A 284376-nucleotide genomic window follows, 5' to 3' on the forward strand; every position below is an offset into this window, starting at 1 on the left:
GAAAGAGGGCTAATCAAGTCTATGGTCTGACTTTTCCCACTCACCAGCTGTGCGTTACTATTGAGTCGGTTTGCTCCCCAAGCCTGACTTTTACCATCTGTGGGTATTATGCTATCTGGGCACTCCCTAAGCCCCCCCTCCCCCGTCTATCACTGCGATATTGTGATTTATAATAAGAAATATATATATTTTAGCCTTGGTCCCCATTCCTGCCATTGATCTAAAACCCTTGGAATTTCGTAGGAGCACCTAGGTGACAGTTGGTTAAGCATCTGGCTCTTGGTTTCTGCTCAGGTCCTGATCTCAGGGTCGTGGCATCGAGCCCTGCATCAGGCTCCACGCTCAGCCTGGAGTCTGCTTGTTCCTCTCCGTCCACCCCTATCCCTCACCCCCACCCCTGTGCTTGCACACGTTCTCTGGCTCTCAAATAAATGGATAAAATCTTTTTTTTAATAAATAAAAATAAAAAAAAAAACCCTTGGAATCTCCTAAGGGATTAGACAGGTGAGAGAGATAAAGGTGTCACCTGTTACTCCAAACAATCCCCTGTTAACCACATCATAGTTTATGTTAATGAGGTGATGCTGGGAAGCCCCTAAGGGTGTGTGCTGGTTGCCAAGGGAACCAACCCAGGGATTAGATTCAAACGTTCAGCACCTCCCCCACCTCTGGGAAGGGAAGGGGCTACAGATTGAGTTCAATCACCAATCTCCAATGATTTAATCAATTACGCCTCTGTGGGGAAATCTCCATAGAACCCCAAAAGGATGGGGTTTGCTGAGTTTCCAGGTTGGTGAACATGTGGAGGTGCTGGGAGGGTGGCGTGTCCAGAGAGGGCGTGGCAGCTCAGCGCCCCTTCCCCCATACCTTGTTCAATGCATCTCTTCCATCGGGCTGTTCCTGAGTTACATCCTTTTCTCACCAACGGGTAATCCAGTCACTGAACTGTTTTCCTGAGTTCTGTGGGCTGCTCTACCACACTCCTCAAACCCGCGGAGGGCCCTTGGGAAGCTCTGATTTAGAGCTGGTCAGGCAGAAGCTCAGGTGACACTCTGGACTTGGGATTGGCATCTGAAGTGGGGGCAGGGGAGCAGTCTGGTGGGGCTGCGTCCTTGACCGAAACCCTTTCATTGCCCAGTGTAGAAAACCCACATGTCTGCGGTCAGACGTGTGGGTTTTCAGAGAGCACAGACTATCATAGAAATGGGAACAACTGAGTGTTTTCCCTTACTATCACCAAGACCAAGACAGAAGCTGAAGGCAGGAGAAGGAGAGCACAGTGGGCTGCGTAGTCAAGAAGTTTCGGTAAGAAGGCACGGACAGAAGCTCCCAGAGAAGGAGAGAAGACGGATAGGAGCTCTCCTGGTATAAAGGAAAGGGCCTGTGAGATACAAGAGAGGAAGGCAGCATTCAACCTGATCTTCGACCCCAGCCTAAGGTTGTTCTGGAATATAGTTTTGCAACGTAGGTGAAGTTTGGTGGGGTGAGATCTGGAGCCCATGACCAAGAAAGAATTCTTGAGACGTCTTTGGTGCAAAATGGTGGTTTTATTAAAGCACGAGGACAAGACCGGTGGGCACAAAGAGCTGCTGCAACGGGGGTGTGAGGGGTGGCTGATTCTATACTTGGGAGTTGGGGAGGTAAGGAAAAGGGGAGGTGTGCAAAAGGACTTTCATATGGTAAAGAAGACCCAGAATACTGGAGTCCTCCTATTATCAAGCTAAGGTGGTTTTTCCCTCTAGCAAAGCATTACAAACATTAAAATAGTTGGAAGCTTCCTGGAGGAATGTCAAACATATCCCACCCAGGAGGGGATGGTGCGGGGGGAGGGGGGGGAGGTTTGCAGGGTGGCAGGGTGGCAGCTTATGCTTTGTCCTCAGCTAGCCTTCTGCTCCATCATCACCATCATACCAAAGCAGGAAAACCAACTGGCATCAGTGCTACCTCTCAGCCAGCCTGGAGTCCAGTGGAGGAGACAGAACTTAAGTTTGCCTCCCAGATAGGCTCATCTCCTTGTACAATAAATTTCCCCTTTGAAAATTATTAATTTGCCACCTAAAAAATATGACCACCAGGACTTCTTATGAGAAAACCCAACCCAGTTTAGGGAAGATGGTAACAACTTTGAGTCTCCCTCACTCTCTGTGACCTCAACCCTTGAGTTGAGCGTCCTAAACCCTGTCCCTGTCTGTGTCGTGAATCAGCTATTCCCAGAGGCACACTTGACTCCTCTCTGTCCTACCTCACCCTCACAGCTACAGCACAAAGATATTCCAAGGAGAGGCCAAGAAATCCCACTGGTTAAGAATCAACCTCCACAGTCTTTATTGAAAATAAAGAGCCATGAGCTGATTTGAATTATTACATCTTCCTACAGCTGTTCCCTTTTAAATATTTATCCTGGCAAACACCATCACCGTTTTTTACAACTTATTTTAATTGTGTGACTATTAAGCAAACCAAACCGTAAAATTGGCTCTCAGTGCTGAGATTTATGTGATTCATAGACCAGAGCTTATTAAAAAGGGAATCCACTGAGTGCAAACCAGCCTCACGAGTGCCCCACACCGTCTCTAGGAAGGTGTGAAGCCTTTTCCCTGTTCCTGCCTGTGGCTGCCAAGCTTCCATAGTGAGTAGCATAAAAAATGAACAGAATCTACCCATTTCCCTCAGATTTTTTTTTCTTCTTAACAATCCTAATGAGCTTGGACTGGAAGTCAGGGATGCTACGGTCTTATAGGGGGTGGCAGAAGCTCTCAGAGGCTCAGAAACAGTAGCAGTGCCCTGGACAATTTAGCATCAAGGTCTGAGGGAAGGACTTCATCGTGGGACTTTGAATAACTAGGAATAGGAAGGAGATACCCTGCTTATTTGCCACCAAGGTCATCCTTGGTTTGGATCATGGAATTGCTTTAAAACTTCAATAAAAGTGCGGGGCGCCTGGATGGCTCAGTCAGTTGAGTGTCCGACTCTTGATTTCAGCTCCAGTCATGATCTCAGGGTCCTGGGATCGAGCCCCTTGATGGGCTCCGCACCCCATGTGCTCAGCACGGAGCCTGTTTGGGATTCTCTCTCTCCCTCTGCCCCTCCCCCTGCTCACCCTCTCTCTCTAAAATAAATAAATAAAATCTTAAAAAAAATAAAAATCTTAAAAATAAAATCTTAAAAAAAAAAAGACTTCAATAAAAGCACGCCCTGGAAAAATGCACTTGCAAATATTTACATGAATACTTGGTTACTCTTTCACTATTACCACACAAGCTGCCCTCATTTTCCCCTATGTTTTTACAGTAGCCAACTGACTCACCTCCCAGTTTCTCTATACAGCAGCCAGACTGATAGCAATCTCATTAAAACCTGAGTCAGATCATGTTACTTCTCCACTCAATACAATCCACCAGCTTCCCATTCTACCTGCAATAAACTCCAGCGTCTCCATTTACAAGGCCCTCTAGGGTCTGTCTCCAGATACCCTGCTGCCTTGTCTCCACCTCTTCGGACCCTTTAACTCCTGCTGCTGTAAGCACACCCATCTCCTTGCTGATCTCCTGACATGACTGACACATCCTGGCCTCTGGTCCTTTACTTAATGTTCCCTGTACCCTAGAACACCGTAGTCATCCTGTTCAGTCTTTACTCCAGTGTCACTTGCGGGGGGGGGGAGGGGAGGGGCTTCCTGACCTCGGTGTTTAACACGGCAACCCCCCCAACCTGCCTGGCACCACCAATCCTCCTCTGCTTTCTTTTTCTGCCTAGCACTCATCATTAGCGTACCTACTATGCATTTTATTTACTACTTATTATCTAGGAGAGATTTTTGTCCATTTTGTTTCACTGCTATTCCGCTTCCTGGAATAGTGCCTCACACAGAGGCGGCATTCCACACTTGCCTGATTGATTTAACCCTGCAGGGGTATGAATGTATCCAGACGCGGGAGTCGAGGGGAATGTACATTTACTGAAATACCGCCAAATGCCAAGCAGTTCCCAAGTTAATATCAATCATATCATTTAACTGTCACACCCAATCCTAGAAGGTATTTTTATCCCCATTTCACCATGAAAACTGAAGCCCAGAGAAGTTAAGAAAATAGACGAAGGTTACACAGCCAGTAGGGGAACATCCTTCAAACCTAGCTGTGTGGTTCCAAAACCCTGCTACGCCCAGTGCACATGATATCATTCTCCTTGGTAGCGGTTCCCACTTCTCTAACGAAATGCAACTCCAGCCTTCACGCCTAGTTCCATTTTACAGTGGGGTAGGGGATGGGGAGGGGGGGTTGAATCAAAGAAACTGGGGGTTCCTTGAAGCTGTAATCAAGCAAAACAAATATTAAGAGCCTGAGTCTTTTTGCACATGAATATCAAAAACATTGTCAAAGACACAATGTAATAAACATCCTTCTGAGGAAGCTGTTCGCTCTTGTTTCATTCATTCCATTCACTCATGGGCTTATTTATAAAAATTTGCCCAGTGCCTACTAAGTGTCCGGTACTACGCTGGGCATTGAGGATAAAGTGATGCATAAAGCCCAGATGTCACCCTCCACAAACATTTGAAGTCCGGCGCAGTGCTGTCCAATAGACAATCGTGTGGGCTGGGTACACAGTTTTACATTTTCTAGGCACTACATTTTCAAAAAAGTAAAACAGTTGAAATTAATTTTAATAATGTATTTTAATTCAGCCCAACATACCCAAAATATTACTTTAACATGTGAATCAACATAAATATACTATTGAGATATCTTACAGTCTTTTTTTTTTTTTTTGGCAACACATCTTTGAAATCAGTGTGCATTTTACACTTACAGCACATATCCATTCAGACTAGCCACATTTCAAGAGCGCGATAGCCACATGCAATGACAGCATTTGACAGCACAGGTTAGGGAAAAAGGTAGAGTCAAGGAGATTCTCAAATTAATGTAGTAAATGCAATGACAGAGAGAAGGATGACTCAGGATTACTCAACTGCCAGGTAGGACTTGAGCCTCCAGGGACCTTCCAACCCCAAAGACCTTGTTCATTCTGCAGCACAATAGAGACTTTGCCCCACTCCAGACAGAGGGATTGTGGTTTTGTCCTCAACCAACCAATCTTAATATATCCAAACAAAACTCATCCTTTTATCCCAAATATCTACTTCTCCCCTCGCACCATTACCTACCTGCTCACTCAAGTCATTCTCATTTCATCTTTAGGTAAATGAGCACTTTATAAGAGAATTTAAAATCCAAATATTTATTTATTAAGATTTTATTTATTTATTTGTCAGAGCACAAGGACGCAGAGCAGCAGGGAGAGGGAGAGGGAGAGAGAGAAGCAGGCTCCCCACAACAGGGAGCTGGATGCCTGGCTGGATCCCAGGACCCTGGGATCATGACCTGAGCTGAAGGCAGCCACCCGGGTGCCTCCCAAATATTTATTTTTAAAAAATGCCTCTTCCTCTCCATCCCAACTAACCGAGCATATTCTGGCCACTTTAATCTCTCACATGGATCACCACAAGAAACTTTTTTTCCCCAGCTTTACCGAGATATAAATGACATACACCACTACAGAAGTTTAAGGCCTACACAGCATAAAGGTTTGACTTACATATATTATGAAATGATTGCCAAAATTTACTTAGCATACACCATCTCATATAGACAAAAGAAAAAAAAGAAAAAATCTTCCTTAATAACATGGAACTCTTCAGGAATTTGTAGGTCATCCTTGAGCAGGGGCCACGCTAATCTTCTCCGTATGTTCCAATTTTAGTATATGCCCTGCCACGGCAAGTACCAAGAGCCTTATAGTTTCTTCCTTTGCCTCAGTCTCTCCCCTACCCAGCCTCAAAATAGTTACTATTCCAAAGGCCCTTTATGATTTCCTATCCCCTACGTAAGAAAAGCTAAGTTCTTTTACACATAGAATTCGCTCCAGAATCTGATTTTGGCTTACCTAACAATGCCCGTTTGCTGTTCCTAAACCCCCGAACTCGAACTCTCTTACGTTCTCTGAGCCTGCTACTCTTCTGTAAAAATAGCCATCCTAATTCTTTAAAAGTTGACCTGAGGTCTAAAAGAGACAGTACACTTTGAACAATACAAGGGATTACTCTCCCCATCACTCCTTTACACTTGAAGTCTGCATCTATATACCTAGTGCCTCTTCTCAACTCAATACTATTTATTGAATACTTAACTATGTGCTAGGCACTGTGAGGCACACAGGACAGAGGGAAAACAGAAAAATAGGTTGAAGGACGCATTGCCTTCCCCAAGCTCATTACAATACACTTTCTCAACCATTATCTTTAAGGACTGAATCATCTCTAACATCAGGAACAAATCAGGGGGGTCCTCCGAAGTTCAGGCCGGGCTGAGACGCCAGCTGCCACCACGTGACCGCACCTCCATTTTTCTCCGCCCGCAGAGCGGGCGGGGAACCACCCTAAGCCCCTTCACGGCTCCCAAAGCCGCGCTCCGCCTAACCTGACCACAGCCCACGTGGCAGGCGGGGGGGGGGGGGGGGGGGGGACGCGTGGAGCAGCCTGGGCCCGGACCTCTGCGCTTGCGCGCTGCGGCCCGCTCAAGGACCCGGATTTAAAGAGACAGGCGCTACAACCGTCGTGGTGGCGCGCGGCCTGTGGGCGCCCGGTGCGAGGCCTGCGGTGTGCGCCGGAGCTGGGAAGGCAAGTGAGGGACGGGAGCGGCGGGGCCGGGCAGCGGGGAGGGAGGCGGCCCGGCGGCCCGGGGGTCCGGGGGCTCGGCGCGGCCTGGGAGCCGGCCCCCTCGGCTCCTCCCCCGCCCGCCGAGCCCCGGGGCACACCCTCCGTGACGTGGCGGCCCCCCGGGAGCCCGCAGGGGTTGGCCCGTAGCTCCCCGGGACCCCCGCGGCTCCGCGAGTGGGAGGGTCCCCCGGGGCCCTTGTGAGGCAGCTCTGGCCGGGCCTGTTCTGCGCACTGGCCGCGCCGGAGCCGGTGTTCGTAGGTGCGAGCTCGGGAGCCTTTCTCTTTCCGCCGCGCCCCCTTCCCCAGCCCCGGGCTGTGTCCTTGCGCCCCTGGCCCGCCCGAACCGAGGGACTCGCTTCCTCGCCTTCTCCGCGGGCGTCCCCAGGCGTCCGCGCCGGCCAGTAACCGGAAGGCGTCGGGGAAGGCCCCCGGGAGCTGCGGCTGCAGGACGCTCGCTTCCTGGCCCGGGCTGCGTTGGGGTCCCAGCGGTTTCCTTCTCGACCACCTTGAAGGAAACGCTGAGCCGCGGCCGTTGAGGGGTGCGGGGCAGACGGGCTGGCTCCGAACAGCGCCGTGCTTCCTTGTGGCCCGGCTCGGCCTGGGCCTCGGGCCCCGCGGAGGGTGGGGCGCTGCGAGGCGCTCTCAAGTTGGCTCTTTGGGGAACGGGGGTGCGCTGCCCAAACGCTGTTCTGAGCTCCTCTGGTGGACCTGCCGGACTCACATACCTCCCCTCTATAGTTCTTGAACTTCTCGGGGTTACAGACCGTCTCTCCAAGAAAGTGTACATTTATGAATATGCGCACTTTGTATACATTTTCAGGGAGTTCAGAGCCCACCCCCGCCCCTAGCCCTTCCATGGGCTCATTTTAAATTTTCCCAGCCATCCCGTGAGGTCAGGTATTATTTTCCATATTTAGAAAAGAGAAAACCGAGACGCAGGTGAGTTAAGGGAGTTCTCAAAAATAACAGTCCCTAACTGGACAGTCACAGTCGCACTCCCATGCCGGATTCCCATCCACCTGCTTTCCCCTACAGGAAGTAAAGCCTGCTTCTCGTTATAAACCAGTAACAATTTCACTACAAAGCATGTGCAGTCTGGAAATAATTTCCAGCATATTTAAAATTAGAACAATGAAGATATTTTAGAAAATATGGCTATAAAAAGGTGGGGGGATACTGGATGGACATAATCCCTGCATCCATTTGTGGTGATTTATCAGGTCCTTTGATTCTTGCCATCCAGTTGCTTCAGCATTCCCTGATTCAAGGTGCTCCATTAGGAACAGGCTGATTGCCCATAGGGAGCCTCTGCTTGAAGGATAACTGCTTTACTGACGGAAATAAGAGCTAATGTGTCCTGAGCCAGCTGCGTTCTGAGGGCTTTACTCTTAGAACGACAAGTTAGGTAGTTTTGTTAAGCACGTTTTAACAGTTGAGGAAGGGAGAGGTTAAGTAACCTACCAAGGTCGCACAGCTAATGAGCTAGGATGTGAACCCAGGCAGTCTGGTTCTAGGTTCCATTTAATTGCCTCTCAAAATAGGTCATCTGATTACATCACAGATCCATATAGTGACTTAATTATTTTCTGAGGATGGCATCTGTCACATTCAAAGCTTCATGAACATCGTGTAATTTTTCTTGGTGACTAAACAGAAACTTCAGGATCTTGTAATACTTAAGCGTTGTCATCCATCATAAGTGTCAGGTATTGCTGATGGCCTGAGAAAAGCTTTTATGTTATTTGGATTTGATTCTCTTGATTGTGATTTACTAGATGTACATGTGTACATTAGCTATTTGAACACCCTTCTGCAAACTGAATTTTCCTCTTCTGGAACTCTTCTTCATCCTGTAGGCACCAAATCTGTAACACTTTGGGAAATGTTTCGGTAGTCATCGTGGGCTGTATTAGGACTTCGGGGTTGGGGAAGGTGGCAGCCTAGCTCCTCATTTGTATCTCCCTTTTCTTGCCCCTCACTCTTTCACACAGCTGTATGACCTTGGCTTTCAAGATCCTCTTCCCACCAACCCTCCGCGCTCTCAGGCGGAAAGAACTGTGCCTCTTCCGAGAGCAGCATCACTGGCCTGACAGAAGACAGTTTGGCCATTGGTCAGAAACAGATCTGCTTCATGGGCACTGCCTCCTCCAGAGAAGAAAGCCTGCTCTGTCTTTCCAGGAAGGCCATCTAAGACCACGTGCCACCTGCCTTGTTTTCCTGCCAGGGGTGCATGTGGGACTCTGCAGCGGCCCCTGTGAGATGGCCGAGCAACGGTTCTGTGTGGACTATGCCAAGCGTGGCACAGCCGGCTGCAAAAAGTGCAAGGAGAAAATTGTGAAGGGTGTATGCCGGATCGGCAAAGTGGTGCCCAATCCCTTCTCAGAGTCCGGGGGTGATATGAAAGAGTGGTATCACATTAAATGCATGTTTGAGAAACTGGAGCGGGCCCGGGCCACCACAAAAAAAATTGAGGACCTCACAGAGCTGGAAGGCTGGGAAGAGCTGGAAGACAACGAGAAGGAACAGATAAGCCAGCACATTGCAGGTGGGTGGGGACCACTGCTTTTTCATATGATGATGCTGAGAGAAAAAAGGAGGAGAGTAGGGTCCCATTTTTTTCCTTCCTTCTTTTTTTTTTTTTTTAATTTTTTGGAAAGAATATCAAACTCACAGAAGAGTTGTGAGAATAAAAAAAGAAAAAAGAAAGCTCATATTCCTTTTACCCAGACATACCGGTGGTTACATATTGTTCTCTTTGCATTATCATTTGTGTTCCTGCATGCGCTGTTCCTCTTTCCACATGCGCACAGCTACATTTTTTCCTGAGCCCTTTTAGAGTAGGTTGCATATATTATGGCTTTGCCTTTAAATACTTCGTTCAGTGTGTATATCTTAAGAGTAGGAATATCCTCTTATGGGGCCATAACACAGTAATCAACTCCAGTAAATTGATCCCTAATGTAATACTTTAACGCACCATTGTATTCCAGTTTTGTCCATTGGTCAAACAATATCTCCTGTAGCTTTTTGCCCCCTCCACAGTAGAATCCCACTCTGGGGTCAGGTATCGCATTTTGTGGTCTCTTCGGCCTCCTTTAATCGGGACATTTCCATAGTCTTTCTTTTCTGACATTGATAATTTTGAAGAATAGAGTACCTACCATCACCCCGTCTTATCTTTCAATTTATTATCATATGGACACACAGGTTACTTTTCCCTGGTGGCTTATAATTTTACTGTATTTTATTAATTCCTTACTTAATTGTCCCATACTGGGCCACTTGGGAAACTCTTTGATCTGATTTCTGTGTCCTGGATGCTGCCTCTCTCTCTTTTTTTTTTTTTTTTTTTTTTTTTTTTTTTTTTTTTTTTAATGTTTTGAAGTACTTCTTTACTTTCTAGCGTAACAGTATGCTCTTAGGCTTACCTTACCTTTTTTTTTTTTAAGATTTTATTTTTAAGTAATCTCTACACCCAAAGTCTGGCTGGAACTCACAACCCCGAGATCAAGAGTCACGTGCTTCACCGACTGAACCAGCCAGATGCCCCTCTTAGGCTTACCTTATATGTATCCTACCACAACTCTGGAGCCACCATTTCTCTGAAGAAACCTGGTTCCTATTAGTGGGGGAATGGCTTTAGAGACCAAAATCTAGATGCTTGTATCCTTGTTGCCATGAGGTCTCTTGGCTTTTAAGCCCTTTCAGCAGACAGAACTAGAAAATATATGTTTGCAAACAAAATACATGCATATACACATACAGATATATGCACACAGATATATGTAGTCATGTGTTTATATTTTAGAAATCTTACACTGATACTTCCAAATCCAGTTAGTCCTTTATGACCTTCCATATACTCATCTTGAAAGTAATACTCATATCTTCAATTAAATGTAGTTCTGGTCACTCAGGGAGGACTCTGGCAGTGGCGCTAAAAATGGGCAAAAAAATAAAAACGGGCACCTATTTATCATTGTTCTTTGAGAGGAGAGAAGACTTCCAGGAGAGAAAGCTACTTTGCATATACTTCTTTCTCAAGCTCCCTGTCCTGCCCTGACTTGGCCATTGGCCCCAGCCTTTGCCACTTCTTGACTAAGCAGTCTCCTTGAGGAAGAGAAAAACAAGGTAGAGTCAAACTCACACAGCTCAGAAAACACAGCAGCTGGGACTTCCCCTGCCTGTGCCAACCTCACATGCTCTGTTCTCCATCTTCATTTTACTTTCTTGTTCATCTATAAATTGGGGCTAATTCCATGGAGCTGAGGTCCCCAGGTTTTATCTTTGGACATGTGGGTTCTGATTTTTCCCAGATCTGGAGATCATTATATATAGGATAATAGAAGGAGAGTGCTGATGAAAATGTAAGTTACTAATAGAAGTAAAGAGTAACGGGGCTTTTGTCCCCCGATCACTGCCCCCCACCACCACCAGGACTCTCTTACCCACTACCTCCACTCAAAAAGATCAGCCAGTCCACAACCAGCCTTGGTGTAATGCCGTGGTAGTAACTTACCCAGCAAGGCTGTAAGAGCATTTGTTAAATTCTTTGGAAGCTTTTCTCGGGAATCTTTCACTGAAACATATTTTCCCTTTTTTCGGGGGGTCCTACAGATCTGTCTTCTAAGGCCACAGGCACGCCAAAGAAGAAAGCCGTTGTCCAGGCTAAGCTGACAGCCACTGGCCAGGTGACCTCTCCAGTGAAAGGTGTCTCTCTCGTCACCAATAGCAATCCCCGGAAATTTTCTGGTTTTTCAGGTGAGAGATTAGAGATACTTTAGCTGTTACGGTCCTTTTAATTTGGAATCCCATTTGGGATTCTGGCTAAGATGAAAATTCCGTGCTGTCTAGCCTCATTCATAATTCGCTTCCCTCTGAGGAGAGGCAGGTAATGGCTTATTTTCAACATTCCACTGGTATAGCATTTTTTGTATACGTTAATCTCTCTTGCAGCAAAAAGATGTTTGTGTTTTCAAGACTTTTTCCCCCATGAAGTAGTCACCTGGGTCAGATGGAGATGATTATAACCTGCCCTATAACTTCCTTGTATTTTGGTAATGAAAGGATTTTGAGAAATTGCATCCTAAACTTGTCCTAACCAGAGCTGAAAGTATGGAAGATGGCCGGCATGGCCTTATGTAACAGGTAGCATTCGGCTAGGGGCTTTTACCTACGTAGTCCGTTCTTCAGTTAACCTTGGGAAGTACTTTTATGAGGCCTATCTTATGAATGAGAAAGCCGATATCTGGTCCATTATGGAGTTAGTATTGATGCTGAGGTCTGTTTAACTCCCAACACCTGTGCTCTTTTACCCTGTACCCTGTTGCCTCTTATATTTGGAGATATTCTTGTGACTGACTCAGATAAAGTAAAGCCAAACGTATGGACTCGGAAGTTGTTTGGAGAGGTAGCTTTAAGTGAGTGAAAGCAGCATAGGCTTGAAGTTGGGAGACCTGGGTTCTGGTCCCAGCGCTGTCATGTGACCGCTTGCTCAGGGGCAAGTGGCTTTACCTCGGAGCCTCTGTGGCCTCATCTGTGAACAGGAAACACCTGCCTTCTTTACCCTACAGAATTCGCACGAGGACTGCTGGAGAGAAGATTGGAGAAACAGTGCCTGATCCTGTGGGGTTTTTGTTATTGTGAAACTCTGAGGTTCGGTTTTTGTTTGGTGGTAGGGCAAAGCTGGAAATACAGAATAGTCCAGGTGGCAGTAAGGACAGCACGTTCCTGGGAGGGAAAGTTGGGAGGAGCTGAGAGAAACGGGGTGTTCTAAAGTCTTGCAACCTGCTCGACTTCGACACTGGAATTTTGTCCCCTGAAATCCTCTTCAGACGCCAGAGCAGAGACGAGGATGGATTTATCATTTACAGACCCCAGCCAAGAGGCCGCTTACATCAGCAGGCTGCTTGCTAATGGCCCTGCTGCCAGCTTGCAGAACGCAGTGTGCTGTGTAAAGGAGGGAAGAGAGGATCACTCGAGAGTTGTGCTGTTACTTGGGGGTGTCTGGAGGACAGTCTTGCTCACTGACTACCTTTTATTTTGGCACTAAGCAGGGGTGATGGGTGGGTGGGAGTGACAAAGGCCTGGGAATGCCTTCTCTCAGGCCTTGGGCTCCTCATAGTGAGAAGAGATTGAACCAGGTCATCTTTAAGGCTTCTTCCAGCCTGACAACGACAGTAACAGTTTCCCACCAACTAACATGTGCCTTGGTTTCTTCTGTTCTCATCCCCACTTTTCTGGGGGCAGCTTGTTCTCTGCAGCGCTTATATAAAGAAACGCACAGCAGCTGGGTCTCGGGGCGGCTGTGAAGCCACTGTGTCTTTACCATTAGCAGCTGTGATGCCTGTTGCCCTACCTGTGAGATGGGTGTAATGGTCTCCACCCCGCTGGGCCATTTTGGGCGATTAAGTGAAGCTCCATACAGAGTGTCAGCAGAGTGCTTATTTGTTTCCCTTTCTTTCTTCTCAGCAAGGCAAATGAATCATCCCTGCCGTTTCTCTCTCCAACAGCCAAGCCCAACAACTCTGGGGCAGCCCGCTCAAGCCCTCCCCCTAAGGCAAGTTTGTCCTCAAGCAGATGTGACCCCAAGCACAAGGATTGTCTGCTACGTGAGTTTCGGAAGTTGTGTGCCATGGTGGCTGAGAATCCTAGCTACAACACGAAGACCCAGATCATCCAGGACTTTCTTCGGAAAGGTTCAGCAGGAGGTGGGGCCTAGAACATCCTGGATGGGCTTTTCCTCTGAAGAGCTCTGAGCCGTGGCCGGTTTCATAGCCGTGTGAATCGTACAGTTGCACGGGGCCTCCTACTTGGTTTAATCCTCTGTTAATAACGTCTTGAAATTCCCTCTTTCTTTTTTTTTAAGATTATGTATTTAATTATTTTAAAGGTTTTATTTATTTGAGACTCGAGAGTGAGCACACACACGAGCCAGGGCCAGGGAGGGCGGAGGGGAAAGGGAGAAGCAGGCTCCCTGCTCAGACTCCCTGCTGAGCAGGAAGCCCAATGTGGAGCTCGATCCGGGGACTCTGGGATCACGACCCGATCCAAAGGCAATCGCCCAACCGACTGAGCCACCCAGGCGTCCCAAAGATTTTTTATTTTTAAGTAATCTCTACAACCAGCGTGGGGCTCGAACTTACAACCCCGAGATCAAGAGTTGCATGCTCTACTGAGCCAGCCAGGCACCCCTTGAAATTCTTAATAATGAACAGAGAGCCGTGCATTTTTACTTCTTATTGGGCCCCACGAAGAATGCAGCCAGTTCTGCTCAGAGCACATTGGTATTGCTCTTTTTCTGCCCTTACTTTATCCCCAGGAGACCAGAAGAATGTATTGCATTTGACCAGGAGGACAGTTCACTATCCAGCACGTTTGATCAGGTTTTTGTGACCTACATGCACGGCTGTAATAGAATCTTCCAGCTTTTTCATTCATCTGACAGACCATCACTGAGCATCTGTAACGTGCTCCTCACTGGGGACACTGAACTGGGAGTGTGGCCCTGCCCTGGGGGAGCTTATCCAGAGGAGGTAGACACGTAAGCCACGAGTCACCAAATGCTGTGGCCTCTGCCACTGTAAGGAAGAGTGCAGGGCATTGTGGCAGCACAGACAGCGATGCAGACATCTCTTTCGGTTCCTTGAGTTTGTGTGCATTTGTTAGGCCCCATTTGTCAAGAAGGCCTCCGTTGTTCTGCCCACAGATGGTTTCCACGGAGATGTGCACCTCACGGTGAAGCTGCTGCTCCCAGGCGTTATCAAGAGTGTTTACAACCTGAACGATAAGCAGATTGTGAAGCTCTTCAGCCGCATTTTTACCTGCAGCCCAGATGATATGGCGCGAGACCTAGAACAGGTCAGAGGAAAGGGGGAGGGTAGGCAGCACTCCAGGTGGGGTTCTGCCAAGCCGGGCACCTGCACCCTTTTTTCTGGTTGGGGCACATACTGTCTTGGGAAACTGAAACCCATTTGGATAAGCTTCCTTCGTGAGAGCTGAATGTGAGGCGACAGCCGTCGGTTTCACGAGGTTCTGAGGACTGCAGTCGTATCCCTGCAGAGCCCCGAGAGGCCTAGATCTCGAGGGACCGATTTCAGACCTCCCGTGGTCTCCTGCGGTTGCCGTTCTGGACCCTACTTCTTCTTGCTTTTTTTCAGTATAACTTGATACAACATTCAGCTTTTGTTTGTTCATGACTCCAGCTTGGGCAGCATGGAATGTTTCGATCCAAGCACCACCCTCCCCTTATCTGATGACTGTATTTGTTTCTTAGTTCAAATTCATTCATTCTTTCTTTTTTTTAATATTTTTTTCTTTTTTGAGAGAGGAGAGAGGGAGAGAGGCAGTGGGGGAGGGGCAGGGGGAGAGCGAGAATCTTAAGCAGGCTCCACATCTAGCACGTGAACCCGAGAGGGGGCTCAGTCTCACAATCCTGAGATCATGACCTGAGCCAAAATCAAGAGTCGAACTCTTCACTGACTGAGCCACCCAGGTGCCCCTCTAGGGTGGCCGGCAGTTCTCACCGAGAACAAATTCTAACAGGCATCAAATTGGCTCAGTCCTGGATTAGTCCTTGGCTCACCTCTCAGCCAAGGCAGGTGGCCAGATCCTATGGTGGTTAGAGGTGCCCTTTCCGGGAACTGTGGGTGGGAGAGCTTCTTTCAAGAGTGAGGTTAATACGTGTGAGGTCGGGACAGGAGTGATGCTTGAAATCTCTGACTCACCTTTAATCCTGGGGGTTTGGGGGATACACTCAGCCACCCTGGGGTTGCAGCCATTTTGGTTTTTGGAGACAGGGCGACGTGTCAGAGACCATCAGAGTCTTCTTTGAGCAGAGCAAGTCTTTCCCCCCAGCTGCCAAGAGCCTCCTTACCATCCAGGAGGTGGACGAATTCCTCCTCCGGCTTTCCAGGCTCACCAAGGAGGACGAGCAGCAGCAGGCCCTGCAGGACATCGCCTCCAGGTGGGGGTGCTGGCCGACGGGATGGGCTTGGGGAGATGAAACCACCAGGGAAGGAGGGTTTGGGGGTCTAGAGCTCTTCAAAGACCAAGCTGAGTGTGCCTCACCCCTAGGTGTACGGCCAATGACCTTAAGTGCATCATCAGATTGATCAAACACGATCTGAAGATGAATGCGGGTGCAAAGCACGTGTGAGTACCAGCCCCCGTCTGACGGCCGGGCTGCCTGCTTCGTTTGTTGCCAGCCGGCGTTAGGACTTTGGGGTCCCGGTCTGGATTCAAGTCCTGATTCTACCTTACTCCTTCCTGCGTGGCCCATCAGTTGACCTAGCTCAGGCTCCGTTTTCTCATATAAAATGTCACAATGCCCTTCTCACACAGTTGTTAGAATTGAAAGTATGGAATACGTTCGATAAATCGAGTATGAGTTGCTTGCCACTCCAGCCCCGTCTTTGCTAGGGCAGCATCCACGTAGACCCAGGATCTCAAAATTGCTAGTTTTCCAAGAGCATTTTCCCCTGCGGAAGGCTTTAGACAGCAGAACGTAAGCTCTCCCCCTATGTTGAGACCCCTCCTCTCTGCAAGAACTGACCACTGTCTAAAGCAATAAGGTCAAAGGCAGTGGTTTTTGTTGCTTTGCTCCTGTCTGCCTTGACAGGTTAGATGCCCTTGACCCCAATGCCTATGAAGCCTTCAAAGCATCGCGCAACCTGCAGGACGTGGTGGAGCGGGTCCTCCGCAATGAGCAGGAGGTGGAGAAGGAGCCAGGCCGGAGACGCGCGCTGAGTGTCCAGGCTTCCCTGATGACGCCAGTGCAGCCCATGCTGGTAAGGCTGCTGCTCTCCGGTCCCACTTTGTCCAGATGTTCTGATCTTCCTTGTGAGATCTGGGGGGGCACGGATGCTGGAGGAGTTGGGGCCAGGCACAGTGCAGATGCGGCAGGGTATATCCCAATGGGTCTGTAAAGGCGAAGGAGGAGGCGAGTGGTCTAGTAGAAATGTCTGGGCTTGAGGCCGAGCTCGGACCCAGCAAGCTATAGAATCTTGAATGAGTTATGAGTTACTTAGCCTTTCTTGGTTTTTCATTTCCTTGCATGAATGACGTATGAAATCTGAATCATCTCCTTAGCATGGCTTACCAGGCATCTTCCCCGAAGACAGGTGGACTTGTTAAGTAATTCCTAAGGCTCTGTGACCTACCGCAAAGGAGCTCCGAGAGTTAGTGGCAGAGCCGGGCTTCCAAAGACAGGGTGACTTGGCCTCTTTCTTCTGGAAAGAAGCTTAAGGAGTGAAGACCAGGTTTGACCAAGATCATCTTGAGCCCCTGCTCATTTCATGAGAACTGGGATTTCCTTTCTGCACTGGTTTTTCTGTGCGACGGCAGCCCCCACAAATGCTGCCATCCTTAGTGAGAGCCTTGGGGCTGTTCCCGTGGGGTGCGGTGCCTTTCGTGAGCCCTTCTCATGCGTTATATACTACAGCCTTCCGTTAGGCTTCTGCATTTGGACTAGGGAAATGTCTTTTCTTGCCCGGAATGTGGGCCAGCCAGCCCCAAAATGGTGGGATCTCCATCCCGGGGAAGGACTCCTGTCACCTGCAGTAGTGGCCTTCCGGACTTCTATAGGAATTCTTGGAGTCTCTTCTGCAACCTGTCATTTATCCCAAGAGTGGCGTGGGTTAGATAGCTCCGTGATGAACTGCACAGGCTTTGGATTTGGGGCTCCCTGCGAGCGTCATTCCTGCCCTTCACAAGCTGTGTAACTTTAAGTGAGGACTTAGGCTCTTCAAGCATCCGTTTTCTCATCCATAAAACTAAATCAGTGTTTCTCACGTAAGATAGCACATCGAGGACACACTGAAGTTATGTGTGTGACCTGACACGTACAAACCCCCCTGGGACGGTTGGTCGTCGTCAGGTTGAGTCAGGATGGTGCTGGGATGTGAAGCACTCCTGTGTCCTGTCCTAGGATCCCTGACCGCTGCCACCCTTCCAGCCTCCCTGTCCCCTACACTCTCTTCTCCCCTCTACATACCTCCTGTGCTGAGATAACTGATGTGTTTAATAGCAAGTCACGGCCCTGCAAGATTCCGAATTACTGGAAAAAAATGAAATGCTGTTTCAGTGGAATTTTATTTGCCCCTAACATGTATCACATTCGTGGTCCTCAAAAAGCCATCTCCGGCGTCCGCTGCAGTGACGCTCTGGTCCGAATACGGCACTACCTAGCCTTGTCCATTCCCCTCACCTCTTCAGCAACCTGTCTTGAGGGTATCCTCTGGTCCGCAGGCCCCGGCACCTGGACTCTGGGGCCATCCGTCTGAGCAGCCCCCATTGAAGAGCACCTGTAAGTCTCCAGGCTTTTCTTTCCCCACCCCAAGGCCGAGGCCTGCAAGTCCATCGAGCACGCGATGAAGAAGTGTCCTAACGGCATGTTCTCTGAGATCAAGTACGACGGGGAGCGAGTGCAGGTGCATAAGAACGGGGACCGTTTCAACTACTTCAGCCGTAGCCTCAAGCCTGTCCTGCCTCACAAGGTACGGGTCCCTTCCTCTCTGCAGGGACTGTCTTTCCCTTCCTGCTCCCTAAGAACCGCAAGGCTAGGGTTCTGTAGTCATTTCAGCCCTGGGGCACAGTTGGGTTTATTCTGTAGTTGTTGAAGGAGTGTATTTATTTTTGGATTCTTATGATGAAGGGCTGCTCCGTGGGGACAGCCGAAGAGCCCAGACTTGGGTTCGTCAGCACAGAGCCCCTGGGGACGGTGGTGCTCCCCTGGCCCACGGCGATGCTGGCATAGCGAGCTCACCTAGCAGGTGACTCACAGTGCTCGTCTTTTGTGTTTCCACGTCTTGTGTGCTCCCCAGCGCTGAATTAGGGCTCTGTGACGAAGGGCTGTTAGGCTATCGGTCATGAGTTTGTCTGACAAAGCTTTAACAGGCTTATTCCGGGCGAGGCACTGTTCTCGGTAGTGGGTGTACAGCAGTAAAAAAGGGACAGAAGTACTTGGAAGCTTACGTTCTGATGTAAACTCCACCCAGCGGGGACATAGGAGAGCCCAGACTCCTGTTCTTCCTTAAGGGGCATTGGCAACCTCGCCTCTTAGTCCTTTGCAGCACCCCGGGCCTCTGTGAGTCGATGGGCCTTCCTGAGCTTGCTGCCCCTTCTCTGCTAGGACTGACTCTGTGCTTCAGAGCCCTGGGCGTGGAGGGGACGTGTTGTGTGGCCCCCGTGCTTCCCCCACCCTTGCCTTCCTGTTGGAGCACTGAGCATCGAGCCATTCATCTCAGGTGTCCAGAGGAGAGCTAAGCACTGGCCTCCACGGGCCCAGGAAAACTGCCCCAGAACTTCTCCCAGGGAGCTGCCCGGTGGGCACCTCCACTACCTGGAAGAACTGTGGGCCCAGCTTTTCAGAGTTAGAGCCCTTTCCCTGCTCTCCCTCACCAGCCGTCCCTGGTCTCTCCTGTGCTTGTGGTTTGTAAAGAGCAGGGTTGGGGATTGAAGCCGAGCAGGACAGCGGAACAGGCATCTTCTGTCCCCGCTCCGAGCACCGTAGGTAGTGAGGGCCTGTGTGCCCTGCCCAGGGGAGGACTCGGGCCCCAGTCATGCTCTCTGGACCTCACCACTGGCATCATTTGGCAGGGGCTGCCCTGGGTTACAGTGGGACTGCTCCCTGTCTGGAACTGTCAGAGACTAGGGTTCTGCCTATACCAGGAAAAACTCTTGATTGCAGACATCCTCTCTTACTCATTTTGAAGATGGCTGTGGGTTCAGAGCTCTCACTCAGAGAAGACCTTCCTGTTTCCTTGCTACTCCTAGGAGGGTTCATTTCCTCCTTTCCATCCATTTTTTTGAAGCTCACCTGTTGTCCCCCACAAATGTCTGTCTGCCCGTGTTTCCTCCTCCCTTCCATGTCTGTCCACCCCCACCTCTTCCTCCACACACTCAGCTCCCTGTTTCTTCCTTTTTTCTCCCACCTCTCCTCCATGGCCCAGCGTGGCTCCCCCCACGCCGACCTCTTCCTGGGCCTCAAACACTCCTCTCCTCTCGTCTCAGTAGCTCCTAAGGCCTAGGTCTGTTTTGCACATGAGTTTGGCTCCCACATGTTGGTGTTCTTTCTTCTGGGGCCTGGCTTTTGCTTTCTGGCTCGGCTTTAGGTCATTGCCGCCCATTCCTCCCTCACCTGAGTCACCTTTCTGCCCCCAGGTGGCCCACTTCAAGGACTATATCCCTCAGGCTTTCCCCGGGGGCCACAGCATGATCTTGGACTCTGAGGTGCTCCTGATCGACACGAAGACAGGCAAACCGCTGCCCTTTGGGACTCTTGGGGTGCACAAGGTACTGGCTCAGTGCCAAGTGTGCAGGACTGAGCGGGTGTGCGCACATGTGTGTGTATCTGTGTGAGCTCTTGCTCTGAACGGAGGGGAATCTGTCACTTACTCAGAGTTGGGCTTATTCTTTGTTTCTGAACTATTTCTGAATTTAGCCCTGAGTTTAGATGTGTGTGTGTGTGTGTGTGTGTGTGTTTTACATCAAGGGAGCTAGTATTGGGAACTTAGAATTGGGTTGGTTTCCATTTAGGACCATCTGCCAAGTGCCCTTGTGGCCCAGGGGCTTCCGAACACATACAGGGCAGTTCTGTCCAGTGCTTTACAGGCTCTCCAAAAGTGGACTGGTCCTCCCCATTTTTTAAGCCCACTTACTTTTGGCCTCATGTAGCTACTGCCTCCTTTTCCCTTACAGAAAGCTGCCTTCCAGGATGCTAATGTTTGCCTGTTTGTGTTTGATTGTATCTACTTCAATGATGTCAGCTTGATGGACAGGTGAGAGATCTGTTTTCGGGCTGAGAGGTGGGGGTTCAGGTTGGACAGAAGGGAGGGGAAGGGGCTGAAGCATATGCCTCTTTGTGCCCCGGAACTGGGGAGGAGGGAGCCGAGAGGTTGCACACTTGCCACATACTCAACTCCCCACTGACTCTGAGAGCCAGCTTATTGACTGGATCTCCTGAGAGCTTAAATCAGAGAGGAAGCCCAGATCCCCACAGAAGTTTCTGTGCTACATTCAAGTAGGCTGTCTAGAGAAACAGAGGGTTTCGGTTTATCTCTCCATAAACATCACCCATGGGGGCATAAGGCGGGTGCTTTTCAGCTCAGGCTTTGCTTTTGGAAGAGGCCGCCAGGAAGCTGGGGACTAGAGGAGGACTGGAGGTGGGACCGTCTGAGGGAGAACTAGTGGTCTTGGCTTAACTGCATGCAGATTCTTGGGCCTGAGAAACTAGGATTGGCCCCTTGCACACCTAGACATGTGTCCCTGCCCCCACTCTCCCCCACTGGCCCCGTCACTGAGCTGGGGGCGGGGGAGGAGAGTCTTGTCGGTCCTTGGACTTCGGTCCTAAGAACCAGCCAGCCTTGGGCCTGGGGGCAGGGCGGGGGGCCGGCTGCATGGATGAAAAATGAGAGTGGGAGTCATTTTTCAAGAGGGACCAGACGGTCTGGGCTAGAGGCCAGTTCTCCTACGGCTCCGGGACAGAAACAGGAAGTGCAAGGATGAAGTGGCTTGTACCACGGCTCACGGTTGTCTGGTTGTCCGTGTTCGGTCACGAGGGCATCCTTATCGCCCCGACAGGCAGAACTGTGAGGTGTCAGGGTTTGGAGCCATGGCAAACCCTGTCAGGAAGTGAGTTGGTCGATGTGCCTGTCGGTCCTCAGGACTCCTAATGTGGTTGGGAGGGTCCTGACCTGACCTCAGCTCTCTTGTCCCCCTTAGGCCTCTGTGTGAGCGGCGGAAGTTTCTTCATGATAACATGGTTGAAATTCCCAACCGGATCATGTTCTCAGAAATGAAGCAAGTCACTGTGAGCAAAGACCCCACCCCAGACAGCAGCCTGGTGGTTTGAAAGCAGGGCAGAGAACCCCTTGGTCAGACGTGACTGGGAGAATGGGTCCTCAGTTTCTTATGGGGGCTGCCACTGTGTGTAGGTTGTCTCCTGGTCTCCATCTGAGAGGGCGGGCCCTGCAGCACCCTTCTAGCTGGGCTCCCTGTGTCTCGAAGCTGCAGCCACTCTCTGGTTGGTACGGGACCTTTGCTGGTTGTGTTCAGGTTGGGGTGTTCGCAGCGGACGCTTTACTAGCGTGTGAAAGGAAACCACCTGCCTCCCCACCCTGGTGCTCTCCGTTCTCACGCCAACCTCAGCGTCTCTGTCTTACCCTCAGAAAGCTGCAGACTTGGCCGACATGATAAACCGGGTAATCCGAGAGGGGCTGGAAGGGCTGGTGCTGAAAGACGTGAAGGTGAGCCGCTGACACCCTTTGCTTGCTTCCTCCCGCAGGCTCTCAGCCTCCGCCAGCCTTTCCAGCCCTGGCCAGCAGAGGGCGGTGACGGTCTGAGGGGGCCGAGGCTGGAGGCAGCAGGGGTGCCTTTCTAGGGTCTGACCGGGAGCTAAGGGCCCTTACTCAGAGTGGACTGGGCACTGTGGTAAAGCCCATACGGCGAATGAAGAGGTAAATCTTGGCCTTCTGGAGTTTCTATTCTAGTTTGAGGTCTCTCCTGTTCTTCCTTCAGGGTACATATGAGCCTGGAAAGCGGCACTGGCTAAAAGTGAAGAAGGACTATTTGAACGAGGGGGCCATGGCTGACACAGCTGACCTGGTGGTCCTTGGGGCCTTCTACGGGCAAGGGAGCAAAGGTCAGGACAGTATCTGGCCCCTGGGATGGTACTTCTTTGAAAGGCCCACTCAAGGTGTAGCTGGCCTTTTTCCTGGCTTGATCTGCCAGCACGGCCGGTCATGACTCTCACAGTTCTGGGATCAGGGGCCCCAACTAAGCCCATGTCACCTCAGGCAGGGACATCTGATAGCTACAGACTTGCACGGGGAGAGGTTAGGCAAGAATACCCCATGCTATCAGGCACAAAGAAGCTCACCGTCGGCTAGTTTCTGAGGGCCTGGCCACTTTCTCTTCGGGGGGAAGCTGCAGTCTGAGTCGTCGACTATGTGCCAGACAATGGTTTTTTTTTTTGTTTTTTTTTTTGTTTTGTTTTTTTTACTCCTCACGAGAGCCTAACAAGTTATATATGATTAGCCCCAATTTACTGAAAAGGAAAATGGGGCTCGTAAAGGTTAGACTTGCACAGGTAGCAGAGGCAGACCCAGGAGGTGAGCTCAGCGCGCTGATGCCGGGGCTCGGGCCTCTCCCCCGCAGCAGCCTGCCCCTCCCTGGGCTCGTGGGGCTGGCGGCAGTGGCTCCCTCCCTCCACCACGTCGCTTGTCCCCCCGCCCAGGTGGCATGATGTCCATCTTCCTCATGGGCTGCTACGACCCAGACAGCCAGAAGTGGTGCACGGTCACCAAGTGTTCGGGAGGCCATGATGATGCCACCCTTGCCCGCCTGCAGAAGGAACTGGACATGGTGAAGATCAGCAAGGTGAGGAAAGGAGCTGCTTGGCCCGGGCCTCTGCACTGGACCTTGTCCCCGAGACTGGCCGTGCTGGGGGGGATGACAGGGATCTTTTACCTGTGTCCGCAGAATGGAGAGCTGCTGCTTGGCCATGGGAGCAATGGTAGGCCTTCAGAGGCTTTGAGTGCCTGCCCTGTGGCAGCTGGCCCACATGCCCCCCTGGCCACACCCTCGGGGCAGGGAGGATCCCATGGGATGAGGGTCAGCTTTTTGTGAAAAGTCCCCTCTTCACACGAACCCTTGACGAAGGGGAATTTAAGTTTTTTGGCTTGGGAACGGCTCAGGACAGCATCTTGTCTTCTCCAGGATCCCAGCAAGATACCCAGCTGGCTGAAAATCAACAAGACCTACTATCCTGACTTCATAGTCCCAGACCCAAAGGTACCAGCCCCGTAGCCTGGGCTCCTCCAGCCCACAGAATGAGCTCACAGGTTCCCTAGTGCCACAGAGAGGCCATCTCAGCCTCACTGACAGTCCAGCACAGGGTGGGGATCTGGACTGTTCAGCCAAGGGATGGGCCCGTCAGCACTGAGGAATCGTCCTTGGTAAGGGCAGGATGACACACACAAATGGTTTGCTCTGGAAGCGACCTGGGCCCATTCCTTCCATGCACTGACAGAAACTGGGTCCCCCGAGGAGAGCTGGAACTTCCCTGGGGTCACCTAGTGTCAGCAGCAACAGTGGGACTAGAACCATCTCCCGCCTGTTAGCCAGTGGTGTTTGGTTTTAGCTGGTCTGTATTGCTTCTCGCTGGTTGGGGGAGGTTTTCCTTGACCAGTGACTGAACTCCTGACAGAAAGCTGCCGTGTGGGAGATCACAGGGGCTGAGTTCTCCAAGTCTGAGGCTCACACAGCCGACGGGATCTCCATCCGGTTCCCACGTTGCACCCGCATCCGTGACGATAAGGACTGGAAATCTGCCACTAACCTCCCCCAACTCAAGGTGCCAGCTTCCCCTGCTCATATGTCCTCCACCCCATTGTCCCAGCCTTGGAACCCTGGCTCTCTGGCCTGCTCATGAGTTCTCTTCTTTCCCCCTCTGCCCCCCCCCAACCCCAACATCCACTGAGACAGGGCAAGGAGGGCAGTGGAGGGAGACCCGCCTGCTGCAGGGCCTTGGAGGAGAGAGCTGTGCTGCCCTCAGCCTCCTGCCCTTCTGCTCAGGGCTGGTCCCCAGGCTGTAGTCTACGTTGCTGATAAGAACAGGGGGACAGATAACAGGGATTTGCAATGATGACCCAAGAAATGGTCAAGTTTAGAAAAGCACCAAGAATGCTAGGTTCTTTTCCCTGCCTTTGTCTCTCTCCCCTCTTTGTTCCTCAGTCACATGGGCCTAAGACATGCCTCAGAGGCCAGTGGCTGGGAAGGGAATAAGAGCCCCTGAGATCTCTGTCACTTCCCCAGGAACTGTACCAGCTGTCCAAGGAGAGGGCAGACTTCACTGTGGCGGCTGGAGAGGAGGGGAGCTCCACCACAGGGGGCAGCAGCGGAGAGAACGAGGGTACCTCGGGGCCTGCGGGGGCTCGCAAGGCCTCCAGGGCCTCCCCGAAGCAGCCCTCCACCAGTGCCAAGAAGGCAGGAGGGAGGCTGAGCAGCCCCAACCGCAGAGGCGGTAAGAGAAGGGAGGGGGTGGGGTGAGGAAGAGTGTGCTGTGAGGGGACCCAGTCTCCCATGTCAGCTCTGAGATTACATGATTTGCTCTGTCCACCACAGCAGACCTGGACCACGTTCCTGTCGTGTGTCCAGCCATGGGCCCCTCCATCTGCTCAGTACACCTGAGTGACCGGCCCCTGCGAGAGCCCATCTGGCCTGAGGATAAGCCACCCCTGAGCTAGAGGCCTTACTCGCTTACAGCCTCCCCTGCCAGCTCCCCCAGGCTCCCAGCAGAGTCTGGGCCTGGCCCTTCCCTCGGCTGCCCTGACCTCAGGGGTAGCAGCTCCCCTTGCGCCCTTCCTAGTTCTCATCGCGGGCTCTCTCCGCAGGCCACCAGCCGACTGTGAAAGTGGGGCAGAAGCGGAAGGCTCCCGCTGAGACCCCGTGCCCAGCAAAGGTGAGCGGAAGAACTGCGGTGTCCCGGGGGCCCGTTTGGCCTGGGGCTTTTAGTTCCCAGCCCTCTGCCCTTGGGCACTGAAATGAGCGAAGGTGTTGGGACTAGCGGCCAGACCCCGTGGCAGCTGCTCACCCATCCCGGGCAGGCCCCGCAGGACGGCCGTTCCACCCTGTGCCCTCTCGTTGCCTTGCAGAGGCGGCCGGCCAGTGAGCAGAGAGGAAGGAGAGCTGTGCCAGCAGGCAGGAGATAGAACAGCCCGGCCTCGCTGAGAGAGGCTGCTGGTCCCGAGTCACAGTTTACATTAAAGAGAGGGGAGGAAGGCCGGTCTGGGTGTGAGTTTGGGCTCACGGCCAAAGCAGAACCAGCCCACGAGGGTGGAGACGGCACCAGCCGGGTGACTGTCCTACCTGCCGCCCTTCCCCTTTTGCCCTCCCTTGTCAGTCTTTGGCTTGAAAACAGCTGCTGAGCTCCTTCTGAATGTGGTAATTAGACTCAGCCCTGGGGGAGCTACTGGCCCAGAGGGGACGGAGGTAAACCCTGGATCTCTGTAGGGGTGATGCGGCCACGCAGTCCTCCTCCCCAGCCAAAGCCAGCATCGGAGTCTGGCACGTGGGGCCCCAACCCAGTCCCCGGCAGAAGTAGGCAGCCTTTCCCATCTTTTCCCTACCCAAAGTCCCTGCCCCCGTCCACGGCAGAGCGGGGCTCCTGACCCCTAAGTCTAGCTACCTGTGTACAGCGCACTGCTCCGTTGGCCAGCATCATGGAGTCCAAGAGCCACTGGCCCTGCCCTGGATGCTGCTGGGATAGCTCCACTCTCCCCTTCTCCAGGTCCCAGTGTGGGGACCCACCCACGCTCCCTCCTTTCCCTTTAGACAGGGAGGGGTAGGTGTCCTCTGCGGTGGCTGGGGCACTGGGGTTTTGAAGCCTGGTCCTTCTCTGCAGTCAGCTCTCAGAGATGGTCCCCTCCGTCTCCAGTTCTCAGACACCCTTGCTCCCCGGCCCGCGCTCTGGGCAGAGCCCCAGGCTGACCGCTGTGCGTTCACAGGTGCTGCTGGACATCTTTACTGGGGTGCGGCTCTACCTGCCACCCTCCACACCAGACTTCAGCCGTCTCAGACGCTATTTTGTGGCATTCGATGGGGACCTGGTGCAGGAGTTTGACATGGCCTCAGCCACACACGTGCTGGGTAGCAGGGACAAGAACCCTGAGGCCCAGCAGGTCTCCCCGGAGTGGATTTGGGCGTGTATCCGGAAACGAAGGCTGGTAGCCCCATGCTAGGACTGCAGCCCTCCCTCACCCTCGGCCACGCTCGCTGCACTCCAGCTGGGGCAGGCCAGGGCGGGCGGGCGACAGCAAGGACACAGGGGGATGGTCTTTCTTCTCCAAGCAGTGTGTCTTCCAGAACCCACCAACCGTGCTTGGTCTATTCCCGCCCAGGACTTCGTGGCTGTGGGTGCCGCCAAGGAAGTCCGTGTCTCTTGCCGGTTTACATAGATCTTTCCGATCTGGGTGCTGGTTTGGTTATCTTTTTGTTTTCTTTTAAAAGAAGCTCCCCCCCCCCATAAATAAAATCTCTTGCAGTTACCCCATCCTGCAGCCCTTCTCCCCCTGTAGTCCCCCTAGTGGTAAGGCACGGAGAGACACGGCGCTGTTGAAGCTCCGTCTGCGGAGCCACCTGCCCCTTTACTCGCAGGCTCTTTTTAAAATTGTATTTAAAAGACTGCCCTCGGAAATGCTTCTTATATTTGGCAGGACTTGTATTCAGCTTGGCCCTTTTCGCCAGGAATGAAGCCTCCTTTGAAAGAAAACAAAATGAATTTTATGACTAAATTCTCTGTGTTCTCCTCTTACAGGGTGTGGGTCCTGGTTTGAAGGGGGGGGAACGAGGATCAGGTAGGAAAACGGGGCCTTGAGGGAGTTTATTGGAGCTATTCCTCTGGGGGATACAGGACTCCAGGAGGCTCTGCCTCCCCCACACTTGGAAACAAGACTGCTCTTTAAGATAAACCCACTCGAGGACAAAACCTCCACAGCCTCCGTACCAAGAAAGGCCCCCGTGCCCCCCAGGGCTGCTTTACTGGAATAAAAGGAAAACAGTCTCATGGAGAGGAGTGCCGTTCAGTAGCACTTTTTGTGGCAGTGGAAACACCCTGTAAGTCTTCACTGGCCAAGATAAACTAGGCACACTTAGCGACGCGGCAGGAGCCACAACCGAGGAACTGAAGTTTTGGCTTTACTTCAGCCTTACACGGTCACGTGTGGCCAGTGCGGGGCTGGCCCGGTTCACACCTGAGTCGCTCCACGCGGGAGCCTCTGGCCGTCCTGGAGGAGGGGGAGGACCGCACCCAAACCCGCAGGCTGCTGCCAAGAGCGCCGGCTACCTAACGTGAAGCCCGCGGTCAGGGTCAGAGTCGAGTCACGCGGGGATGCCCGTCCGCGCCCCGCCCAGCAGGGGGGGCCCGGGCCTCTCCCTCCTGCTCCTGTGAGGGGGCACCGCGGCCGCGCGCCTGCATGTCACTGTCGTGCTCCGGGCTGGGGCAGGCTCCTCAGCCGGTCCCCTCCTCGCAGACGGGCTTCCAGGAGTTCGGTTCTGCGGACTCTTGGACAGTCCTTTTTTTCTTACTGTCGGCCGGTTGCCAGGCTTGTTTGTCCGTCCCCTGTGAGTTAAGGTAATGCGCCTGCCCTCCGGAACACACTGGAGTGTCTGGGCCTCTAAGACTGAGGACCTGCCTCCCCGCCCTCTTCAGTGTGCTCAACTGAGGTAACATTCTGCCGGGAGGCAGCTCCAACCCGATCTGGGTCTCTCTACCTGCCGGTCAGAATGTGCTGGAAGGGGCAGGAGGGTTGCTACTGCCCTGACTCCGGCGCAGCCCGTTGGTGTTGTGAATAGGCACCATTCAGTCCGGCGTGAGTGCGGAGAATAAGACTCTCTTTATTCTGCCCTTTGTGGAGACAAGCTACTGCTGCTGTGAGCACTGACCTATATAAATTTCCATCCCCCTGTCCGGACTCCTCAGGCCAAGCCGCCAGACCGGGCAGCAGAAGAAAGAAAGTATTCCTCTTGGGATTCCGCCAAAGGACACTGTCACTGCCCTTTGACCCAGCCGCCCTAGACCCAGGCCCACCTGCCCTGATGGGCGGCTTACATTTGGGGCACCCTCGCGGCACCGGGGCCCTGCCAGCTGCGGGAGAGCATCCTAGTAATGAGCTTGGCCCGGAGGTCCTTCCTGGGCCTTGCTGGATGTTCTCTCCAATTCCCTGTTCAAGGTGTTAGGTCTCTTTCCTTCCAGTCTTTCTCAGGCGTTTCTCTTTGCTGCTGCGATTAGACTCTCTATACAATTCTGTACTTCCACGGACCCCCCGGGCAACAGCATCTTACACCTCCCCAGCAACAGTGCTTGAGGCCTGCCCTCCTTTGAGCCTCCGTTTGCACACTGCTAGTCGGCAGCGGACGAGAGGTCGTCCTGGGTGCCCAGCGGGTCAGCCGCACGAACGAGGAGGACAGAGGGCTACAGCTCAGCCTCCAGCCTTGCCAGCCTCTGGGTAAGAGTCCTTCCTTTTCTCCCCTCAAGTCCCCAGGCACACGTGCACATAATTGAGCTCCCCCCACACGGGCCTGTGCACACACAGACGTCTGCCCCCGAGGCTAGGCCAGCCTCTGAGCCACACAAGCCGTACAGCTGTATCCAAAAGCTACCATCTGTCTCCCAGGGTCATCTGAAGACTTGACTGAGCACGGTGGCTGGCCTCAGATTCCTTTCTACCCACATCTTTAAGGTCCATCTCTACAAGATCAGTGTTAACGTCCGACCTCACTTGGTGTTTCTTCCTTGGTCCTAAGGCTGGTCCTTTTGCTACCCAGCTCCCATCCTCTTCCAGGCTATTCCACGGCATCTCCTACATACTAGTTGTGAGATCTTGAAAGTCAAAACACTACTGAATTTCAGTTTCCTCGTCTGTTGAACAGGAATATCGACATGGCCACGTGGCCCCAGCGCCTCCACAAATGATGCCGTCTCTCAAGAGCCTGGGAGCAGCCTATGGTCTATCAGCTCTCGTCCGTCTTAACTATCAGACCTCTGGTGTCCTCCCACCAGATCAGACAGGCATCTATAGTGAAATTTTATTACAAAATTATAAAGCAGAGCTCTGTAACAAAAAATACACATTTGGGTTTGCTTTAACACCCAGGTAAGTCTGAGAGAATCTTAATATAAGCCACTTGAAGTAACACATTCACATCTGAAAGATTCAACAAATTTATACAATATATATTGTGCACTAATTCCTGTACAGCTTCATTTCACTAGCTTGGATCCAGCTATTCCACGGTATTCTGAACCAGTCAGCTCTCCCAAGTCTTAAAACAAGTCTCAAATGAGATCTCAGAACAATCACAGCCAAAGCTATGGAATAAATGAAAGAATTAAGATGTTTCATGATAATTAAGACCAAGGATCCACAAGGGGTAAGGAAGGGAGAGCACTCAGAGTTAAAAATCAAGTTTTCTTCCTAGGTTAGATAGTAACTGAAAAGGGATCTTGGAATTCCCAGCCTTTATTTGGTGTAATAATCATCAGTAACAACAAATCAGGGTTGTTTGACACCTTTTTTCCTGAACGGAAACCTTCACCAAGAAATCAAAAGACTTAAAGGCAAGTTCTTTCTCCAAAATAAGCAAACGATAGCAGTTCTAATTCTTAGGTTACTAACCAACCTTCAGAATATTATTTTTAACTTCTGTCTAGGAGGGAATGTGGGAGGTAGGGAGAGGTAAGGCCTCAGAAGTGAAAGCAAGTTTTAAGTAGGGAGAGAGCCAGCTTCTGCCCTGAAGTTATTGCTAGATCGTAACTGAGTTGCATATGTATATAGACCTGTTTCACAGTGGAATCGAGAAGTGGCTGGATCCTCTGCTGAACTGGTAGGCATTGTAAACTGTAGCAGGTGCTGTCCAGCAAGGGTGAAAGGTCGTCTTCGCAGACCTCTCTCTCTCGATTCCCCAGATTCCTACAAAGGCTGTCCCAGAATCAAATCCAGGACTTGGTGTAATGTCAAGGTAAGTGGCCCTGTGTGCAACTGACAAGTATTTTATGAAATAATTCCATTCCTCTGAAGGGGAATAGTGGTTGATGATGGGGGAAGGCCTAAGTATGTCTGTACCAATAAACAGGTCCCCTTTGAGGTTTCCCACCATCTTCCAAAGTCCTGACTGGTTCCAGTCTGGGAGAATGTACTGCACAGCAGGGGGCTGGGGGGCCTGCCAAGGCCCCTCAGGTGCTGGCTTAGGGGTTGCCTAGCTCACCCACGGGTATCAGCAGCACACACAGCTCTTCTGCTAGCATGTGTGTGTTCCTGGCTAAGCTTCTCCAGCAGACTTAAGCCCTTTACCTCTTCCAGTGGTAGTACCGCCCTAAGAGGGCTCGAGAATATCCTCTAGCTCATTGTACAGTCTTTCCTAAAGGGCCTGGAGAATGCTTCTTCCAGACCTGCCCTCAAGTCAGTGGGCTGAGAGAGGAAATGGAAGCAGGGAGTCCCCACTAACCTGGGGAATTAAGACTTGCAGCTGTCTGCCCCAGGGCTGAATCCAGTCTCATTCAGTACCTTCAGATACCCCTTACGTGTTCAGTTTCGGTCTCCAGGAGCTTCAGGAAAAGTGTGGCTAGAGAAGAACAAGGCTCTCTGCCTTAGTCTCTATGCCTTCGGTGAGACCAGTTTAAAACCTCCATGGCAAAGACAGGGACTTCATTCTCAGGAGAAAGTGGCTTGCAGTTCCTTTGTGTTGGAGAAGTCAGAGTTAAGCAGGAAGCCACTGCTTCCACCCAAAACTTTCCCTTTTCTCGTAAACTAAATTTAAGGATGGCACACAGGCCCTAAGAGCAGCAGAGACGATCCCCATGCCATCTCAGCTCACACACATGGACTGAAACTTCCCTGCAGGTGCTTTGTTGGCTCCCAAGGTTCAGTCGGGAGACTCATCACTTCCAAACCCAGCATTTAAGGAAGCAACTCTAAATGACTTTAAATTTTCCAGTAGCATTTGTGTTTCATTTCTCACCAGAGAAAGTTTACTGGTCCAAATTTAGTCCTAAGGAGGATCACTATTGGTCTGGCAAGCTAACATCTTTTTGGTCTGAAGAAACAAAAGAATTTTAGGCAATGTAGCAAGAGACTAGCAAAGCTGGTTAAAGCACAGAAAGCCAGAGAGACCAGAAACACATCCAAATGTGCTGGGGAGGAAGAGAACCATTTCTACCGGGACTTCTGACGGCTGGAACGCAGACAGGCGGCTCGGGGTGGCCGGGGTATGGGGGAAGGGGGAAACTGTTAGGTTTACAGAGGAAGGGAGGAAGATCTGGTCCAAGTTCTGGAAAGTCCTCTCTTCATCGATTACCATCATTACCCCAAGATCACCGGAACAGGGACTTGCCCGTGCGATCGCACCAGTTCCCACAGCCCCGGGCTCGGCCGGCCAAGAGCTGCGCACCGAGGCGGGACAGGCATGCCCAGAGGTGACCGCGTCTTTGCTTGCAGGTTCTCTTGTGAGCCTGCCCCTCTGCAGGCTGGCCAATCTGGAGCCTAGACCCTTCCAGCTCCGTCCCTGTAAGGCACTGAAGAAGCCGGCGCCAGCCCTCAGGATCGGAAGACGTGCACGGCCCGGATCACGTACTGCCGGCAGATGGGACACTCGTTCATCCGCTTGCCGCACTTGGTGCAGGTGACCATGTGGCCACACTCCAGGAGAACACAGTCGATGGGCGAGTCCATGCAGATCCTGCACAGGTTCTCCTCCACGCTGGGCGGCACCACTCCACCTGGACAGCAGGGCGGAGGGGCGAGGAGACTGTAAGTGCACAGGGCGGGGGACGGAGGAGGGAGAGCACAGGCCTGTTGCGGACACCCCCAAATCCACACACTGCCCTCGGCTAGAACTCCGGGACTCCGCCCCAGCTGCTTGTTTCACCCACACCTCTACCGGTCAGGCTGTACATGTGGAGACTAAAGTACCTGGAGATCAAATACAGCCCGGAACAGGACAGCTAAGTAGGGCCAAGTCCTCAAAGCTTCAAAGAATTTTCAGACAGCTGAGGCTGTAATAATGGTGAGTAAGTGGCACTTAGGGACTCATTATCCCCTGAGGCAGAACATGCTGAAAAGATAAAAACTGGTTCCAAAAAGTGTAGTACGAATGGAACTGTAGCGAATGACTCATGAAGGATCGCAAGGCCTCTCAGTAAACCTATCCCCAGCCGAGTACAGCCACGGGTCCGGGCCTGTGCTGTCCCACAACCTTCTTCAGGGCTTCCTCTGAGGGGCTTCCTGGTGGAAGCAACCAGCAGAGGTCACGGCTCCTCTTCTGTGCTACCCCCACACCAGCTTCTCAACACTATGAGCTCCTTACGACAACCAATTCGCTCAATTTCTGCAACTATATACTTAGCATTTGTTATGTGCTCTGAGGTCAGATCGTCCTCCTCGAATCCCTAAAATGCCAATCGTCGTAGCTGTTCTTGAAATGTCTGATAGATGAACATCTCCCAAGGGAGTCCTAACGGCTCACGTTTGTGGAATGCTGTGCCAGGCAGGGTCCTAATAGTGTTGCGTATTTTAACTCTTTCTGAAGCCTCACGAAAACTATGAAGTAGGTACTCTTGTTGCTCATTTTATAGACAAGGCCACCAAGGCCAAGGAGTTAAGTGGCTTGCTCAAGGGCACACAGCTGCTAAGCAGAGCCAGGATTCAAAACCAGGCAGGCAGGCCTTCTGGGCAAGCGGCCTGAGGACAGGGACTATCACATTAGTAATTGCGGCTCAGTGCACAGAGTTCTCAGTAACAGCTGGCTGGCTCATGTGAGCGGGGAGCTGCGAAGGGCATGGCCAGTGTCCTACTTCAGTGCAAAAACCTTCCTGTCCAAAAACCTAGCCATCCCCAGCATGTTTTAAATGGTAGCCTGAAGCCCCAGGTGGGGCTCTATGCTCAGTGCAGTCTGCTTGGGATTCTTTCCCTCCCTCACCCTGTGCGCTCTCTCATTCTCTAAAAATAGTAAAATCTTTAAATGGTAGCCCGCACCAAGGAGCCGTAAGTAGGGGGCTGGCTTCATACCAGTCACCTGACCCACTTCACAGGGGAGTCCTGTGCTCTGCTGCTCCCTGGGCCGTTCAAACAGTTGACACGTAGTGGGGCCAGCGGCAACAGGCAGCGAACCCGATCTAGCCCTCTAAGTGGCTGTTGGCTCTAACAGGGGTTTGGAAAGGACTGAACTGTACATATAAACGAGCTACAGTGAATTACAGAGTTATCATATTAATTTTCTTAGGAATAAGAGACTCGTCGACTCCGTTAGCCAGCATTCTCACAGAGGATCAGGAAAAAAGGAAGACAGCAAGTGGAATAGCCTGATCTTGGTATCGGGGCGGGGGGTGGGGCTAGAACCCCCAAGGATCTGGGGGAGCTAAGAAATCAACTCTTCAGGATTTATCTGCCAGAAGACTCTGCCCCATTCTGAGCAAAAGGTCATTTTGCCAAATAGCAAATTTGGAGTCTTCTGAAAGTTTTAAAATGGTCTGTAGGCCCTAACACTACTCTGAGAACATTCTCTCTTGAAAGCTCACAACCATACAGCCTTGAAGCTTTCAAAAAGGTAGAATGTATTTTAGAATGAATCCCAGACCCAGCTGGACCCCTGCAGCACATCCTGGAGTCCCCGAAGGCCCCACGGTGGTCTTCAACACACAGACGGGGGGGGGAGGTGGCACGGCAGCTAAGTTGGTAATATGCGTCTTGTGCCCCGAGAGCACACACGGGACCCCTTTTCCTGCTCTGTCCCCAGAGCAGCTCTAGCCACCGCCCAGCCCTGTACAAACAAGACTCCCTTTCTTTTTGATTGGCACCAGAAGCTGTTAGGCATCCTAAGTGATCTCCCTGAAGGTACACAGAGACCAGAACCGAGTGAAAACTGTAGGGGAAGGAGTGCCGTAGCAGCAGGCGTATGAAAAATGAACCGAATGTGACACGTGCCACCACTCGCTTCGTCAAGTATTTTATAGACACTCGCTCCTGAGCTCTGGCCACCCAGAGACCTGCAAATCACTCCGCCCCTGGGTCTGCTGCCACTCTTCACCCTTCCCAGCGAGGCGAGAATGAGACTTTTTAAAGATGCTGAGAATTCTCAGACTGCGAGAAGGATGCGGAGCTGGCAGAAGGGAAAGCCACCAGGGCTCAGAGCCTAAGCACAGTCCCAAACAGAAGCAGCTACGTACCGTTTTGGTCTTCAGCACCACACACTGAAAAGGAAAAAGAAGAGGCCTGAATATGTGACAGTGAGCAAAGTCTGTAAGCAGCCTAACTTTCGCACTCGGACTGCTTCCCTGCTTGGGAACCAGGCGGTCCAAGAGCCCGGCCGGACGCCCGCCCTCCTCTCCCGTGCTGAGAGCTCACGCACAGCCCCTGCTGGCGTGTCTGGTCCGGCCTTAGGAAAAGGGATTCCACCAGTTCACATGAACAACACTGCACGGGCACGGTATCCTTTTCTATCGCTTCTGAAGCCCGCATTAAAGTCAGGAAGGAAGGACCCATCTGTTCCAGTCAGCCAAGGAGTCTGGATGAAGTGCCCACGTGGGGCCACGTCCTGTTCCCCAGGACCTCTCACAGCTCTATGGAGATTCTGGGGACAACCCCAAAAGGAAAAGTGAGTCTGTGACTAGATGACTGGTCAGACATCCCCAACTCTGATGAACCAGTGGGACAGGAGAGCCTAAAATCAGACTTCAACCACTAACAGCAGACAAGGAATCAAAATGCTGATTGCAGGAGCCCCATCAGTTGGGGAGGGGAGGGTTCTGGGTGAAATTTTAGGGAATGACGAGTTTAAAACAGCTAAACACACTCCTTCTGCAGAACTTCTCTGCCTTTACTATCTACCAGGGAGACATCATTTTTTCCCCAAACTCAACTACAAAATCTTACTGGGCATCGTCTAAAAATGACACTGTGTAGAATGCTTTGGGAAATGACCGCAGGGAAAGCCCGGGCTCAGGCAGCACAGATACAGTCCCCTGTACCATGGGTTCACGTCCCCGTCTCCCAACTGCTGAGAACAGTCCTGCTGAATACTAGCGGGCATGGTGGGCTGACATGGGGTGGGGAAGGCTATGGACTCAGTCCAGGAAATCTTCAGTGCAAACCTTGTCTATACAATAAAAGGGTAATGCTAGGGGTGCCTGAGAGGCTCAGTAAGTTGAGCGTTCACTCTTGGTTTTGGCTCAGGTCGTGATCTCAGGGTGGTGAGATCGAGCCCCAAGTCGGGCTCCACGCTCAGCGAGGAGTCTGCTTGAGATCCTGTTCTCTGCCCCTCTCCCCACTTGTGCTTGTGCTCTCGCTCTCCCTCAAATTACATCTTTAAAAAAGGGGGGGGGTAATGTGAATAATGCCTATTTCACAGGCAGCTCTGAGCGCTGAGTAAATGTTTATGGAGCCTCGCCCGGGCCCGGCACTCAACGTCAAACAGCAGCTATTATTAGCCAGTGCCCAGGTGGAAATGACTCCTTGCTTGGCTACGAGCACGAAACCTAGTCAGGTCAATGCCACGATGCTGCAGGGCGAGAGCAGCGCCGCCCAGACAGCGCCTCACCCAGGTGCTGGAGCCCCTTCTGATCCTTGTACAGCCGCGTCACCCTCTCCATCAGCTCCCACTTCTCGCAGCAGCCCTTGTAGTTGACGAAGTTGCGGGCCAGGATCTCCTTCAGCTGCCGCACGGTCAGACCTTCAATGTCCTCCAGGTCGGTCAGGTCAGACAGAGAGGCCCTCCGGCCCGGGACGAAGCTGTCCTCTGAGTCGACAGACTGCAATGGCAACAGTGGGATTGGTGCGCTCAGCTCTCCCTCCCAAGCTGTCTCTCCGAGGACCCCAGAGCACTCACCAGGCCTCGCCCGCGGGGACTGACCGCAAGAGCAGGAGCAGAAGCAGGAAGAGTCCCCGGCACGGCGCTCTGCATTGCCAAGGACACCGTAGTCTCTTCCTGACCTGTGGTTCTGGGCTCAGGCACCGCCAGCCCCCAACCAACCCATCAGCGGGACAAGTAGAAGGGACACCAGTGTGAGTCACATGGCCCTAATTCTGACTCCTCCACAGACTGATGCTAAACCCTATGGAGCAAGTCGCTCACCTCCCTCGGCCTCTCTGCCCCTCCACACGGGAGACCCAGCAGTCCTACCGCACCGGGTTCCTGGAAAGACTAAATGTAGCAGCACAAGAAACCAGCCAGCACGGTGCCGGCCTCTCCCCCCCCAACCCCCGGAGAGACTTCTGCTTCCCGGTGGAAGAGGCAGATGTCCCTGCGAGCACTCCTCTGTATGCAGCCTTGACCGTGGCTTCGCGGCCCCGCTGGCGGTTCCCTCTGACTGGCCCTACCACGGCTGAGGCCTAACTCCCACTCATCCTTCCTCCTGATTTTCTGACCTCCTTCCCCTGACGATGGCTACTGTGTGCCAGCAGCAGAAGAAAAGAACAAGATTCGCACAGCAGCACTGGGAGCCTGCCCACGGGCGGCTTACAGAAAGTCAAGAGACTAGAAACTAATGGGCCATGAGGCTCCCTGGTCTCCACTGTGAGCTCACCACTCTGCCCTGACAGCTGGCAGCTCTGAAGGCTAATCTGGAAAGCTAACACTAAGCTCTACCCCTGAACACAAAATTGTAGGGCTGTCATCACACACTGATTCTTCTCCACTTCTGAGTCTGCTGAGAGGGTCCTAATCACAGCCTAATACCACCAGAGAAAGAGCAAACACAAAGGCACAGACCCGAGCAGAGGCCCCACCTGGGTCTCATCCTCAGCAGGTGCTCTGGCCGTGCTCTCCAGGTAGACGGGTTCCTCTTGGTCCTGAGACACATGGCCATTGGCCTGTGGGAAGAGAAAGGTGCCATCACATGCACAGAGATGCCCCAGGGATTCACACAGCGTGGGCCTCTTCCCAGCTCACTCCACATCCAAACATGTTCCCATATCCCCAGGAATCTGGTGTCTCGAACAACAGCATTACGGAAGTCTGCCCCTTAATACTGACTTTGTCAGGCAGAGACACAACGCAAACAGATTTCAACTCTAAAACAAGAAGGTCGCTAATTCCATTCCCCACCAGGATGGCAGGAGCGGCCACTCACCGTCAATGTGGTCTCAGCTTGAACAGTCTGAGCGAGAGGAAGAGCAAAGGTCCATGTCACTGCGGGACTGCTCTCTAACTGCCATCCAGTTTCTCCTGGACACTGAGCCCAGACCGCCCTCCCCGTAACTTCCACCCACTGTCCTGGGCTTTGCCCCTACCAGCAGTGTTCACCGTTTTCTTACAGATTTACCAGCAGTGTTCACCGTTTTCTTACAGATTGTTCATACCATGTCTTCCTGCCTCCATACCACATCTCCCTGGCTTCCTCCCCTGACACAGATGAGACAGTTCTCAGACCCTCACCACTCTGTCCCCTTCCTCCATCCAGTCACTGCTCTCACATTCTAGAAATGGGCTCCAATTAGCAGCACACGCTATTCCTAAGAACATCTTAAAACCTGGTCAAAAATTATTTTAATGCACCTAAGAATCTATTAACCTAGAACTATAAAGACAGATGCCTATGCTTAAAGAGTTTAGAATTCTAGCTTCTCAAAAGGTTTGCCAAACAGTAGCTCAAACTGTGAGCCTCCTCGTCCCATCACCATTTAAGCCATAAACCCCTTCACTAGACCCTGGAGCAAAGATGTGTGTGAGCTCACAGGTCTTTCTGCTAGACTCCAGGGAACACCAATAAAGGGACAGCCCAGGACACCAGTCACCCATGGCCCCGACCACTCATCCCAAGTTAGGATGCCTAACACAGAGCTGGTTAAGAAGAGGCAAATAACAACAATGGGAATGAAAAGTAGAAATCACCACCATCACCCACAATGCCAAGCGGTGAGAAGAGCACACCCACAGCATACATGTACAGGGATGCATCCAACACTGTCTTCGTCAACACCTCCGGTCTCCCCGTAGCTTTACGGAGACGCACCCACCAGTCTCCTGGTGTCACCTTGGAGTTACAAAGTCTCTCCGAGCCTAACCTGTTGCTGAGTAGATGGCTTCTGGACGTCCCTTTTTCCGTAGGAAGAGAAACTCAATCCCCCACTGCAAAGCACGCTCTTGTCTCTTCATTTTGCCCACTGGCTAAATCAACACCGCGAACTCGTATCTGCCCACCATTGTGCTTGCTCCACCCACTCCTTTCCCTAGCAACCACTGCCGGGCACGAGGGGTAAGGGAAAGAGCTGGGGGGGGGGTGCAGGCACCCGGGGCAGATCTGCATCCTGGGTGCGGGCAGCCTGCACGAGTCACTTGACTTCCCCACGTCTGACTTGACTTCCCCACGTCTGTTCTCCTGGCGTGACAAACGCAGATTTCACCAGGACGGGATGCAAGCTGACACAAAGGGCTCTGAAAGCACCACCGGAAGACCCAGTGAGATCTGGCGCCTGCATGCAACCTGTAGGGGCCGTCTGGAATTTCTGGTTGACGACCGCAAGTTTAGAACCTCCTGCTTTCACTGAAAAACCCACCTGAAAGTTCTTTAGGGAAAAACAATTTCCTCAAGTTACTCTCTGGGCTCCCTATAAACAGAGGAGTGCTCCACCGAGCCGATGGAGAAGTGCGTTCCGGAGACAGAACCCGTCAGCAGAGCGAAGCGGAGGCAGGGCTCACCTCGGGCTGGGAGACAGCACACCCAGCACACCGCAGCCGCCGAGGGAGCTGAGCGAGGTTCCCGCAGGTGAAGTACGCTATTGCCCTGGCCTTTATGCCTCAGTGCCCGCCAGAGCTGAACCAGGGGCCCGGTCCTGGCAAAGGAGGGCTCACAAACCAGAGGCAGCGGCCAGCCACGACGTGCACAACACCAGTGCTAGGGCGGCTGGAAGGAGCTCCCGGCTCTTCAGAGCTGCTGGCACACCAGCCAGTCCTCCCAACAGCCTGGCAGGAGCCCAAGTGCCTGGGATTACGAACCCCATTTCATTGCCGAAGGCTCAAAGTTTGCCCAAGGTGACCAAAGCATCAACAACAGATTGGATGTGGAAACCAGACCTTCTGGGTCCGAATGCCCCAGCTATGGCCCCCAGCCATATGCACAAAAGGGTCACTGAGGCACTGAAATCTACGGGATGCCATCACTCCTCACACACTGGTTACATCTACCAGCCTTCCTCGAACCCAACAGCTGGTTTGCACGTCTAGCTCCCCTCTCACAGGGGCCTTCTGAGGGCACCCGCCATTCTGCACACCCCATGCCTGGTTCGCAGTTTAGCCAGCGGGCTGCTCTTTGCTTACCATTTCTGAGCCCCCTGGACGATGACAAGGCAACTTACCGTTCAACGTCATGCCAACCATGACCTGACCCAAGCAGTGACTGGCCACAGAAGCCGTGATGCGCCGCCCCCCACCCTCCCTTCCCGCGACATGTGCCTTTCCCTCTGTGCCCTGTGATGGTTCTCTACGCGCGAAGGAAGACCGTAGCAAAGGTAAGCAGGAGGCCAGTCTGAACAGAACCAAATTTGGAGAGTTAACAGTGAGTTTTCTCAAAACATCTCTGGAACAGGAGTGAGTTTTTAAAAAATGATTAGCTGGGATAGGTATGTCTTAAAAACATACAAAAACCATAAAAATACCTGGTACTGTGCACGATCATCGCCGAAAAAAAAACAAAACAGGAGTCTGAGGTTCAGAAAACACTCCCGCATCAGCAGGCAGAAGGGCCTCACATAATCAAGAGGCCCCCCGCCCCGCTCCCGCCCTGTAGGCAGGGGAGCAAACGGAGCCCGCAGAGCGGCAGAGATGGGCAGGGACCACAAACCGGTGCGTACCTGCTGGCTTTCCTGAGCCTGGGCCGGGGACACAGAGGCGGCTTGTGCGGGCGAAGAGGGGAGGCTCGCCGAGGTAGGAGGTACTGTGCCGGCGTGAGGCGGGGTCAGGAAGGCCTGCTGCTCCGGGAAGTCCGGGGACAAGGTGGGGGCTCGAGTCCTGCCCTCCTGCGAGATTACAGGCTGCTGGCCAAGCACCAAGAGCACCAGCTCCTCTTTCTCCCGGCACATTTCGGTAGAGATGTCGTGGAGGCTGAGATAGTCCCTCAGGTCCTTCACCTTCACCTTCATGAGCTCGTCCCGCTGAAAGCCTGTGGCCCGGACTCGCTGGCAGAGGAGGCAGAGGCGGAGCCCGCTCCCCACTTGGCTCGAACAGGTCATGCAGAAATTTTTCTTGCAGTCCAGGCAGGTCTGCTGCTTAGACCAAGAGGCAGAGGAAACCATGTGAGACTGAGAGCAGGCCAGAGCGGGATGCCGGGCTGCCATGCCTCGCGGGACCCCCCGATCACTCCTATCAGTCCGAAGCTACTTCCTGCATGTCGGGGTGCAAAGGCGACCTTGATTTCAGTTAAACACCACTCAGCGGGGGCAGACCCCCCATACCCACATCCAGGACTACATTTATTATTCCAGTTGAGACCCACTTTATTCATTGCAGGTAGAGAAATAGAGGCTATTAATTATGACGACCAGCTTTAGAACTGAAAAAACCCACATTTTCATGCAGTCTCCCTCGTCCATCTTTTTATGGTGTCACCGTAGGTGTGTAACTTAGCCTCTCTGGCCCTAACGAACAGTACCTACCTCAGGATTGCCGTACAGTTAAGAGACAACGCGTTTAGCGTATGTGACACATGATTCTTCAGTGTTAACTCTTTTCATTATAATTGCTAGGAAACGCAAGCTAATTTTGAGAGCCAGGATTCAAATCCTGAACTATGATTCTTTCTACTTTATTGCTGAGAAAAGAAAGCAGACGCAGAAGTACGACGGTGGTTATTATTAATATTATTGATTCCCTAGAGGCTACTATGTGCTAGAGCTTGTCATTTAATTTTCAAAGCAACCCCCCAAAGTATTACAGTATCGCTGTACCATGTCTTCATGTCCATCGTCACTAATGATCAGTAAGGTACCTCCCTGTCACACAGACAAAGCAAGCGAGGCCTGGAGAGATGAGGCATCACACTCAAGGGCGGGCAGGGAACAGCAGAGCTGGGGTTCACGCTCAAAGCCTGTGCGTGCGGAATGCCCCCAGCCATGCCCTTTCCACCAGGCCATGCTGCCTGACTCAGCCTCATCCAAGCCAACAACAGGACCTAGTCCAGGGCCCGGCTCTCCATCTCCAAACCCCCGCCCGGTGCCCCACCCGCAGAGGCTGTGCCCCGGCTCCCCCACCCCAGAAAGGCCTGCTCGGAGTGCTGGGAATCCAGGGGCACGTAAGAGCACACCCAAGACAAATACTCAGACAGCTGCACTGTGGGGCGGGGGTGGGGGGTGGAGCTGGGGGGTGGAGCCTCTGGACATAATCAGGGAGCTCTCCTTTGTGCGGGCTCGGCGTCTCAGCGGCACACACGACCTGGGCACCCGGTGGGCAGGTGGTACCACCTGGCGGCAGCCACTCCCACAACAACACACAACACATCACACGAAAGCTCGCTCAACTCACAGGAAGCAAATCCTCAGCCTCTCGCGCCACGGGCTGAGTCAGCACAGTGACCTCTGCCTGTTCCAGCCAAGAGCAGGCCACAACCCACAGCAGAGGTCATTCCTGGGCACGCTGGGATGGTCCCGGGAGCACACGTTCTAGTCCCTTAAAGAAATTAAGAACTTTTCATCCTCTGGTGACTTGAGCATTAACCTAACTATTTCTGCTTCCTCTTTTCTAAATATAGAAAGCCGAAGCAAACTCCCAAGAATGCCCGGGAGACTGAGATTCTCACAGTCGACATCAGACTCGACCGGGGCTGAAGAAGTCCGCACAGCCGAGGCAGTGGTCCCTAGCTTTGCCCAAGGGACAAAGTGCGTGTCGGAAAGGGAAACGGGCAGAATGTTCACCACCCAGGTCTGACACGAATACTGAAAGGCATTACGGAAGGACACATATCAAGCTCCCTCGCTCTCTACAGTTACAACCAGACCATAAGATGTTCAGAGGCCGACTTAAACGCTGTACTAGCATCGTAACGGTTCTGGGACCTGTAGCCACTCAGGTGGAAAATGGACGTGGGGTCTGGGGGGCTCACCTGCATCAAAGGCTCTTCTGTTGGGAAATGAAATGCGTTTAGAATGACTGAGAGTGCACTGAAGAGGCTTCCGCGTCAGACGCTGTAGGTCCCGACATGGAACATGACTGAAGTCCATGCAGTCTGGCAAGACCTAGCCTGGCACAATTAAAAAACCCCGAGTTCCTCAATCAGCCAGATCTGAACAACTCTCTATTCCTTCTTCAAACATGCACGGCTTATTGGAGGCAAGATCAGAATGCAAAGGTGGCAACCCAGCTTCTCTGTATCCCCCTGCTCACCAGGACCCTTGGAGTCAGCCTGCCTCTGAACACACCCTCAAGGACTAGGACGGCGCACCAGGCTGAAATCCCAGTTCGCAGGGGCAGGCCAGAACAAAGGAGAAGACGGCTATCAACACATGTGGGCAGAATGAGCGAAGGACACGCGTCTGTCTAAACCCAGCAAACCGTGCACGCGACTGAGCAAGCAGGTGGCAGGAGAGATGGACTGGTGGAGCTGACGTGCGTGCAGACATGCCAGGAGGACACGCAAACTCCAGCATCAAACAGCCGCACCCCCGGCAGCCACTGTCCTTCAGGGATGCCCCGTGGCCTGCTCTCCTTTGCTCTGCTGCCCTTCCCTCATTCCCACCACCCCCCTCCCCGGGCCCCACACAAATTCCCCCCGCGCAGGCTGGATGGGCCCTCCTCCTCACCAGCCTTCCTCCAGGCAAGGCCTCATGCAGCCCCCTGGGAGGCAAGGGGCAGCCTGAGGAGTGGCAGTTAGGATTCATTCTGGGCCTGCCCCTTCCGAGCTCAGGGAACTTGTGCAAAACAGATCACCTCCCGGGACCTCCAATTCCTCACCTGTCAAGTCAGATGGTCAGCCCACCTCTCAGGACCACTTAATTTTTATTTATTTATTTATCAGAGAGAGAGAGAGAGAGAGAGCGAGAGAGCACACAAGCAGGGGGAGAAGCAGAAGAGGGAGAAGCAGGCTCCCCCCTGAGCAAGGAGCCCGACGGGGGACTCGATCCCAGCACCCTGCGATCATGACCTGAGCTGAAGGCAGGCGCCCAAGCGACTGCGCCACCCAGGCGTCCCAGGACCACCTTAAGTATCACAGGACACAGTGTATCTAAACCCTTAGCAGAAGGTGGGCATGCACCAAAAAAGGTAACGTGGTCACCTCTGATTCCCTTCCCCCTTCGCCTCCTCTCTGAGCTTTTGCCAGCACCACTCCCTCTTTCCACTCGTCTTCCACGTTTCTCAGCACGACCTCCTCCTCTCCCTCCTCCAGCTGGTCCGGGCTGGGCACCAGCCCTCCTCCAAAACTGTCAGGGCTGCTGCTAAACTGCATGTGGGTCTTACCAATACAGACAGGGTATTTGGCTTGGAGCAAAATCGCAGCTGGTCATTCCTCTCCAAGACTAAAAACTCTAGGAAGGCAACGGGTACATCCTCCTTCTGTTCTCTCCAGACAGTCCTTAATGTTATCTGTGCTTTGTACCCAACGAGCATTCAGAAGATACTGACCACAATGAAGAAAAGAACAGTAGCATCCATGTAACCATTTCCATTCAACCACTTCTAGAAAACACACGTTAAAAGCCTGCAGCTGTTATCTGCCAAATGCTAAAGATAAGAATTGCTGATCCACTTAGGCACAAAATCACAAATGAAAAATTCTCATGGGGAAAACATCCTTCATATTCACAGAATTCGCTGTGAAATAAAATTAATTCATATTTTTGTGGCAAGAAAATATCGTGCCAATAACCACCTTTTACCATTCAAATTAGAACTTCTCTTCCTCCCACACCCCAAAAAGGTCTTTTTGCTACAGAAGCTTTCTCCTCTCTCCTTCCTTTGTTCAAAATCTTTCTCGGGCTTCCGGGTTGTCTGGTGACTACAGGCTCCTTTCCACAGCAGTCCTGGCCTCCGCCACCTGACCCCACCTTGTTCTGCCAACTCCCCCAGTACCCGCACTGGGCCAACAGGCAACTCCCAGTTTCCAAGTACACCTAGCACTTGCCCCATATCTGGTGTCTTCACTTCAGCCACTGCTTGGCAGATCAATAACGCTTCCTTCATCCAGCTAGAATTATCATCTAAGGTCAGCGATGTCTGATACCCTAGCACGTAACTTACACAGCTGCTATTAGTTCTTCATAGACGTGGGCCCCCTTACCCGGTCCGGGAGCTCCCCGAGGGAAAAGCCGATCCCGCTCCGTCTCGGCAAAGCCGTACCCTCCGAATGCTAGCATGCTGCCGGCGCTACGGAATTGGGCCCTTGATGAAAATCTTCAGCGTGGAATTATCAACCACAATATAATGAACATAGAAACTCTCCAGCCTACTTCCTTTTTTGCAAATTGTTCTCAACTGCCCATTCCTTCCTTCCTTTACTTATTTTTATTTCTTTTAAGTGGGGGGAGGTGCAGAGGGAAAGGGAGAGAGAAGCTCAAGCAGGCTCCACACCCAGCACGGAGCCCAACACAGGGCTCGACCTCAACACCCTGAGATCATGACCGGAGCCAAAATGAAGAGCTGGACACTTAACCAGCTGAGCACCCAGGCGCCCCATCGTCTATTTATAAAACTGTATTGCCTACTGACTACATGTCAGTCACTGTTCTAGATACTGGGGAGAAAGTGGTGAACAAAATTTTTAAAAACCCTGTTCTCTGTACCATCTGAAAAGATAGGCTGAGAAATGTCAAGAACTCACTAGATTCCTTGGTTCTCTCAGCATGCCTGCCTGCCTGCCTGCCTACCTTCCTCCCTCCCTCCTGTTCTTTCTTTCAAAGATTTTATTTGTTTGACAGAGAGAGAGAGAGCACGCGCGCACAAGCAGGGGGAGCGGCAGGCAGAGGGAGAGGGAGAAGCCGGCTCCCCACCGAGCAGTGAGCCCAATGTGGGGCTCAATCCCAGGACCCTGGGATCATGACCTGAGCCAAAGGCAGACACTTAACCGACTGAGCCACCCAGGCGCCCCAACATGCTTTTCAACACGCTTAGCATGCTGGCCCCTGAGCCTGACCACCGCACTGTCCTCTTCACTCCTTCTCTGTTCCCCACTCCACGGAGTATAAATGATATTTAAAAAAAAAAAAAAAAAAAAAAGGTTCAAACAAACCCACAGCAAATTCACACCACCTCACTTAAACAAAGGTCTTTCCTATTCCTTTCGTGCCGATTTCTCTACGACTTCTGCCAGCAGTTGTTCTAGCATTTCTCAGTGTAAAACAATGAAAACAGCAAGATCTATGACCATCCAACAGACTCGAGATGCACCTGAGGAGTCCCTGAAACCACTACCTTAAGAGGGCAATTTCTTCATCTATAAAATGGGAACAAATAATAGTATATATTTTGTTAAGGATTCAAAAGGAGAAGACATTTGAAACGCCAAGTTCAGTCCCGGGCATGTGACAAGTAGCCCCCGGGCCTCCTTCCATCTCACCTCAAATCCCAAAGCCATCCCCCCAATCGGTCTCCATCCTGAGAAGACTGAGGCCATGTGGCACCGAGCCCCTTCCAGTCCCTGCTTCGGCCTCCGTCGATGGACTCAATCTTCCAGTCTCAGTGTAATGGGAGCGGCACCGCAGTCCACCGAACCACAGCCCCCTGCCGCCTGCCTCTCGGGTTGTGTTCTCACGGTGACCGGAGCAGCCAAGCGCATCACGACAAAGCCCTGCTACGTGCCCACCCTCACTGCCCTACAGCGAGGCGCAGGCAAAACGCCAGTCCTCCTTCATCTTGTGGCTGCAAAAGGGCGGGCGGTCAGCACTGCAGGCTGCAGGAATTCGGACACGCTGAAAGTCTTCAGGAGGCAGCTGGAGAGTTCAGAGAGCTGAGCTTAAATCCTAGCTCTGCCAGTTAATAGCCATGTGATCTTGGCCCACTACCTACATAGCCGGAAAAGGAGGCGTATTTCCATCTCTCTTACGCCGTTTATCAGAACTTGACAAATACAGTTTCCTTCTTAACTGTTACGCTCTAAACCTCAGTGTCTCCTATGTAAAATGGGAGTTTAGGGACCCTACAACCTCTACCATAGAGATATTGTGAGGCTTAACTGAAACCAAAAGATCTAAATTGCTCACGAGTCCCTGGCATATAGCACATGGCTTAAAAAGTAGCTTTTCCTCTCAAAGTTCCCATCATTGCCATTTTGACCTCACATCCAGGGCTGCAGACACCTCCGTTCTGCAGAAGAACACAGAAGGCGGGAACTCCCAGAGCAGAGCAAACCCTCAGCTCCAGTCATGCTTGACCTTGGAGAATGTGCCGCCCCCCGAGCACTAGCGCAGGGACGGCCCACGCCCACACACCATCACCCAGCCCGGGACTTCCCTGCTACTCGCTAATCTGGAAAGCACAGCTGCCAAGCATTTCCCATGAAATCGCTACAGTAAAGGAGCCCCAGTCTTCGTCCTGCTGGGGTCTTGATGTACCTGAGATGTCCTCAGCACTGCGTGGGATACAAGGAACAAGTTAATCTGCAGTCAGGCGTTCATGACGACAGCTAATGACGGGAGTGACACCAGCGCCTGCTGCCTTTGGGAGCCCAGCTCATGTTGTCCTCAAGACCATGTGAGGGCACAACTGCTGTACCCCCATTTTAGAGATGGGGAGAAAGAATCTCCAGAAAGCTTAGGTCATATGGCTAGTAAGCAGCAGAGCTGATGTCTGAATTCAGGCCTGTCTGGCTCCAAATCAACGCTGAGCTGCTTTGCTTTTGGCTAGCTTTTCTTTAATGCTTTTGTGAAAAGATCCGCTGCGGGTTCCTGGCACTGCATAGGCAAAGGCAAGGTGGCCGGCATTACGGAGGGTCAGCAGGCTTGCCCAAGGGCCTGAGGTTGTAGCGGCCAAGAAGGCCAAGAAGTCCACACTCACCTTCCTGGCCGTGTTGGCGAAGTGGGTGCCACAAGCCTTGCAGCTTGGTTCCGAGCCTGTTGGGGAAGGGAAGGAGCTGTACCCAGGGTTGGAATAGGCCTGCGTCCTGGCTCCCTGGGCCGGTGGGCCCTCCTCAGGCTGTCCATCCAAGCAGAACCAGTTGCAACAGGTTGCCCACATGATAAAATCTGCTGCAAGGGAGGAAGGGGAGAAAGGTCAGCGTGAAGACACAGCTCTCCTCCATTCCCCCATGCCCGAGAGCGACGTGAGCAGGGATACTCAACCCACACCTGCGGCCCGAGGCGGGCGTCAGTCGAGGTGAGGACATGTTTTCAGGAACCACAGATTTCTTGCCACCTCCTGCTTCACCACAGTTGCCACTGCACACAGGACAGTACAGACACCCAACTGCCAGGACCACATGGGCTGCCAAGTTGGCTCACCACCTCTGAAAGGTTGCTGACCCCTGTTTTGGTTTAATCTGAGATCTAACTTCAAATAAAAAATGGCCTTAGCAACGATAAGTGGCCTGAAACCCACAGGAACCCGCTCCTAGAGCTCAGAGAGACGGAAGTTTATCATACATGTGCACACGCACACACGCGTGTGGTCCCATAGTCACACTGACTGTGGAGAGGAGCTATTATTATTTCCTTTACACAGAGGAGGCCACCCAGGCTCAGAAAAGTCATGGTCACACAGCTAAGATAGAGAGAACTGAGATTCTGAAAACCCAGGTCTTCTGACCCTAAATGTGACGTTCTTTTCCTAGACTGTGCGGCCCCCCCTTGATTTTCCTCCCACCGGCCAGCACGAACTACTCTAACGCTGGTACTTCCAAGCCTACCCACACCTCTCTCACAGCACCTCTAACACTTTGTTGCACAGACGTTCTTACCCTGTGTCTGCTCCACTCCACCATGTGCTCCTTGAGGGCAGGGGTGACTTCTTACTGCCGGGTCTCCCGCGGCCAAGCCGCGTCGTGCACACAAAAAATGCTCAATTAACGCTCGGCTAGTGTTGCCTTGCTCAGTAGGTGCCTTTGTGGATTTGTTAAGAAGTTTCGGAATATGATTCCCATTTTACATATCAAATATGGGTACTAGGGACAAAGGGGGAGATGATTTTTTAAGATCACAGAAGAAAATCCAATCCCTCAAATGTCAGAATCATCTACAGTTGCAAAAGGGTCCACTAAAACGCCAAGCATTGCTGTGGTAAGAGCGTGCTCTTCTCAGGAGACCAAGGCAGTCAATATGGACATTTTGAGCCTGAACTCTCTGCTTACAGAGATAATAAATGAAACATTTAGTGTTACTGCTCAATCATCAGTTCACACAAAAGAACGGTAGCTTCTGCTCTGCCTCCTGACTCATGGAAAGTGCCTTTGTTAAACTGCAGTTCAAAGACGTGCTAAGCTGCAAAGCACTGACAGCAAGAAGCCGGCTGGTTCGACCTCAGTCATGTCACAGAGGAAGACAGAGGCCCAGCAGGGAACCAACTTCCCGGCTCACGCAGCTATAACCTTAGGTCCCCTGACTACTCTGGGGCCTTCTTAGCTGGCAGCGTGCGTCCCAAGACTCCTGGTCCAGAATTCACTCGCTTTTATAGGCACGTCCAATCCACACCTGTCTCCCCCGTTTGCCTGTGGCCCCCGTGTGAACAGGGACCATGACAATCAGTCGGTGCCCAGCAGACAGGTGGCTCAACAAAGACTGCTGAATGAATCACACGATATTTAAATTTCGACTAATCATGTTCGTCCATTTCCTACACATCAACAGCATTTCTCTGACTCACTCTTACTTGTCCAAAGCCTCTAAGTTCCCAGAAAGACAGCCTTAATTGCAATGAATAGTTCACATGGAATAATAAAGGAAAGAGCAGTTAAACAGATGAGTTCTCTGTTGGCAAGATAAGGGTGGTAACAGCAGCTGGCCCCCCTTGGAAAGAGGGATTTTGCAATTCTCTTAAATCACCTGCTGACAAAAGCATCTGAGACCGTGTATAATAATACAAGGGAATAGAGGGTCTGGACTCAGAAGACCGGGGCCAAGCCCACCTTCACGACACCCACCTTTTTAACAAGTTCTACCTCTCTGTGCTTCCTTTATCTGACCGGACGTTTTCCAGGCTGAGAGGCACTAAACGAAGACCAGCCCAGGCTCCGAGCACTGTAACGACGCTTCGGGTACAGCTCCCCTGGCAAGGCTCAGATAAAAAGGAAACCTAGAGGTTTCCCCACAGTTACCATTGGGCTTTCCGGACTCGTCCCCAAAAGGGTCAGGGAGATCTGTGACAAAATCAGCAGAATGGGTCAAGTAACTGAAGGAGCTGGGGGCAAGGCGAGAAGCAGAGCGGCCTTGAGACGAGACTGCGGGTCATCTGCTGACCTCTGTCAGACTCTCCCAGGCACGCAGCCTTGAGTGAAGCCACCGCCCTGCTGTTTCAGGTGCTAGGTGAGTAAGGCAGAGAGCCTGCCCTTGAGGAGTTCGTGGCTGAGGAACAAGAGGAACAAGAAATGTAAAACCCCAACCAGAATTTCAGGGTGATCAGTGCCTTAAAAGAGGTTCCTACAGCGTGCCGGAGGCTACGAAGACAGAGACACAATCAGCTTTCAGGGGTGGAGGGGTGATCAGAGAAGAATTCTTGAAAGCCGTGCCACACATATCCTGCTGTTGGAGGAGCTGGGATTCATCAGGAAGCCCAGAGTAAAAGGAATTTTCAAGAAAAAGCAAACAGCATGCAACATGGCATTAGAGAAACTACAAAATGTGTGGTTGGGGCAAGAGTAAGGGTGGGGTGGATGAGGGTACGGCACGTTAAATAAGCAGCGACGAAAAACTACGGTAAGGAACCCGGACTGTATCCTACAGGCAATGGGACACAATGAGGGTTCAAGTAATCAGGTTTTGTCCTCTTATTTGCATTTTACAGCGGGCGCTCTGGCAGTAGGCAGGCTGGAGGCAGGCTGGTGTAGCAGAGGCAAGACAGGAGGAGAAAGGGACAGACAGATCTCTGACAGAACTCGCGGGATGTGTCAATGGACTGAAGCGGTGGAAGAAGGGGGAGAGAAAGCAGTCTTGGACGAATCTCAAGGTCTCTGAATCACGCAACAGGACACAGTGGAATCGCTAACTGGAGTAAGGGGCAGAGCCCTCAAGACCAGGCATGTGTCTGTGTGTGAAGGAAGGGGGCAATTATGATGACACGTTGCATTTTGTACCCGGGGGACTTGCTGGTGGATCCACAGCACACGAAGGGGACGGTCCTGGTTGAGGAGAAAGTCTGAGAATCCTCAGACCACCAGAAAAGCCAGAACGGGGCAGAAGACTGACTTGACAGTGGGGGTCACAGAGGAGGGTTTGGGAGAACCGCCGGGGGCGCCTGACCTAAAGGGCTAGTGGGGGAAACCAGCACAACAGTGGCAGGAAGACTGCTCAGAGGTGGGCGATCTGGAAGAGGGTTTTGAGTTTCAAGAAGAAATGATCGATGCTGCGGAATGCCCGGAGAGTAGAACACAGGAATACAAAATGCCCAACGGATCTAGTTTTAGGAAAACGTGAGCGTGCTCTTCGCCACAGCAGGTAAGGAAGAGAGAAGCTGACTGACAGCCACAGGTCGGAAAGTGACAGAGAAGTGAGGATGTGCACAGACCCTAAGGATAAACTGTTCTCTGGAGAAACTTCTGGGTGTGAAGGGAAGACAGAAGGCCAGAGCTGCAGAGGATCCAGGTGGCTAAGACAGAGATGCAGACACAGGCATCAACCGCAGAGGAGACCCCCAAAGATGAAGAGGAAGCTTGTAGAGGAAGGGAAGCCGGGAATGGTGGGAATGGTGGGAGTCAGTCCCAGGAGCAGAAAGAAAGGTGACTTGCTGGGATGCCTGGGTGGCTCAGTCGGTTAAGTGTCTGCCTTCGGCTCAGGTCATGATCCCAGGGTCCCGGGATCAAGTCCCACATCGGGCTCCTTGCTCAAGGGGGAGCCTGCTTCTCCCTCTGCCTGCCACTCCCCCTGCTTGTGCACGTGCTCTCTCTCTGACAAATAAAAAAAATCATTAAAAAAAAAAAAAAAAAGAAAGAAAAAAAGGTGATGGGCAGTCAGATTTGGGGGCAGGAGAAAGGTCACCTGTTTCACCAGAGACTGGAACGGAGGGAAGAGAGAGGTCACCCAAGATAAGCTTACAGCATCCGCAAACAAAGGGGAACGAATGAAGTAAAAAGACAAGGGGTGGGGGGAGATGCAGTTAATCACAAGAAGAAAACAAACTTTTCCTCCGCACAAGGAATCTGCACGTGGCAATTTTTTTCTGAGAGCTGAGGACTTTGCCACAGGAGGGCTAGGCCCGCTTGGTAAGGGACGATCAGTAGGGGAAAAAACGGCAGGCCAGCTGGCTGTATAGTGTCTAAATTCCTGGGCTTTCCCAAGCGCGCAGGGAGCACCGGCGGCATGCTGGGCACTGGGAACAGCACAAGCGAAGCCCACCAGGTCCTGGCCCCCAGGGACTCTGGGCCCGAGGAGGCGCTGCTGTCTCGCTCGACTCTGCCATCCGGACAGGAGAGCGAAGCAAGCTCTTCCTCAAACCAAGAACCAAGACAACCTATCTCCCTCAGCACTATTTTTTCTCAACTTTGCTTCTGATCTTTTTTTTTTTAGGGCTGAGGGGAACAAGAAAACCTGCTCCTCCCTGTGGAGGAACCCCGAGGGCCGAGGCCAGGACCGCTAGTCAGCTCCTGGGAGTTTGTCAGCTTGACAAGGATGCTGGCATTTCTTGGGAGACTAAGCTCTGCTGAACGGGAAAATTACAGTTTTAATAACAGGGTAAGATAAATGACCTATCCCAGGTAGGCTGAGTACAGTCACAGAGGAAAGAAGGGAGACAATGTGATTTCTCCCCATTAAGTCCTAGAATCCTAAGTAATTTTAGGACAGTCACTTCTCTGCTTGTTCACCTGCCCCAGGCAAATAATTTTAAGTGGATCAGTGGTTGTCATGGGCTTTCCCGAGAAGGAGAGAAGGGTCAGAATGGACCCACGGAGTAGAAGGGTCGGAATGGCAGGGCCCTAGGAAAATAAGGGCTAGCGTGCAATGCAGCTCCAAACCGCCCTGCTAACCACTCACATCGAAGGCAGTACAGTCACGTCCCCAAGGCTCTCCTCCACTCTGTTCGGACTGTAATTAACTGCTCTATGTGCTACGGTACTTCTGCGACAACGGGATTTTCACACACGCGAGATCTCGAAATTACCGTACTTAGGGTGAACCCACTGTGTCAGACTTCACAAAAATCCCTTTTCAGGGCACCTGGGTGGCTCAGTCGTTAAGCGTCTGCCTTCAGCTCAGGTCATGATCCCAGGGTCCTGGGACTGAGCCCCCGCGTCGGGCTCCCGGCTCAGTGGGAAGCCTGCTTCTTCCTCTCCCACTCCCTCTGCTTGTGTTCCCTCTCTCGCTGCCTCTCTGTCAAATAAATAAACAAAATCTTTTAAAAAAAAATCCCTTTTAAAAAACCTAATTATGATCCCCTCAATCCTCCAAGAAGTACCTTTCTGACCCGGCAAACCAGAAAGCGGCTCCACGGCAAGCCTGCCTGCGGTCACCACTGTGTTCCCGGAATTGCTCAAAGCAGCTGGGCTGTAAGTGCACTAGGAAAAGCAGTCCGCGTTGTGGATCATTAATACAGAATGGCTTTGCTTCATCTTGTATATTATCCTTAAAAAGCAATTAAAGTACAATTGCAATGACTTTGAAAGGAAATGCTATGAAAGCCTATCAATATGGCTTAGCTATGCCTCTTTGAAATAACTGATAAGTAATTCCATGTTTTGAGAAGTAAAGAAGAAAGCAGTCATTCTCCACTGAAGAATGCTTCTTATCTGCCGGGCACTGAGCTGGGGACTACCTAGCGCTTTATCCTCACAATGCGGGCAAGGCAGCCTAGAGCAGTTCCTCGTATCTTCAGGTGAGAAAGCCAAGGTTCTGAGAAGTGAAGTAACTTGTTAAAGGTCCTAGCCAGAGCTGTGTAAAGCCGCGACGGGAGCCTACATCACGTGCACCGTGAAGCTGGTGCTCTGCGGGCGACAAGAAGTCCTGATTCCGCAGTCCATCAGATCATAACTATTAAATCAGTCTGGGGGGAATGCGCGGCAGAGCATACAGAGTTTTTGCTTTCCATCTCGACGGGAGCTTTCCTGTCAGCACAAAGGCATGCTCCAGGAGCTCCCGGATTTAAAAACTCACCCCTGTCACGAGGGAAGTACAGAGTACGACCCAACGTGTTACACCAATCTCCCACCGGAATGGCTAAAATGGAAAAACTGGATACTAGCCAGTGGTGGCAAGGATTTAAAGCAACTGGAACTTTAATATTCCTGGCAGAAGTGTGAACAGGTACAATGCACACGCACAGCGTAAACTGGTACAACACACAGGATAAACTGATACCACACACACACCCCCCAATCGCTTGGCAGTCCACTCCCACGTATATCCCTAACAGAAACACATTCACCAAAAGGAGTACGTGAGAAGGTTCATAGCAGTGCTGTTGTCATGGTCCCAAGCTGGAAACCAATCCAAATGTCCATCAACAGGAGAATGGAAAAACAAATTACAGTACTTTCATACAGCAACGAAAATATACGAACTAGTGATACACGCCAACAATACAGATTAACGACGAGTGAAGGAAGACAGGCATGAATGAACACATACGAGACAGTTCTATCTACACACAATTCAAACACAGGCAAACTAATCCACGGTGTTAGGCGACAGTGGTGATCCTTGGGGATAGGAAAATAAATGGAAGGGGACACAAGGGGGCTTCTGGTAATGTTTGGTTTCTTAGTCTGAGTGCTGGTTATATACACAGATGTTTACTTTGTGAAAATTTAAACTGTACACTTACAATTTGTATACTTCTCTACTTACATTTCGATTAAAAGTTTTTTAAAGCATCTAGTAGAATATCTGTAAAACACGGTAGCAAAATACTTTGACCCCACGTCTCCTACTCCTCAGTAAGGGTCCTTTTCTCTGCTCTCTTCTACACCAAAATTTCTCCAAATACCTGACTCCACTTCCTCCATCTCAAATTCACTCTTTACCCCTCTCCAGTCTCGCTTGAACCACTCCACCTAATTTCTTCTTCACGAGGTCACCAAAGAATCCCAAATGGCCAGATCCCAAGGGACACTTCTCTATCCTCCTCTTATTCAACATCCCAGCAGTGCCAGACGCGAGTGAACCTTCGCTCCTCCTTGAAACACTCTCCACAGCTCTGCACCCTTGGTTTGCCTCCTTGCTGGTTCTTCCCCCTCCCTCTGTTCGTCAACGCAGTAGCAGTACGGAGCTCCCAGGAGCTCCCAGGCTGTCTTCAGCACCCTTTCTGTCCATACTGTCTCCCAAGGAGAGCCCTGTCAGGTGGCTACGGATACTATTTTTGAGCTTGAAGATTCATAAATTCCTCTCCCCGTCCTACCGGCCCCCCAGCAGTGATCTCAATCGCCATCTCTGATCTATTACGCTCATTTCCCTCCTTAGACCCTTTGAATTTGCTGTTTGCTCCTGGAATAGTCCCACCTGGGTTCTTCTTCCCAGGATACCACATACTTGGCTCCCTTTTGCCATTCACCCCTCAGTTTAAATGTCATTTTCTAATCTCATGCATAAGAGTTAGCACTAACTGATATGACTGGCTTACTTGTGAACTGCCTTTCCTACCTAGAATTAAGAAAACACTCGAGGGCAGGGATTTTGGCTCTACTGTAATTCCAGAGTCTAAAATGGTGTCTTGGATGAAAGAACTGCTCCTAGTTTCCCAGCTTACGTTCTTGCCTCTCTCCAATCCTTTCTCCCCAACACACACACACTGAAAGCTCTTCAATGGAATCCCACTGCATTTTATTTTATTCCTTTTTTAAGATTTATTTATTTACTTTAGAGAGAGGGAGAGGGGAAGAGAATCTCAAGCAGACTCCTCGCTGAGTGTGGAGCCTGAAGCCTGGCTCCATCTCATGACCCTAAGATCATGACCTGAGTCGAAACAGAGAGAGGGATATTTAACCTACTGAGCCACGTAGCCCTCCCCCAACCCCCACTACTGCATTCTAGAAGGAAAACTCAACTCCTGGCTTGGCTAAAAGACCCTGCCTATACCACTAGTCTCTGTCCGCTTCCCCGATTCGTGCCGTGCTGCTTCTCTCCTGGCTCACTAAGCTTCAAGCCCTGGTAGCCTTTCGATGATCTCGCACTCCAAGCTCCTCCCTGCCTGGATCGCTCCTCCTCGAGATTCAGGTTGGGACTCCCATGCCACCCACCTAGAGGAGTCCCCCTCAGCCACACGCTCTCTCCTTGCCCTTTCCGCTGCCCTCCTGGACACTGCCATAATCTGCCATCATAAATGTTTGCTTACAGCCTGTCTACCTGCAGACTGGAAACTCCAAGGGCAGGGACCCCATCTGTCTTCACTTTTTTATCCGCATCTAGCAAGTGCCACTTCACAAAGGCCCCCAAATTGGTGGAATGAACAAACGGAGGTCAGAGAAACAGTCAAGTATTTTATCAATACGGCCATTGAGGCAAGTACTAGTTATCTCTCCTTAGGGCCCAAAGCATTCTGTCAACATTCACAGTGACATAAAGGGACCATGAAAAAAGTCCTTTATCAAAAACAAAGGGGAGCCAACCTTGGACAGGTTACTTAAGCTTTTTGAGCCTGTTTCCTCACCTGTATAAAAGGGATAATCCCTCCCTGCTGGAAGGCAAGTGTAGGGATGAAAAATAATACTCATAAAGTGCCTAACCTATAGTGAGTGATCGATAAATAACACATTAAAAGAAATTATCATCAATCTATAAAATGGCCACAGCCTAGATGTTCAGTAGTGACTACTGGCTGGAAAGCCCAACATGTCTCTTGCTCTTTCTCTCTGGTCACCCCAACCTTGCGTTTCTCACCAACCTCCGGGACTGGGCTGGGTGGGGGTCTGGCACAGCTGATCACATCACACATACAATAAAGAATCAATCCTCATCTTGAGAACTCACCTGAAATTTATTTTTTTTTAAAGATTTTATTTATTCATTCGACAGAGATAGAAACAGCCAGCGAGAGAGGGAACACAAGCAGGGGAGTGGGAGAGGAAGAAGCAGGCTCATATCAGAGGAGCCTGATGTGGGGCTCGATCCCGTAACGCCAGGATCACGCCCTGAGCCGAAGGCAGACGCTTAACCGCTATGCCACCCAGGCGCCCCCTCACCTCGAATTTAAAATCATCTCTCAACTTAGAAGGCTGCTTACTTTTAAAAGTAAGTGTGAAAGGAAATCTGAAATCCCTCAGAACTGTTTAGTTTAAAACAGAATCTCCGAGTCACAACTGGAATTTTCCAGTAAACCTGCCTACTACGGTGCCCGCCCTGACCGGGGAATATTTATTTATTTATTTTTTTTTTTGAATTGGTGAAATGTGTTTTCTTTTTTTTTTTTTATTTTTTTATTTTATTATATTATGTTAATCACCATACAGTACATCCCCAGATTCCGATGTAAAGTTTGATGCTTCATTAGTTGCGTATAACACCCAGTGCACCATGCAATACGTGCCCTCCTTACTACCCATCACCAGTCTATCCCATTCCCCCACCCCCTCCCCTCTGAAGTCTTCAGTTTGTTTCTCATAGTCCATAGTCTCTCATGTTTCATTCCCCCTTCTGATTACCCCCCTTTTCTTTATCCCTTTCTTCCCCTACCGATCATCCTAGTTCTTATGTTCCATAGATGAGAGAAATCATATGATAATTGTCTTTCTCTGCTTGACTTATTTCACTTAGCATTATCTCCTCCAGTGCCGTCCATGTTGCAGCAAATGTTGAGAATTCGTTCTTTCTGATAGCTGAGTAATATTCCATTGTATATATGGACCACAGCTTCTTAATCCAGTCATCTGTTGAAGGGCATCTCGGCTCCTTCCATGATTTGGCTATTGTGGACAATGCAGCTATGAACATTGGGGTGCATATGGCCCTTCTCTTTACTACGTCTGTATCTTTGGGGTAAACACCCAGTAGTGCAATGGCTGGGTCATAGGGTAGTTCAATTTTTAACTTTTTAAGGGACCTCCACACTGTTTTCCAGAGTGGCTGTACCAACTTGCATTCCCACCAACAATGTAGGAGGGATCCCCTTTCTCCACATCCTCTCCAACAATTGTTGTTTCTTGCCTTGTCTATCTTTGCCATTCTAACTGGCGTAAGGTGGTATCTCAGTGTGGTTTTGATTTGAATTTCCCTGATGGCTAATGATTTTGAACATTTTTTCATGTGTCTGTTAGCCATTTGTATGTCTTCATTGGAAAAGTGTCTGTTCATATCTTCTGCCCATTTTATGATTTGTTTATTTGTTTCTCGTGTATTGAGTTTGAGAAGTTCTTTGTAGATCTTGGATACCAGTCCTTTATCTGTGGTGTCCTTTGCAAATATATTCTCCCATTCCGTGGGCTGTCTCTTAGTTTTTTTGACTGTTTCCTTGGCTGTGCAGAAGCTCTTTATCCTGATAAAGTCCCATAAGTTCATTTTATCTTTTATTTCTCTTGCCTTTGGAGATGTGTCGTGAAAAAGGTTGCTCTGGCCGATGTCATAGAAGTTGTTGCCTATGTTCTCCTCTAGAATTTTGATGGATTCCTGTCTCACATTGAGGTCTTTCATCCATTTGGAGTTTATTTTTGTGTATGGTGTGAGAGAGTGGTCAAGTTTCATTCTTTTGCATGTAGCTGTCCAATTTTCCCAGCACCATTTATTGAAGAGACTGTCTTTTTTCCACCGGATGTTTTTTCCTGCTTTATCAAAGATTAGTTGCCCAAAGAGCCGAGGGTCCATTTCTGGGTTCTCTATTCTGTTCCATTGGTCGATGTGTCTGTTTTTGTGCCAGTACCATGCTGTCTTTGTGATCACAGCTTTGTAGTACAGCTCGAAATCCGGCATTGTGATGCCCCCAGCTTTGTTTTTCCTTTTCAACAGTTCCTTGGAGATTCGGGGCCTTTTCTGGTTCCATACAAATTTAAGGACTATTTGTTCCAGTTCTTTGAAAAATGTCCTCGGTATTTTGATCGGGATAGCATTGAAAGTGTAGATTGCTCTGGGTAGTATGGACATTTTAACTATGTTAATTCTTCCAATCCATGAGCATGGAATATTTTTCCATCTTTTTATGTCTTCCTCAATATCTTTCAAAAGTGATCTATAGTTTCTAGCATATAGGTCCTTTACGTCTCTGGTTAAGTTAATTCCAAGGTAACGCATGGTTTTTGGTGTTATTGTAAATGGGATGGATTCCCTAATTTCTCTTTCTTCAGTCTCGTTATTCGTGTATAGAAATGCAACTGATTTCTGGGCATTGATTTTGTATCCTGCCACCTTACTGAATTGTTCTATAACTTCTAATAGTTTGGGAGTGGATTCCTTTGGGTTTTCCATATAGAGTATCATGTCATCTGCAAAGAGAGACAGTTTGACTTCTTCTTTGCCGATTTGGATACCTTTGATCCCTTTTTGTCTTCTGATTGCTGTTGCAAGGACTTCTAGTACTATGTTGAATAATAGTGGCGAGAGTGGGCATCCTTGTCGTGTTCCTGATCTTAAGGGAAAGGCTTCCAGCTTTTCCCCATTGAGAATAATGCTTGCAGTAGGCTTTTCATAGATGGCTTTTATGAGATTGAGAAATGTACCCTCTATTCCTACACTCTGAAGGGTTTTAATCAGGAAAGGATGCTGTATTTTGTCAAATGCTTTTTCTGCATCAATTGAGAGGATCATATGGTTCTTGAGTCTTTTCTTGTTGATATGATGTATCACATTGATTGATTTGCGAGTGTTGAACCATGCTTGCATCCCAGGTATGAATCCCACTTGGTCATGATGGATAATCCTTTTAATGTACTGTTGGATTCTATTAGCAAGGATCTTGTTGAGGATTTTGGCATCCATATTCATTAGAGAAATCGGTCTGTAATTCTCCTTTTTGAGGGGGTCTTTGCCTGGTTTGGGGATCAAGGTAATATTAGCCTCATAGAATGAGTTTGGTAGCTTTCCTTCTGTTTCTATTTTTTGAAATAGCTTTAGGAGAATAGGTATTATTTCTTCTTTGAATGTTTGGTAGAATTCCCCAGGAAAACCGTCTGGGCCTGGAGTTTTATTATTTGGAAGGTTGTTTATCACTGACTCAATTTCTTCATAGTTAATTGGCCTATTTAAGAAATCTATTTCTTCCTGTTTCAGTCTTGGTAGTTTATAGGTTTCCAGGAAGGCCTCCATCTCTTCCAGATTGTTTAGTTTTTTGGCATATAGCTGTTGATAAAAGTTTCTAATAATCCTTGCAATTTCAATGGTGCTGGTCGTGACCTCTCCCTTTTCAGTCATAATTTTAATAATCTCAGTCCTTTCTCTTTGTTTTTGGACAAGTTTTGCCAGTGGTCTATCAATTTTATGGATTCTCTCAAAGAACCAGCTTCTAGTCCTGTTGATCTGCTCTACTGTGGTTCTGGTCTCTAATTCATTGATTTCTGCTCTAATCTTGGTCAACTCCTTCCTTGTCAGTGGGTTAGGCCTGTCCCTCTGTTGCTGTTCCAGTTTCTTGAGGTGAGAATATAGAAACTGCATTTTAGATTTTTCTATTCTTTTGAGTGAGGCTTGGATGGCTATGTATTTCCCCCTTAGGACTGCCTTTGCAGTATCCCATAGGTTTTGGACCGTTGTGTATTCATTCTCGTTGGTCTCCATAAATTGTTTAATTTGTTTTTTGATTTCCTGGTTTATCGAGTCATTCTTGAGCAGGATGGTTCTTAGCCTCCAAGTGTTTGAGTTTCTTCCAGGTTTTTCCTTGTGGTTGAGTTCCAATTTCAGAGCGTTGTGGTCTGAGAATATGCAGGGGATAATTTCAATCTTTTGGTATTGGCTGAGACCTGTTTTGTGTCCCAGAGCATGATCTATTCTTGAGAATGTTCCATGGGCATTTGAATAGAATGAGTATTCTTTGGTTCTGGGGTGTAGTGTTCTATATATATCTATGAGGTCCAACTCTTGACCGGGGAATATTTAAACTGCTGGTGACAACACAATGAGCATGAAATAGGGCAACTGCCACATGTGCGAGGAAGTGAGCCGCAGAGTAGACCTCAGTACACGTTGGTCGCACTTGCTGGGCCTGCGACAATGAAGCATGCTCTCTGTGATACTGAGATCATTTCTTTTAGAATAAAGAATTCCGAACACCTAAGTCACAGAGGAGACAGGTATACTGTGGAACTCTAGAACCCAAGGCCTGAATCAGATCAGCAGCCCCGCAGAAGTGGTGTCTGGGCTAGACATAAGGGATCGTTTGCCGGGCCGGAACACAGCAGAGGAAAACATTTCCAAAGGTTTTAAATCCTAATAGACATTTTCCAGCCTCCAAAGCACTCCTTAGGACGTGGGTAGTGGATAATGCCTATTTCCTAGACAGGAATTTCATTTTGGGGCTAAATTTTTATAAAATAGATGAGTTAAAAAAAAAAATTCCCGGGGCGCCTGGGTGGCACAGCGGTTAAGCGTCTGCCTTCGGCTCAGGGCGTGATCCCGGCGTTCCGGGATCGAGCCCCACGTCAGGCTCCTCTGCTGAGAGCCTGCTTCTTCCTCTCCCACTCCCCCTGCTTGTGTTCCCTCTCTCGCTGACTGTCTCTATCTCTGTCAAATAAATCAATAAAATCTTTAAAAAAAAAAAANAATCTTTAAAAAAAAAAAATTCCCCTTGGGGCACCTGGGTGGCACAGCAGTTAAGCATCTGCCTTCGGCTCAGGGCGTGATCCCGGCATTCTGGGATCGAGCCCCACATCAGGCTCTTCCACTACGAACCTGCTTCTTCCTCTCCCATTCCCCCCTTGTGTTCCCTCTCTCGCTGGCTGTCTCTATCTCTGTCAAATAAATAAATAAAATCTTTAAAAAAAAAAATTCCCAACTATGTTTTACTTTGGTTTTAGATTCAGTCAGACATGACCTTAAATCCTGGCTCTAATACTAAATAACCGAATGAGCGTGAGAAAGTGGCCTCTCTGAGCTTCACGGAACAGGAATAAACTTACCTACAACTTACCTACACCTCACAGGCTGGACAGAGTAGGTGCTCAGTAGAAAGGGAGAACACCTTTACGAGCTTTCTAATGCTACATAAAGAGCAGAAGACGGTACTAGACATTCAGCAAATGGCAGGCATTATAATAAGACATGGCACTGATGATTAAACGTTAGCCTCTCTCCAACCCAGCTCCCAGAGCCTCCATTCACAATGAGGTGTCAGACTTCAAAGATACTAGGACTCCTGTGTCCTCCAGTTCCCAAGGTAGACTGTAATATAAAGGATCAAAGCTTTAGGTGAAAGAATTTCCTGTTCTGTTATTTCAGGGGTCGACAAGGGAGAAACAGAAGGTATTCAGACTCAGGGTTCAGAAGTCCCTTCTTAGATGATCCTCAAAAACATCATTTTTGAAGGGAAAGTAAAAACACTACAAAACATCTAACATGTGCCAAGTGAATGGTTCTGTCTGCATCTATTATGTATTTAAAAAAAAAAAAATCCTGCAAACATCCGAATTAAAATGTTCCTTTTATAAAACCCAGAGGCTGGGTCCTAAGGATTGGCTAACTGGACACACAGCAAATGGGTGATTAATTCATGGTCCTATGGAAAGAGGGGGATGCCTTCACCATCCACAACTCCCTCCCCATAGCCCTAGCAGCTCCGACTGTGTGCTCGGAGAGCAGGTAAATGGGCTGTCTGCAGGAGAGACTATGGGCATCACCGACACGCCAAGCCACCCTTTCAACACTGGAGGACCTTGTAAGAGATGCAGCAGACAAAAGGCCATCCCCGGGAATCCAGAATTTTAATTTATACATCCAGTAAGTCATCTGCATTTCCAACCTCCTACAACTTCAGGGTACTAATGCTACCAATAGAACCCCAACTTTCTAAAGAGAAACATTAATCCATATTTAAGAGGTTTCAGTTTCTATTCTTGCCCCCGTGTTCCAGCTAGAGGAGGGGTTTTTGACTTCATTGTCTCAACTACGTAATGCTCTATTACTCTCCTTTTACTAAGTGTTTTCACTGGTACCCATGAAATACTGACGAAAGCAAATCCTTAGCCCTCAGGGCCTCACCCTCCTAGCCCTTAGCTCCAGCTCTGCCGCTGTTCTTCCAGCCGCTCAGATGCCAAGCTTATTCTGGTTTCCAGGAAGCTCCCGCACGCTATTCCCTTGGCCCTGACCTCCTCATGCAGTGCAGCTCTTACTTCCCTGGGGAGAGCCCCCTCTGACCTATCCGTGCTCTCCCCGCATCTCGGACAACTCCCGGTACCTTTAATTCATTCATCTCACTGTCTGGGTAGCGATACTTTGGGCCCAGCCCTCTTCCAGGCACACGGACTCTGAAATTACGAACAAACCAGGCAAGGTCTTCGCACCACATGACTACTTGCCGAGGGGGTGAGCGCGCTGCATTTAATCAATGGGCTAACAATTTGTATAATTCAAGTAGTTTCCCACCGTTAAGGGAGTGAAACAGGAGTCTATAGCTTAATTTTAAGCCTTAGTGCCAGGTAAGTGTGATCACCAGGTATTTGCTGAAGTCTTATTAATGATAACAGCAATCGAGCTTTTTCAAAAAAAAAAAAAAAAGGACACACACTCATGCTTGAAAACGCCACAGTCATGATTCCAGGGTGATGAGCAAATTAAGGGTTTTAAACCCAGATAACCATAACAGTACCTTGAGGGAAAGGCCTCACACTTGCCGAAGATAAGTTTTTAGTGTCTGCTAGGATGCCTTGAAAACCAAGAACAGTAACAGACTGAGTTTCTAGAAGTCACAGAAAAATGTTAAAATTATCAGTTATGACGGCATAAGAAAGCCAGAAAGGGACAGCCTCGAGCATGAACGAGATCTGGTAGGTCCATCCTGTCCCTGCATGAAAGGCACAGAAGGCTTCCGTGACCTCTCAGCGGCTTTGGTTCAAATACATAGCACTGTGATAAGAACTGCAAAGAATACAAATTAAAATGAAAACAACACATGGAGAAGTAAAATAACAGAGAAAAGAAATGCTAGAAATCACAGAGGCTCTACCAGGCACACCCAGGTGGAAACAAAGCTTTGCCGGTGGCTACCGACAGACAGAGCCCCAGCAAGGGGAAGGACAAGCAAGCCAAGAAGAGACAGAAACCACAGCCCAGGGTCTTGGAGCGCGAAGTGTTAAAATGACAACATGAAGAAGGGGAAAGGAGAGAGAGAGGTTTCACTTTCCATAGTAATAAATGAGCTCTTTTCCTGAAGTGATAACTGTTGTAAACAAGCGAAAAACATACACAATAATCACAAGTTATAAATGTTCTTGAAAACTCCCTGGTTTCAACTAGTCTGTGACAAATATCTGCGGAGGGACCTCAGCATCTGCTATGAAGTTCAGGGAAGGGTAATTCTAACCAATGGACTTGTGCCAAAATCTCACCCTCGGGGTCTCGACCAATTAAATGGCTGCTTCTTAGCTTGGCGTTCAGGAGAGACGACAGATTGAACACCGCAGCCGAGACACCGACACATTCCATTTCGGCCCAGGCGTTTGGCCCCAGAGGGCGAGTCCATCAGGAAAGAAAGCAGTTCAGGGTACAGTCTTCACACACGCTGAAAACAGAACAAACGGACCTGCAGTTTAATTACCACAGGATCCTTCTTCCATCAAAACTGATGACAAAGCTCCGCAAGAATAAAGAGCCTGAGCCCCCTGTACTCTTGTGCAGAAAACAGGATTTACCAGACAGGCTTTTTCTAGACCGAAGAAGCTGCTTTCACAAGCTACTATCGCAGTGACTGACTACCGGGTATCCCGGATGGAAGTGGTAACGAGGGGGCGCCGGGCTGGCTCAGTCCAGTCGGTGGGGTGTGTGACTCTGGATCTCGGGGTCGTGAGTTCGAGCCCCACACCAGGTGTGGAGATTATTTAAAAATAAAATCTTTGAAAAACAAACAAACAAACAAAAAAATGTTAATGAAGCCAGGGATTCGTTGGGTGAGTGGGTTTCTGGCAAAGCCAACGCCCTGGGGAAAGGCAGCCGCTTCAGGACATGAGTTCTGTCCAGGGTCAAAATTATGCGGTTTGCCTTTCTAAAGTGGACTGCACAATCACTGCAGCCAAATGGACGGTGTGGACGGTGTGGACTCAACAAGGACTCTAAACCCTGGTGTTATTTAATCCCTTTAAACCTCATTTTCCTCAAAAACAACAGAACCTGCTGCATTTAAAGGATAACAGAACGGATTAAAATAATGCATGTCAAGCATTTACTCCACAGCCTCCCACGTTAATAGGCGCTCAAAAAAAGCTGGCTACGAATAAAGAAAATCTTTTTCAAGGTTCTTTAAAGTAACAAAATGTATCTGCTCTATCCCCTATAGACTTTAAGAGCTGCTGATACCTTTTCATCACGCTCAACGTAGCTTTTTTTTTCCTTCAAGATTTTATTTATTTAAGAGAGAACACGAGCTGGGGGGAGAGGGAGAAGCAGACTCCCCGCTGAGCAGGGAGCCCAACGGGGGGGCTCGATCCCAGGACCCCGGGATCATGACCTGAGCTGAACGCAGACACTTAACCGACTGTGCACCCAGGCGCCCCTCAATGTAGTTTTCTAATGATCCTCCCAGGACTAAAGGACTCCGTCCCCTCCAGCTCTTAACTTTACAATCCTGGGAGAACTTCTCTCAGAGCGGGTCTGAGGTGGTTTAGCCTCCGCGTGCAGCCCAGCCTGTTACTTCCCTCTTCAACCACATTGCCAATAAGTCTGTCACTCCTCCCACAGTGCAGCCGGTTTAGACTTTCTCCCTTAGCTCTTCAACCCTCCTGGCCACCAGAGTCAGAGAACTGATCACACCCACCTCTGGCCCCCACCTGGGGCTCCAGAACTGCCTTGCTGCACTGAAGTCACATGCGATTTTGTGATGAATCCAGGATAAGTCCAGACCAACCACCCCCTTTCCTTCCACAGACCTCTGGCTTGGTTTGATGTCTGATCTCAATCTGAAAATTATGCTGACTTTCTGAAATGTTTTCTGCTCCTGCCAGGATGTGATATGCCCACTATCTATTCCAAGAAGCAGAAATGGAGATTTCTAATTCGCCTCTTACCCACAAAGAAAATCTTCATATCCTCGTCATATTCTCTCCCTGGGAAGAATACCTGTGTTTAACAGGGTCTTCAGGTTTTATTCTTTGCAGGTATATCCCACAATAGAGTGCAGACTGGCTCATATTCACCACTCCTTGGCAGATTCAAGAGAAGAAACACGTGTGCTGGTATCAGGACGCCATAGTGCTGACCCTGTAATGCTGTTCTCATCGACGCTAAGATGTGCCACTTAACCCATCTGCTCCTGGAACTACAAAGTGGAAGGATAGCCTGCAATGTGGCAAGCATACGGACTGCACAAAAAACATGACCCAGACCTTCACCTGCCCCATATTCATTAGTGTATGGTGGGAGACCATCAGAATAGACCTGTTCTGGAATAGCTCAAGCAGTTTTGATAATCCACAGATCTCAAGATTATTCCCCACAGGAGTTATTCAAATCCAGCCTGCCGATGAACATAATAAAGCAGATTTCAGCAGTGGGAAGCAATGAGGAATTGAGAAGGGGATTCAGAAAACTGGGATTCCTAAGACAGTTTACTAGCTGAGTGACACCTCTCCTCCAAGCAAATTGCTTATTTAATCTCTTTTCCAGAAACCTGCCTGTAGGGGTACAACAGTGCAACAGTTAGCATTAGATCCAGCCTCCAACACTCAAGGAAATTTTCAATTCAAAGACTAAAACGGTCGCAGGATAATTTGCAAACTACCACGCTCAAACACTCAAAAGGTGTGCTAGAAATCCTGGAATCCAACAAAATGAACCTGTAATTTAAAAGGCTGGGGAATTACAGGCTAAGATTTCCTATTGTTATTAAGAAATAAATAGCCAAGCACAGCTTGGATCCCAAAAGTAACAGACCAGCAGGCATTCAGGGGTTTCGCTTTATAAAGCATATGGACGCAATATGGTGTCAGTGAGAAAAAACCATCATGCACCAGGAAGAATGGCTGATCCCTAGAAGAAAGATATGCACCTGTACAAAGGCAAGGGCAGCAAAGGAGTAGCTGCCTTAGCTCCTTTTCAAACCAGAAACAGACACATCTTCAGTCAAGCTCAAATACTAGAAGTCTTGACTTTTTAACCACACCACGTTTCAAAACGCAGACACACAAAGTTACAGTAAAGACAAGCACATCCTGTTTGCACTTGACTTCCTGTTCTGGGCCGCCGATCTATTTACACGGCCACTGCCTAGCCAGAAAATAGGTAACCTTTCATATCTGCCAACAACCGGTTCACTGAGCACTATTTCACAGGCAATAAAATACATTATTCTATGAGTCAGGTAAAAAAGATTCACCCACAGAGTACCAAAAACCCATCACGAGCTTCTAAGCCGCTTTGTCTCTCCTATGCTTCCTACGGACATCTGACCACGTGATAAAAACTTAACACAAATACGCACTGAGATAAGAAAATTAAGCCTGAAACAGAACTTGGGAGTATGGGGGCTGGGAAAAAGAGCAAGGGAGATTGGAAATGTTTTTATTATTAAACATGGGACCCTTTTCAAAAGTAGAAGGAACAGGTTTCTGTCAGCCAGAATCCCCACTGAGCAGATCCCCAGAAGGGAACCTCCAGGAGTGATCACAGCAGTTAATAAAAGGCCCTTCTGGTGAACACTGCCCCCAAACCAACCAGCTACCAACTGGAGTCCACACGTCAGCAAAAGCTTTCCAGTTTTAGAGACCTGAAGCCCCCACTTTCAAAGAGCTAGTAGTTCCCCCCCATAAGCTACATACAGTCAGTGCTGGGAGTAAATGCTGGACAAGGAGCGTCCCAGTTTTTATGGACCCGTCGATTAGCCTCCTTGGGTCTGTTTTCTCATCCGGAAAATAGGAAGGTAAGATGACACAAATCTCTAATGTTTCTTCCAGCTGTCAAAAACGTTCCAGGATTCAACACTAAGAGTTAGGGGAAGCTTCTGTGGCTCCCGGGGTTACTTCTCTGGTCAGATAAGACACCTCTCACACCCCACACTCCACAGTGTGAATATATGCCTTGAGCTATACCTCTCAAGTACCCAAGGACTCTCTTCCCTCTCCCTTGAAATGTGGAACAGAAAGTTTCCCACTGAAGGCAAAATAACAAACCTTAAGGACTATTCTCTTTATACATGGTCTTTTTATTAAGATCTTAATGTAATCACCACTCCGTTCTCATCCTGGTCATATGATTCCTGGACAGAATAAAGCCACAAAAGGATGAAGAAAATCTGACCAGCAGCTTGTGGCCCTCCCACACAGTGCCTGCTAATAGCGAAAGAATGAAGCAAAATCTGGGTAAGAAAAGGGAGTGGTGAAGACAAGTTGGGTGAGTCAGTGCAAGGGAAAACCCAGCAAGTTCAACAGAAAAGAAAACGAAATGAGAAAAAAAGAAGAGCAAAGAAGCGGGGGCAAATTCAAACCAACAAACAGAAAGTTAAATTCTGCTTATCCATTCATCTGTTCAGCCAACAGACATCGAAGCCCTACTGTTATGACAGGGAACGGAACTAGACGCTAGAGGAGATACAAAGGTCAACCAGATACATCTGCTCAGTGAGTTTATGGTCTAGTAGGAGAGATAAAGGCATGTACACAAACTACTGAAATATATAGCAGAAAGTATACTATGCCATAAAGGAGACATAAAAGAGAATTATCTGCTATGAGACCCAGAGGAAGAACTGATTACTCCCAGTGAGGGATCAGACAAGAAGGCTTCATAGGAAGAATGACATTCCAAGCCAAAACACAACAGAAACAAGGACACCCAAGTAGGAAATCAAGGACATACAGGTAGAATGAGTAACAGGATTTGATTAGAGAGAGAAGTGGGCAGGAAGGGAGAGACGTTAATAACAATAGCTAGCAATCCACAGAGCCACGGCCAAATTGGTAACTGGATTGGAGCCAGACAAGCATTCCAAAGTCAGACTCAGAATTTCAGTTTAAATCCAGGGGAGAAGGAAGGAAGGAGGAAGGGTGACAAGTTAGGAGTTTGGAGGAATCTCAGAACCCATAAAATTAAGATAATAAAAGTAACGCAAAATCAATGGGTACAGATATTTAAAGTCCCTCCAAAGAGAAGCAATGTCTTTCAAACTAAAAGCAAGAAGACGGGAGGACAAAAGTGCTTGGGTGATGGTATTAACATATTTAAACAAAGAACCTGACCACATCTGGGCTTCTGGCGGGCTCAGTTGGTAGAGCGTGCGGCCCTTGATCTTAGGGTTGTGAGTTGGAGCCCCACGTTGAACGTAGAGACTACTTAAAAATAAAATCTTAAAAAAAAAAAAAAAGTGATCACATCAAAGTGTGATCTACAAACTTAGAAAAATCTAGAAAAAATAGAGGGGGCATTTTGACTCCAGAATCACCCAAGGCAGAGAAATACTGCAACTAGGTGACACACCATCTTCTCTGCCTTGGGACAAGGTTCTTTCATGAAGCCTAAAATGGGAACTGCATATAGTAGCAGTTAGGGGTACGGGCTCTTAGAATCCAAGGGACTTGGTTCCAATCTCAGTTCAACCTCTTACCAGCTTGGACGGAGCCTTGGTTTCCTCATTTGTAAATTGAGGATAATGGGCCCATTGGGAGAATTAAATGTCCTACTGTATGCAAAAGCACTTAGTACAATACTGAGCATATAGTAGGCAATCAATAACCTTAGCTTTTTCTAACTTCCCCCACAAACTATTCTATCATATTATTCCATGCTCACCAAGCAAGCTCGGTATTATTAAATTTCATTTCTCAGATCACTTGATATTGAAAAGCAATACCCTAGCAAAATCCAGAATCCTGTCAATAGGAAAGGACTCCTTCACTCTGGTGTAACAAATTGTCATTCCGTTCTGAGCACAGTCACCCAAGCCTGAATATAGTGCTGTCCCCAAAGACTGATCATTTCCAGGTATAAAGCAAAACAAATTTTGTGACCTGAGAACCAGACCTAAAACACAGTGACCAAAACCCTGAGGGGTCTTCCTGAGAAAATAGATGGCACCCACCAGGGTCGCCCTACCTACCGCCACCCTCCATCTCCAACAAGCCAGTTTGTATCATGTAACTTTCCTATACTTCTTCTCTACCTTCCACCTCTCCACACCCTTCAGTCATGCACTATGGCGAAGCACTTTATCTCCCTCTCTGACCTTCTGGAGGTCAAAGATCCCATCTTATCATCTTGGCATTCTTTCCTCCATATGCCAATATACCTTGCACCAAACAGAACTACAACATTTATTATAAAAATGAATTTCAAACACAACTTTAACAACACAATCCATTGCAATCCACCAGTCCTACACCCTGAGGCAGGATTTATTAAACTCTTTTGATTTACTGAACTCTTATTCGACGTTTTTCTTCCCCTCTAACTCCCCAACCTTTCCACACCTGAGCTACCAAGTATTACAGAAACGTCAGAAGACTTTATTTACTGGGTGCCCAACAAATTCATACAACTGGGACCAAGCCACCACTGGGCTCAGAAGTCTTTTATTCATCTCTGATGTCTCCATAGCAACTTTTCAAAGAGCAGTGTTATAGCAACTTTTCAAAGAGCAGTGTTGTGCAGGGTGGAGGACATGGGGCCTGGAGTTAGACAGAATTCACAGTTGTCCTCTGTGACCTCAGGCAAGGTGCTTAAAACCCTGAGCTTCACTTTTTTTTTTTTAAGATTTTATTTATTTATTTGACAGAGATAGAGACAGCCAGCGAGAGAGGGAACACAAGCAGGGGGAGTGGGAGAGGAAGCAGGCTCACAGCAGAAGAGCCTGATGTGGGGCTCGATCCCATAACGCCAGGATCATGCCCTGAGCCGAAAGGCAGACGCTTAACGGCTGTGCCACCCAGGCGCCCCCCTGAGCTTCACTTCTGCTTCTGTAAAATGGAGAACCTAAATGAGGTAATTAATGTAAGCCTTTAACAACACAAAGTGCTCAAAAAGTGGGATTTAAGTCACGACTGTTTTCTACTTTGTCTAAGCTCAGCCCCTCTCCCCTCCTCCACTCCTTTGAGTAACGGGAAACCTCCTAGCCTACTTTACCAAAGCAGTTCAACTGGGTTCTGTTTATTTTGAGGCAGTACCTTGGGAAGAACACAGGGATCAGGAGTCCTGCTGGCCCCTACATGAGATATGGGGCCACGAACCATTTCACCCTTGCCTCCAATTCCTCGACTGCAAAATGGGTATTTTAATATGTGAGAATGAAATGGGAAAATATGAAAGCGCATCAAGCAGATGAGGGGAGGGGGGTAACAAGGCTTTCAAGTAAGACAAACCTGGCCTCAAATTCCAGTTCCACCACTTACCTAGCTGTGCGACCTCAGGCAAGTTTGTGTGTAAAATGGGGGAAATAGTGCTGCAGGGTTTTAAACAGGTTTAAAACAACGTACAGACTACTTGGCGTGTTGGTTTCCCCTCCTCCTTTCTGCCTCTCCTTTACTTTCCAACACTCTCCTTTATTCACTAGACCAGTAGGGCACCATTTCCAACCATCAGTTAAGAAAAAAATTAGCGGGGCGCCTGGGTGGCACAGCGGTTTAAGCGTCTGCCTTCGGCTCAGGGCGTGATCCCGGCGTTATGGGATCGAGCCCCACGTCTGGCTCCTCTGCTATGAGCCTGCTTCTTCCTCTCCCACTCCCCCTGCTTGTGTTCCCTCTCGCTGGCTGTCTCTATCTCTGTCGAATAAATAATAAAATCTTTAAAAAAAAAAAAAGAAAAAGAAAAAAATTAGCACATCTCCAATATCTCTATATGTAACGGCAAATTAGGCAAGTGCTACTGTACAAATGTGCTGTATTCTATCTAAAACCTAATACTAAAAACAAATTTCAAAGAGTAAGATAAAAATATAGAAAAACTTAGTTCTGTTATTTCCTTCCCATACCCCAGAGTAAGGTCTTCCAGAATGAATCTGGAAATTCATTCTGGGAGTCACTGCCCTATTAGGCGCCCTGTTTAGAAAGAAAAAGAGAAAGAATAGACCCGGGGCGGTTCCTAGCCCAGAGACAGACATAGGGGTTGGTGCCCAGCAGACGTCAGCCGTCAGCCGTCACCGTTTTTACAGCTTGGCCTTCTCTGTGCAGATCTGCGCGAGCGAGCCCTCAGCCTCGTGTCTCCTTCTCTTCAGTTCCCGACCACCCCCACAAAGCAGTAGTACCCTGCTTCACCCGCAGGCGACACGCGTGTTTGTTCACTCCACTCCACTTCACTGAAAGCCCTCTCTCCAACGTCACCCTAGATCTTCTGACGGCTGAATGCATGGCTTTTTCCTAAGTCCTCCACCTTCCTGACCTCTCCGCAGCCCCGGACACGGGTGACCTACCCACGTTCTTCCTGTAGGCTCCTTCTTCCCCTTCCACTGAAAGTGCAGTAGCTTGACTGCTCTTTGACTTCAAAGACCAAACTTCTCCCTGTCCTTCCCTGACTCCTCCTTTTTTGCTCCCTGAGTATCCCCTAGGGCTCTGTACTTACCACTCTTTCCTTCTCTAGTGAATTCCACTGGTTCTTTTCAAATCTCACTGAGCCTGGGTGGCTCAGTCAGTTAAGTATCTGACTCTTGATTTCAGCTCGTCATGATTTTAAAGTCATGGGATTAAGGGCCTCATTGGGCTCCGAGCCAGACGTGGAGCTTGCCTGGGATTCTCTCTCTCCCTCTTCCTTTGCCCACCTTTCCTGCACATGGGCACACATGCGCTCTCCCCAAAAATTAAATTAAATTAAATTAAATCTATCCGACAAATATCCCATTCTCACCATATACATTGCCATACCCTGCCCTATATGCCATTATCTTTCTCAAGAGCTAGAGCAAACGCCTCCTGACTAGTCCCCTCTTTGCCCCTCTCTTTTCTCCATATAGTAGTCAGGATAATTTCCCCCCGCTTGTTACTCTCCTGCTTTAAAACCTTCAGTGGCTTCCCATCATGCTTTTCTGGTAAAACTTAGACTCCCCATATGGCCCACAAAGGCCCCGTGTGATATGGGCCCTGCCTTCCTCTCCTGCTTTACCTCATGCTGCCCCCCCCATTCACCTCACTCTAATCCCTTGGCAGTCCTCCTTTCACTTCCTCAAAAATAGAAAGACTACTTATTGCCCCCAAGGTCTGCACACTTGTTCCTTTCCTGCCTAGAACATTCTCCACAGCTCTTTTTACCAAGTTGGCTCCTTATCAGCCAGACTTCTGCTCACCTGCCCTATAACACAGTTTTCTGGCACACGGTGGGAGCTCGGTGAGTATTTGTTGAGTGAATAGATTTCACAGCCTTTAGTCAGACAACTCCAAATCGAAATACCCGGAATCAGTCTCACTCTTCAGTTTCAGCACCTCGTTTCTAATTGCTTGCTAGATAGATATCCATACCTTGAATTTAGCTTAGCAAGTACGCTCAAGACTCAAGACCAAACCCTTCACCCCTTCCCAAACCAGTTCCTCCCATCGTCTGAAATTACAGGAGCACTTTGATCCACACCTCCACTTCAGAACCATGAATTTCCCATTCATTTGCTCCACCTGTCCACAATTCTAACCACCCTTTAAAACTGAATTCAAGTCGCTTCGTTCATTCATGCATTCAATCAACCAGTTATTCATTCAACACTTACTGAGTGCCTTTTATGAGGCAGGGACTGTGTTAGATACCGGAAAGCAAAGCAGACATATTTTTGTCTACTCTGTATCAAATAATCACACAAATGTTATAAATTATAAAAATTATAACCTACAAAATGCTATGAAGGAAAAGGTGCTAGAGACTAGAAGAAAAAATGTGAGGCATCACAAAACATTCCTTTAATGATGTGCTGATTGAAGGAGACAGAACTTAACCTAGGCAGACTGGAGGGTAGAACGTGCCAAGCGGAGGGTTCAGCCAGGTCCTGGAAGCAAGAGGAGACCAGCAGGCCTATCTTAAGACACCTACCATTCTGCCTTATGTATTAAACCTATCAGGATCAGTCTTGTTCCCTTCCCCAGCCTCCATCCTCGTTTTACTGGCCCCTGAGAGAAAGGACATTGAGTGTCTCGTATGTGCCCCCCCACCCAGGAGCCACTGATTAATACGTCTGGTACCTACGGAATCCATGCTTGTAAAAAGCTCCCAGACAACTCTGATATGCAGCCAAGTCTGTAAATCAAATGCCTAAACTATCCACTCAATAAACATGTATCAATTAGTCTCTCATTAAAAATCCCTAAGACCAATGTGATCAACTCTTTCCAAAATTGGTCACAATAATTTCAACTATACTGTATGGCCTTTTGCAGTGCGACGCTGATACTCTTACCCTTCCAGAAGTGGATTCTGTGTCCCCTCCCCTTGGACGTGGGCTACATTTGTGACTTCCTTTAACCAAAAAGAATGAGGCAACTGATGATGTAGGACTCCCAGGCCTAGGCCTTAAGAGGCCCTGCGGCTTTCATTATGGCCGCCTTGGAAGCCAACCACCATGTACAAAGAGCCCAGTATTGATTAATGAATGATGAGAGACCAAGAGAGAGTCAAACCTCATGGAGGAGAACGAAGATGTCTCAGCCAACAGCTAGCACAGAGACCCACGTATTTTGAGTGAAGCCATGTTGGAGCCCCCAGTCCAATGAAATCACATGGAGCAAAGCGGTATATTCTTCCCTGGATTATAACTCACAGAATCGTGAGCCATAAAATGGCTGTCATTTGAAGCCACTAAAAGTTTTAGGGTGATTTGCTACACAGTAGTAGATAACTGAAACAGTCGGAAATTCAACTCAGTTTTAGCCATCATTCAACTGTTTCCCAGCTTTGATATCAAGAAACTCTTCCTCATATTCATTACAATTACTCCTCCTTCAATTTAAGCCCATTTCGTCTTAAATCTTTGAAGTACAGAAGAACAATTAATCAAAATCCCCCCTGGCAAAAACTATTCTTATACTTGAAGATGATAATCAAGCCAGCCCTTAGCTTTTTCTTCTGTAGGCTAAAATCATTCCCTTTTTTTAAAACTTACAATGATAGGGCTTATTTTTAAACTTTTTAATCATTTTTATCCTCTCAAGTATTGGGGCAGTAGGGAGAACGACAAAAACTGGATGCTACATGCCAGTATCTAACAGATTATCTCCTAGCCCTTATGGTTCATCTTTCCATAATCCAATTCCACAAAAGTTTATTACCCTACAAATGTAATCATTTACTGAAATTACTATGAAACCTTTTGGGCTCTTAACACTCAGCTTACTCGATCTTGTGCTGGCTCCCTTCACTCATCAACTTGGTCTGACACTCCCTTATTGAAATAGGTTTTTAATAAATTCTAGATATTTGAAGTACAATAGAAAAACTTGAGGTTGGAGTGGGCACACCCTTAATTTCAATCAAGGTCTCTAACCACATTCAAGGCCTTTCTGTAGGTCAGGCAAGCTCTTGGTACCTCCTTCTACCTCGATGTAAAAGGCAAGGTCTTTAGCACTTGCCTATTGAGCAAAGGCACCTTTTCTGCAGAACCCAATAGGGTATATTTAACTACAAAGAGACAAACCAGTTGCTTAATGCAATGTAAAAACACATTGTCTCTCTGAAGTCTTACCTAAATGTACGCTTCAATGTCAAAAGTAGCTTTATAATCACCAGTAAAATAGGGATAATAAAGCCTACCCAACAGAGAGTATTGTAGGTGCCAAATAAAATGATACAAGGGAAAGAATTTTATAAAGTATTATAAAAATGTTAGGTGATATTGTGGAACTAAGTTTAAGTTTCAGCAAGCCCAATAAATCTCCAAATTAACTTTGAATGGTTACCTGATGATTTCAGGTGACATATATGGAATAGAACCATAGGCTCAAGTTCATCAAATAGAAACTAAAAACATGCCACCTAACAAGAGAGCTTACGAATATTCTAATACTGCCAAGACTAATAAAGATGTTTGGACTAATGGTTTGACCCTGGGGACCCCCTTCAGCCACTGTCTGATGGTGTCAGGCTCTAGGCCAGGGAACAGGTTCAGTGAAGCAACAGGCTACTGGAAGAAACAGACAGTGCTATGGAAGTCCAAATAAGGAGGAATAACCCTAACTCTACTTGAGGAAGGCAGGGAAGGTTTCACATATACACTAATAAGTCTCCTGGGGGATGACTACTTTGCGAGTCAGAGCGGGGGAGGCCACTGGGAAGAGACAGAGTCCTAGAACAACAGGTTATAACCAGGGACTGGGAAAATGGGAGAAGTTCAGTGAGGATGGTGAGGAGAGAAATGACTCGGGAAAGGAGGGAGATGAACCAGGTAATAGTAACAGGTGGGACAGGGTCACAGTGTGAAGGGCTTTATCTATCAAGCTAAGTAGAAAGCAGGAAACCAAGGGTACTCTGAAAACCTGAGAATGAGAAGATTTGATTTGGGCCTTTAGGTAGATAACTTTGGCAACAACGTGGAGGAGACAGGAGCAGAGAGAGACCTACTGTAGAGCGGCAAAAGCCCAATCAAGATTTGATGGAGGGTGCCCCTGGCTGGCTCAGTCAGTAGAGCATGCAACTCTGGTTCTCAGGGGCATGAGTTCTAGCCCCATATTGAGGGTAGAGGTTATAAATAAAGTAGTAAAAAAAATATTTGATAAGGCTCTCAATCAGAAGTTACAAACTCAAATTCCTGGAGGCAAAGTGGGTAAAACGTGACATCTTTAGTCTTTAACATCTGGAAGAATGGTTACCTGTAACCTTTGAAGAGTACACGCCCTACCTCAAAGTATTCACACAAAATTTGAAGCCATTGGGCTGGTTAAACAAAATGTCTAGTTTATGACCTCTAGTAAATTAAGGCAATTCAGTGGGAATGAAGAAAAGCCACATACCAATCAAACAGTACTCCAATAATATCATCAAAAGTGCCTAGCAACAATGGATTTAGCATATTTAGGTGACATGAGGCATAAACAGAATGAACAAGAAGACCTGGTGGACATAATTAACAGAGTTCAAACCCACAGCAATATAAGTAGCTGACTGATACTGGGGGGTGGGGGGGATAACATATGCCATTTAAAATGTCTTTGAACACTCTGGTAGGTTTACCCAGCTAGTTAAAGTTTATCAAGTTGGAAATGAGGATCTGAAGCTTGGGAGAGACAGCTGGGCTGCTAGACATACTGAGGATATCTTAATTTATGGGCCGATTTGAGATCCTTGGGGGGGGGGGCAGGGGAAGAGTGGAAAGATGCCCAAGGCGACATCTTGGAGCCTCTCAACATTTATGGAATAGCCAAAAGAGAATGCCAAGAAATAAGAGAAGGGCACTCTGGAAACTCAGAAGAGACAAGGTAACCTCAAAGCCAAATGAAGAGGGTCACTGGGGGAAAGAAGAACGGCCCAACAGTGCCACATGCCAGGCCGAGATTAAGTAAGGTGGAGGCTGAAACCACAACACTGGGTTTGGCAATCTGGAGTTTACTTGTGATCTTCAGGAAAACATGAGAAAGGTAATGTGGGCAGAAGCCAAAATAACAAAGGGTGGATAAGAGGATCAGAGCTGAGGAAGTCCAGTGTAGGTTCTTCCTCATTCTACCCTTATGGAGAACCAACTATGTGCCAAGTAACATGGATATCATTCTAACTAAACAGACACTGATTCTCCACATACCCTATGATCAGAGCAAATACAGTGTTCTCCTAAGTACTCATCCAGTCTTGGTGAATAAGAGACTTCGTGGAAGACTGACTTTCGGGCTGAAACCAGCCGTCCAAGTGAAGTTGGAGCAGGGTGTTTTACAGACAGCTGACTTGTGTATAGGCCTGGGGTGAAAGAGAACGTGGGCCATTTGAGGGAAACCGTAAGGAGCAGAAGCAAACTTTGAGAGGGGCAACTGCCTACCAGTGAGGCTTAAGTGTTAAGAAGTTTACAAGTGAAGAGCAGGAGGGAGACAGAGCAATAGTCCGAACAGAATCAGCCACATTATCCCTCATTCCGAACAGAATGAGGGATGAGGGAGGTTCTTCATAGTACCGCCGAGAAAAATAGGGAAACTCACTGGTAACACAGTGTTCCCTACAATTCGATATTCCTAATGATTAGATAGATAATAAAATACATTTGCTTCTCTCCCTTTAATAATGGTTTCGTTTCAGTAAACTACTTCTCACAAGACACAGAAAGGACAGAAAATCCAAGAGCAAAAGATGGATAAAGCTGTAAACCTGACATGTTTGTCTTCTCTAAGGTTTCTATGATAAATGGTCTACTTAGGACTAAAACCACAGCCAGATACCAAATGAAATGAAACTTTTCCCCCTTAAGGTCCTCTCTAACGGGCTGAGGGACTGACTTTAAGATACCCAAATTGCTAAGGCAATTCGGAAGACAAAGGATTTCCCCAGCCTCCTGCAGCTCAGTCTAGCTAATGAAACTAAGAGAGAACAGTCTGGGGTTACCTGATTTTGCCTGTTTCAAAACATTACCACAGCAGAGAGCAAGCTGCCTCCAGTTCCTGCCGCTGAGGTCCTTGGAGCCATTTCAGATGAGCTCATCTCAGGAACCAACAGCAGCAGCTTTCAGGCAAAGTGAATGGTGCCGCCTGGGGACGTATCTTTGGTAAGCAAGATTGCAACAGAGCAGGCCGTTTACCCAGGGCAGTGCTGACTCATGCGAGGCAGAACTCCTATTTCCCAAACAACCCAGCCTGAGCCAACCACGATCAAATGCAACTCAGAAAAGAAAGGCACCCCACTGATTTTTTAAATCGAGTGCTGATTACTGGGGGCAGGTCCCTCATTCCCCTCCCGCTGGTGGCTCAGCTGCCCCTGGAGCCCTTACCTGGAAAGCTCCAGAGGTCACTTTCTGAAATTTCATTTGAGAACAGCCTGGGGCTCAGGACAGCAAGATTACTGAAGGTAGCAGGTTCACAGCCCTGAAGATTTCCCCCGGGAGGCTGATAAAGAAGTCACTTTGCATTTACAAATTAGAACGTGTGGGTCAGAGGAAATGGGGAACTTGCCCGGTCATCGTCGTTAGCTAGGCAAATCATCCGAGTGAATTTTGTCAGCTTCAACCAGGCTCACCGTTCTTTTTCCCCACGAGGCCATCCCTGACCTCTCTATTTCCTTAGATAACACAGAATCTCTAATTTAAACAGAAGTAACTGAAGGCTTTCATCAGCTGCCACGGACAGCTAAAGCCACATTATCCACCATCACCCCTACCAGATGCTTAAGGAATCAGAAGACTGTGAAAACCGTATTAACGCTTGCTTTTAAAAGAAAAATCCCTAAATCTGTGTCGATTCTCATTTATTGGCCGGCTTATTAAAAAATCAATTCTAGAATGACTGGCTCATCAACAGCTATTAATTATTATTGAATCTGCCCTGACCGGCTACAATGCGCTTTGGTGCTATTTAAAGAAAACAAAAGATTAAGCCCTTGCTCTCTGTTTTTGTTTTTCATTTGACAAGAAAGAAACATTAAAATTCACATCAGATCCTTCTGTTCCCTGCTCAAAATTTCCCAAGGCCATCAGCAATTCCTCGGCATGGGCGTTCAAGGCCACCACACTTAGCCTTGTCCATCCTTCAGGGTAGGTTGTGGCGTGAACTCTGGATGTAGCTGCCGACCAAGCCTGTCACTCAATCAATGTTATTAGGTTAATTAAATTGTATGTGCAGACCGTAGGAATTTGGGTTTAAAAACTATGCTACTTAATTCTATTCCTTTTCAGGGGGCTAGTTTAAAAAAAAGTTATTTATCCAATTGGTTTAATTCCCCTTAATTACGTTATTCCAGTAGGATAGCCACACTGAGCTTTGATAAGGTTTTGTAAAATGTTCCCTCTTTCATTCCTCCCTTTCAGTGTTTTCCTTGTCAGGAAATGGCTGTGTTTAAAGTTTTCCTACAGTATGTGTTAATTAGTTCTTTTCAAATGATAAAAGCGTCTTTACAGCAGTTGGCAACCATTATCTCACGGACCACGCTTTAAAAAATATTTCTGTAGTTGATGATAAGTCACAAACATTCTAATATGGAGCAACCCTCAAGACACATAGAGAATGGACAAAGAGGAAACCTCTTTTGAGAAAACACATTATTGTTAGAAGCTTCCGGCGCATTCTACATATTAGTAAACTTTAAATGAGGAAGAGAAAATTGAGACGGTACTGTGCCCAGGAAGTAAATGTGAATTACATAAAGAGCACCAGGGGAGCTAGAAGCACCAGAATTTCCTAATTCTGCTAAAATAAACACCATTTAGCAGGGGAGGAGAACTATCGCAGATTACCATTTCCCTGTTTGGGATTCTGTACAGTTCCCATATGCTTCCCTAAAATATAACCATACCCCATCCCAGTTCCTTCTTTTAGGCTGGAAAGGCTGAGGATTACTGATTTAGGGCTTTAAAAAGAGGCTAAATCTAAGCAAATGGCTTCAGGCACTTGACGCTTTACGAGGTTACATGAAAACTATGAGACTATATGGAAAATAAGAAAATAATTTGGCTTTGTGCTTAGTAAGTTCTCTCAATGCATTATCTTAAAACTCAGACAAGTCATTCACCACCTAAAGGTACATTTTAGGGGTGGTCACAAGAGATATTTAGTATGTGTGTAAAATTTGCACACGCTCATGCTCACTGTTTTTCTTGAACAGGAATATGTAATACCATTTATAGGCCATGTTTTTTTCTGTAAGAGATTTTAACATTATAAACAGTAAGCAGGTGTCAAAAGAGGAATAAAAATATTCACATCTCATGACTCCGTAGTCTTCCAAATCTGTGGAACATTACCAAATATATACAAAAAGATAATGGGAGGATACACACGCCGGGGAGGGAGCTGTGGTGGGAGCAGATCAAGGAAGTATTCTTAGCCTTATGAGTATTTGATTTTTTTTGTTTTTGCAAGAAGTACATATTCAAATATAACTTGGTAATTTAAAATCGGGTTAAATTTTTTTTACCGTTTATGAACTAATCTTCTCCCTTTCTCTTTCCTCTTAACATCTCCCTTTTACCTACTTTCCCCTCCCTAACATCCTAAATGATACTTACTGCACATGTATTCTGTTCAACAAATTAATTCTACTTATGTCCATATCCTTTTTCTTATTGAGAAGGGGTTGAATTGATAAATCCAAGTTTCTAGGAACCAGTGACTGGCTGTCTCACCTTGTTCAGAATTAGGGACATTGCCAAATTCTAATCTTTGAAGTTCTAGGATCTGTATAACATTAAAAAAAAAAAAAAAAACCTAGAGTACATCCTCTTCAAAAAAGACAAATGAGTATCAGCCAAACATTTATCATCTGATAAATCACAGAAATTAAACATGAGAAATGAAGTAAATTTTAGGATACTCAAGAATCCACTCTAGGGGTACTTAACAATCAACAGGGGGTGCTTATTAAAAATGACTATTTCCCATCCAGTCCCTCAGACATTCTGGATTAGCACAAATGGAGAGGCCCCAGAATCAGAATTTTCAATAAGGAACTCCCTCTCCCACGTGATTCTGATGTAGGTGGGCCTTGGATATTTTCAGAGACGGGTCATACAGCTATGTTCCCTGAGCACTGCTCACAAAATGTAAAGTTTTGTTTCAAAGACCACCAAAATGAACAGTGGTCTCACTGAGTAGGTCTTAGACATTAGTCCCCTTACCCAAAAGAACCACCAAGAATGTAACAATTAAACTGTATTTATTTTGTCAACTGGACCATTCTTTTCTTCAAGCCTCCAGAGACAATTATCCTAACTACTCTTAAAAATTTTAGCTGTCACCCACAGTCGTTATACAGAGACATTTTCACACCTGGGATGCAGTGCAAGGGGCTTAATGGAATTTTTATGGCTGTGAAAATTAAAGTTCACTTGACTCAACAGAATAGTCAAATAAAACAAAGGATAAAACCTCCCCAAAGGCACGGGTTGAAAGTAGAGGCTTTTGACTTCCTGATGAGGCAGTTTTGCCCAGAAATTCAAACCATGGGATGCTATATAGCTCATATGTCTTCAGAGTACCCGAATGCCAACTTATCGCCACAGCATCAGCCAACGCGGGCTCACTGTAACATTTGGAAGCACAAACTCCTGTATAAAATGGCCTCTCTTGGGAGACAAAGGCTGTCGCCATGGCGGGATCATTCCATCCTGGGGCCAGAAGGACCAGGCAGTCCCTTTAATCTTTAACGAGCCACTTTCATGTTCAGATGTAGGAACTGGCACTGAGTGAGGCTGCCTCACAGCGCTTTGCTGCAAACCCCGCCCCGCCCCCCCCCCCCCCCCCCCCNGGCTGTGTGAGGGCACACGAAGTGAGTCTGTCCCCACCGGTACAGTTACCAGAATCTGTCCTATAATGTAATTGTGGGCACCTGATTATCTGCTGTGGTTGAATAGTTCAGGAAAGTATCCAATATCAAAGGTACAGCAACTGCCTACCTTAGACCCTGTGAAATACTAGATCCCTAAACGTCAGGGAACTGAAAAAGTAGGGAGCCTACAGGAAAAGAAAGAGTCCAAAGCGGACAGGACACAGGCTGAGGCCCTAACAAGATGGGGGGAAAGGAAGTCAGCGACGCCACCAAACTGCCATCCTGGGCAGCTCACTTTAGACACCTGGCAACAGAAATCTTGGAACCGTGTGACTGTGTAACTTTCTATACAAAGCTATTTCTTCATTTTTCCCCCTGAGCTGCTAATACAGAAGGGCAGGGAAAGGCCCTTGTCATCCAACTCCATCACCTAAACCACTCCCACAGCTTCATAACGAAGTGATTAGTAAGCTCAGGTCCTATTCCCCAGGAACCAACCACCCTCTCAGCACAAAGATTCTGCCGTTCAACTCTGAAGATTTCCTGAATTCACAATTCTTCTTTACTGTATACCTCTGGATTCTTCTCCTCAAATACATCCCCACTCTCTTCTTTCTCTCTACTCCCTGCCACCTCCCATACTCATGCCCTGCCTCCAATAAGACAAATTTCCTAACTTTTTACATTGGTTTCCACTAAAAATGCCACAAGATTAAGTTACCTTCTTTCAGGTTCCCAAGCCTAGGGGGCCTTTTTGACATGTGTTTCATGTGGACAGGTGACTTCTAGCCAAGTAGATAAGGTTACCTGTTCACCTACAGTTAATCTTCAAACTAGCTTACGTAGGCTATGGAAATAAAGGATAAGACTGCACAGCCTGAATGTCCCATTAAGGTAATCACAATCATGGAAGAGAGCAAGAAGACAGGAGAGATTTCAAAATAAACACTGAACTGTGCATTTCAGTAGCACTTAAGAAAACACTCCATCTGACTAAGCACCTGATGAGTAGACTAATACCCAAAGGACTGTACATTCTCCAAAGATTATTGTGCTCACAGTTCTTGCTTTCTTCAAGGTTCATAAAATCAGATTTGCATTATTTATAATAAAGCAGATAGGTCGATCCTAACATCCAGGATTTTACTGATTTCCTTGCAAATAAAGCTACAACCTTGTTTCAACCCAAACCCATGTAAAAAGGAATAAAATACATTTTGTTTAGGTCTTTCAAAGGTATCCCTCAACCATTTCATAAGAGGACAAAAAAAGGGTTAGAGAAAGGAATGCAACACTGTTCCAGGCTGAAGCACTTAAAAAACACAATCATCACAAGGAAAATGCCCATCTTTACACTCTCCACTGAAAACAAAAAAGCATTAACAGAACAGCAGTTGAGGACTACACAAACACACACATACATATTTACATAGAGTGAAAAAAAGATAAAAAACATATAGCTTAAAAGTCTAAAACCACTGGGGTGACTGGCTGGCTCATCGGTTAAGCCTCCCCGCTCTTGGTTTCAGCTCAGGTCATGATCTCAGAGTTGTGAGATCATGCGTGGAGCCCACTTGGGATTCTTTCCCTATGCCTCCCCCACCCCGCGTTCGTGCATGCACAAGGCTGCTCTCTCTCCCCGCCTCTCTCTCCCTCAAATAAATAAATACATAAATAAAGTCTTTAAAAAAAGGTCTAGAACCATTTCATAGTAGTTACTTCTGGTAAGGGTGATGTTTACCTTCTGCTTTATATGTATACTTCTGTGATATTTTAGTATTTTAAAATGAGTGGTATAAGCTAATTAATATTACCAGAAACAGGATCACTTGACAAAATGAAACAATTTGAACAAGTTGGTAGGGCCATTCTAAGCCAAATTTTCAGTGTATTTAAAGCTACATTCATTGAGGCAAATTTCTAAAGAATTTACCAGAAATTCATACTTTGGGGATAGCATCATTTGTTCACCACCACTGGCAGCACTGTGCTAGGTGCTACGGGGTAAAGGCACACAGTCTCACGCTCACAGCCCTTGCTTCCCCCACAGTGAGTCTTGGTTGGTCTTCCCTCTCTCAAGGAAACCACAGCCGGGGGATTAAAGAGCCAGTCAACAGAGCACTGAACGCTGTACAGAGGCAGAACCACACGGCGTGCTAACAACACACGACTCGAAAACCTTTGCTCTTCATCAGTCGGGTCAGTTTCGCCAAGTTATTTGATGAACTTACAAACCAGATATGCTGCCTAGTAGAAAAGCTGAAATAAAAAATGGTGACAATACCGAACGCTGGCAAGGATGCAGAGAAATGGAATCTTCTACATTGCTGGTGGGACTGTAAGATGGTACGGCCACTCTGGAAAACCGTTCGGCAGTTTCTTTAAAAAATTAAATATATACTCACCATCGGACTCAGCAATTGCACTCCTGGGCACTTAATCCAGAGAAATTAAAACATGTGTCCATAAAACACCTATGCACAAATGTTCACGAAGGCTTTATATTGCCAAAAACTGGAAACCACCAAAATGCCCTTCAACAGGTGAACGGTTAAAGAAACTGTGGCCCATTCACACCATGGAATACCACTTAGCAATAAAAAGGAAAGGACTACTGCTACACACAACTCGGATGGAGGGCATCACGCTGAGTGAAAAATGCCAGTCACACAGAAGGTCACATATTGTTATGATCCATTTCCATAACACTTCAGAAATGACAAAATTAGAGAGAGAGAGAAAAGATTCCTGGTTGCCAAGGATTAGGGATGATGTGGCTCTGAAAGTATAATTACTCATTCCACTGTCCGGTCACTACGGGGACCCCAGAAAGATGAAAAGTTTGTAAAGCAAAGCACGTTTCTTATTATGTTGCAGTCCCTACTAGGCCGGGGGAGGGGGGATTCTTTAAGCACAGCTCAGGTGCTGGCCCCACCACCTGAAATACATGTCAGGCATTACCCCTGCCCCATCCCTCCCTGCATTTGCATCTGAGCCTCGACTAATGAGGCAAAAAGCAGAAGTAAGCCCGCACAGCGGACCCTGCTGTATGTCGTTCCAGCTCAGCATTCAGCCGAAAGTGTCCTGCCTAAAATCGAAAGCGTCAGAACGCTGCAGTAATTAGACAAAGAAATTGTGAAAGATGCGGTTACCAGGCAGGGCACCTCACATTTGACAGGCTTCTGACCACAACTAGCTTTGCTGACAAAAGTCTCAGGAGCAGTCTCCAAAACGTGAGGGAGGAGGTAGCAGAAAAAATGTCAGGGACGCTTTTCTTTGGGCCAGGCCTCACCGGGCCTCCGACGAGGGGAAGCAGGACACGGGTCTCAAGCCCAGAGAGCAGTTTTACCTTCTATTCTGATCAGGGCTTCTTCCTGAAAGTGGTCTGTCCCCATTTATGCCGCCATCACTTACAGCAGGAGGCCAGAACATCTACACATCTTATGTAGAAGGCACTTCATTGAGAAGGCCTACTGACAAACAGGAAGACACTCACCCCAACAAGAAAAAAAAAAAAAAAAAAAAAAAGAAAAAANGGAAAAATGAACTGCCACCAATAAATCCTCCTCTAAGCCAATGCTTTAGCTGTTTAGCCAAATGTGCTTTTAAGGGTGACTGGTTTATACATCAAATACAATTATAATGTTAGAATTAGGAACATACTCGAAAGCAATCCTTCAGTGCTAACAGAACTAAAACTACTAGAATACGTAACAAGTATTGCTAATATCACTTTTTTTTTTTTTTGAAGATTTTATTTATTCATTTGACAGAGAGAGAGACAGCCAGCAAGAGAGGGAACACAAGCAGGGGGAGTGGGAGAGGAAGAAGCAGGCTCCCAGAGGAGGAGCCTGATGCGGGGCTCGATCCCAGAACGCTGGGATCACGCCCTGAGCCGAAGGCAGACGCTTAACGACTGAGCCACCCAGGCACCCCTGCTAATATCACTTTTAAATGACATTCCACACAAGCAGGCCCGTGTATAAGAAATTTCAAAGCCCACCACTACATGAAATGGAACCTACTTCTGAAGACCTACTCTAAAAAGTCCTCGTCGTAGACAAGCCAGTGGAGTGTGAGGTCACTGTAGCCCCGTGGTTGAGAGTTTGGCCTTTACAGCCAGAAGGGTTCAAACACTGTGTGGTCTTAGGCCTATCACTTAACTTCTCTGTGCACTGTTTTCACATCTGCGGAACACGGACACTAGTACCTACACCTCATAAAACTGTTGGGAGGATGAAATAAGCTCCTACAGTGAAGTCTCTGCATGCAGCCAGCACACAACAACTGTTGGTAGTTCTTACACAGGTAAAACATGGCAAAAAGACAAGTATCACACAGCAAAAGACATGTCAGTCTTGAAACTCTCCTCCTTTTAGACACAAGCAAGCTTTCTCCTAACTCCCACCAAAGAATGCATACAATCCCATTCAGAAATAAGTATCATTTTACACAATGGAATGAGTAAAATAAATCCTGCCGAGCCCGCCTAATGCTTCTCAAGCTCTCGTGGGCAACATATGATTTCAATAGGAAAGGGGGCTGTTTTGTAAAGACAGTTTTATAACATCCTTTACCAAATGAAATGTTCAAAGTGAAAATTCAAGGCTTCACACAGCAGGCACAGGCTTTCAAAAACATCTGAACCCTCACTCATGCTCCCCATCCTTCTTTCCTAATCAAGGCTGTAACAACCAAAGTCCTCTGTAGGCTGGGCCACAGGCTGACAGCCGCCATCCTCCTGAAGAGTCACTAACTCGGGAAGGCAGACCCAGGGAGTCAATACTCTTTTAATGGCCCCAACCCCCACCCCACCTCACACAGAAAGATGGGAGTTTGCTCTAGAGACACTTAAGAAAGTTCTGACTTGAAGATTCTAGACACAATGCCATTACCTTTCTCCACTTCTAGGCTTCCCAACTATTCAGGGAACAACCACAGACATTTTGGAATCAGAAACATAAATTGTTTCCAGAAGTGTTCAACAGTGCTTGTCCAAAGACCCCAGTAGAGCTGGTAATTTAGACAGCTGTGCCAGAAGCCACAGAAGCTGCATTTTCTAACTTGTATTGCTTCCGAACAATTGAAACTTTCTCCAGTGCAAAGTCAAGACACAGGGAGCAGTGTTCTTTGCGAACATCCACAACAGTTTCATTTTTGTTTAACCACCAAAATAACAGCTCCAATAATCTATCCAGTTTGACATTTTATCCAACTAAGCAATTAAACCAGGAGGCAAAGCATGCAGATATTTTCCCCCTGCTCGGTATCAACAGTCATTTTCATATCGCAGCAACACAAACTAATAATACTTGTTCCAACTACTTATAAAAGGCATCTTAAGAAGCAAACACAAACTTTAGTGCCTCAAAAAAAACTGTACGCCCCCAAATTTTATTTGTCCTCTACCTTTAAGCAGTGAGTAATAAGTAAAGGCCAAGAAGCTGAAAACTCCTTTTCAGTATTTAGTCAAAAGAGGTCAAGATCCCTCCCCATACAGGCACCAAACGCAAGTTCTATTGACTTATTCTTAAGTATATTAAAGGTAAGCATCCCTCACCTAATCACCAAATAGTAAAAATTGTGGTTGTGATCTAGTCAATCACCAGGGATGGAACTTCTCTCCCCAAGTAGGAATGGGAGTGCTCAGTTGGTTGCTGCATTTACAGGTAGCATAAGGAAGAAAATGATCTCAATGTCCTCAGAACCACCTAGAACAATGCCATTCAAAGTGTCTTACATTCCTCTGTGCCTTAAATCCATCCTCTGCAAAATAAAGGCAGCCCCCGAATTTCTGAATTTCTCAACATCGTCACCACCATCACTGTGGTTGTTGCCATCAGAATCCCAAATTTCAGTCCCAAACACTCTTGATTCTCTAGGTGTAGGCTAGGAATCAGGAAACTGGGTTTTTTTACAAGTCCTCAGGAGATTCTGGTGCACGCTAAAATTTGAGATCAGCAATAGATGATGTTACCACTGCTTTTAGGAATAAAAAAAGGTCATAATTTGTGTGTAATCCCTGATAAAAAATTATCTTAGGTAAAGAATATTTTTAGGGATGCCTCGGTGGCTTAGTCAGTTAGGCGTCTGCCTTCGACTCAGGTCATGATCCCAAGGTCCTGAGATCCAGTTCCACACTAGGCTCCTTGATCAGCAGGGAACCTGCTTCTCCCTCTGCGTGCCACTCCCCCCACTTCTGCTCTCTCTCTCTGACAAATAAATAAATAAAATCTTTAAAAAAAGAATATTTTTAAATCAGGATATTAAAACTTACAGAAAGCATTTTTTTTCTTTAAAGACTTTATTTATCTATTTGACAGAGAGAGACAGCCAGCGAGAGAGGGAACACAAGCAGGGGGAGTGGGAGAGGAAGAAGCAGGCTCCCAGGGGAGGAGCCTGATGTGGGGCTCGATCCCAGAATGCCGGGATCACGCCCTGAGCCAAAGGCAGATGCCCAACGACTGAGCCATCCAGGTGCCCCAACAGAAAGCATATTTAGTATGCTTCTATAATATTTGTGATATGTAACAAAAATTTCAACTTTTCCCCATTTTATTTCTTTAAGTTTACTTATTTAATTATTTTTAAAGACTTACTTTAGAGAGAGAGCATGTGCACGCCAGTGGGGGGAGGGGCAGAAGGAGAGCGAGCATCTCAGACTTCCTGCTCAGTGCAGAGCTGGACAGGGATCTCACAACCCTGAGATCATTACCTGAGCCAAAATCAAGAGCGGGCCACTCAGCTGATTGAGCCACCCAGGGGCGCTTTTTTTTTTTTAGTTATCTCTATACCCAATGTAGGGCTCAAACTCACGACCCTGAGATCAAGATATCAAGCCAGTCAGTGGAGTGTGCAGCTCTTCATCTCAGGGTTGTGTGTTTGAGCCCCACGCTGGGCAAAGAACTTAAAGTAACAACAACAACAACAAAAGGTGTTTGATTGGGAAGACCAAATATAAATTAAAATACATGTAAATATTTACATTCTATGGCATCAAAAACTGCTTTCTTGACACATGATATTCAGAACTCTTGAGTTTTGTACCAATCCCTCCCAAATAAAACCAGTGGCTTATTTTTATGTTTTGGAGAAAGATCGCAGGCTGCTTGTGAGCTTTCCACAAGTAACAGTGGAGGTGTGGACAGCCTGCATCTCAAATAAAACCCAAAACTGAGATATCATCGCCAATGTATTTTCCTTTTTAGTATTAGTTTTGGTCATACAAGAGACATGCTGATGTGCTGTATGAAAAATTTAATCAAATAAATAAAATGTAGGAATCTGATGAAGATCACCTGGAGAAGTGGCAGAACTACTATCATTTTTATGTCCCCCACTAACTGGTCAGCTCGCCGTCCCTATTCATCAAGCTTCTGGTCTGCAACTGTGTCAACAGTCCAGAGTTAGGAAACACTGAACTAGACCAGTGGGCAGGGGGTGGATGACTCAGAGTCACTGGGACTGCTGGGTCCAACCATATGGAGAGGGGAGTAAGAAAGGTGGAGTGGCCTCTGTCCCAACTCTCTGGGAAAATTCTGGCAACCTCTCCCCACCTGTCTCATAGCAAACACTACTGAAGGTAAACTTCAGCTTTCACTCGGAATGACTAAGCAAACTCTTCCAACAGTAAATAAAATGACCAATAATGGTACCTGAATCTAGTAGTGCCCAAAAGGTAGAAACAAAGGTAGACAGATGTGAGAGAAACTGAAAGACTAAGAATTTTCCACTGTGGACTGGGCCAGTCCCAGCACCTGCAGCTGCTCCCCGCCACCTCCAGCCCACTGTACAAAATGTTAGCCCCTAACTCTCCCTCTTCGCCCCTCTGAAAAACCCAAAATGCAACAACGGCTGCTAATTTACAAAAACAATTCCAAAACAATTCCTCTCTCTTCCTAGAACCATCCTTGACTGCAGATTCCTCCAACCAGCTGAACTTCAGCTGACCCACTCCTGCTTAAAGCAAGCCCTAGAAAACACTCTGCTCTCTTTTTCCAAACTAGAATGCTCCTTTTGTCCAGCATTTTCGAATAAAGGCTTATGCTCCGGTGAATTTTCTTCCACACCATGTAAAATAATAATTTAGCATGGTCAAGAGGAAGTATTATTAATTCGTTGTGGCCCCACTGACTCAAGACCTACAGAAAGGGTGGAAGCAGAAAGAGGCTGAGAATCGGTTATTTCTCAAGCAGATGTCTTAATCATTATTAAAGTTTAAAAAAAAAAAAAAGGTAAGATTCACAGAAAATCCTGGAGAGACAACACATTTTCCTATGTATTTTGGCATCAAATATATTGATTCCTGTGCCATAAGTCTGTATGCATGTGAGACTGGAAAGATTTTCCATAGCAAATGAAAAGAATAAAACATGAAGAGGATGAGATGGGAGAGGATGATGCTACATTTACTTAAGAAACGCTTTTTTTTTTTTTTTGCAAGTCTTTTAACATAATCCAGCAGTTGCAAATAAACAATGGTGCTGATTACTAACCAATTACATTTAACCACTCAGAGGCCAGCAGAGACTCCAGTTGGCCTACCTTCCAGTAAGTTTCAGGAAGACTAGGCAGCATTTCTTTAAAGAGGATCAAGGCAGTTAAAATGTCTTCAGGAATCAGACTGGCTCCTGGTAGTTCAAACGGGGGTGAGCGTCCCCTACTTTTAGAACTGGCCTTAACATTTGCTGCAACATAGACGGCACTGGAGGAGATAATGCTAAGTGAAATAAGTCAAGCAGAGAAAGACAATTATCATATGATTTCTCTCCTCTATGGAACATAAGAACTAGGAAGATAGGTAGGGGAAGAAAGGGATAAAGAAAGGGGGGGTAATCAGAAGGGGGAATGAAGCATGAGAGACTATGGACTCTGAGAAACAAACTGAGGGCTTCAGAGGGGAGGGGAGTGGGGGAATGGGATAGACTGGTGATGGGTAGTAAGGAGGGCACGTATTGCATGGTGCACTGGGTGTTATACGCAACTAATTAATCATCGAACTTTGCATCAGAAACCAGGGATGTACTGTATGGTGACTAACATAATATAATAAAAAAACATTAAAATAAAAAAAATTTAAAAAAAAAAAGAACTAGCCTGGCAGAAACAAACGGCTGTCCCAGGGGGCCCTGACCACTACACAACCCAGAGACAATGAAATCATTTCTTGCTACGAAATTCCAGAAAAGTCCTGAGCACGTTAAACTGGGAGATGGAGGCCTGACCTGCAGCACGGGAGAGGGCCAGCTTTAAAAAGTCAAGTAACACTTGCTCAACAAAATTTTTTTAGAAGTTCAAAAGCAGCACGAGGGGTGGCTGCTGAAAAAGGCTGCTGAGGTAGCAAGACGGTTTTGCTTATCTTTTTATAGGCGAGGACAATGGAGAAATTACCAGACCAAGGTCACTTTCCACTTAAAAAAAAAAATTAAAAAGTTGGAAGCCTTAACAAGAGATAAAAACCTGCATAAGTCATGACTTCGTGAAATCGACAGCCTGGTGAGAATCTCCCCAAGAATCCTGCAGGAAATGAAGTGCGGATTAGAGTAATTAAATGTAAAGTCTCCTTGAGAGCAACTTCTTGTTCCTGAAGACTAGAGCCATTTCTGTGAAACGTATCACAGAGAAATTGTGAAGAGGATTTGCCAGGCATCACAGCTTTTCCACGCTCACATCAGGTCTGCGAACACTATGATCTAAAAAGAACAGGGCAGTGATTTGGGGAGGGAATTCCATAATACACCTTATCAGGGAAAAGCACTCTATTCTCCAGTCTTTGCAAAAGTTCACGTGCTCATGTAAGTGTAATTTACTTAGGGGTTTCAAAAATTACACACATTGCCTCAAAAGAGATGGAGAGGAAAAAATATAATCACGGGGTAAAGGCCACTGTCTCTTCTGAATGCTTAAATAGCCAATTATGTGTCTTAATACATTAATTCTATAGAGAGAAAGAAGACTATTACAGGAAAGTTGAATAAGACATCTTAAAAAATGTACCCTGGGGCCTAAGTCCATTCAACTGACAGTAAAATCACCCCCTCAAAAAGGCAGTTTTACACAACATCTAGTATTTTAATTTCCCAGCTGCCAAGAGAAATATATAAGGAGCAGAAATTAAACTAATTATGTCAGCAGCGCACTGAACAAAACTTTAATTGTATTACACACTAGACATTCGCTGAACAATACAAAGGCCCTTAAGGGTAGGAACTTCTTTAGAATATAAATGATCCCCAATGAAATGACAAAAATTAGTCTGTTTGGGCAATAAACAGATTCATGGTTTAGATATAAAATTTCAACCAACATCATAATTCAATATAAAAAATATCTAGTATAAAAAACCAAATCTCTAAAATGGCTTTAAATCATTCTCTGATTTACATATGCCGTATCATTACTAGGTCCTTTAAGCCAGCATTGTACTAATCAGCTTTTTAAACATCCTGCCCACAAAAGGGCCTATTCATTTAGCTGGGAGACAGGTGTTAGCAACCAGCAACCTCTTTTAGCCTGGAGTTTCAGGGGCCTGGCCTGAGATAATTGTGGCATGATTGGCAAGTCGAAAGGAAGGGCACTCTGAGAGACAGGAAGAGAGGAGAGAGGGAAAGAGAAACAAAAGAGACCAAAAGAAAGAAAGGAAGATGAGGAAAGAAATGGATGTCAGCTGCTACTTCCGGGGGCCACCCTTCGAGTCTCCTGGCCTGATGGGAGTGTCCAGGCTACCACCCGGATAGGCTAGACACGCATGGCTGAACTCGGAGGTTATTAATTCATTCCTGCGGACAGTGACTCTGGATATACGCCTACAGTCCACTCATTCTAAAAACATTTTTGAGTGTCCTAGGACTCTCTCATCCCCTATCATCCAGTTCCTAAGTTCAGTCCTCACTCTGATAGACTCTGAAAGAGCGGATGGAGTAGATACTCCTGGAAAGAGTTACAGAGAAAGCCAGATTTAGAAAGACATCTTCAGCCTTCGGAAAAAAAATCCTAGCAGAAAGTAGGAGAAATGAACATTCATGGAGTTGCCTGCAATGCACAAAGGATGTATTTTCTCTTTTAATCCACCTAAAAATGCCACCCGGTATTTTCATCTTGGGGTGAAGAAAATGAAGCTGACAGAGACTAAGGGAAGGGGTGTGAAGGAGCATGGCCAGGAGGCATGAGAGCTGGGATTCAAAACCGGCTTTGTCGATTTCAAACTAAACTGTTAGGCTTTTCCCAAGTTTAATTCCCTAACATACTGAGTGCCGGATTCTGTTTGAACTTGGACGGTTCTGTACTTCAGCACTTTTTCTTCCTTCGGTGAACTCAGCAAGGACCTGTGACTAACTTGTATTGACTATTAAGCCTCCATTATTTTCCATAAGCGCTTCAGCTATGAAGCAGTAAAACATCTGGCAAGTTGGCTTTATTTTTTTCATCCTACGTGCGGAGAATTCCCAGGCACCCCTCCTACCCAACACGGATCATAACTAGATTTGACTACCGATTCCAACCTCCAGTTGTTTCCACAGTATCATTCATTTGTCCACTCAGGAAATAAAGGAAGCTACTTCCCACATGACTCCTGATAGATAATACAGCAGAGGGGGGCCTCTCTGTAAAGTAATTTACATAAAAGTTATAAAAGCTCTTTGTTATCTGTCATGACTAGGAAATGGGCTATTCTAGCAAATCAAACATCCTGGATAACATAATGATGCTTTTAAAGGGACAGCCATTTATAAAGAATTTCAAAGCCATGCAGCAGTGGTTCCCCAACCCGGCCTTGTGTCAGAATCACTTGGGGAGCTTTTTGAAAACAGAGGCCACAGTGGTTTTTAAGATGTAGATTCTTGGTCATCACTTTTCCACTCAATCAAATCCCCAGGAGGTGGGGCTGGGAAATCTGTACTTTTAAAGAACCCCTGAGTGACTCAGCTGCGAACTGCAGCTTTCAAGGAACGGCTGGCTTTTGGGAACTCCTTGCAGTAAAAAACACTAAAAAGGTCAAAAGCTGCACTGAATACAATGTGACCTTCTTTTGCTGATTCAGGAAGACTTCAGGATCTCCCAACAGCTCTAGGGGCATCATCCACTACTGGTCACCAGTCACCGTACTGGCATAACCAGAAAGGAAAGGTTAAGATTTCGAACTGGTACAAAGCTGGAAAAACCAGCTTTGGTTTTTCTATCAGATTCAAAGCGCTGCTTTTCCCCCAGAGGAAACATAAGATCTTATGCTTGCTTTCAAAAAGGAAAATGTTTAAAATCATGCAGTAGGATTCTCTCAGCCAACTCTATGGTTACAATTCAGAATGTTAACAGGCCCAAATGCATCAAAAGTGTGGAACACTCAAAGGGCAGAAGAGAAAGCAAAGAAACTTCGTGACCATCTTAATTAAGAGAAAGGAAGATAACGGGTTTAAACTAAGAATGGCATTATAGGATTAGATAAAACCACTGTCCTGACCACGGCAACTGATAAATCCTGGAAACTGGGAGAGCTGAGGCCTAGGATTCCTTCCTACCTGGGATGGCTTTCATGTGAGACGCAACAGAACATCCTAATAAAAATCCTATTTAAAACTGTTAATATTATAAAGTCACAACACAAGAAAATGACCAAACCATTTCCCTATTGAAGGAAGGGGAGTTCACATGTTTGTAATATAAAAAGATTGCCCTTGTGTGTCAGCTGTACTCCAACAGAAAAAAAAAAAAAAAAAATAGGCCAAAAAAATAGATTGTCCTTACAATTGCCAAAATCTTTCTTACCTAAACACAAGCAACCATTACCAGTAACCGGTAACCAAACAAAAATAATAACCAGTAATCATTACCAAACAATAATAACAATGAAGCAGCTAGTCCCTTGGTCCTTTGAGACTTCACCAATAGCAATTTAAACCATGTATTCTCATTAAACTCTAAGTTATGACTTAGTTCTGTATTGCAGGGGTGATGAGATTCCAACGTGCAGAGGTTAAAACTTTCATCCCAAAACATAAACACTATGGCCAGTACAAGTTTGATATAAAAGTCTCTAATCTACAATTAAAACAATAGCAGTGTTGAAGGTTATATTATAAGAATAAAAAATCAAGGTGGAATCAGTCCCCCTAACACTCCTTAAGGTTTCTCTAGGTGTTTCCAGGAAGTCCTAGGCACAGTACTCGTACAGATGGGTGTGGCTATATTAAACATCACAGTGAACATGTCATTAGGGAAGAAATTGTGCCTTTTTTTGTTATTGTTGCTGTTCTGTCTTTTTAAATGCTGGTAACTGAAAATGCTTTTTCCACTGCTATCTTAAGAGGCCTTAAAGATGCATTCCTGTTAGATGGCGCTAAGCAGTTATGTCAACCAGCTTGACCACGAGAAAGATTAAAAACAAATTAATTTCTAATCGGAGAACAGCTCTTTTTCTGTGCATATTATTTTTAGCAGTTGGTTAAATTAAGTCAATTTGGAGGATTTAAAGCCCTTGATCCCAATGTAAACAGGCAGAATAACAGCTGTCTACCTGATCAATTTGAAAGTTTTTAGTGGGCTGATCTTTGTAACAAGATATAGACGTTAAAGTGTGTGTGTGTACTAGAGTACATGGAAATTTTCTTCAAGCACAATCAAGTTATTATATAGCCCTGCCACATCAAGCTGCAATTGTTGTGCACAATTTCCAAACTTAAATGACACCTCTAAATAAACTGTAGCTTATGAATTGTACTTTGAAGTCCAGAATTATTAAGAAATATGCCATAATGTTTTACAAATATCTGCCATCATCTATTTTCTTGAATGTGAAAGAGAATGCAATCAGGAAAAAAGGATAAAGAAGTTGTCCAACCTGAAATCCCCTGACCAGAAAGGAATACTGCAGCTCCCAACCCTGGAACTCTGTATAAGAACACAGCAAAGCACTGTGTCCCCTGCCTAGTCCCATTCCTAGAAAAATGGCTCAATAAATGGACACCTTTGGCCATATTTCAGTAATCTGAACTGTCACTGGGAAAATCACAAGGCTCCCCAGACAGCTGTAGCAACAAGAGTGACAGGAAGTCTTCTCTGCCCTCCAAACCACCTGTAAAAGGGATGAATAAGGAACTTGCTGCTTTCTTAGACGGCCACATGCACCTGTGGATGATTCATTAGGTCACTGTGGCCTTTAGCCAAGGTGCAAAGTGACAGTTGTGGGTAAAGCCCTATTTCCAAGCTAACAATAACTCTTCCCTGAGGTAGACTGGGAGGAGCTTGATACAATCTTCCTTGATTACACAAGCAGTTTTCTCCCGCTAGAACAAATGACAGACCAACAAAAAGGAGAAAATAAGGCTGTTGTTGATATCTTCTGCCAGCTCGAAATCGAGCTCTGAGCAGACAGATGCCTGCCATGCTCTGACTACCCTGGTCTAGACTGACTTTCCTATGCCTGGGCAAATGTCTCAGGGGCAGCCCGCTGCACAGAGGCCCCATTTCCCTTCTCGGTCTTGACCATTGGCGACCTCACACATCACCTCAAACGAACGGAGGGCAAATCCCTAGAGGGGAGAGTGGGCGGAGGGGTGGGGGGATCACATTCCCAAACTTCTCCACCAAGCCTCCGAACTCCAGACGCCTCCTTCCAAGAAGCCTCAAGGGCTCCTCCACTAGGAAGGAAGACAAACTAGTTCCTTTATAGGGGGCACCAGGCCGCCGTGTACCTGACTCAGTTTCCTCTGCCGCAAAGAGGCATCTTGCCCCCAAAAGCCAACTGAACCCGCAGTCCTGGAAGGCTTTTGGAGATACCTGAAGATAGCCGTCTGCGGGTACTGCCCCCACAGGTGAAATGCTTTCTTTGAAGGGACTTTTAATGGGACAGGTGCGAGCTGCCCCGGCTGCGGAGACTTCCAGAGAGGCAGGGAGAGTCCCAGGCCGCGCCCCGCACAGAGGAGGCGCCTCCAAACAGCCCGGCGAGACCCGAGGCCGAGCAGCACTCCCACCCCGACCACCCCCAGGACCCCACCCAGGCCGGGCACCTCGCGTATCCCAGCGCCGCCGCCGCCGCCTCTTCCTCACCTGCCGCGGTCGCCCGCCCGGCGATCCGCACCTGGGAGGGGAGGGGCCGGATCCGGGCCGCGGACGCCTCAGGCAGGGGGGCTCCGGGCTCCGCCGCGGCGGCGTCTCCGGGGCTGAGGGGCACCGGGGGGCGGTCGCGACATCCTCACGGGCGGCCCCAGGAAGTTGGCCCCCCCACCCATCGCCAGCCGCCCAGCCGCTCCCGCCCCTCGCGCGGCTCCGCCCCCGGCGCGGCCCCGCCCCTCTCAGGAGCGCGCCTCCGCTCCCGCGGTGCCCGAGCCACCATAGAGAGCGGCGAGGCGCGCGGCGGGCTAGAGCGTGGTCTCCGCGCGCGCCCCCTGGCGGAGCTGTGGCCGCCGGAGGCGGGGCCGGCCGAACCTGAATGTGAGCCCGGTTCCCGGTGTCAGCGCATCCGCTGTCCCTCGTTGCCTTGGTCACCGGACTTTGCGCGAGAAGCTGGAGCCCAGGTCCGAGGCTCAGCTAGGTGGTGGTCCAGCTTGGTGATCTTGAGCAAGTCCCTTTAACATCCCTGAATTCGTTTCGTTGTAAGAGTTGGCGAGTTGCCTCACTTAATCTCATTGTTCCTCCCAACAATGCTATAAACAGGTGAGGGTTCCCCAGATTACAATGGAGGGAACCCAGGCCCATCAGGGTTCACTAGCTTATTCAAGGTCCCGTAGCCGGAAGGTATTAGAAGCCAGATGTGTAAGACATCAACACCCATGCTTGTCCCGCTCACTCCGTGGCAAGTCGCTCGTCTAGCGTTTCCTGGTCTAAATCCCCAGGGTTAGCTAGTTTTACCTTAGCAGGGTGAGGAAACTGCTCAGAGGAAGGCCTTGGTAGAAAGAAAAGGACTTTGGTCAGGAGCCGACCCTGGACATTCACCAGCTATGTACCTTTCAGCGGGTACTTAGCACCTCTGAACTCCAGCTCGCTCATGGCTGAAACAATTGGTATGGTTAGGGGGCTGGGTGAGGATTAAATGAACAAATATATGTGGAAGTGCTTAGTAAACTGTAGAGCACCAGGGTTGCATGGGGGATCATTAGAAAGGGTGGACGAAGAAAATACCTAGTCATGGAAATAATATACATTCTAATCATTATTCTGACCATGTCGAGTGACAATTTCCTTCTGCTTTTAGGTTCCTATCGAAATCTCCCACAGTTGTTCTGAGCAATTTGTATCTTAAAATAAGGACTATCATGAGAAAAAATGATGTAAAAATACTATCAGTATACGTGTGGCCTGTCACTCCACAAGTGTTTCTAATCGTCACAACCCAGCAAAGTGAGTACTATTATTCCCGTGTTATTAACAAAGATCTGAAGGTTAAGTAATTTACCCAAAGCCACACAGTTTGAAAAAGGCCAAGCTGAAATTTGAAACCAGGTCTTTCCACCCTCAGTAACTCAAGGAAAGACTGGCCTTCTAGAGGCCTCCTGCCCCTCATCTTTTCCTACCTGGCTATTTTGGTAACTTTCCTTGATGGAATTCTGTCTTCTCTGCTCCTCTCCAGGGCTTTATTCCCCCCATGAAGGCATTTATTGTCTCCTGTTTTCCCTTCTCTGGTTCCTTTCCTCTTGAGATGTCAGGACATTGTTCATCCTCTCATTTCTGAAATGGATTTGTCACCTGTGATTAAGGCACACATTCTCCACCTGATCTCTCCTTCTCTTGGTGTTAATTATAGTCATAGAAAGTTAATAGGTCCAGAACAAGGAGGGGGTGAGACCAGAGATGTTTTTGCAAGCTCAGTTTACAAGCCGAGTGCTCAGTTCCAAAGGGAAGCGTGCTCAATCCACTGGCTGGCCCCAATGACTGGAGTCTAGATTCATGACATCCTCTGGAGGTCATTTTTTTTCCTGGGTCCTCTGGTCCATATGACGGCTCAATCATGGGAATGCTGCTAGATAATGTGCATATCACTGAAGCAAGGAGGTCTCAGAGCTGCATTTACCCACACTCCTCCTTTCTCCACCTTTAGCATTATCACCATCGCTATTTTTCATCTTTAGCGTGCCCTCCTACAGAGGCACTCAATAATGTGCCCATTGTGCAAGTAATCTAAAATCCTTTTCGGCAAGCAATAGTATTTAGTAGTAATAAAACACTAATTTGTCTACCAAGTGACATATTTATAGGAGCTGTTTACTTTGACATATTTTTATTATTTTTGCTCATTTGCTAAGTACTTTCCAATACATATTTATGAAGCACATGCCTTTCCCCAAACAGTACTGAAAAAATAAATCACATTATTTCTTTTATTAGTAGCAGCATGGCTTGTAAGCTAGTGCCCTGATTTTTGTTACTTCTGGCACGAGCTGAAAGAATTAATGGTGATTGAGCACCTACTATGTGCCAGAGTTTCTGTGAAAGGCACTTTACATAAATTATCTGTTAAGTTCCCCTGAGACATATAATTTTACCAATAAGGAAAATATAATTCCCCTGCAACATAGATTTTACCAATGAGACGGAGACATTACCTTGTCCAAGTAATTTGGCCAGAAGGCATTTTGAACCCAGATCTTTTCCTTATCCCAAACCCCAAATCATCATTCCATTTCACCAGCCCCTCTTAACTTCTCTGGACCTAATAAATTACATAAAATATAAAGAATTCCTTTCTGAAAGAGGCTGTGTAGATTACCCCAGAATGGAACAGAGATAAACAGACACGAGATGCTAATCCCAATTTTTCTATAAGCGGTAACTCTCTAAGGGAGTTATTCCCTAAGAAATCAGCAGTAGGGTATTTTCCAAAGAGACCGGCCAATACAAGAGTTCTACTCATTCCTGGAGACAGGACTGCTTACGTAGTGTGCAGGGCACAGTGCAAAATACGGGACCCTTGTTCAAAAAGTATGAAGAATCTCGGGATGGCAACAGTAGTGTTAAAGTTAGCACAGGGCTCTGTGCAACCACACTGCTCACGCTACTGTGAAGCTGGCCTGGCCGGGACAGAGGGAAGCTGTCACTAGTGCTCTCAGGCCTCGGAAGCTTCACAATGATATGAGATGAAGTCCCATTATAGGACTGGAAAAGTATTTGGTGCTTTGCATAAGCTATATGACCCTAAAGCAATTCTATCCATCAGGTATTATTTTTTAAAGATTTATTTATTTATTTTATATAGAGAGAAATGGGGGAAGGGCAGGGAGAGAGGGAGAGAGAGAATCTTCAAGCAGTCTCCCCGCTGAGCAGAGAGCACGAAGTAGGGCTCGATCCCATGACCCTGAGATCATGACCTAAGCTGAAATCAAAAGTCAGCCACTTCACTCATTGAGCCATCCAGGCACCTGCATGCAGCAGGCATTACTTTCCCCATTTTACAGTAGATGAAACTAAGGCTTAAAGTGTCTAACTGATTCATCCAAGGACACTCAGCAAGTAAGTATCAGAGCTAAGACTGAGTTAGTTGATATGTAAAAAATCTTGTTCCTTGGGAGGCCTGGGTAGCTCAGTTGGTTAAGCATCTGCCTTTGGCTCAGGTTATGATCCCAGGGGTCCTGTGATCGAGCCCTTCATGGGGCTCCCTACACAGCAGGGAGCCTGCTTCTCCCTTTCCCTCTGCCCGCCCCCNCCCGCCCCCCCCCCCCCGCTTATGTTCTCTCACTCTCAAATAAATTTTAAAAAACTATTTTTAACAATTCTTAAAATCTTGTTCCTTGGCTTTGTATTCTTTTCCACATAGGCCCATTGTCTTCTGGCAAAACCCAGGCCTTAATTAAGGCTGTTACACCCAGAAATTACAGGGGGGCAGAGAAGAGCTAGGGTTCAAAGGCTATTCAAGGAGTCAAACTAGTGCAGCAGCTAAAGTACAGCTGTATAGCTCCAGGACGCACGGACCTTCCATCCACTGGGAGACAGAGCTCTGTGCATGGCCAATGTCATGGCCAGTACCTGGCCTGCCTCTCCAGGATAAACAGGAGACACAATGTGGTCTCTGCCTTGATAAAAGGTAACTACAGGGAACCTACAAAACCTTAATGATAAAATACTGGAAATAGCACACTAAAGTCAGGAACAAGACCAGGACAATGGCCATGGGTGCTTCTATTTGACTTAGTACCTTAAGTTAGTCTAGCCAGTGCAATAAGACAAGAAAAAAAATGAGATAAACACCTTTTTGAGGGTAACCTTTTTTTTTTTAAGATTTTATTTATTGGAGAGAGAAAGAGCAAGCATGAGCAGGGGGAAGGGGTAGAGGGACAGGGAGAAGCAGACCCCCTGCTGAGCAGGGAGCCTGACTCAGGGATTGATCCCAGGACTCTGGGATCATGACCTGAGCCAAAGGCAGATGCCCAACTGACTGAGCCATCCAGGCCCCCCTCAGGGTAACCTTTGATGAATAATATAACTAGCTTTAATTTAAACTCCATGCATCGCAGAGCTTTCTCCAATGCCCTTCCCCAACATACTATGTTGGACAATATTAACTCTACCCAGTACTATTCCATGCTGGAACACAGCAAAAACCTAGCAGGATATGCACATTTCTAAATCCCTTATCTCCTCCTGGCTCACATCTCAGGGACACATAGCCCATTGTGGTTTTTGTTTTTTCCTTGTTTTGACCGTTTTTTAAAAAAAGATTTTATTTGAGAGAGAGAAAAATCATGAGTAGGGAGAAGGGGCAGAGGGAGAGGGAGAAGCAGAATCCCTGCTGACCAGGGAGCCCCATGACTCTGAGATCATGACCTGAGCTGAAGGCTTAACTGACTGAGGCACCCAGGCACCCCAACCATTGTTTTTTTATTCAGATTTATTTCCCCTTAAACCTCCAGTTCACTTTATTTCTTTTTAAGTTTGTTTATTTATTTAAGTGATCTCTACACCCAATGTGGGGTTCCAACCCATGACACCAAGATCAAGACGTGTATACTCTTCTAACTGAGCCAGCCAGGTACCTCTTCAGTTCACTTTAATACCAACGATATCTCCCTTCTCCATGTATGTGTCATGCTCTCATAAATTCCCTAGGGGAAATTGGAAAGAGCTGATAAAGTAGATCTCTGATCCAGCTTTTTATGGTGAGCTAAGCTGAAAAGAGGTCAAGATGTGTAGCCTTCGCTACTATCTGGGCAAAATATAAAAAAGAATTGTATCAAAGCAGTTACATATTCACAGCTGAAGGCAACCCGAGGATGGGAAGAAGTAGGGTTTTGAATGAGACAAATTCGAGTTTGGATTCTGGGGCTGCCACTTACTAGCCCTATGTCCTCAGCCTTGCTGGACGCCCATAGTCTGTAAAATGGAATGCTTCCCCATGCCACAAGGCTGTCCTAGGATCTAAATGAGATGTGTACAAAGGGCCTAAGCACATGAAAGCCTTGATAAACTTGCCTTCTGGACTATGGCAGACACTAGCGTTTGCTCACTTGACGTCCAATTCCTCCACACAACTCCCCCCTTTCTAGTAGCAACCCCATTTCCTTCCGATGGCCATAGCACATGCTTAAGGAAAGCCTGTCTCCAGCCCCAGCTCCAGGGCTATTTTCTGGTTGATCTGAGCCGATCACAGACCAATTTCCCTTGCCATGATTTAGATGTGGGTTCAGGAAGCAATCCTGCACTAAAAGGATCTGAGATAATTCTGCTTTGGTTGGAAGTTGAGTTTTAACTTAAAAGGACACAAGGACCACATTCGTGCCTGTAGATATTGTCATGTCTGGATTGATGCTCAGAATGGCTATACCCAGGCCTTAATGAGGAGAATGAGCTTGAAGACAAAACCAACACAAAAGGAGAGCAGGGCAGAAAGAGAAAAAGGGCCTTATACCCCTTGACATTGAGCCACTGAATGAGCCGACCTTGGACTTCATGTAACTGGAGATAACGTCCTTATTGTCAAGATTCTTTAAGCCAGGTTTTGTTACTTGCAGCGGAGAGTAGCCTCAATGATACATGGACCTTTAGCCCGAGAGTCTTTGAGAGTTCAGGTGCCTGACTTAAAGTCAAGTGCTAGCTCAAGAGGGACCCAATATTAATTTTATCTAATCTCAAACCTGGGACATACAAGAGTCCTCTGTAGAAAGATACATAAAAAGATACTTTGGGGACTTAATGACTATTTAGATCAGGACAAAAACATTCCTGCGTTCCTCCTTTGCCATCTTAAATGCACAAAAGCCCACCCACTCATATATTTAACCATGACTGAGCTCCCAGACTATGAAAGAGCAAAAGAAAAGAAAACTTGAAATGGGACCTCTTAAAATGGATCTTGAGCTCGGGGCACCTGGGTGGCTCAGTCGGTTAAGTATTTGTCTTTGGCTCAGGTCATGATCCAGGGTCTTGGGATCGAGCCCCATGTAGGGCTCCCTGCTCGGTGGAGGGTGTGCTTCTCCCTCTCCCTCTGCCCCTCCTCCCCACTCGTGCTCTTTCTCAAATAAATAAAATCTTTTTTTTTTTTTGGTTTTATTTATTTGAGAGAGAGACAGCGAGAGAGGGAACACAAGCAGGGAGGAGCTGGAGAGGGAGAAGCAGGCTCCCCACGGAGCAGGGAGCCCGACATGGGGCTCCATCCCAGGACGCTGGGATCATGACCTGAGCCGAAAGCAGATGCTTAATGACTGAGCCACCCAGGCACCCCAATAAATAAAATCTTAAAAAAAAAATGGATCCTGAGCTCCTAGGCGACAAGTGCACAGGAAGATGAGTGGTAGAGAGGGGTTCCGATGTTTGTCTAGACCATACTTGATGCATAAAGAGGGAGGGTGTCAGGATGAATGTGCACCAGACACAGAGGCAGACACATAAGCAAAGGCAGCAAGAGGCACTTGGGCAGGACAGCCAGCCTGGCTCAAGGCTGCTCGGGGGAGCTGCTCGGTGCAGTGTGCCCCGATGGCGTGTGCGGGCGCAGCAGGCAGTGCGAGAGAAAGCTCTGGTCCTGCAGGAATGTCACAGGTGGTCTGGAGCAGCAGCGAACTGTCAGCGAGGCCACCTGGGTGATGGCCCTGGCACCCTGAGCTGGAGTTAGTGCCCGGTGGGAAGACAGCTGCGCAGATGGGAAACTAAAGGCAACATGGAGACCCAAAGAGTCCTGGCTTAGGAGTCAGGAGCCCTGGGTGCCAGCTGCTGTTCTGCCACAGGGACCGTCACTTCTCCTCTTTGGGCCTCAGTTTCCCTGGGGCATATGATCTTTACAGCCTCTCAAACCCCATTATTCCGGGGTCCTGACTCACCACATACAGGGAACAGGGCAGATCTGCCCAGGGCAGCAGTGGCAACCAGGTTCCCCCTCGAATGCCCACTCCCACTAGTAGGTCGTGCCTATCTGGAGCGCCGTGCGGAGAAAAACTGCAAAACACTCCCAAGTTCCACAAAAAAAGAATGCTTGGGAGACTAGGGAGACCCCTGGGGGGGGGTTGCTCAAAATGCCCAAATGCTAGGAGTGGCAGGGATTTGCCATCCCTCGCTTAACGTACCGTTTCCTACGGCGGTTGCGGAAATATGCCAACCCCTGGGGTCCTCTCTGCCGGCAACGGGGCCGGGCTTCCCCCAGTCTTAGGCTCCCCAACCCTGTCCTCACGCAGGCGGATACCCTGGAGCCGGTCTGCTGCTTGTTCCCGACCCTCCACGCTTCCTGCTTCTGTCTCTGCTATGTTCATCATCTTAATGTCCTATCTTCCCCCCTGGAACTCTGACCCCTCCTTTTCCTGCAGCCAAGACACAACTAATTAATCGCGACAGGCTCTCTAACCAAGAAAGGCGACCTTCCTTTAAAAAATGTGGTCATTAAACAATTCTGATCATTTCTCTACTTCGCCTTTTATTATTCCTTCCCTTGGTATCCTCACCCCCCACTCCCCCCCCCCAGCCAGGGCTACAGCTCTCAGATGGATGGCCCCAGTGCCGCTGACAGACAGGGGGCTGTTGCATACACTAGGGTACCAGGCTGCAGTACAGCTGCAGGAAGAAAAGGGTAATTATATTGCAGCTCGGAGCCACCGGCAATGAATTTCTGCATAAAGGACTAGATTTGCCATGTATTATTTACGCCAGCATCAATTTTCCCAGCTGGCTCTATTTACTGTGCAAATTCTCTCCTGTCTGTTTATGGGCAAGGCCATGGCTCAGCACCTCTGGCTACTCTATACCGTGGAGGGGCCTTACAGGGCACCATGCATAATAAACACGTAGATGGATTCACTGTGGCCACATTCTCCCTTCCTGTTAAATTATATCCCTGGGACTGCAGCGAGTTCACAGTCTCACCTAGTCATGATGATGCATGCAGGTGTGTGAAACCAAATCAGCAAGAGGAAAAAAAGGAAGAACCATTCTCTGGAACCTCACAGAGGGAAACTGAAAAACAGCGTTCTGCGGGGGGGGGGGTGGGGGGGGGGGGGAGAGGAATTAGGTGGCTCTGGGGCTCAGGGTATTTCCTGTTTGCATTTTTTAAGAGCATGACATAGATAAAGAAGGGCTTTGCATTTGCAAGATCACTTCCACCCAGTAGCTCAAAGACAAAGCTAGGGGAAAGGGAGCTCCAACTTACAGATGGAAAAACAGAGGCAAAATGAAAAAGGGAAAGAGAAGCAGAGGCTTTGGGGCTCAGTCACTGCGTGAGGATGGAGCACAGGCACGATGCTGACACACACGGTTCTGTCCAGTCACTAGCAGGCTTCTTCATGAGGCTGGAGGCCAGGGTGAACTCGGCTCCCATGGAAACATACATGATATAAAAAAGGAAGAAAACTTGGCCCCGTGTGAGTTTCTGGGTCCTTCCACCACAGCGTCCTCTCTCGCCTGTAGCTCTGTTTTCACAGAAAGAGAAGCGGAGGAAACAGAGATGTCTCTTCTGCCCAGCCCAAGAGCTTCTACTGCGGCCCCAAGTGCCGGGTGGCAGTGAACAGCAGCGGCTAGTGTGCACAGAGCCGGGGTGCCTGATGCCCCCCAATCAACAGCACAGTCATATCTGATCTCCCTGGGACGCTGGGCTCTGCTCTGGAGGCCCCCAGGTCCCAATGTCTACCATCTCCTGGAAACCTGTTGGCTGGAAGACAGGAGGTAAGGGTAAGTTTTTGAGTTAAGCAACTCAAGGGGGCCGCCTCTTTGGTTGCCGGGTCTCAGCGTCCAAGAATTCCTCTCTGAGACACCTGGGCGCACAAACACCCTCAAGGGCCCAGATTCCTGGCTCTCCCCTGTGGCCGGCTCACCAGACGCGGAGATTTGGTCAGACATGCCCTGCGCCGACTGCCCGACGCTCCCGCTCCTTTGTCAACGTCCAGGAGAATCCGGGTGCTGGGTACAAAGCTCCAGGAGCGTCCGAGGGCAGGTTTGAGGTCCCCACTGTCCCTGTCTCGGGTCACGTGGTTGGTTACCTGAGGCAGAAAGAATCAAAGACTTCCAGATCGATAATGCTGGTGTAGAGGATATCTGTTCCTCCTGCTTCATTCTACAAGTAGGAAAACGGAGGCCCAGCACAGAGAAAGGACTTCCCCAAGGCTCCCTGAGTTATTGACATCGGGTCTGGAACTAGAACCCTGGGTCCTCACTTGTGCTCAACTCTTCCCACAAAATCACCATGCCTCAGGCTTGACTCTGGCAGAAGGTCATGGGGCATGGGTCTGGGAATAAGCGGCGTTGTCTTCACTTTGCTGGAGGGAGGCCAGTGGTGGGCTTGCGCCTCGTACACCCCCACCCCAGCAGACAGGCATTCTGTGACCACATCCGCCCAGCCCTCCGTAGCAGGGGGTACACCTGTGTGTAGGGGGTCGTGGGAGCTTCGAAAGGGAGGTCGTATTCTGGTCAGTCAGTTCTCCTCTGCCCAGGATAGTCACAGGTAGACAACCCAAGCCTCACGATGTCCTCTTAATCGGGGTCTCCCCACCAGCCCCCCAACTAGGGGCAGGGGGCTGCAGCGTGTTCATCACTGAGTCCCCACTGCCCAAGCCAGGGCCACCAGCAGGTGACCATGTACGTCCTGCAGTCAGGACAGGGAGGCCCTGGGACTCAAGAACAAAAGAACACTGCTGTACAAGCAAAGAATTCTGGATTGGCAACCCCGGGAAAACCCTTTCCACAATCTGAAGGTACTCTTGGTGTCAGACCAACAGCAGAACTTCCTGGAGCTCTGGCCTGAGATCCTCATGACTGGGGGGGCAGCCTCCGTGAAGCAACACCATTCAAGTGCCCATAACAAAGATATTGCGTTAGGGGTATTTGACGGATCCCTCCTGCCCAGCCTCGGTGCTGAAGTGTGCGGAAGCATTGCAGCTGCCTGTGGTGTCACAAGAGTGGGTGATCCAGTGCCTCATTGTGGGGGAGAGAATTGGATTCAAGCAGCATCCAAAATACAAACATGATTATGTTTCTCACTAAGGATACTCGGTCTTACTGATTTTATTCCCTGCGGTTGTAGAGATTGTGTTTTAACCAGATTTTAAATGTGTCTTGTGTGTAACTGGATTCCTTGCATGGACCTTGTATATAGTTTTATTTCCTGGACTTTATGATAAAATAAATGGTGGGTGTATGAATTAGTACAACCTTCCTGGAAATTTGGCGATAAATCGACACATTTAACAATGTATGTATTTCTGGGGCACCTGGGTGGCTCAGGTGGTTAAGCATCTGTCTTCAGCTCAGACCACGATCCCAGGGTCCTGGGATCAAGCCTGTCATCGGGCTCCCTGCACAGTGGAGAGCCTGCTTCTCCCTCTCCCTCTGCCCACCCTCACCCCCCCACCCCGGCTTGTGCTCTCTCTCTGATTCTCTTTCTCTCTCTCTCAAATAAATGAGAAAATCTTATAAAAAATAAAATGAATTAAATTTTAAAAAATGTGTGTATCCTTGACTCTGTAATTATAATTTTAGGAATTTGAGGAAATAATATGAAATGTGCAAAGAAATTTAGGTATCAGGGTGTTCACTGGGGTTTTACTTAAAGATTTATTTATTTATTTATTTATTTATTTATTTATTTATTTGAGAGAGAGAGAGAGAGAGAGTGCGCGAGAACGTGAGCAGGGGGGAGGAGTAGAGGGAGAATCTAAAGCAGACCCCCTGCAGAGCACGGAGCCTGATGTGGGGCTCAATCTCACGACCCTGAGATCATGACCTGAGCCAAAATCAAGACTCCAACACTTGACTAACTGAGCCACCAGGCACCCAGAGTTTTACTTAAAATAAAGGAAAATCAGGGGTGCCTGGGTGGCTCAGTCAGTTAAGTGTCTGCCTTCAGCTCAGGTCCTGATCCCAGGGTCCTGGGATCAAGCCCTGCATCCAGCTCCCTGCTCAACAGAGAGACTGCTTCTCCCTCTCCCTCGACTGCTCCCCCTGCTTGTGCTCTCTCTCTCTGTGTCAAATAAAGACATACAATCTTAAAGAAAAAAATTATAGAATACTTTTTAAAAAATTAAAAAGAAAATAAAAGAGGAAAACCAGTAATGACCTACAAGCCCCAAATCAGGAAAGAGATCATTACAGGATACCAGGTAAACTATTCCCAACAGGCCAAATGTGGCCCCAAAATTATTTCTGAAAGTCAAGTTTGGCTGGAACATAGCCATGCCCTCTGTTTAGGGACTGTGTGTGGTTGCTCTCACGTAATCTAGGCAGAGCTGAGTAGCTGTGACAGAAACCATATGGCTGTAAAACCTTGACTGTTTACTATCTGGCCCTTTACAGAAAAGTTTGCTGAGCCCTGTAATACAGGTATTAAATAAAATATGTAACTGCTAAAAATGGCATTCTTAAGGCATCTATTTAAAGACATGGGAAATGGAATGAGATGAATTTTTTTTTAAACAAGGTTACAGTTTAACTGGAAAGCTGGTTAGAAGTATACGCATATATGCAGAGAAAAAAGATCCTATGGAGATAGATAAAAATATTAATACGTTTTCTGTGGATGTGGAGATTTACTACAAATTTGACTCCTATATTTAACTATTTTTTATCCTTTTTGGGGTGACCGAAATATTCTGGATCTTGATTGTGCCTTGTAACAAGAGTGGATACGTTACTATCCGTTAGCCAAAGTTCAAATGAGGAGAGTGTTACTGCATGTGAATTATTCCTCAATAAACCTGTCTTAAAGTAAAAAGAAAACCAAAGTAAAAAGAAAACCAAGACTGTCCCTGACCCCTTGGCTCTTTATGTCCAGTCCCATCACAGTCCAGGGCTCTAGATGGCCCAGGGAAGTTGGGCTAAGATCCTTTCCTAAAGGGCCATGTTGGGGGTTAGGTTGCCACTTAAGGAAAGTGAACAGCTGGAACTAGAAATCGAATTCATCCCGCCCTGGCAAAGCCCAGACAGCAGAGGTAAGAACAGCAGGCCAGCCAAGCCCACTTCCTCACCACCACCGCCACGCCGAGGTCCCGGGCCAGGGTCTTCAGCTCTCGAGCCAGCTGCATCATCAAGGCCAAGCCTGGAGGAGGAGAAGCAGAGGGCGAGGGCAGCAGGGCACCTGGCACTGGGCTGACCAGGGACTGGATTTCAGAGCTGGGAGGCAGGATCACATCCCGGACCCTGGGCTCTGCCGCACCTCTTACCTTCCCTCTGCTGACCTCCCAGAAGTGGGGAGACCACTGCAGTGACCGAGTCCACAACCACCGCCTTTGTAGCCGCCGAGCCACTACTCACCTGGGGAGAAGCAGATGCCATAAACCAGTTGGCCTCTAGGGGGCGTCCACTATAGGGCAATACTGCTCCTTCATCAGAAACCGGTAAGAAATAAGTTCTCCAACCCCAAATACAGCCGTGCAGGCATCACGGAATTTCAGTAAAGTCTTTTTTCCCCACCTCCGTTTGTAGTATAATAGATTTTACGGAAGACTTGGGTGGAGAGAGGGGGTTTAAATCACGGGACATCACAGATAACCCAAAATAATTAAATTTGAGAAATCCCTGTTCCAAGTTCTGTGGCCCCAGTCACGAATTTTCTTTCTTTCTTTTCCTTGTCTAAGTTATTTTTAGGTAAGTTATTTTAAGGTAATCTCTACACCCTGTTTGGGGCCTGAACTCACAACCTTGAGATCAAGAGTCGCATGCTACACCCACGGAGCCAAGCCAAGCCCCCAGTCCTGAATTTATTTATTATTATTATTTTTAAAGATTTTATTTATTTATTTGACAGAGATAGAGACAGCCAGCGAGAGAGGGAACACAAGCAGGGGGAGTGGGAGAGGAAGAAGCAGGCTCAGAGTGGAGGAGCCTGATGTGGGGCTCGATCCCATAACGCCGGGATCACGCCCTGAGCCGAAGGCAGACGCTTAACCGCTATGCCACCCAGGCGCCCCCTGAATTTATTTTTAAGATTTTTTTTTCCCTAAAGATTTTATGTATTTGAGAGAGAGAGAAGGAGAATGTGCACACACATAGGGGAAGGAGAAGGAGAGAGGGAGAAGGAAAAGCAGACTCCACACTGAACGCAGAGCCCAACGCAGGGCCCTATCCCAGGACCCTGAGATCACAACCTGAGCCAAAATCAAGAGCTGGATGTTCAACCGACTGAGCCATCCAGGGGCCCTGAGATTTTTTTTTTTTTAAGTAGGCTCCACACCTAGAGTGGAGCCCAACTCGGGGCTTGAACTCAGGACCCTGAGATAAAGACCTGAGCTGAGATCAAGAGTGGGATGCCTGGGGTGCTTGAGTAGCTCAGTTGGTTAAGCAGTTGGCTCTTGATTTCGGCTCAGGTCATGATCTTGGGGTCCTGGGATCTAGCCCCATATTGGACTCCCTACTCAGCAGAGATGCTCCAGGATTCTCTTTCTCTCTCCCTCTGCCCTTCCCCCAACTCGTTCTCTCTCTCAAATAAACAAATCTTAAAAAAAAAAAAAAAAAAAGAGTGGGATGCTTAACTGACTGAGCCACCCAGGCACCCTCAGTCCTGAATTTGCTTAGCGGCCATCATTCTTCTTATGGCCAGCCTCCCCCACCTCCATCTTGCCAGGCTCCTCTTCTCCCTCTTCTGCTTACTCCCCAAATCCCTAACTTCCTTTTTTTTTTTTTTTAAGATTTTATTTATTTATTTGACAGAGAGATAGAGAGAGCCAGAGAGCACAAGTGGAGTGAATGGCATAGGGAGAGGGAGAAGCAGGCTCCCCACCGAGCAGGGAGCCCTATGCAGGGCTCGATCCCAGGCCCTTGGGATTGCGACCTGAGCGGAAGGCAGACCCTCAACCGACTGAGCCACCCAGGTGCCCCCAAATTCCTAACTTCCTGTGCTGAAGGGGTTAGCCGTCTCTTTACTTCAGTCTCCTTCTAGGGCCTCATCTTCTGTGTCTTAAAGCAGTTCCAAATACAGACTATCCAGACAGCCATCTGTTAAAACCATAATCTTTTGTCTCCACACACGTATTAGCATCGTCCTAGTTTCTTGGACCTAATCTCCCTTACTCTTTATATCCAAGTCATTTGCTGATTCTGTTTCCACAACTTTCTTTCTTACTTCACGCTGGCCAAATCTTGGACATTCAGCATTATCTGGTCTTTTGCATGTCTTCCTTCCTTGTCCAGTTACTGACTCTCAGCCATCCACTTGTCTCAGAGAGGATGGCAGAAAAGAAGAGAAGCTAAAACTGAAATCAGCTTAACTCTTCCTCACTCTGGCAGAGGTTAAAATCTCTGGCTAAAACACGGACAGCTGGCCTTTCACTGCTGGTACCTATGGAGCGATCAGGTCATCGTGGCACACAGACCCTAAAGTGGCCCCTTGACCTCTACCCCCAGGTATTCAAGCCCTTGTGTAATCCCCTCCCCCAACTGTGGGTGAGTCCTGTGGCTGGCTTCTGACTAATACGGTGTCAAAGGTGTTGGAATGCCACTCCCTTGAAGAGGCTATGCTATACGGCAAAGGTAATGGTACGTCACTCCCAAGATTACATTGTTATATGAAACTGCATGTTGCATTTTGCTCTCTCTCTCTCTTTTTAATTTAACTTATTTATTTGAAAGAGAAAGACAGTGAGAGCATGAGTGAGGGGAGAGGGAGAAACAGACTCCCCACTGAGCACAGAGCCCAATGAGGGGTTTGATCCCCAGACCCTGAGATCATGACCAGAGTTGAAGGCAGAGGCTTAACCGACTGGGCCACCCAGGCACCCCTTGCTCTCATTCCTGTGCTGTTTCAATGAAGCAAGTGGTGGTGCTGTGAACTGCCTATGGAAAGGGCCACAGGGCAGAGAACAGTGGGAGCATGGACAACTGCCAGCCAGACACTGAACCCCCTGGGAAATGAATCCTGGTGACAACCTGAGTGAACTTGTATGCAGAATCTGCCCCGGTTGAACCTCCAGAAAGAACACAGTCCAGCTGCCAGCCTGATTACTGACTACTGAGCTCCTAGGCAGAAACCCCAGCTAAGCCCTGCCCAGACCCTGACCCATGGAAACTGTGAGTAGTAAACGTGTTGTTTTAAGTCATGCCGCTTGTGGTAACTTGTTATGTCATAATAGAATATATACTATCATAATGGTCTTCCAATAAAAAAAACACAAGTCATTTGACCTGGGAGTTGAGAGATTTAGTTCTTATCCTAATTATGCAGGGACTTTGAGCAACCTACTGAATTTCTCTGGTCCTCCCTCTCCTCATCATAGAAATGAGAGGGTTGGATTAGATCAGGGCTACTTGACTTCATGTCTCAACACACATGGGTCATAACCAGCTATGGCTCCTACAGCAAGTCTCTGTTCAACTATTAAGTGTTCTAAAGTTTGTAAAAATCATTTACTCTACATACAATCTTGGGTATGCCCACAGGAACATGTTACACTTTGGGGTCAGAGAAAGTTTAACATGAATTGAGCTATTCTAAGATGTCTTTCCAAATCTAATAGCCTGTAAATCAGTACACCAAATCCTGTCTAAACACCAGCAGGTGTAATGGGGTACCAACCCCAATGCCACTCTAAACCCCTCTCCCTTGCTAACGGGATTCTGGGTGTGTTCAGGTAGTGGGCAGAAGTCTGACATCATGGAAGGTGGGCCAACCCCTAGTCTAAGAGACACAGAAAGCTCCATTTTGGCCAACTGGATGTAAGGTGAAGTCTACTTGTGGGTTCTGGAGAAAGATTTTTCTCGGGGCGCTTGGGTGACTTCTTCGTTAAGCATGTGCCTTCTGCTTGGGTCATGATCCCGGGGTCCTGGACTCCCTGCTCAGCGGGAAGTCTGCTTCTCCCTCTTCCACTCCCCCTGCTTGTGTTCCCTCTCTGTCAAATACACAAATAAAATCTTGAAAGAAGAAAAGAAAAGAAAAAAAAGAAAAGAAAAGAAAAAGAAAAGAAAGATTTTTCTTTCCTGATAAAAGGGAAGAAGTGCAGAAAAGGCGTCATCTATTATTACTGCCCTGAATAGGGGTATTGATGTGTGAAGACATGATGCATAGAGCTATAGCAGCCACTTTGCCGTTGTGAGGGGGAAGAACAAGAGAATCGGACACACCAAACCTAGAGCCCTGATGCCATGGACCTGCCAACCTCCAGACTCATGAGAGATAATTAAATGTCCTCAAGGTTCAAGTGCTTGTCACACAGACTCTATTACTTGCAGCTGAAAGTAGTCCTCAGTGATCCAAGGGGGGATGAATGCAGAAATGAATACGACGTGATCCATGTACTCAAGGGTCTTACTGTTTAGTGGGGAAGATGGGCAGATAGACAATGAGGCACTAAGGAATGAATTAAGCACGAGGGAATCTCGTCCTAGAAGTGGCAGCATGGCTGGAGTCACCAGATGGCACATCTGCATTTCCCAACAGTCTGTCCTAGGACACCTGCCCACATGCAGACAGCCCTGGCAAGCCAGGTGAAGCAGGGAGGGGTAGAACACCGGGCTTACCTGCTGGGACACAGTGCCTCGGAAGTCCTGTAGCACGTCCAACATCTGGAAGATGTCAAACGCACGTACCACCTGGATCCTCTGGAGAGCTCCTGCCTAAAGGGGTAGGAAGGAGGAGGGGCTTTGGATAAGAGGGAGCAGGGGCTCAAGCAAGAGAAAGAGGGATTTTAAAGCTGAGCAGAGACACCTAGACATAAGGACTCCGGTCCAAGCTGGCAAATGGGCTCTGTCTCCTGGGCCAGTTCTCACAGCGGTGGCTGCCTGAGTGCCGAGTGGCAAAGCCAAGTCACAGCCCAGTGGGAAAGTACGGCAGGTCTGATTAGGAATGTCTGCCATGGCAAGAAATGGGAAGGAAACACAGGCGCTGCGTGTCTGCCAGCCCTGAGTGAGGGTGTGCAAGGAGCTGGGTCACCTGGAAGATCGGTGTGGGTAGCACCCAAGCTGGGATGATGTCGTAACAGAGGATGCTTGAAGAACACAGGAAGAATTGATAGAACAGCATATTTCAAAGCCAGAAATGACTGGTCATCCAAATGGCCAAAATTCTTGCGATGTAAGAGATAATGGGATCTTTCTGTGTCAGAACCTCAAAGGAACTCGACCTTCCTGCCCCCTACCTGCTCCTCCTCAGCCGGGGTTTTGGCCTGAAGTAGCTGGAGGATGCGGGAGGCTGTCAGTCCTCCGTTGGAATCAATGTACACAACGTTCTGCTGCAAGCCATAGGCCACGTTTGCAGCCACACAAAGACATACCTGAAGAGACAAGGCACTGGAAGAACTTGAGCCCCCAAAGAGGGCCCAGAATGGGAGCCCCCCACCAAATCCTGTCCAGATCCCAGTGACACGAATGGGCCATATTCAAGCCCGACTCCTCACCACCCATCTTCTCTCTGAATCACACGTACATTGGCAGAAGTTCCCCCAGGGATCCGGAGCTATGCACCCACCTTCCCCCCTTCCCCTCCACCCCACGTCCTCCTGGTTGCTGGCCGCCCACGTACCTGGGTTTTGCCACTACCTGGACCTCCTACGATCTCCGTCACTTCTCCAGTGTAGAGACCAGCATCAAGCAGTTTGTCTAGGCTGATGAAAGGGGAAGAACGAGAATAACTCAGCGGACTGGAGGGAACAGAGGGGAGTAGGAACCAAGAAGAAAGGCAAGACATTCCTTCCCAGCACTGGTTCTGTCCAGAGATGATCTGAACATCTCTAGGGAAAGAGGGCATGGCTACAAGCTCCTCGTTGGGCCCCTCCTCATCCGTTCACTCTCAGCCTGAAGATCACTCTGCTGTCCATAGAGGTCTTTGCCACCCCAGCAAAGGGTCCTCCTTGCATTCTCGACCTTAATCCCTTACGGGTTTCCTTGATAGCATTTTCCATAATTTGTCATTTTTAAACTTTGAAATAATTATAGATTCATAGGAAGTTGCCAAAAAAAAAAAAAAGATTGTACAGGGAGGTCCTGTGTACCCTTCCTCTCACTTCCCCTCACGGTGGCCTCTCACACTGTAAGATGTACTGTACTGCCGAATGACATCGCAAGCCAAACTCAGGGTAATCTACAGAGCTTATCCAGATTTCCCATGTTCCGTGTGTGTGTGTGTGTGTGTTTGTACAGTTCTATGCAATCTTATCACACGTGTAGGTTTATGCAACCACAAGCCAGATATAGAATATTTCCATCACTACAAGTCTCCCTCGTGCCACCCTGTTACAGCCACAGCCCTCCATTCCATCCCGAATCCCGGCAACCACCAATCTGTTCTCCATCTCTGTTAGGATGTTATTTCAAGAATGTTACGCACAAAGAATCGCACTGTTTGGAGCCGTAGTGGCTGGCTGCTTTCGCTCAGCATCATTCCCTTGAGACCTGTCCAAGCTGGTGTAGCCACATCTGCTCCTTATTGAGCTGAGAAGTAGCCCACGGTATGGATGCACCAGTCTGTTTAACATTCACCACTGAAGACTGTTTCAGCTCTTTCCACGTTGGGGCAATTGTGAATCAAACGGCTATGATCATTTGTGTACACGTTTTTGTGTAAATCTAAGTTTTTATTTCTCTGGAAGAAATGCCTAAGAATACAACTGCCATGGGGCACCTGGCTGGCTCAGTTGGTGGAACATGGGACTCTCCATCTCAGGGTTGGAAGTTCGAGCCCCACGTTGGGTGTAGAGATTACTTAACAATAAAGTATTCAAGGGGCCCCTAGGTGGCTCAGTCGATTAAGTGTCCAACTCTTGATTTTGGCTCAGGTCATGATCTCAGGATTGTGAGACTGAGCCTGGCATAGGGCTCCGTGTTGGGTATGGAGTCTGCCTAAGATTCTCTCCCTTTGCCCCCCTCCCCCAACTCTAAAAATTAAAAAAAAAAAATAAAAAAGTAAAAAACACTACTGTTGGGTTGTATGGTAAGCACATGTTAATTTTCGTTTCTTTTTTTTTAATTTAAATTCAATTAATTAACATATAATGTAATATTTGTCTCAGGGGTACAGGTCTGTGTTTCATCAGTTGTATATAACACCCAGTGCTCATTACAACACATACCCTCCCCAATGTCCATCACCCAGTTAACCCCTCCCCCTCGCCCCTCCCCTCCAGCAACCCTCAGTTTGCTTCCTATGATTAAGAGTCTCTAATGGTTTGTCTCCCTCTCAGATTTTATCTTAGTTTTCCCTCTCTTCCCCTATGATCCTCTGCCTTGTTTCTTAAATTCCACATGTCAGTGAGATCATATAATTGTCTTTCTCTGATTGACTTATTCTGCTTAGCATAATACCCTCTAGTTCCATCCATGTCATTGCAAATGGCAAGTTTTTTTTTTTTTTTACAGCTGCAGTACATGTTAATTTTATAAGAAACTATAAACGACTTTGCTGAGTGGCTATGCCATGTTACTACCCTATTAGCAACGTATGAGTAATCCACTTTCCCGACATCCTTACCACCATCTGGTCTTGTCACCATTTTTTGGTGTGGCCATTCTGGTAGATATGGTAGGTATGTAGTAATATATCTCACTGTGTTTGTTTGTTTGTTTGTTTTTTAAGATTTTATTTTTTAAGTAATCTCTATACCCAATGTGGGGCTCGAATTTACAACCCTGAGATCAAGAGTTGCACATTCAACCCACTGAGCCAGTAGGTGCCCCTCACTGTGTGTGTGTGTTTTAAGATTTTATTTATTTATTTTAGAGAGAGCACGTGCGCACATGCAAGCAGGGGAGGGAGAGGGACAAGCAGACATGGGGCTTGATCCCACAACCCTGAGATCATGACCCGAGCTGAAATCAAGAGTCAGAAGCTCAACTGACTGAGCCACCCAGGTGCCCCTCACTGTGGTTTTAATTTGCATTTCCCTAAGAACACACGATGTTTGACATCCTTTCGTGTGATCATTTGCCACTTAAACATCCTCCTCGGTAAAATATCTGTTCATGTCTTTTGCCCATTTGCTAACTAGGTTGTTTCACTGTTGGGAGTTTTAAGAACTATTATTATTATTTTTTTAAGATGTGTGCTTGTGCTCTCTCTCTCTGTCAAATATATAAATAAAATCTTTTAAAAAATTACTTATTTATTTCAGAGAGAGACAGAGAGAGCACGAGCAGGGGGAGGGGCTGAGGGAGAGGGAGAAGCAGACTCCCCACCGAGCAGGGAGCCCGACTCTCGGGGCTCCATCCCAGGACCCCGGGATGACGACCTGAGCCGGAGTCAGAGGCTTAACCCACTGAGCCACCAAAACGCCCCTTAAGAATTCTTTATATATTCTAGATGGAAGTCCTTTCTTGAATATGTGGCTTGCAAATATTTTCCCCACTCTACAGCTTGTCTTTTTCTCCTTTTGCAGAGCAAAAGTTTTAATTCTGAATTCATTATTTAATTTTATTTTTTTGATTAAAAATTTTATCTTTCTTTTATTGATCACACTCTTGGTGTCAACTCTAAGAATCCTTCGCCTAGCCCTAGTTCTCGAAGATTTTCTCCTCCGTTTTGTTCTAAAAGCTTGACAGTGTTAGGACGTCTGCCTGGCTCAGCTGGAAGAGCATGCCACACGATCTAAGGGTTGAGTTTGAGCCCCCCATTAGGTGTAGAGATTATGTAAGATACTAAAAAAAAAAAAATTTAGTTGGAAATATTTGTGGGTCTGTTGCTAGGTTCTCTATGCGACTCTACTGATCTGTTTCTCTCTCGCTTGGCAGACACCACACCTGTCTTGATTACTGCTTTATAATAAGCCTTAATGTTTGGCAGACTTATTCCTCCAACTTTATCCTTTTTCGAAAATGTTTTAGCAATTCAAGGTCATTGGCTTTTCCATGTAATTATTAGAATAAGCCTTATTTTCACCAAAAAAAAAAAAAAAATCTGCTGGGACTTTGGTAGGAACTGCATTGAGTTTATAGGGCAATTCGGGGAGAATTGACATCTTTACTAGGCTGAGTCTTTCAATCCATGAATACAGTGTGTCTCTCCATTTATTTGGGTCCTCTTTGATTTCTTTCATCAGCAAGTTTTAATTTCCAGCACACAGCTCCCGTACCTGCTCTGTTAGATTTAGACCTAACTATTTCATTTTCTTTGGAGCGACTGTAAATGGTATTACATTTTAATTTCCATTTCCACATGTTCGTTTTGAGTATATAGAAACGCAATTGATTTTTATGTGCTGATCTTATATCCTGCGGCCTTGCTGAATTCACTTAGTTCTGGGAGTTGGTGATTATTTTCTATGTGCTTGTTTTTGTCTCTCTTCCCCATTTGGCCCAAAGCACCCAGGGGCAAGGACATTGGCACAGTGCTGGAAACACAGGAGACACACAATAAATGTTCCCGGAGAAACAAGTGGTAAAACAGGAGCATTTAGTTCCTATGTTGTCACACTCTGGCTGTGGAAGTCTTCGGGTAAACTCAAGACATAGCCAATTCCGAATCCACGTTCTGTTCTTGAACTACCAGGAAACAGGTCACTAACCACACTGCACTCCCTGCCCAACCTGTGCGCCGAAGCCGCCCCTCCTAAACCACAGCCCGTACCGATGGCTCTGCGTCCGGACCTCACGCATCCCTTTTCCAGCCCTGCGAGCACCTTCCTGGGGTCCAGTACTCTGAAATGGTTCTCGAAGACCTCCCATGACCCTTCTGTGCATGCCAAGCAGCACCTTAGAAAAAACCCCATCGATTTCTATTCAGAGGACCCCATGATTATCAGCACAGGTCCCTGTCAGTCAAGACGCTGGTCACCACTCCAGCCCTGTGGCTTCTCCCATTGGGATCAGACAGCAAGTAGCTCCATCGCAGCGGAGGCTCTGCTGGTGTGGTCCCCAGACCAGGAGCAGCATCACTGGGAACTGGTGTGAAATGCAAATTCTCAGGCCCCCCCCCCACACACCTGCTGCAGCAGAAACTGGAGAATGAATGTATCTGAGTTTCCACAAGGGCCCTAGGTGATCTGGACATATGCTCACGTTTGGAAAACCACCAGGCTAGACTAGTGATTCTCAATCCTGCCTGCATATTAAAATTACCAGAGGGGTTTTGAAAAAGAGGCCTGTAATAGCAGTTCCCAAACTTGTCTGCACTTCGGAGTCACCTGGGGACTTCAAACACTACTGATGTCTACGTCCCAACCCCAGAGAACGTGATTTAATTGGTCTGCAGGAGGCATGCCCTTGGGGATGTTTAAAGATTCCCCAAGTGATTCTTTTTTTTTTTTAAGGTTTCATTTTATTTTATGATTTTATTTATTTATTTGAGAGAGATAGAGTGAGCAGGAGTTGGGGGGGGCAGACTTCCCACTGAGCAGGGAGCCCAACGCGGGACTCAATCCCAGGACCCTGGGAACATGACCTGAGCTGAGAGCAGACGTTTAATCAACTGAGGGACCCAGGCGCCCCTAAGATTTTATTTTTAAGTAATCTTTACACTCAGCATGGGGCTCGAACTCACAGCCCCAACATCAAGAGTCACACACTCCACCGACTGAGCCAGGCAGACACCCCTCCCCAAGTGATTCTATTGTGCAGACAAGTTTGGGACCCATTGGCCTAGAGCAATAAAGTCAGAATTTCCAAAGGTGGGACCCAGGCATAAATATTTCTTAACCTCCCAGATGATTCTTTTTTTTTTTTTTAAGATTTCGTTTACTTATTTCACACAGAGAGAGAGCACAAGCAGGCAGGCAGAGAGGCAGGCAGAGGGAGAAGGGCAAAGCAGGCTCCCCACTGAGCAAGGAGCCTGACATGGGGCTCAATCCCAGGACTCTGGGATCATGACCTGAGCCAAAGGCAGTCGCTTAACCAACTGAGCCACCCAGGCGCCCCTTCCCAGATGATTCTCATGTGTAGCCTGGCCTAACCCACTGGTGTTGACTCTCCAGACCAGAACTGACCTCATTCTTGGCTATGAGGATGCTGCAGAAGGAATTCCCAAATCCTCCTCTCAGCTGACTTCTCTCCTGTGTTCCCGGTATCACGTCTCCTACCGCCCAGGGGACCCTCCTACCAGTCACCTCTAACTCAGTGGAGAGAGACCCCCTGCCTGCCTTGTGCAGCAAAACCACACCTGGGTCTTACCACCTGTTTTGAACACAACTGATTTCTGGGACTTCTCCTTCACCTTTCCCTTGGAATTGGCTTTTAGTCTTTTTTTCAGCCATTCATTCCAACATGGCCTAAATACCCCGTATTTCCTGAAGGCCTTACTCTAAAATGAGGGAGATACAGGAGCGCCTGCGTGGCTCAGTCGGTCGAGCGTCTGCCTTCAACTCAGGTCATGATCCCAGGGTCCTGGGACCGAGTCCCAGTCGGGCTCCCTCCTCAGCGGGAAGCCTGCTTCTCCCTCTCCCTCTGCCTGCTGCTCCCCCTGCTTGTGCGCTCTCTGTGTCAAATAAATACATAAAATCTTTAAAAAAAAAAAAGTTTAAATAAGTAAATAAATAAAATGAGGGAGATACAGAGATGAACAAGATATAGCTCCGGCCTTCAGGGAACCACTTATCTGCCCCAGTGGACACGACCCCTTGCCGGGTACACTGAAGGTTCTATTGTCCTTGTGAAGACTCACGGTGCGCACCAGGCTCCGGATGGCCCACCCCAAAAAAGCTCATTTACTTTGGGTGAACGAAGCATTTCCCAAATGTCTGACTACGTAACTCCCCGCCTCCCGTTTTATAAGTTACATCCGCCCGAAGTGCACAGAACGCTGTGAGCAGGCCTAGAAACCTAGCGCCTCATGACTCTTCACACCTACATCCCACCGGCCAGCAAGGCCTGCTGCACCTCTGTTCGACACGTCTCCTGCTGTCACCTGCCCTGGACCGGACTCACGCACCCCACCACCCCCATCTCTCTCTTGGCCTCTCTCCCGCAAGCCTCCCTAGCCCTGTCCCCACCCAGTGACAGCTCCCTTTCGCATTAGGGCCTCCCACCTACAGGGAGGCAACAGGGCAGGCAAGTCAGAGTCAAGAGCACAACAGATATGACCTCAAGAGCCTGGTGTCCTACTTACTAGCCGAGCGAACTTAAGCCAGCACTTAACCTGAGCCCCCGTTTCCCCATCTCTTCAATGGCTGAGTTTTACCATAACGTGCTCATCAGTGGTGGTGGAGTAAAAAGGAAATCATGTGCTGCGAAGCGCAAGCTCAGTGCCGGGGTCTCGGCAGGCACCCAGAGAAGGCCTGCCTCCTCCACAGAGCTTTCTGGAACCACTCTGATCTCCCTTGCAACGACCCACTGCCGCCGCAATCCCGTCCATTCACCCCTGCTCCCTAAACGCTTCCCCTGTCTATGCTGGTTTCAATAAGCTCCTGAAACCCCAGGGCCAGATCTGCTTCCGGTTCATCAGTCCCTCCTTCTGCTGCCTCCACACGCTTCCACCTCTCTCCTGCTCACCTGCTCTCCTATCCACCCACTAGACCCCAGGCTCATGAAGCGCAGGAGCCATGACACGCTCCTACACCTATCATGTGCACATATCTGGCACCTAGTAGGCATACAGTCGGTGCTTAATGGATAACAGACTCAGACCCCCACCCGGGAGGAGCAAGCCCCATACTGTGTGAACCTTGCCAAGAGAACGTGTCAGGAAAACAGCGAGGGCCAAACCGATCCAGAGCCCTTGCTGGTGGCAGAGTTCCTCATCAAATTCCGCACACATGGGCTAGGAAAGAGGTCAGACTCCCTTGGCCAGAAACTGGCTGTTGTCTTCCAACGCTTTCCCTCTCCCAACAACACGGCAGAATGGAAGTCCTCCACAGAAGCTCTCCTGGCCCCTCTTGCTGCAGAGGATGGGGAACACACCCGGCTCTGATCAAGTACCCCAGGGCTGCTCCCAACACTCCTCGCCCCTCCACATCCTCTTGGGCTAAACTCAGGTTTGGTTAATAATCACTAACACGAAGGGTTACTGAAAAGACTATAAAATGTAATGTTAGTGGCCGGCGCCCAGGAGGCACTCGGTATCAGTCCTGCCACTTCTCTTGCCCTGTCCTTAAGTGAAGTGGGAAGCAGGGCCAGAGCAGAGTTGTTCTGATCTGTTGAATAATAATGAAATACTGACATCTTGTGTTGTAGGATAGTGGTTCTCCACCAGAAGCAATTTTGCCCCCCTTGGGGTCATTTGGAAACATCTGGAGACATTTTTTATTGTCACAATATGGGGAGAACGCAGGTACAATTGGTATCTAGTGAACACAGGCCAGGGAATGCTGCCAAAAATCCTATAATGCACAGGACAGACCCCTCACCCCCAACCAAGTAATTACAAATCCCAAAATGTTAGAAGTGTGAAGTCGAGAAACGCTGTTACAGGGTAAGAGAACTCAGAAGCCCTGACCAGCTGTCCATGTTGTCCCCATCACTGCTCGAAAAACGCTGCTCTCTCTAGATTCAGGCATAAGAGGCCACCTCCAGCCTCTCACCTTCCTCCCCAAGCCCACATACAAACCTTCCAATGCCAGTGGACAGGATGGCCGTGGAAGTCTTCAGTTCCTCGTACAGATCAGCGCCATTGCAGGGGAAGGCTGAGAACTGGGCCAGCAGCACCCTTCGCAGGGCAACCAGGGCCTGCGGAAGGGGCGGGGCAACTTCAACCCAAAGCAGCCCAGAGTACTCAGCAATGGCCAGCCAGAGGAGGGAGCATCCCGGGGTCTCAGAGGCTCCCCCCACCTTACTTACCAACCTCGGGGAACCTTTTGCCCCTTTGGCTCAGTGGTGAGCATTTAGACTCACCCAGGTTTGGAGCATGGAGATGGGCAGCTCACCTTGTAAGACAAGCCACATTTCTGGGCTACGTCCTCCAGGTCTGCGGAAACCAGGTCCACCACTGGAAACAAACCCCACGTGGTTGATCGGTAGGAAGGGAGGGCCCGGGCTTTCCCCACTGGGCTTTTCCTCTACCTAAAGTGGGGTGACGGTTATACCTCGGGGCGGGCAGTCTCAGGGGGCCTAGGTAAAAGCACAGAGCCGCAGGGCCTGGCGAGGCGCCCAGGGGTTCTGCCCTCCCCCGGGGGGAGGCGGGGGGGGTGCTCGGCGCCCTCCACTCCCGCCTTCCCGAGCTTCACACAGAGCTGGGTATAGAGACGGAGGGGACGGCCCCTCCCGGGTCCGTCGGTGCGGGGGGCGCCGAGTCCGCGCTGTGCCCAGCTGGGTGGCGCGCACGCGGTCACCTGTCTTGATCCCGCGGCTCCTCAGCTGCCCGACCGTGTCTTGGGTGAGGCCCGGGCACAGCCCGGCCCTGAGCACGCCCATGTTCCCGGGGGCGCCGGGCTCAGGGCCGCTCGTCCATCCGCGGGACTCTCTCCCCACGCCCAGCCGAGCCCCTTTCCGGAGGAGGGGCGGGCGGCGGCGCGGAGGAGGCGGCCCCCGCCCGGTCTCTGCGCCCCAACCCCGCCAGTCGATCCAAGCCGCGCTTCCGCCTTCCAGGAGCCAGGGACTGGCCTGCAGCGCCATCTGCTGGCCGCGCGGCGACTGGGCGGTTGGGGCGGAGCCCCGCCCCGCCCCGCCCCCGCGCCCTTCGGACGGGCGCCCCCAGCGCACTGCTCCCCCACCACGCCCCGCACCCGCGCCCGCATCTTCCTCTACCCGCCCCCCGGCCCGCGCGCGGAGACCTGCTGCGCGCCTCCCGGCGCCCGCTTCTGTTCTAAACGCTGGGCGGCGGAGTCAGCCAGACGGACCATTCCTGTGCTCAGGCACCTATCTGTTAGTGACGAGGACAGAGAAGAGGAATCAAAGACACCGGCTAATAACAGATTGGATGGCAGGTGCTAAGAAGCAGCAGAGCGCGGAGAGGGCATCTGCGTCTCTATTTTTGAAGGAAAAAACCCGTTATTTTTTGGATGAATAATAACAACAAAAACCCTGATGATCTGGAACATAAAAAAATACGATTTGGCATTTTTAAATGTCCTTTGCTTTGCTTCGTCCTCTGGAAGACGTAACACAACTTTGCAGGGTTACCTCCTCACAATCCAATGAGGCGGGTGCTGGTTTTGTCCCCATTTCACAGAGGCGGAAACTGAGGCTCGGCCCCGTGCAGTCACTTGTCAAAGGTTACACAACCTGGAGGTGCAGAGCCGGACTTTGAATGGACAAATCCGCATCTGAGTGCAAAGCCGGTGCTGTTTCAACAGCCTCTCTTCCTACTCCCGAAGCTGTGTGTGGGTTTTCCTATGGTAAGGTGGTTTCCTTGTGAACAGAAAAATGTCTGGCCCATATTTGTATTCCTCTGCGGCACCCAACATTGTCACTCAACACACGAAGACACTTGGGGTGAGGATGTGGCACATTTAAAGTTCTAGCAGTAAAACGTGGGTTTATGTGGGCTGTGAACCCCGTGAGCCTCTGGACTTCCCTGTGCCTATGGACATAGTGGGGGTTTGCTGCCTAGGATTTCTGGATATAGAGCCTCAGCGTCCTAGAGACGAAGTCCCCCACTCCCACAGACCCATGTTGGTCCCACTCGTCTCCCGGGGCCCCTGCCGCCTCCCACCGCATTGAGGAGCCTTCTCTCACCACCCTGCTCCGCCTTCCCAGAGCAGCTCCGAAGAGAACAGGTGGTAAGCATTCTGAGATCTTCAGAGAGAGGCAGGGCTGCTGTAACCCAGAGCATTAGAACTGGAAGGGGCCCAAGGGGTGATGTAGTCTGTGCCTTGTACCCCACTCCTGCATTGGCCCTGGGCAGCAGCAGCTTCAGATCAAGGGGGAGGCTTGCCCCTAATTGTTACACTCAGTGATGATTATGAAGTCAGCTCATTGCACCCCCATCCCATGCTAACTAAGGGTGGGTCCACTGCCCCCAGTTTCTCTCTGCTTCCTGTCAGCTGCGTAGTGACAGCTGTGGTCCCAAACAAATGAGATGGCATCAGAGACGCTGAGTAAAGTGGGAGATGAGGAGGAAGCCATGCTGAAGAAGGAAACCCTTAACGTTCTGAATGCACTCAATCAAATGCCGAAGCCCTTTCCAAACCCCAAGTCTATGAACAGGACCGTCGCTACCAAAGGACTCCCACTTTCCGCAAGGGGCAGTTTGGTTAACTTCTTGCAGGAAGATACCATCAACCTACTGTAAGACACAAGTCTTTCCTCCTTTCTAAGGCCAGAGCGGAGGGGTGGGGAGAGGGGACTGAAGAAGCAATGATGCTTTCTTGACCTGTCACGAGGAAGGACTCCCCAGGAAGAGCACACGTGTAGGCTGCACTATGGAATCCTGAGGCTTGGAGGCCTCCGGCTCCAGAAGGCCTGGGATTAGTCAGAGCTTTGTGGACGGTACTTCTCCTCCTGCTCTGTCCAGCTATGGTCCTCACCACTCCCACACACCCCATGCAGACACCCCCTTCCACTCCCCGATGGCACCTCTTCCTCATTCTCCCTTTCGGTACCTTTGCCTGCCTATGTCCCCCCAGTAGTCTGCCTGCCTTCAGCCTGAAGTTTACTGTACCTCCTCAGTGATTCTGGGTTCTCTTTAGCTCCTTCCGCAAAACTCTGAGCACCTGTCAGGCGTCTGACCTGATGTCAAGTTCTGGGAATGCAGAGCTGAAGAACACACCATCTGCCTTCCAGGAGCTCTCTGCCGTGTGTGTGTGTGGGGGGGGGAGGATGTTAGGCAAGAAGCAAGAGTAATACAGCATGGTCTGTGCTACGAGACACCTTGAAGAACCAGAGGGGGCTGTCACTGTCTTGAAATTCTTAGTAATTTTGAGGAAGGCACCCCACAAAAGATGTAGCTGGTCTTGATTACATGAAAGGGATATGGTGTCCAGTCCCTAAGGGACCTGTAAGTAAGCAGGGATGGCTAAAGTGACAGATGCCTATAGGAAATGTCATCGTGTGGTAGGAAAATTTTGGGCTAGGAGCCCAAGTTCAAATCCAAGTTCTACCACTTACATATATGACTGTAGACAAGTTAATTAAGATCAGGGACCTTCGGTCCCTCATTTGCAAAATGGGGCGAACACCCATCCAGCAGGGCTGTCGTGAAGATCATAAAAATTTTTGTCTAGCATATAGCTCAATGCTTAGCTGCTTTCTGTGTCCACATCATCACTGCTGTTTTGTGAGGGGTTTTTGGTGTGTGTGTTTTTAAAGATTTATTTATTTATTTATTTTTATTTTAGAGAGGGAGAGTGAGAGCAAACATGAGTTGGGGGAGAGGGGTAGAGGGAGAGAGAGAATCTCAAGAAGACTCCCCACTGAGCAGGGAGCCCGATGTGGGGCTTGATCCCATGACCATGAAATCATGACCTGAGCCGAAATCAAGAGTCAGACCCTTAAGTGGGTGATGGACATTAAGGAGGCCCCGTGATGTAATGAGCACTGGGTGCTATACAAGACTGATGAATCACTGACCTCTACCTTTGAAACTAATAATACGCTATCTGTTAATTAATTGAATTTAAATTTTAAAAAAGTCAGATGCTTAACTGACTGAGCCACCCAGGCGCCCCAGCACTGCTGTTTTGAATAAGTGAATATAAAATAGAGATTCATGGGGCACCTGGCTGGCTCAGTCTGTAGAGCTTATGACTCTTATCTTGGGGTTGTGAGTTCAAGCCTCACCTTGGGTGTAGACAGTAGTTTAAAATTTTAAAAAAATCTTTAAAAAAATAAATAAAATAGAAATTCATTAGGACAATCTGAAGTATAAATGACATCAATACTCAGACTCTCCAGCCTGCAAAGGACCTTGATGAGGGAGTCATCTATGCCAAATGTTTACCAAAAGCTAGCCTAGGAGCTTTGGGCTGATCAGGATTTCTCAGGGGTCAGAGAAATTCAAGAAAAATTTGACCCATCCCGTCAACCATGAAACCAGTGGCAGGCCTGGAGTGAGGGATCCGGGGGTGTGTATTGGTTGTTGGATCTGGCCAGAGAAGCTAGGGAAATGGGGTAGGAAGCAGAGGAGAGGAGCCAGAGGCAGGTGGGAGCTGTGTAGCATGGGACCCAGGAGATCTGGGTTCTAATTCCAACTCTGCCTCCAATTCACCATGTGACCTTGGTCAAGGTGCTTGGTCCCTAAAGGCCCAGTGACGGCTTTTGCTATGCCACTGCTCTTCAAACTGTGGGCTGTGATCCATTAATGGGTTAGGAACTCATTCCAGGTAATGGAGACCAGGTTATAAAATTGAAATAAAAGAATAGAAAATTCCAGGGGTGGGGCGCCTGGGTGGCACAGCGGTTAAGCGTCTGCGTTCGGCTTGGCGTGATCCCGGCGTTATGGGTTCGAGCCCCACATCAGACCCCTCCGCTGGGAGCCTGCTTCTTCCTCTCCCACTCCCCCTGCTTGTGTTCCCTCTCTCGCTTGCTGTCTCTATCTCTGTCAAATAAATAAATAAAATATTTAAAAAAAAAAAAGAAAAGAAAATTCCAGGGGTGCCTGGCTGGCTCAGTTGGAGGAGTGTGCGACTCTGATTTTGGGGTTGTGAGTTCAAGCCTCACACTGTAGAGATTATTTAAATAAATAAAACTTTTAAAAAATTCCAGCGCATATCACACATAGAGTTAAGTGCTGGTTTGTGGAATGTGTTTAAGTTTTTTTTTTTTTAAGATTTTATTTATTTATTTTAGAGATAGGGATAGAGAGAGAGAGTGCACACGAGCGGGGGGAGGAGTGGAGGGAGAGGGACAAGCAGACTCTGCTCTGAGCACAGAGCCTGATGTGGGGCTTGATCCCCCGGCCCTGAGATCATGACCTGAACTGAAATCAAGGGTTGGCTGCTTAACCCACTGAGCCACCCAGGCGGTCCGTGTTTTAGTGTTATGTGTATGTTTAAGTATACTAGGTAATATGTATTTCTTACTTTGGGTCAAGGTAAAAAAGAGATTCAAAAGCCAAACTTTTTGGATTCTGTACTTTATCAGTTAAAAAAAAAAAACGGTGAGGAAACACATACAAGGTTTTTCTTTGTAATAGCCAAGAATTGGTAAAAACACAAATATCCATATAACGAAAAACGTACAACCGTTAAAATTACCGAACCAAAGCCACATGTATCAGTACAAACAATGTTGGAGCGCCGGCTCCATTGGTGGAGTGTGCAACTCTTGGTCTCAGGGGTTAAAAATAAAATCTTTTTAAAAACTAAATAAAATTTAAAAAAACAATGGGGAGTTAAAAAAAAAATGAGCTGCTGGTGAAGATATATTGGATGAGACCATTTATTTATATGAAGTTTTAAAATATGCAAAATAACAGTAGGTGTTGCTGGGGCGCCTGGGTGGCACAGCAGTTAAGCGTCTGCCTTCGGCTCAGGGCGCGATCCCGGCGTTATGGGATCGAGCCCCACATCAGGCTCCTCTGCTATGAGCCTGCTTCTTCCTCTCCCATTCCCACTGCTTGTGTTCCCTCTCTCGCTGGCTGTCTCTATCTCTGTCAAATAAATAATAAAAAATCTTTAAAAAAATTAAAAAAAAAACAGTAGGTGTTGCTTAAGGATAGCAGACATCGCTCACAAACCTACAGGGACCCACGTGTAATGATAAACACACAACCTGAGATGTGCAGCGCTGGTCACTGCGGACTGGGGGAGTGCGAAGTGAGGCGGATGACAGAAGCGCCCAGCGGGCTTTAGCTGTACTGGTGAGGCTGTCATTCTGAAATTGGACAGTGGCCAAGTGGAAGCTTAATATATCATTCTTTGTTTTCTCACTTTGTCATATATTCCTTTCGTTTTTTTCCCAGTTTTATTGAGATATAATTGGCATATAACGTCATATCCGTGTAAGGTGTACGACACGATTTGATACGTGTGTGGTGACATGATTGCCCCAGTACGTTCTGTTTCCATCTGTCACCACACAGTTACAGATTTGCCTCTTGTGATAAGAACTTTGAAGATCTGCTCTCTTAGCAAGTTTCAAATAGACAATATAGTATTAACAATATTATCATACTGTATAGTATGTCCCCGCTAATGTATCATTCTTGATTATCTTATGTAAGTCTAAAATATTTCATAATTTAACAGATTTAGAATGGAAGGAAAAGTTTTTGAGCATTTACCCCAATATATGTAAGTCTAGCTGTACGACTGGTAATTTTACATGCCACGTATTAATATTGTTAAATGTTAGAAAATCTAAGTAAATAAATTAGTAATTACTGTTGAACAGTAGAAGTAAATACGAGTAAAGCTTAATTATTTTTCTTTCAGATACTTTTAGATATTTTTCCATACCCCGCTAGGCTGGCTGGGGCATTCCCTGGGGGTATTTGCACCCCACTTCGGAAGGAGGACTTAGGGTTTGAGCGGTGTTTCTCAAATTGTAGTTCTCCTAATACATGCCTCAGAATTGTCTAAAGATCTTATTAAAGATACTTTAGCAGGGCCGCCAGGGTGGCTCAGATGATTAAGCATCTGCCTTCAGCTCAGGTCACGATCTCCAGGTCCTGGGATCAAGCCCCATGTTAGGTTCCCAGCTCAGCGGGGAGTCTGCCTCTCCCCCTGCTTGCGTTCTGTGTCTTTCAAACGAATAAATAAAATTAATTTTTAAAAAAGATACTTCAGCAGCTTCCCCAGTCCCATCCCAAAGCGGGGCAGGGACTAGGAATCTGCATTTTTCAGGAAGTGCCCTGGTGGGTTTGGTGCCCTGGTCCAGGGTGCCGAGGTTCCTGAGCTATTCAGAAGCAGCTGGGGATTCTGGCAAGTTGGGCGCAAGGCCTGCCTTGGGGAGCTCCCCGGCTGCATGGGCTGGGGTGACCTCCTCCCGTGGCCTCATGGGTCTCCCTCCCGCTCAGGAAGCCGATGCCAGTGGAGGACTCTGAATTCAGCTCGGACGACAGCAGCATCTCCCCCATCTCATCCACCTTGCTGAACCCCATCAAACTGGCTGTGACCCAGCCCAACAGCAGCTTCTTCGCAGGGATACTGGAGGGCGAGCTGAACAAACTCCGCTTCTCCTCGATGGGCAAGGATGCCGAAAAGAGGGACCTGGCCCTCTGCCCCCACCAATCGAAGTCCCAAATCGCCCCTGGGGGCCTGCTGGACCTTGACAACCCCGAGCTGGACACAGACACCTCCTCGACCCCCTCAGAGTCCTCTGTGGTCATGGACGTGCCGGAGGCGCCCTTCATCTGTGAGCACACCGTCAGCGATTGCACGGCTGTGGTATGTTTTCCTCTTGCGCACGCAGTGCAGGCTCCCTGGGTGCCCCCGTGTGCCAGGCACGGAGCCGAGCGCCATAGGGAGTGTGAAGACGCCTCCCCCCTGCATCCTGACCCACAGCTCCAGGCTCAGGAGAGAGGCCCTGTCTGTAAAGAGCTCCAGTGCCAGCTGGAATGGGTGCAGTGCTATGGGAAGAGCTCAGACCAAGTGCCACCGGGAATTCAGAGGGAAAGAAACAGGACTTCCGGGTGCAGGATTAAGCTTGGTGGCTTTGGTAACATTTGAGCTGAGACACAGAGGTAGGCTTTAAACATCCAGGGATGGGACAATGGCATTCCACGGAGGGGCTGACACGAGCAACGCCTCACAGGTGGGAAAATGTGGGAGCAACAGCCAGGTCCCAATCCAGGGCTTCACGCACTTTCTTTGCCTGCAGATCCAATCATCTTGTTAAAAATGAGACGCCCGGGCCTCATCCCTAGAGATTCTGACTCAGTAGGTCTGTGGGGCCTGAGCATTTGCACTGCTAACAAATTCCCAGATGGGGCCGATGGTCCATGGGCCCCATGTTGAATAGTGCTTTTCTAGAGTCCAGGACAGGGAACAGAGGGGGAAGTCAGTCCGAGTCGTTTTTTCAGAGGCCCTGCAGTGTTAGGCTACTGTATAGATTTCTCCCTAAGCGGCAGAGAACAGCTTTTGCAAAGCTTTCTATCCGGCAGTGGATGGAATTTGAGCTGTATTTTAGGAAGATCAATCTGGAAGTCCCAGATGAGCAGTGTCGCTCCCAGTGTGGTTCTCAGACCACCAACAGCACCAGCATCAGATGGCAAGAGCTCCACCTTGGGCCTACCGCATCAGACTGTGGGGGCCAGCGATCTGTCTTAACGAGCCCTCTAGGGTATTCTGACGCACACCCAAGTTTGAGAACCACTGGCCTAGATGGAGGGGAAACTGGGATGGAAGACCAGACAGGGCAGCAGGGCCAGGAATCTGCAGTGTTATAAAAACTCCGTGAGCTACTGGTTTGAATGTTGGCTCTGGCACTTTGTGTGACCCCAGGCCAGCCACTCGCCTTCTCTGAACCTGTAACGTCATCTGCGATGAGCAAGGCAGACAGGATGATCTCTAAGGGCCCTCTCAACTGGTCCAGAAGAACTATGGGATGGGGGTACACTCTGAGGTGGGTGGGGCTGCCCAAGGAGAGTCACCTATGCTGGGGGCCGGTGGAGGGCCTTGCACCTTCCACCAGCCCTGCCTCGGCCCCGGGAGGGGCAGGGGATGCGAGTGGGGCACTCAGACCCATGGCTGGGGGTGGCAGGGGAGGGGAGGACAGCCTGGAGCAGGTCTGAGGAAACCTGGCGGTGGGGTGGGGGCTCTCTTCCCCTAGATTTCCTGGACCTATGCCCTGGGCAAGCAGCAGGTCAGCTTCTACCAGGTCCTGTTTGCAGGAGGTGGCCAAGACAAATGACAACGAGCCACCCAAGGCAAAGAATCGCCCGTGGATCTTCAACAAGATCTTGGGCACCACCGTCAAGCTGATGGAGCTGAAGCCTAACACGATTTACTGCCTCACCGTCCGTGCGGCCAACACAGCTGGGGTGGGGAAGTGGTGCAAGCCATACAAAGTGAGCCCTGGGAGACGAGAGAGCCGGGGTGGGGGGTGGGGGGCTGGGGCAGGGAGAGAGGTCTGTGTGAGCAGAGGTTTTGGAGGCTGGGGATACCCCGATGCCCCCACGGCTCCTCTTCCTGCTGGCTGTCTTTCTGCCTGGGAGAATGAGCATGAATTCCAGGCTGCTTTCTTCTGGGCGGTTGCAGGTTAAGCCCTTCTGGGGCCCACTCGGGATGCAAACTAATCTATTCACGAGCGCCTCTGTCATGTTCAGCTTCCAATGCCGTTAGCCTCGGGATTCTTTACCTCAGTACCAAGAATTGTGAGCGGGCCAGGGAGTGAAGGGCATTGAGGGAAACACAGGGAAGAGGCGAAAGGGGGTCAAAGAAGGGAAGGGAGGTGGGCAGGGGCATGGGGGGAGGCCTGAGGACAGACAGCCCTGGGGTTGGAAACCCCACACACCAGGGAAGGCACAGGCTCATACCTGTTTCGGGTGCCCGTGAGCAGGTGGTAAGGCTATCCAAGACCCCATCTGGCAAACAGAGTTGAGCTAGGGTTAGGTCTGGGAAGAAATTCTGAGGGGTTTTGTTTTATTTCAGTTTGCAACAGTGGCCACCGACTTGAACAGCTTCCCTGAGAACAACCCCATCCAGATCACCGTGCAGCGCAAGGAACCCCAGAGGAAAACCGTGTCCATCGGGCTGGAAGACATGCGGAAGCTCGAAGATCTGGAATACCTACTTCCCTACTAAGGAGGGCCCTAGGAAGCCTCTTGTCTACCTTCAGCTTCAGCCCAGGGCTCTCAGGAACCAGAATCGTGAGATGGAACCACCAGCACCATGCCAGGGAACTGCTGACCAGCCCCGCCCCGGGCCCTGGTGGCGGTGGTTCCCAAACTCCACCCCTGGGTTGGGGCCAAGGCTAGATAAGAGCTCCACTCACCTGGAGATGCCAGAGGCCAGGTCACCTCCGCCACTGCCCACAGCTGCTAGGCATCCCCCTCCCCAGATTTGGGCTGGGTCTAGATCCCTCATTAAAGCACTGCAGGTCACCCAGCACCCCGAAATCTGCTTCATGCCGACAGCAGGGCCGGCTGCCATCCACCTTCCTAGCTTCTGCCAGGACCGGGAGTCCAAGCTGGGGGGTAGTGGCATGGAACACAAGGGTGGCAGGGCAATGGGATCCTATCCCCGCCTACGGCCTGGTTCTGCCAACATCATCCCTTTCCCCGTGCAAGGAAGAAAGGTTACTCAAAGACCAGGGAAAACAGCAATGCTGGACAGAGGTGGTGGCAGCCTGCGGACTGTCAACATCAGACTCGAGCTCTGGAAGGACGGTGTAAAGTGCAGTTTGGGGGCGCGGTCTGCTTTCCTTCTGGTTTTTCCTAGATGTGAGCACACGGACAAACCGTTTAAGCTTCCCGGGCTGATTCAGGGACGCGAGAACCCTACAAGCACGACTGCGGGGTCACGGTGAGGATCGCGTGAACACACCGCGGGACTCAGCAGTCGGCACCCCCCTGCGCCCCCATTTGCCCTTCGAGCACAGTGTGGGGAGGGGGTGGGGAGGAAGGAAGATGGGAGGTACAAGATGTTAGAAAGGCCGTGGCCCTGAGTGGTCCCTACAAGGACAGTGCACAATCCACCCTGAGCAGATCACCTGAGCATCGAAACAGCAGAAAGTGGGGGCAGGATGCTTAGAAGGCAAGATCTTGGTCAAGAGTCTGAGGACATCCGGTGGGGATTCCCTTCATTCCCTGAAAGCCCTCCTGGGGTCTCCTGACATCGTCCTGTCACACCACACCCACTGCTGCTGCAGCTGTCACCCTGCACACTGTCGCCAGAGAGCCCAGCACAGTGCTCACCGCACCGCGGGACCTCAAGAAGCGTGCTGGGTGGGAGAGGGGCAGAGGACAGCACACTCCCTGCGGTGACGAAGATGCTCTGATCTATGCCGTCTGCTAGCCTCATGCTAGTGTCGCAGGACTGCATTCCCAGCCGTCCGGGGAAACGGTGACAGCCGCATGTGGCTAGCATCTACCATACCGGACAATGCAGGCTCTGATTTTCCCCTGGCCACTATCCTGCAGCTTCAGCCAGTCTCCCCTGCCTCAGCTGGCCTCTCCCTCGTAGGCACAGGGGAAAGAGAAGGAAAACAACTTCCAGGTCAGTAGGGTTTCGGTGCAGCCCAGAGGGAAGGGTTAGACGAACCGACTTAGCGTAGTCCTGTGGTGAGCCTTGGGATTCTAGGACAAGGAACAACAACCTGAACACACAAAATAGAAGTGATTTATTTGGTCACAGAATCTCGGGTCTGATGGCGAATAGAAAGAACATTTAGGAAAGGAAAAGGGGCAGCAGCAGGGCTCCAGTCATTGCCTGCCACCACCACCCCCCACCAGCGAGGTACAGAGTGATGGCCAAGGGCTGCGCTGACAGTCCCCTGTGACCTCTGCTCTCCTGCTCTGGGGAGGGACCTCACTGGGGGCTGTCCAAAGGCGGCAGGCCATGCTCGTTTGCAGCATCACCGCCCGGGCCTTTGGTCTGTGTCAGGGCAGGCAGCTGGCAGCGGCACGTCCAGGCGGGGGTCCCAGAGACCTTGGGATTTCTCACCTCCTCCATCTGTGCAGAAGGGGAGGGAAGAGCATGGGGATCCCATCTTGGGAAAGGGAGGCTGCTGTATCATCCCAGGAGCCCACGACGGGGGAGAGCTTGTGGTTCACTCAGTCACCACGAGCCTGGCTACCATCTCTGCTCTAGCTACCCACACTCAGGTGAGGCACCCACTGCCTGCCCCGGCCAAGACCTCATCCCCCGGGCTGGCTGCTCGGATGTCCACCAGGGTCATCTAACGGCAAACAACGACATTCTTCACATGTACGCATGCTTCAGCTGCCCAAGTGTGTTCACCGCCTATCTCTGATCATCCTGTCTACTTAGGCTTGGTAACTCCCAGGAAGCAGGTGAACCGCGCTCTCCGAGACTGCACAGTGAGAGCCAGAGCCAGGAGTGCCTCTTGCTGGAGGGCCCCTGGGCTTGCCCGCTGGAGAGCACCGTCAGGGTCTCCCATATTCCCTGTGATTCCACACCCTCCCTTTTTAACCACTGAGAGAACCTGGCACCACACACGGTCTTAGGCCCCTGGAGAGCCCTTGGAATTCTCCACCAGAAGGGAAAGGTGCAAAGAGTGACTGACATAAGGGCAGGAGAGCCAAGCACAGACTCACATCCGGAGGCATCTGTCCTTCCCACCACTTGCCACCCTCTGACCATCTGGACTCCAGTCGACGGCATATACCTAAACCGAGGTGGGGGTTGGGGGAGGCAGGTCAGTACGGAGGGTGGAGGGCAGGTGCGCCAGGCTTCAACCCCACCGCCCGCCCCACCTCTGCTCACAAGGGTCGGCCATACCTCATCTGCGTGGCCTGGCAGGTCTGTGGCCAGCTTCTGGGCCTTCACATCCCACACCTTCAGTGTGCTGTCACTGCTGCCGCTGACCAGGAGCCGGCTATCGGCTGACCACGCAATCTGGTACACAGCAGCCACGTGGCCACGCAGGGAAGCCAGGTACCTGGGCCAGGAAAAGGTGATGATGGGTATTAGGTCTTCAAACACGTCTGAAGGGGCCCCTACGCCCACAGCAGTGGTTCTCAACCTTAGCGGCACATTAGAATTGCCTGGGAACGTTTACAAAATCTCACTGCCTAGCCTCTACCCCAGTGTAATCATTACCAAGGTCATAACGGTTTTATAAAACTTTTCCAAATGAGCTGCCTCTGGGAGGCCTCTTGCCAGGCCTCCGTACCTGGACAACTCTGCATGACTTAGAATCCAACGGAGCCACCTGCTTAGCCCATCTGTCCGATATCCCCCTAACACAAGTTGCCTGCTGGCACGTGGCATTGAATAATAGTGGGTCAGGCCCACCTGGAACTTCCAGATCAATACAGACTAGCTATGTCTATTTGGACAAGATTAGGCCTCTCTGAGACTCCGTTTCCTATCCCGAAAAAGAAGCACTGCCGTGTGGCCCCAGCAAGGGTTTCCCTCAACCAAACCTTTCTCTTCTTGCCAGTGACTTCGCTTCTCCCTCTGACTTAATTAACCTCAAGGCCATGGTGCGTCATTACACCAGCGCTGCTCAGATTTCCCTGGGAGCAGAATCACCCGGTGAGGATTCACACGGTCTGGGGTGGGGCCCGAGGCTCTGCACCACTATCGAGCTCCCAGATGACGCCGCAGCTGCTGGTCTGGGGACCACACTTCGAGGAGGGCCGGGATATGACTACACCTCAAACCTACACTTGTGCCGCATGCCTGGCCGTCTTAAGATCATTTCTCTCCTTTGATAGGAAAGGAGCCAGCATTTCAGTGCCCATTTATTGCCAGCCCTAAATATACCATCTCACTTAACCCTGGTAACGAAGCGGAGAGGTAGGGTCTGCGTATTACAAAAGAGGAAACAAAGGCTCATTATATCTAATCTTGCCAAGGCCACACAGCCAGTAAGTGGCAGAGCCAAACTCCTTCCAGAAGACTAGGGCCCTTCCTCCCCCTCCCCACGCCCCCACTCACTTGCCCGTCCTGCCGTCCCACAGTTTGACGGACTTGTCGAAGGAGGCGCTGGCGACAATGCGGGAGTCAGGGGAGAAGAGCACCTGGTTGATGAGGGCCTGGTGTCCCGTCATCCGTGCAAGGGGCTTCTTGTCCTCTGCTGGGGACCACAGGAATAGGGTGAAGTCGTCTGAGCCAGACACCAGCCTCTCTGGGCCCTGGCCCTAGGAGAGGCAGAAAGCACACGGTGTTGGACATGGCCTCAGGCAGGAGAGCCCGACCTTGGCCGCAAACACCACTGATTACCCCGCACCAGCATGAAGGCCAGCACTAGGAGCAATGAGGTCTGGCCAGCTACCAACTCACACAGGGCCTCTGGCAAGTCACTTCCCCGAAAGGAAGCTTTACGCACATGGAACAATTTCTAATCATTGTACATAATTACAAGAAAAAGCAAGGTACAGAAGAGTGTGTTTAAAAAACGAAGGATTGGGGCTCCTGGATGGCTCAGTTGATTAAGCATCTGACTCTTGATTTCGGCTCATGTCATGATCTCAGGGTCGTAGAATCGAGCCCCAAGACGGGCTTCATACTAGGTGTGGAGCCTGCTTAAGATTCTCTCTCTCCTCTGTAACCCCCCCCCAACACTCCCACTCACTCGCTCGCTCTCAAAAAGGGATTTTTTTTTTTAAAGATGTTATTTATTTATTTGACAGAGAGAGAGACAGCCAGCGAGAGAGGGAACACAAGCAGGGGGAGTGGGAGAGGAAGAAGCAGGCTCCCAGCATAGGAGCCTGATGTGGGGCTCAATCCTAGGACCCTGGGATCACACCCTGAGCCGAAGGCAGACACTTAATGACTGAGCCACCCAGACGCCCCTCAAAAAGGGGATTTTACATGTGGGTTTATATGCATTTATACATATGAAGTCTCTGGAAGGAAACACAGGATACTAGGGTACTTCCAGAACATAGGATGCTTTAGAAGGAATGGAAGGGCAACAGAGATGGGAGACTTTTTCACTACTTTTTTGTGTTCTTTGATCCTTGGACCACGTGAATGTGTTACTTTAAATAAAAAAAGAGGGGCGCCTGGGTGGCTCAGTCGGTTGAGCGAACAACTCTTGGTTTCAGCTCAGGGCATGACCTCAGGGTCGTGAGATTGAGCCTCGTGTCAGGCTCCATGCTCAGCAAGAAGACTGCTTGAAATTCTCTCTCTCACCCTCTCTACCCCTCCCCTATTTGTGCTTGCGTGTGCGTACTCTCTCTCTCTCAAATAAATAAATCTTAAAAAAAATAGAGAAAGTGCAATAAATAAGCAAATAAAGGAAACAAAATGATTAAAATGATCCCTGTGTGTTAAGATTTTAGAAGTGTAAACTAGGATTATCACGAAGAACTTTCTGGAAAAGAAACGGGGGAGGGAACTGGGTGTCTGCAGTGTTTCCAGGACCAGTGGAGGACGAGCATGGAGCCAGGCATGCTGGTGGCTGGCACACACTCACCCGCACGAGGTTGTATCGCTTCAGAGCCCTGTCTTTCAGCTCCTGCACTGTGGCCAGGTACCAGGGGGGAGAGGAGATGAGGAAGCCCATTAGAAAATCCCACGCCAATGGCGAACACCCCTGCCCATGTCCGAATCTTGCACATTAAGCCAGAGAAGCAGCTCCTTCCCAGGCAGCCCTCTCCCGCCCACTCACAGGACCCTTGGAGGTCTTGGGCGTTAACCGAGGCCTCGGCTGGCTCAAAGGCGCCTGTGCGCAGGGCGTAGTCAGTGCTGAGCGCCATGGTATTCACCCAGTGGCCGTGGCCTTGCAAAGTCCGGCACAGCACACCCTAGGGCAGAGGGAGTCAGGTCAGACACACTCCCACCCCACTCTTCACCCTAGGGACCCCCAGCTTAGCCCCAGAAGACAGTGATGCAGGACTCAGAACCAGGACCCTCGTTCATTGTGATAATCGAATCACCCCTCTGGGCTCAAGTCTCGCCTCATGTCTAAAATGAACGTGCGGGGCCAGATCATGGCTCCTAAAAGCATGTATCATAGAAAGCAAGTGAAGGACGTGGGAATACACAGGCTCCAGTCAAGGAACTCTGGGATCTGGCAGGTTCCATAAAGCTAACAGGCTTCCTACGGCAGGAACGTCCGGACTGTGCTAACGAACACCGGAACCTTCACTATCAGGGAAGCCCACCCACAGGACCCCACCGTTTCTGAAGCACCTCCCCGACCTGGAACCCAGAATGAACTGGCCAACCTGCCTCCCAGCCCTGGCATCCCGTGACCTGAGATTCCCCCAGGCTGGGTCCCGGACCCTCCCGGCTCTTACATCATGAGCCCTCCAGACTTTGATGGTGCGGTCCTGGGAGGCAGAGTAGAGAAGCCCGTCCCCTCCCCACCGGAGACAGGTGACTGACTGCGTGTGCCCGGTGAGGATGCGCTCACAGCGGCCCGCAGTCGTATCCCAGACCCGCACGCTGCCATCCTTGGAGCTGCTGGCCACGTAGCGGCACTCCGGGTTCCTGGAGTGGGGGAGACGTGACCTCGTTTCTGACCTGGCAGTGCCCACAGCACCTCCCCATGCTCAGCTCAAAGGCCAGGACAATGACAAGACAGCTTCCTGACCCCAAGATCAAGCCGCACTGCAAGGCAGCTCTCAGGCCCCATGAAAAGCAGCCCCCCCCAAACAGCAACACAGGCTCGGAACACCTGCCCCACTGCCTGCCATGCCACTACTGTTGGTCAGGCCGGCCGTCTTGCCCCCTCAGCAGGGGAGAGGACGGTTCTGAACCCCCAGCCCCTCAATCCTCCCCGGCTCTGTCAGTGTCACTTACGCATGGAGGGGCTCCCAGCTCAGGCCTGTGATCCATTTGCTGTGGCCAGCGAGGGCCCTGCCCACCTGCTTCCCTGTGCTTGGGTCCCACAGGAGAATCTGAAGGACAGAAGCTTACTCAATAACCCTCCCCGAACTGTCCCTGGGTCCACTGCCCCCAATCCATCCTTCCCTGAAGACCCCAGAACCTGATTTGACCCATCTCCTAGGAAGGGAGCCCAGAGTCCCTGCCTAGTTACCCTGACCACCACCTACCTGGCCACTCTTGCAGCCTGAGGCTAGCTTCTTGCCATCTGGGGACCAGGATATGCTAAGCACCCAGTGTCTGTGTCCTAGGAAAGCAGGGGAGGGAGAAAGGAGGGAGCACATCTATCTTGATTCTCAGTGCCTAGCAGTGGCTGGCACTCCTCGACTAGCCCTGAGTAAATGAGCAGTCGAACCAAAGGAGCAATGAGGCTTTCTAGGCAAAGGGAGAATCCACCAAAGTGCTAAAGCCATGCGTTCCACTGCACAGATAATATTTCCACTTCCTAATAATTCCTTACACGATACATGGTATAAAGCGTTTGCACACACGGCATCCCTTATAATTCTCATGATAGCTCTAAAGTATGTAGCAAGAACGATTCCCAATTTCTCAGATGATAAAACTGAAGCTTAGGGAGCACGCCCTACACACACAAGGTCACCCAGCTCGTGTGTGGTCCCCCGGCCAGAAGCATCAGCACCAGCTGGGAACCTGACATGAAAAATTCTCAGGCCACATCTCAGAACTAAGGAGACCAAAACTCTGGGGGTGGGGCCCAGCAATCTGTATGTTAACAAGTCTCCCAGGTGATTCTGATGCACGGTCAAGTTTGAGAACCACTGTGGTAGAGGATGGATCTAAGCCAGGTTCTCCTTGCTACCAGCTGTCAGCACAACCCACAACCCCACACTGACTCGCCGGTCCAGCATCTGCTTGTCTGTATATGGCCGGCTGGGTTCAAAGGTGCAGTCTCTACCTAGAAACAGGCACTGCTAACTGGCTGTGAAGGGGCTGAATCGGCTCTGGGCCTCCTCAGGAACTAAAGGGCTGAGTACATGATCGCACACCCACCACTGGGTTAAGACCCCCTATGCAGCTACCTGTGTACTGACCCTGGCATGTGAAATGCGGTGTCTCGGTGCTGAGATCCCAGAAGCGCACAGTGGTGTCTCCGGAGCCACTGGCCAGGTACCTGGGGAAGAAGAGAGGCCACCTGACCTCTGCAGTGGGGACAAGGGGTAGGGCCTACACCAGAACACTGCATATGTATGTTTCTGCTGCCTATTCAATTGTCTTCTGGGCATAGAATCTGGGGCTGGACTTTTCTCTCTCCCTTGAGAAGGAGAAACATAACACTGATACCATCTGGGAGGAGACCCCAGGCGGCCATTTCTCTCCTCTTCCTTTCTAAAAGGAATGGCCACAGCTATAACCAGGCTTGAAGCTTCTCATTATCCTCGTATGACTGCAAAAAGCAAAGAAATTCAGTTTCACAGATGACGACTTAAGTCAGAAAGTGACTTGTCTGGGTCACACAGCTAGGAAGCTTGCCACTCGGCTCTCCTGAGATCAAGTCCAGGAAGGACCCTTCCAAGGTGGGTGTCCTTCAAGACCGACCCCCGCTGGGGAAGTCCCTAACCTGCAATTTGTGCCCAGAGCTCAGGTCTAGGATAGGCAGCTTGAGATCCCGTTGATTGTAACCCCCCACCCCAGCCAGAGGCTGCACTCCCACACTCCACAATTCTGCAGCTGTCCTTACTTTCCTGTGGGGCTGAAGGCCACAGAAATGACCGCCTCGCTGTGACCTTCCAAAGAACTGGTGCAGCGGGTCACAGCACGGACCCTGAAGATGGCCTGTGGCTGGTAGATGATGTCAAGGACCTTCTCTGTCTCCACTGCCTGTGACTCCAGCGTCTTCCCCAGTGATGAGATGATCTCAGCATCGTGGACATAGAAAGCCAGTGGCAAGGGATCCTCCTGGAGGGCAACGGCAAAGGGCAACTCCTCCATCAAAGGACAGGCAGGAGCACTCCCCACTGGGCTGTGGGCAGGTGAAGCTTTATTCTTCTCAGCCACCATGCCCACTGAGCAAGGCCTTTTTTATCCTCAAAGAGTAACTACAGGACACTTACATAGTACTTTAAAATCCTTTATCTGCATCTTACAACAACCCTGGGAGGCAGGCATCAATACTCCCACTTGATAGATGAGAAAACTGAGGCTCAGGGCAGCTACAACTAATTAGCCCAATGTCCTATTGCTAAGGACAAATTCAAGTGCTTCAGAAAGAAATTTAAACTCCTGAATTAGTGTTAATATACAGAATTATGCAGCAAACCACCACACCATGCCCTACAATGTGTAAGAAGCATCCAAAAAACTGGTTGAAAATGCAGACTCTGGGGGCACCTGGATGGCTCAGTCCGTTAAGCGGCTGCCTTTGGCTCAGGTCATGAACCCCACTTCTCCCTCTGCCCCTCTCCTTGCTTGTCAGCTCTCTCTCAAATAAATATAAATAAAATCTTAAAAAAGGAAAGAAAGAAAATGCAGACTCTGCTTCACTCCCCGAGTCTTGTAGTAAATCTGGGGTGGGGGTCCAAGTACTATATTTTTAAGCCCCTAACCCCACCAGAGGGCAGCATTTTGATAAACACTGGCTTAGAAGAGCAAGGGTTTCGAAGCTGACATTTGGGTTCCAATTGCAAATCTCCCACCCACCGCGGAGCATCGCACGAGTAACTGAATGCCTCTGGGCCACCCTGTAAAACGGGGATATTAAAGAGGAGCTGTGTCGAGGAATTTGACGATGCACCCAATGCGTTCAAAATGCGGTCTCTCTCCCCAGATGGACCCTGACGCTCGGCGCGCAAAGCGCTGTCACACTGATTAGATCTCCTGACCCTCCCCCGAAGTAGGTGGCCCTGCCACGGACGAGACGCCAGGGTGGTTCATCCGCCGTCGCTGGGCACTGGGACCCCCGAACCCCACACTTTGGGTCTCCCGCTCCCCTGAGGGCCGGACCAGGGCAGGGCCGCCCGCCCAGCGGGGGTATGAGGGACCGCCCGGGCCGCCGCTCACCTGGGCCAACAGCGCGTTGCACACGAGCTGCAGCTTGTCCGGGGTGATGTCCACGGGCACGTCGAACGGGGAGCCCAGCAGCTGCCCGCCCTCATCCTGGAACTGCACCAGCAGCCGCTGCACGTCGCACGCCGCCGCCTCGCCCTGCGCCCACAAGGGCGGGGGTCAGTCACTCCGGCCCACCGGAAAGCCCCCACCGCCGCCTCTCTCTGGCCCCGGGGACCCCGGACCCGAGCGCCCCCGCCCGCACTCACGCACACCCACCTCCGCAGCAGCCGCCGCCATCCCGCGTCCCCACGTGGAGGAGAAAGACTCCGGCGGGAAGGAGCGCCGCCCCCGGGGTCGCGCGGCGCGTCATCCCGTGACATCGCCCTCTGGTGTGGCGGAGGGGAAGTGTCACGCCGTGCCCGGCCCCGCGCAGCCCTGGGCGTACCTGGTACCCACCTCCCCAGCCTCCTCTTGGACAGGTGGCCGTCGCCCCATTCATTCCCTCCCAGTGCCGTGCAGGATGCAAACGGCCTTTTTTCTCTGTAGAACGGGGATTCTTGCCCCACTTCATAGATGGGGGAAATTGAGGCTCTGAGGGGTTAACTGATTTTCCCCAAACTCAGAGACAGGAAACGGTGGAAGACTGAATTGGCTTGGCTCTGGGCGGCAGCAGCCTTGCAGGGGCGGCTTACAAAACCAGAGCCTGTTGGCTTGAAGGCAGAAATTATTATTTTAAAAAATGGATCACATCGATTCATAATTCTTGAGTACAAAAGCAAAAAGTGTCTACAGTTTTCAACACTGTAAAGCAGTAACAACAATGATGAGAATGAGAGCAACGTGTTAGGGATTGTTCTAAGTGCTTTATACATGTACCTCATGTAATCCTCACAAAAACCCTCCTGTCAAAACAAACAAAAAACAAAACGAAAACCCTTCCATGCCCACGTTACAGATGAGGAACTGAGGCAGAGACTGGCTAACAGGAGGGCTCTCACGAGAAACCTGGGATCTTCTTTGAAGCTCTGCCCACATCCTGGGGGTCTCAAGCTCTGCCAATCTGGCCTCCCTAACCTGTCCCGAGTCTGTTCTCCCCATCTCCTCTCTCCACTGGGCTGAGTCACTGTGATTGTCTACAATAGCCTCTTGACTGGCCTCACTGTTTCCATTCTTGCCTCTTCCCACGCGTTCTCCACACTGACGTCTTCAAACCAAAGGGTAATGTTTTCAAACCAAAGATCTGGTCTGTCACTGTCCACCCTAAAACCCGACAGTGGCTCCCATTAGAAGCAGGACAAAGGTCAAACTCCTTATGATGCTCCGCTCAGCCTTACTTCCTCTCCATCCACTCCTCACTCTCTAAGATCAGATTCTTCTGGCTTTTTCTTCGTTCTTCCAAAGCATAACTCTTCTTGCCTTTGTACTTGCAGATTTCTCTGTCTGGAACTCTTATGGATTGAATTGTATCTGCACCCTCCCCCCATTCATAAGTTGAAGCCCTAACCACCAGGGTCATTGTATTTGGAGATAGAGCCTACCTTGGAGTAATAAAGACTAAATGAGGTCATAAGGGTAGAGCCCTAGTCCAACAGGATTGGTGTCCTTATAAGAGGAGGAAGAGATACGAGATACCTCTCCTGCTCTTCCTCCTTCTCTCTCTCTCTCTCTCTGCCCCATGCCCCCTCCTCACACAGGGAAGAGGCCATGTGAAGACAGTGAAAACGCGCCATCTACAAGCTAGGAAGAGAAGCCTCACCAGAAACCAGTGTTGATGGCACCTTGATCTTAAACCTCTAGACTCCGGAACTGTGAAAAAATATGCTTATTTTTCAAAAATTTCACTTATTCAAGCCACTCTGCCTGTAGCATTTTCTTACAGCAGCCTGAGCAGACGAAGACAGGAGCAATTCCTCATTCTTCAGGTCTTGCCTGAAATATGCATGCATTCATTCAACAAATGTCTCTGCCAGACATTGTTCTAGGAACTCTGTTTTAACTCATTTAATCATTTGCTCAGGAAACCTTCTCTGAAACAACGCTATGTTTCCCCATTGTGCGTTTTCAAAATATCCTGGTATTCTTTGTATTTAGAAATCACAGGTCCATGGAATGATTTCATCCATTCATCCAATGAATATCGTTGAGCCCTAGTGTACACACTGTGATAGCCCCTTGAAATATGTAAGTGAACAAAATAGACACAAATCCTTGTCCTCACAAGTGGTCTCAGCTTCCACTGTCATTCACACTTCCTGGTACACAGTAGATGCCTAAGAATTGCTTGGGGTGTGAATTACTGAATCAGGACTTTTTTGCTATGTTTTTTTAAGATTTTATTTATTTATTTGACACAGAGAGAGAGAGAGAGAGAGCGTGCACAAGCAGGGGGAGCAGCAGCCAGAGGAAGAAGCAGGCTTCCCGCCAAGCAGGAAGCCTGATGTGGGACTCGATCTCAGGACACCAGGATCATGACCCGAGGCAAAGGCAGATGCTTAACCACCTAAGCCACCCAGGTGTCCCTGAATCAGGATTTGAATCTAAGGTCCCTTGGACCTAGTCAGACAACTTGAGTTTTCTGCCAGTTGCAGGATCATTCATCACATAACTTCGTTGCTACAGAGAGCTTGCCCCCATAAAGGGGCTCAGGGTTTAGGACACCACGATGGCAGGGAATCCCTCCCTACATTCATTCATGTATTTATTCAGTCAACAAACATGCATCAGACAAATACGCATCAGGGCTGTGCCCTGGGTCCACAGGCGCAGAACTTGTCCAAGGTCACAGCTGTGTCCAAGGTTACAGATCGAGGAGCAGAATCCAGTGTAGGTGACCCACCTATGCTTTTTCTGCAATGCACTTCTCTGCCCTGGTCAGGTAGGTTTGAAGATATATGCGGGGAAGGGCCAGAAGAAATGCGGTAAGTGAAGAAAATCATCAGCATAGAGACACTATCCATTAGTCCATTCATTCATTGAGGAGACCCGCATTGGGCAGTGACTCTGCCAGGCTCTGTGCCAGGGTGGAGAGGGTGAGGGGGTGATGGCCAAACTGCATAAGATGCTGTCCCTTGTTCTTGCCCCCTCGGAGGGAGCCCACAACCCAGGCTTGGAGATCCTGGAAGGCAAGAGTTCTGAGTCCAAGTAAAAACAGACTCAAATTTGTCTCAGGAACTCTCAGTCAGATGGGGAGAAACTAGTCCTGCCCCAGGGGAGACCTGCTGAGCTGGTGAAAACAGTTCTTGCCCCAGGAAGACCCCCTTCTGATGTGGGAGACTTAGTTTGCCTGGAGAGGTCCCAGGGAAATGGGGAGGGGCAGTACAGTCCTTGGGCTCAGGGAATTCCCGGACTGACCCAGCTCTTGCCAAGGAGAAGACTATAGTCTAGTTGGGGACATGCAGAGCCCATCATCAGGGAGCTCCCAGTCTGATGGGAGAGGTAGACTGAATGCCTCCACCCCAGACAGATGGTGGGTGCAGAAGGTGTGAAACAAAAACACTGAAACAAATCACCCACTTGCACCAAACCGAGTTTGCAAGCCCCTCTGTCTTTCTGAAAAGGAAGGATATTTTCAACAATGATTGCTGGAGGGGTAGGGGACTTGTGGGCAAGTGGAAGAGGGGAAGGAACTCTCCTCCCCCCTCTATCCCTCCTCCCTCCAGAAGGGCATTTCTGGAAGTCTCCAGTTGGTCCCAGACCTGGGCAGCTGCTCTCTCTAAGTCTGCCAGCCCCTCAGCTGTCACTCTGCTCCCAAAATAGCAGTGGTTGGGGGGAGGGAGAGGAGGTTGTTTATCTGGGATGGAGGGGGACAAGGGGTATTATAGCTGTGCCTAGGGAGGGGGTCTCCCTCCTTTCTGGATCTTTCTCTCATTCTTTGTGGTATGAGTGCCTGAGTCCAGGACGGCCCCTGAACAGGATGTTGGGGCAGAGGTTAGTCAGCGCTCCCACATGGTAGTGACTGTCCAGTCTGAGGAGGGGGAGGGCCCTGAGTATCAATGACAGACTCCAGGGGCACCTGCCCCTGTGGCCAAATATGGTCTGGAGCCACTGACAGGGGCGATAAAGCCTCTTCGGTGGGGGAGGGGGGCAGACTAAGGCTTGGCGTCCGGGACTTCACAAGGGAGCTCAACGGAGCAGCGTCACAGAAGGACAGACCAGGAGCACTGTCCTCCAAGAAAGTGAGCCCACCTGGAGGGTTCCTCAGACTGGGGAGGGAGAAGGGGGACCAAGAAGAACTTTCAAGGCTTGCAGTGAGAAATTCAGGCCTTTGGTGCTGTGGCTTCACCTGTCCAGCTGGGAGGGACAGAGAGGGAGGCACAGGGGCCCTAAGACTCCCTCAACCATGCTATTCTCCAAGCAAATACTATAAAGTCCTTCTGGGTGGTGGATTTGGGGGTGATGGGGGTGGGTTCTTTCCAGGCAGAATCCCCGTCTTCCATCCTGGTCAGCGGAGACCCTGGAGCCTCACACCTCAGGCCAGGAGTCCAGTCCTGGGTCTGGAGTGAGGGGCTGGCCAGACGGAGCTGCTCCTGTCCTGACAGATGGCAGAGGCAGAAGCGGTGCAGCTGAAGGAGGAAGGGAACCGGCATTTCCAGCTCCAGGACTACAAGGCCGCCACAAAGAGCTACAGCCAGGCCCTGAAGCTGACCAAGGATAAGGCTCTGCTGGCCACGCTCTATCGGAACCGGGCAGCCTGTGGCCTGAAAACGGTCTGGAGCGGGCAGGGCGGGAGGCTGAGGGCCAGGGCTGGGAGGCCGGGGTGCGGAAGCAGCCCCCCAGCCTCATGGGCATTGTCCATTGTTGCAGCCCTCTCTCCTGGACCCCTCAGGTTGGAGAAGGGCGCCTCCCACTGCTTTCCTGGACCCACTGCCTGACCCACTCCTCCAGGAACCAGAAATTCCTCCCGTTAGGAGTCAGCTTAATGGGCACTGGCATCGTGCCGGGGGTTTTTAAATGTTATTTCGAGGCATCTTACTAACAGCCCAGTTACTGCTGTTTCGTGCCCATACCGCAGATAACAAATTCAGGGCTCAGAGGGCTCCATAGCTTGCCAAGATCTCCCAGGTAATTAGCAGCAGAGCCTGGATTCAAACCCAGGATTGCCTAATGCCACAGCTCATCCCCTCCTCCGTGCCCAGCAAGGGGCCCCCCCTTGGGCCCCTGACCGCTGGCAGCTCCCCAGCAAACCCTCCCTGGCTCTCTCCACGTTGTTCCTACCTTAACCCCAGATCCTTCTTCCCTCTTTCTCAGGAGAGCTATGTTCAGGCAGCCTCAGATGCCTCAAGAGGTGAGCGCCCCTCCCCCAACATCCCTGTTTTGTCTAAGAGCCTCTTTGTCAATTGAAGGAATTACAGATTGTGTAAACGCCATCCTAGGCATTGTAGGCAGGGCTTCAGATGTCCAGAGAGGCCATCCCTAGATTTTTGCATTTTTGCAACTCGCATTATTTATTAAATCATAGGTCGAGGGAGATTCTTTTGTTAAAAGATATTTCCAAAAATCCTTATGTCGTGGTGAAGATACACCCTTCTCTGTTGTAAATTAGGGTATGCTCCTCCTGTGGCTCCCAGGACCAGAGCATGAGCCCAGTCCACTCTGTGGGATTGGGGTCCCTGAGGGGAGGAGGGAGGCAATAGCTCGTTCCACAGGGACTAGGGAGAAATGAACATTCAAGTCAACAACAACAACAAAAACCTTTAAACTTAACTTTAACTTCAATTTCGACCTAAACGTCAGTCAATGCTGGCTCAAGTGCATCATAAAATGGGAAGACCTCTTGGCTGCAGGTGTTGGGTTCTGTTCTGGTTACTACTCTTTTAGGAGAAAGAGAGATAGTCTGAAGTGAGTTTAGAAGGGAGGAAACCAGCTGGAGTGGGGCCTGGAAATACACCCTGTGAAGAGAGGTTGAGGGAAGTGGCAATATTTATCTTGGGGAAGGCAATTCCCAGGTGGGATGGAGAGCTGCCTTTGTCACAAGGAGGAAGGATTGGATTTCATCTCAGGGGTTCCAGGGCTGAACTTAGGACAAAAGGGCAAACTTACAGGGAGATATATTTCAGGCAGGAAGAGGGAAGGGCTTTCTTGATGGAGTTGCTTGGCTGCCTTGAGAAGGAAGGAGCTCCCCACTCCTGGAGGTAGGCAAGTACTCGTTGGATGAACGCTTGGCTGGGATCATGACATAGCAGAGACTGAAGCATCAGGCGCTAGAGGAGATGACACTTAAGCTGCCTTCCGACCTTGAGGCTATGATTCTTACTGCCTCCTTGACAAAGGGGAGCCTTGGGCCAGAGAGTCCACATGGGTGGACAATCTCCCCTGAAGACACAGAGTCCCTGGAATTGGGGACAGTGACAGCGAAGGGAGGACGGTGGTCTGAAGCCTAGGCCCCTGAGGCCCCGTCTCCCTCATTAGCTATTGACATCAACTCCTCGGACATCAAGGCTCTGTATCGGCGATGCCAGGCGCTGGAGCACCTGGGGAAGCTGGACCAGGCCTTCAAGGATGTGCAGCGCTGTGCCACCCTCGAGCCACGGAACCAAAACTTCCAGGAGACGCTGAGAAGGCTCAATACCAGCATCCAAGAGAAGGTGAGCTGGACCGCTCCCCACAGCCTTGGCCTGCCGCCCCCCACTCCTAGTAGGGACAAGTTAGGGAAGCAGGACATCAGGGGAGGCCTAACCCTCCCTCCCCGCTCTTGGATGGAGTGAACACATGACACAGGCAGTTGTCAGAGAATAGCCAAACAGACTCGCCCATCCACCCACCTTTGAATGATCAGAGATGCTTGTTCAAGGGCACAAGCCAGCCAGGACTAGAACATGGGTCTCTTAAATTTCAGATGGAGCCTTTTAAAAAAATTGTAACTTAGTATGTATATAACATACTCTTCCTCTCTTTCTAGGAGGACAAAGGCAGTATTGAGTAGAGGGTATTGCTGGATGATAGAGAGTCAGGAGCCAGTAGGAACAGGAAATCTATTCTGGGAAAATGGAGTGGGGTGGGGAGAACTTGGATCAGAGGTGAGGAATCCTGCATCCTAGTCCTGGCTTAGGTATCAATTTTCTCAGGGATCCCTTGGGCTGTCAGTTCCCCCTCAGTAAGAGCAGGAGGGTAACTGATCACTAAGCTCCTTGCTCCGAGACTCAGTAGCTCCTATGTGCCTGGGGCAGCCCCACGGTGGGATCACAGCGCACTGTCCAGAGTGCAGACTCGGGGGCTGTGTAAACAAACCGAGGAAGGACCCGAGATGAGGTGGCAAATGAGAACCCCCTAGGAGGAAAGGAGCCTGGGATGGAAAGAGGCAGGACTGTGAACCAGCAGAACAAAGCAGCAGGAGGTAGAGAAGGAGCTGGCAAATGCGGGGGCGATGATCAATTAGGTCACTTTATGGTAGATTCAGAGTACGGGAGCCGGGGCTGGGGGTGTGAGGGATGACACATTCAAGCGTAACAGTTTTAATCTGTGTGAAGAGATGCTTCCAAACTGCTTCAGGTTTCTGATCCTAGACACCTACTTCTGTTTTAGCCCATGTGTAAGTATATCATAGCTAATTATTAACTAGATTGTAAAATTGGGGTGATGATCTGTAGCCTTCCAAGACTTGTGACGACCAAATGGGATAGCAAACTTAACTGGACTGTCAGCCTAGTGGGGCAAGGACTTGATTTTGTTCCCCATTCTACCCCCAGCTTCTGCAACGGTGTCTGGCACGTAATAGTTGTTCAGCAAATGTGTTCAGTGAACAAGTGACAATGTAGGGGTTCAGAGGAGATACCTTGATACTTACTGAGCCGCCTGGAATGTGGACCCCTGCCTGTCTTCTTCTCCACTCCTTCTTCTCTCCTCAGCTCCGTGCGCAGTTCTCCACGGACTCCAGGGTACAGAAGATGTTCGAAATCCTCCTGGACGAAAACAGTGAAGCTGACAAGCTGGAGAAGGCGAGTGCTGGGCAACCGGCCGGCCAGCAGAGGGCGCACGCGGGACACCCACCCCCCAGAACTGTACTTCCGCAGCAGGCCCCGCCCCTATCTCTGGACAGTGACTGCCTGACTGCTTGCGGGAGTGGGCAGGAAGGTGACCCGTTGGGGAAAGTGAACAAAAATAGGCCAAAAGTTAAGCACTTTGGAAAATTCCCTAATCCTGGCTATAAAGGCCAGGACTAGAGTCAGACCAATGAGGAGAGAGTTATGTGGCAGGGTTGGAGTCTTTATTTAAATTTTTGATATTTTGTTCATCTTGGATTTTTTTTTTTTTTGCATTGCATTGATTTTGACATTTTAAAATATTGCATTAGATATTATTTATCTTGATTGTTGAGGTCTTTGGTGTCCTTGTAAATTTTGCACCCAAAATTTGCCATACCATAGTTTCTTGCCATACCATAGTTTCCACCCTAAGAACTTTAAAAATGGCACGTTAAAATAATGTTCTATTCCATTCTAAAAGATTGCCAAAATTCGTCCTGAAATATGAAAGTATTTGCTCATGATACCATCCTCTTAGCCAAATTTGTTGCCTTTATTTAAAAAAAATTTTTTTAATGTTCCCTTCTGGTCTTTCTTCAGAGGAAAAAAATGAACATCTGAATGTTTTATATTTATAAGAATTGGACAGACATTGCCTGGGGAAATTTTGTCCGTTTTATGGTCAATAGGTCCATATAGTAAGCAAATACCTTTTATAACAAACTGTTGTGAGGACTTAATGAGTTGTTATTGATAAATGCACCTGGACAAGTATAAAGCCCTTGACTGGTAGAGTGATGATGGTTCTGGTGATGCTGGCCTGGGAGTCTCAGCTGCCTCCTCCCCAACACCCCACTCCTCCTCTGTTTGCTCACCCTCTCCTTCTCCTGCCTCAGGAGTTCTTCCCCAACCCCAGCTTCTCAGGTTCTGCTGAGGCCTCCTCTCCTGATCTAGGGCCATTTAAGGTATATGTATCCTCAAGGCTTTAGGGAGGGAAGACATTGGGGAACTTTCAGCTCAACTGCCTAATTTTGGAATCTGGGATCCAGAGAGGTGCCATGGGTTGCCCAAGTTCACACAGCTGGCACATAGCAGAATCAGTACTCACACCTAGAACTTTCAAGACCCTTCTCCTGCTCTCTCTGCCCACCACCTTCCACCTTCCTGAGAACCCCTGTAACTTCAGATTGCCCTGAACAGGTAAACAAACCCCAAATGCCAAAACCATATTCCGGAGAAAATTTCAAAGGAAAAAATTCTCCATGAAAAAACACTTCACTCCTGTTAAAAGATAAACCGAGGCATATTAATAATTTTGAGTTTATTCAGGCAAAATTGATTTGAATGAGGTAGCCCCGAAACAGGAAGTGGTTAGGAGCTCTCCACCCACAGGAGCTGGGGGAAAGACTTACAGAAAAGAGGTGGAAACAAAGCAACCAAATTATTTGATTGGCTATAGCTTAAGCAGTTACATTACTTGGGAAAGCCTAGTTAGCTGTGATTGGTTGTTCTTATGTTTTGATTTCTTTTTTTTTAATTTTTAAATTTTTAAAAAAGATTTTATTTACTTATTGAGAGAGAATGAGCAGGGGGAGAGGGAGAAGCAGGCTCCCCACTGAGCAGGGAGCTGGACATGGGGCTTGATCCCAGGACGCTTGAGTCATGACCTGAGCAGAAGACAGACGCTTAACCAACTGAGCCACCCAGGCGCTTTTAAGTTTTGACTTCTTGATCGTGAGACATTATAGGCTTAGGTTTGGGTTTGCTTACATTAGCCGCTAGGACATTAAAGCCACTCAGTCTAAAGACCTCCTTGTTTAATTCATTTAACCCTTCAATACCTTTTTTTAGTCCTTATCCATAAGCGTATGTACACAGTTTTGTTTTAATGTAAGTGCAATCTACTATTTGGGTTCTGGAACCTACTATTTGGATTCTGCTTACCAGTGGGTTGTTTTTTTTTTTTTTCCCCAAGTTGCTGCGTAATCTTTTTATTTATGACTTCGGTGGCTGCACTGTATTTCATCAGGTTGGTCCTTATGCAAGTTACATCGCTTCTTCTTTTTTTTTTTTTTTAAGATTTTATTTATTTATTCGACAGAGATAGAGACAGCCAGCGAGAGAGGGAACACAAGCAGGGGGAATGGGAGAGGAAGAAGCAGGCTCGTAGCGGAGAAGCCTGATGTGGGGCTCGATCCCATAATGCCAGGATCACGCCCTGAGCCGAAGGCCGACGCTCAACCGCTGTGCCACCCAGGCGCCCCATCGTTTCTTCTTTTGGATCGTGCTCTTGGGCTACATCTCCAGGAGTAGGATTACAGGGAAAGAATCCAGTATAAAGGTGTTTTGAAAATCCAGTCCTGGAGCCTGGGTGGCTGGGTTGGTTGAGCATCTGCCTTCAGCTCCGGTCATGATCTTGGGGTCCTGGAATTGAGCCCCACAGTCATTGGGCTCCCTGCTCAGCAGGAAGCCTGCTTCTCCCCCTACCCCTCTGCTCCTAATCTCTCTCTCACTCGTGCTGGCTCTCTCTCAAATAAGTAAATAAAATCTTAAAAAAGAAAAGAGAAGAAAATCCAGTCCTTACACCAGCCCTTGCATCGGCCCCTGGCCAAGGCCCTGGCAGCCCCACCTTTTCCATGACCCTCATTTGTCCTTCCTCTTCAGGCTGCCAACAACCTCATCGTCCTAGGGCGTGAAGAAGCAGGGGCCGAGATGATCTTCCAAAACAACGGAGTGGGCCTGCTGCTGCAGCTCGTGGACACCAAGAGGCCTGAGCTGGTGCTGGCTGCCGTGCGGACCCTGTCGGGCATGTGCAGTGGCCACCGAGCTAGGGTGAGGGCCTGGGCGTCGGGCTGCGGGTGCCATGTGGGTGGGGAGCGGGTGGCATAAATAGACCCTGATACAAAGTCTAAGGTGTCCCCCTCCATCCTTGATTGTACAGTCCTGGATCCAACAGAGATTGATCCCCTGCATTTCCCTTTGAGCAGGAAATGCCTTTATGTGAACATAAGCTTATTGAAAGTGGTTTATGAGACAGAGCCGAATGCAAAGGCTATGATGGTTGGCATTTTATCATACTAAATCTTCCAAACCCAGTACGTACTGTATACTTAGAGCACATCGCAGTGCAGACGCACCACATCACACGTGCTCAATGGCCCCAGGTGGCTCCTGTGTGGGACAGCCCAGCTTTAAGCCTCCGGAAATAGGCATGGCTTGTGGGCCCTACAGGGCACTGGCTGCCTGGGCTTACATCCCTCCTGCAGGGGGAGGGTGGGTATGCTCATCCCCTCCTTCCTCACCTGCACGACAGCTGGAAGAGAGGGGCAGACAGCTGACGGTGGGTCTTGCTGGGGCTTTAGGCCACGGTGATTCTCCATGCGGTCCGGATAGACAGAATCTGTGGCCTCATGGCCGTGGAGAACGAGGAGATGTCCCTGGCCGTCTGCAACCTGCTCCAGGCCATCATTGACTCTCTGTCAGGGGAGGACAAACGAGAACATCGGGGGAAAGAGGAAGCCCTGGTTCTAGGTAGGAGACGTCTTCTGTGTTTTTTAAAAGGGTGGGGGCCAGGGAGAGTCAGTTGCCCCCTCTGACGGCTCGTTCCCTGTGTGTGGAGGTGGTCTGGCTTTATTTTTATTTTTATTTTTTTTTAAGATTTTATTTATTTATTCGACAGAGATAGAGACAGCCAGCGAGAGAGGGAACACAAGCAGGGGGAGTGGGAGAGGAAGAAGCAGGCTCATAGTGTAAGAGCCTGATGTGGGGCTCGATCCCATAACGCCAGGATCACGCCCTGAGCCGAAGGCAGACGCTTAACCGCTGCGCCACCCAGGTGCCCCTGGCTTTATTTTTATATTTATTTTCTACTTGTAAAAGTAATAGAGGCACAGCAGCATCATTTCCAATCGCTTAAAAGTGGAGGCAACTCGAGTGTCCACGCAGCGGTGAATGGAGAGATAAAATGTGGTCCAGACACACAATGCAATAGTATTCCGCCTTCAGAAGGAAGGCCATTCTGACACAGGCCGCAACGTGGATGAACCTTGAGGACATTATGCGGAGCGCAATAAGCCAGTGACAAAAAAAATCAGTGCTGCTTGATTCCACTTATATGAGGTATCTAGACTAGTCCAAAGCACGGAGACAGAAAGCAGGTTGGCAGTTGCTGGGGCTAGGAGAGGCGGAAATGAGTGGTTTAGTTTTGGTTTTTACAGGATGGCAAAGTTCTGGAGAACGATGGTGATGATGGCAGCAAACAATGTGAATGTTCTTAATGCCACTGAGCTGGACATTTACAAATGGTTAAAATGAGGGGCGCCTGGGTGGCTCAGCTGGTGAAGCATCTGCTTTTGGCTCAGGTCATGATCTCAGGGTCTTGGGTTGGAGCCCCGCATTGGCTCCCTGCTCAGCGAGGGGTCTGCTTCTCCCTCTGCCTCTGCCTCTACCCCCCCCACCTGCCCCGCTCATGTTCTCTCTCTCTCAAATAAATAATTGAAATCTTTTAATAAATAGTTAAAATGATAAATTTTATCATGTGTATTTTACCACAACTAGAAAAAGGTAACAGAGACTTATTGGAAAAATTTGGAAAAATTTAGAAATTCGTAAAGATGAAAAAAAACCCCACCTGTAATCTCCCCTCCAGATAATTATTATCACTGCCACGTGTGTCTTTCCAGTCTTTTTTCTGTCCGTCCACATAAATATCTATTTAACAAAATTGGAATTCAGCTATGAATAGTTTTTTGTGGTTTTTTTCTTCACTAAGCATTATATGAGTATCGCATATCATTTAAGGTTCTTAAAAAAGATTATTTTTTATTTTAAAATCATTCATTTTACATTTGTTTCATTCCAAATACATGCACATATAGACTCAGGCTTCTTCCGGCACATCCGGGTCCTGGGCATCATTTTAAAAATTCCTGCTCTGCCTGGGAAGGTCACAAAGGCAGGTTCATTCATAAATATTTTCATTACATTCCATTCTATGACTGTATCATAATTCACCAACCAGCTCTATATTATTGGAGATTTAGATCGCTTCTAAAAATAGAAGTGCTTATAAAAATCCACTTCAGTAGCCATTCTTTACATAAAGCCATGCTTGCATTTGTAATCATTTTCTTGGAACAAAATTCCTAAGTAATGGGAGTATGGCTGTGAACACAACTGAAGTTTTCTCTCCACGATACTTTTGGATTCCTTTCTGAGAGGGTGCATGAATTTGTACTCTTCCCGAGTTGTGCAGTAGGGTCCCATCTCCACTCATTCTCCTACCAGATTTGAATACCCTCATTGTAAAAAATATTTTCCTAATCAGTAGGCAAAAATAACCTCGTCTGAATTTTAAAAGATTACTAGTGAGATTGATCATTTTTATTTTTATTAACCCTTTGGATTCCTTCATCTTCAAATGACTTGTCATATGTCATTACCCATTTTTTTTTTCTGTTGGAGTATCAGTGTTTTTCTTATTGATTCATAAGAGCTCTTTGTAGATTAATAATATGAACCTTTGGGCATCCTAGATTCTTTTTTTTTTTTTTTTTTTTAGATTCCATCTATTCATTTGAGACAGAGAGAGAGAGCACATGCACAAGTAGGGGGGAGGGGCAGATGTAGAGGGAGACGCAGACTCCCCATTGAGTGAGGAGCCTGATGTGGGACTCGATTCCAAGACCCTGAGATCATGACCTGAGCCAAAGGCAGATGCTTAACAAATTGAGCCACCCAGGCGCCACCTAGATTCTTGATGTGTTTCTGACTTTCTGTTGTAATGGTCAGCAAGTTGTTCTTTTTCTGTGATAGAACCACTGGAGGGTCCGAGATGCCCTCCCTTGTACAACTGGTGGTGAACTGGAGATGCTGGCCAGGACACTTTGGTTTTTCTCTTTGTGGCCTCTCTAGCTGACAGCTTGGGTGTCCATAGAGCATGATAGCTACATTCTCAATGGATAAGCCCCAATGTGCAAGTGCTTTTAAGCTCCTGGGAGTGCTGTAAGTCCCATGACCAACCCGGGCCCAGAGTGGAACAGCATCCCCAAGAAGACAGACCCTGAAAGGGGTGGTTCCGTTGGTGGCCACAGTATCCTTGGGAAGTAGAGAGCTGTTGGACATCTCTGCTAAAGAATTCTTCTAGATACTCATTTTAAATCCATCTCCTTGTAGCTTCCTTCCCCTTCTGACCCCAATTCTGCCCTCTGGAGCCTCACAGAATGAGTCTGTTCTCTCACCCTCGTGACACACCCTGATCTGGAAACAAACTATCGTGTCCACTGATGACTTTCCTTGTCCCGTTACATAGCCTCATTCCTTCATCCGTCATTTATATGACATTTTTTTGGAGATCTTTCTTTTTTCCACCTGCCTGCCACCCTGCCTGCCTGCCTCCCTCCCTGCCTTTCTGCCTCCCTGCTTCCCTCCCTGCCTGCCTGCCTCCCTGTCTGCCTGCTTCCCTCCCTGCCTCTCTGCCTCCCTGCTTCCCTCCCTGCCTGCCTCCCTGTCTGCCTTTGGCTCCAACCTAGAATGAGAACAAAATTCCCGAAGATGCAGAGAAGTCAGACAGGGCAAAAGCAGGAAAAAACATTTACGTTTTAATCCCCCAGCAGCAGGGAGCATGTGGCATCCCATCTGAGGTTTGAATTCAGGCTCCCAGCACGCAGGGAGTAAGAGGTCTATAAGGAGTGTACATTTCTTTTCTGGAAAACATTTTCTTCAATCAGTTTATTAAAAGCTACATGAAGTGTCCCTGGCTCCCTGCCAGTCATGCCTAGGAATAAGGAACTTTCTAAGAACCAGAGCTGTTCCAGGACAACCTGAGCTGTTGTAGAAGTCAGTGCCCAGGGCAGAGTGGCGGGAGGCCCACTTGGGGGGTATTGTCTAGGGATGTCTCTCCCTTTTTGGGGGTGATATGGCCAATACTATACTCTCCCTGGAAATTCCAACATCCAGGAAACAGTGGAGTCCATATTTCCCGAGTCCTTCTAGAAGCTTCTGCCCTTCCTGGTCCTATAGATCTGAGACTCCCTCCTCTCTCTTTACCCCTGTCCTCTCCTTCCTCAGATAGCAAGAAGGACCTGAAGCAGATCACCAGCCACCTCCTCGACATGCTGGTCAGTAAGAAGGTGTCTGGCCAGGGCAGGGACCAGGCCCTGAACTTGCTCAATAAGAACGTCCCCAGGAAGGACCTCGCCATTCATGACAACTCACGTACCATCTATGTGGTGGATAACGGTGAGGAGATGGGAGGGTCTGGGGCTCCCTCCAGCCTTTCAAGAGGGCACCAGGGTATCTGGCGCTGAGCAGAAAGCAGAGGAGGTGTGGCCCGTGCTTGGGACAAGTCTTCAGTCCCACTGAAAAGCCAGGAAAGGGCATTAGCAGTTAGAAACCACCAGGGGGCTGGGGAGGATACAGATCAAGGCGCAGCCCTGCATTCAGGGCCTGAACACCCCCAGAAAATGTCCACACACACTGGAAAACACCTGGACAGAGTGACCTCACCAAGGCAGGGCAATGCCAAAGACAAGCAGGGCTCCGCCAGCCAGGGGGTAATGTTCCTGAGGTCTCGTCTTTGGCAAAATACCTCACAGGCCTTCTAGAAGGGAGAAAGGGCATCAAGTGTCCTATATATAAAGCACAGTAACAAGGTTTTAGCAGACAGTCCCTAAACTGGTCAGCTCCAGGGTGTTAGCCCTCTCCCAAATCAACTCCAATTGTTTGGGAGTCATACCCATGGCTTTATAATCTCCTGTGATGAACTCCCACAGGTTTGACAGCACCCAAACCATCCCTTGTTCTAAAAGGCTCAGATTGGCTTTCACCCGTTTGAAATATATCTTTTTTTGATACTGCACTTCCTTGTTTGATTTTCACAGGTCTTGGCAAAGTGCAGTGTAACAGATCAGTGCTTAAAAATCTCCTCCCTCAGCACCTCCCCTCCCTCCGCAGTTCTGGTCTTCTCTGTGTATATTTCAAAGGCGGGAGCGCAGACCTCTTTCTCTTTGCACTCGGACCGAGGTCCAACCACACAGTTCATGGGGAGGGCAGGTGGGGAGCAATATTTGCTATCCAAGGCACCAAAATAAAAAGCCCTTGGGTAAAAAATAATGCGTACTCTCGAACCCTGTTACACTAGTAACAGCTGCCTTGTGGAGGGAGTGCATTGTACAGGCTGGTCTGGGAGACCTGCGCTGGGGGCCATCAGAGCATCCAGCCTCGAGTGAGCTTTTGGGTTCAGGGAGGGGCAGTGATGGCTGAGGACGAGGTCCGGAGGGTTCTAGAAGGGGAATGAGATGCTCAAGGCAAGGTTGGGAATGGAAGGGGAGTGTGGGGGCTGGTTGGGGAGGTGGGGGGAGGTGGAGCAGGGGCATTCAGTGTTTGGCTCCCCAACCCCCTCCCAGGACTCCCCAGCCCTGTAGGTGCTTTTGTGTGGGTGTTAAAGTAGGCATGACAGATAATGTACCGCTGAGCACTTTTAAGTCCCTCTGAGCGTCTAGAGTTTCATGCCTCCCAGCATCTACCGTGAGTGTCCCTCCTCCCACTGACCTGTGCCACCTAAGGTTGGACCAACTCCCAGCCACTCCTCAAACCTGGCTCTGAAGTCAGCCTTTCAAGTGTCCCAGAGGCAGCATGACATAACAGTTAATATCACGGGCTTTGAAGTCAGGCATGGCTGGGACAGTGTCCTTGCTGTGTCACTGACCAGCTGTGTGACCTTGGGCAACTTACTCGACTTCTCCATGTCTTGGATTTTCCGCTCTGGAAAACGGGAATAATGATTTTTAACCAGGAGGGTTTTATGAGGATTAAATGAAGGAACGTGTATAAAGCTCTTGGGCACATAGGAAATGCTCAGAATAACTTACAAGTCTTTCTTCATTGGGGCAAAGTACCCCATCTGTGGTGTCACCACTCTGATCTTATCATACCTTCTGTCCTTATCCAGCTTATTGTAATCTTTAGATGACTGTCCCTTATTGCACGGTGAGCTGTTTGAGGAAAGGTTTGCATCATTTATTTCAGTATCACTAAAAGGTGCTAATTCATTCATTCATTCATTCATTCATTCATTCATTTAATAGTTATGTAATGATTGAATTAGCCTAGTGGGTAATAGGAAGTCATTGAAGATTCTTCAATGGAAGAGAGGAGGAGAGATAGTAATAATAAATAGCAAATGTAGCATTTCCTAAATAAATAATAAATGTTCATTGAGTGACTATGACATGTCTGGAAGGGCTCCAGGTGGCCTCCGTACATGATCTCATTGAGTCCTCCAACGCTCTGCGGCAGGTAGTATGGTTCCCATTTTACAGAAATGAGGCCTGGGGAAGAGAGACTATCAGGTAGTATTTGAGAAAGGTTATACATCAACCCACAGAGTGTTAGCACTGCTACAGCCATCTGAGATCAACTCGTCTTAATTTTATAAGTGTGAAAATAGAGGCCCACCCACAGTGGCAGGTGAATTGCTCACCCAGGGGCAGTCAGGTGTAGCAGTCAGGTGCATGCCAGTGCCCTTCACTGTAGGTTAGCCATGTGCTGCCTGAGGGCACGCTGAAGGGAAGCTGGGGTTAAGACAACCGAACAAGACAGTGTGTTGGTGAGGACAGACCCCAGCTGGGATCTGACACTTGCCATCATCGGTCCTGCAGGCCTGAGGAAGATCCTGAAGGTGGTGGGGCAGGTTCCAGAGCTGCCATCCTGCCTGCCTCTGACCGACAACACCCGCATGCTGGCCTCTATCCTCATCAACAAGCTGTACGATGACCTGCGCTGTGACCCAGAGCGCGACCACTTCCGCAAGATCTGTGAGGAGTACATCATGTGAGTCCCATGGGATCACACTCTGTATTAGTTATCGATGGCTGTATAGCAAATCACCCCCAAGTTTAGCAGCTTGAAGTCCTAGTAACCACTCACTATTTCACAATATGACAGCCGTGTGGGAGTGGCCAGGCTGGGTGGATCTGGCTTTGGGGCTCTCATGAACTTACAGTCACAGGTCGGCCTGGGCTGCCATCATCTGAAGGCTTGACTGCAGCTGGAAGATCTGCTTCCAAGATGGCGCACTCATATGGCTGGCATGCTGGTGCGGGTTGTTGACTCAGTTTCTCCCAGTGTGGACCTGTCCACAGGCTGCTTGAGTAGCATTACCGCATGGTAGCTGGGCCTCCCCGGAGTGAGCGAATCAGAGAGAACAAGGCAGAAGTCGCAATGTCTTCTATAACCTAGCTTCAGAAGTCACACACAGTCACTTCCACCACATTCTCTTCGCGAGAAGCAAGCCATTAAGGGTGGTCTACATTTGTTTTTAAGATTTTTTTATTTATTTGACAGAGAGTGAGACAGCCAGCGAGAGAGGGAACACAAGCAGGGGGAGTGGGAGAGGAAGAAGCAGGCTTCCAGTGGTGCAGGGAGCCTGATGCGGGGCTCGATCCCAGGACCCTGGGATCAAGCCCTGAGCTGAAAGCAGACGCTTGACGACTGAGCCGCCCAGGTGCCCCTGGGTGGTCTACACGTAAGAGGGGAGAGTTAGGCTCTACCTTTTGCACAGAGGAGCGTCAAAATAGTTTTGGACTTATTTTAAACCTACCACGAGCTCCTGCTGTTGAAGGAACAAATGTCAGCTTATCCAGGAGGGAGACATGGCTCTGTAGAGACTTTCAGCACTTTGTGGCCTCGCAGAGCCTAGACAGGAGCCTGGGACCCTCACCAGTGGCGTTCTGTCTCCCCACTGCCACTCTACCATCGCTGTGACTCAGATGACTGTGAGTCTCTGTTTTTCTCTGTGTGTCCCCTCCCTTCTCGTCCCACTGCTGCACCATCTTTTAACCCTTTTTTCCAATGATCCTCATGCTTGTAAATTATTCAGACTTCTGGGACCCCACTTGACTCAGTAGTCTGGGCTGTGGCTCAGGAAGTTGCATGTTTAAAAAGTATCCCAGGTGAGTCTTGGGTGGAGGGAGACGCTCTGATTTTTCCTTCTCCCTAGCAGGAGTTGGCAAACTTTTCCTCTGAAGGGCCAGAGTAAATATTCTATGTTTGGCGGGATGTGCAGCCCTCTGCTGCATATTAAAAACAAAAAACAAAAAACCTTTAAACTGTAAAAACTACTCTCAGCCTTCCAAATTTGGCCAAGTAGCCAAAGTTTGCCAGCTCCTGCTTAATCCCGTAGCCCTGACTGTTTCAGGGAAAGCTCCTCAGGGCTTCTCTGGTCTTTCTCTGCCTCAGCTTCAGCTTTTGTAGCTAACTTCGTGAGTCTCTCATGGGGTCCCAAATCGAGTTCCAGGAACCATCACCCAGCCAGGCCTTGGGAGGGCAGAGGTTTTTGGACGAGGGTCCTTCCCAGCCACCTGCGGCAGGCTGCCCCCGCGCAGGCCCGCACCTGCCTGGACCAGCCACTGAGCCTGAGCGGGCGGGGTCACCTCCTGCAGGAGAGGTGCCTGAGGTGGGCCCTCCCCAAGGCTGCAAGCCACCCTGCTTCGTCAGGAGCTGGGGCAGGCGCGGGCGTGGGTGGAACGGGCCGAGGGGGCAGACCCTGACCAGTTATGAAAGGCTCTGGCTTCCCCGGCACGGAGTGGGTGTCGGAACTGGAGGGGCTCTCTGAGCTTCAAAGCCAACCCTCTTCAGGGTGACAGGGACTTGCCCAGGTCACCCAGCCCACCCGAGGCAGATGTGGGACCACAGCCCAGGTCTCCCACTCTGGCTCAGTGTCGTCCTCTCCTGCCCAGACCTCGCCGCCTTCTTTCTTGCATTCATCACACTGTGCACATCTGGCCCCTCACATCAGACCAACCTGGACAGATCACGGAAAGATCAGAAGACGTGTCATCGCTGACGTCCCCACACAGAGATTCTCCCGTAGAGTAGATGATAGTCGATTCCGAAAGCAAAGGCAGACCCCTTAGTTGCGGGGGGGGGGGCCTGGGACCAGACGTGGAAGCAAGCAGCCCAGGCTCCTGCGTGACTTGGTCACCCTGCGACTGAGGCTGTGTGCCGGGCCCCACGGCACACCCTTCCGTGTTGGTGTGGTTGGTGTACTGTCCCACTAGACATCCCAGCTGCTGGGAAGCCCGGTCACTGATGGCTCTCGCCTGTAACCTCTCTTTGGGACCTCCCTCAGCTGGAGACAGCTGCTTCACCCTCCCCAGCGTGGCCAGCATCCAATGACTCGTCCCTCCCCCAGCTGGAAACAACTCTGGAGTGTGTCCCCGCTGTAGCACTCATCACAGCCTGAGGCTTTATGCTGAGTGGCCGCCCAGTGTGTCCCTCTGCCCAGTGTTGCTTCCTTCCCTTCTCCAACATGAGCTGATCCCAAGAGCTCTCCCTCAAAAACTTCCTGCATGTCCATCTCCATCCATCCGAGTGTGCTTCTTGGGGACAGAATCCAAGGCATGTCTGTTATATCACTTACCATCACCATAATTCTCGTAAGTGGTAGTACTATACCAACAGTTTCTAGACCAAGAAGCTGAGGCACAGAGACATTCAGTGAATTGCCCAAGGTCACACAGCACATCCGGGATGTGAATTCAAGTCTGTCTGCCCCCAAATCCCACACTCTTCCCACCCACCTCAGCCAGTTCTCTTCACCACTTTGCCCTCTGTTTTAGGGGCAAGTTTGACCCCCAGGACATGGACAAGAACGTGATTGCCATTCAGACGGTGTCAGGGGTTCTGCAAGGCCCGTTTGACCTGGGCAATCAGCTGCTGGGACTGAAAGGTGTGATGGAGATGATGGTAGCGCTGTGTGGCTCGGAGCGCGAGGTAGACCAGCTGGTGGCCGTGGAGGCCCTCATCCACGCGTCCACCAAGCTCAGCCGTGCCACCTTCATCATCACCAACGGCGTGTCGCTGCTCAAGGAGATCTACAAGACCACCAAAAACGAGAAGATCAAGATCCGCACGCTGGTGGTGAGTGTCGGTCCCAGACACGGTGCCGGGCACCAGGGACACAAGGATGAATGAGGCATGGGCCCCACCTGCAAGAGGCCCACGCCGTAGGCGACACTCGGAGCCACCCTCAGGCCCCCGCAGAGCAAGGCAACAAGCAGGAGGCTCTGAGAACCTAGACTCAGAATGGCGGGCCCTGTTGCGTGACGCCGGGGACCTTTGCCTCCGTGCTTTTGAACAACGCTAACCCTGAGGAGCTTCTGTCCAACCAGTATTTTCAGGGCAAACTCTAAAAAGTCAGTTTGTGTCCTTAATCATTTTCTGGATGGCACAGGTAACCTGTTTCAGTGTTTCCGACTTCATTTTACGGAAAGTCTTTTCATGGGTCTTTTATTTTGCTTGTGAACAATTACAGTGACAATTTGAGCCACTGATGTGTTTTTCTGTTTATATCAATTTTTAAAGAACTAATTATAGCTTGTGCCATCATGAGTTTTCTCTTATGGAAGGCATGTTTTCCTAGCGAGAGTGCAATTTCTCCTGGGTAAAACTCTGCACCTCTGAATTCGCTACCCACAAGGCCTGCGTTCTGGGCCAGTTTTTGTGCGAGAATAACCTTCACGATTGGCGTTTCAGATAAGATGAGTATTGTCTTGTGCTTATGCTTCAAAACAGCAGACACAAAACATCAATGGGGTCCAAATGGCGGTGGAGAGGGGCAGGACGGAAAAGTCCAGCTTTGTGAGCATTTTCCCTCTCCTAGAAGCTGAGCTCAGGGAAGGCATCTTGGAAGAGGTGACACCCGAGCTGGGTTTTGTAGTAAGCGTAGAAGTTTATCCAGGCAAAGATAAAGGGGAAAAGTGTTCAGCCACAGGGACCTGTTTGAGCAAGGCCCTTTGTCGCCAAGTGCGTCTGATTCTACAAGCGTCTCCCTCCCCCCACAGGGACTCTGCAAGCTCGGCTCCGCAGGAGGCACGGACTACGGCCTCAGGCAGTTTGCCGAAGGGTCCACAGAGAAGTTGGCCAAACAGTGTCGCAAGTAAGGGGGTCCTACTTCCCCAGGCCCGCCACCTCCTCTCTGGGATGCTCTCTAGTGGACGCCACATTGTAAAAGCCCCCCACCTACTACCCCCTACCCTGAAACAGCTCCACTCTCTTGACCCGAGCCCCAGCACCCGTGCCCAGCGTGCTTCCTCCCCGATTTCCAGGTGGCTGTGCAATGCGTCCATAGATACCCGGACCCGGCGATGGGCAGTGGAGGGCCTGGCCTACCTCACGCTGGATGCCGACGTGAAAGACGACTTTGTCCAGGACATTCCTGCCCTGCAGGCCATGTTTGAGCTGGCCAAGGCAAGCGTGGCCCTGACCTCTGGCCTCAGGAAAGGTCTCCTGGGTTCAGGCTTACACAGTCCTCTGCTGAACCTGGGAAATGGGACTGTTGTGTCTTCACCCCAGCTCCGGCCCTCCTACCTGTGTAAAACAGATTGGTTATTTCCCCCTGTCTGGCCCTTGTTTTACCTGACCATAAAATGGGCTCATGACTCTTCCAGGCAGTGGGAAGATGAATAAGAGGATGGTATTTTTTCCCTGGGACCCTCAGGAAGTGAGGTCTTGAGGGACTGAGAGGCAGTGCCTAGCCCTTTCTGGGCCCCTTCCTCCTTCCCAGTGCCTCCCAGATTCCTTTCCTTCTCTGCTGGGCTAATGCCCTGGCTCTTTTCCACCACCAAAGGGAGGACGGGAGGGAGGGAGTTTCCACCAAGGCCAGACCAGACCTGCCCAGCCCCTACCCCACCCCCACCCCATTCCACAGCAAAGCACGTCGGACTGGGCTTTGGAAAGAGGCACAGAGTAAGCCGTGTACTCAGGGAGCCCCCCACCCATGCTCTCAGGGGTGCTGTTGCAGGTGTCGGAGAAACTTCTGCCCGTCCTGCACAAGCAGAGCCAGCTCCTTCTCCCTCCTCCCTCTTCTGCCACCCGCTCTTCTCCAGGCTGGGCTGCACCAACCACACTCCTCCCAAACCAACCCGCCGGCCCGGCCAGGGGGCCGTCTTGGAAGCAGAGATCCGTTCTAAAGTTTCCTTTCTGCCTATCTCCTCCTCTCCCCCCACCCCGTAACTCCAGACAGCGGACAAGACCATCCTGTACTCAGTGGCCACCACCCTGGTGAACTGCACCAACAGCTACGATGTCAAGGAGGTCGTCCCCGAGCTGGTGCAGCTCGCCAAGTTCTCCAAGCAGCACGTGCCCGAGGAGCACCCTAAGGTGGGCTAGGGATGACGCCGGAGGGGCCTGTGCCGCCAGGCTGCCAGAGAGGGGACTGGAAAGAGTGATGTCTGGGTGCTGTGTGTGCGTGTGTGTGTGGGGGGGGGGAGAACTGGGCATAGGACTCAGAGAAACTGAAGAGGATCATGGATAAACTTCCCCCACTAAGCGGCGCTCATTCCCCCCTTATTTTAATATTTTACGTGGGGTGGGGGGGGGTGAGGACCCAACCATTTGTAGTCTGAAAATCAAATGGAGCCATGATGAACGTTTATGTTGTTGGTTTCATGGACATCAGACAGTGTATTTCATGTTTCCAACGCTTACAGAAATTTTGTTTCCTGGGATATCTAGATTTGGGGATATGGGTGCTAAGTAGGAATAATGAGAGGGGGAGAGATGCCAGTCAGCAGTAGGCCACATGTCACAAATCCCCTTGGGGCCCTCCCCAGGGATTCCCTGGACTCAATGGTATGCTTTGTATGTGGTTTAAATATGAATGTATTTGCATTGCATTTCCAGCCTCTAAAGGATTTAGATTTTTCTAAATAGAGTAATAAAACCACACTGCAAAACAAACAAAAAGGCGGACAGCAGAGAAAAGAAAATGACCACTCACAATGACATCATCTCCCCTTGACCACTGTCAGCATTTTGGCATATTATATTACCTACCAGAGGCTGTTTTTCTCTATGCATCTTTTTTTCTTTTCATGGTTATAATCAGAATGTTATCATTTTGTGCCTAATTTGGGAAAAATACTTCAGGTGTTTTCCATATTCCTATGCCATTATTTTTTTTTAAGTTTTTGTTTAAATTCTAGTTAGCATACAGTGTAATATTAGTTTCAGGTGTAGAATTTAATGATTCAACACTTCCGTACAGCACTCAGTGCTCATTACAGCAAGTGCCCTCCTTAATCCCTGTCACCTCCTATGTCATTCTCTGAATCAGTTTTTAAAGCTGCATAGTGTTTCATGCAGGCAAAAGTAGATAGCATTTTCTGCTGCTGTAAAGTTCAAATCTGGTGTCTAGAGATGCCCACGACTGTCAGCCTCTTCCCAGCTACTTCGAGAATTATCTGTAAAGACTGTTCAACCCTGGGGCTGATTTTGGATTTCTAGCACAACCCAATCCATTGTTATGTCAACTTATCTGCTCCCTATCCCCTCTCCCTCCCACCTAAGTCCCCTGATATCCTCCCCCCACCAATGACACGCCAAACTTTTGCAAAAAAAGTCATATATGGATCATCTAGCCTTTTGGATGATCTCTTTAATTTCATTTCTCTGTGAATGAAGAATCTTTGGGATGATTTTCTTGCCACACCAGCTGCTCCGGCTCTGTGCTGGGAGTGGGGGAGAGGGGCAAGGAAGAGGAGAACATGCCAGACACCCCCTTGGCTATTGTTTGGGCAAAGGGAATCTGGAAGAGTATATGAGTTTCCAATTGCTGCGGTAACAAATTGCCGCAAACATAGAGGCTTAAAACAACACAAATTTATTATCTTCCAGTTCTAAACCTTCCAGTGCTGACCTATTTCCAGGTCAGAAATCTGAAATCAGTCCCACTGCGCCAAAGTCAAGGTGTCTGTAGGGCTGGTTCCTTCTGGAGGCCCTGAGAAGATAATGTGTTTCCTTGTCTCTTTCAGCTTCTAGAAGCCACCTTCCTTGGCTAGTGACCTTAAATCACTCCATCTTTTTGCTTCTGTTGTCACATCTTCTTCTATTAACTCTGACCCTCCTGCCTCCCTCTTACTGAGACCCTGGTGATTATATTGGGCCTACCCAGATAATCCAGGATTATCTCCTGTCTAAAGATCCTTGATTTGATCCTATCTGCAAAGTCCTTTTCTCGCTGTGTAAGGTAACAGTCACAGGTTCTGGGGATTAGGACGTTGACATCTTTGGGGGACATTATTCAGCCTGCCACTAGCCATCAGGAACCACCTTTAGTTCCCATACAGTTTGGCCTGGTGCCCAGGCTCCTTCCCCACTGCCCCCCTTTCATCTCCCCAGGACAAGAAGGACTTCATAGACATGCGTGTGAAGCGGCTTCTGAAGGCTGGGGTCACCTCCACGCTGGCCTGCATGGTGAAAGCCGACAGTGCCATCCTCACAGACCAGACCAAAGAGCTGCTGGCCAGGTGGGGCTGCAGCGGGCCAGGCCTGGGGTCTGAGAGGACTGGGGCCGGGAGGCTGGGTGGGGATAGAGATGTCAGGGAAGTAAATGAGCGAACGAGCCATTCGGGGGGCCTGGAGTGGAGACGGAAAGGGATCAACAACGAAAAGTGATACGGCGGGGCAGGTATCACAGTTGGACATTTGCATCGAGTGGAAAGAAGTCACTGTCCATCCTAGTTACCTGCTTCCCAGGCCCTGTGTGGCACCTGCTATCCCGCAGAAGAAAGGCACAGTTTCTGTGCAGTGAGACGAGGAGGGAGACAGGCTCACAGTTATGATACAGTGGGGGAAACACAGAGGGTTGGTTGGAGCACAAGCAGGCACCCACCAGCCAGATTGGAGGTAGGTGGGAGGGCAAGCCAGGAAGGCCTCCTGGAGGATGTGACAATTCAGTGGAACCATGAAGGGAGACATGGAGCCATACAAATGCCAGGGAGGAAGGGTTCCGGGCAGAAGGGACAGGATCTATAGACACTGAGGACAGAGGGAGAAGGAGTGAATGACATGGGGTTCTCCTGCAATATGTCTGAAATGTGGGGTACACAGGAGAGAGCGGTGCTAGTAAGACCAGAGAGGGGGACGAGGGCCAGATCACAGAGGTCCTGGGGTGCATCTGTGGTGATGATTTTCTCCTGGTTGATGGGCAGCAATGAGCCATTTGTTGCCTCTCCAGATAGGGAGGGGGTGGCTCTTTGCAGCCTCACTTGGCTTCACTTTCTCCCCAGCTCCTTATATCTATGGCAGGATCTGGCCAGGGTGGCTCATGCCAGGGAAGGTGCAGCACTTTCCAGGGCTTCACCGGGTCTGACTGGCTGGCCTGCTGATGCCTGGGAAGGGTGTACATTACGTGTCCTTCATCCTCGCCCTACAGGGTATTCCTGGCGCTCTGCGATAATCCCAAAGACCGAGGAACCATTGTGGCTCAAGGTGGTGGCAAGGTGATTGGTGGGATAGGGTTTGCCATCCTACAAGGTGATCCACTGGGGAGGAGCACGTGTGTGTGTGTGTGTGTGTGTGTGTGTGTGTGTGTGTGTATACGTGCGCATGTGCTCTTTGCCTGGCCCGAGAATAATGTACCCCATGCCCCAACCCAGCCTCCTGGAATACTGTCGTTCAGGTATCTGTCCTGTCTGTGCTCATGGCCCCAAACTGACTTCTGCCTGATTTCATGGTGTGGAATCCCATTTATCCTCCTTGCTGTTGGAAGGAAGCATGGCACGGGTGCACAGGCCGTGGACTTCTCTGTAGATTTGTCTTTGAGTCTTTCCTTTTCCCCCTTTTAGCTGCATAACTTTGGGCAAATTACTCAATCTCCCCGAACCAGTTTCCCATGGTAGAAAAATTGCACAATCACTCTGCAGGATGTCACAAGGATTACAGAAAACTACACTTGAAGTTTTGGCTCCTAGTCACTGCTCAGGAGGTGGCTGCTGGGATGATCAAGTCTGACTGAAGTCAGGGAGTAAAAAGTCAGTGTGTTGATCCATTTATTTGTCCAAGAGACAGCAGTGTGGATGGGTGGGGGAGCATGTAGGTGGAGAGAGAGGACATCCAAGTGTGCCGGGCAGCAGGGGAGTGACCCTGTGACGCTGGATGTAATCGTTTTCTGTGATGCTCAAGGCTTGCTTACACTGCAGAAGCAGACAGCGGCTGGAGAGGCAGGATGGGAAGAGAGGCTTCTGGAGGTCTGTGACGGAGGAGTGACTGTGCCTTCTCTTGCAGGCGCTGATTCCCCTGGCCTTGGAGGGCACAGACGTGGGCAAGGTGAAGGCAGCCCACGCTCTGGCAAAGATCGCTGCCGTCTCTAACCCGGACATCGCCTTCCCGGGGGAACGGGTGGGTACTGGTGCCGGGGTGGGTGGGATGGGGCAATGGGAGGAGTCTCCTCTCTTCCTAGGGGCCTTTCTCCTTGTCGCCCTACCCCCAGCTTGGGAGGGGGCATGGTGCCATCACAGAGACTGCCATGAATTGGAGGTGCCTGGACTCCAGGCTTGGCTCTGCCTCTGACTGAACAGGACTGTCCTCTTAGAAACTGAGGTTACCTCGTCTGCAAAGTAAGGGAAAAAGTCCTGCCTCTCAGGGTCATCGTGAAAGCTGCAAAGACAGTGGGTGGGCAAGCATTTTGGGAATTCTAAAGCTGGGCACCTATAAATGGTAGGGTCTGGGGCACATGGTCTCTGCCTGACCCGTTCCGTGACCCTTCCACACAGGTTTATGAGGTGGTACGGCCCCTCGTGAGCCTCCTGGACACACAGAGGGACGGGCTCCAGAACTACGAGGCTCTCCTGGGCCTCACCAATCTGTCTGGGCGGAGTGACAAACTCCGGTGAGTGGGGTGGGGAGGGACGAGCCCCAGAAAGGGTTTGGTGGAAGTTTCACGTATAGCGTGTGTGCTTTCCTCTGAGGACAGGATCAAAGGCGGTGGGTAGACACCTGCAGTGGGAGGGATTTGAGTTAGCACGTACTGAACGTATGAAGGCAAAGGAGATTATAAAGACACTTCTTTCTGACTAAAGTAATAAAAAAGATACCCAGCTGGATGGGTGGGGATTCCTTCTTGGGAGCCAGGGGATGGGGGAGAGAATTGCGTTGCGATTCTTTCAGCTGCAAGGGGCGGAAAACTCAACTGTAACTGGTTTAAGCATAGAGGGAATTCAATGTCTCATGTAAGTAAGAGTCTGGGGCGACCAGATGCAGGTGCAGCTTGATGCAGGCGTTACAAAGCTTTCCCACTTTCGTACTTTCTTTTTTTCTCTACTTTCCCTACTACTCCCCACTCTCCTACTTCCGTCCACTCCTCCTGCCTGTGTTATCTTAATTCTCAAATGGGCTCTTCCCCTCTGTCACGATCACAAGGGTCGCTCCAGACCTCACAACTTCTTGGCTTCATGTCCAGTGGGAGAGAGAGAAAGAATTTCTTTTCTGCAGCAATAATACAGAAGAATCTCCAGCCTAGCAACACGTTCATCACAGACCCCATGGCTATGGCCAGAATGCTATGCTGTCATTTAGTTTATGCCCATTGGTGCCCTTCCTGGAGCTGGGGGCAGGGGAGGGATCGATGTCATCCAAACCATGCTGGCTGAGGACGTGGGAGGGAACCATCAGCAGGGCGGACTGGCCCTTGGGTGGCCAAAAACTCCAAATCATCACTGCAGACGACTCAGTGGCCTTCCTTCCCCACCTCTCACACCTTAGGCAGAAGATCTTTAAGGAGAGGGCCTTGCCCGACATTGAGAACTACATGTTTGAGAATCATGACCAGCTACGGCAGGCGGCCACTGAATGCATGTGCAATATGGTGGTGAACAAGGAGGTGAGGCGGGCTCGGGATGGGGGCGGGCTCGGGATGGGGGGGCAGGCTCAGGAGTGGGGTGGGGACTGATCTTGGCATGGAGAGTCAAGCCACATGGCAGGGCCTGGCATGAGATTGGGGGTTACAGTGGTGTTAAGGTAGCATTTTGCCAAATCTTAAAAAAAAAAGGGGGGGGGGCGTCTGGGTGACTCAGTCGTTAAGCGTCTGCCTTTTGCTTAGGGCGTGATCCCAGCGTTCTGGGATCGAGCCCCGTATCGGGCTCCTCCGCTGGGAGCCTGCTTCTCCCTGCTTGTGTTCCCTCTCTCGCTGGCCGTCTCTCTCTCCATCAAATCAATCAATCAATCTTTAAAAAAAAAAGGTAGCATTTTGCTAGAGAACCCAGGAATCCCTGTATCTCTTCTGGCTTGCAGCCCCCTTCCTTGTAGGGACCCTGAGAGGAACGCATGCACCAAGGAGACAAAGGAAAACACACAAAATAGTATTGTCCCTAGCTGGGGGTTTGACCCCTAGCTTGAGCTGGGTGAGGTGAAAGGTACCATTTCCCTAAGTTATTTATGTCTGAGTAATCTCATAGCAGAGAAGGATATAAGACCAGGGCTTCTCAGAGGCCAGAGGAGTCTAGACTACCTATATTTATCGAAGCTCCCCATTTATAAAAAATGTGGAAAAGCAAACACAGATACAAACAATTTTAGAATATTTTAAATGTTAACATTTAATGAACTATTGCTGTTTCCATGGAAACTGCAATGCAGTATAACTGTGTTCTTCACAGAGTAATTATAGGATTTATAAAAATAAAATGAATTCAGAACATACCAATGACCTCATGGTCCAGTAATGGGGAGAAATTATAACCATATGGTGAATGAATACCTTCTTCTTTCCATCCTGCCAGAGTGCTGCTATGCCTGTGGGCATAACCTCATCAGAGGTAACAATAGGGCCTCATCTGAGGCCCTTCACGAACATGAGGGCCAGGCTAAATGGCCCTTCTGGGCCTTCATATAGGGCTTAGTTGGAGACCCACTCTTTTTTCTCTCAATTCTTACCTCAAGGTCTTGGATCTTCCCACTAGTAGAGGATAAAAATCCAACCCATGAAAGCCTGTTGAAGTAAAATAATCAAATCAAACCAAATCAAATCAATCAATCAATCTAAACAGGATCCACTGGGGAGCTGGCCTGAGGCTGGCCTGGGGGGCTGGCAGCCTCACGGGAGAAGAGAGTATATCCAAAGAAAGAGGAGGGGAGGGGTGATGGGAAGGGGGAGCAGGCTTCCCCTGGGAATAGCAGCGGTTACGACGACCCACGTCAAAATAAACAGTGGTCCCGACCGGATAGAAATTCATTTCCCATTCACACCACTTCTTGCTCACATTTGGATCCAGTGGCTTTCTTCTAAGCAGTGACTAGGATCCGGATGTCTTTGACTATCAAGAACTATCTCCCCACTCCACCCCCACTGTAAAAAAGAACTGTCTCCCTCTCTGCCACTCTGGGAGTGGTCTTCATTTGAATGGGGAGAGAGACCACAGGAAAAGCCCCTATAGTTTTCCGCCATGGTGGCTTAGAAGTGACACCTCTCACTTCCTCTCACGTTCCATGATGAGAACTAGTTTATGGCCACATCTACATGCGAGAGTTGGGGAATGTAGTCCTTTGGGGGTATCTGCTTCCCAGTCACCAGGACCCTGAGATCATGACCTGAGCCAAAGGCAGACGCTTACCCATCTGAGCCACCTAGGCACCCCAACTTTTGACCCTTTTAAAGCTCCACTTCTAGGAAAGCCGACCCAACAAAATGCCCTTAAATTTGACCAGCGAGAATTTACTGTAGAGCAGGTGGAGGTGGGGATCAATGAGCTCTGAGACATGTCAGGGCCCTGGGCCCTAGGAGGCTCTTCTCCTGGTTTTGGGGTCCTTGGGAAGTTCATCCCTTTCCTGTTGAATGGTACAGCAGCTCTCGCTTTATTCCTTGCTCTTGCCCAACCCCTGTGCTTTCAGAGACTGCAAAGTCATTTTATGGCAGACCCTGGAGGCCCATCTGCTGTGGAAGAAAAATATCAGCCTTCCCCAAAAGGAAGTGAAACATGCCTCTTTGGGCAACATCTACCATTCAGGCTCATGTGCCTGCCCTTTCCCCTGATGTAGGTAGCTGAACGCAAACAGGGGTGGTGGCACATGCTGTATGGAGAATCCCTGACTCTCTTTAACTTTGTAGCTGGAGGAGTTTATAGCCCCTTTATCCAGCTAATCAGAGGAGACTTCCTGGGGGAGGTGGCATGGACGAGCTGCTCAAAGGAAAGCTTCGAAGAATCTTGGGTCAGAGAACATGGCTTCAGATGCCTCTTTTCCTCTCCAGGCTGGCAGGTGGGGGCATTTTTCTCTGAGTCACATACCCGCCTCCTTCCCATAGGTACAGGAGAGGTTCCTGGCTGATGGGAATGACCGGCTGAAGCTGGTGGTGCTGCTCTGCGGGGAGGACGATGACAAGGTGCAGAATGCAGCCGCAGGGGCGCTGGCCATGCTGACGGCAGCACATAAGAAACTGTGCCTCAAGATGACCCAAGTGGTGAGAGCGGGTCCTGGGGGCAGGAAGGGGACTGCCTTGTGTGATCCTCCATGGGGAGGCCAGCCTCTGTGCTAACACTTCCCGGGTGCCTGGGTATCTGTTCCTCCCACCTTAAAGGGGGATCTACACCGTGTGGCCCCTTTCATCTGTTGTGGGGACTCCCCACATGAATTAACTTGGGTCCCTCCCACTGTAGTTTCACCCAGTGAGTCCGGTGGGGCTTAGTACTTCAGGATGATAACAAGGAGGACCGTAACCCTAGCTACTGCTGTGGAGCCCCTGACCTCCCTGAGAGGAGCACGGACTTGGTGGGGTACCGTAGGGAGCTTGTGGTTTGGCAGGAGATGGCAGATTCTCTTACGTGAACATGATGACCAGATCCTTGGGTGGGGCTGTGGCCGTCTAGGCAAAGCGGTATATACACAATCACAAGCACGGTGGTGCAAAGTGAAAATGTCTTCATTTCCCCGAACTGAGCCTCGTTTGCGGGCATCATCTCCACTGAAGGCAAAACATGTAAGCACCTCAATTTGAATGTACTCAAGTCTGCTTTCAAGACAGGCTCTTATTTATTTATTTATTTATTTATTTTTTAAAGATTTTATTTATTTATTTGACAGAGATAGAGACAGCCAGCGAGAGAGGGAACACAAGCAGGGGGAGTGGGAGAGGAAGAAGCAGGCTCATAGTGGAGGAGCCTGATGTGGGGCTCGATCCCATAACGCCAGGATCACGCCCTGAGCCGAAGGCAGATGCCCAACCGCTGTGCCACCCAGCCTCCCCCTTATTTATTTTTTTAAAGGATTTNGGGCTCGATCCCATAACGCCAGGATCACGCCCTGAGCCGAAGGCAGATGCCCAACCGCTGTGCCACCCAGGCTCCCCCTTATTTATTTTTTTAAAGGATTTATTTATTTATTTATTTATTTATTTATTTATTTATTTATTTTAGAGGGCGAGCACATGTGGCAGGGAGGGAGAGGGAAAGAGAGAACCTCAAGCAGACTCCCCACTGAGCAGGGAGCCCAAGGCGTGGCTGGATCTCACGACCCTGAGATCATGATCTGAGTTGAAATCAAGAGTCGGATGTTTAACCCACTGAGCCATGCAGATGCCCCTGGCAGGATCTTTTAGATAGTCAGTTTAAGGGTGTGTGTGTGTGTGTGTCTGTGTTTGCACGCACGCCTTCTCTGAGTTGCACGGGTGCTTGTGCCATCTGGCAGCAGAGAAGCGTCTCTCTGCTGGACTAGCTCTTCCTGGTTGATCCTTGGGTTTTAGCATTTCCCCCTAAGGCAAGTTTCTCAAAACTGTAAGGTGTGTGAGTCACCCGGTGGGCTGGCTAAAATCCTTCCCCTAGGTAGTCTGAATCAGTAGACTAGGTGGGGTGCTTCCAGCCTGGAGGCCACACTTTGAACCCCGCCCCCCTACAGTGGCCTCTGCTGAAGTAACTGGTCACACAACTTCTGTCAACAGACTCCCACAGGGCGCTCTGTGACTCGCCCGCTTCCTGGGCTTTAGGCGCTGCTCTAAATGTTTATATTTATTAAGTTCTTCCATCCTCCCAACAACCCTGGGTGGTGAGTGTGGTTATTATTATCCCTATTTACCAGAGAGGAAAACTGAGTGCAGAAAAAGTAACTAGCTCAAAGCCACACCACCAGGTAGTTGGGAAGGGATTGGAATCCTTCAGGATTGCTGACCCTCTCCTGGCCACGTCTTCCTTCTTCCTAAGGGGCTCTGAAGTTTTGGTTACGTTTCTGTGCCTGGGAGCAACGGCACAGGACCTTTTATATTACCCATCAGCATTAAACCTTCCCCTGAACCCGACCATAGCTAGGTGAATTTTCATTTCCCTTTCTTGTGTTAGGAGACTCGGTACAGAGTTGACAAAATCTGCTTAGAAGCCAAAAAGCCAATAATTTGTCTTTTCTTCCCCTCTGCGCCTGTCTCCCCACCTAAGAGTGGTGCATGTAGGAAGCTGTTCCCGTTGACAAATGGAGGGTGAGGCAACAGGTACAAGGAAGCAAAGGGGAAATCCTTGGATTTGTGGCTAAAATCATCATCTCTGTCCACTTCTCTTTATTGAGCTCTTACTATGCTCCAGCCCCTGTGCTAAGCTCTGTCCATCCGCCATATCACTAAATCATCACAATGTGAACAAGTAGGTATACCAGATGACGGAGGGGCTCCTGGGACTTAGGTTAAAATAATTACCTAAGGTCATATTTGGTAAGTGGCTAAGCTGGGACCTGAACACTGGTCTCTCTGACTCCAAAACCCATACCAATAACTATTCTACTCTGCTGCTCACGTGTGTCTGTTGAACGTTGTAAAAGTCAAACCTCCTGGTTCTATTCTTAGCTCCAACTCTGTCTGTTGGGGTAATCAGATGGTCTTGAGTCCTGTCTTCCCCATGCAACTACAGGTGGGCTTCTTCACAACTGGGAATGGAGAAGAGGGATGGAGGAGGAATGGGGAGAGACTGCACTCCAGTGCTAATTCCAGCTGAAGTCAGGAGTGGTGGAGCGCAAGCCCAGGGCATGCCTGGACCTCATGTCTCTAAGAGCACTCGGGTTGGCGGAAGCAAGCATTGCCCATGTGCCCAGGGTTAGAATCCTCCTTTCTGAACACCCTCCATCCCCATTCTAATCAGGCATGCAGTGGGCCTGTACCTTTGCTTCTCCAGATGCTTAAAAAATAAATGGACGCGTGGGTGTTTATTCTCTACTATTTTCACGTGTGTGATCATAGCTGAGTTACTACCCTTTCCTTGACCTCAGTTCCTCCACTTATAAAATGAAAGGGATTGGATTATGTCAAGTTCCTTCTAGTTTTCAGATTCCCACCCTGGCTCCGGTAAGGAGGTGGGCATCTGCCAGCTAGTCCCAATGGGCTCAGGTAGGCGTATGCTGAGTCCCATACACATAACCAGATATGTGCCTGCCTTCTGTTTATCTTGTCCCAAATGTCCAATCTCTGTCCCTCCACTGATTTCTCTAATCCTTCTTTATCCACCTCTCCCCTCCAGACAACCCAGTGGTTGGAGATCCTCCAGCGGCTTTGCCTGCATGACCGGCTGTCAGTCCAGCACCGTGGCCTGGTCATTGCCTACAATCTGCTGGCAGCCGACGCAGAGCTGGCCAAGAAGCTGGTGGAGAGTGAGCTGCTGGAGATCCTGACTGTCGTGGGCAAACAAGAGCCAGATGAGAAGAAGGCGGCAGTGGTTCAGACAGCCCGGGAATGTCTCATCAAGTGCATGGATTATGGCTTCATTAAACCAGTGTCTTAGACAGGGGCCCAGAGATGCTGGGGCTGGTCCTGTACTATGAAGAGTCCTAAGCTGGGAACTCTAGGGGTGTCAGTTCAGCTAGGGATCTTAGCAGTGACAATGAAGTCTCCATATAAAAGAAAGACTCGAATGTTCCCTGAGTTGTCAACCTTCCCCTTTGCCCTAGGAAAGTTTGGATGTTCGATTGGCTCTCTCGCTCTCTCCTTACATCTGTCATGTTCCAGAATTCTCTCACTCTCTCCTTACATCTGTCATGTTCCAGAATTCCTAGAATAATTTTCATCTGTGATTTGGAAGACAGGTTGGATAATTCTTTCTGTACCCATTCCGAAGGCCAGGATAATGGGCTGAATTCTTTGTATTTTGGAAAATGGATTGTGAGGTAAGGTAGGACCTAACAGGTGTGTGAATAGCAAGGTTAGTGCTATCATATCTGGATGTTGAGCTGTGCTGGTTTTCATAGGGCGAGAACACTTTTCGTGATTGTTCCCTAAATGGAAGTAACCTCAATGTCCATAGACAGTGGATACATTGGCATTAATGAAATTGCAGTTCCCCCCAAGGAACAGTGGCCATCTGGCCTCGGTGTGTTTAGGGACCGTAAGGCTTCTGGGCAGGAAAGCGGGCGATGGTGAAATGAAGACACTTTCGTACACGAGGTTGCAAGGCAAATTGGCAGGAGGGTGCTGGTGAGAGCAGCAGTTGAAGCCAGGGTTGGACTAAACCGCTGGGGAGCCCCCACCATCTGTGTGGTCCGCAGGAGGCACGAGGTCAATCAGCTCTGCTCCCAGGCCCTTTCTCTGTTGCCTTCTTGGGCCTGTTGGAGTCCCGGCAGGGTGCCTGGCTCCGAGCCTGGCACCACTAGAGTGTCCAGGAAATACTTGCTTATTTTTGTTTTCCCTGAATCCCAACACCAGGGCCTTTCACCATCTATCTCGGAATCCCAGCTCCCTGGAATGGCTAGGAAACTCTGCCTTTGACACACCTGCTTTAAGAATTTCAGCAATAACGGGCCCCTGGGTGGCTCCGTAGGCTAAGCAGCTGCGTTTGGCTCAGGTCATGATCTCAGGGTCGTGGGATCGAGCCCCGCATCCGGCTCCTTGCTCAGCCAGGAGCTTGCTTCTCCCTCTGCCTGCTGCTCCCCCTGCTTGTTCTCTCTCTCTCTCACTGTCGCTCTCTGACAAATAAAATATATTAAAGAAAGAATTTAATCCATAGGGAAAGGGAAGAGTTGAGGCTCGATTTCCTACCTCCTCCCCACCGCGCCCACGCTCACTTCCTCCTTCCCTGGGCGGTGGACAGGGCACATCTGGGCAAGTCAAAACAGGAACCCATCCGCTGGAAGCGCCCCTGGGGTGGAGAAGCGAGAGCCCGAGCGGGAGGCCACCCGGGGCCACCCACCTTAGCCACCGCTGTTGTCCTAACAGGCGTGGGTGACCAGATCGGGTAGATGCTGCTGTGGCTCGGTGCCCCCACCTCCGTGCCACCCTCGCTGGGCAGCCTCCCCTAGGAGTACAACGAGGCTGGAGCGCTCAAGTGCTTCCACGGAGACGCCTGCGCGGTGGGCTTCCAGCAACTTATCTCAGGGCCTCAAAACCTCGCTTTCCCGCACCCCTCAGGGGTTTAATATGCTCCCTCAGCAGGACGGGGACCATGGCAACAGGCGCTGCCCCGCCCTCGCTCCTCTCCCAGGTGGTCGCTTCCTGGCTCCAGACTCTGCAGAGAGTTCCCCAGAAAGACCTGCGTGGAGGCTTTACGGCCGGCCAGCCGAAGTGACCGGGGCGGGGGGGGGGGGGNGGGGGGGGGGGGGAGGTGTGGAGAAGGAGGGAAAGGGAAGCACAGAGCACACAGAAAGGAGGGGGGCTTCGGGATGATAGAGGAGAGGCAGTGGCAGCCTGGAGTGACGGTGAAGGGCCCTTTGCAGGGACAGGCCCAAGGCGCGAGTATCCAGCGTTCCTGGACGTCCCTCCTCCCCCAGGTTCAGAGAGCAGAGAGAGGCGTGGAAGGGCGTTGCCGGGGCATCTGCTGTGCTACTCCCGGACGGGAGTTTACACGGTGATCTCCGGGAGGATCCTGTAATCTATAAAGGGGATGGAGATAAGGAAAACGCTCCAATGCAGTAAAATACCAAACCACAAGGAGGAGGACACCTCTGTCACCTCCCTTGTCTCGTGGTTCTGCCAGTAGGCACTCTGGCACTGACCTTGGAGGTTTCTAGGTCAGCGGGCTGTTTCCCTCCCAATATTGAGGTCCAGAACTTAATCCATTGGAATATCAAGGTAATGGATTTCCTCGTGGTTCACAGAACCTTTCATAATATGTGAAAGATTTCAGAGGAAACAGCCACACTGTAAGCCAAGGTTCTGGGGGCCGAATGAGGCAGGTGAGTTTGGGGTCTCTGGTACACGAACGGGCTCCTGAGATTATTTCACGAAGTCTTGTATTCCAGATGCTTGCCTTTGAGCCACTGTCTTGGAAGAACAGCATTGGGTGTGGTGGGTAGGGGCTGGGCCTGTGTAGCCCATCCCAAAAGATCAACCAGACTCCTGAGGGTACAGTCCCACAGATCGAGGCCTGCCTGAAGAAAGATTTCCTCTCCCATCTATTTGTGGTGGGTAGGGGAGCTGGAAAGGAATCCTCTAGGGCAGAGCCTGAGGCAGGGGCTGCTGAAAAGTAGGCTGAGGATATCCCCTGGGGTCTGGGTAGGGAAAGTACGAGGACCTTCATTAGGATTGATTGGGCTGCTCATATGAAGTTGGTAGCTGTTTAAACAAACATAATGCCCGCAGTATGGACCTCGGACCTCACGATACCTGTGACCCCACCCAAAAAACATAGCTCCTGTGACATTCTGCCTTCCATCAAGTTTGGGGATTTTACAGCAGCAAACTGATTTTACAGCAGGCTTTCTCGAAAGCTTCTTGCTCTAGTATGGATAACAATGGTTCATGAATGAGTCCTAACTATCCACAGCCACCGGTTACACTGAGCTTACGTATTTCCATACAACAAAGAAGAGTTGTAAATAAACTCTTAACACTAAAAAAAAAGGTAATAGAGGTCATGAGAAGTGATGGGGAGAAGCCACTGCCGGTCCCGCTGGTGGCCCCTGTGGGAGGGCAGAGCGTTCGCTGGTTGGCACGAGAAGAATTGATTGTGCCTTGTTGCTTGGGGGTGGAGTGAGAGTTCCTGGTGCCCACATCAGCAGGGAAGGTCAGCCCTCTAGCCCAACTAGCTTGACAGTAGTTCCCGGGGTTAGAAATGTTAATTTACACAAAATGCAAACTCCCAAACTCTTCAGAATCTAAGCAGAAGCAGAGGCTTTATTACCTCCAGGCAGATGGGAGACAGAGAAGAGTTCTCCTTCCTTCTATGGGCTTGAAAAAGCAACTTTGTAAGTGGATAGCCCATCCAGGAAAACAGGTGTCAATTTAAATGTTGTCTGAGCTGCCCATCATTTAGTTAAACAACGTATCAGGAGAGTGGACTTTTTAGCAGTTCGGGATTTGCTTTATGGGACACAGCAGCAGTCTCTGAAGTCCGGGTGTTTATACAGTTCTTCTTTGCTAGAAATAGCATTTGGAAAGACAGCTTTACCTAGCTGAGTCATACCTGCTTTTCTGCAGCTATAAAGGGACGTTACCTGCTTGTGTTACCGAGTCAGTACCTTTCAGGCCCAAGCACTGCAATTTCCCTAGTTGCTTTGGAGAAAACAAATGTCAGATCCAAAAAACTCAAATCTTAGAATATGCAAGAAGGTCAGGATGGCATTGTTATTATTATTATTTGGACTGTCAGGTGTGTGGCCTTTTACATTCAAGAATATGGGACTATAAAACACAGATTATAGAGAGACCCAGTTTATATGGGAAAAAGCACACCATAATAGCAGACAACACATTGCCTACTACTTTCCAGATAATTATAATAAGAATGTTTATAAATTAAAAAAAATCAGAGTTGCATACACACATGGCTAGTTGGTCATATAGTTCTGCAAGGCTTTAGTATAAAATCAGCACTTTCCTGCCTGCCCCGGAGTTTCCTGCTCTCCAAAGGTGAACACTTTGGTATTTCTTTTGATATATACCTCCATTTCCAAACAGTGCAGCTTTCAGCTTTGTACAGATATCATCTATTTGTCTCTGAAAGATTTAGTTCAATTACACTCCCTCCCTAGCTTCCTGTCCCTACATCCTGCCAATATCACCATTTGGGGTTAAAAAAATATTCAGCGTTTGCCTTGTTATGACTCTCTGGTCACAGCTGGGCTAGGTGATATGCTATGGGTGCGTTTTACTTCTTGTACAATTTTGTGTTTTGCTCGGAATTTACAATCATCTTCCTTTTTGTCTAGTTTTCTATGTATGTGACACAAGCTTATCTCCAAATCATCTGCCTCAAACGAGGAAATGTTTCGTTTTTGTTATTAATCACAGTAAGTGTCAATACATTAAAGTATACATCTAGTAACATCAATTCAAACTTCCTGTCTTCAGGACATAGTCCCCTTGCATCCTGACGGGGGACCCTCTCGGGCCACTCCCCAGCTGTCAGCCCCAGGTTCTCCCTTCATATGTATGCAGGAGCTTTCTAGTTATTTTCTTTTTGTTTTCCCCAGGGTGAGATCCTTGTATTCTGGACTGAACTGCTTGCTGGAGTGTATTGCGGGGACAGGTCCAGGGTAATGCTTGGGGGGCACCCTAAAGTTTCCCTGATTCACAGTAAACACGGCACAGAGTTTTATAACTAACTGTTATGAGGATTGGTGTAGCTTTCCCCTTTTCTTTTCTTTCTTTTTTTAATAAAGAGTTTACTTATTTATTTGCCAGAGAGAGAAAGAGAGAGAGAGCATGCGCACAAGCAGGGGGAGCAACAGGCAGAGGGAGAAGCAGGTTTCCTGCTGAATAAGGAGCCAGATGCAGGACTCGATCCCAGGACCTTGGGATCATGACTTGAGCTGAAGGCAGACGCTTAACCGACTGAGCCACCCAGGCGTCCCAACTTTCCTCTTTTCTAAGGCTAAATATTGGCAGCAGCAGGGCGGTTTGTCTTCCACAAACGTTTCTCAGCCCTGAAGAGTGATTGTAAAGATAAGGTGTCTCTTTTGGCAACCCTTGCTGTCAACCCAGAGATAGGGAAACTCCTGAAACTCACCTCTGCACCCCATCTCGTTGTTCAAACAGCTGGTGATGGAGTGTCCTCCTCAAGGTCTGTAAGCCGCTCAACACAGAGAACTCCCCATTTGGTGGTTGTGCCAAAACCCACAGTAGCACGTTCTCTCCCCTGGTGTCCTCACGTCTCTTGCGCTCGGCAGCGCTTAGCCCTTCCTCACCAAAGGTCTGCTGGTGTACATACTGGTGTTTCTTCTCTCATTCTCATTTTTGGACAATTTTCAGAAGGAGAGCAGAGACATCTTTGTGGTGTGATCTTAGAGTCGCCTCTTCAATGAGCAGCGAAAAGAAATGTTAAAAAATCTGCTATTATTCGATGGTAGACCTGCAAAAAAAAAAAGACCAGATAACATACATCACAATGCTAACAGCTTGTAGGTGATAAATCTATGTTTTCTCCTCTTGTTTTTCCAGAATTAAAAAAAATTAAAATATTGACACTGTAGGTTTATAAGTGGGAGAAAATAAAACAAACTAGAAAATGTAGGACACTGAATGTTAAAAACATTTTGATTTTGAACTAATTTAGACAGACAAAAGTTGTAAAAATAGTACCAAGCTCCATAGGTCCCTCATTCTGTTTCCCCTCATATGAACACCTTATAAAAATCATAGTAGAATGAGTAAGGATAGGACATGAACATCGGTACACTATTATTAAATTACAGACCTTATTGAAATTTCACCCATTTTCCCACTAATATCCTGGTGTGTGTGTGTTTGTATGTCAAGGAAAGGAAAAGGTGGGGAGAAAAAGAGGGTGTCTGGGTGGCTCAGTTGACCAAGCATCTTACTCTTTATTTTAGCTCAGGTCTTGAGCTCAGGGGGTCCTGAGTTCAAGCCTAGTGTTGGGCTCCATGCTGGGTGTGCAGCCTACTAAAAAAAAAAAAAGGAAAAAGTGGGACTGTGGAGGGGAGTGGTTTGCTCTCCACCTGAGACTCATATTATCTGGATGATCCCTTTTGTTTCCCCCAAAGATTTTATTTATTTATTTGACAGAGAGAGAGCTCGAGCAAGAGAGCTCACGTGAGAGAGCGCAAGCAGGGGGAACGGCAGAGGAAGAGGGAGAAGCAGACTCCTCACTGAGCAGGGAGCCCGTTGCAGGGCTCAATTGTAGGACCCCAGGATCACAATCTGAGCCAAAGGCAGACACTTAACCACTTGAGCCACCCAGGCACCCTTACCCCTTTTTAAAGATTGATTGATTGATTGATTTCAGAGAGAGTGCACACAGCAGGAGTGGTGCAGAGGGCAAGGGAGCGTCCTAAGTACACTCTGGGCTCAGTGTGAAGCCCCACACAGGACTCAGTCTCACAACCCGGAGATCACTACCCGAGCCGAAACCAAGAGTCTGGAGCTCAACCAACTTCGCCACCCAGGTGTCCCCAGATGATCCTTCTTTATCTACTCTCCATTATCTCTGAACTTTGCTTTATGTTTTCTATTTCTTTATCCTTTCCTGCTTCTGTCTCTGTGGACTCCTGCACCATTGCTCCTGGCAATTGCGTGTATGGGGTGGGGTAGAGGAGGCAGAGCAGAGCCCAAATCTCGCTCCTCTCTCTCTGTCTGTCTCTCCTATCTATATCTATCTATCGATCGATCCATCGATCTATCCATCCAACCATTCTATCGATCTATCCATTCTATCTATCTATCTATCTATCTAATCTTTTTTCCTCCTAATTACCTTCTACAGTTATTCTAGGCCCCTCTGCCTCAGGCCACACTACCACTACACACACACACACACACACACACACACACACACACAGGTTCAAAATAGCCTTCTTTCAGAGGTTGCTCTAAAACTTTTCCTCGTCTATGCTAGGATCCATGATGTTTCTCTCTGTAATTCCTCCAGGGTTGATCTCGATGATACAAGCCAGGACTGGTGCTAAATTACCATCTCGGCAGGAACTCTAGAAATTGAGAGTTTAAAAAGTTCTCCTCTAACCCCGAAAGGGCCAATGCTCCTAAAAAATACTTTGGTGAGTTTTCTGATTTTTTTTTTCTTTCTTTCTGCACAGGTTCATCTGAGTTCTTGATTTTTTATTCAATTGATTTTGGTTTTGTTCATGCTTTGAAAATCTCTCCACTTCCATTTAGTTTCTCAAACTTCTTGGTTTGTATTTGGACGGAACAAAATCTCTCTTTATTTTTAGAACAAAAATTTACTTATCACCAAATTCGTAATTTTCCTTAAGGCCCAAAAGGATAAGAGACGGTGGCAGAGTCTGCTGAGGTTCTTCTGACAAAAGACTCAAGACCTTTTATACGTGGAAGAGAGTTTCCAGTTTGCACATAGTTTCTTTGGCAATGAACTAACATGAAATGTGCTTAAATTAGAGGTTCCAAGACACAAGGAAAAAACCTTAAAGCTTTGAAGGCTAGATGTCTCAACTGGGACTTTTTCTAAAGAATCTTCAAACATCCTTTGGTATACAAGGTGGTCACATATGTAACTTCATGAAGGGGGTCTCTATCAGACAAGGGTATGGTTGTGAATGTTCTGACCTTCATTTTCATGTAGGCTCTGAGAATTCACCCACCACGATATCCTGACACCATTACCCTCTTCTTCCAGCCTGACCAAGATCACCGATGATATACAGTGTACTGTATACAGTTTACCAACGAACACTCTTTAGTCATTACTTTGTTGCACTCCTTTGATACCGTTGACTCATTCCACCCTGAAACACACCTACTTGCCTGGGCTTCCTTGATAGGACTCTCTCTCTCTCTCTCTCATTCTCTCTGTCTCTCCGCCCCTCCTACCCCACCCCCTCCCTCTCCCACTCTCATTCCTGTTCCGTTTTCCATTCATTCTCAATCTTCTTTGCAGGCTATCTTGAAATTCTCATTTCATTTCCTTTTCCTGTGATGGGAATATTCCTCAGCCCTTGTTCTAAAGAGGATATTCTCTTCTCCTTTTTCCGCACAGCCTTTCTGGATGATCTCTTCTATCTCCATTTCTCCAGGCTGATTGTGTATCTGTAGTTCCATGCTAGGCCTTCTTCTCAAACTTGAGACCCACCAAGTGTAAGTCTTCCTGTTCCCCTTCTACCACAACCACTCAATCACAGTTCCTGTTCATTTTTTTTTAATTGTGGTAAAAAAAAAAAAACACATAACATAACACTTAACTGTTTTTAAATCTACAGTTCCGTAGTGGTAAGTATATTCATATTGTTGTGAAATAGATCACAGCTTTTTCATCTTGCAAAACTGCAACTCTGTGCCCTTAAACAGCTGCTCCTCATTCCTCCCTCCCCCAGCCCCTGGCAACCAGCATTCTGCTTTCTGGCTCTATGAATATGACCACTCTAGGTATCCTGTGTTAAGTGGAATCACACAGTATTTGTCTTTCTGTGACTAGCTTATTTCACTCAGGGTAATGCCTTTAACTTTCATCATGTTATATATAGCATGTGACACAATTTTCTTCCTTTTTAAGGCTGAATAGTGTTCCATGGTATGTGTACGTACCACATTTTGTTTATCTGTTCATCTGTTGGGGGATACGTGGGTTGCTTCCATCTCCTGGCTATTGTGAATAGTGTTGCTATGCTCATGCGTGTGCAAATATCTCTTCAGGATTCTGCTTTCAATTCTTATGGCTATTTATCCAAAAGCGGGATTACTGAATCATATGATAGTTCTATTTTCAACTTTTTGGGGAACCCCTACACTGGTTTCCATGTGGTTGTACCATTTCACAATCCCATACACCACAGAAGCGTTCTGATTTCTCCCAATCCTCACCAGAGCTTCTTTTATTTTCTGCTTTTTGTTGTTTTTCTTATAGTCGTTACCCTAATGGGTGTGAAGGGAGACTTCATTGTGGTTGGATTTGCATTTCTCTGATAATGAGTGATACTGAACATCTTTTCATACGCTTGTTGGTAATTTGTATATCATGCAAATCAAATGCTCGGTCCATTTTTGAACCGGGTTATTTGATTTTCTGGTGGTTGAGTTCTAAACATTCCCTGTATGTTCTGGGTATTAACCCCTTATCGGATCTATGACTTGCAAACATTTTCTCCATTTTGCAGCCTGCCTTTGCACTCTGGTGATTGTGTCCTCTGATGCTTTCAAGTTTGATTAAGTCCCATGTGTCCGTCTTTGCTTCTGTTTCTGTCCTCTTCATTTTATTCCCTAAATATCTCCACATCCATATGCAAGTCTCTTCTCTGCAGCTACTCAGTGGAGTAGCCCACACCACCATCTCACAACTGCATGGTTGCAACATGCTCAAATACTTCCTGTGCCTTCAGTCTTCCTTCCCCACATCTTTCCACCACCCTGAATAATAATATGACACTTAAAAACCTTAAAACCTACATGAAAACCTTCCTCCCCCCAAAATCTTCCTTACTTAAAAACCTTCATAAAGGCATAAACCATGGCCTTCAGGACCTGTTGGTCTGCAAAACAGGTGAACTTAAATCAAGGATAGAGAACTCCATCTTGAAGAAATGAACTGTTTTTACATTATGTTCTCCAAATACTATTAGATCTCTGATGACAGAATCAGGCTTGGCTTCTAGTAGCTAGTCAATAGATTCCTGTTGAATGACTTGAGTGAATGAGAACATGTTGTTGAACATTCCTGAGATTGTTGTCATTAGGACAGCGATTATGTACTGAATTGTTATGTGCAGAGCCCTGTGCTGGGATACAAAGTTTCTGTTCCCAAGAACCTCACAATCCATTCAGCAAATATTCAGTGAGCACCTACTATGTGCCCGCTGTGGCAATGATGGGAATACGTATGGTGTTGTGCAATATAGACATGATACTTGGCCTCATGGAGCTTTTTGATTGGGTAGGAAAGACACCCATAAAAGCAATGGTATAAATAATGGTTCAATCAGAGTTGTTATAAGGACTGTGAATGAAAAGCAGAGGAATCTATGAGCACATAGGGTTAGGGATAGTGGGGGTAGAGAGGGCCAGGGTGAGGGAATAAGATATATACACAGATACTAGTATAGCCAAAGAATGTGCTCTGTTCCATGAGAACCTCAAGCAAAGCACTAATGAGACTGAAAGAAAGGAGAATCCTACTGACCAGAGAAATGGATTTACTATTCAAAGGAACCATTCTTTAATAGGGAATCTCTGGGCAGGCAGCAAAGGCAGCAGTCTAGGCAAGGAAGGGGATGCATGTTTGCCAATGTTCTCTCAATTCTCCAAGCATCACCTAGGGGCTTCTCAGAAATGCAGAATCTCAGACCTAGCTCCAAAACTACTTAATCAGAATCTAGATTTTTTTTTAAAGATTTTTTTATTTTATTTTTTCGACAGAGATAGAGACAGCCAACGAGAGAGAGAACACAAGTAGGGGGAGTGGGAGAGGAAGAAGCAGGCTCACAGCAGAAGAGCCTGATGTGGGGCTCGATCCCATAACGCCGGGATCATGCCCTGAGCCGAAGGCAGACGAGAATCTACATTTTAAACAAGATCTCTAGATGATTCAAACAGACTTTACAGATAGCAGAATAAAAGAAGACATCCTGTGAGGGGACTGTAACACATTTTGCACCCCCACCACCAAGAGGAAATTCTGCAGTTGAGCACCATACCACCAACGTAATTTAGTTTTTAATGGGTACAGTGTAACCAGGAAGTGTATCAGCTAGGTAAAGTCAGTTACCTTATTACTATTATTTTGTGTGTGTGCCTCCCTTTTAAAAGTTTATTTTCAAATGAGTGTGCCTTACTTTTAGACTAGTTTTAGTTTCATGGCAAAATTGAGCAGAAAATACAGAGGGTTCCCATATACCTCCCATCACCATGCATGCACAACGCTCCCACTGTGGGCATCCCACACCACAGTGCACATGTGTCACAACTGATGAACTTACACATACACTTCATTACCACCCAAGGTCCACAGTTTACGTCAGGGTTCTTTCTCGCTGTCGTAGAGTGTATGGGTCTAGACAAATGTATAATGACCTGTGTCCACCACTGTAGCATCATACAGGCTAGTTTCACTGCCCTAGGAATCTTCAGGGGTCATTTCTCGATCTTTAATGGGTACAGTGCATGCAGGAAGTCATTCTTTAGGTCAAGTCAGTTTCTATTTCAGAGAGAATTCAAAAGCTTCTCCAGCTGTTGTGGGACCGACACTGTTTTGTTTTGTTTCAAAACCTCAGAACAGGGGTGCCTGGCTGGCTCATTGGGGGGAGCATGTGACTCTTGATCTCGGGGTCATGAGTCCAAACTTACTTAAAAAAATAGCTTACTAAAATAACAATAATTAATACTCAATGCAAAATAATTCCTATATATCTTAAAAACCAACAAACCTCAGAATAAAAGGAAGTATGTGAGCTCAGAGCAAAGAGGGGGCCAGGGAAGGGAGAACCTACTTCAGACTCAACTTCTTGTGTCCCCCTGGTCCTGGTCCTCTTTGCTCATTGACTTCTTCCCACTGGTGTTTCAAATTTGATACTACCTTGGACTTAGTTTCTTCTCCTTGAAACAGTTCATAATTAAAAACCCCAGCCACCTTTAATCTGACCTTAGATCTAATCAAGTTCATTTGCTTTGGCTTTCCAAGATCTACAAAGAACTTCTCAAACTCAATACACGAGAAACAAATAAACAAATCATAAAATGGGCAGAAGATATGAACAGACACTTTTCCAATGATGACATACAAATGGCTAACAGACACATGAAAAAATGTTCAAAATCATTAGCCATCAGGAAATTCAAATCAAAACCACACTAAGATACCACCTTACGCCAGTTAGAATGGCAAAAATTGACAAGGCAAGAAACAACAATTGCTGGAGAGAATGTGGAGAAAGGGGATCCCTCCTACACTGTTGGTGGGAATGCATGTTGGTGCAGCCACTCTGGAAAACAGTGTGGAGGTCCTTTAAAAAGTTAAAAATTGAGTTACCCTATGACCCAGCCATTGCACTACTAGGTATTTACCCCAAAGATACAGACGTAGTGAAAAGAAGGGCCATATGCACCCCAATGTTCATAGCAGCATTGTCCACAATAGCTAAATCATGGAAGGAGCCGAGATGCCCTTCAAAAGATGACTGGATTAAGAAGATGTGGTCCATATCTACAATGGAATATTACTCAGCCATCAGAAAGAACGAGTTCTCAACATTTGCTGCAACATGGATGGCACTGGAGGTGATAATGCTAAGTGAGATAAGTCAAGCAGAGAAAGACAATTATCATATGATTTCTCTCATCTATGGAACATGAGAACTAGGAAGATCGGTAAGGGAAGAAAGGGATAAAGAAAGGGGGGTAATGAGAAGGGGGAATGAAGCATGAGAGACTATGGACTCTGAGAAACAAACTGAGGGCTTCAGAGGGGAGGGGGGTGGAGGAATGGGATAGGCTGGTGATGGGTAGTAAGGAGGGCATGTATTGCATGGTGCACTGGGTGTTATACACAACTGATGAATCATCGAACTTTACATCAAAAACCAGGGATGTACTGTATGGTGACTAACATAATATAATAAAAAAACGTTTAAAAAAAAAGAATTATTTTAAAAATGAAGACTTCCCTGCTGAGTGAATTTCTTCACACTTGCCTTTCGAGGGGAATCACATTATAAAGTATTTTCTACAAATGCTCATTGCATGCTCTGAGAGGCGGGTCTGTGCTATATACGCTGAAGAGAGTGAAACTCAAAGAAGTCAGATAACGTCCCCTGGGCTTCAGTGCCGGAAACAGTCTGACTCCAAGGACCATGGTCTTTCCACTGACCCAAGCTGTTTAGTGCTTACAGATCCCGTTTTAAAGGGCTCCTAGGTAGACCTGCAAACCATGTATTGGCTGAAGACACTAACTGCCATGATGTCTTTCTTTCCTTTGCAGAGAGAATGATGTGACAGACAACCTATCAGCCCCAAATGCTACCTAGCCATTCTAGGGCAGAATAACTCTGATGGGTAGTTACAAGTAGATTTAAGAGAATACAAATAATACACAACTCAAGGCCTCAAACAGGAAACTCATATGCATTGTTTACGTTGATTAATAATATCCTGAACCAATTTTCTACTAAAACCTCTACTGTAACAAACCATTAAAACTTATTTATGAAGTTTCCACTGTAGCTGAGTCTAATTCCACCTCAACTGTTTTTAAAGTTTCAGCATGAGGATGAGCTCACACAATATCAGAATTCATCAAGTTTATGCTTTAAAATCAAGCCCCCGGAAGTCTAAGGAGTATATACTTCACAACTCTCTGAGACCACAGTAACCAATATGTTTCCCCACTAAAAAAAGGAATAAAATTGATGTAGTCCTGACTTGAAGCATCTCTCTACCTTCATGGAAACATACAATGCCTAGAAAATAATGTTTTTACTTATTTACTTATTTATTTTGATAGAGAAAGAGAGAGCAAGCAGGGGGAGTAGCAGAGGCAGACAGAGAGAATCTCAAGCAGACTCCATGCTGAGCAGGGCACCCCACATGGGGCTGGATCGCATGACCCTGAGAGCATGACCTGAGCCGAAATCAAGAGTTGGATGCTTAACCAGTTGAGCCACCTAGGCGCCCCTTTTAGATTATTTTAAAGCAAATCCTAGTTGGCATTTCATTTTACTTATAAATATTTCAGCATATATCTCTATCAGATAAGGACTTTTAAAAATGGATAAGCACCATGCCATTAAAACATTTAACAAAATTGCTAGTCATTTCTTATTATAATCTAATACCCAGTCACTGTCCAAATTCCCTGATTGTCACAAGTTTTTGTTTTGTTGGTTGTTTGGTTTTTTACATTTTTATGTTTGGTTTTTACATTTTGTTGTTGATGTTGTTGAAATCAGGGTCCAAACAAGGTCCACATGTTGCATTTAGTTGTTAGGTGACATAAATCTCTCTTAACCTATAGCACGAGGCTTCTTTTTCCTCCCCAGTTATTTGTAAAAAATCCAGTTCATTTATCCCATTGAACTTCTCACATTCATGGTTTAGTTGATTGCCTCTTTGTGGTGCCATTTGATTTCTCCCCCTATGCCTGTGTTTTATCTAAAATGGCAATTAGACCTAGAGGATTGAACATTTCAGGTCAATGATTGTGTGTGTGTGTGTGTGTGTGTGTGTGTGTGTGTGTGTTGGCAGGAAGAGGTGATTTGCTAGAATTCTTCATAGCCGGTATTGCATATTTGCTACTGTAATAATGTCTGATCATAACATTCAGATTGGTGAGCAGGTTGGGCCTCACTGGGCCAAAATCAAGGTGTCAACAGGACTGCCTTCCTTTCTGGAGGCCTAGGGCAGAATCTGTTTTCTGGCTTTTCCAGCCCCCAGAGGCTGCCAGCATTCCGGGACTCGTGACCCCCTTCCATCTTCAAAACCAGCAATGGCTGGTGAAGTTTTTCTCACCTTGCACACTCTTGACACTGGCTCTCCTGAATCACATTGAATCAAATGAATGAATCCCATGTGATTACAGCTAACCCACTCAGATAATCAAGGATAATCTCTTTATTTTAAGGTCAGTTGATTAGCAATCTGACTTATCTCTGTAAACTCAATTCCCCATGCCTTGTAACAACATCTCTCACAGGTTCTGGGGATTAGGATGTGGACATCTTTGGGAGGCCATTATTCTGCTTCGCATACTCATTCTCAGTGATCTAAAGATCTGAGGGAGGGTACAGAGAGAATATTCTAAGCCACTTTCCTATACCTGCAAAAGCAAGTGGAGCATTGGACACATACCACCTGGGCTCCTTCAGGGAGAGCATAATTGCCCCCCGGGACAACCTCAGGATGCTCTTGGATCTCAGTGTTGGTGCTGAGGGCCAGAGAACTGAGACTTTCCCCACCATCTTCTCTCGTGTGTGTGAGTTGTATAAACACTTGTAAAGGATGCCTCATCCCTCCTCTGAATAAACTCGTGGTGAGGTTTCACCCCGCTTTGTCAAACAGCAAACATTGTTCTTAAAAAAAATCATAAGAATGTTTATGTAAGATTTATTTTTTAAATCTGTTTTAATTGAGGGGTACCTGGGTGGTGCAGTCAGTTAAGCGGCTGACTCTTGATCTCGGCTCAGGTCATGATTTCATGGGTCTTGAGATGGAGCCTGCATTGAGCATGGCACTCAGCTTGGATGGAGTCTGTTGAAGACTGACTCTCTATCTCTCTCTCTCTCTCTCTCTCAGGGCACCTGGGTGGCTCAGTCAGTTAAGCGTCTGCCTTCAGCTCAGGTCATGATCCCAGGGTCCTGCTCAGCGGGGAGTCTGCTTCTCCCTCTGCCGCCCCCATGCTCTCTTTTTCAAATAAATAAGTAAAATCTTAAAAAAAGACTCTCCTTCTGCCCCTCACCCCTAAAATAAGTAAATAAATCTTTAAAAATTTTTTAAAAAATCTGTTGTTATTGCAAAAAGTAAAAAGAAGAAGATGGAAATGGGTTTTTTTCCTGAACAGTGAATATTATAAACCAGTTGCTGGGGTTTGAAAGAAAGACTGTGAAAGCACTGATAAGGCTCTATGCTAAAACTTGTGGCTGCTACAGCTCTCAGTCCCCTAGGAAAAGTCTGACCAGCCACAACGTCACTGAGCATGGAGCCCAGCGTCAGCCTCCCCGGGTCTCTCATGGGGAGATGAATTGGGTTTTCTATGGAACAGAACCTACAGACCATGGCATCCAGCCTCCAACCTGACTGTGACCTCAGCCTCATGTGACGGCAGATGTCACCGACACACGGCAGCGACTCTCTTTAATACAGCATTTCTCTTTCCATGACAGCTGCCTGAAACTTCCAAGGTGGTATGTCCACTTATTTATTTATTAAGATTTTATTTATTTATTTGAGAGAGAAAGGGAGAGCGCATGAGAGAGCACAAGCAGGGGGAGCAGCAGAGGGAGAGGGAGAAGCAGGCTCCCTGCTGAGCAGGGACTGGGGGGGGGTGCTCCATTCCAGAAGCCCAGGATCATGACCTGAGCTGAAGGCAGATGCTTAACCGGCTGAGCCACCCAGGCAGCTTGTGTGATATGTCCCTTTAATCCCTTCTAAGGTGATATGTCCCTTCTCTTCAGCTTGCTCCCTGTTTAGCTTGTTGAAGGAAAAAAGATGTAAAGATTGCATTAACTCTGTGTGTGTGTGTGTGAGACCAATAGTGGCTCTTGGCATTTCCTACTCTTGGACAGAGCAAACCCTGGCAGAGCAAAGAGTTTTACTTTTAATTTGAGTAAATAAATGATCTAGATACATGGGTAAAATTTAGAAAAATCTAGGTAAATCTTTAAAACAAAACATTAAGGAGTTGGAAGCAAGTTCTGCAGATTACATACGATAAGATACTGTTTACATACGGCTCAAGTGATGGAAATGGGTGAAACTCATGTTTGAGTGACATCTACACATATCATAAAAGTATACAGAATTCTATGAGGATTGTAACTCAAAATTTAGAAATTTGTATTGGTTATCAGGTGAGTAGGGGACAGGTGGGAAGAGGGAATGAGACCTGTGGGAGGTACACAAAAGTATCCTAATGGTTTATCATTTAGCTGAGTGGTAAATACATGGGTGTTCAATGTATCATTATTTTTGTATTTTCCATAGACCTTAGATATTTGACAATAGGTTTAAAAATTAGGGGCGCCTGGGTGGCTCCGTCAGTTAAGTGTCTGCCTTCGGCTTGGGTCATGATCCTGGTGTCCTGGGATAGAACCCTACATGGGGCTCAGGGGGAGCCTGTTTCTCCTCTCCCTCTGCCCCCCCCTCCCCGTTCTCAAGCTCTCTCTCTCTCAAATAAATAAAATCTTAAAAAATAAAAAATAAAAAAGCAGGACCCCACAGATGACCACAGGTGGTGTCCTTCAGACTGTTCCCTCCCCTTTGATTTTCTGGTACCTGGCTAGCATCCTTGTCTCCCTGGGCTGCCCGGGCCCTGCAGAGTGCCCTGCTGGGAGTGACCGCATCCTTTCTGGGGACAGATTTGCATACACTTGGGCAGTGAGGTAGACTCGCCAGAAGCCTGTAGTCCTAGAATGACCTTCCTCCAGCCCCTTATCTCAAAGCTTCGGACTCTCCCCATGCCCAAAGGGTCTGGTTGAGCCTGATCTTTGACCCGGTCTTGAGAAGTGAGCGCAACAGCGAGTGCCCTGGGCTCCAGACAGTGGCAGCCCAGTCCCTGCCTGCCCCAGGCACCACAGGCAGCCTCGGGGTCTTCAGCCCAAGAGACCTGGAGCTCCTGGGGAGAATGTGGGAGTGTTTGCTGGGAGGGCTCAAGCGGTCCTTCAGGCTGGACGGGGGAGTTGGAAGTGAAAAGACGGAGAAACAAACATTTACCAGAATTCTAAGAGGGCCGAGGAAGACAGAAGGAGGTCACCCCGGGAGAGGAGCAGTTGGAGTCAGGACAGGACTGAATGCTCCAGGGGCCCCCAAGTGCTACTTACGCCCCTGGGGGCGCGGGCTCAGATCAGTCCCCCGCCCGGCTCCTCGGGTGCCCCGCATGGCAGTGCGCGCCCTGGGGTCCGGAGAGTCCTGCGAGGAGCCAGACCTTTCGAGAGCTCCCAGAACATGTTTAGGAATAAAATTAGGATGAATGAACTAAAAACTGTTGTACAAGACCTGGGTATGAAGTCTGCAGGGACAGACGAATCGAAAGGACAATTTTTCTTATCTTTCACCAAAATACCATCGTCGGAGGCTGCCAGGGCTCCCCCAAGGGGCGACACCCCCGGGCGTTCTCGGGGTCCGGTCATTACCCCCTTTACAAATTAAAGCACCCGCAAAGGGAGGCAGAATCAAACTTCTCAAACTGGAGCGAAGTATGGGGGGACGCGAGAAAGCGGAGGCTTAATTTTCTGCCTCCCGCTCGACCCAGTGATCCCACTTCCTCACTTCCCGGGAACAGAGCCCCAGCCGCGATCTGACCGGAGTTCACGGGCTGGTGGTGTTGGGAGGAGACACCTGCAGAGCGTGCCGCCTGAGCCTGGGCCGCCCGAGCAAGGGCTGGAGCCGGGCTAGGAAGGATTGGAGGACGTGGGGTTGCGCCCGGATCTCCCTCCCTCAGTGGGGGGAGGGTGAGAACTGTAAGCTTCAAAAAATCACCCACCCAGGCGCCTCAGTCAGTTAAGCGGCTGCCTTCGGCTCAGGTCATGACCCCAGGGTCCTGGGCTGGAGCCCGGCCTTGGGCTCCCTGCTCAGCGGGGAGTCGGCTTCTCCCTCCCCTCCCAGCTGATGCGCGCTCTCTCTCTCAATCTGTCTCTCTCTCAAATAAATAAATAAAATCTTTAAAAGAAGAAGAAGAAGATCCCCCTCTCCCTCCAAAAAAACCCCCACCTGTATCCACCCAAAGTAACCAAGGCTCTTGTCCTTGTAGAGCTGGGTTTCCGGGTCTACAGAAACGGTACTGGCGGGCTGTCCCACTGTTTCCCGCGCGGTGCCCCGCCCTGTGATGTATCGCTTAGTTCAGCTGACATAAGGCCCAGGGCCCTGCACAGTCAAGGTCTCGGTTGTGGACTTGGGAGGCTCCGTCGCCTTCTTCTGGAGTGAGGAGCTCTGCACAGTGGAAACCTTGGCGGGTAAGGAGTCCCCCGCGCTCGTTTGCACAGATTCTCCAAGAGCTCGGCTTCTTTCCCTCCCCAGGCCTGCGCGGGTTCCCCGAGAGCCCCTGAGCTCTTTTCCGGCTCGGGAGGTTTGGTCTGCTGTGCGTAGCAACTTCCAACGACGAGCGAGCAGTGGGGGATCGGGGAGCTGGGAGGCTGCGAAAGCCGGGTGAGCAGGTGAGGAGAGAGAGGCGCGCGGCGTCACAGCCGAGATCTATCCAAACCGAGCTCGGTAAAATTTCCCCATTGTTCAAGAGCGCGAAAAACTCTCGAGGAAAGAACCAAATCAGTTTCCGGGGCTCCTGAAGGTGAAACCAGTGAGGTTGTGGCCTGGGGATAAATAGGGTCAAGGTCCATTTTATTACTAGAGGCTGTGTTCCGTGGATGCCTGTAAGCCCCTGGCTTGCAATGTCGGTCTTCAAACAGTAACGGCATCGGGCAGGGTGGGAGGACTCCCGGGAGGGTCCGCGAAGCCCTGTATCCCCCATTAAGTGGCTAATAGAACCCCCGTGGTTTCTGTCCACAGAGGCTAGGCTGCGGTGAGTGACTTCATTCCCCTTTTTGCACACGACTATCATAGGACCCAGAAGGGAATTCTTGAGGACAAGGGAGGGAGGGAGGGGATGCCGACACGGTGGCCCCCCCACTAATGGCAGATCCCAGAGCGAAGCTTCTACAAGGAGGTGGGGGCCTTGGCTAATGTTGGCGGAACTATGCCTGCCTTACAAGGAAAGAGAAAGAGAAACTGGTTCCTCTTCAGTGTGTGTATGGGGGGGAGTACCTGTGGCCAGATGAGCAGCTAAGCCTGAGCGTCTGCTGTCCGAAGTGTTCCTTAAAATGTCCCAAGACTTTTCAACTCTTTTGTTTAAATAAGAAAGTTAGCAATCGCAAATTGTAGTACCTACTTGCAAATAAAAGAAGAGTGAAATATGATGATTGGTTCCCGGCCGATTATGAAAATGCACAGGTGTTTATGCCTATCAGAAAACAAATCAATTTCAGTATTATTGTCATAGCAACAAGACATTAAGTATACAACCATTCATAGTTATAGTATCTCTTCAGGCTAATGGACATGACCATGGGGGGGTGGGAGCAACAGTCTCTGAAGACCAGGTGTCTTCGAGGATTCCTCTGCTAGGGGAAAAAAAATCTGCAAGGGCAACTTTATGAAATGGAATGCTTCCTGCTTTTATGCACCTGTATGGGAAGGGAGAGCATTTTCTCTCATTTTGCTGAGGTCATTATCGCTGGCAGTTAGGAGGCCCTGCTCTTATCTACCCCAAGCACTAGACTGCCACTGAGAGGGGAATTGGCAGGACTGGTAAGGGCAAATTCATAATTTGCAAGGGAAAAGACAGGGTGGGATGGTTAATTGCTAGCAACCAAACATGGGACATAGCAAGGTGTCCATTTGGAGTATGCACAATTTGGGACTCCAATACATAATTCTATCAAAGATGTAGTTTCTATGGAACAATTTTAGTAATAGGAGGCACATCAATCGCCCACTGGTTTTTGAGCTAATTATACATATTATAAAAATATGTTTTACTTATTTTTTCACCATCATTCATGTATGTAATTTTTAATAGCTTTATTGGGGTATTAATGGCACAAAATAAACTGCACATATATTTCTTTAAGTAAGCTCTATGCCCAACATCAGGCTTGAAATCAGACCCCAAGAACAAAAGTCACATTCTCTACCAACTGAGCCAGCCAGGCACCCTAAACTGCACATATTTAACGAGTACAAGCTGATCTGTTTTGATATGTGAAGCCAGCAATGCAGTCGAGATAGTGAACATAGCATATCAACAAAAGTGCCCTTTTATAACCCCTATCTCCCACACTTCTGTCCTTCCCACCACCCTGAGCCGTGATTGGTTTTCTGTCACTGTAGATTGATGGGCTTTTTCTAGAAATTTATACAAATGGATGCACTCCACTTACACAAGCGGCTATGATGTGTACTGTTTTTTTGCCTGGCTTTTTCCACTCAGAATAATTATCTTGAGATTCAGTCATGTTGTACGTACCCATAGTTCTCTTCTTTTCCTTGCTGAGGAGGATTCCATTATGTGGATAACCCAAATTTGTTTCTGATAGTGGGCATTTGGGTTCTTTCTAATTTGTGGCTTCTACCAATCACATTCAGGTACAGGACTTTGTAAGGACTTATGTTTTCATTTTTCGTGGGGAAATACTTAGGTGTCAAATGGCTGAGTCATATGGCGTGTGAAACTACTAAACTCTTTTCTAAAATGGTCGTATTTGTGTTTCTGCCGGAAGTGTGTGAGAGTTCCCTTTTCTCTGTATCCTCACCAATAGCTGGTATAGTTAGCCACTTCAGCCATCCCAATAATTGCGTAGTGCTATCTCACTGTCGTTTTAATTGGCATTTCCCTAATGACTGATGATGTTGAACAATACTTCATGTACTTATTTGCTCTCCATATTTCTTCTTTGGTGAAATATCTGTTCAAATCTTTTATCCATTTTTAAATCAGGTTTTCTGTTTTCTTATTCTCCCCTTCCAAGGGTCTTATATCTACTCTAGATACAAATTTTTTCAGATATATCATTTGCAAACGTTTTCTTCTGGTCAGGGACTTGTAAAAGAATGAATTCTTTTAACAGGTGTCTTTCAAAAAGATGTTCTTAAAATCCAATATGTATTAACTTTTTTTCTTTTACGTGTTGTACATTTAGTAACATCTCTAAAAAATGTTTGCCAAACCCAAGGTAAAAATATTTTCTCCTCTGTTTTCCTCTAGAAGTTTTGAGGTTGAGAGGCTGAATGTATAAGTGGACACTGGCCAGACCATATATAAGCACAGAACTCTTTTTTTTTTTTAAGAGAGAGAGAGGGCACATGAGGGGGCAGGGAGGGAAAAGGAGAGAGAATCTTAAGCAGGCTCCACCTCTGGCACAGAGCTCCACACTGGGCTGGATCTCATGACCCTGAGATGCTGACCTGAGCCGAAATCAAGACTTGGTCACTTAACTGAGCCACCCAGACGCCCCTAAACACAGAACTGGTTTTTTTTAGCAATCATTTTTTTAATAATAATATTTTTTATTATATTATGTTAGTCACCATACAGTACATCCCTAGTTTTTGATGTAAAGTTCCATGATTCATTACTTGCGTATAACACCCAGTGCACCATGCAATATGTGCCCTCCTTAATACCCATCACCGGCCTATCCCAGTCCCCCACCCCCCTCCCCTCTGAAGCCCTCAGTTTGTTTCCCAGAGTCCATAGTCTCTTGTGGTTCATTCCCCCTTCTATTTACCCCCCCTTTCCTCTTCCCTTTCTTCTCCTACTGATCTTCCTGCTTATGTTCCATAAATGAGTGAAGCCATATGATAATTGTCTTTCTCTGCTTGACTTATTTCACTTAGCATTATCTCCTCCAGGCCCATCCATGTTGCAGCAAATGTTGAGAAGTCGTTCTTTTTGATGGCTGAGTAATATTCCATTGTATATATGGACCACATCTTCTTAATCCAGTCATCTTTTGAAGGGCATCTCGGCTCCTTCCATGATTTAGCTATTGTGGACAATGCTGCTATGAACATTGGGGTGCATATGGCCCTTCTTTTCACTACATCTGTATCTTTGGGGTAAATACCCAGTAGTACAATGGCTGGGTCATAGGGTAACTCAATTTTTAACTTTTGAAGGGACCTCCACACTGTTTTCCAGAGTGGCTGTACCAACTTGCGTTCCCACCAACAGTGTAGGAGGGATCCCCTTTCTCCACATCCTCTCCAACAATTGTTGTTTCCTGCCTTGTCAATTTTTGCCATTCTAACTGGTGTAAGGTGGTATCTCAGTGTGGTTTTGATTTGAATTTCCCTGATGGCTAATGATTTTGAACATTTTTTCATGTGTCTGTTAGCCATTTGTATGTCTTCATTGGAAAAGTGTCTGTTCATATCTTCTGCCCATTTTATGATTTGTTTATTTGTTTCTTGTGTATTGAGTTTGAGACGTTCTTTGTAGATCTTGGATACCAGTCTTTTATCTGTAGTGTCATTTGCAGACAGCTACATGCAAAAGAATGAAACTTGACCACTCTCTCACACCATACACAAAGGTAAACACAGAACTCTTGACCCACAATGCTGCTGCAACCACCTCTGGAAGCCAAACCACAACCCTGGCAGCAAAAGTGGTCAGGACTTGGTTTTTTTCTTTTTAATTTTGAGATTTATTTATTTATTTGAGAGAGAGAGAAAGAGAGTGTGCGCCCACAAGGGTGGGGATGGGGATAGGGCTGAGGGAGAGGGAGAGAAAAACTCACACTGAACGCAGAGCTGATAAGGGGCTCCATCTCAGGACCCTATCATGACCTGAGCTGAAACACAAATGTCGGTAGCTTAACTGACTCCACCACCCAGGCACCCTAGGACTTAGTTAATAATTTCCTGCTTCTCTGATATTTGCCTCCGCTTCCAACTCAGAGTGAAACAAAGAAAGCTCGACAGGCCCCCAAACCAGTCACAGAAGATGTCCCACTTCTAGTAAGCTCTCTTCCAGTTTCCCTAGAACACCACCCTCAAAGCAGAGCATCCCTGAGCCTCCTCTGTCTCTCTGTCTCGCTCACTATAAAGCTTTCCCTTTCCTCTGCCTGCTTTTGAGTCTCTGCCATCACAAGCGAGGGCGGCTGAATCCCTTGTTACAGTGAGCTCTGCATAAATAGCCTCTCATTATTGTCATTTGGGCAGAATTCACTTAGTTCCACAAAGTTCCAGGTGTTACATTTAGGTCTATGACACATTTAAAATACATTTTTGTAAATGGTGTCAAATAGGAATTCATTTCTTTCGTATGTGGATATCCAATTGTTTCAATCCTATTTGCTGAAAAAAATTACACTTGTTATCCATATAGATGCGGGTGTATTTCCAGACTCTTTATTCCATGACTCTATTTATTTGTCTTTATACTGGGTCTACACTATCTTGGTTACTGTAACTATGCAATGACTTAATTAACTGAAATCAGTTGATGTTAGTATTCCAGTTTTATTCTTCTTTGAGTGTTAAATCTTTAAACTATCTTACATATTTACCCTTGTAGTTACCGTTTCCAGTGGTCTTCCTTGCTTTGTGTATATTCATTTTCCAACTAGTATCATTTCCCTCCTGACTGAAGACTTTCTTCACCATTTCTTTTTTTTTTTAAAGAATTTATTTATTGATTTATTTGACACAGAGAGACAACCAGTGAGAGAGGGAACACAAGCAGGGGGAGCGGGAGAGGAAGAAGCAGGCTCATAGCGGAGGAGCCTGATGTGGGGCTCGATCCCAGAACGCAGGGATCACGCCCTGAGCCGAAGGCAGACGCTTAATGACTGACTGCGCCACCCAGGCGCGCCGTCTTCACCATTTTTTACATTGCATTCTTAATAAATTCTTTCAGCTTTTATATGTCTGAGAAAGTTTTTATTTTACTTTTTTTGATTAATTTTTAAAATTTAGACCAAACTCCTATAACAAAAATTAACCATTTTCAAGTGAACAAATCAGCAGCATTTAGTATATTCACAATACTGTACAACCACCGTCTCCATCAAGCTTCAACACGTTTTCATCACACCCGGAAAAAACCCCACTGAGCAACTACTCACCATTCCCCTGTTCCCCTAGCCCTTGGCAATCAACCATCTTCTTTCTGTTTCAATGATTTTATCCATTCTGGGTATTTCTCATAAATGAAATTTTATAATATGTGACTGTCATAGTTCAGGCTGCTATGACAAAAATACCACAGACTGGGAGGTTTACACAACAAATGTTTATTTATCACAATTCTGGAGGCTGGGAAGTCCAAGATCAAGGTGCTGGCAGATCTGGTATCTGATGAGGAAACTCTTCCTGGTTTGCAGACAGCTGCCATGGTACAAAGAGCAGAGAGAGAGGAAGCAAGCTCTCTTGTGTCTCTTCTTCTAAAGGCACTAATCTCATTAAGAGGGCTCCGCTCTAATTACCTCGAGTTACCCCTTAAAGGCCCCACCTGCTAATCCATCCCAGTAAGGGTTAGAGTATCAACATATGAATTCTAGGGGGACATAAACATACAGTCCATAGCACTGACCTTTTGTGTCTGGCTTCTTTCACTTAGCATAATGTTTTCAAGGTTCGTCCGTGTTGAAGCCGGTATCAGTACCTCATTCCTTTTTATGGCTGAAAAATATTCTGTCGAATGGATTATAGGACATTTTGTTTATCCATTCATCTGCTGATAGACATTTGAGTTATTTCCACCTGTTGGCTATTGTGAATAGTTCTGCTATGAGCATTCATGACCTATTTGGGTCTAGGGGATTTGAGTACCTGTTTTCCATTCTGTTTGGTATGTACTTAAGAGTAGAATTGCTGGGTTATGTGGTAATTCTGTTTAAATTTTTGAAGAATCTCCAAACTACTTTCCACAATGGCTACATCATTTTACATTCCCACCAGCAGCATATGCTGATCCCAATTTCTCTAAATCCTCACCGACACTTGTTATTTTCCTTTATCACCACCATTATCACCACCACCACCACCATCATCATCATCATCGCCAACCCAATAGGTGTAAGGTTGTATCTCATCGTGGTTGTGGTTTGCATTTCCCTAATGATTAATAATATTGAGCACCTTTTCATATGCTCATTGGCCTTTGTACCTCTTTGGAGAAATATCTATTCAGGTCCTTTGTCCATTTAAAAAATTGGATGGTCTTTTTGCTGTTAACTGAATTTTTGAAAGATATTCTCCCTGGGTGTAGAACTCAAGGTTCATAGTTTTCTTTTTTTCTCTCATTGGTTTAAAGATGCTGATCCATTATCCTCTTGCTTTGTTTCTGAGAAAAAAATTCTTTTTTTTAAAGTTTATTTATTTTTTATTTTTTTTTAAAGATTTTATTTATTTATTTGACAGAGAGAGAGACAGCCGGTGAGAGAGGGAACACAAGCAGGGGGAGTGGGAGAGGAAGAAGCAGGCTCCCAGCGGAGGAGCCTGATGTGGGGCTCGATCCCAGAACGCCGGGATCATGCCCTGAGCCGAAGGCAGACGCTTAACCGCTGTGCCACCCAGGCGCCCCTGAGAAAAAAATTCTAACATCATCCTTTGTTCTTCTGTACGTAATGTAGCTTTCTTCTCTGGTTGCTTTTAAGATTTTTTCTTTATCATTGGCTTTGACCAACTAAATTATGATGCACTTTGGTGTCACGTTCTTCATGCTTCTAGTGCCTGGAGCTTGTTGAATATCTTGGATCTTGATCTTAATTTTTTACAAGTTATATCAGATTTGGAAATTTTCCAGCCATCATTTCTTTTGAAATGTTTTCGTTGTTTTAGACAGGAGAGTCCTCTGGTCCCTGGTACTCTGTTCTGTCTGGGACTGGAAGTCTCATAGATGTAATTTCAAAAGTCATAGTTTCATAAGACACAGTGAAAAAATCAGTGGCCCTTTATTCTGCCTCCTTTTTCTGCTCTCTAGGCAACCTCTTGCCTCTTTGGCTTTTTCTTTCAGCAATTTTACATATATTTCTAAGCAACAGGCTCATGCACCACCCGTGCCCTGTTTTGGATACTGTCTACTTCTAGAGCTGATGACCTCGCTCCCCCACACTTCACTACCCCTCTCTCCCCATGTCCTGCTGGTACAATGATATCATCATTTCTGATCAGAACAATATTCAGAGCTGATATTATTATGACTGTCATTTTGTTTACAGCTATGCCATATCATGGCTTATAGTTATGTTTTCTTTTTTTATACTATTTTTCATTTTAAACTTAGAGTTATTGTCTTATCTTTGTGTTTACATATTTTCCAAAGTCCCTATGACTCATCCACCCCCAATCTCTCTGCCTCTTCAGCTGACTAACTCACTAAGCAGTCCATCAGTTGTAGAGTCTCACGTGCCACCCGCTGAAGCCTGCTTGCCATTTTGCACCACCATTCTGGCTGTCACAGCTGTCACTCTGGGGTCTCCCTTCCCACTCGCCCAGGGGATTGTATTTGCTTCTCTCTTGGGTTGCATCTTTTGTTCCCTGCATCCAGCTTTTGGGGAAGGAAGTTGAGGGGGGTGTCAGATAGCATGACAGGTTGGTTCACAGCAAAGTATCCTTTGATGGAGGATTGTGTAATGATGTGTGAGTTGGTCTAGTTCCTCCTTCTCTTTCCTCAGTTGCCAGAGAAGAATCAAAGATTGGCAGCTGTGGGGCTGTGCATCACTCACACTAGCCCTTCTGTCCTGCAGTGTGGTTGCAAAGATGGTATGTCTGCACACTGTCGCTCAGCTTCACCTCTTTTGGGGCTTCTTGTTGATGGGTGAAGTTTAGGAAATGTCAAAAGCCCATCTCTACCTGACAGCTTGGTTAATCCAAACAGTCAATAATTTGTCTGTTTCAAAAAAAAATTATATATATACTTATATTTAATTTATATGTATTTTTTCATGAAATGAGAACTGCTTGGACCAGGGAAAGCTGAAGGGTCTGTTCTGTAGGAACAATGACAAATCACCAACTCAGTCAGATTTGCTCCTTCTTCAAATTGGACTATAAAGTAATCCAAGAATTGCCCAGCTATCAATGGGAGGAGAAAGAGCACCAAGAAAAGCAATAAACATCAGCACGGTCCAGAGACACCAGTGAAAGCTTTCCCATTTGCATCCCAGCTCCAACCCTCCTGTATCTACAATTTCTTGTTTTCCGCAGGTGATCTGGGAGACATTGCCACTCAGAGATCTGGCACAAACAGTTACTAAAGTCACAGCATTAAAAATAGCCTCTTTATCATTTCTCTGGTGGTAGTGGGCTTCCGGCAGACTTAGCTTCTCTGCCTGTCCTCCACACTTATTTCCTGCATGAGCCTGGCTTCAAGCTCTGTGGGCATAAAGGAAGTGACCAATTTCAGAAAAGTGGCCTCAAACTGTCGGTTTTCCCACTTCCCCTATTCTTGTCCTATACTCATGGTTCTATCTCTCTGTTTATTTTTCAGGAGAACCTTCCAGGGTAAGAATAAGACAAGTGCTAAGATGAGTGTCAAGGTGGATTTGGAAACAAACTTTGCTGAATGTGTCTTAAATGCAGGAAAAGTCATCCTTGGGAATAAGCAAAGGAACGAAATGAACCCTCAATTGCAGAAGAAACAGAATAAAATCATCATGAATGCAATATGTGCTCTGCTGAATTCTGGTGGTGGAGTTGTCAAGGCTGAGATTGAGAACAAAGACTACAATTATGAAATCCATGGAGTAGGACTGAAAATGCCTTCAATTTTTAAAGGCTATTTAGATGAGATGCAGCAGGGAGACCTCTTTTTGATTTTTGTGAGGTCGTGGAACGCCGAGGCCTCTGGCGTACGACTGGCAAGCTTGTCCTCCAATTTGTACCACAGATACAGAACATCGAATGATGTCATGAATTCTCAGGAAGCGCTGGCATTCCTCAAAGGGAGATCTCAGACTCTTGTGAATACTAATGATTCCAATTCGTTAAGTCCCCAGAAAGTTCAGGTTGGTGTACAAAATGATGGTAACATAAGGGCCTCAGCTGCTGCTTTATTTGCTAGAACTCGCCTTCAGTTCCTAGAAAAGCTCAACTTTACCAAGTCCCTCCACGTTGAATTTAAAATGTTCTCAACAGAGGTGTCCCAGTGCTTTGATGAGAGTCTCCCCAGTTGTGTTTCTGCATTTGCAAACACCGAAGGAGGGTATATATTTTTTGGTGTGCATGATGAGACCAGTCAAGTCGTTGGATGTGAAAAGGAGAAAATAGATCTTGCCACCTTGAGTCAGTCTATTGATAACTGTATTAGGAAGCTACCTGTCCATCATTTCTGTACACAGAGGCGTGAGATAAAATATGCTGTCAAATTCCTTCAAGTGCACAATCAAGGGGTCCTCCATGGATATGTCTGTGCAGTCAAGGTGGAACAATTTTGTTGTGCAGTGTTTGCCAAAGTGCCAAGCTCCTGGCAGGTGAAGGACAATCGCGTGAAACGGCTGGCTACAAAGGAATGGATAGCTTGGATGATGGAAGCTGACCCAGGTCAGGGAGCAGAATCTGCAATGATTGCAATGTTTGCTGGGGGCAGGGGGGAGAGGTGGGGAGGGAGGAAGGGGGGTATTTAGAATCTAGGGAAAGAGAGGCACTCTCTGAATTGCAGGTGCCTGATTTATTATTTTCAATAGATACAGTTGGTAGGTCACTGCCCTTCATTTCCTCTGCCCATCTTGAATACCCGGCATTTGACAAAAAGATGTTGCTTTGGGCTAGTAGACCTACTAGAGGTTGGTGCAGAGGGCTGTCTGACCTAGTAGTTTTTATTTTCATACCCTTTCTTGCGTTCATATTCAGGTCTCTTCTTTTCCTTTCTGAATATGATTCATTTAATTATTTAGGAAATTCCTTTTCATGTGTACATATGTGTCCTCTTTAACTTACTGCCACTTTCCCCTGCCTTTCCATTCTTGTGTCCTGGATTAAATAAACATTCTCCCTTTCTCATTGCCCCACTTCCATTCTGAAACCAAATACAACCAATCCGTGGCTGGCCCCCTCCTTTCTGATTTTTCCTTTTCAGAGCCAACGTGTGATGCTAACTGTGACTGATAAACAAGAGTAAGTATTGGTGATATGGATTCCCCTTGGAAAAGGGAAGCCCAAGATGAAATAAGACAAAATAAATTAATGGTAACTTCTTCAGAAGTCCAGAAAAACAAAGTCCATTTCAGAGTCTTCTCAGAAACCTGTATCTATTGACCCTTATACTTTCTAATCCTGTATTTAAAAATACATTCTAAAAATATAAAGTTTGGGGGCGCCTGCGTGGCATAGCGGTTGAGTGTCTGCCTTTGGCTCAGGGCGTGATCCCGGCGTTCTGGGATCGAGTCCCACATCGGGCTCCTCCGCTGGGAGCCTGCTTCTTCCTCTCCCACTCCCCTTGCTTGTGTTCCCTCTCTCGCTGGCTGTCTCTCTCTGTCGAATAAATAAAAAATTTAAAAAATCTTAAAAAAATAAAAATATAAAGTTTGTTTCAATAGAATACAATTAAAATTAAAAATGAAAACTATTGCTCCATACTAGTACCTCCCTTCCCTCCCCCAAGATATCAGTAGGCTTTCCTAAGCTGACTTAGAATGTAGGCACAAGGATCTGTGGGCCAGAGCTTTGAGTTCCAAGATGAAATGAAAGTCTTTGCAACATGGCTCAGCTATAAGTTGGTGTCTGCCTTTTTGCACATTGAACTCTTGCTTCTTGTTTCCTAAGATCTTTCCAGATTTTCTGAGATGGTCCTTGCACTGAGTTTGTCATCTACCACACCCCGTAGCCGGACTGTATGCACTCATAAGAATTTTGAATGTCTGAAAGAACAGCAAAAACGTTACTTTCCAGGTAATTCATCTCTGGTTGCTTTGGAATGTATTGGTTGTTCATTCATATGCAAAAGAATAAAACTGGACTTCTATTTGTATTATATAAATATGCTATTTATATAAATCAATTCCAGAAGGTTTAAGGACTTAAATGTCAGGAACAAGACTTTTGAACTTTTAGAAGGAGATGTAGATGTCCATGAATAAATTTGTGTCATTGAGGTAGGAAAGGGTTTCCTAAACTAGACGTAAACGTATTAACCCTAAATGAAAGGATTTATAAGTTTCACTACATTAATGTTAAGAACTTCTGTTCCTCAGGGGCGCCTGGGTGGCACAGCGGTTAAGCGTCTGCCTTCAGCTCAGGGCATGATCCCGGCGTTGTGGGATCGAGCCCCACATCAGGCTCCTCTGCTATGAGCCTGCTTCTTCCTCTCCCACTCCCCCTGCTTGTGTTCCCTCTCTCGCTGGCTGTCTCTATCTCTGTCGAATAAATAAAAATTAAAAAAAAAAAAGAACTTCTGTTCCTTAAAAGATACCTTAAAGAGAGTGAAAGGATTCAACTAGAAGAAGATTGCAAATCCACGTAGCTGACAAAGGATTGGTATCAAGAATACAGAAAGAAGTTACACAGTTTTTTAAAAGGACAAACCACCCAGTAGACAAATGAACAATAGTTATAAAAGTATATTTCTCAGAAGAGGAAATGCACATGTCCAATAAACTTAGGAAGAGATGTTCAACACATCAGCAATGAGCGAAATGCACTTGAAAACCACAAGTAGATATCATCTTACACCATTTGATTGAAATACCACATGTTGGAGAGGTTGTGAGTAACAGAATCTTCTGTACATTACTGCTATGAATTCAGTGGGCTTAATCCCTTTGGGAAACAAGTTTGGCATTACCTTGTATAGTTGGCCATTTGCATACACTATCAGTTAGTAATTCTTTCTAGTTTCTAGAGCAAACTGTGTACATGGGCATCAAAAGCTGTATGTAATTGGAGAGATCCTTGTGACTGCTCATAGATTACTATTTGTAATAGCCTCAAACAGGAAACAACCAAATTATCTGTTGTCACAACAATGGATAAATATATTGTAGTATATTCACATAGTGGAATATAATTCAGTGGTGAAAATGAATGTACTACAAATATATGTAAGCACAAGGCTGAATCTGAGTGATACGCAAGTACATCTTGGCATGACCTTACTCATAGATTTACCCAATTCTTTTATTGATTGTATAGTGTTTCATAGTATTCCTAAACATGGATGTTGTTAATTTTAGTTACTTTTATAGTGAAATATGTTATATATACAGAAACTGCATAGAACAAAGGTATAACTTAATAAGTAATCAGTGAGGACCCCCTGGCTGGCTCAGTTGGAGGAGCGTGTGACTCTTGATCTCAGGGTTGTGAGTTTGAGCCCCACGGTGGGTGTAGAGGCTATTTAAATAAATAAAACTTAAAAAAATTATTATGCAGTGAATCCTGTGTAACCACCACCTAGGTTAAAAAAAAAAATAGAACTTTGCAAACACCCCTGCTACGACTTCTCTAACCAATCCTTACTTTGATGGAATTTTATATATCTAATTTTTTCTATTTTAAACAATGCTACAATATACATTTTTCTAAAAATGCCTTGAGGTGTCCCTTAAAGATAAATTCCAAGTAGTAACAATCGTTTGTAAATTTAGGTGAACAACACCAAATTGTAATTCAAAACATACACCAAATACACTTGCCCCAAATGGTATTATCATGGCATTTCTCTTCTAGAAGAAGCTTAGAATCATTTTGTTCCACCAAAAACAGAAGGACAAGTTGAGATTATTTTGATGGCAACTATATGATACTGATAAATGGTGTGGGGGAAGAATTGCCATTTTACAACAATGAATTTTCTTATAGTTGAACATGGAATGTTTGGCCATTTATTAGAGTCTTCTTTTACTATATCTCATCAAACTTAAGAAAACAATATTGCATTATTATTTTATTTACCACTAAAAAAGAAAATATTACCAATTAAATTTGAAGATGTATCTTGATTTCAGAGATGTTAAAGTACATTTATAATCAGCAAAATATGATACAGCTCTCAATTGTTTCAAAGTTTTATCTGTATTGTTACTACACATGTTAAATTTTATTCTTAGAATGATAAGTCAGTCAGCGATAGACAAATATCATATGTCACTCCTACGTGGAACTTGAGAAACAAAACAAAAAAAAAATAGACAAACCAAAAAACAGACTTTTAATGACAGAGAACAAACTGGTGGTTACCAGAGGGGAGGTGGAGGGGATGGGTGAAATAGATGAGAGGGATTAAGAGTATATTTATCATAATAAACGCCAAATATAGAATTGTTGAATCACTATATGGTACACCTGAAACTAATATAACACGGTGTGTTAACTACAGTAGAATTTAAAAAATTTTTTAATTGATTACTAGACTGAGATCTTTGTATGATAATAATTTCTGATTGTGAATTGCTGGCATGTGGGAATTATCTTAGTTTAAAAAATATAAGTTATAGGGGCGCCTGGGTGGCACAGCGGTTAAGCATCTGCCTTCAGCTCAGGGCGTGATCCCGGCGTCATGGGATCGAGCCCCACATTGGGCTCTTCCGCTATGAGACTGCTTCTTCCTCTCCCACTCCCCCTGCTTGTGTTCCCTCTCTCGCTGGCTGTCTCTATCTCTGTTGAATAAATAAAATCTTAAAAAAATTTATATATATATATTTTATACCATTTCCAGACATTATACTTAATAATCTTATTAATGCAAAAACAAAGATAATTTTGAACTAATTTTTCCTATATTTATACATGTTATTTCTTTACTTGGTTTAATTCACTGGCCAACAATTCCAAAATGATGTCATATCAAAATAGTAAGAGGAGACGTCCTTAGTTTAGTTCACTTTTTTTAAAAAAGATTTTATTTATTTATTCGACAGAGATAGAGACAGCCAGCGAGAGAGGGAACACAAGCAGGGGGAGTGGGAGAGGAAGAAGCAGGCTCGTAGCGGAGGAGTAGCCTGATGTGGGGCTCAATCCCACAACGCCGGGATCACGCCCTGAGCCGAAGGCAGACGCTTAACCACTGTGCCACTCAGGCGCCCCCACTTTTTTTTTTTTTAAGTATGCTCCACACCAAGCAGGGAGCCCAATGTGGGGCTTGAACTCATGACCCTGATATCAAGACCTGAGCTGAGATCAAGAGTCAGATGCTTAACCAACTGCGCCACCCAGGCGTCCCTAGTTTATTCCACTTTAATAGAAAATATCTTCGGTATTTGAGCCCAGGCAAACTGTACTGGTGTGTCCAATTACTTGCTGAATACTCAATGTACTACAGGTATCCCAAACTGAGCATTTCCAAAATCAATCTTCCACTCTGACAATCTTTTATTTCTTCTGTATATTCTGCATATTATTCTGTATTAAGCATTTTTTTTCTGCCATTTCTTCCACATTATCTCTATGAATTGAAGAGTCCATCCTGCATCCAGCCAAGCAGGGAAATCTGTATTCATCCTTGTCTCTTCTGCCTACCCTGAATTCAAAACTCAAATTTTGTGTGTATTTGATTTTTTTTTTCTGGGACAAAGGTTCATAGATTTGCTTAGATTCCAAATTTGGGCTTGTGATGCCAAAACGTTTAAGAACATTTTTATACATATAAAAAAGCCAAAACTCTTTTTCAAAAAGCTTATTAATATTTAAAATTTTTAATTCTTTTAAAATTAATTTTTAAAATTTACATATATAAAATGGACTTTTTAATTATACAGTTCTAAGCGTTTTTAATGTGTAGATTCATGTAACCACCATTAGAGTTAAGTTACAGATAATTCCATCACCCAAAAAAGACCCCTTCACACTGCCCCTTTGTGATCAAACTCTCCAATCCCTAGCCCTTAGCAGCCATTGATCTGTTTTCCATCCTTATCATTTTGCTTTTCACAGAATGTCACATAGGACATATCATATAGTTTATAACCCTTACTAGGCTTTTTTTTCCAGATTTATGGGGATATAATTGACATTTAACATCATGTATAAGGTGTACAGCGTGATTTTTTTCTTTTTAAACACTTTATTTTTTTAAGTAATCTCTACAACCAATGTGGGTTTCGAACTTGTAACCCCAAAATCAAGACTTGCATGCTCCACCAACGAGCCAGCCAGGCACCCCAGCATGATTTTTTTCATACATGTATACATTGCAAAATGATGACCACACTAAGGTTAATTAACATATCCATCACTTCACATAATAACCGAGTATGTGTGTGTAATGAGAACATTTACATTCTCTCTTAGCAACCTACAGATATATAACACAGTATTATTAACACTAGTCTGCGTTGCCAGGTGGTAGGATGACACTATAACGCCTTCGTCTCCATCCTCATTTCCTCCTTTGTGTTTTTCACTTTAGATATCACAACACAAACTTCTTGGAGGTGCCTGCATGGACCTTGCTGTCTCTTGTCTCCGTGCTTTACTCATGAGTCCCCTTTTGCTTGTGTCTCTATTCTCCCATCCTTCAGAGTGCTAACTCAGAGCCATCCCTTAAGAAGCAGCTCGGGTGTCTCTTTCTTCAAAAAGACTTTCATATTTTCTTTTCCCAAGGTGTACCTCTCATAGGTGATTGCATAATGCTCTGTGCACTTCTTTCCCATTGCATTTACCACTTTGTATAATTATTGTTTGTCTCTGTTGTGCCAGTCAATTATCAGCTCCATCAGACTGGGAATTGCTTGATCTTTTCATTACTAATGCATCCTAGTTCTGATACATGGTTGGGCCCAAATATGGATTGAATCTATTACATATAATGATGATTACTAGCTTGTCTGGAGATTCTCTAATTTATTCCAATTCTTTTCCTGTTCAGTAATATCAGACAGAGTGGTGTATACTCCAGAAAATCTCTACAAGGAACTGTTCTCAAAACATAAAGGACTCAGAGACTTAATAAATAAGGAAATGCGCCCTTTCTCTCAAGGAATATTGATTTTTTCTCGAAGCTGGGCTGTGGACTTGGGTCTGCCAGAGAAGAAGGGGGTAATCTGTGATGCTCTTCTGCTTTCCCAGAACAACATCCCACTCCTTTACACCATCCTCAGTGAGTGCGACGCAAGCTGGAAGGACAATTATACGATAGTCGCCCGCACCTTAAAGCAGAAGCTGGTGAACACAGGTGGCTATACTGGGAAATTGTGCATCACCCCCTTGGTCTTCCTGCTGAATCCTGATAGAACAGCAAAGACTCTTCATGGTTCAGATTTGCAAATTTACCCCGAGTCCTATAACCTTAAAACCACCCAGCACATGGAAGCTCTGTTACAGTCCCTTGTGATAGTCTTGCTTGGGTTCCGATCTTTCTTAAGTGAAGAGCTGGGCTCTGAGGTTTTGAACATACTCACAGATAAACAGTATGAGTTGCTGTCAAAGAACATTCGCATAACCAGAGAGCTGTTTGTTCATGGCTTACCTGGATCAGGGAAGACCATCGTGGCTCTTAGGATAATGGAAAAGATCAGGAATGTGTTTCACTGTCAACCAAGTGACATTCTTTACATCTGTGAAAATCAGCCCCTGAGGAAGTTTGTGAGGTATGCAGCCTAACTACATCCATTTTCCTTTTTTGGAGTAACTTTGACTGGTTTGGCTTTAAGTTCATGTGCTAAAATTCATATTGTATTTGCTATGTCCTGAAGAGTTTAAGAGTAGAATTGATGGGTGCCTGGGTGGCTCAGTTGGTTAAACCTCTGACTCTTGATTTCAGCTCAGGTCATAATCTCAGGGTTATGATTTTGAGCCCTACATCGGGTTCTGTGCTGGGTGTGAAGTCTGCTTAAGATTCTTGCTCTCTCTCTGCCCCTTACCCCTCTTAAAAAAAAAAAAGAGTAGAATTGGCTTCCTTTGTTTGAGTGGGGAAACTTGACTGTGTTTCTTACATTTTCAGCAAGAAAAACATCTGCCAGGCAGTGACCCGGAAAACCTTCATGAAAAATGACTTTCAAAAGATTCAGCACATCATCATTGATGAAGCTCAGAATTTCCGCACTGAAGACGGAGACTGGTATGGGAAGGCAAGAAACATCACTCAGAGAGAAAACGATTGCCTGGGAATTCTCTGGATCTTTCTGGACTACTTTCAGACCAGCCACTTGAGCCACAATGGCCTCCCTGCTCTTGCAGCCCAGTATCCAAGAGAAGAGCTCACCAGAGTGGTCCGCAATGCAGATCCAATAGCCAACTACCTACAAGAAGTAATGCAAGAGGTCAAAGGAAAACCTCCACCTAACATCCCCCTGGGGTCCCTAGAGATGATTCATAAAGCTAAATGGGCTCAGGGCATTCCAGGAAACTTCGAGATTATGGAGTACTCAGACTTGGAAGAGATGGTTGTCCAAGTAGCAGAGAAATGTCAGTTTCTCTTTAGGAATGGTTATTCTCCCAAGGACATTGCCGTGCTTTTCAGCAAAGCAAGCGAAGTGGAAAAATATAAAGATAAGCTTCTAAGAGCAATGAGGAAAAGAAAACTATCTCAGCTCAATGAGGAATCTGATCTGTTAGTACAGATCAAGGATGCATCAGATATCACGGCCAATCACATTGTGTTGGATAGTGTCCGACGATTTTCAGGCCTGGAAAGAAACATCGTGTTTGGGTTCAATCCAACAGCTGCTGAGCCAGCTGTTTTCCACAATCTTCTGCTCTGTCTGGCTTCCAGGGCAAAGAAACATCTCTATATTCTAAAGGTTTCTATTTGACAGGAAGCTCCCAGTCTAAGAAACAATTAGGTAGCTCTCATCTGAAGTTAACCATGAAACTATGTGACATAAACATTTAATCATCAATTATATAATGAGCACTCACTCTGAGCCATATATTCTTCTAGGTGCTGGGGCGGGGGTGGGTTAGGGATAGGGTAGCAAATAAGATAGACAAGATTCCTTCTTTGGGGCAGAGGCAAGTCACAGACAAGTAAACAAATACAAGTACAAGAATTTCAGAGAGTTAAAAGGGACATCAGAGTAGTAATCAGAGGGGCCTGAGATACAGAGACTGTGTGTGTGTGTGTGTGTGTGTGTGTGTGTGTGTGTGTGTGTGTGTGTTTTGGTTATTCAGGGTGGTTGGGGAAGTGCTTAGTGAAGGAAGAAGTCACGAGAGGATCTTTGAGCCATATGTGCCAGGCAGACTGATATTTTCACTATTTTTTTTCAACATTTTCACTCTTTTTAATACAGTACTGCACAGAAATCTTGAGTATGATGTGCTGGGAGAGTATGAAGGGTGAAGAGGGATCATGTGTCTTTCCTTTTATGAGCCAGGAATGGTTGTACGATATTTCAAAATGTAAGATCAGAAGGTACAACTTGTAATTTCTTCCAGAACCATATTTAATTATTCTTTTCCATTTTATGGTGTGAGTAATTCTGATCGCTATCTTTTAAAATACTTTATGCATGTCTTTTGGTTATCTGGAATCTCAGCTCTTTAGGTCTGCTTTAGTACTATTCCTATGGAGAATCTCGGTCATGGCATGAAGGTAAAATTTCCACAATTCCCCAGGGAGACACATTGTGTTTTATTTATTAAGTTGTTTTTTTTTTAAAAGGGTCCCTAAGAAGAGAAATGTACTGGACTCAAAAGTTACATTTTGCTTTTCATTTAATTTAATAGCCAATGAAATGATAAAGTAAATCAAACATCTTTGTTCCGCTGAGCCTTTAGGATTTTAGCTAGTTTCTCGAAGGCTATTGCTATAGAAGAATTTGGGAAGTCCATAAATTTAATAAAACAAGAGTTTGAAGACAAAATGACAAAGCAGCCAAAAGAGATGAAGTGGGATCTTGCTAAGGAAACAGATTGTGGGGATGCCTGGGTGACTTAATTGGTTAAGCATCTGCCTTTGGCTCTGGTCATGATCCCGGAGTCCTGAGATGGAGCCCCACATCGGGCTCCCTGCCAAGTGGGGAGTCTGCTTGTCCCTCTGTCTCTGCCCTTCACCCTGATCCTTCTCTCTCTTGCTCATTGTCTCTCTCTTTCAAATAAACAAAATCTTCAAAAAAAAGGAAACAGATTGTGAAACATTACAGAAGAAAAATAAATTAGAAGCAACAAGAAATTGAACATCCAGGTCCTGACATAGAGGAAGACTTGAGATAATCACATAAATGGAGAGAAATAAGACAAATATTAATGGATATGTCTAGAGTACAATGATCTGCTAAGAATGGATGTAGAGTAGAGAATCAATAAATGAAACAGTAAAAATGTTTAAGATTTAATATGGGAAATTTTTCCTAAAATAAATCCTCAGATTGAAAGAATTCCTAACAATCAAAGCAGAAAAATTCAGTTGTCTGGGTGAGTGCTCATCCTGGCTTCTGATTTCTCTGGAGCAATATTCAAAGCGACAAGACAATGGGTGTACTGTATTTTTGTTTTCATTCAGTTGCTTTTTAATCAAATCTGACAACCTCTACCTTTTCATTGAGTGTTTAAATTAACTTTTTAAAACTTTTAAAAACTTTTAAAAATGTTTTATTTTCAAATACTTAGAGATTTATAAAAAGTTGCAAAGGAAGTACAGAGTAGTACAGAAGACTCCCCTGTATCCTTCACCTACTTTTTAGACTATTTTAAATGTGATTATTGTTATGTTTGGGTTGAATCTACCCTACTGCTATTTTTTTTCCATTTTCTCATCTATTCTTTGTTCCCTTTCCCCTATATTTCTGCATCCTTTTGACTTAATTTTGCATTTTTATTTTTTTAAATTTAATTTTAATTCCAGTGTAGTTAAAAACACAGTGTTTCATTAGTTGCAGGTGTACAATATAGGGATTGAACAACTCCATACATCACCTGGTGCTCATCACAACAGGTGAACTCCTTAATCCCCATCACCTATTTCACCCATCCCCCTACCCACCGCCTCTCTGATAACTATCAGTTCTCTATAGTTAAGAGTCTGTTTCTTGCTTTGTCCCTTTCTCTTTTTCCTTTGCGCATTTGTTTTATTTCTTAAATTCCACATATGAGTGAAATCATATGGTACTTGTCTTTCTCTGACTGACTTATTCTGCTTAGTATTATGCTGTCTAGCTCCATCCATGTTGTTGCAAATGGCAAGATTATATTCTCCTCCTCCTCTTCCTCCTTCTTTATAGCTGAATGATATTCCATTATATATATATACACACACACACACACACACACACATACACACACACAACACACACCTCATCTTCTTTACCCATTCATCTGTTGATAGACACTTGGGCTGCTTCCATCATTTTGCTATTGTAAATAATGCTGCTATAAACATAGGGGCATGTATTCTTTTGACTTAGTGTTTTTGTATTCTTTGGGTAAATACCCAGTAGTCTGATTACTGGATTGTAGAGTAGTTATATTTTTAACTTCTTGAGGCACCCCATACTGTTTTCCACAGTGGCTGTACCAGTTTACATTCCCACCAAGAATGCATGAGTGTTCCTTTTCCTCCACGTCCTCACCAGCACTTGTTATTCTTTGTCTTCTTGATTTTAGCCATTCTGACATGTGTGGGTAATATCTCATTGTGGTTTTGATTTGCGTTTCCTTGATGATGAGTGATGTTGAGCATCTTTTCACATGTCTATTGGCCAACTGGATGTCTTCTTTAGAGGAATGTCTGTTCACGTCTCCTGTCCATTTTAAAATTGGATTATTTGGGGGTGTCTGGGTGGCTCAGTTGGTTAAGTGTCTGCCTTCAGCTCAGGTCATGATCCTGGGGTCTTGGGATCGAGCCCCCAGCCCTCAGTAGAGAGTCTGTTTCTCCCCCTCCCTCTAATGCTCCCCCTGCTTGTGGGCTCTCTCTCTCCCTGTCAAGTAAATACATAAAATATTTTTAAAAAATAAAATAGGATTTTTTGTTTTTTGGGTGTTGAGTTGTATAAGTTCTTTATATATTTTGGATACTAACCCTTTATCAGATACGTCATTTGCAAATATCTAGTCCTGTTTAGTAAGAAACCTATAAGTCTTGTTGATTGTTTCCTTTGCTGTGCAGAAGCTTTTTATTTTGATGTAATCCTATTAGTGTATTTTTNAAAAAAATAAAATAGGATTTTTTGTTTTTTTGGGTGTTGAGTTGTATAAGTTCTTTAGATATTTTGGATACTAACCCTTTATCAGATACGTCATTTGCAAATATCTAGTCCTGTTTAGTAAGAAACGTTTAAGTCTTGTTGATTGTTTCCTTTGCTGTGCAGAAGCTTTTTATTTTGATGTAATCCTATTAGTGTATTTTTGCTTTTATTTCTCTTGCCTCAGGAGATCTATCTAGAAAAATGTTGGTATAGCTGATATCAGAGACATTACCGCCTGTGCTCTTTTCTAGGATTTTTATGGTTTCAGGTCTGACATTTAGGTCCTTAATCCCATTTTGAGTTTATTTTTGTGTATGGTGTAAAAAAGTGGTCCAGTTTCATTCTTTTCCACGTAGCTGACAGTTTTCCCAACACCCTGTGTCCAAGAGACTCTTTTTCACATTAGATATTATTTCCTGCTTAATTGTGTATTTTTAAACAATTAACATCTTGTCTCCTTTATTGGCTTATTAATTATAACTCCTTGTTTTGTTATTTTAGTGGCACGTTTAGGGTTTACAGTATGCATCTTTAACTTATCACAGTCTTCCTTCAAGTGATGTCACACCATTTCGTGTGTTGTATAAGAACTTTACAACAGTGCACTTCTACTGCTCCTTCCCAGGTTTTGTGCTTTATTGCCATCCACTGTAAATACCACAATATGTTGACATTATTTTTGCTTTAAACAGCCACTTGTATTTTAGAGAGTGTTAAATAATGGGGAAGGGGCGCCTGGGTGGCACAGCGGTTAAGCGTCTGCCTTCGGCTCAGGGCGTGATCCCGGCGTTATGGGATCGAGCCCCACGTCAGGCTCCTCCGCTATGAGCCTGCTTCTTCCTCTCCCACTCCCCCTGCTTGTGTTCCCTCTCTCGCTGGCTGTCTCTATCTCTGTCGAATAAAAATAAATAAATAAATAAATAAATAAATAAATAAATAAATAAGGAAAATTCTTTATACTTAACCTATACAGTTACCATTTCTGATGGTTATCTTTCCTTTGTGTGAATCCAGATTTCTATCTTGCATCATTTTCGCTCAAAGAAATTTCTTTAACATTTTTATAGTGTAGATTTGCTGCTGATGAATTCGTTCAGATTTCATATGTACGGAAAAAAGCATATCACCCGTGTTTTTGAAAGATAGCTTTGTTGGGTAGAGGCCTAGGTTGATAGTTTTGTTTTTCAGTTATTTAAATATATTCCTTCATTGTCTTTTATCTTGCATCATTTCCAGCAATAAATCCGCTGTCATCCTCGTCTTTGTTGCTCTGTACACAAAGTATCATTTTCTGACTGCTTTTAAGATGTTCTCTTTATTATTGGTTTAGGCAATTTAATTATAATGACCCTTGTTAGTTAAAAAAATTTCTTGTGCTTGGTACTTGTTGAGAACTCCTTGGGTTTGTAGGTTGATAGTTTTCACTAACTTTGGAACATTTTCAGTTATTCTCTCAATTCTTTCTCTCTCTACATGATTTATCTTTTATTGGGGTAAGCTTATTTTATTTAAAAAGATCCATCATCAATTATCTCTTGCAATATATTTTCTATACCCCTTCTTCTCCTCAGACACTTCAGTTATATGTAAATCAGGCCACTTGACTATGTTCCACAACTCAATGATGCTCTGTGCTTTAAATTATTTCTCTGTGTTTTATATCAGCTTATTTCTGTTGCCGTCTTCAAGTTCACTATTTTTTTCTTCTGTGTACAATGTTTAATATGCCACGAATACCATTCAGTGTATTTTTCATCTTAAACATTGTTTCATCTTCTAGTCCTTTTCTAGAAGCTTAATTTGGATACTTTTTAAAATATTTTTCTTGTTTCTATTTAATATGTTCAATCCTTCTTCCATTTCTTGAACATATGGAATAGTTATAGTGTCTATTTCAACCTTATAGTCTATTAATTATTTTGGCTTGTTAATTCTGAGTCAATTTCAAATGTTTTTTTCCTCCCTATGGTTGGTATTTTCCAGCTTCTTTGCATACACGGTGATTTTGCCAGACATTGTGAGTTTTACTGTATTGGATGCTGAATGCTTTGGTATTCTTACAAGTACTCTTGAGCTTTGTTCTGAGACATGGTTAAGTTACTTGGAATTAGTTTGATCTTTTTGGATCCTGTTTTTAAGCTTTGTTATATAGGACCAGAGCAGCAGTTAATCTAGAGTTAACTTTTTATAACCTACTGGGGCAAAACTCTTCTGAGTACTCTCTACTTAATGCTTTGTGAATTTTGATGTTTTTCACTCTAGTTGGTGGGAACAGGCACTATTTCTGACCCATGTGAGCTCCAAGGATTGTTCCCTCTAATACTTTTGGGTGGGTCTTTCTTCATCCCCAAACATTTCCTCACAGACACAAGCTGGTAAGTACTCAGCTGAATACTCAAAAGGGATGCTTTGCAGGTTTTAGAATTTTCTCTCTGTGAAGCACTCTCTTCTTTGGTATTCTGCCCTACAAACTCTAGTTTCCTTGGCCTCCCTAAAGTCCCAACTCTGTCTATTCACTGCACAGAGATTGCCAAACTGTACCTAAGTTTTCCCCTTTCTGAACTGCAGCCTAGAAACTTTCTAGAGGCAGTAAGCAGGGGCAGTGATAGAGATCACCTCATTAATTTTCCATATCTCAGGGATCAGTCGTTCACTGAACCCTGTCGTTTCATATATTTTGTCTGATTTTGGAGTTGTTTCAAAAGTGAGGGTAAATATGATCCCTGTTACTCCATCTTGATGAGAATCAGCTAAGACAATGAAGCAATATGTATAAAGGTCTTGGGGAAAGAAGTTTTGACCTAAAAATATTAAATCTAGCCAAAATATCATTCTAGTTCAAAGGAAGTTCATAGATATTTTTGTACATGAAAAAATTCTATAAATACATAACTCATTAATCATTCTTGAAGAAAGATTACTCAGTGAGGAAATCTAGCTAAAGCAGGCAATATGTGAAAATAAAGGATAATGGTAATTGGACTTTAAGCCCATTCACATGTATATAACTAAGATATATATGATTACAGAAAAGACTGTTATAAACCTTGACAAAGTAAAAATATTTTTATATCAGATAGATTTTTTTTTGCTTCAATGAACAAAAGCAGGCTCTGGACAATTTAAACAAATAAACAAACAAAAAGAATTTATTGGAATCATGAGGGAGTACCATTCACAGAATCAAAGACAAGCTTACCAAATAGACCTTAGAGAAGATTAGTCCCTGGGAAGCTCCAAGGATCTAGATGGCAGGTAGGAATTGACTCCAGTCATTTTCTTTACTTTGGCTTATGAAGGTCAAATTACAGTGAAAGACTTGTATTTGCTTAGCGTGGATACTGCACTCAATGCTTAGCTACCTTAGCAAAGGCCCCTTGGTTGAAATCTCCAAAAGGCTTGATGTAACATGGAAAGAATATTGGTTACTAATGTAGGATGAGAGGGTGTTCTGTAGGTGGAAACAACAGATGTCCATTATGGTAATCAACAAAAGTTAGGAAGTGAGGAAGGGGAGAGAAGAAATCTAAGTGCTAACATCATCTTTCATGGCAAGGAATTGATTAATACTAATACAGATTTTGAAGTACTTTAAAAATGATTCCAAGCAATTTTAATTGCTTTTTGCAATTTAATTATTTTAATGCTGGATCTTTCAATAGCTAAAAGTTCTTGGGTTAAAGAAATATATTCTGTAGTTCAGCTTTTCAATTTTATTAGTTGTTTTTAATTCCATTCAGTTCAAGTATAATAAATGTGAAAATAATTTTTAAATAGTATGTACAATATCTTTCCATGTAATATAATTACTTTTTTCTAGCTGAAAAACACGTTATCTGATATATTAAAAAACCAGCTTTCTGGTATATTGTTAACCTTGAATGTTTCTGATTGCTGGGATTATGGGTGATTTGTTGCTTCTTTTTTTCTTTCCGTATTGCTAGAATTAATTTTCCTGACTTTGTACCTGTATAAAGACCTCCAATGTCACATGTTGAAATCTCTCTCTCTCTCAAAACAGAATTCATAGAAATAACAGAAAAGATATCTTAAAACATTACTATATAGTCATGCTCTAAAATAAAAAAGCACCTCTCTGTGGACCAAAAACTATGAGGCATTTGCAGAAGGAGGGAAGAGTGGGTAAACTATAGTAATAAACAGAGTTTGGCCCCACCACAAGACCAGAACAGCAACTCTACTGCAAAGTCAGGATTGAATCATCCAGCTAGAAACTATTGTTGTGAGACTGAGCCCACTTCCATTTGGCCCCCATGTGGCCAGACTTAGGCCTCAGACTAAAATACCCATACCTCAGGCTTTCTCACTGTTGGCACTACGGGCAGTTTGGGCTAGATAATTCTTTGTTGGGGGTGGGGGGCTTTCTTGGGTACGATAAGATGTTTAGCAGCAACTCCCTACTCCCAGTTACAACAAGCAAAAATGTCTCTAGACATTTGTCCCCCGAGGGGCAAAAACACCACCACCATACCTCCTTAGACTAAAATAGCTTCCAGAATAGCGGGCACAATAGATAAGTCCAACATTGCCAAGTGTCCCCCGAGGGGCAAAAACACCACCACCATACCTCCTTAGACTAAAATAGCTTCCAGAATAGCGGGCACAATAGATAAGTCCAACATGTAACATACTATCGTCAAGATTCAGAACATTAAAGATCTTTTTAATCCCAAAGAGAAAAAAGTTCAGATAATTTACAAAAAGAAAAATGGTTTTGACAGTAACTATTTCATTAGCAAGATTGGATGCAAGAATATGGGCAGTAGGGGTGCCTGGGTGGCGCAGTCGTTAAGCGTCTGCCTTCGGCTCAAGGCGTGACCCCAGCGTTCTGGGATTGAGCCCCACATCAGGCTCCTCCGCTAGGAGTCTGCTTCTTCCTCTCCCACTTCCCCTGCTTGTGTTCTCTCTCGCTGGCTGTCTCTGTCAAATAAATAAATAAAATCTTAAAAAAAAAAAAAAAAAGAATAGCAGTAGATTCAAACTGCTGTGGAAAAACAACTTTGAACCCAGACTTCTTTCCCCAAACTATCATTCAAGGTTGAAGGCAAAATAAATACATCTTCAGGCTTGCAACAACTTGGGTTTTTTTTTTTAATCAGTCATGGCCCATATCTGAAAGACTCACTGAATAATGTACCCAGCATGAGAAAAATGAACTGAGGAGGAAGTTGTGGTTTTTAAGAAAGAAGGGTGAACAAATAAATCAGCAAAACATAAAGTTAATCTATATGTATTATTTTCTAACTGCCAAATAATTCAATAGCCTTTATATATGCAAACTACACCACTTAGAATTTATAATGAAAGAAAAAAAGTCCTGTAGTAATTTTTAAAAAAGATAAATTCAGAATAACTATAAGAAGAAATGTACTTCCTTATGTGAATAAAGCTACAAAATGAAACTGAAGAACCCAAGAGAACTGGAACTGAAAAAAAGCAGACTGTTTTTGGATAAGAAGACCTCATATCATAAATATACCTGCTTTCACTAAGTAACCTATAAATTCAATGTTATTCCAATGAAAATACAAACAGATCTTTCCTTGAGCATCAAAATGGGTTTAGTCATTGAAAGATAAAAAGCAAGAATACCAGGAAAAATCTAAAAAGGAAGAAATCTAAGGGTAATTAGCATTACCAAATATTAAACCATATTATAAAGCTACAGTGATTAAAACAATGTGGTTCTGCTGTGTGGCAGGTCAATGGAACAGACTAGAATGTCCAAAAATAAATTCAACTATGTGTGTGAATGCAGCATATGTTAAAGCTGGTGTTCAGATTAGTTGGGAAAAAATGGATTATTCAATAAATGATGTTAAATGACTTGGGGACCTATCTGAAAAAATTTAAGCTTGTGTCATGCATCACACTTGACACCAAATAAATTCCAGGTGGACCCAATTCTTATGTGTAAAAATAAGACAATTACAGAAGTACATGGAGAAAAAGTGGGACATTTATTTTTATAATCTTAGTATAGGCAAGGACTAAATGGGGCTCTTAATCAAAAAGCAAGAAACAGCGACTATTTTTTTAAAAAAATATTGACTATTTTATTTTATTATTAATTTTTAAAGATTTTATTTATCTATTTGAGAGAGTGAGTGAGGGGGAGAGGGAGAGAGAATCTGAAGCAGACTCCGAGCTGAGTGCAGAACTTGATGCGGGGCTCAGTTCCACAACTGTGAGATCATGACCTGAGCAGAATCCAAGAGTCAGACGCTTAACTGACTGAGCCACCCAGGCGTCCCCAACTGTGAAAACTTTAAAAGCACATATCCCTGATGCACCTGCAGTTGCATGTTGGACTCTTGCTTTTGGTGCAGGTCATGGTGTTGTGGCCGCAGGATCCAGCCCTGCACTGGGCTCCACACTCAGTGGGGAGTCTGCTTCTCTCTTTCTCCCTCTGTCCCCCCCCCCAGCTCATGCTCTCTCACTCTCCCTCTCAAATAAATAAATAGATCTTAAAAAAATAAATGCACATATCCCTTTATCAAGCTATTCCTCACATAGGAATTTATTCTACACAAATGCTCAAATGTGTATGAAATGACTTCTGTACAGTTAATGGAGTTTCACTTTATTTCTAACAGCAGAACACTGCAAAATAGTAGATATCCACTGTGAAGGGTCAACTTGATTAACTTAGGGCATATCAACACATTGCAACACAGAAGAGGAGATCTCTATATGTGTCGATGGGAGACCATTTCTACACTGTAAATAGAAAAAAGCAATATGTGGGAAAATGCCTATCTTTTGCTTATACAATTGATACAGGTATGTGCTTGTAAAAGATTAAATATCTTTTGAAGCATGCCAAAAAATTAGTAATAGTGTTTGGCTCTAGGGAAGGACAAGTGAGCATCAGGGGAACACAGATGAGTAAAAGCTTTTGCTTTTTATGACTTTTGGATTTTATATAATGTAATGATTTTGAGCATTTACTGATGTGATTTTTGCCATGTGTGTATGTATATTTTTGATGTAACAGTTTTATGACTTACTTTCTTAGTTTTGTATGGGGAATGGGGAGGGATAAATTTTGAAAAATACAAAAAGTTAAAAAATAATATTATAAACCTTTGCCAACTAGGATTTGTAAGTATTAACATTTTTTTTTCATATTTGCTTCTAGCTTTTTTTTTTTTTTAAGATTTTATTTATCCATTTGACAGAGAGAGAGACAGCCAGCGAGAGAGGGAACACAGGNTCTTTGCCAACTAGGATTTGTAAGTATTAACATTTTTTTTTCATATTTGCTTCTAGCTTTTTTTTTTTTTTTAAGATTTTATTTATCCATTTGACAGAGAGAGAGACAGCCAGCGAGAGAGGGAACACAGGCAAGGGGAGTGGGAGAGGAAGAAGCAGGCTCCCGGCAGAGGAGCCTGATGTGGGGATTGATCCCAGGACTCCGGGATCATGCCCTGAGCCAAAGGCAGACACTTAACGACTGAGCCACCCAGGCACCCCAGCTGCTTCTAGCTTTCTTTTAAAATAAAAGAAATAAAATGCCTTAGCAAAATTTGAATTCCTCTTTATTCTCTTTCCCATCCAATTTCTCTCCCCTCTCCCCAGCAGCAAACACCACCATGATTTGGGTGGGTGCCCTTTCAAGCTATCGTTAATAGTTTTACATATGCACGTGGCAGCATCACTCTCCTCAGGAGTGGCAGAGAATGAAGTGAAGGTGAGAGCAATGCTCTGGGAAATCATATGACTGTGGCATTTAATTTCTATGGTAACAATAATAATTATAGGGACACCTGGGTGGCTCAGTTGGTTAAGAGTCTGCCTTTGGCTCAGGTCTTGATCCCAGGGGCTTGGGATCGAGTGTCACATTGGGCTCCTTGCTCATTGGTGAACCTGCTTCTCCCTCTGCCTGCTCTGTGTGCCACTCCCCCTGCTTGTGCTCTCTCTCTGACAAATAAATAAATAAAAATCTTCAAAAAATAATAATTATAAAAATTGAAGAGTAAACTGGCTTTTTTCTGATAGCTCCAGGAAGTATGAACAGTGAAAAAATTGACATTGAGAGCAAAACTATCCAGCTGAGAAGATCCACAGAAAACCCCAAAGCCTTCACAGTTTGGGAAAAGCTCCTCATCCCCTGGAGTTGCCGGGCAGCTATGGGTCAGCACCAAGGGCCTGAGTGTTCAATGCCAATTAAATCTGCAACCACACTATGTCTCTCACACTGTGGGAAGGGCACTGTGTGGAAGATGCTGAGTGAGAATGTTGGATGCCCAAATATCTTTTGACAGGTTAGCCACACTCTGACTAGGGGAATCCACCTTCCCAAACAAAAAAGCCTTTCTAGAACTGAATGACTGCACTTAGGCTAGCTGCTTCACAATCTGATGCTGATTTTCCTCAGAACCAACCCATCTCATGGTAAGCTAGATCCCAATGTAGTCCAGATGCAGAAGTGAAGGCCTATTGTAAGAGGAGACAGCCTGAACACGAAGTTCCAGCACCTCACCAGTGTATGTTGGCAGAGCCTGGGGAGCAAGTTTGGGAGAGTTTACTAAGGATGTTCAATGAAAGAGGATGGACTAGAAAGCTTGATCTGGCTGAAATCATTGACACTTAGCTGGGACTGAAGACACTGGCTTGGGAGTGGGGGGTATCTGAAAGGGAAGAAGTGGAAAAATTAGAAAATCCTCAAAGAAGGTGACAATCATCATTATATATAATAATTCAATCAATATTAGAGGGCTTATCCTATACCAGTTCCTGGGCTTGGTGCTGATAACATAAATAGAACACAGTTCCTGGTTTTAAAGAGATCATAATCTACTGGCATAATCAGAGACAAAAAGATAATTATGATTCTATGAAGTGAAATGAGAGAACAAATGCTTGGGCCATAAGGAAACACCAAGAAGAGGTATTTTTGAAGTCGATGAGGATTGAATTTATTCCTAAATAAGGTGGCAACTGAATTGAGTCTTATTATTAATTTTTACTTCAAAATAATCTCCAATTTACAGAAAAGTTGCAAGTATAGTACAAATAACTTTTTTTCTATTTGAGAGTAAGTTGCCAACATTATGCCCATCGTCCCATCGTACTTGAGTATGTGTTATCTACCAACAAGGACATTCTCCTAAATAATCAAAATACAACCATCAAAATCAGAACATTAATATTTACACATGATTACCATCTAACCCTTAGAGGCCATTAAAATTATGTTGATTGTCCCAGAATGTCCTTTATAACAAAATATCCAGTTCAGAATCATTATTTAAATTTAAATTTTTACATCTCTAGTCTCCTTAAACACGGAAGAGAGGGAGAAAAACAGTTCAGTATTTTTTGGGTACCTATGGTACATTAAGATGTCTAGCAAGCAACTGTACACAATAAAAATATTTTGAGCTCTGATAAAAATTATAGTTCTTTTCCACTAAAATGTAAGCAAATGAGTGTCTTATCGCTACTAAAATTAAGAAATTTTTTGAAACATTGCACTAAAGAGGTAAGAGAAAAAGAGATATAGAGCTTCACTTGGGGCAAACTAACATTTCCACTGAGAAGAACAGCTAGATGAGGCAGTTATAATATACAAGGCATTAGAAAGCTGAGGCAACTAGCTTTGCTTTGCGTTGCTTTAAACAAATCAGAGATTTGCAAAGACAAATTGGATAGCTTAAATCTATCCTTGGGTCAGCTAAGTCTCAAATTGGATTAAGATAATCAACTACTATTATATCCACCTTGCAAAGGAAAGTGTGAATTCTTTTGAGAAGACAATATCATCTAGATCTGTTACAGTTTTTCATACAGCGTCTGGCATTTAATTGAAAAATAACCTGGCATACCAAAATACAGGGCACATGACTGAAGACCTAGAGGGAGAAAAATATAATATAAATAGACCAAAGGTAATCCAAATGTTAGAATTATCACCAAGGGCTGGGGAAAAAAAGCTATTACTTATATGCTTAAGAAAATAGAGCAAAAGTGGAAGAAAATTAATGAAAACATGAAGAAAACCGTCAAAGAATTAAATCTGTACAAAGATGCCAATGGGAATTATAGAAGTAAGTAATGTGATAACTGAAATTAAACACATGATAGATAAATTTAATAGAAAATTAGATACAACAAGGGAGAGAATTAGTGAACTAGAAGACTGATGAAAATATTTAGATTGAAGCATACGGAGGGAAAAAGAAGAACAAAAATTCACATAAAAGAGTAACCTTCACGTGAGACACAGTGAAAAGGTCAAGTGCAGATTCATCTGGGATCCTCCAGTCAAGTGAGAATTTCAGGGAGATATTTTCTTTAAGAGATGATGCTTGAAAAATCCCAAAACCAACAACACAAAGAAAAAGCCCCAGATTTACGACTTTCTGTGAATCCCAAGCAGGATAAATGCAACAAATATACACGGGCACATCATATTAAACTGCTAAACACCAAAGACAAAGAGAAAACATCTTAAAATAAATCAAAGGAAAAAAAAGACATATTACCTAAAAAAAAAAATTAGGTATAATTGACATATAGCATTATACTGGCGTCAGCTATACAACATAATGGTTTGATATTTGTATCTATTATAAAATGATCCCCACACTAAGTCCAATTAACTTCAATCACCATATACTGTAATTGAGTTTTTTCTCATGATGAAAACTCCTAAGATTTACTCTCTCAGCAAATTTCAAATTTACAATACATGGGCACTGGAGTGGCTCAGTCGGTTCAGTGCCTGCCTTCGCCTTGGGTCATGATCCCAGAGTCCTGGGATCAATCCCGGTGTCAGGCTCTCTGCTCAGTGGGGAGTCTGTTTCTCCCTTTCACTTTGCCCCTCCCCCCACGTGTGCATGCTCTTTCTCTCTCAAATAAATAAAATCTTAAAAAATATATACAAAAAGTATTATTAACTAGATTCATCATGCTGTGCATTATATCCCATGACTTATGTATTTTATAGCTAGAAGTTTGTACTTTTTTATCTCCTTCACACATTTCGCTGACCACCCCCGACCCCCACCAATCAATTCTCTATATCCATGAGCTTGTTTTTTGTTTGTTTCAGTATTTGTCTTTCTCTGCTTGACTTATTTACAACTTTATGAGCTTCCTGGATATGGCTCCCTGTTTCTCTAGATTAGGATGCTTTCAGCCATTATTTCTTTGAATAAGCTTTCTGCCCCTTTCTCTCTTCTCTGAGACTCCTGTATGAATATTGGTCTGCTTGACGTTGTCCCATAAATCCCGTAAGCTATCTTCACTCTTTTCCATTCTTTTTTCTTCTTGCTACTCAGCCCTATCTTTGAGTTTGCTGATCATTTTTTCTGCCGGATCAAGTGTGTTGTAAATCTTCTCTTGAAATTTTCAGCTCAGTTACTGTATTTTTCAGTTCTGTGATTTTTGTTCGATACTTTCATATATTTTCTATCTCTTTATTGAAATGTTCCCTTTGGTCATGTATTGTTCTCCTGACCTTGGTGAGTATCTTTATTTTTAATTGTCTATCAGCAAATCACTTACATCTATTTCATTAAGGTCGTTTCTGGAGTTTTGTTCTGTTTGGTACATATTCCTCTGTTTCTCCATTTTCCTTGACTCTCTGTATTGGTTTCTGTGCATTAGATAAGACAACTCCTTCTTGGGTGCCTGGGTGGCTCAGTCGGTTAAGTGTCTGCCCTTGGCTGGGGTCATGACCTCAAGGTCCTGGGATAGAGTCCCACATCGAACTCTCTGCTCAGCAGGAAGTCTGCTTCTCCCTCTCCCTCTATGCTCTCATTCTCTCTCAAATAAATAAATCTTAAAAAAATTTTTTTTTAAAAACCTAACTATCTCTTCCAGTCTTTGTCTCATGTAAGAAATGAACCTTACTGTCCAGGCGTGCCCCAAGCTCTTGGTTGTCTCTCAAACCTTATGGTTGTCCACACTACTTTCTTTGTTCTCTGTGGCTCACAATAGTTGAGGGTGTTCCAAGACCTGTCAGTGCTCCAGAAGAGAGGATCTCAGTCAGCTCCTCGATGCAGGCTGATTGGAAGCTGCACCCTCAGGCAGCAGCTTTTAAAGATCTTATAAAGATCTCTTTCTGGAAAAGACAGGGAGATGGCCATTTCTGTCTGCTCCCTCTGCACTGAACCCTGGGTGGAGAGCTGGCTAAGAATGGTTTCTTTATTTGCTACAGTCCTGTGGGACCTGCAAATTCCAGCCTTGCTGGCCACCAGAGTCATGCAATGAAGACACACATCCCCTGGGGAGCAGCCACAAAAACCAGGGCACCAGACACGTGCACAAGCTCCTTTCAGGGAGACACTGGCAACCTTGAATGAGCCAGAGGAAGAACGTGGGGATGGTGCTCACTGGTCTCACCAGTCTCCAGGAAGATAGGCCAACTCCTAGATTTGTGTTAAATTAGAAGCCTGACTCTCAGGCAGCAGCTTTTAAAGTGTGCAAATAGGACTCTTTCAGGGATAGAATAGGAGATGGGCATTTCTGTCTGGTCCCCCTGTGTTGAGCCCTGGAGGAAAGAGCCACAGTGAGTCATTGTGAGCCTGTTAAGAACTGTTTATTTATTTGCCACAGTCTTGTGGGTGTTTCGAAGGCAAGCCTTATTGGCATTTAGAGCTAGGTGTTTTGGGGCCCCATCCTTCTGGCAGACATCTTGAAAGTTTGCGCATTAGATGTTGGGCACAAACCCTTCGCTCTTCAGGGACATGCTGGGAGCTGCAAGTTCCCTTCCAATTGTACGCTGCTGTGCTAGGTGTGGAGTTTATGGCGAGAGTGTGGCTCAGCGTTTTCTACTCCTATTGATGCATTTTCTCGTTTGCCAGATACACAGAAGTTACTCAGCTAGTTTCTAGACTTCTTTCAAAGGAAAGTGTTCCATGTGTAGCTGTAGATTTAGTGTGTCCTGGGAGGAAGTGAGCTCAGGGGCTTCCTATGTTGCCATCTTAGACTGGAATGCTATTCTTTTAAAAAAATGGGTATTTACTCCCATTCTTTTATTTTTACTGATAAAAGTATCTAACGGCTATGAATTGTCCTCAGATCACTACTTTAAATATATCCATTGCTTCCATTATCCATTAAGTCCTTAAGTTATTGTCTGTACTCTGATCTACCATGATACTTTTTAAAAGTATTTTCAGACTTAGAGTTCACTAAGTCTTTTTGGTGATGGTTTTAGATCAACATTTTGTCTGTCATTGGCTGCCTTCTTCTCTCTTCTCTGCAGTTTTTCTCAGTCTGCCTTTGCTTCAGAAAGACTTGAATGGGGGCAAGAATGGGGTAGGAGCATAAGGGATCACACTCTGGTTTTTGGTATTTTTGTCTCCTACTTATGGTATTTTGAATGTATCTACTGAGGTCATAGAGGCCAAGGCTTAAACTGCACCCGATCTGAATCTTGACAGAATGCTTCACGGTCCTTCCAGAGCACAGGAGGGTGGGAGGTATTGCTAGAAGGCCATGTCCCACTTGCCCATCTCCCCTGGGAGGCTGTCACAGGGACAGTTTCTCTTTAGCTCACGTTTTTTGTTTTGTTTTTTAGCATGTCTGCATGTGAGAGAGAGAGAGAAAGAGTGAGAGAGTGCGGGGCAGGGGGAGGGGACGGGGAGGAAGGGCAGAGGAAGAGGGTGTGGGAGAATCTTCCGCAGGCTCTGCTAAGTGCAGAGCCCAACACAGGGCTCTATTCCACAACCCTGAGATCACCACCTGAGCTGAAACCGAGAGTTGGACGCTTAACAAACTGAGCCACCCAGGTCCCCCTAGCTCACAAGTTTTGATGATCTATATGGCTTTCTGCCCTAACCCCTCAGCTGCAGACTATAAAACCACTTAGCTATCCTCTAGAATAGGCTCCTGAGCAATAACATATCCTACAACTCACACTTGAGATCACCAGACTTTTTTGCTTCAGTATTTTTGCTGGTGTTTGGAACAAGGACCATAAATCCCTTACTTCAGAGGTGCTCAAAATATAAATCAAAATCATCTGTGGCTCTACATATACTAAAGCCACAATATGAGATCTTGCCAAAACACTCTTATTCTCTTCTGAGTTATAGACTTCACTGGTAATAAGCAATGCCCACATTTCACTTGGCAAAATACAGAATGCTGGGCAAAATACAGAACTTTCATGTTTCTAGGAGGTCCAAAGAGCCTGTTTAACTGAGAAACAATGGCCTCCTCAAATATTTCCTTTTAAATTTCCAGTCCAATAAATGGACCTCTAAATGTGTCTTTATCTTGCCCTAGGCCTCAACCTATTTTTATAAATTTTCAATCTTGCCCCATCCCATAGAGGCTGAAGGCCAAATTGACGAAGCACATTCTCCTGGAACCAATTAACATTGATTGTTCCATGGACAGGCAGCGGCTCACCTGCTATGGCACTCATTTGAGCCCAAAATTCTACCCCAAAATAGGGGCGCCTGGGTGACTCAGTCAGTTAAGCGTCCACTCTTGGTTTCAGCTCAGGTCATGATCTTGCGTTCAGGGAATCAAGCCCCAAGGCCAGCTCTGTGCTCAGTACGGAATGTGTTTCAGATTCTCTCTCCCTCTCCCTCCTGCTCATTCTCTCTCTCAAATAAATAAATAAGATCTTTTAAAAAATTCCACCACAAGATAAACAGGCAAATAAAACAAAAAACCCTATCAAGTGGAGCTGCCTGCCTGCACACCTGATATCTGTTGATCTTATGGCCATGAATTGGGTGCTTTCATTGCTTTACAATCCAGAGGCCCAAACCTGCCAAGCAAGCCATTGTTTCAAGCAAATATAGTAAATGCTGAGACCTACAGCAACCTAAGTAGGTATCCACTTAAAAAAAAAAAATGCCTAATTTCCATTTCCTAGATGACACTGCCCTGGCCAAGAACTCCTGGTTGGAGATGACTTTGCCTCAGACAACATCACCCCAGCCCAAGACCTTGCTGTGGGAGATAATTTCACCTCCTGTGCTGGAGAACAACTTCAGCCCTAAACACTAAAACCTCTGCTTTAGCAACATCCATGGACTGTATCATCTAAGGAACAAATTGAACACAAGACATTTTTGCTTTTTCTTCTTTTGATATTAGAGATCCTATTATGTTTCCGAGCGCACTGTCTGCCTAGCCCATGATTCTGGTACACTGCTTGCTTTCTGCCAAATTGTATACCCCTATTTCCCCAGGAGGCATCTACCTCATATTAGTCAACCTCGTGATCACCTGGGGAAAGGACAACACACTTGCAATGCCTTCTCTTATTAATCCTTCCAGTCGTCCACCATGACCTCCTGCCTTGCATCGCCGACCATGACCGCTCATTCCCCTTGGTCACATACAGATACTACTAGTGTGTGCATGTGTGTGTGTGTGCATTCAAGCCTTCTTTTCATGACAATTTACTTCTTTTCCATTTCAATTTTTTATTAGGTGAAACATACATATTTAAACATGCATATCACAAGTGTATGGCTCAATACATTTTATATAAAGTAAACATTACTTGTGCTACTATCAGTAAAAACAAGACATTAAATATTCCCATACATTAACAGCCCTCCCCTTATGCTTTTTAGACAAGGCATTTCCTTGTTACCTCCATAAATTAAAATAAATTAAAATCCTGAGTATATTTTAATAGGTTTCTCCAGATATCTGGAGGCTTTAGCAGTGTTTACAGTTTCCTTGCGGATGTTTCAAATCATCCTATAATATCATGTACCATGAACTTGTCCATTGTTCATCAGCACATTCTTCCCATGGTCACATTTTTTGGCCAGCAGAAGCACTGAAACTGGCTTGCCATTGGTTAACTTTTTTTTTTTTTTTTTGCCATTGGTTAACTTTGAATCCAAACTGGTTTTTTTTATAATTTTTTTTGTTATATTAGTCACCATACAGTACATCCCCAGTTTTTGATGCAATGTCCCATGATTCATTATTTGCATACAACACCCAGTGCTCCATGCAGAATCCAAACTGTTTTTTTCCAATTCGCCTCTGTTTGAGATATGGTTGCCTACTGATATCGAAGACAAGCAATTCATAGATTTCAGGTAATAGATCCTTGTCATCTTTCCACTTTTTCCAGGTAATAGATACACATTTTTCCAATGTGCCAGGTGTACCAAGGTCTGCAGGTTCCAGTGGAGAACGCTGAGTTCCAAGTCCATGCCAACGGTGGCTTGGTAGTGCGAGGAATTTCAGTGCACGTAGTGCTTGACGATGCTGGTCTTATCTATCCCCACATCACTGAATACTAGCAGCTTGTGTAAGTGCTCCTGTGCAAGGTCTACACCCTGGCAGTTGGCCTGTTGTGCCGGGCAAGGCTGGGGAAACACAGCTGGCGTCTGGCACTTAAGAGACTCAGTGAGTAAATGTGTGCTTACTTTTTTTTTTTTTTTTGGCATTCTCTATTTTGGTTCATACATTTATCAGCTGGACTTCACTACAAAGTAGTTTTTAAGAAGGTATTAGAGAACTATGTTCCCTAGGTTCTTTGATAAAAGTGCTTACTGGGGCACCTGGGTGTCTCAGTCAGTTAAGTGTCTGCCTTCAGCTCAAGTCATGATCTCAGGGTCCTGGGATCCAGCCCCATGTCAGGCTCTCTGCTCAGTGGGGAGCCTGCTTCTCCCTCTCCCTCTAATTTTCTTCCTTCCCCCCACCCCGCTCATGCCCACACTCTCTCTCAAATAAATAAATAAAATCTTTAAAAAGAAGTGTTTGTCTACTTACTTTATAGTCAAATGACATCTCAGTTTCATAAGATATGCCTGTGTAAAACTTAATTTTCCCCAGAATTCTGTATGCATTGCTTTACTTCTGGCATTGAACACAGTGACAGAGAAGCCTGAAGACTTGCTGGTGAACCTGGGTTCTGTTCTCTGTTTCAAGATCCTGCTAAATTCATCCTGAGTATCTTAGACATGGATTCACAACACCCAAAGTTGCACCCAGCTCTGTTGAGCTTGATCTTAGTCTCCCAGCTTATCTTAGATGACTGGAAAATGTCAAACTCTCATGTTCCTACCCCTTCTTGATGAAAACAGTCATTGTCTGAAAGGGTTTCTACTAATGCTCTGGCTGCTTTCCTCCAAAACAATGTTAAAGAGAATTTTCTGGATTTTTAAAAATTCACCTTCTTATTAATAAATGCTTATAGAAAAATAAAGTGACCATTCTGGTGAGTTCTTAGGATGCTAGCTGAACAGTCAGAAAAGCTGGAATTCCTCCAATTGTAAAGCGTAAAAATTAGTTGATGAAGATCAAGAGATTTTGAGGGAAGGGATAATAAATTTTGCCCTCTTTATTTTCATTTTGGAAATTACGAGCATCATCAATGACGATCTTTCCTTTTCCTTTCCTTTCCTTTCCTTTTAATTTTTTAAAGTAAGCTCTAGGCCCAATGTGGGCTTAAACTCATGACCCTGAGATCAAGTGTTGCATGCTCTACCAACTGAGCCAGCCGGGTATCCCAATCTTTTCTAAGTAATAAAGGTTTTCTGGCTACATCCTGGGAAATTTCCGTTGTTCTTGTTAAAAATAGAAGTATTGCCATTTTCCCAATTTAAAAATGGAAGAACATCTATCCATGAAGTATGCACAGAGTAAATAACACATTGTGCACAGATTAACTAATTCATATTCCTAAATAACCCTTAAGTAACATCTATGAAGATCATTTAGGAAGCAGTAACTTGATTTTCTAACATCTCAACAAGTTTCTTACCTTGCAAAGTTTTTCAAAGGCATATTTGTACAGAATTAAAGATATCATTGATTATACAATGAGAAACATCTTTGTAGCCTGGTCTAGTTGCCATGATTCAGGTGAGGCTTGGACAAGATTTAAACATCCTTGTGTCATTCCTCTGAAAATGTTTCATGCTGGTCACCTAAGAGGTGCTGACAAATCTCAGAAGTAAACTGGCCACTCAAAAAATGTCATCAGGCCTTATAAAGCACCTCATTCAAGTATCCTATTGTTTGGGTGGTTTCAAGATTGTAGGATTCAGGATAAAATATCTGGGCACTTATATCATGAAAAGAGCTGGTATTGTCTTCAGTCAATGTGGAAGGGTCTTCATTCAAGTAGAAGGTCTTTGGCACGACACACACTTTCCCAGTGTAACCACCCATTTTTACCAGTTCATGCTTTAAAGTGAATGCAGCTTGCAAAGAGTAGCCTGTTAACTCCTTATTCAGTACCCTGAAGAATGTATATAGGACTAGTGGATGGCCCTGAGCAATTAGAAGAGCATCACAGATTACATTCTGGTTCTCTTGCAAGCCCAGAAGCAAAGACCAGCTTCTAGAAAAGATCAAGGTACCTGGACCAACAGGGCCCATTTCTTTATATATTAACTGTGCGAGTCCTTTGTGTTGTGAGAACAGTTCCTCGCAGAGGGCTTCTGGAACATATCTCTTCCCTTGTGGCACTAGATATGAAAATAATTAGAATAAATTTTAAATCACTGGGCAACTTCCAATTCCAACCATGACAACGTAGCTTGTACCAGACCAATCCTCCCACCAAAACAACTATGAAAGCTCTACAAAATAAGTAAGAGTGATTTGAAGACCAGGGGAACAAGCAATACAAGCATGACTTAAAAGGCTACAATCTTTGATAGACAGGAATGTGGAGAAGTTTCTCCACATTCACCCCAGTTTTTGGCCTACGGATATTTTCTATATTGTGTTATGGGTGAATAGAGCCCAAGCAGGAATCAGCAGTCTTACTAGGCTGAGGAAAAAGAGGTTGGAATTCACAGCTGTCAGATACTTACTCAAAAGATTTGAATCTTACAGAGTACAATCTTTGATCACAATAGAATTAAATTAGAAATCAGTAACCACAAGATGTCTAAGAAAACCCCCAAGTATTTGAACATTGAACAGGAAAATTCTAAATAACCCATCCATCACAGAATTCATAAGGAAAATTAGAAAAACTTTCAAACTGAATAAGTAAAATTCAACATACGAAAATTTGTGGAATGCAAATAAAGAAAGAAGTGCTTAGAGAGAAATATAAAGCTTGTGTTAAAAAAGGAAAAGCCTTAAAATTAAATGATCTGTTTCCACTTTAACAAATCCAAAGTAAGTAGAAGGAGTTATAATCGCAGAGAGAAATCAATGAAAACAAACAACAGATAAAAATGCCAAATCCATAAGTTGGTTCTTTGAAAATTAAATTAAATTAAATTGATAAAACCTTTACAAGAGTCATCACAAAAAAGAGAAAAAATATAGATGAACAACAGAAATAAAAATATTGCATCAGTACAGATCTACACACATTAAGAAGACTAAAAGACAATGCTATGGGGTGCTTGGGTGGCTCAGTCTGTTAAGCATCCGAATCTTGATTTTGGCTCAGGTTCGTGTTCTCAGGGTTGTGAGATTGAGCCCCATGTCAGGCTCTGTGCTAAGCATGGAGCCTGCTTAAGATTCTTTCTCCTTCTCCCTCTGTCCCTCCCCACTCCTGCTCTCTCTCACTCTAAAAAAGAAGAGAGAGAGAGGGCTATAAACAATTTATAAACATTTTTTTGCCAATATATTTGACAAATTAGATGAAATGGACAAAATCTATGAAAATAAAACACCAAAATTGACATGAGAAGAAACAGAAAATCTGAACAGGTCTTTATCTATTCAAGAAATTTTGTTCATTACCAAAATCTTCCCATTAGGAAAACTTCAGGGAGTTTCAACAGTGATTTTAATAAAATATATAAGGAAGAAGTATCACCACTCTTACTCAAACTCTTTCAGAAAAAGGAACAATGAACATTTCTCAGCACAGCCTATAAGACTAGAATAATTCTTTTTTTTTTTTTAAGATTTTATTTATTTATTTGACAGAGAGAGACAGCCAGGGAGAGAGGGAACACAAGCAGGGGGAGTGGGAGAGGAAGAAGCAGGCTCCCAGCGGAGGAGCCTGATGTGGGGCTCGATCCCAGAATGTCGGGATCACTCCCTGAGCCGAAGGCAGACGCTTAACCGCTGTGCCACCCAGGCGCCCCACCTAGAATAATTCTGATTCCAAATCCTGACAATGCAAGAAAAGAAAGCTACGGACCAATAAACCTCAGAAACACAGACAAAAAGAATTTTTCAGCAAAATATTAGCAAACAGAATCTAGAAATATATATATAGGATAATAAGACATGACTAAATGGGGTTTATTTTGGAATGCAGGGTATGTTTTAATACCAACCAATATAATTCACCATATTAACAGAAAAAGGGAAGGGGATATGGTCATCTCAATAGATCCAGAAAAAGTATTTGATAAAATTATTTCCCTAGTACTCTCAGAAAATGAGGAATAAAAGGAACTTTATCAATCTGATAAAATGCACCTAAGAAAAGAAATACAGAACAGATTCTCCTTAAGATTGAGAAGGAAATTTTTCTACTTTCAGTTCTTCTACTCAGCATTTTCCTGAGGTCTTAATCCTAGCCAGTGTAATAAGACAAAGAAATAAGGATTATTAAAATTAGAAAGGAAATACTAAAACTTCTTCTATTCGCAGAAAACAGGGTTGTTCACATAGAAAACCCATTTTATACTGATGAAAGAGTCAAGTCAAAGGAAAATACAACACATTTGTATGTACCTGACAAATGGGTTCAAAATATAGAAGGCAAATTTGAACAAACTAGAAGGAGATATAGACAATTTAGCTGACTATTTTAACAGACTTCTCTCACTAACTGACAGATAAAATCTTCAGATGCAGACAACAAAAATCAGTAAGGACACAGTACATTTGAACAACACAGTTAATAAACTTGGCCTAAGTGACATATAAAAACAGTACAACCGCCAAACCCAAAGTAAGTGGAAGAAAGGAAATTACAATAGCATAGCAGAAATACACTGCAAAATACACATGATCTTCAAAAGCACAAGAAACATTTACCAAAATATACAACATGACGGGACATAAAGCAAGTCTCTGCAAATTTCAAAGGCTTGAAATCACATCAACTACGTCCTCTGACCAGAGTGGAATTATGCTAGAAATTGATCATGATAACCAGTCTCCATATTCTTTTTTTTTTTTAAGATTTTATTTATTTATTTGACAGAGACAGAGACAGCTAGCGAGAGAGGGAACACAAGCAGGGGGAGTGGGAGAGGAAGAAGCAGGCTCATAGCGGAAGAGCCTGATGTGGGGCTCGATCCCATAACACCGGGATCACGCCCTGAGCCGAAGGCATACACTTAACTGCTGTGCCACCCAGGCGCCCCCAGTCTCCATATTCTTGATAATCTTCACTTCTTGGTATAAATACCTTTGTCTGTCCCTTTCCACATTTACCAGAATTCTGCCAAAAGTATATAGCAGAAGTGAGAGTGTGTCACTTCTTTTTTTTTTTTTAAAGATTTTATTATTTATTTATTTGACAGAGATAGAGACAGCCAGCAAGAGAGGGAACACAAGCAGGGGGAGTGGGAGAGGAAGAAGCAGGCTCACAGCGGAGGAGCCTGATGTGGGGCTTGATCCCATAACGCCGGGATCACGCCCTGAGCTGAAGGCAGACGCTTAACCGCTGTGCCACCCAGGCGCCCCTGAGAGTGTGTCACTTCTAAGACTAGGTTATAAAAGACTAGAGAACATATTTCTTCACCCCCCCACCCCAATCGCTCAATCTGGGGGAAGCTGCTATTCTGTGAGGATACTCAAGCAACTCATGAATAGATTCATGTAGGGAAGAACTAAAGTATCTGACCAACAGCCAAAGAGGAACTGAGGACTGCCAAACAACCTTGGTTGCTGGCTTGGGAATAGATTCTCCCCCAGCTGATCCTTTAAATGAGACAGGGCCCATAGCTTGACTGCAATGTAGGAAGAGACTTGAAGCCAGAATCACCCAGCTAAGCCACTCCCAGATTCCTGACGCACTGAAACAGTGACATAATAAACGTTTCTTGGTAATTTAAGCTGATGCATTTTGGGGTAGTTTATTACACGGCAATAGGTAATACATCAAAAAAGCAGAAAGATCAATACAAATCTCCAATGTTCGAAAATTAAGAAACATATTTTCAAACAACCTATAAGTTAAAATAGAAAGCACAATGGAAATAAAAAAAATAGTTTGAGCTAGATGAAAATGAAAACACAACATATTAAAACCTTTGGGGTATAGTTAAAGCAATTCTGGGTGGGGAGGAATCAATGGCTCTAAAATAAATTTCTTGGAAAAGAAAAGACTTAAGATCGGTTACCTAGGTTTTCAGCCTCATTGTCAGATAAGAACAGCAAGTACACACACACACAAAAGGAAAAAGGAAAAAAATAAGGGTAAGAGGAGATATCATTGCAATTGAAAGAAAAAATACAATAGATGAGCACCTGGCTGGATCAGTTGGTGGAATATGTGACTCTTGATCCCAGGGTTGTGAGTTCAAGCCCCATGCTGGGTGTAGAGATTACTTAAAAATAAAATCTTAGGGGCGCCTGGGTGGCTCAGTCGGTTAAGCGTCTGCCTTCAGCTCAGGTCATGATCCAGGAGTCCCAGGATGGAGCCCCACATCAGGCTCCCTGATCAGCGGGGAGTCTGCTTCTCCCTCTGACCTTCCCCCATCTTGTGCTCTCTCTCTCTCTCTAAAATAAATAAAATCTTTAAAAAGAATCTTTAAAAAATAACAATAGAGAAAATCAGCAGCGTGAAGTTGGTTCCTTTTTTATTTTTTTAAAGATTTATTTATTTGAGAGAAAGAGAGTACAAGTGGGGGGAGGGGCAGAGGGAGAAAGAGAAACCTGAAGGAGACTCCCTGCAAAGCACAGAGCCCAACATGGTACTAGACCTGCAGCTTGATCCCAGGACTCTGAGATCATGACCTCTACCTCAGAAACCAATAATACGTTATACGTTAGTTAATTGAATTTAAGTTAAAAAAAAATGAAAACAAACAAACAAGCCAGAATTAAACTACCTGGAAAGTGATGTCTCAGCTGTTCATTTTCCAAATTCGAAACAGATCTACTATAGGGAACAGGAGATGATATCCATTGTTGGAAGATCGTCTTTTCTGACCCAGAAAAATCTAAAAACAAAACAAAACAAAACACATCCCTAATTTGCCATGAGAGACCCTCTCCCATCTAACTAATGCATAGTATATAAAAAGTCTGCTTAGAATCAACCCCTTTCCCAATAGAAATACTGTTAGATATTGTGGTTAGATTCCTAGGTCAGACACAAATTGCAATTTTATTTATTTAGTTTTTAAGATTTTATTTATTTACTTGACAGAGAGACAGCCAGCGAGAGAGGGAACATAAGCAGGGGGAGTGGGAGAGGAAGAAGCAGGCTCCCAGCGGAGCAGGGAGCCCAATGCAGGGCTATATCCCAGGACGCTGGGATCACGCCCTGGACCGAAGGCAACGCTTAATGATTGAGCCACCCAGGCGCCCCTGCAATTTTATTTTTTATTTAAGATTTTGTTTTGGGGGGGGGAAGGGCAGAGGGAGACAGAGAATCCCAAGCAGGCTCCATGCCCAGCACAGGGCCTGATGTGGGGCTTGATCACATTACCCTGAGACCATGGCCTGAGCTGAAGTCAAGAGCTGATAGCTTAACTGACTGAGCCACTAAGATTTTATTTTTAAGTAATCTCTACACCCAGCATGGGGCTTGAACTCACAACCCCATAATCAAGAGTCACAGGCTCTGGGGCACCTGGGTGGTTCCGTCAGTTCAGCATCCAACTCTTGATTTTGGCTCAGGTCATGATCTTAGGTATGTGGGATCCAGTTCCGCATCAGGCTCCAGGCTACCTGTTTGAGACTCTCTCTCTCCCTCTCCTCTGTCCCTCCCCCACTCTCTAAGTAAATAAATAAATAATAAAATGTTTTTTAAAAAGTCACATGCTCTACCAACTGAGCCAGGCAGGTGCCCCATAAATTGCAATTTTAATACCTTTTTAATACCTTTTTTTTATTTGAAAGAGAGGGAGAGAGAGCACAGGGACGGGAGTATGGGAAAGGAAGAGAGAGAGAGTGAGATTCTTAAGCAGGCTCCATGCCCAGCATGGATCCAGAGGTGGGGTTCCATCTCATGACTCCAAGATCATGACCTAAGCTGAAACCAAGAGTTGGATGCTTAATTGACTGAGCCACCCAGGCACCCCACAAATGGCAGTTTTAATCCATTTTAATCCTTGATGCTGCTGGAACATACTGTACCTGGAATGAAAACAGGAAAAACGCATTAATAGTCATCAAATACATTACCATGTAATTGGGTTCATTTTAAAGGCAATTAAAATTTGACGATGAGTTAGCTAGTGAAGGACTGCTGAGTTTTGTGCGGATTCTAAGGAAGAACCTTGCATTTTCAGAGATTTTAAAGTTGCTACTGCCGTCTAACTTCATTCAAGGCTTTCCTTTTCCAAAATCAGATAAAATACCAGCATTATTCTTTTTCTTAATCACTCCAATTTAGGAGTGATTTGAGCCCCCAAATGGAAAGAAGTCTAAGAGCGAAGGGGGTGCCTGGGTGGCTCAGTCAGTTAAGTGTCTGCCTTCAGCTCAGGTCATGATCCTGGGAGTCCCAGGATCGAGCCCCGCATTGGGCTCCCTGCTCAGCAGGGAGTCTGCTTCTCCCTCTACCCTTCACCCCACTCGTGTTCTCTCTCTTTCACTCTCTCTGTCTGTCTCTCAAATAAATAAATAAATGAAATCTTAAAAAAAAAAAAAAGAGGAAGACGGAAGAGGTTTTAAGGGAAATAATAGAAAGGTGTAAAGACAGATGAAGGAAAGGTAAATAAAGGAGGCAAGTGGTCCTGACAGAAAGAAATGGTCAGTTACTGAAACTGAGCTCAGAAAGAAAAAGGATTCAACAGGCTTTTGCACTGGAAGTGAGTAAAGAGGTAGTAGGGAAGAAAAATAGGATTAATTGGATCTTTGTACCAGCTTGTGCTACTGACAGAAGGTAACGTGGTATGGAATAGCTATCTTCTAAGTGGGTAGCGGAAAATAAGACAGTGAATGATTGATTGTATCCACCAGATGTTACTAAATTAGGTGTTGAAATGTGAAGACTGTGATGTCACCCCAAATCCCAAATGAAAACCTACCTGTCATCCTAGCCCAGTGGAGCCTCCTTCCTAATCTTTGCTCACCTGGGTTAGCAGGCAGCATGTTGGAAATCCACTCGTCCGTGGTAAACTGTTGCACATGCTTGTCTTCCACATGCCAGGATTCCGGTTTTTTAGCAAACACTACACAGCAGAATGGCTCTATTTTGAGGGCACAGACATATCCACAAAGATGTCCTTCATCATATACTTCGAGGAATTTGCATGAGTAGTTTATCTCCTTCTTCTCCTTACAGAAGTGATAGACAGGCAACTTTTTAATGGATTTTTCTATTTCTGAATCTAACTTGTTCAGATCATTCCCTTTTCTTTTAAAGCCAATTACTTCATCCCCATTTAAACCAATAAACAAATATCCCCCATCAGTATTTGAAAATGCAGAAACATATTGAGGGAGACTCTCTTTAATGCGTTGCAACAACTTTTCTGTTGAGAAGGCTTTCATTTCGACATGTGTGGATTCAGTAAAGCGGAGTTTTTCTCTGTACCTAAGTTGTGTCCTGTTAAAAAAGTCATCAGCCAAGGCCTCCACGTTACTCTCTTCTTGTACATCCTGCTTTGGAGGTAACTTAAGTCTATACGATCTCCCCTTACTTTTGTTCTTGTCTGCGAGGAACTCCAGTGTAGCAGTGGCATCCATGATATTCGTACATGTTACATCCCTTTTGTACAAATTGGACCTCAAGGTGACAATCCGTAAACCAGAGGTTTCTGAGCTCCACGATTTGACAAAAATTAGAAAATATTTACCTTGCTGCATAAAGTCTAGGTATTTACGAACAGATGGAAGAATATTTCCAATAGAACTTTCCAAATCTAATCCTATTCCATCTTTTGGGTAACTATAGTTTTCATTTTCAATTTCAGCCTTGATCACTCCCCCTCCAGAATTCAGCAAAGCAATCATAGCTTGTAAGATATTTTCATTCTGCTTTTTTCGCAGTTGACAATCTTTCATTTTTTTCCTATTCTCCTCCCCAAGAGTGACTCTTCCCACATCTAAAACCAACTCAGCATAGTTAGTTTTCTGATCAATACGAATCTTCATTTTCTGAGTAGCCATTCAATTTCCAAGCAGAAATCCTTCCCTGTAGGGGGAAAAAAAAAAAAAGACAGAGCCATGAGTATAGAAATAGAACCGGAGCAGGAGACAGCAAATTCTGTATTGTGAGGCAAACCCAGCAAAATCTTTTGCTGTATATATTCCACTGGATGTTACAGAAAGGATACAGGGTAAAGTCTTTTTATTTGTTTGTTTGGACAGATTTTGAGTGAAGACTATAATAATTTCTACTTCTGTGAAGTTTTCAATTTTTTCCTAAAGATTCCACTTTTTTTCAAAGTAATCTCTAGACCCAAGGTGGGGCTCAAACTCACAACCCGGAGATCAAGAATTGCACACTCCCCCAACTGAGCCAGCCAGGTGCCCCTCAATTTACTTAATTTTTTAAAAATTTTAAGTAACCTCTACACCCAATGTGGGGCTTGAACTCACAACCCCGAGATCAAAAGTCACATGCTCTATCGAATGAGCCAGTCAGGTGCCCTGAAGTTTTCAATTTTTTTTTGAAATTTTCAATTTTTTTCCATAGTTTTATATGATCCTCTTCTAATTGTTTTAATCTCATCTTTATCAGTGTTTATATCCCCTTTCTAATCCCTAATATTGTATAGCTTATTTTCTTTCTCCTTCCCTTAAATGAGCCCCTCTGGGAAACTTATCTATGCTTTTGATCTTCTCAGTGAACGAAATTTTATATATTACTTATACTGTTATTTCATTTTATTTTTAAAGAGATTTTATTTATTTGAGAAAGAGAGAGAGAACACAAGCAGAGAGAGGAGCAGAGGGAGAAGCAGGCTCCCCTCTAAGCAGGGAGCTGGACACAGGGCTAGATCCCAGGATCCCGAGATCATGACCTGAGCCAAAGGCAGACACTTAATCAACTGACCCACCCAGGTGTCCCTTATACTTTATTTTTAATAATTCCAATTTTTACCTTAATTTCCTCCTTTTATTGGGGAGTCCTTCAGGAAAATTCTCAGTTGGGGGTCTAAAGACATCCAGCAATATGCCATGTTAATAATTTTTCCCTCCTGCAAGGATGAATTAGATTCACAAATTTTGGCCAACTGATCTTAAGCAAGGTGGGCCAAATTACTGCACCCTCTTCCTATCAAATATCCATATTTTCAGTGAGGTAAAATTCTTATATATGAGCTGTCTGCTTTAGTATAACTATCCCTAATCCATTATTTCTGTCCCTTTTCTGTGTTTGCGGATCACAGCTTAGCTACAGATGGCCTAAAGACAATTGAGAGAAGAGTCCTTCACAGGTAGTAATCATTATACTAGACTATGAAAGGTTCAAAGGGGTCAAAATATTCTTGTCTACTGCTGCTGGACCTTCTGATCATTCTTGAACAACTGTTATGAACTGAATGTTTGTGACCCTCAAAAATTCATCTCATCCTAATTAAGACCCCCCTATTATTGTAGAGCTGTCTGTTTCTCCTAGAATTCTATCAAATGTTTCGTTTATACAATTAGGAGCTCTGCTGTTTGATGCCCACATGTTTACAGTTACCACAACTTCTTGGTGAATTCATCCTTTTATCATTATATAATGTCTTTGTCCCTTCTAACCACTTTTGATTTAAAGTCTGATTTGTCTGATATTAGTGTAGCCACCTCTGTTCTTTCGGTTATTATTTGCATAGAATAACTTTTCCATCTTCCACTTTCACCTTATGCATGTCTTTAGATCTAAATGTTGGAGAGGATGTGGAGAAAGGGGATCCCTCTTACACTGTTGGTGGGACTGCAAGTTGGTACAGCCACTTTGGAAAACAGTGTGGAGGTCCCTCAAAAAGTTAAAAATTGAGCTACCCTATGACCCAGTAATTGCACTACTGGGTATTTACCCCAAAGATACAGACGTAGTGAAGAGAAGGGCCATATGCACCCCAATGTTCACAGCAGCAATGTCCACAATAGCCAAACTGTGGAAGAGCCGAGATGCCCTTCAACAGATGACTGGATTAAGAAGATGTGGTCTATATATATAATGGAATATTAGCCATCAGAAAGAATGATCACCCAACATTTGCATCAACATGGACGGGACTGGAGGAGATTATACTAAGTGAAATAAGTCAAGCAGAGAAAGACAATTATCATACGGTTTCACTCATTTGTGGAACATAAGGTATAGCAGGGAGATCGGTAGGAGAAGGAAGGGAAAAATGAAGGGGGCGGTAAACAGAGGGGGAAATGAACCACGAGAGACTATGGACTCCAGGAAACAATCTGAGGGTTTTAGAGGGGAGGGGGGTGGGGGGATGGGCTAGCCCGGTGATGGGTATTAAGGGGGGCACATATTACATGGAGCACTTGGTGTTATATGCAAACAATGAATCATGGAATGCTACATCAAAAACTAATGATGTACTGTATGGTCACTAACATATCATAATAAATTTTTTTAAAAAGTGAGTCTTTTGATACAGATGGCCAATGGTCACACAAAAGACTGCTCAACATCACTCATCATCGGGAAAATGCAAATCAAAACCACAATGAGATATTACCACACAACTGTCAGAATGACAAAAATAAAAAAGACCAGAAATAACAAGTGTTGACAAGGATGTGGAGAAAAAGGAACCCTTGGTGCACTGTTGGTGGGAATGTAAATTGGTGCTGCCACTGTGGAAAAGAGTATAGAAGTTTCTCAAAAAGTTAAAAATGAAATTACCATATGACACAGTAACTCCACTACTGGGTATTTACCCAAAGAAAAAAAAACACAAATTTGAAAAGATATATGCACCCCAATGTTTATTGCAGCATTATTTAGAATAGCCAAAATATGGACACAACCCAAGTGTCCATCAATAGACAAAAGGATAAGGAAAATGTGGTACACACACACACACACACTGTAATATTACACAACCATAAAAAAGGATGAGATTGAGTCATTTGCAATAACATGGATGGACCTAGAGGGTTTTACACTAAGTGAAGTAAGTCAGGCTGCGAAAGAAAAATACTATATTATTTCAATCATATGTGGAATCTAAAAGAAAGAAATAAACAAAAAGCTGAATCAGACTTGTAAATACAGAAAACTGATGGCTGCCAGAGGGACAGTGATAGGGGGAATTGGTAAAACAGGTGAAGGGGAGTGGGAGATACAGGCTTCCAGTTATGAAATAAGTCATGGGGATAAACGGCACAGCATAAGGAATACAGTCAATGATATTTTAACAGATGGTATAGTGAGAGACGGTAGCTACACTTGTGGTGAGCATAGCATAATACAGAAACTTGTCAAATCACTATTCGGAAACCTGAAACTAATATAACATGTATGTCAACTTACCCTCAAATAAAAAATTTTTAAATAAAAATAATATAAAATAGGGGCACCTGGATGGCTCAGTTGGTTGTGTCCAACTCTTGATTTCAGCTCAGGTTATGATCTCAGGGTCCTGGGATCAAGCCCTGTGTTGGGATCTGCACTCAGCGGGGAGTCTGCTTGGGGATTCTCTCCCTCTCCCTCCGTCCCTCCCCCTGCTCACACACTCTCTCTCAAACAAATAAATAAATAATTTAAAAATATATAATATAAATAAAGTGAATCTTTTGTAAACAGCATGTAGATGGATCCTGGTTTTTAAAATCTATTCTACTAATCCATGGCTTTTGCTTGCAGGGGGTAATCCATTTATATTGAAAGTCATTACTGATAGGGAAGGACTTACTATTGCCATTCTGTTGTATGTTTTCTGTAGGTGTTATAGTTTCTTTGTTCCTCATTTCCTCCTTTACTGCCTTCATGTTTAACTAATTTTTCCTCATAGTTTACCTTAGGGTTCATTCTTAGTGGTACTTTCTATGGGTTTGGACAAATGTATAGTAATGCATACCCACCATTATCTACGGAGTGTTATCACTGCTGTAAATATCATCTGTGCCCTGCCTATTCATCTTGTCCCAATCCCCAATCCCTGACAACTACTGATTTTTTTACTGTCTTCATAGTTTTGCCTTTTCCACAGTGTCATATAATTGGAATCACACAATATGTAGCCTTTTCAACCTGGCCTCTTTCACTTAGTAATATGCATTTAGGTTCCTCCTTGTCTGTTCATAGCTTGATAGCTCGTCCCTTTTTAGTGCTGAATAATATTCCATTGTCTTGATGTACTATGGTTTATGTATCCATTCACCTGTGGAAGGATATCTCAAGTACTCCCAAATTTGGGCAATTGTGAATAGAGCTGCTAAAACATCCATGCGCAGGTTTGGTGTGGATAAAAGATTTTCATTCCTTTGGGTAAATACCAAGGATCGAGATTGATGGGTTGCATAATAAGAATATGTTTAGTTTTATAAGAAACTGACAAACTGTCTTGCAAAGTGGCTAAACCATTTTACATTCCTACCAGCAACGAATAAGAGTTCTTGCTGTTCCATATCCTTGTCAACTTTCGGTGTTGTCAGCATTCTGGATTTTAGCCATTCTAATAGGTATGTAGTGGTATCCCATTGCTTTAATTTGCATTTCACTGATGACAAATGATGTGGGACATCTTTTCATATGCTTACTTGCCATCTGTATATCTTCTTTAGTGAGACATTAAGGTCTTCAGCTCATTTTTAAATGAGTTAATTGTTGAATTTTAGGAGTTTTTAGACAGCAGTACTTTATCAGGTATGTCTTTTGAAAACATTTTCTCCCAGTCTATGCCTCGTTTTCTCACTCTATTCACATTGCCTTTTCCAGAGGAGAAATTTTTAATTTTAATGTAGTCAAGCTTCTCAATTCTTTATTTAATGGAGTATGCCCTTGGTGTTGTATCTAAAAAGTCATTACCATACCCAAGGTCATCTAAGTTTTCTCCTCCATTATTTTCTACAAGTTTCATAGCTTTGAATTTCACATTTAGTTCTGTGATCCATTTTGAGTTAATTTTTATGAAGTGTATAAGGACTGTGTCTAGATTCTTTTTTTTTTTTTGCATGTGGATGTCCAGTAGTTCTAGCATCATTTGTTGAAAAGATTGTCTTTGCTCCATTGTATCACCAAAGATCAGTCAGTTGATCATATTTATATGCGTCTGTTTCCAGGTTCTCCATTCATTCCACTGATTTATTTCTATTCTTTTACCACTGCCATGCTGCCTTGACAACTGTAACTTTACTAAAGCTACATTACTTTCTTGAAGTCAGGTAATGTCAGTCCTCCACCTTTGTTCTTCCCTTTCAATATCGTGTTGGCTATTCTGGGTCATTTGCCGCTCCATATGAACTTTACAATCAGTTGTGTTGATATCCACAAAATGCTTTTCTGGGATTTTGATTGGGATTGCACTGAATCTACAAATCAAGTTGGGAAGAATTGAGATTTTGATAATATTGAGTCTTTCTATCCATGAACATGAAATAGCTCTCCTTTTTCTTTTTTTTCCAGCTCTTCTTTGATTCTTTCATCAGAGTTTTGTGATCTCCTTCATATAGATCTTTTATATATTTTGTTAGATGTATACCTAAATATTTCATTTTGGGGAGATGCTAATGTAAATGGTATTATATTTTGAATTCAAATTCCACTTGCTCATTGCTGGTATATAGAAAATTGAATGACTTTTGCATATTAACTTTGTATCCTACAACCTTCCTATAATTGCTTATTAGTTCCAGGAGTTTTGTTTTTGTTTTATTGTCAATTCTTCTGGATTTTCTATATAGGTGATTGTGTTGTCTGTAAACAAAGACAACTTAATTTCTTCCTTTCCAATGTGTATACCTTTGTCCTCTTTTCTTGTTCCGTTGTATTAGCAAGGACTTCCCACACAATATTGAAAAAAACTAGTGAGAGGGGACATCTTTGCCTCATACTTGATCTTAGTGGAAAAGTTTCAAGTTTCTCACCATTAAGTATGATGTTAGTTGTAGGCTTTTTGTAGCTATTTCTTATCAAGCTGAGGAAGGCCCCACTCTTCCTAGTTTACTGAGAGTTTTTAATCACGAATAGCTGTTGGATTTTGTCAAAAGTTTTTTCTGGATCTATTGATAATGCTTATGTGATTTTTCTTCTTTAGCCTGTTATGTAATGGAATACATAATCAATTAAATTATTGGATCTTGGTCTGTACATTTCTCTTCTTGGAATGTCATTTTCTGGTTTTGACATTAGGGTAATGCTGGTTTCACAGAAAAATCAGAAAATATTCTGTTTCTACCCACTGTAATCCAAGAGATTATAGAAAATTTGTACAATTTCTTCCTTAAATGTTTGGTAGAATTCATCAATGAACCCATCTGGGTCTGTCTGTTGATTAAATTTCTTTAACAGATATATAATTAGATTGTCTACTTCTTTTGTGTGAGTTTTGACAGATTGAGTCTTTCAAGGAGTTGGTCTATTTCATTTAGGTTATCAAATTTATTGGTTTGGAGTTGTTCATAGTATTCCTTGATTATCTCTGTAATGTCCATGGAATCTATAGTAATGTCTCCTCTTTCATTTCTGATATTCATAACTTGTGTCCTCTTTTTTTCCCTCAGCCTGGCTAGAGACCTATCCATTATAGTGAGCTTTTCAAAGAACCAGCTTTTGGTTTTGTTGCTTTTGCCTATTGATTTGCTGTTTTCAATTTCATTGATTTCAGCTTTAATTCTTATAATTTCTTTTCTTCTGCTTACTTTGGATACAATTTGACCTTTTTCTAGCTTCCTACAGTGAAAACTAAGATGATTGAATTTAGATCTTTATTCTTTTCTTACATTAAATGCTTTAAATTTACCTCTAAGCATTGCTTTCATTGCATCCCACAAATTTTGGTAAGTTTTATTTTCATTTTTATTTACTTCAAAATAATGTTTAATTTATCTTGAGATATCTTCTTTGACCCACGTGTAACTTTGAAGTATTCTCTTTAATCTCCACATATCTGGGGATTTTCCAATTATACTTCTGTTGTTTCTAGTTTAATTCCACTATAGCCTGAAAGCAGACATTGTAGGATTTCTCTTCTTTTAGAATTGTTAAGATGTGCCTTATGGCCCAGAATATGGTCTTTCTTGGTGAACTGATTTTTGTAGTTACATGTTTCAGTTCCCTTCTCGTTTCATTTTCTGTATCTTCTATAGGTGTGTGTGTGTGGTTACCATAGGAATTACGTATCGATCTGTCTTAAATTGACACCAATTTCAATTGCATAGAAAAACTACTCCTTGACAACTCATCCCTCACTTTACATTATTGATGTCACAAACTGTATCTTTATATACTATATACCACTAACGCAGATATATAATTTCTTATGCATGTCTTTTAAATACTGTAGAAAATTTAAAAATGGAGCTACAAACCAAAATTACAATAATAATTTGAAAAAATATTTGTCCATGTATTTCCTTTACCAAAGACTTATATTTTCATGGCTTAGAATTATTGCCAAACATCCTTTCATTTCAAACCAAAGACTTCCCCTTAGCATTTCTTGTAGGGCAGGTCTAGTGATACTGAACTCCCTCAGCTCTTGCTTGGGAATATCTTAATTTCTTTATTTTTGAAAGACAGTTTTGCCAAATATAGAATTCTCAGTTGACAATTTTTTCTTTTAGCACTTTAAATATATGATCCCACTGCCTTCTGGCCTCTGATGTTTCTGCTGAAAAATGGTTAATCTTATTGAAGATCCCTTGCACATGACGAGTTGCTTCTCTCTTGCTGCTTTCAAGATTCACTCTGGCTTTGGCTTTTGACACTTTATTATAATGTGTCTTGATGTGGGTCTCTTTAGGTTTATTATACTTGGAATTTATTGAGCTCTCTGATCTGTAGATTCACGTATTTCATCAAATTTGGAAAGCTTTCAGCCATTATTTCTTCAAATAATCTCTCTGTTCCTTTCTCACTTCTGGACTCCCATAATGGGTATAGTGGTCCATTCGGTAGTATCCCACAAGTCTCCAAGTCTTTGTTTGCTTTATTCTTTTCTTTCACCTCTTCAACCTTGATAATTTCAATTGTCCTGTCCTAAAGTTCACTGACTTTTCTCTTATGTCTTCTCAAATCTGCTGTTGAACACTTCTAGTGATTTTTTTCAATTCAGCTATTGTATTTTTCAGCTCCAAAATTTCTTCCTTTTTATAATTTCTATTATTTTTTATATTCTCATTTTGTTCATATACTATTTTCCTGATTACTTTAGTTCTTTGTCTATTTTTCCCCCTTCAGCTCTTTGAGTATACTTAAGAGTTTTCCTAAAGCCTTCATCTAGTATGTCTAATGTCCAGGTTTCTCAGGGACAGGTTTTGCCGTTTTACAGTCTTCTTTTGCATCGGCCACGTTTCCTGTTTCTTTTTATGTCTTGTGAGTTTTTGTTGAAAACCAGTCATCTGAAAAAAACAGCCACCTCTTCCAGTCTTTGTAGACTGGTTCTATGCCAGGGAAGTCCTTCACTGATTAGCTGGGCATGCTCTGAGCATAGGGAATCAACCTCACATGGAAGTCTAAGGTCTTCTCAGATCTTTTCTGAACATGAGTCTTGTTTGTGCCTTTTTCAATTCCTCCATATACAATAGCTGCTTTTGAATTTCTTCATTTCCCAAAGAATCTCAACCCAGCTCCTCCTCCAGGCTTTACATAGTTATGGTATGTCTCCAGCTGTAATCTTTTTTTCTAGGTATCTGCAAATCTGTAGTCTCTCTGAAGCCTCCATGAGCAGTGAAGACTTTTCCCCACCTGAGATCTGAGTTAGGCAATACAGAGACCAATGCCTTGGCACCCAGACAGATTAGAACACTACAAATAAGTTCTGTTCTGCCACCTCCAGTTCAAGGGAGGGAACTGGGAACTGAGCTGCTACCTCTTCTAGGCCAAATCCTTGCCACACTGGGGAGGGACTGAAATAAAGGCGAGTAAAAAAGTCATATATACTTACTTTTGTTAAATAATGATCAGCTATTCTTCAAAAACCTGAACTGCTGCTTAACTTCATATACATCATTAATATACCATTACTTAACTATTCCCCTACAGCTGGGAATTGAAGTTGCTTTCAATCATTCATTTTAACTATACTAGAGTCTTAGATCACTTACAGTGAGGCTGGGATGTACTAATCACATCTTCTAACTTGCATTGAGTGTAAGAGTCGCCTGGCAAAGTTCTTCTTTTTTTTTTTTTTTTTTTTTAAAGATTTTTATTTATTTATTCGACAGAGATAGAGACAGCCAGCGAGAGAGGGAACACAAGCAGGGGGAGTGGGAGAAGAAGAAGCAGGCTCATAGCGGAGGAGCCTGATGTGGGGCTCGATCCCATAACGCCGGGATCACACCCTGAGCCAAAGGCAGATGCTCAACCTCAACCACTATGCCACCCAGGCGCCCCCTGGCAAAGTTCTTCTGCTTTGTATACAGATATGATTCGAATATATGTAAAGAACTTTCAAGATGGGGAATGGAAGGCCAAAATAAGCCAAGTTGCAACTTGGCTTCTCTTCTGTAGGAAGGGAACCCTATAAGGGAAAAATCATATTGTGAAGAAAGTCTGGTTCTGTGGTAATAAAGGCTGAGGCTAAAACATGAAGTAATCCTTGATCTTAGATACATTAATAAGCTAAAGTTATATAGGCAGATAAAGCATATATAAGTACATAAAGCATATACACACACAGAGGTTTCTAAAAAGTTGGATTACTGGATCAAGAGATGAAATATTTAAAGATCTTGATACATATTCTCAAATGGTTTCCTGAAGAACTGCATCTCTAGTAACTTTATCATGGAAAGGATTACAGGGCTCTGCCTTGTATCTTTTGGGGGTAGGAGGCTATGGTTCCAAGTATATTAGAAGGCAGCACCATTTCCTCAGGGTTGTCTGAAAACTCAGAGCTAAGCCAGAAGGAAGCTGCCTTATTAAGAGATCTGGTGACCTAGTCATTCAATCAAATAGGCCCCCTGGGCTTGGGCCCTAGAAGAAAACTTTTTTTTTTTTTTAATATTATGTTAGTCACCGTACAGTATGTCCCTGGTTTTTGCTGTAGTGTTCGATGATTCATTAGTTGCGTATAACACCCAGTGCACCATGCAATATGTGCCCTCCTTACTACCCATCACCAGCCTATCCCATTCCTCCACCCCCCTCCCCTCTGAAGCCCTCAGTTTGTTTCTCAGAGTCCATAGTCTCTCATGCTTCATTCCCCCTCCTAGAAGAAAACTTCTGAACATGATCCTGAGGGGTCCTCCAGGGTCCCCTCAAAATAGAAACTAACAGAATAAGTCTCTACTCCTGGCTGATGAACAATGAAGCCAGGTGAGAACAGTTATTTAAATTTAAAACTTAATAATAGTGTTAATGTGGCATAGTTATGAAAAAAAAAAACAGGAGATCTATATACCTGCCATGCTATGCTTTGTCCACAATATTATAGCACAATTAGTGTTCTTTAGATTCAATTTCTTAATATTTCTTACACCTTGAGGGTTGCCCCAAACATCAGTCCATTTTTCCTGCTAACCTGACAGAAGGGACTCCCCATCTTCATCCCAAAAGGCTGCAGGGAAATCAGTTCCATTTATGCCCAGCAANAACCACTATGCCACCCAGGCGCCCCCTGGCAAAGTTCTTCTGCTTTGTATACAGATATGATTCGAATATATGTAAAGAACTTTCAAGATGGGGAATGGAAGGCCAAAATAAGCCAAGTTGCAACTTGGCTTCTCTTCTGTAGGAAGGGAACCCTATAAGGGAAAAATCATATTGTGAAGAAAGTCTGGTTCTGTGGTAATAAAGGCTGAGGCTAAAACATGAAGTAATCCTTGATCTTAGATACATTAATAAGCTAAAGTTATATAGGCAGATAAAGCATATATAAGTACATAAAGCATATACACACACAGAGGTTTCTAAAAAGTTGGATTACTGGATCAAGAGATGAAATATTTAAAGATCTTGATACATATTCTCAAATGGTTTCCTGAAGAACTGCATCTCTAGTAACTTTATCATGGCAAGGATTACAGGGCTCTGCCTTGTATCTTTTGGGGGTAGGAGGCTATGGTTCCAAGTATATTAGAAGGCAGCACCATTTCCTCAGGGTTGTCTGAAAACTCAGAGCTAAGCCAGAAGGAAGCTGCCTTATTAAGAGATCTGGTGACCTAGTCATTCAATCAAATAGGCCCCCTGGGCTTGGGCCCTAGAAGAAAACTTTTTTTTTTTTTTAATATTATGTTAGTCACCGTACAGTATGTCCCTGGTTTTTGCTGTAGTGTTCGATGATTCATTAGTTGCGTATAACACCCAGTGCACCATGCAATATGTGCCCTCCTTACTACCCATCACCAGCCTATCCCATTCCTCCACCCCCCTCCCCTCTGAAGCCCTCAGTTTGTTTCTCAGAGTCCATAGTCTCTCATGCTTCATTCCCCCTCCTAGAAGAAAACTTCTGAACATGATCCTGAGGGGTCCTCCAGGGTCCCCTCAAAATAGAAACTAACAGAAGAAGTCTCTACTCCTGGCTGATGAACAATGAAGCCAGGTGAGAACAGTTATTTAAATTTAAAACTTAATAATAGTGTTAATGTGGCATAGTTATGAAAAAAAAAAAAACAGGAGATCTATATACCTGCCATGCTATGCTTTGTCCACAATCTTATAGCACAATTAGTGTTCTTTAGATTCAATTTCTTAATATTTCTTACACCTTTGAGGGTTGCCCCAAACATCAGTCCATTTTTCCTGCTGACCTGACAGAAGGGACTCCCCATCTTCATCCCAAAAGGCTGCAGGGAAATCAGTTCCATTTATGCCCAGCAANGAGGGGTCCTCCAGGGTCCCCTCAAAATAGAAACTAACAGAATAAGTCTCTACTCCTGGCTGATGAACAATGAAGCCAGGTGAGAACAGTTATTTAAATTTAAAACTTAATAATAGTGTTAATGTGGCATAGTTATGAAAAAAAAAAACAGGAGATCTATATACCTGCCATGCTATGCTTTGTCCACAATATTATAGCACAATTAGTGTTCTTTAGATTCAATTTCTTAATATTTCTTACACCTTGAGGGTTGCCCCAAACATCAGTCCATTTTTCCTGCTAACCTGACAGAAGGGACTCCCCATCTTCATCCCAAAAGGCTGCAGGGAAATCAGTTCCATTTATGCCCAGCAACACAGCCCCAGATCTACTATCTTTTGGTTATATAAGCCCTGCCAAGCAGCCCCTCCTCCGCATTTCTTCTTGCAGCCTCTATAACTACGTTCTTCCCCCCTCCCCTCCCAGCCTACCTTCCAGCACCCTCCACATCAGGCCCCACCATAGGTGAACCTTTCTGGATCACCCATCACATGTACATCTCACCCCCAAAGTGCTTAAAGAGGATACCCTCCCATACCGCTGGGAAACTTGGAACCCAAAGGAGCCCTAGTTGAGCCACCTTACAGAGGACTCAGAACTTGTGGGTTAGCATGGGATCCTGGCCATTTCAGTCCAATACCTACCAAGGTAAAACTTCCTAAACCACTCCCTTCAGGCATACATCTGAAACACAATCCTTAAAAAATATTCGGGGAACTGGAGTCTACCAAATCTTTTTTTTTTTTACTTTTTTTTTTTTTAAGATTTTATTTATTTATTTGACAGACAGAGCCAGCCAGCGAGAGAGGGAACACAAGCAGGGGGAGTGGGAGAGGAAGAAGCAGGCTCCTAGTAGAGGAGCCTGATATGGCGCTGGATCCCATAACGCCGGGATCACGCCCTGAGCCGAAGGCAGACGCTTAACAACTGAGCCACCCAGGCGCCCCTGGAGTCTACCAAATCTTTGACCTTACCTTGAATCTTGGATCAAGGTTTACAGGTTAGTTGTTTCCTCCGAAATCTTTTATGCTTTTGACTGTGAGGAAAATTTTACAAACCAGGATTCAGGATTTAGGCTGTGCTGTTAGCTATTTTTAATGAGAAAAAGGATGGTATCCACATCTCTTTAAGAATTAGGTGCGAATGCAGCTTAGTGGGAACTGCCTAGAAAGGTTGGGCAGAAGTGACAAGAACTACCTCCTGGCAAACAAAAATCAGGGTGCATTCTTTGCATGTCCTCCTACGCACTTCCAATTTAGTTCAGGAGGCCAGTCTTCCCCGGCCCCCCCCTCCCCTTCTAGGTTTATAAACATCAGCAAAGCAGTACCGGGCACGGTGTCTCCTCTTTCTGGATCTAGAAGAGAGCTCATCAGTGACTGGCCAGCTACATTTTACCTACAGAATCTATTCCCAAACTCCCCTCATTTCAGGACCCCAGGAGTGCAGGCACCCTCAAGGAGCTCTGGAGNGGAGTGCAGGCACCCTCAAGGAGCTCTGGAGACCTGCACTTGCCAGACCTGTTGTCCATACAGCTCTCCGCTCTTCCCGCTTCACTAGTCCCCGCTGCGACAAGCAACCGCAGAACCTTGGCTTCTCGTCCCCAAAGCTCTTCCCCGCCTCCACCCCGCCCCTCATTAAGGGGTTTCCCAGCCCTTGCAGGGGCAGACAGCCTGCCCCGACCACAACAAGCTCCCAAGAGCTCGGTTCCCCAATTCTTAAGGGCCGGCAGTTTTTAGAAGTTCCTGCCAAGATGGGAGCCAAGATTCCCAGACGGGAGAAAAACCAGCCGGGAAGCTCCTGGGGAGGTGGCGGGGTGGGGGACGGGTTTGTGCTGGCTGCGCCCCACCTTTCCGGGAGCCAGCAGACTAGACCCCAGGCGAATGACAAGTTGAGATTTGACTACTTGACCGTGGAGGGGAGCGAACTTACCAGCTGCCGCCCCTCAGGTGCTGCCAGCCTCCTCACGGATTGGAGAGCCCGCCAGACTGAAAGAGCGAAAGACCCGGCAGCGCGCTTTAAGGCGGCGCACCAGCCTATCGCAGCGTTGCTCCGCCTCCGCAAAGTGCGCGCTAGTTGCTAGGACTTCGGAAGATCTTGAGGCTGAACCATGCCCTTAGTGCTCTAGGCAACTGGCTCAGTCGGAGGAACACGTGACTCTCGATAGCGGGCTCGTAAATTCAAGCCCCACTTGGGGTGTAGAGATTACTTAAATAAAAAAAAAAAAAAGATGTCCGTGACTATCTCGCAGAAGAGACAGATTTCTCCTTTCCGATTTGCTTATCTGTATTTTCTATATTCTGTATGGTAAGAATAAAGGCCAGTTCAAAACACAGAAAGACGTTAGCGAGGCCCGCGCTGTCGTCCCTGTCTTTGGTCACTTGCTGGCTGGGCTGGGTCAGGGCGCGCATTCGCGTGGAGCGCCGGGTCCCTTCCCGCCCTTGGCGCCGCGGCCCGGAAATTTGCAGAGTCTGCAGTCTGTTAGCCAATCAACGTTACAGGTTTGCTCGCGCGCGCGAAGTGAGCGAGCCTGAGCACTAACGCGAGGGTTATTTTTAGTCGCTTCCTGGAGGGGTGACTGTACTGGGATTTTTATCTGTCTCCTGGAGAGGTGACTGTACTGGGATTTTTATCCAACTTCTGGAGGCGTGACTTTACTGGGACCTTTGTTTTTATCCGCCACCTGGAGGGGTGACTTTGCTGGGACCTTTCCAGCTCTATTTGCATATCCGGAGCAGCAAATACTGTCCCCTCGCCTAAAAGCGCAGTTGACGCGGACTAGAGCGGCAGTTAATGCTCAGAGAGGAAGAAGGAGCGCAGAGCTCGTTGCTCCGCGGGAGGCGTGTTCCCGCACACACATTTCTAGAGGTGTGAGGAGCACCTTGGGGCCGTCGGCGATGATTAGTCCAAATCCGGCTCCAAAGGCTTCTCTGAGGAGATACAGCCCTCCCGCCAATTTGCTTTTCTTAGGTCCCCTTTTTATGGTAATTATGGCAATACATGTTTCTCCAGCTCAACACATCCAAGACCTGTCGCCAGAACCCACAGCTTTTGAAATGCACTGGAAGCCAGTTTTTTAAAACAAGAGCGGCGAGGGGCGCCTGGGTGGCACAGCGGTTAAGCGTCTGCCTTCGGCTCAGGGCGTGATCCCGGCGTTGTGGGATCGAGCCCCACATCAGGCTCTTTTGCTATGAGCCTGCTTCTTCCCCTCCCACTCCCGCTGCTTGTGTTCCCTCTCTCGCTGGCTGTCTCTGTCTCTGTCTCTGTCGCATAAATAAATAAAAAATCTTAAAAAAAAAAAAAACAAGAGCGGCGAGACAGAAAGGGGGAGAGGGATGGGGGGCGGGGAAAGGGTAGACAGCGAGAGATGCTGGAGGAACCTTCAGCTGCTGAAATCTCCCTACCCTCAACCGCAGACCTGGGAGAGAACTCCAGAGGATGCCAATGCCAAACTTCAAGCCACCCCAAGCTGAAAGTGAATGAAGAAGCATAAATAAGCCTCCCCCACTGCGCCCTATCCGCATTCCGGACCCTCAGGATCCAGAGAATAATGAACGGTTGTTAACTCAACTTGAATTTCGGGATAATTGTTATGCATCTATAGGAACTGGGACGATACCATGCCTATTCTTCTTGGACCTCTTTTTGGGGCTGTCTTTTCCCGTCAACATTATGTTCCTGAGATTCAGACTCCTCAGTAGGAAGGGCTAGCTAAGGTTTTGAACCCAAGTGTCATCTCCCAGATCCAGTTATGCCACAGAGCTCTCCTTCTCTAAGTACTTCCCAAATTTGGTATTTTTACACTTTTAGATTTTTTCGATCTTTATAGTTTTTACAATTTTTTGGTTACATGTGCTGCAAATATCTATGGATCAGTTTGGAGACAATGGCATCTCTATGAGATTACGATTTCCAATCCATGAACATACTATATCTCCATGTTTATTTATATTTTCTTCAACGTCTTGTTATATACAATTTTCTGTAAAGATCTTGCAATCGTTTGGTAGGTAGTCCTATTAGCCTTAATCTTTGAGGCAGTTTTNAGGCATTTTTATTTTTTTTAAGATTTTATTTATTTATTTGATAGAGATAGAGACAGCCAGCGAGAGAGGGAACACAAGCAGGGGGAGTGGGAGAGGAAGAAGCAGGCTCACAGCGGAGGAGCCTGATGGGGGCTTGATCCCGTAACGCCGGGATCACGCCCTGAGCCGAAGGCAGACGCTTAACCGCTGTGCCACCCAGGCGCCCCATTGAGGCAGTTTTAAATGGTGTCTTTAAAATAATAATTTTTTCTACCTGTTCGATAATATAAATACAATTGTTTTCCATTCATAGATCTCTGGATCCAACAAACTGACACATTTTCTCATTGTTCTAATGATTTTTCTGCACTTTTTATTTAACATAGCCAAACAGATCACCTTCCTTTCAAAACCTTATGCACTTAAAAAAAAATTTTTTTTTTTTTTTTTTGCACCGATGGATTAGCTAAGACTTCTAGGGCATCACTATGTTCTTTACCTTAAGGGGACTTCTCTGGTTTTTAAATTTTTTTAACTATGAAAAATGTTTGCTGTAGGTTTTTGTTGTAAATCCTCTTTGTCAATTTCCAAAAGTTTGTTAATATTTCTAATTTGCTAAGAGTTTTTATCATGAATGAATATCAAACTATTTTTTTTCAGTGAAATCGCCTTTATTTTTATTTTCCACATCAATAACTTCACGTCAGCTATAAAAATCATGAAATGAAGAACTGATAATGAAACTACAAACTCAAAATCACTGGAGTGATAAGCAGTTTTCCCCCAGAGGACTGTTAGAACAAATAACCAGAATACCATGGATTCATATTTAAGTAATAAAAATGGCACATATTTAAAAATAATAATAGAACAGCAGTAGAGATACTATAGCATAGACTGTATGAAATATATATGTGTGTATATATATATCTACATATATATATATATATTTTTTAAGATACATGAAATTTCTAGGCAGTTTTAGGCATTAACGAGGACCCAGAGGTATAGGTTAGTGTTCACTGCTCTGTACCAAAATTTAATCTGAATAAATGACATTGCTAGCCATACTATTAGACATCGCTTACCAGTCAGTTCATTGCGTGTTCAATAATACACAGGTACATGCTAATCCGTATATCATTTATATTTCAAACACATAGGTCTCTCCATATTTGTCTTTAAATATTACATGTTGATCTTACAAAAAGCTAAATAGTTGTGCAAGAAATCCAAATAACTAGCCCTGCTGAGTACTTTAGGCTCTTTTTGTGTATGTATATATATATCTCTCTCTCAGATAAACAGTGGGTTTATAGTTAAAATTTTTGCTTGTGAGAAAACATAAGACAAACCTAAAGCTGCAAAGACATAATGTTAATGTAGGTGAAAATTCACTTGTGTTTACTGAAGGAGTACAGAACTTTACCAAAAGCTTTTTCATCATCTATTTGGATGATCGTATGATTTTTCTCTTTGGATCCTTCCATCTGTCACAAATTACACTGATCTTCTAATGCTAGAATCAACACAAATTCCTACTTTAAGCCATCCTGGTCATGATGTATTAACATTTTATGTATTGATGGATTTGGTTTGCTAAAATTTTGTTTAGAATTTTTTCATCTGCCTATGAGTGATGATAATCTACGGCCAACTCCAATTCCAGTTGGCTGGAGCAGTAATGGGATAACCTCAATCACCCCACCTCCAGTTTGGACAGGGGAAGGATGGGAAGGACAGAATAGTCACTGGTCCACAGAAATTCTCAAATCCTTCTGGGCAGACATTGTGAAGACTTCTTACCTGGGGTAGGGAGTGTTCCCTGATCAATTTTACTCAGTAAGTCGTTCCTCCATCCATTATTCCCTATGGTTCTTGATTTTACCCTCATGGAGGTCCTTCTCTCCCATCATCTTCTTCAACCACATTTAAAGAGGGAATTGGTAACTATGCCCTCCTTTGATGCTGAGCAACTTTCTCAACCCACCACTTACCCACAGAATGGGTCTAATGGGTTGCTTTAAGTCACAAAGTGTCAGAATTTTTGATTATGGCTCTTTGGCAATTTGCCTTTATCAAAAACATGTTTGTTGTTGTTGTTTGAGTCTGTTTGGCTCCAATTTACTACATGTGCCAATACCGATAATTCTTTTTGAGTTACACTTCTCTCTGTATATTTAATTACATGTACCTTGAGCTTAACAGCCTTCCATAGGAGACCCATGCATTCAGGCTCTTTTCTCAAGCTATTTTGTCCACTGTAAGAATTTATTTGCTGCAAACTTAATTGATTCAGAGGTTTCGATGAGAGGCTTAACGGTCACTTCACTAACTGCATCTTTGCCAAGAGGCTGAATTTGAATTGGTCTTTGTCACCCCAAGACCTTCTTAGATTTCTTTTATTAGTTGGAGATGAAACATATTTGCAACTTTCTACCCTAAAAAGTTCATAAGTGTCTATACTCTATTATCTTTCCTTCTTACTTGCAAACAAGTAAGTGCTTTTCTAAACACATTAGGGTTTTTTTCCCCTTCTGTATTATCTTATTAAATAGCAACCGAGGTGAATTACTAACACCTGTTTCCTGATCTCTTACTCAAAATCCACAGGCTCCCTTAACACATTATCTTCATTCCAAGGTATTAAAGGTGATTGTTTTGTGAAATCTTTACTACATAACATAGGTTGCCATCTACCCAGCATCCAGTAATACTTTTTTATTGCACACTGGTTGGCCCTGGAAACAAAGCCACGTATTTTAGTGTTTTGTTGTTGTTTTGCAGAGCTCCCCCTAAGCACCGATTTCTGTATCACTTAGAGCAGGCCAGGTTTTGCTGTAGTTATCCCAAAAGTCTGTTACTTAGAGTAACAAATGTTAATTTGGCTCTATAGTCCCTCTTCTTCTTCTCCTCCTCCTCCTCCCCCTCCTCCCCTTCTTCTCCTTCTCTGTCTCCGTCTTTCTTCTTTCTTCCTCCTTCTTCTTCTTCTCCTTCGTCTCCTTCTTCTCCTTCTTCTTCTTTTTTTCATTTCCAAACCCAGGCTGAATCTGGAATATTGCCCATTTTATGTCAGAAGAAAAAGAACATGACAGAACCACTCAATGACTCTTAAGAATTCTGCTTAAAGCTAATACGCATTATGTCTGCTCATTATTTCATTGCTCAAAACAAATCACATTGCCAGCCCTGACACCAGTGGGGCAGAGAATATGATCTACTTCTGGATAGGGACACCAACCTTGTTGAAATATTACAATTAACCACGCTGTGCCCTAAGACGCCTGCCCAGCTTCTGGTGTCTTGTCCACAGTTCAGCTAGTAGAAAAGAGAGATGGCAGAGTCACATTTTCTTTCTAAGGGCACGATACAAAAATCACACACATAATTTCCAATCACACCCACTGGCTAGATTTTGGGAACAAGCCATATTTAATGGCTCAGCAGCACAGCAATGTAGTTTTTAGCTGGGTGTCCATGTAGTTGGTTTTTTTTTTTTTTTCGGTCCAATGTTTGTCTTTTACTTGGAGAATTTACTCTGAACACTATTCAAGAGATAACACCAATCTTACACAAACTCTTTGGAGAATAGAATAGAGAACACTTTCTAGCTCTTTTTACAAGACCAGTTAACCTTGATTTCAAAACTTGATAGGAATGTTAAAAGAAAAGAAAATTACAGACTAACCTCTCTCATAAACATAAACTTTTTAAAATGTTAATCAAATGTAAGGAAAATGAATAGAGCTATATATAAAAAGTATATTATATCAAGACAAATACAGGTTTACTGTAGGTATCCAAGTGTGATTTATATCTGAAAATCAATCAGCCTATTCACTACATTAATAGAAAAAAAGAACACCATACAGTAACCTCAATGATGCAGAAAAATCATCTTAAACTTCTGTTTAGAAATAATACACATTTGCTGCAACATGGACAGCACTGGAGGAGATAATGCTAAGTGAAATAAGTCAAGCAGAGAAAGACAATTATATGATTTCTCTCATCTATGGAACATAAGAACTAGGATGATTGGTAGGGGAAGAAAGGGATAAAGAAAGGGGGGTAATCAGAAGGGGGAATGAAACATGAGAGACTAGGGACTCTGAGAAACAAGCTGAGGGCTTCAGAGGGGAGGANGGGATAAAGAAAGGGGGGTAATCAGAAGGGGGAATGAAACATGAGAGACTAGGGACTATGAGAAACAAACTGAGGGCTTCAGAGGGGAGGAGGTGGGGGGATGGGATAGACTGGTGATGGGTAGTAAGGAGGGCACATATTGCATGGTGCACTGGGTGTTATACGCAACTAATGAATCATGGAACTTTACATCAAAAACCAGGGATGTACTGTATGGTGACTAACATAATATAATAAAAAAATTTTAAAAAATAAAAAAAAATAAATAATACACATTACATCTCTTATTTCATTGGTCAAAACAAGTCACATTGCTGATCCTAACACCAATGGGTCAGAGAACTATAGTCTACTTCTGGAAAGGGGTACCAATCTTGCTGAACAATATTACAGCTCACCCCAGTATCTCAGGCTCCAAAGTGGAACAAAGATTCAACAGATTTTTTAAAAGAACTGTTAGCAAATTAGGAAGAAAAAGAAATTTCCTTAATCTGATAAACATGACTTACAAAACAAAAGCGATTAAAAATCACACCCCATGAGGAAATATTGAAAACTCTCCTCTAGAGTTTTGGAATAAGACAAGGGTGATCTCTATTTTTACTTCGATTCAACATTGTACTAGAGACCTCAGGGCAGTAAGTCAAGAATAGCCAAACAATCTTGAAGAACAATAAAGCTCTAATATTAAGACACTGTGACATGCAGAAGACCCACAGATCAAGGAGACAGGAGAATCCAGAAGCAGACAATTCGTAGTTACCTGATTTAGGACGCGGAAAGAGAGAGAGGTGGAAGAGGGAGAGAACTGATAGAGACCCAGGACTAGGGTGGAGGGAGTGGGGCAGCCATGTGCAATTCCAGAGTTGGATCCTGTATTTAAAGTTTTGATATCATGGGGCCCCTGGCTCAGTCTGTTAAGCGTCTGCCTTTGGCTCAGGTCATGATCCCAGGATCCTGGGATTGAGCCCCGCATCGGGCACCCTGCTCAGTGGGGAGCCTGCTTCTCCCTCTCCCTCTCCCTCTGCCTGCTGTTCCCCTTGCTTGTGCTCTGTCAAGTAAATACAAAAAAAAATATTTTTAAAAAAAATGAAATTTTGNCTCTCCCTCTCCCTCTGCCTGCTGTTCCCCTTGCTTGTGCTCTGTCAAGTAAATACAAAAAAAAATATTTTTTAAAAAAATGAAGTTTTGGGGGCTNCAGGACTAGGGTGGAGGGAGTGGGGCAGCCATGTGCAATTCCAGAGTTGGATCCTGTATTTAAAGTTTTGATATCATGGGGCCCCTGGCTCAGTCTGTTAAGCGTCTGCCTTTGGCTCAGGTCATGATCCCAGGATCCTGGGATTGAGCCCCGCATCGGGCACCCTGCTCAGTGGGGAGCCTGCTTCTCCCTCTCCCTCTCCCTCTGCCTGCTGTTCCCCTTGCTTGTGCTCTGTCAAGTAAATACAAAAAAAAATATTTTTAAAAAAAATGAAATTTTGGGGGCGCCTGGGTGGCACAGCGGTTGAGCGTCTGCCTTCGGCTCAGGGCGTGATCCTGGCATTATGGGATCGAACCCACATCAGGCTCCTCCGCTATGAGCCTGCTTCTTCCTCTCCCACTCCCCCTGCTTGTGTTCCCTCTCTGGCTGGCTGTCTCTATCTCTGTCAAATAAATAAATAAATAAAATCTTTTAAAAAATGAAGTTTTGATATTTTGTTCACTGGATTTGTGCATTAATTTTTATTTTTAAAAGTGTTTATCTTTTTTTAAAAAAAGATTTTATTTATTCATTTGAGAGAGAGAGAAACAGAGCACAAACAGGGGAAGAGGCAGAGGGAGAAGGAGAAGCAGACTCCCCGCTGAGCAGGGAGCGGATTCCCCAGGACCTGGAGATCATGACCTGAGCAGAAGGCAGACGCTTAACCATCTGAGCCACCCAGGCCCCTTAAAGTAGCGTTTATCGTGATTACCGAGAGGTTTTTGGGGGGAGGGAGGGATCATGGAGAGAAGTGTGTGTCCTTAAATGTTATCCCGGAGAGGAGTGCCTCAGTTTCCTTCCGCTAGCCAGCTCTGATATGTTCCTTGTCTTAAATGGTTTCAAGGGTTTAAACATATGTCAAAATTCAACAAACTGTGGGGCGCCTGGGTGGCACAGCGGTTAAGCATCTGCCTTCAGCTCAGGGCGTGATCCCGGCGTTGTGGGATCGAGCCCCACGTCAGGCTCCTCTGCTATGAGCCTGCTTCTTCCTCTCCCTCTCCCCCTGCTTGTGTTCCCTCTCTCGCTGGCTGTCTCTATCTCTGTCGAATAAACAAATAAAATCTTAAAAAAATTCATCAAACTGTATGCTTTAAACATGTGCAGTTTAATGTATGTTAATTATACTTCAAGACAGCTGTTTTTATTTTTTTAAGTTCTTTTTCAAGACACCTGTTTTTAAAAAGCAAACATGTTAAGAAATAGACTGTAGGCTCGTTGTGGGCGAACTCTCACTGAAGGTGCGGTCTTCCCGCTCAGATTGGCGCACCCAGAACCCCGAAAGGCAAGTCAACCCCCCATCCCCACCCAACTCACGGTCCTTGGTGCCGGGGACCTGAAAGTCCCGGCGCACGCAAGTTCTCTCCCGCGCCCGGGGTGACTCCACCCGGGGCTGGGCTGCAGGCGCAGGAGCCGCACCCCTGCGGGCTGCCGGCGCCCGCGTGACTCACCGGAGGCACGAGCTTTGTTCCGCAGCCCCGCTGCAGAGTTTGATGCCCGCTCACCTTTTTCGGGCTGACGGGAACTGTCCCGAAACGCGAGTGCATTTCGATTCCCAGCAGAGACACGGAGGCCCGTCCTGGGGCCCCAGTTCTCCGCAGGAGGCGTAGGTCGCCCCACCCCCGGAGCGGCCGTCACCGCGGGAAAGGGGGGCAGCGGGGCGAACTGTAGGCGAGTCCAGTTCCCCGAAAGAGACCGAGCGATACCATGTGTGGCCACCCCTGGAGGGGCGGAATGAAGTTAAGAATGATTCGTTACGTTTTTATCAGGAAATATTTCAGACGTACAAAAAGGCACACCACCACCCGCGTATCTGCTTCCCACCCTAGTAAATGAAACATTCCTACAACTGAAGAATCCTGTATATTCCCTCCCTGCCTTATTTCCTCCCTCCCCTCACCTTCTATTTTCCATCTCCCCTCCTCTCCCTCCTTTGTCCATTCACAAACCATCTCTTATTTAGCAGGGGTAATACACTCATCTGACCTGGTAACCAAGTGTCGTTATTTTGGAAATTCTGAAGCAGTCCAAAAGGCTTGGAAATGACTTCTTTGCTTCTTTAGTTCACACCATGGAAAATCAAGGAGTGGATATATGATCCTTTTGTATACCTTGAATTCAGAAACAATTTTAACAAAGGGGATACCTTAATTAAAAGCATTAAATTTAATTCTCTTGTATTCATTTTACCAAATAATATTAAAGCCTGCGAAGTCTCCACTAAAAGTATTAGTAAGACCGAGTTGGAGGGTTCGGATAAAAATGGTTGAATATTTAGCTTCAATATGCGGGACCGAGAAGGACAAATCCGGGCCTGCCTGCACCCGGGGCCGGTGCTCCTGGCTTCGCAACAAACCGACTGCAACTTGCACCGGAATCCACCGAACGCCGCCCAAACCGCACACGGACCGCATTGCACATGGGCAGCGTGAAGGTGCAGGAACACTACGGTGACTCATTCAAGGTTTCGGGGAGCTGCAGATTAGGTACGGAGAGACTGAAGAGATGAATGTGTGCGATAACCTCGTGGGCAACGTCTCTGTCAAGTTTCAGCGCAGGGAGCGTGCAGGGCAAGCCGTGGCTGAAATCAACGAGCGCCGGTTCAACCGGCGGGCTGAGTCCCGCTGAGCTGTGAGTTGCGTCCTGTCGCCGACTTCCCCGACGCGTGCTGTTTGGCCGTATGAGGTGGGCGAACGGGCCCGCGGTGGTTTCTGCAACTTCGTACATCTGCGGCCCATTTTCTGGAACCTCTGACATCAGCTGCATGGCAAGCCCCCAGACGCAGACGAGACCTGAGCACTATCCCAAGACCAACGCTTAACTCCAAAGCCAATCAGAACTCCAAATCCCCAAACCCAAGACCAGTCTGGATCTCCAGTGCGGAGATCAGTCTTTGTGCACCTGTCCTGATGCCACTCTAGTCACCCCCGCAGTCCCATATTGGCCACTGTGCGCGAAAAGGAAACCAACGACTTTCCCCAGACCACCGGCATGGCCGCTTCTGAGACCCTGGTTCCTTTGACCTCCACCCCTGACAGGTCCAACTGTTCCTGGGCACGACCCTTCCTAAAAGCTCCCTTACCTTCCCAGCGCCAACCTCTCCACGCTCCGGGGCTCCGCGATGTAATCTGTTCAACACAGGGAAATAAAATCTTACTACTAACCCTCCCCTAATAAAGTTCTGTATAGACGGTTAAAAGAAAAAGTATTAGTAAAGAAGGGATTCTTAAATTTTTAAAGTACTACTAATTTCTGGCTTAAAGTTAATTTCAATATATTGTTTCTTTATCAGCAATAAGATCATACTTCTGAAGTCAGATTTTCCTATTTTTCAATTCAAAAGTTTTTAGAGAGAGAAATGGTTTCTATTAGAAAGAAGATAGAATATTGTTTTATTTCTTATTTCTGCATTAATTTTCATGTTTATTCTCAAGTGTAGCATTTACCTTTAAGTATTTTGTTTCTCAATTTTAACTTTTTTCAAGTGGAAAACATGAATTTCAGGCTTCTGAAAATTAAATTTGTTAATGCGTTTAATGTATTTGTGCAAGTTTCAAAGAATCATGTTTATAGGGTGACCACTGAGCTTATATATATTTTTTCCTCCATGCATGGAGAGTGTTTCTTAAAGGGTTGATAGATTTAAAGGATTAGGGGTTTGGGCATAATTTCTTATTTTTTTCCCTGGGAATCTGAGCGAGTTCCCTCTATTGGATTCATATGAGCTCTTAGTTGTATGTTGCGACTGATCAATACAGCCATAGGATTTGAGAGACATTCATGCTTTTCTGCTCTTTTCTTTTTTAAAAAAGATTTTATTTATTTATTTGAGAGAGAGAGCATTAGCGGGGTGGAGAGGGAGAAGCAGGCTCCCCACTGAGCAGGGAGCCCTACAACTAGGGACTCAATCCCAGGACTCTGGGATCATGACCCAAGGGGAAGGCAGACACTCAACTGACTGAGCCATCCAGGTGCCCTCATGCCTTTATTTTCTAATATCTTCTGAAGATACGCTATTTTTCAAAAGCAACTACTTCCCTTAGTTATCCTTAGCACATCCTCACCACCTCACAAAGGAGCAAACAGCTTTTTGAACTATATTACTTCAGCATCAGAAATATTGGGGTCCCCAAGTATCTCTTCTAGACCTCTGTTTTTCTCGACCCCCTCGGGGATGCTGATGATGGTTTCTCTCATCTATGGAACATAAGAACTAGGAAGATCCGTAGGAGAAGAAAGGGATAAAGAAAGGGGGGGTAATCAGAAGGGGGAATGAAGCATGAGAGACTATGGACTCTGAGAAACAAGCTGAGGGCTTCAGAGGGAAGGGGGGTGGGAGAATGGGATAGGCTGGTGATGGGTAGTAAGGAGGGCACATATTGCATGGTGCACTGGGTGTTATACGCAACTGATGAAGCATCGAACTTTACATCAAAAACCAGGGATGTACTGTATGGTGACTAACATAATATAATAAAAAATATTATTACCAAAAAAAAAAAAGAAATATTGGGGTCCCAACTGGGGCATGGACTTACCCCGGATTCCTCATTGCATTAATCGGTTCACTAGCAGTATAGGAAAGCTCAGTCCCTCAGGTCTCAATTATCTTAAAGCAAGACACTCCCTCACTTTGATCTGATTAAATGTGGAAACACTTCAAGGGATAGAAACACACTCTGGGAAAGCTACATACTGTGTGATTCCAACTATATGATATTCTGGAAAAGGCAAAATGATGGAGGCAGTAAAAAGATCAGTGGTTGTCTGCAGTTTGGAAGGAGGGAATGCGGTAGGGAAGACTAGATTGGGCACAGGGATTTTGAAGACAGTGCAGCTGTTCTGCATGATACTGTAATGGTAGATACATATCACCAAACATTTGTCAAAAACCCACAGAATGTACCAGACAAAGAATGGACCCTAATGTAAACTATAGATGTTAATGAATAAAAATAAATAAATATTGGCTCATCAATTATGACAAATTCCACACTAAGGCAAGATATTTTGATAACGGGAAATTGGAAGGGGAATAAAGAAGTATATGGGAACTCTTTGTATTTTCTGCCCATTTTTTCTGTAAACCTAGAACTACTTTGAAAAATAAAGTGTTAATTTTTGAAAATCCAATTAGAAATGAACAAGAAACATGAAGAGACATTTCATCAAAGAAGATATACATGGCAAGTAAGCACATGAAAAAACATTCACCATGGCTAGCCATTGGGAAATGCAAATTAAGATCATGGTTAGATGTCACTATACACCTATAAGAATGGCTAAAATAAACAGCAGCAGGGGCACCTGGGTGGCTCAGTCGTTAAGCGTCTGCCTTCGGCTCAGGGTGTGATCCCGGGGTCCTGGGATCGAGCCCCGCATCAGGCTCCTCCGCTGGGAGCCTGCTTCTTCCTCTCCAGCTCCCCCTTCCTGTGTTCCCCTCTCTCGCTGGCTGTCTCTCTCTCTCTGTCAAATAAATAAATTAAAAAATAAAATTAAAAAAAATAAACAGCAACAACACCAAATGCTAGTGAAGATGATGACCAACTGGGTCTCTCATAGATTGCTCATGAGAATGTGAAATGGTACAGCCACTCCGGGAAAGTTTCTTAAAAAAGGAACTATGACTCAGCAATTGCACTCCCAGGCATTTATTCCAGAGAAATGAAAATCTAGGCCCACCCAAAACCTGTACATAATTATTTATAGCAGCTTTATTTGTAGTAGCTTCAAACTGGAAGCATCCAAAGTGTCCCTCGATGATAATTCAGCAAACAGGTACAGCTATACCAGGAAATCCCACTCAGAAATAAAAAGGAAATCTAGGCCCACCCAAAACCTGTACATAATTATTTATAGCAGCTTTATTTGTAGTAGCTTCAAACTGGAAGCATCCAAAGTGTCCCTCGATGATAATTCAGCAAACAGGTACAGCTATACCAGGAAATCCCACTCAGAAATAAAAAGGAACAAACTATTGATAGACGCATCAACTGGATAAATCATAAAGGCATTGTACTGAGTGAGACGAGCCAATTTCAAAGTCACATACTTTGTGATTCCATTTATATAATGTTCTTGAAATTAGAAAATTATAGAGATAGAAAAAAAAGATTAGTGGTTGCCAGGGGTTAGGGATGGTGGTGGAGGGAGATACATGTATATAACTGAAAAGGAGTACCATAAGGGAGATCTTTGTGATGGAATTGTTCTCGATTAGGGTGACAGGTACACATATTTACGATAAAACTGTACCCTTGTACCAATGTCAATTTCCTGGTTTTGATATTGTACTATAATTACATAAGATATAACTATTGGATGAAATTAAAAGGACACGGACCTCTCTCCAATATCTTTGAAACATCCTGTGACTATATAATTATTTCAAAATAAAAAGTTTTTGTTTTTGTTTTGTTTTGTTTAGAGAGAGAGCTCATGATTGCATGTGAGTGGGGGTGGAGTTCAGAGGGAGAAGATGAGAGAATCTCAAGCAGGCTCCACTCTTGGCATGAGCCCAACATGGGGCTCAATCCCAGGACCCTGAGGTCATGACCTGAGCCAACATCAAGAGTCAACTGAGCCACCCAGGCACCCCAAAATAAAAGGCTTTTTTTTAAAGACAAGTATAGGGGCGCCTGGGTGGCTCAGTTGTTAAGCGCCTGCCTTCATCTCAGGGTGTGATCCCAGGTCCTGGGATTGAGCTCCACATCAGGCTCCTCCACTGGGAGCCTGCTTCTTCCTCTTCTACTCCCCCTGCTTGTGTTCCCTCTCTCACTGGCTGTCTCTCTCCCTGTCAAATAAATAAATAAAATCTTAAAAAAAAAAAAAAAGACAAGTATAGGCTGAAAGGTTATATATGCAATACATAAATGACAGTATTAGCATCGGAATATACAAAGAATGTTTACAAATAAAAAAACCCAATCCAATAGGAACATGGGAAATAATTGAACAGAATTGAAGAAGAAACACAACTGGCCAATAAATATAAGAGAAGATGCTCAGCTTCAGAGTAATTGGAGAGAAGTAAAGGAAGACTGAGAAGTTATCATGTCATTCCCTTCAGACCAGCAGACATCTGTAAACCTAACAACATGCAGTGTTGGCTAAGATGTAGGGAAAGATGGAACTCTGATTCATTATTGGTAGCACGATAAAATGGTGCAACGTTGTGGAGAAAATTTGGTAGTTAATAGTAAAACTGGAAATCCACATAACCTTGACCCATCAATTCCACATTCTGGTTTGTACTTTAGTAAAAAAAAAAAAAAAAGAATCAATAATGTGTACAAGGAGACAAGAACAGCCATTTTAGCACCTTTTGGAACACCAAATTTTGGAAATAGCTAAACTGTCCATCAATAATAGAAGGGGGAAATAAAATGTCCTAATATTTATTGGAAGGACTATTAGGAATAACTTTAAGAGAATAAACTAAACACACACATTGACATAGATGTGAGAAACAAAAAAAAAAATAGAGTTAAAAATCAAGTTGCAGAAGTATACATATAGAATTATACCATCTTAATCAGCTAAACACGCACACACAACAATGTTACAATTGTTCTTGGATAGGTGTGTGTAAAACAGTGTGGATGAAAAAGATTGTAAAGACACTCAGTAAACTCAGAATATAGGTTACGTCTGAGAAAAAGAGAGAAAAAGGAACAGGAGACAGAAGGCAAAAAGAACCTCAAATTTATCTACAATATTTTATTTATTGAATTTTGAAAAGGCTTGAAGTAATAATGGCAAAATGCCAACAGCTGTCAATTTGGAGCAAGGTTTAACAAAAATCTGGGGTAATGAAAGAAGTGTTTGTCATATAGCTTCGAACTTATATAAGTTTATTTTCATAACTATTATTAAACATACACCACACAAACCCAAATGGATCCCAGAATACAAGATAGCACAAGAAAACCATTAATTAATATAAAATATCATAGGAACAATTCATAGAAAGCCAAAATGGCCTCAAATATAAAAATCTGTTTGATGATAGTTACAAAGTGTTCTAGAGAAGCATTATTTTAGAATAGTAACAGGAAGGTTTATTTTTTCTTTTTACTTTGAAAATGACTTGAGACAACATCAATCTCACACGCATACATACACCTGGGCTCTGGTGGCAGAGTCACGGAAGTGGCTTGCGGTATGGGAGCCAGACAGAATGTCTGTGTGTCTGAATGAGCGTGTGCGGTTTGGAAATGGTGATGTGAGGAGTGGTCTGTGGTGAGGGGAGGTGGGGTTATGAGGGACTCTGAGAAAATTGCAATCCGCAAAGAAATGAACAACAGGTGCTGGATGGAGGAAACCCAAGTCTTTAGACCTGGCTCTGTTCCCCAGCATCATTCTATGCTATCTTGTATTTCGCAGATGAAAACTCAAGTCAGAAATGTTATTGCCTGCTCAGAATTACAAGGACTATTAGATGACCTCCTCTGATTTCTTTCTTTCCCCCACCTCAATGCTCTAATTATGGTCTCCAGCAGTTTGTTGTTCACACACATATTGAAACAGTTCATTTAATTTGGGTCTAAAAATCATCTTACATTCATGGCTGAAGCAAGAAAAGCCTATTTGTGTTGTGAAAATGAGTATGTTGATTGATGTCTAGAGAAAACACCCCAGAACACATGTGGGTGTTGCCTGCCTCTAGCAGAATGAGTATCTGTTGTTGTAGATGCTTGTGTTCCTATTACAGAGGAAATATTTTACTCTCCACCTGCTGAATTATTCGTAATTATATATTCACTTGCAATTATACATTGATCTCCAAAAGAATTTAAAGGAAGAACTTAAGAATTGAACAAGTTCACTTTCCAGTGTGTTTAATTAATGTTGGGGAACAAAATAGCCAAATGTATTTTTGACACACTTGCAAAAAAGACCTGGAAAATGCACCGAGGTCAGAGTCTCCCAGGTCAGTATGACTTAAGTGTCTCCTGAAAGTGAAACAGTGTATACATTAGGAAAAACAAGGAAACCTTTCCTACAGAGATCAGCCAGGTAACTGACAAGAATCTTAACACCCTTCCCTTCCGGCCAGTGCACTAGTTCCGCCTCCCTCCCTGTCCTATCAGAAACTTTGTTCCCCAGATCTTTGATCAGTCTGCTCTCTCACCCTCTACACTACTGTCTGCCTCAGACCTCTGCCAGATTGTCTGGGCTGGAATCCTTGATCCTGCACTCCTGGCCTCAGCTGAAAGGTGAGTCCCAGTTCTCTTCACTGTCTGTTTTAGTCATTCAGGAAAGTGTGGCTGTAACATGCCCGCGGCAGCCTCTCTTGCCTACAGTGGATATATCTGGAAGGGTCTATAATTTTTTTTCTTTTCTTTTCTTTTTTCTTTTTCTTTCTTTCTTTCCTTCTTTCCTTCCTTCCTTCCTTCCTTCCTTCCTTCCTTCCTTCCTTCCTTCCCTTCTTTTTAAGGAGGGAGTGTGAGCAGTGTCAGGGCGGTGGGGGGTGGGAAGCAGAGGGAGAGTGAGAAAGAAAAATCTTAAACGGCCTCCAAGATCAGTATAGAGGCCGAAGTGGGGCTTGATCTCACAACCCTGAGATCATGAACAGAGCCAAAATCAAGAGTTTCTTACTTAACTGACTGAGCCACCCAGGTGCCCCTGGATTTTCATCTTAGACTTTTGTGGTCCTTTCCAGTGACCATTCCAAGCTGTGGAAAAAGCATGGCTCCGGTCTCTCCAGGCAGGTCTCTCCAGGCAGTCTGTACTTACCTCAGTAATAAGATTCCTTGGAGTCGGGGTGTTGAAGAGAAAGCTCCTGGACCTCTGATCTGTTTGGGTGTCTGCAGCTTGACAACGGAAAAGAGAAGAAATGGGTAGTAAACCTGAGCCCCAAGACAAAAGTAAGTCCAGGAGGAGTGCCCAGTTTTGATTTTCTGGAAAACCAAACTGGAATATTGCCTCCTTTTTAAAGTTTCGATTTCTTGGAAAACTAGGCTAGACGTGCTCCTGTCTTTTAGGTTTCGATTTCCCAGAAAATTAAATTAGAATGTTCTTACCTCTTAATGCCTGCCTTCCCCATCTCCAGAAAAAAAGAAAATAAAGCTGTTTCCTGTTAGTAGAAATTCACCATTTAATAAGTAAGTGATAGAAAAGGTTAGTTAGTTCTGGTTTGCCTCTAAAGGAACTGTTTATCACAAGGAGACGATGCCACAGAAAAAGCCTATTTGGTTTACACACCAAACTGTTATTAAGGAGGAACCCCTGGGGAGTGGAATTGGAGAGGAAGAAGATAGAAAGGGAGAGAGGAATTATTATTTTGTAAAATAAGCCTGAGTTACTCAAGAAATGTTTCATGCTATCAAGAAAGGAATGCTAGAGCCAGGTAGGGAATTAAACAGTGCATTTCATTGACTTTCTTACTTAATTTTTGTAGTAGCTTCTATAATTCCAATAGTTGTAGTTAAACCCCGTTTGAAATTTCTGCTGGATTTCCTTTTACTGATTTGGCTGCTAACGCTGTTACAATTGTTTTGATTAAATTTCTTCTACTTACGACTTCGATCTGCAACTTCCTTCCAAAATCCATACAACTCACAGTTCCCTTGAGCTTTTGTTTGGTTTGCTTGGTTTCTTTTGGGGGTCCATCCTTAGAGATTGCAAGAATATTACAATATGGATTTAGCAATCATTTTTAACTATGATAAAAAGTGTAGTGCACTAGAGGGAACTGAGTTTAAGATGTCATGAATCAGATCATGAATTCCCAATCTTGGCTCCTTGTCAGAACCTTTCACAACACTTTTTTAAAAACGCAGATTTTAGGGGGCGCCTGGGTGGCACAGCGGTTAAGCGTCTGCCTTGNTGGGGCTCGAACCCATAACGCCGGGATCACGCCCTGAGCCGAAGGCAGACGCCTAACCGTTGTGCCACCCAGGCGCCCCTACAATTGTTTTGATTAAATTTCTTCTACTTACGACTTCGATCTGCAACTTCCTTCCATAATCCATACAACTCACAGTTCCCTTGAGCTTTTGTTTGGTTTGCTTGGTTTCTTTTGGGGGTCCATCCTTAGAGATTGCAAGAATATTACAATATGGATTTAGCAATCATTTTTAACTATGATAAAAAGTGTAGTGCACTAGAGGGAACTGAGTTTAAGATGTCATGAATCAGATCATGAATTCCCAATCTTGGCTCCTTGTCAGAACCTTTCACAACACTTTTTTAAAAACGCAGATTTTAGGGGGCACCTGGGTGGCACAGCGGTTAAGCGTCTGCCTTCGGCTCAGGGCGTGATCCCGGCGTTGTGGGATCGAGCCCCACATCAGGCTCCTCTGCTATGAGCCTGCTTCTTCCTCTCCCACTCCCCCTGCTTGGCTGTCTCCCACNCTTGGGCGCAGGGCGTGATCCCGGCGTTGTGGGATCGAGCCCCACATCAGGCTCCTCTGCTATGAGCCTGCTTCTTCCTCTCCTACTCCCCCTGCTTGTGTTCCCTCTCTCGCTGGCTGTCTCTATCTCTGTCAAATAAATAAATAAAATCTTTAAAAAAAAAAACCGCAGATTTTAGGGGCGCCTGGGTGGCACAGCGGTTAAGTGTCTGCCTTCAGNTCCCTCTCTCGCTGGCTGTCTCTGTCGAATGAATAAATAAATAAATAAATAATTTAAAAAATTAAAAAAAATAAAAAGTGATTATATGGTCAGCCAGGTTGAGGAAGTACTAGACTCCCATTTCCTATCTCTTATTATCACTGTCTGTTGGCTTACTATTCATGGTGGACTGTCCTAGCAATCACTGGTGTTATATAGATTGCCACCCAAATCCAATTTGTAACAAATCTGGCCAGCATTATCACTTCATAACATTGCCAACATGTGGCAAGCAGAGTGGGTAATTATATGAGCAGAAAAGTATTCCAATCCACAAATTAGCTGAGAGACACAGCCTTTTAAAAAATCATATTTGAAAAGTGTCCACGGAGAAAAACCCAGCGGAATCCAGGGGATGTCTTACTAGCCACTGTTCACAGAGGATTAGTGTTATGCCAAACCCCACACTAATGAGCATTTCATACCACCTCCTTATCCCTGGGAAGGAACTAAGCTTCAGAAGGGTTAAGTAACATTGTTGATAAAATAGCTTCTCCTAATTAGAGTTTGACCATATGCTAAATTCTGAGAATTTAGTAGTGGTTTAATAGTTACTGTTTTTGACACTTGGGTTTGTGCCGAGCACCCCCGCCCCAAAAAAAAGAAAAGAAAAAATCCACTTAATCTTTATAACAACCATCTGAGGATGTAATGTTATTTTTTCCATTTTATATTTTAAAAATCCGTTAACCTGCTTAGATTACATTTCGGTGCTTGAGTCCATTTGTGAACCTTGTCACATGCGACCCTGAAACCTGTACAAGGACATGCATGCCTTAAAGTTCAGCCCCACGGAGACTGTGGTCATTCCTGTGGAGCAATCTTAGTGGCTGGGTGTTTTTCCTGTCATCCAAGCACTGGCCACATGCGTTTCAACATTCAATACAAGGCTTCCCAAATGGTCTCCCAAGTACAGATGGCCAGGCACTTGCCCTAGAGCTGAGGGGGGCACAGGGGTGGGGCCCAGGGAATCGGGAATTTTCCCAATCACACCAGGTGATTCTTGTCAGGCAAATTTGGAAAGCACTGTTTAAGTACCTTTGGACAAGCAGAGTTTGGTTTTATAGACCTCCTGAGCAGTGCACCGGGCACCTGGCACTCTTCAGGGAGCACACAACCCCCCACGCCAGCTTCCCACGGGGACCTGTACTCGAAGGAAGAAGAATGCTTCCGTCCTAATTGTGTCACTCCGTGGCGGAGTTCCCTCAAACGCCTGCACTTCACCCCCACCCCAGTATCTTGGGGAGTTTGCTGAAGAGCCTTAGCATTTTATACTGGTCCGTCATCATCTTCCTCTCTGCGGACGGAGGTTCAGGTGGGCGGGGCCGAGACACCCACAGGGACATCGGAGGGTCTCTGGGGCGCTGAGAGTCTCCCCTTCCTCGGCGACAACGTGGAAAATGTCTCACTTGCTGTGTGGGAGACGGCAGAGTGAGGAGGGTGTGCGGAGCAATCAAGCCAAACAGGATGCAAAGTGGAATGTGCACTGCGATTACAACTTTGCTACAATGTATCTGCCGACCACTGACACTGGAAATGAATAAGCAGAAATGAGAACAGCTGCGCGACACGGTGGCAGGAATGGGGATGAGTTTTCTTTTGTCCCTCTCTACTTTGAATCTTTCTGTAATGTCGCTATACAGACCTAGTAATGAAAGGTATAGTTTTGAAGTTTCTTAGTGTGGAAGATGCTTTTCTCTAAACATGAACGTTATGTAAGTCATTTTAGGTATCATATTGATTTTGTAGAAAAATTTTAGAAGAATCACTCCGTTGCTTAATAACACAAATATTCTAAATATACCGAAGTCTAATCTCAGTATCAAATCAAATAAATTCCTGTCAATATGGAGACTCATGCCTTTGGTTTTGATGTACAGGAAAGCAGAAGGGCATAGACTAAAATAGACTTTGGAGTCAGGCAGACATGGGTTCAGATCTTGGGTTCAGAACTGCTAGGTCTGTGATCTTGGGCAAGATATTTACCTTTAAGTCACAGCTTCCTCGGCTAAATTAAATCTAATCAGGGCCAAAATGTATCAAGAGCTTTCCATTTATACACATTTATATACATTTATATAAATGTATTATTTATTTCAATCCTCATCTTTATCTAAGGCACAGGTCTGAATTTCGTCTTTGTTTTACAGATGGGAAAGTGGAGTCTTAAAGGGGAAAATTAACTTGCCTGAGGTCCCCTAGCAAATTTAGATTTGGGACGCAAAGCCAGGGTCAGGCTGACCCTTAGGACTCGTGTCCTGAACACCACCTTATCCTACTTTACCCGGGGCTGCTATATATAATTCAACAGTGGCTGGGAGGATAAAAGATATAATTTTAAAACATTTTGCACAGTGTCTGACACATAGTACTTATTATAGGTTCGCTATAATCTGATACATTTGAGGATACAGGAATGGAGCTGTAGAGGTATTTTGATGGACTAGCCATTGACTGATACTGTGTATTTGTCATATCAAGCTGTTTTGCAAGCAAGATCCTGGATCCCTCACTGTCCTGCCCTGCCCTGCCCAACACAGGCTTCTCCCAAGCTGTATAATTGGGCCAAGAAAATTGCCTTCCCTGATTAAAGCAGGGGTGAAGATGGATTTTAAATATTTTATTTATTTATTTTTAGAGAGAGAAGAGAGAACACGAGACAGCTGGGCTTGGGGGCAGAAGGAGAATCTTAAGCAGGATCCATGCCCACCTCGGAGCCCAGTCCTGCGACCCTGAGATCATGACATGAGCCAAAATCAAGAGTCAGACACTTAACTGGCTGAGCCATCCAGGAGCCCCTGAAGGTGGATTTTATTTTATTTTTTTAAAGATTTATTTATTTATTTGACAGAGAGAGAGAGGGAACACGTGCACAGGCAGGGGGAGTGGCAGGCAGAGGGAGAAGGAGCCTCCCCGAAGAGCAGGGAGCCCGACATGGGGCTCAACGTGGGGCTCGATGTGGGGCTCGATCCGGGGACCCTGGGATCATAACCTGAGCCAAAGGCAGACGCTTAACTGACTGAGCCATCCAGGTGCCCCCAAGTAAAGATGGTTTTTAAATGCAAATAGCCTGAGATAATTCTGAAGCTGTAAACAAGAAGAGAAAGCACATAGTAGTTATGTCCTAATTCCTCATTCTTCACTTCCATTTTAGGTGGAGATGAAAGAAGGAACAAAATTAAAAACTTATTTCTGTGAAGCTTATTTATTGAAAATTTATTTCAAAATCACGTTGCCTCTGTCAACTGAAGATCTTGATGAGGCAGCTCAAGGCTCCTCTTCCCTTTATGGGGGAGGTAGATTCAGAGGGAAAACATTGTCCCTGGAACTTTTGAAATGCCCATTTCATTTGATCACCAACAAGATCTACTCTTATAGATAGATAGACAGATAGATAGATAGATAGATAGATAGATAGATAGATAGATGGGGGTATAAATATATTCTAAGGGGTTTTAAAGGAAGAAGGAAGGTGGAGAGTTTGCATTCTGAATCACTTCCAATGTCCCAGTAGGAGAAGTCAAGATACAGCAGCAGTTCCTGTTAGGAGTGCCTGACCTTGGACACGTCAGGAATATGACCTGAATCTAATCCTGAGCTTTATAGAAGAAGAAATTCAGATTTTTCTAGAATGGTCAGGAGTCTCTGGGAGAAGTGACAGATGTTAAATACAGGAAACAGTATAGACTAGTCAGCTATTTCCCTTGCGTTGGAGGCCAATGCTTTCTGGAGATGAGAGCTTGATAGAGAATCCTGATAACGAACGTGAGTATATTTTTGCCTCTGGATAGTATTTTCAGAGTATTTATACGTCCTCAAAGTTAAGACCACCATATCGAAGAGTCCACTTATTCACGCAGCTTGGGCACTTACCAGACGTGCACCTTTGAGAAAGTTAAATTCTCTGTGCCTCAGTTTTATCATCTCTAAAATGGAGACAATATGTATCTATCCTGCAGAGATGTGCGAATGTAGGCAAAGCATTAGCAACCAGCATTAGTAGCTGGTTGTAGTAATAGCTCGATAAATAGTAACATACAGTTATCTTAAATTTTGTCCTTATTTCAAATTGAAGCTTCTCGAAAACAATTTAATGTCCAGTCTCCCCAAAACTTTGGGGGAACTGGGGCAGCTTGCCTTCTTAGGAAATCTAGTTTACTTCTCCGCTTCCTCCTCTTTCCCGCAATGGGGCTTTTCATGCTAAAGATTCTCTTCAGAAAAAAGTCCCATTGATGGTCAGAGACATCCTGTCTCGCCTTTTCTTTGAGATCGTACTCTACATCGGTTTCAAGTGACCAGAATATTTTTTCCATATAATGTTAAAGTTATACAATGTTCCCATCTGTAATTTTCCAAGTTAAGATCTTCCTTTTGGGTCCTGGACTAGGGTGATGAGCCGTGGTTTTCTTCTCCATGCACCTGTTTCTGAGTCACCAGTGTCTCAGTCATCAAATCTGATGTCAGCATCTTGTTTTCTTGTTTAAGGCAACACATCGGCATCCTTGGGGCTTTTCCTATCCACTTCCCATCAGAACCCTACATAAATGAGGTGAATCTTTGATCTAGGCCACCTTCTTGATCCGGAAATCTCATCTCTGGGGATTTACAAATATACCAAAGAAAGAAAAGACTGTATGCCTATGTGCCTGGCTTAATTTTAATAGTGTAAAATTATTATAGTCTGCTGGAATATTATGCTGCAAAAACCTTGAAATCTCAGACGGAGATCATAAGCACATATTTCTCACATATGCATTTGTAGGTCAGCTGGGTTTCAGTTAACCTAGTCGGGATCAGTTGAACCTGGCTCCAGGCACTGAGCTGAGCGCAAGCCCACTTCACATCTGTCACTCATCAGTGACCGGTGGGCTGCCCGAGACCTAGTCTTTGCATGACCAGAGCAGAAGCCCAAGAGAACAAGCCTACTACTGAAATGGTAACGCCTCTGTGCACATCACAATGATTGATATTTCTTTGGCCAGATAGCCCACATCAAGAGGGCGGGAAATATCCTCTTGCTCTAATGTTAGGAGCTATAAAGAGTGTAGCAGGGAGAGTGATGAAGGATTGGGAACAATAATGCAATCTACAACAACGCTTCACAAAAAGGTTCAATGGAGAAAATGCACACAGGATATAAAATTGACTGTACAACTTGATCATAATATACTATTTTTGTATATCAACAAGGACTGGAAGTAAATAAGCAAAAATGGGGAAAAAAGTATGCTTGGATAACAAGATGATAAGAACTTTTTATTTTGTCTTTGTCCATTTCTCAAACCTACATAATGGAATTATATCACCCTTCTTTTTTAAAGTAAGTTTTAGATGCTTATAAGAGGTACGTTATTTTATCAAACAAATTGTTTTATGCAGTGTATATAAGAGTCTGTGGAAAAGTTTGGATTTCTAAGTCAATTACTCTTAGTCCCCACCAGTTCCAAATCCCAAACTCAAATCTAATGAACTTCCAGCAACATGGACCTTTAATTTTGCCTCTTGCCTAAAAACAGTTTAAATTCCTTCGTTCTTTTATTTCATTCTTTCAGTGTTGATTATTCTCCACACTGCCCTCTTTGAAGGCTCCAGAATTAGATAGCCATTTCAGTGAATAGAGGTATTGTCCCTAGCAGATCTGATTTTCTGAAAGCAGCAAGTCCATTCAACAAATGATTACTGAGCACCTGCCATGTTTGAGGCACTGCACTAGTGGCATTTGGGGCAATAAAGACGTGTAAGTGACCATCCTTACTCTCAAGGAGCTCACAGTCTGATGGGAAGAGAAATGTGTGTATACATCTATTTGAGGACAGAAAGAACAGACTTGGGTTCAATAGTTCTCAACCTGGTGGTATATTAGAATCATCGGGGTGACTTTTAATAAATGCAGATGCTCAAGCCCAGGCCTGGAGATGCTTATTTAATTGGTTGAGTGTTTGGCCTGATCACTGGGTTGTTTTTTTGTTTAAGTAGGCTCCACGTCCAGGGTGGAGCCCAACGTGGGGCTTGAACTCATGACCCCGAGATCAAGACCTGAGCTGAAATCAAGACTCAGGCACTCAACTGACTGCACCATTTGCACCACCCACATACCCCGGGTCACAGGTATTTTTTAAAGCCCCTGTGCCCCCCCGGCAGATGTTTTAATGAGTAGCCAGGGTTGAGAACCACTGAGTTAGGCTTTCTACTTTAAGCCAGACTGAGCTGCTGGAGTAGACTAAGAACTGATGATTCTCCAATTTAATATATAAAACAATTCTTTTAAAAACAAATGATTTTATCAAAGTATATAATATATACATATTGTTTTAAAAAGTGGGACGGTACTGAGGCTTATGACTAAAATATAGCAGTTCCCTGTTTTTCCTCTTCCCCTAATCCCTCTCCACTTTTGGCTCTTTAAATTATTTTTCGAGAATTCACACATCTCCCATTATCCAAATGTTCATGCATTGGAATCTTTTGCTTCATCAGAAGCTAATTAATTGTTTAACTTTATTTCTCCCACCCAAAGTACCCCCAAAACCCCAAGGAAAGGTAAAAAGGAGGAAATGTCAAGTAACTGAAGCAGCAAGAGGCAGGGGAGAAGTTCTGTTCAATCCATTCGCCAAGACTTAGCTGACCATTAGGTTCAGACTGACCCATCTGGTGGCCTGAGCAATTTAGAAAGGCCACGGTGAATGCTTTTCCAAGCCCTGTCTGTTTTCCCACCTCCCGGAAAGCTGATGGTTTTTATCTGAAATTATAGGCAGAGGACTATTTTCACACGTTCTTTTGCATTCCTGCCTCCCCAGCATCAGTAAGTTTGTCCTAAGCCTTTCCAGAAATTAAAAACAATCTGGGGATGTCACACACTCTGTTCTCTATTTGAGGAGAACCTCTGCTCCCTGAAAGATGGACCGGACTAGGAAAACCAGAGGCAGGGACCAATCATAGCAAACTGACCAATCATCAGTTTGCTATGACTGTACAGGGAGGAGGTGAAGTGGAAGGGGAAGAGGACAGTGACAGCACATAAAAGGGAAGGGTCACTCCTGAGAAACATTTCTGTGGCTCCGCACCATACTTACTGTTTCTTGATTTCCTCACTGATAACACGTGAGAAGGAGTTGCTGCCACCTGCCTGGGAGAAGGGACTCTGCTCTTTCTGGCCGCCTGCATTGTTAAAATGATTTTCAGAAAGCTGCCCTCTTTTCATAGAGCAGGTAGAGGTGTTTAATGGCTCGTGTGGCAAAGCAGAGCTTATGAGCTTCTTCTGACAGGGTGCATTCTGGACTAAGCCCAAATACAATATTTCTCTCCAGGCCCGAAAACTGCTGGATACTGTCTAAAATGATGTGACTGCCCCAAACACCGGAGGCCTGGCTGAACACAACCTTTGTTGCTCCATGGGTTTCACATAATTCCATTGCTTTTAGCAGTGCAAGCTCGTAGCGTCCTCTGTCCTCCCCTTTCCTGCACAGAATTGCAATGTCTTTGGGCTGATAGCCACATTGGAACAAGTCATGACACCTTTCTGCCACCCGTTTCACAACCTGTTCCATGGTCAGGTTAGTCTCCGTCTCACACACCCCAGGCAGAGCCTGGGCACGCACTGCCTCCTCGTAGGCAGCTTCCCTGAACAGTGACAGTGTGTCTGGGGACATGCTGGGGGGCGGGTTGCCTTTGATCCTCTTCATTTCTTCTTTCATGACCATGGCTATTTCTCGAGCACAGTGGATCCCGCTGGTGATTGTTTTTCGAGGAAACTGAGCAGATGGAGGGGGAAGGCCATTAATATCTGCATGACGGACTTGGAAAGGGTCCAGAAAAATCCAGAGAATCCCACGATGAAGGTTTTCACTTCCAGCTCCCCTCACCTTTGGGTGGGTGATGCTCCTGGCCTTCAAGTACCAGTCTCCATATTTGCTGCAGAAATTCTCAGTCTCATCCATCACTATGTGCTTAATCTTTAGGAACTCCCCTTGTAAGAAGGTCTTCCGGGTCACAGCTTGGCAGGTGGTTTGTTGGCTGTGAGGATGCAAGAGAGAATAAGGTTTCAGGCAGATAAACAAAGGCAACACCATGTATTCATTACTCTGTGGATTGGATTCAGAGGCTAGTTCTCATCTAGAGGCTGACTCACAGATTCAGTGGTATCCTGAACACGACAAAACTGCTCTACTCACAAGTGACCTCGCAGACAGAATAATACATAATTGCAAACCCTACTCTTTGGGGTTATCTAACTAAATCTGCGTGCGAAACTTTTAAAAATGAACCCAGGTAGGAGATTTTATTTCTATTACTAGTCTGTTTCTGTTGCTTGGCAATCTCTGAAGATAAGCTCATTACATGTAAAGGAAA

At 46.2% G+C, this 284376-nt stretch overlaps 9 protein-coding genes and 2 pseudogenes across 36 annotated transcripts in view; 5 read left to right on the forward strand and 6 right to left on the reverse strand.

Moving 5' to 3' along the window:
- Nucleotides 1-5684: 5684 nt before the first annotated feature.
- Nucleotides 5685-5784, reverse strand: LOC117795884 (annotated as a pseudogene).
- Nucleotides 5785-6554: 770 nt separating this feature from the next.
- On the forward strand, nucleotides 6555-27288 carry LIG3 (DNA ligase 3). Of its 5 annotated transcripts, none has more exons than XM_019804182.2 (20): nucleotides 6555-6682; nucleotides 8713-9266; nucleotides 11339-11482; nucleotides 13234-13431; nucleotides 14430-14581; nucleotides 15520-15686; nucleotides 15797-15874; nucleotides 16341-16509; nucleotides 18061-18216; nucleotides 19883-20014; nucleotides 20420-20499; nucleotides 21443-21530; nucleotides 21889-21966; nucleotides 22238-22361; nucleotides 22956-23098; nucleotides 23438-23512; nucleotides 23928-24074; nucleotides 24536-24743; nucleotides 25114-25181; nucleotides 26227-27288. In XM_019804182.2, exons 2-20 carry the CDS (start codon nucleotides 8717-8719, stop codon nucleotides 26458-26460), a joined length of 2991 nt encoding a protein of 996 aa, XP_019659741.1. In that variant the 5' UTR covers nucleotides 6555-6682; nucleotides 8713-8716; the 3' UTR covers nucleotides 26461-27288. The 5 variants fall into 5 exon arrangements, 3 of the variants coding, with proteins under 3 accessions (XP_019659741.1, XP_019659742.1, XP_011228622.1); XM_019804183.2 differs by lacking the exon at nucleotides 26227-27288 and adding an exon at nucleotides 25375-26189; XM_011230320.2 differs by lacking the exon at nucleotides 6555-6682 and adding an exon at nucleotides 6843-6980.
- A 2003-nt stretch (nucleotides 27289-29291) lies between these two features.
- On the reverse strand, nucleotides 29292-96853 carry RFFL (ring finger and FYVE like domain containing E3 ubiquitin protein ligase). 8 transcript variants are annotated; one of them, XM_034641274.1, is made up of 8 exons: nucleotides 77797-77933; nucleotides 48084-48287; nucleotides 47186-47376; nucleotides 40060-40470; nucleotides 36997-37080; nucleotides 35810-36020; nucleotides 34440-34463; nucleotides 29292-31994 (listed from the first exon to the last, which is right to left on the reverse strand). In XM_034641274.1, the coding sequence occupies exons 3-8, from the start codon at nucleotides 47363-47365 to the stop codon at nucleotides 31813-31815; spliced, it is 1092 nt and encodes a 363-aa protein (XP_034497165.1). In that variant the 5' UTR covers nucleotides 47366-47376; nucleotides 48084-48287; nucleotides 77797-77933; the 3' UTR covers nucleotides 29292-31812. The 8 variants fall into 8 exon arrangements, with proteins under 8 accessions (XP_034497165.1, XP_034497169.1, XP_034497164.1 ...); XM_034641278.1 differs by lacking the exons at nucleotides 48084-48287; nucleotides 77797-77933 and adding an exon at nucleotides 96709-96853; XM_034641273.1 differs by lacking the exons at nucleotides 48084-48287; nucleotides 77797-77933 and adding an exon at nucleotides 96709-96836 and having other exon boundaries at nucleotides 47186-47373.
- A 6363-nt stretch (nucleotides 96854-103216) lies between these two features.
- On the reverse strand, nucleotides 103217-123430 carry RAD51D (RAD51 paralog D). Of its 3 annotated transcripts, XM_034640458.1 has the most exons (10): nucleotides 123171-123428; nucleotides 122766-122827; nucleotides 122450-122568; nucleotides 114506-114587; nucleotides 114123-114257; nucleotides 113506-113601; nucleotides 109218-109308; nucleotides 109023-109093; nucleotides 105879-106043; nucleotides 103217-105715 (listed from the first exon to the last, which is right to left on the reverse strand). In XM_034640458.1, the coding sequence occupies exons 1-10, from the start codon at nucleotides 123250-123252 to the stop codon at nucleotides 105632-105634; spliced, it is 987 nt and encodes a 328-aa protein (XP_034496349.1). In that variant the 5' UTR covers nucleotides 123253-123428; the 3' UTR covers nucleotides 103217-105631. The 3 variants fall into 3 exon arrangements, with proteins under 3 accessions (XP_034496349.1, XP_034496350.1, XP_034496351.1); XM_034640459.1 differs by lacking the exon at nucleotides 114123-114257 and having other exon boundaries at nucleotides 123171-123430; XM_034640460.1 differs by lacking the exons at nucleotides 109023-109093; nucleotides 109218-109308 and having other exon boundaries at nucleotides 123171-123429.
- A 1367-nt stretch (nucleotides 123431-124797) lies between these two features.
- FNDC8 (fibronectin type III domain containing 8) lies at nucleotides 124798-132464 on the forward strand. The gene is given in 5 exon segments (XM_034640821.1): nucleotides 124798-125067; nucleotides 129737-130106; nucleotides 131491-131544; nucleotides 131546-131728; nucleotides 132312-132464. Coding segments are annotated over 5 exon segments (969 nt in total). The 5' UTR covers nucleotides 124798-124858.
- A 1514-nt stretch (nucleotides 132465-133978) lies between these two features.
- Nucleotides 133979-142540, reverse strand: NLE1 (notchless homolog 1). 2 transcript variants are annotated; one of them, XM_011230324.3, is made up of 13 exons: nucleotides 142470-142540; nucleotides 142206-142349; nucleotides 140887-141104; nucleotides 140240-140319; nucleotides 139355-139431; nucleotides 139101-139198; nucleotides 138596-138788; nucleotides 137965-138100; nucleotides 137770-137816; nucleotides 136287-136489; nucleotides 135123-135282; nucleotides 134939-135009; nucleotides 133979-134333 (listed from the first exon to the last, which is right to left on the reverse strand). In XM_011230324.3, the coding sequence occupies exons 1-13, from the start codon at nucleotides 142488-142490 to the stop codon at nucleotides 134321-134323; spliced, it is 1461 nt and encodes a 486-aa protein (XP_011228626.1). In that variant the 5' UTR covers nucleotides 142491-142540; the 3' UTR covers nucleotides 133979-134320. The 2 variants fall into 2 exon arrangements, with proteins under 2 accessions (XP_011228626.1, XP_034496711.1); XM_034640820.1 differs by having other exon boundaries at nucleotides 140228-140319.
- A 3756-nt stretch (nucleotides 142541-146296) lies between these two features.
- UNC45B (unc-45 myosin chaperone B) lies at nucleotides 146297-177554 on the forward strand. The gene is made up of 20 exons (XM_019804187.2): nucleotides 146297-146368; nucleotides 146732-146899; nucleotides 147441-147477; nucleotides 148602-148777; nucleotides 150038-150127; nucleotides 152819-152986; nucleotides 153517-153685; nucleotides 157223-157393; nucleotides 159814-159985; nucleotides 162775-163075; nucleotides 163999-164093; nucleotides 164263-164404; nucleotides 165176-165316; nucleotides 167336-167463; nucleotides 168372-168438; nucleotides 169223-169336; nucleotides 169711-169826; nucleotides 170699-170816; nucleotides 173235-173390; nucleotides 176419-177554. The coding sequence occupies exons 2-20, from the start codon at nucleotides 146732-146734 to the stop codon at nucleotides 176677-176679; spliced, it is 2790 nt and encodes a 929-aa protein (XP_019659746.1). The 5' UTR covers nucleotides 146297-146368; the 3' UTR covers nucleotides 176680-177554.
- Nucleotides 177555-195250: 17696 nt separating this feature from the next.
- LOC100465520 (schlafen family member 5) lies at nucleotides 195251-214866 on the forward strand. Of its 5 annotated transcripts, none has more exons than XM_002923619.4 (5): nucleotides 195251-195406; nucleotides 204445-205496; nucleotides 206718-206843; nucleotides 211756-212476; nucleotides 212830-214866. In XM_002923619.4, exons 2-5 carry the CDS (start codon nucleotides 204482-204484, stop codon nucleotides 213638-213640), a joined length of 2673 nt encoding a protein of 890 aa, XP_002923665.2. In that variant the 5' UTR covers nucleotides 195251-195406; nucleotides 204445-204481; the 3' UTR covers nucleotides 213641-214866. The 5 variants fall into 5 exon arrangements, with proteins under 5 accessions (XP_002923665.2, XP_019659750.1, XP_034496389.1 ...); XM_034640496.1 differs by lacking the exon at nucleotides 195251-195406 and adding an exon at nucleotides 195466-195607; XM_034640497.1 differs by lacking the exon at nucleotides 195251-195406 and adding an exon at nucleotides 202473-202572.
- A 17548-nt stretch (nucleotides 214867-232414) lies between these two features.
- Nucleotides 232415-257150, reverse strand: SLFN12 (schlafen family member 12). Of its 6 annotated transcripts, none has more exons than XM_034640450.1 (4): nucleotides 256939-257149; nucleotides 242110-243218; nucleotides 239965-240075; nucleotides 232415-235446 (listed from the first exon to the last, which is right to left on the reverse strand). In XM_034640450.1, exons 2-4 carry the CDS (start codon nucleotides 243191-243193, stop codon nucleotides 234956-234958), a joined length of 1686 nt encoding a protein of 561 aa, XP_034496341.1. In that variant the 5' UTR covers nucleotides 243194-243218; nucleotides 256939-257149; the 3' UTR covers nucleotides 232415-234955. The 6 variants fall into 6 exon arrangements, with proteins under 6 accessions (XP_034496341.1, XP_011228628.1, XP_034496343.1 ...); XM_011230326.3 differs by having other exon boundaries at nucleotides 242155-243218; nucleotides 256939-257147; XM_034640452.1 differs by lacking the exon at nucleotides 256939-257149 and adding an exon at nucleotides 255984-256003.
- A 9292-nt stretch (nucleotides 257151-266442) lies between these two features.
- Nucleotides 266443-267265, forward strand: LOC100466016 (annotated as a pseudogene).
- A 4878-nt stretch (nucleotides 267266-272143) lies between these two features.
- The window catches only part of SLFN14 (schlafen family member 14), a 21131-nt gene continuing 8898 nt past the window's right edge, over nucleotides 272144-284376 (reverse strand). For 2 of the 5 annotated variants that reach the window (XM_011230327.3, XM_011230328.3), the window contains exon 5: nucleotides 279175-284040. In XM_011230327.3, the coding sequence (XP_011228629.2) occupies nucleotides 283206-284040 (835 nt within the window). In that variant the 3' untranslated portion in view covers nucleotides 279175-283205. Of the gene's footprint in view, nucleotides 274227-279173; nucleotides 284041-284376 lie in introns of those variants that run through there. The other 3 variants (XR_858321.3, XR_004619562.1, XM_011230329.3) reach the window with 3 other exon arrangements.

This window comes from Ailuropoda melanoleuca, chromosome 13 (genome assembly GCF_002007445.2).
Source record: "Ailuropoda melanoleuca isolate Jingjing chromosome 13, ASM200744v2, whole genome shotgun sequence".
Taxonomy (NCBI): Eukaryota; Metazoa; Chordata; class Mammalia; order Carnivora; family Ursidae; genus Ailuropoda; species Ailuropoda melanoleuca.

Coding starts and splice junctions, on each gene's coding strand:
- LIG3 (XM_019804182.2), top strand. CDS start 8,717: ATGACCTTGGCTTTCAAGATCCTCTTCCCACCAACCCTCCGCGCTCTC. Junction 18,217..19,882: donor AGCCTGTCCTGCCTCACAAG/GTACGGGTCCCT, acceptor TTCTGCCCCCAG/GTGGCCCACTTCAAGGACTA. Junction 20,500..21,442: donor GATGTCAGCTTGATGGACAG/GTGAGAGATCTG, acceptor TGTCCCCCTTAG/GCCTCTGTGTGAGCGGCGGA.
- RFFL (XM_034641278.1), bottom strand. CDS start 47,365: ATGTGGGCAACCTGTTGCAACTGGTTCTGCTTGGATGGACAGCCTGAG. Junction 40,471..47,185: donor TCGCCAACACGGCCAGGAAG/GTGAGTGTGGAC, acceptor TGGTCTAAGCAG/CAGACCTGCCTGGACTGCAA. Junction 31,995..34,439: donor TGGTGCTGAAGACCAAAACG/GTACGTAGCTGC, acceptor CCTGCTGTCCAG/GTGGAGTGGTGCCGCCCAGC.
- RAD51D (XM_034640458.1), bottom strand. CDS start 123,252: ATGGGCGTGCTCAGGGCCGGGCTGTGCCCGGGCCTCACCCAAGACACG. Junction 114,258..114,505: donor CAGGTAGTGGCAAAACCCAG/GTACGTGGGCGG, acceptor TTGTCTCTTCAG/GTATGTCTTTGTGTGGCTGC. Junction 109,094..109,217: donor GGGAGGTCAGCAGAGGGAAG/GTAAGAGGTGCG, acceptor CTCCTCCTCCAG/GCTTGGCCTTGATGATGCAG.
- NLE1 (XM_034640820.1), bottom strand. CDS start 142,490: ATGGCGGCGGCTGCTGCGGAG. Junction 140,320..140,886: donor GCCTTCAGCCCCACAGGAAA/GTAAGGACAGCT, acceptor CTTCTTCCCCAG/GTACCTGGCCAGTGGCTCCG. Junction 139,199..139,354: donor CAGGCTGCAAGAGTGGCCAG/GTAGGTGGTGGT, acceptor TCTGTCCTTCAG/ATTCTCCTGTGGGACCCAAG.
- UNC45B (XM_019804187.2), top strand. CDS start 146,732: ATGGCAGAGGCAGAAGCGGTGCAGCTGAAGGAGGAAGGGAACCGGCAT. Junction 165,317..167,335: donor TGCCCGAGGAGCACCCTAAG/GTGGGCTAGGGA, acceptor TCATCTCCCCAG/GACAAGAAGGACTTCATAGA. Junction 167,464..168,371: donor ACCAAAGAGCTGCTGGCCAG/GTGGGGCTGCAG, acceptor CTCGCCCTACAG/GGTATTCCTGGCGCTCTGCG.
- LOC100465520 (XM_002923619.4), top strand. CDS start 204,482: ATGAGTGTCAAGGTGGATTTGGAAACAAACTTTGCTGAATGTGTCTTA. Junction 205,497..206,717: donor GATGATGGAAGCTGACCCAG/GTCAGGGAGCAG, acceptor TTGTTTCCTAAG/ATCTTTCCAGATTTTCTGAG. Junction 212,477..212,829: donor CCCCTGAGGAAGTTTGTGAG/GTATGCAGCCTA, acceptor TTACATTTTCAG/CAAGAAAAACATCTGCCAGG.
- SLFN12 (XM_034640450.1), bottom strand. CDS start 243,193: ATGGCTACTCAGAAAATGAAGATTCGTATTGATCAGAAAACTAACTAT. Junction 240,076..242,109: donor CCACTGGGCTAGGATGACAG/GTAGGTTTTCAT, acceptor TTTTGTTTTTAG/ATTTTTCTGGGTCAGAAAAG. Junction 235,447..239,964: donor GCTGAGACATCACTTTCCAG/GTAGTTTAATTC, acceptor TTTCATATCTAG/TGCCACAAGGGAAGAGATAT.